Source organism: Coregonus clupeaformis, chromosome 27, assembly GCF_020615455.1.
Source record: "Coregonus clupeaformis isolate EN_2021a chromosome 27, ASM2061545v1, whole genome shotgun sequence".
Classification (NCBI taxonomy): Eukaryota; Metazoa; Chordata; class Actinopteri; order Salmoniformes; family Salmonidae; genus Coregonus; species Coregonus clupeaformis.
The window spans coordinates 22,801,145-23,080,285 of NC_059218.1; the positions used below are offsets into that span (position 1 = coordinate 22,801,145).

The 279,141-nt window shown below is 44.9% G+C and overlaps 5 protein-coding genes across 7 annotated transcripts; 3 read left to right on the forward strand and 2 right to left on the reverse strand.

Moving 5' to 3' along the window:
* Positions 1 to 4,382: 4,382 nt before the first annotated feature.
* On the forward strand, positions 4,383 to 133,328 carry LOC121541631 (ankyrin-1). Of its 3 annotated transcripts, none has more exons than XM_045208079.1 (43): positions 4,383 to 4,702; positions 68,027 to 68,128; positions 73,516 to 73,614; positions 75,809 to 75,907; positions 85,103 to 85,201; positions 85,654 to 85,839; positions 87,194 to 87,292; positions 87,436 to 87,534; positions 87,640 to 87,738; positions 88,025 to 88,222; positions 88,493 to 88,591; positions 88,789 to 88,887; positions 89,192 to 89,290; positions 91,662 to 91,859; positions 92,059 to 92,160; positions 92,452 to 92,553; positions 92,719 to 92,916; positions 93,210 to 93,308; positions 93,630 to 93,728; positions 94,130 to 94,228; positions 94,452 to 94,544; positions 94,701 to 94,773; positions 94,962 to 94,982; positions 96,072 to 96,195; positions 96,334 to 96,397; positions 96,499 to 96,611; positions 97,027 to 97,251; positions 97,472 to 97,626; positions 97,838 to 98,049; positions 104,253 to 104,457; positions 105,439 to 105,535; positions 105,814 to 106,042; positions 106,203 to 106,331; positions 107,539 to 107,658; positions 123,036 to 123,120; positions 124,034 to 124,108; positions 124,357 to 124,488; positions 124,657 to 124,812; positions 130,356 to 131,010; positions 131,230 to 131,386; positions 132,486 to 132,572; positions 132,751 to 132,842; positions 133,268 to 133,328. In XM_045208079.1, the coding sequence occupies exons 1-42, from the start codon at positions 4,577 to 4,579 to the stop codon at positions 132,817 to 132,819; spliced, it is 5,676 nt and encodes a 1,891-aa protein (XP_045064014.1). In that variant the 5' UTR covers positions 4,383 to 4,576; the 3' UTR covers positions 132,820 to 132,842; positions 133,268 to 133,328. The 3 variants fall into 3 exon arrangements, with proteins under 3 accessions (XP_045064014.1, XP_045064015.1, XP_041706725.2); XM_045208080.1 differs by having other exon boundaries at positions 130,938 to 131,010; XM_041850791.2 differs by having other exon boundaries at positions 92,062 to 92,160; positions 92,455 to 92,553.
* A 3,743-nt stretch (positions 133,329 to 137,071) lies between these two features.
* Positions 137,072 to 138,422, forward strand: LOC121541630 (eukaryotic translation initiation factor 4E-binding protein 1). The gene is made up of 3 exons (XM_041850790.2): positions 137,072 to 137,425; positions 137,983 to 138,168; positions 138,263 to 138,422. The coding sequence occupies exons 1-3, from the start codon at positions 137,287 to 137,289 to the stop codon at positions 138,292 to 138,294; spliced, it is 357 nt and encodes a 118-aa protein (XP_041706724.1). The 5' UTR covers positions 137,072 to 137,286; the 3' UTR covers positions 138,295 to 138,422.
* Positions 138,423 to 140,071: 1,649 nt separating this feature from the next.
* Positions 140,072 to 142,845, reverse strand: LOC121541153 (nodal homolog 2-A). The gene is made up of 3 exons (XM_041850132.2): positions 142,441 to 142,845; positions 140,808 to 141,598; positions 140,072 to 140,660 (listed from the first exon to the last, which is right to left on the reverse strand). The coding sequence occupies exons 1-3, from the start codon at positions 142,748 to 142,750 to the stop codon at positions 140,508 to 140,510; spliced, it is 1,254 nt and encodes a 417-aa protein (XP_041706066.1). The 5' UTR covers positions 142,751 to 142,845; the 3' UTR covers positions 140,072 to 140,507.
* An 84,098-nt stretch (positions 142,846 to 226,943) lies between these two features.
* Positions 226,944 to 228,264, forward strand: LOC121542205 (disintegrin and metalloproteinase domain-containing protein 15). The gene is made up of 2 exons (XM_041851680.1): positions 226,944 to 227,148; positions 227,382 to 228,264. Exon 2 carries the CDS (start codon positions 227,509 to 227,511, stop codon positions 228,262 to 228,264), a length of 756 nt encoding a protein of 251 aa, XP_041707614.1. The 5' UTR covers positions 226,944 to 227,148; positions 227,382 to 227,508.
* A 24,502-nt stretch (positions 228,265 to 252,766) lies between these two features.
* On the reverse strand, positions 252,767 to 254,358 carry LOC123482000 (5-hydroxytryptamine receptor 1A-beta-like). The gene has a single exon (XM_045207974.1). The coding sequence runs from the start codon at positions 254,241 to 254,243 to the stop codon at positions 253,008 to 253,010; it is 1,236 nt and encodes a 411-aa protein (XP_045063909.1). The 5' UTR covers positions 254,244 to 254,358; the 3' UTR covers positions 252,767 to 253,007.
* Between the last annotated feature and the right edge of the window lie 24,783 nt (positions 254,359 to 279,141).

Genomic DNA, 279,141 nt, shown 5'->3' on the forward strand with positions numbered 1-279,141 from the left:
ATGTCACGTTCAAATGGGGGGACTAGATACATAAAGTGCTTTCATTTCTAAATGGTAAAACAGATATGTATGAAAATACCCTCAAATAAAAGGTGACGTTTTGTTCTGTCACCTCATATAAAACATTTAATCTCAAATCCAAAATGCTGGAGTATAGAGCCAAATAAAACGTTTAGCTTCACTGTCCAAATAAATACATAGGGTAGTGTATGCATGGAAAGACCCCAAATCCATACTGGATGTATTGACACACACACACACACACACACTATAAATCAATTGCTTGGTCACCAGGGAGACATCCTCTATTCGTCTATGGATCCCTAATGGGAAATATTTTTAATAAATTCAAGAAATAAATGCTTAATATGCTAGGCAGAGGAGTCCACACTTTCATATATTTGAATCTCTTTTCCCTATGCACAGTATTTATTTAACACTTCATTTATGGGGGAACTGGAGTAAGTGAAGCGATTAAGTTGGATTCTCATGCCAGGCAGTGGAATGCAGATGTGTGCTGATATATTGGCTCATGGCAACCGTAAATAAATATGACTGATGTGTTTCCAGTCACGGGCTGCTGTCTTAAGGCTACACACCTTGCACTACATCATCACATTTCTGTAGGAATGGTAGAGAGAGACCCCTATCATGATGTCAGTGTAATGTCTTTGTTTCTATGTCTCTGACGTTGAGAAGGATCCCACATATAGGGCTGAGATGAAGTTTAGAGTGACTAAAATAGAAATTATTGGAGCGACTAGAATACGCCTGTCATATCCATTTTTGCCCTTCCTCTCTTTTCCCTTGATGCTTGTGTGTGGTTCTTATATGTTCTGGAGTGATTCAGTATTTGTTCTACAGTGAAAAGGAGAGGGAGAAGACAGGGAGGCATGATAGGAGGTAGATCTTACAGGATATCTCCTTTGTCATTTGCATAGGGAATGAGAGATTGAGAAACGGAGAGATAGTATGTGGACACCTGCTCGTCGAACATCTCATTCCAAAATCATGGGCATTAATATGGAGTTTGTCCCCCTTTTGCTGCTATAACAGCCTCCACTCTTCTGTGAAGACTTTCCACTAGATGTTGGAACATTGATGAGGGGACTTGCTTCCATTCAGCCACAAGAGCATTAGTGAGGTCGGGCACTGATGTTGGGCGATTAGGCCTGGCTCACAGTCGGCGTTCCAATTCATCCCAAAGGTGTTCCATGGGGTTGACGTCAGGGCTCTGTGCAGGCCAGTCAAGTTCTTCCACACCAATCTCGACAAACCATTTCTGTATGGACCTCGCTTTGTGCACGGGAGCATTGTCATGCTGAAACAGGAAAGGAAATTCCCCAAACTGTTGCCACAAAGTTGGAAGCACAGAATTGTCTAGAATGTCATTGTATGCTGTAGCGTTAAGGGGCCTAGCCCGAACCATGAAAAACTGCCCCAGACCATTATTCCTCCTCCACCAAACTTTACAGTTGGCACTATGCATTGGGGCAGGTAGTATTCTCCTGGCATCTGCCAAACCCAGATTTGTCTTTCGGACTGCCAGATGGTGAAGTGTGATTCATCACTCCAGAGAACGCGTTTCCACTGCTCCAGAGTCCAATGGCGATGAGCTTTACACCACTCCAGCCGACTCTTGGCATTGTGCATGGTGATCTTAGTTTTGTGTGTGGCTGCTCGGCCATGGAAACCAATTTCATGAAGCTACCGACGAACAGTTCTTGTGCTGACATTGCAACCGAGGACAGGCGATTTTTACGCGCTTCTCGCTTCAGCACTCGGCAGTCCCGTTCTGTGAGATGTGTGGCCTACCACTTCGCGGCTGAGCCGTTGTTGCTCCTAGACATTTCCACTTCACAATAACAGTACTTAGAGTTGACAAGGGGCAGCTCTAGCAGGGCAGACATTTTATGAACTGACTTGTTGGAAAGGTGGCATCCTATGACGGTGCCACATTGAAAGTCACTGAGCTCTTCAGTAAGGCCATTCTACTGCCAATGTTTGTCTATGGAGATTGCATGGCTGTGGGATCGATGTTATACACCTGTCCGCAAAGGGTGTGGCTGAAATAGCTGAATCCACTAATTTGAAGGGCCGTCCACATACTTTTGGTGTAGAAAGGAGAGATATTCTTTGCAGATGTGGTTGGTTGCTCGTTTCTTTCTCTCTCTGTCTCTCTCTCTTTCTCGCTCTCCTCGTTTCTCATGCTCTGTTGCTTTTAGATCTACTGAGAGAGATGGAGGGAATCATGCATGTTTTTGATGCATGTTGTTCTTGTCTGTTGCTAATTGTAAAACATAATAGAGCCAGATGATTTATATATGGTGAATACAGCCACATCTCACTGCTTGTGTATTAGTCCATGTCAATAAAAACACTGAGAGAAATACAGAGAAAAGATTGCCATCATATAGAATACCCCAAGATATATGTATATATATATATATATACAGTGGGGAGAACAAGTATTTGATACACTGCCGATTTTGCAGGTTTTCCTACTTACAAAGCATGTAGAAGTCTGTAATTTTTATCATAGGTACACTTCAACTGTGAGAGACAGAATCTAAAACAAAAATCCAGAAAATCACATTGCATGATTTTTAAGTAATTCATTTGCATTTTATTGCATGACATAAGTATTTGATCACCTACCAACCAGTAAGAATTCCTGCTCTCACAGACCTGTTAGTTTTTCTTTAAGAAGTCCTCCTGTTCTCCACTCATTACCTGTATTAACTGCACCTGTTTGAACTCGTTACCTGTATAAAAGACACCTGTCCACACACTCAATCAAACAGACTCCAACCTCCCCACAATGGCCAAGACCAGAGAGCGGTGTAAGGACATCAGGGATAAAATTGTAGACCTGCACAAGGCTGGGATGGGCTACAGGACAATAGGCAAGCAGCTTGGTGAGAAGGCAACAACTGTTGGCGCAATTATTAGAAAATGGAAGAAGTTCAAGATGACGGTTAATCACCCTCGGTCTGGGGCTCCATGCAAGATCTCACCTCGTGGGGCATCAATGATCATGAGGAAGGTGAGGGATCAGCCCAGAACTACACGGCAGGACCTGGTCAATGACCTGAAGAGAGCTGGGACCACAGTCTCAAAGAAAACCATTAGTAACACACTACGCCGTCATGGATTAAAATTCTGCAGCGCGCGCAAGGTCCCCCTGCTCAAGCCAGCGCATGTCCAGGCCCGTCTGAAGTTTGCCAATGACCATCTGGATGATCCAGAGGAGGAATGGGAGAAGGTCATGTGGTCTGATGAGACAAAAATAGAGCTTTTTGGTCTAAACTCCTCTCGCCATGTTTAGAGGAAGAAGAAGGATGAGTACAACCCCAAGAACACCATCCCAACCGTGAAGCATGGAGGTTGAAACATCATTCTTTGGGGATGCTTTTCTGCAAAGGGGACAGGACGACTGCACTGTATTGAGGGGAGGATGGATGGGGCCATGTATCGCGAGATCTTGGCCAACAACCTCCTTTCCTCAGTAAGAGCATTGAAGATGGGTCGTGGCTGGGTCTTCCAGCATGACAACGACCCGAAACACACAGCCAGGGCAACTAAGGAGTGGCTCCGTAAGAAGCATCTCAAGGTCCTGGAGTGGCCTAGCCAGTCTCCAGACCTGAACCCAATAGAAAATCTTTGGAGGGAGCTGAAAGTCCGTATTGCCCAGCAACAGCCCCGAAACCTGAAGGATCTGGAGAAGGTCTGTATGGAGGAGTGGGCCAAAATCCCTGCTGCAGTGTGTGCAAACCTGGTCAAGACCTACAGGAAACGTATGATCTCTGTAATTGCAAACAAAGGTTTCTGTACCAAATATTAAGTTCTGTTTTTCTGATGTATCAAAAACTTATGTCATGCAATAAAATGCAAATGAATGACTTAAAAATCATACAATGTGATTTTCTGGATTTTTGTTTTAGATTCCGTGTCTCACAGTTGAAGTGTACCTATGATAAAAATGACAGACCTCTACATGCTTTGTAAGTAGGAAAACCTGCAAAATCGGCAGTGTATCAAATACTTGTTCTCCCCACTGTGTGTATATATATATAAATATATATATATATATATATATATATATATATATATATATATATATATATATATATTGAATAGCCTAAAGGGCAGAGCAATAAAAAGCTGTACATACAGCATTTGATTGTAGAATAACTTAATTTCTGCTCTATTGCAGACTTGCTGTCCTTTGCCTTTGAGGGAATTGTGGAATCATAGAAGAGGCAAGAAGAAGCAAGGTGATAAAAAATAATTTTAAGGAATCTGCAGGTCGTGTGGGGGAGGGGAGGCGTGCAACACAGTCTGACTGGATGAGTAGCAACAGCAGCAGCAGCAGCAATAGCACTAGCAGCATCTCCTTTGTGGCTGCTGGGGGCTCGGTCACTAGAGCACCGCGCTTCCACTCACAGACACACATGCGCTCCCAGCGCCACCATCACACACACGCAGTGGCAGCCGCAGCCGTCATCAGAGCCGGGGCTGGGGCAGGGACCGCTACCGTGACGACTGGAGCTACGGCGACAGCAGCAGTGGCACCATGGCGCAAGCTGCCAAGCAGCTCCGCAAGAACAAGGACCTAGCGGAGCTCGCAGCTCAGGAGCTGAAAGATAAGGAGGATGAGAAGAACAAGAAGAGGAATCGATCGAGGGACCGCAGACGCAAGGTATGGCTGTCTGAGGATGGTGTCGATTTCTCTCTGTTCTCTCTGTCTCTGCTCTCTCTACATCATTTTATCCTTCTCTCAACCTGTCTCCCTCCCTCCATTGTGCAGGATCGGGTTAAGGATCCTTAACACATGTATAATTACAGGCAGGGATCCTCTCCTCCGTCTCCCTCCACCCCTCCCTTCACCTAATCTCCTGGCTGTGTCGTTAAGTGTCGGGCTGCTGCAGGCTGGGTTTAATCTGTTGCCCTTTCAGGCTCTATTGTTTTCCCCTCCTGTGGACCTGCTGTAGTACGTGCCACACATCTCTGAGAGGCTGGCTTTTGCAGTCACTCTACTAGATGAGTGTGGGAGACAGTGTTAATCAATCATCTACTGTGAGGGAGTGAGTGATCTCTGCTCTCCCTCCCCTATGGGCTAAGCTCAATGTTCCTCCTATAGAGAACAGCCTGTTTTAATGTAAGCTCTACCTGTGGGCTTGAGGGTTAAAGGGATGTTCTCCAATAGTGTGCACTGCAGCTACCTGTATCTCTTGAGTGTTCTGTGCTGTAGGCTACTGTGATATCTCCACCTGCTCCTTGCATTTCCATGGCTCATTTGGTTCATTTCCCTGGGTAATGATGGTGACATGACACCTCACCATTGATGGCTTGTGTGTGTATCGTCATCATTATAAGACAACGTGAGGTCCGTGTGTGGAGCAGTGGGGAATCTTGGTGCAGTCAGAGGATGGTGGGAGAAAGAGAGAATAGAGAGATATAGATGGAATAGCAGTAAGAGATGGGGGGAGAGAGAACATAGAGATGGAATAACAGAAAGAGATGAAGGGAGAGAGAGAGAGAGAGAACAGAGAGATATAGATGGAATAGCAGAAAGAGATGGGGGGGAGCGAGAGAGAGAGAAATGGAGGAAGGGAGAGATGGAATAAGGAGAGGAGAGGAGAGAGCCCCGTAGCTCCACGTGACTGTTGTTATTACTGTGGCAAACAGGCTCAGTAATGTCAGGGGTGGCCATGACGTCTCATAGGGAGGATATCCTGTTCATAACATCTGTCATATGCCAGCTTTTATCTCTGACCTCCATATCAACACCATCGGAATGAGAGACAGAGAGAGGAAGAGAGTGCGCGTGCGCGAGACAGAGAATGAGGATGCCTCTGCAATACCAATTAACAGCAACTGTTGGCTGTTCTCATTTCAATGCCACACACACATTTGAAAACATAATGTTGCTTGCTGTATGCCAAGGTTGGCATTGGAATAAGGTTGAGACAGCGGCATAATGAATGAATGATTACCCTTCCATATTGTGATGAACTCCCCTGTCAGTAGTTGGTATGTGTAAAAGAAAAGGTATCTACGCTACAATATCTTCATACATATCTTTCCAATCATCACAATTTAGTGCTTTATAAATAAATATGAGTGAGGGTTTGAGGTTGGCTCAGAATAGTGGTGAAAATATGATCAAATACTGGTTTCATCGATGAAAATGGGCCAGATGCATTTCCATACATTGCGTCAAGCAACTGCTTTTCTGCTCCAGTGCTTCTTAGACATATTACACTGTCTCTCCTCTCCCATTCCGTTGGACTGAGGCTTTCAATACCATTGTGTGAACCCTGCTATCAAGAGGGAGAGAGGGCCATAATGTTCCTTACATGTTTATTGGTTGATTTGGATATAAATCATGCCCAGCTGCATAGCGTGTAAAATACTACTCCCCTCTCGTCCCCTAACACAAAGGTCATGCACTACACTATATTCTGTTTTATTTTTGAACTAGCATCAATCCTGTAACATACGCCTACTTGTTTTGCAATGATCTTTGATATGATTTTAAACTGTCCATAAAAATGAATGAATTTGATGTATCCTATAAAATTACATGATACAGAAAACGGATAATCTATGTTTTCTACTAGGGATGCTGTATGTGTGTGTGTTTGTGTGTGTGTGTGTGTGTGTGTGTGTGTGTGTGTGTGTGTGTGTGTGTGTGTGTGTGTGTGTGTGTGTGTGTGTGTGTGTGTGTGTGTGTGTGTGTGTGTGTGTGTGTGTGTGTGTGTGTGTGTGCGTGTGCGTGCGTGCGTGCGTATCTCATTCCTCGTTTTTGTGTAACCTGGTTGCAGACCTCTAATGATAAAACCATTACAGTGTGAGCTCAGAGGCATTCAGTCTCTCTAGTATTGCTTTGGCCTTGAGGATGAGCTCTTCCTTCATAGGTGGAGGCACGACATCAGGGATGTGCACTATGTCTTTGACCTTCTGTAAGTGGGATTCCAAACAGTCATCGTTTTGCAGAAACATTTTTAGAAGCCTTGCTGAAGCTGCTATGAACTGCTTGCATTCAACTGTGCTATATCTGTGTGTGCCAATTAGCCTTTGGGCTGTAGCATGGAGCGCTGATTAAAGAAATGTATCACTCACTACAGAGCTGGTAGTTGTAATCCACAAGGCTCACTTACTAATAACCATGCATTGGGCTATTTAACCTAGACCGGTTGGTACTGCAGAGGCCATGGCTTTTATTGTGTGTAAAAATGCTGCCCTAAATTCAGTCTTCCTGCTAAGCTGAGGTATAAAAAGAATGGCAACGTATGTACGTGAGTATGTTTACTTGCACCTACGTATGTGTAGGGCGCAAACAGGAGTGTCCCAGATTCCGAGGGACCTGTATGTGCGTGTGTTTGCTTGTTTGTTTGTGTGTGTGTGTGTGTGTGTGTGTGTGTGTGTGTGTGTGTGTGTGTGCGTGTGCGCGCGCCCGTGCGTGTCTGCGCGTGTCTCAGAGGAGCAGGCAGGATGAGGCACCTCTCATCCCAGCCACCATACTCTAAGCCATGCGTTTCACTGCACCAGAGCCATGCTGGAGGAACGTTCTGGAACAGGAACATGTACAGTCTGCTGTTGTTATGGCAGGTACCTGCTGTGTAAAGCAGATGCCACTAGAGGCAGCATTCAGAGAGAGAGAGCTAGGGCTGAAATTAGAGTTTATAGGGTTGTATTAAATATTACAGTAAGAGGTCAGAGGTTATCCTCAGTGCAGGCTTCTGCTAGTAATATCGATCCGTTAGACCCCTGACACGTTTAGTGCCAGCCAATGCATTTCTGCAAATTAAATTATGATCTTAAGTACCAGCTTATTAAAAGGCATCTGGGATTTAACATGGTCTAACATGTCACTGAACACAGACCATTGTTCTCAATGTGGATTAAGGATCTAGTCCATCTCATCTATCATACTTTTACCTGCAATCCTCATGATAGAGGAAGATGATGTTTACTGGGATCTGGTGCCAAATCTATCAAACACAACAGATCACAACAGATCTTGTTCTGCTGACGGAGGGCTAGGCTAATTGCCAGCTGAATTATTTTTGCTCTAATTGCTGTTGTGAACAGTGACATTTAAAGATATAAAAAAGCATAGCTGACAACAACAAAAAAATGCTAGATTGCACTTCTGTTTTTGGGCCAATGTATGTGTCAATGTGCATGGGTCTGTGTGACTGTGTGTTGGTGTGTACTGTATGTCCGTACTGCGTGTGCGTGAGTTTGTGTTTGCACACAAACAGTAGGTTCCCCATGGCAACTGAAGGTGGTGTTGTCACAGTAATAATTTATTTGAATGGTAAATCTCTATTGACAAACTGTGTAAATCAAGATGTGGCCCAGGTCTATTCACAATACAGGTGAATGCATATTATTCAATAGGAGTGTGTGCATGCATTGAGTTATTGAGCTTGTTTCAGCTGATTTCATGGGGCTACAGATGACAACAATCCCTTTTATTTAGGACTTATTTAATTGGCAACTGGTAGGAGAACATATTATTTTATTGTACTGATCAACATTTGCATAGAAGAAGCAATCTCTTATTTTATAAAAGTGTGTGCTGTCATACAAGGCCAGTCTGAAATCTCAAATTAATGGTGGAGATCTTACAATAACTCTATGCCTTCTCCTATCGGGGGATATCCATCAATGCCCTGGACCTTAGTTTATCACAAACACCATCAAATGGCCTATGCACCCATGCACCTTCTGCGAACGTTGGGTTAACAGTAACAGCAAAGCTCTGGTGTGTTTGGAATGCGTGCAGTTGATTAATCTAAAATGCAGTGATCCTAGCTTTGGGCATGGGGTTAATGAAACGTAACTTTGCTGTCGGTGTGCTGTACCCGCGGGGGTGTGAGCATTGAATGTGGAATGGGAGCAGAGGACTCACCTAGGACGGAGAGCGCACCAGAGGAGGGGGGCTCCACAGCAGCGCAGAGGCCACCAGAGGCAAGAGACAGGGGACGTGGTGGTGAGGACAACAGAGCAGCGGAGAGGTGAGCTGGCAATGCGTGCACCTGGGGAGGGGTGCTCCATAGCGTCAAAGAGGCCACCAGAGGCCGTGCAGCGGGAGGATGGCAGTCCAGCAAGAGGCGAGTTACAAGAGGATGGGGAATTCAGCGAGGCCTTTGGGAAGAAAGGTTTACATTTTGTGCACTTAAACGTCCGAAGCCTACTACCGAAGATTGATGAGATACGTCTGTTGGTTCGCAAATCAGAGGTGGGTCTCTTATGTTTTACAGAAAAGTGGTTGGATTAATCTGTTTGTGACTTAGAAATTGGGATAGGCAATTACTCTGTTGTCAGGAAGGATCAGAATCGGAACGGTTGGGGGGATATGTGCCTTTGTAAGATCGGACATTGCTTAAACTTCAGATTGGATTTAATCGATGATCTGGAGATTGTCTGGCTGGATATCTGCCTTCCAAAACCAAGCTGATTTTGTTGGGGGTGTGTTACAGGCCACCCAATCAGAATGCATTCTATGAAGGTCTCGAAATTGTGTTGTCAAACTGTAATGATTCCCTGGTGAAGGAAATCATTTTTCAGTACTGATGTCTGCAAACCCACAATGTATTTATGCACTTCTGTAGATCATTTGCTCTGACCCAAATGATAAAAGATCCCACCAGGGTATGTGAAACAGTGCAAAGTACAATTTACTTAATATTGGTGTCTGATAAATCCAAAATTTCGCAGAGTGGAGTAATAGTCTATGGAATCAGTGATCATTTTATTACATTTTGCACAAGAAGGGTTTTTAAATATATATTTAAGGTTCACAAAACTGTTAGAATCAGAGGACCAAAAAAATTATGTGTTGAAATATTTAGGGAACAAGTGGGTAAAATTGACTGGTCACCTGTGCTGGATAGTGTAGGGGTAGACAGTGCCTGTGAAGCTTTTAAATGTAGATCGGTCAGAGTAAAGCAGAGATCTAGCCCTTGGTTTAATCATGAGATTCTAGAATCTACAGTATCAAAGCAAGGAATAAGGCCTTTAAGAAATTTTAAGAACTCTCAAGAGCGGCCTGATTTTCTCCTATATAAACGTCACAGAAATGAAGCACAGAGCAGGATGGGATGAAGCTAAGAGGGGTTACTTTGCTGACACAATCATTGAAAAGAAAAATGACCCTAGAAAGCTTTGGAAATCATTTAAGGAACTAGGTTGTTTTTCTTACACATACAGTTGAAGGTGGAAGTTTACATCTTAGCCAAATACATTTAAACTCAGTTTTTCACAATTCCTGACATTTAATCCTAGTAAAAAATTCCCTGTCTTAGGTCAGTTAGGATCACCACTTTATTTTAAGAATGTGAAATGTCAGAGTAATAGTAGAGATAATGATTTATTTCAGCTTTTATTTCCTTCATCACATTCCCAGTGGGTCAGAAGTTTACATACACTCAATTAGTATTTGGTAGCATTGCCTTTAAATTGTTTAACTTGGGTCATACGTTTCGGGTAGCCTTCCACAAGCTTCCCACAATAAATTGTGTGAATTTTGGCCCATTCCTCCTGACAGAACTTTAAATTGTTTAACTTGGGTCATACGTTTCGGGTAGCCTTCCACAAGCTTCCCACAATAAATTGTGTGAATTTTGGCCCATTCCTCCTGACAGAACTGGTGTAACTGAGTCAGGTTTGTAGGCCTCCTTGCTCGCACACGCTTTTTCAGTTCTGCCCACACATTTTCTATAGGATTGAGGTCAGGGCTTTGTGATGGCCACTCCAATACCTTGACTTTGTTGTCCTTAAGCCATTTTGCCACAACTTGGGAAGTATGCTTGGGGTCATTGTCCATTTGGAAGACACATTTGCGACCAAGCTTTAACTTCCTGACTGATGTCTTGAGATGTTGCTTCAATATATCCACCTAATTTTCCTTCCTCATGATGCCATCTATTTTTTTAAGTGCACCAGTCCCTCCTGCAGCAAAGCACCCCCACAGCATGATGCTGCCAGCCCCGTGCTTCACGGTTGGGACGGTGTTCTTCGGCTTGCAAGACTTCCCCTTTTTCCTCCAAACATAACGATGGGCATTATGGCCAAACAGTTCTATTTTGGTTTCATCAGACCAGAGGACATTTCTCCAAAAAGTACGATCTTTGTCCCCATGTGCAATTGCAAACCGTAGTCTGGCTTTTTTATGGCGGTTTTGGAGCAATGGCTTCTTCCTTGCTGAGCGGCCTTTCAGGTTATGTCGATATAGGACTTGTTTACTGTGGATATAGATACTTTTGTACCTGTTTCCTCCAGCATCTTCACAAGGTCCTTTGCTGTTGTTCTGGGATTGATTTGCACTTTTCGCACCAAAGTACGTTAATCTCTAGGAGACAGAACGCGTCTCCTTCCTGAGCGGTATTTTTTTTATTTTATTTTTTATTTCACCTTTATTTAACCAGGTAAGCCAGTTGAGAACAGGTTCTCATTTACAACTGCGACCTGGCCAAGATAAAGCAAAGTAGTGCAATAAAAACAACACAGAGTTACATATGGGGTAAAGAAAAAAACATAAAGTCAGAAAATACAACAGAAAATATATATACAGTGTGTGCAAATGTAGCAAGTTATGGAGGTAAGGCAATAAATGGGCTATAGTGCAGAATAATTACAATAGTATTAACACTGGAATGCTAGATGTGCAAGAGATTATGTGCAAATAGAGATACTGGGGTGCAAAAGAGCAAATTAAATAACAATATAGGGATGAGGTAGTTGGGTGGGCTAATTTCAGATGGGCTGTGTACAGGTGCAGTGATCGGTAAGGTGCTCTGACAACTGATGCTTAAAGTTATTGGGGGAGATAAGAGTCTCCAGCTTCAGAGATTTTTGCAATTCGTTCCAGTCATTGGCAGCAGAGAACTGGAAGGAATGGCGGCCAAAGGAGGTGTTGGCTTTGGGAATGACCAGTGAGATATACCTGCTGGAGCGCAGACTACGGGTGGGTGCTGCTATGGTGACCAATGAGCTAAGATAGGGCGGGGATTTGCCTAGCAGTGATTTATAGATGGCCTGGAGCCAGTGGGTTTGACGACGAACATGTAGTGAGGACCAGCCAACAAGAGCGTACAGGTCACAGTGGTGGGTAGTGTATGGGGCTTTGGAGACAAAACGGATGGCACTGTGATAGACTACATCCAATTTGCTGAGTAGAGTGTTGGAGGCTATTTTGTAAATGACATCGCCGAAGTCAAGGATCGGTAGGATAGTCAGTTTTACGAGGGCATGTTTGGCAGCATGAGTGAAGGAGGCTTTGTTGCGAAATAGGAAGCCGATTCTAGATTTAACTTTGGATTGGAGATTCTTTATGTGAGTCTGGAAGTTGAGTTTACAGTCTAACCAGACACCTAGATATTTGTAGTTGTCCACATACTCTAGGTCAGACCCGTCGAGAGTGGTGATTCTAGTCGGGTGGGCGGGTGCTAGCAGCGTTCGATTGAAAAGCATGCATTTAGTTTTACTAGTGTTTAAGAGCAGTTGAAGGCTACTGAAGGATTGTTGTATGGCATTGAAGCTCGTTTGGAGGTTTGTTAACACAGTGTCCAATGAAGGGCCAGATGTATACAAAATGGTGTCGTCTGCGTAGAGGTGGATCTGAGAGTCACCAGCAGCAAGAGCGACATCATTGATATACACGGAGAAAAGTGTCGGCCCAAGAATTGAACCCTGTGGCACCCCATAGAGACTGCCATAGGTCCAGACAACAGGCCCTCCGATTTGACACACTGAACTCTATCTGAGAAGTAGTTGGTGAACCAGGCGAGGCAGTCATTTGAGAAACCAAGGCTATTTAGTCTGCCAATAAGAATGCGGTGGTTGACAGAGTCGAAAGCCTTGGCCAGGTCGATGAAGACGGCTGCACAGTACTGTCTATTATCAATCGCGGTTATAATATCGTTTAGGACCTTGAGCGTGGCTGAAGTGCACCCGTGACCAGCTCGAAACCGGATTGCATAGCGGAGAAGGTACGGTGGTATTCGAAATGGTCGATGATCTGTTTGTTAACTTGGCTTTCGAATACTTTCGAAAGGCAGGGCAGGATGGATATAGGTCTGTAGCAGTTTGGATCTAGAGTGTCACCCCCCTTTGAAGAGGGGGATGACCGCGGCAGCTTTCCAATCTCTGGGGATCTCAGACGTTATGAAAGAGAGGTTGAACAGACTAGTAATAGGGGTTGCGACAATTTCGGCGGCTAGTTTTAGGAAGAAAGGGTCCAGATTGTCTAGCCCAGCTGATTTGTAGGGGTCCAGATTTTGCAGCGCTTTCAAAACATCAACTGTCTGAATTTGTGTGAAGGAGAAGCGGGGGGCATGGGCAAGTTGCAGCAGAGGGTGCAGAGTTGGTGGCCGGGTTAGTGGTAGCCAGATGGAAAGCATGGCCAGCTGTAGCAAAATGCTTGTTGAAATTCTCGATTATTGTAGATTTATCGGTGGTGATAGTGTTTCCTAGCCTCAGTGCAGTGGGCAGCTGGGAGGAAGTGCTCTTATTCTCCATGGACTTTACAGTGTCCCAAAACTTTTTTGGAGTTAGTGCTACAGGATGCAAATTTCTGTTTGAAAAAGTTAGCCTTTGCTTTCCTGACTGCTTGTGTATATTGGTTCCTAACTTCCCTGAAAAGTTGCATATCGCGGGGCTATTTGATGCTAATGCTGTACGCCACAGGATGTTTTTGTGCTGGTCAAGGGCAGTCAAGTCTGAGGAGAACCAGGGGCTATATCGGTTCTTAGTTCTGTATTTTTTGAATGGGGCATGTTTATTTAAGATTGAGAGGAAATTACTTTTAAGGAACAACCAGGCATCCTCTACTGACGGAATGAGATCTATATCCATCCAGGATACCTGGGCCAGGTCAATTAGGAAGGCCTCCTCGCTAAAGTGTTTTAGGGAGCGTTTGACAGTGATGAGGGGTGGTCGCTTTGACCGCGGACCCGTTACGGACGCAGGCAATAAGGCAGTGATCGCTGAGATCCTGGTTGAAGACAGCTGAGGTGTATTTAGAGGGTATATTAGTCAGGATGATATCTATGAGGGTACCCATGTTTAAGGATTTAGGGTTGTACCTGGTAGGTTCGTTGATAATTTGCGTGAGGTTGAGGGCATCTAGCTTGGATTGTAGGATGGCTGGGGTATTAAGCATATCCCAATTTAGGTCACCAAGCAGTACAAACTCAGAGGATAAATGGGGGGCAATCAATTCACATATGGTGTCCAGGGCACAGCTGGGGGCTGAGGGGGGTCTGTAGCAAGCGGCAACAGTGAGAGACTTATTTCTGGAAAGGTGGATTTTAGAAGTAGAAGCTCAAACTGTTTGGGCACAGACCTGGATAGTATGATAGAGCTCTGCAGGCTATCTCTACAGTAGATTGCAACTCCACCCCCTTTGGCAGTTCTATCTAGACGGAAAATGTTATAGTTGGGGATGGAAATTTCAGAATTTTGGTGGCCTTCCTGAGCCAGGATTCAGACACTGCTAGAACATCAGGGTTGGCAGAGTGTGCTAACGCAGTGAATAACTCAAACTTAGGAAGTAGACTTCTGATATTTATGTGCAAGAAACCAAGACTTTTGCGATTACAGAAGTCAACAAATGATAGCTCCTGGGGAGTAGGAGTGATACTGGGGGCTACAGGGCCTGGGTTAGCCTCTACATCACCAGAGGAACAGAGGAGGACTAGAATAAGGATACGGCTAAAGGCTTTAAGAACTGGTCTTCTAGTGCGTTGGGTACATAGAATAAAGGGGGCAGATTTCCGGGTGTTATAGAAAAGATTCAGGGCATTATGAACAGACAAGGATATGGAAGGACATGAGTAAAGTGGAGGCAAACCTAAGCGTTGGGTAACACTGAAAGAGATAGTATCTCTAGAGGCATAAATTGAGTCGGTCTGTGAGTGTATGGGTGGAGGGACAAAGGGGCTAACCAAGGCAGGTTCAGCTAGGCTGGGGGGTCTACAGTGATATAGTACAATTAGAAATAACCGAAACAACAATAAACTAACCATGTTTGGGCTGAGGCTAAACATAAACAGGATGTAGTACCGTAAAAAGGAACAGTCCAGCAGATATCAGCTGTATAGCTGAGTTATCACAAGCTGTGACGGCTGTGTGGTCCCATGGTGTTTATACTTGCGTACTATTGTTTGTACAGATGAACGTGGTACCTTCAGGCGTTTGGAAATTGCTCCCAAGGATGAACCAGACTTGTGGAGGTCTACACATTTTTTTCTGAGGTCTTGGCTGATTCCTTTTGATTTTCCCATGATGTCAAGCAAAGAGGCACTGAGTTTGAAGGTAGGCCTTGAAATACATCCACAGGTACACCTTCAATTGACTCAAATTATGTCAATTAGTCTATCAGAAGCTTCTAAAGCCATGACATCATTTTCTAGAGTTTTCCAAGCTGTTTAAAGGCACAGTCAATTTAGTGAATGTAAACCTCTGACCCACTGGAATTGTGATACAGTGAATTATAAGTGAAATAATCTGTCTGTAAACAATTGTTGGAAAGATTACTTGTGTCATGCACAAAGTAGATGTCCTAACCAACTTGCCAAAACTATAGTTTGTTAACAAGAAATTTGTGGAGTGGTTGAAAAATGAGTTTTAATGATTCCAACCTAAGTATTTGAAAACTTCAGACTTCAACTGTATTTAACCCCATATTTCTGTTAGCACAACACTACCTACATACTTCCATTAATTTGTATGGGTTACCTTTAGATGAGCAAAACGGAGAACACCATCTGGTTCGTGAGAGTTTCCCCTTTCCACAGCGTTCGAACGCTACAGACAATTTCGTGAGAAGACCAATTTTCCGGGATGTGTCATGGTCTGACAAACACCGCTGTAGCTCGGCCACCTTCCACCGCAGATGCGGAAGCCCGACATAGGCGGATGCGGTGGATTGGGACGCAGCCCATATCTCGATCTTAAACGGACACATTTTCTTGGGGATTTTTTAATTATGTTACTTAGATTGATGCACGGGAATGAGTTTTTGGTGGCAAGGGAGACAAAGTGAATTAAGAATGTTTTTTGGTGACAATCAACTTTGAAATCAGCATATTTCACATTATGGTTAGCATATTATCACAAACAAAGGACTAGGGTAATGAATTGATGTTTGCTTCAGCTGTAAGCTTGCAAGGAAAGTTAGCCTACAATTAAAACTGGAAGCTACCGGTATAGTCTTGCATTGTAAAAGTGTTCTAGCCTGTATGGACATTGTTTTGCGAACAGTAATGAACAGTTTCAACATTTCTACATGCCGTATTGCATTATTCAAGTGTGTTAACTGCTGTGCAGCATGAGTTGGGAGCTAACAATGCAGCGCAGACAGCTCTAGCAATGATTGAGTAAGTGGAGCAACACTAACTGAAGGTGTCAAGGACAGATAGAAACAGAGGCTTGATTTGCCATGTATTGCTGGGCAGGTTGTAGTGCCACTGGATTCTTTTGAACTTAACAATGTTAATTGGGGTATTAAAAGTACTATATAGGTAGAGAACATTTAACAGAACAAGGCTATGTCAAGAACAAAATGTTGACAAAAATGCACATAGTCCCAAGCTCTCGATGTGTGTAAATGACTAGAATAGAATATAAACTACTGGTCCAGTAGCAGATCAATTAGCAATTTGCTAAATTCCCTGTTGCGTTCGTTGTCATGCCAAACATTATGTACGGCTTGACAACGAGTAAAAAATGATTGGCTAAAGCACATACAGATCTGCGAACAGGCTAATAAACTATTGCATGTCAAATGAACAGATTAATTGCGTAGTGTAATTAAATGTTACAAAATGAATTTACATTTGATGTTATGGAAAGGTGTTTTGGGCACTGTAAAGTCAGTATTTTTCCGGCACATCCGGTAGATGTGGGCGGGCTAAAGGATGACATTTCTTACATCTCCTTAGGTGTACAGTTACCATAGCACTTCAACTGGAGATCCATGATTATATGTTCTTAGAAGGTCCTCTTCACCTCCAGGAAGGGCCATACCCAAGAGCTTAACTGACTGGATTAGTAATAAAGTAATGGAGAGGGGGCCCTTTATGAAAGAGTACTTTGGAGAAGATGAAAACTGAAGCTGTACTTCTGATCATGGCACCGTGACTCAGCAGGAAAAGTAGGTTGACTTGATTGTGCTATATCTGTGCTGTAGTCTCCTCTGAAAGGCATACTCAACATACTGTATGTGGCATAGTTAAGAATTAATGTGATACCAAATCTACTGATTTACACAATTTACTGTGGAGAGGGAGGAATATAGAGACAGAAAGGGGGATGGTGGGGGGAGTGGTGTGGAGGGCAGATGAGAGGTGAGAAGGGTGGATGCCCAGCCTAGGGACCTCTTCCACATGTTTTAATCTTCAGCTGGACTCACAGATGTCGCAACCCCAGGGTTCTCACTGCATAGAGTGTCTTCTCATTGTGTGTGTGTGTGTTTGTGCCTGTGCCTGTGTATGTGTCTGTGTCTTTGTGAATCTGAACACATGTCTACATGATGTGTGTCTGTTTGTAGGTTGATGGTGACATGCCATTGTGTTTTTGCGTGTATTGTCTGGAATGGTTCCTATGTGTCCGGGACCAGTCCTGTTTTGAATAGACGTCATGTCTCTGGCTTGTCTCAGTGCTGGGTAATATGATGAAGTGAAGTGACGACAGGAGATCACTGACAGCTCCTAAATAAAGACAAAAACACTCTGTATTGGCTCATCAAAAATCAATATCTTCATTAGAACCGTGGAACTTCTGAAACTTTATCGGATTTTTTTTTATACCTCAGCCTAAACTCTGGCCCGCTGCCAACAGATACCCTGCCAACCTGAGGCACAGGAAGTAAGGGGGTGAGGCTGGGGAAGGGGAAGGGGGGCTGGTGTCCTCCACAGCATCTGTTTGTCTCAGAGGTATCCTCTCCCCACTCACTTCCACCTGACTGTAGTATTTTAGGGCTATTGGCAAGCTTGTTTTTGGAAGACAGTTGGTCCCTCTGGGGCCATCTCTCCAGCCCACTGGTCTGAAAGGGACTGGATGGAGTGAGAGCACTGGGATGGGAAATACAGTTGAAGTCGGAAGTTTACATACACTTTTTTCAACCACTACAGAAATGTCTTGTTAGCAAACTATAGTTTTGTCAAGTCGGTTAGGACATCTACTTTGTGCATGACACAAGGAATTTTTCCAACAATTGTTTACAGACAGATTATTTCACTTATAATTCACTGTATCACAATTCCAGTGGGTCAGAGGTTTACATACACTAAATTGACTGTGCCTTTAAACAGCTTGGAAAACTCCAGAAAATGATGTCATGGCTTTAGAAGCTTCTGATAGACGAATTGACATAATTTGAGTCAATTGAAGGTGTACCTGTGGATGTATTTCAAGGACTACCTTCAAACTCAGTGCCTCTTTGCTTGACATCATGGGAAAATCAAAAGAAATCAGCCAAGACCTCAGAATTTTTTTTTTAGACCTCCACAAGTCTGGTTCATCCTTGGAAGCAATTTCCAAATGCCTGAAGGTACCACATTCATCTGTACAAACAATAGTATGCAAGTATAAACACCATGGTGTCACGCCCTGACTCAGGGGACTCGTATATGTTGATTCAGGGTGTGTATATTCTGTGTGTGTATATTCTATGGTTGTCATTCTAATATGGATAGTTCTATGTTGGCCGGTGTGGTTCCCAATCAGAGGCAGCTGTTGCTCGTTGTCTCTGATTGGGGATCATACTTAGGCAGCCTATTGGCACTATTGAGTTGTGGGATCTTGTTCCGGTTAAGGTTTGTTGTGTGTCTACCTTAGGACTTCACGTTTCGTTTCGTTTATTGTTTTGTCGTGTGTTTATTAAGTTGAATAAACATGTACGCATATCACGCTGCGCCTTGGTCTGACCCGTCATTGAACGAACGTGACAGAAGATCCCACCAAACGAGGACCAAGCAGCGTGCCCAGAAGGAGCAAACGCCTGGGACTCAACAGGAGGTAACCTTAGTAGATGTCCTTCTCGGTTGGGGGAGAATTACTAAGGAGGAGGCCGTCCGTGATCGGGAGGCGATGAAGGTAGATGCCCAGGTAGGAGAGGAGAAAAGGCACCAACAGTGTCGACGACGGAGACCCGAGAGGCAACCCCAAGAACATTTTGGTGGGGGGCACACGGGGTGGACGACGAGGCAGCAGGAGGCCGTGGAAGGGCGGATCTGCAGGTTAGGAGAGGAGGCCACCATGTTACGGGGGCTGTTGGTTCAGAGGGAGCAGGAGTTATTCGGTCAGAGGGAGGCGCTACAGGAGGCTAAAAGGGAGAAGGAAATAGTGGAGGCACGGAGAGAGGAGCTGGTTAGGCAGCTGAAGGAGCGGGGGTTAATAAAGGATCCCAGTCCTGCTCCTCGCACAAAGTCAGTGGTGCGTGTCGCCAGTCCGGTCCGGCCCGTTCCTGCTCATCGCACCAAGCCAGTGGTGCGTGTTCCCAGTCCGGCCCGGCCCATTCCTGTTCCTCGCACCAAGCTAGTGGTGCGTGTTCCCAGTCCGGTCCGGCCCGTTCCTGCTCCTCGCACCAAGCCAGTGGTGCGCGTCGCCAGTCCGGCCAGCCCTGTTCCTGCTCCTCGCACCAAGCCATGGTGCGCGTCGCCAGTCCCGCCCGGCCTGTTCCTGCTCCTCGCACCAAGCCAGTGGTGCGCGTCGCCAGTCTGGCCTGGCCTGTTCCTGCTCCTCGCCCCAAGCCAGTGGTGCGCGTCGCCAGTCTGGCACGGCCCGTGCCTGCTCCCCGCACCAAGCCAGTGGTGCGCGCCGCCAGTCTGGCCCGGCCCGTTCCTGCTCCTCGCACCAAGCCAGTGGTGCGCGTCGCCAGTCTGGCACGGCCCGTGCCTGCTCCCCGCACCAAGCCAGTGATGCGCGCAGCCAGTCCGGCCCGGCCCGTTCCCGTTCCTGCTCCTCGCACCAAGGCAGTGGTGCGTGTTCCTAGTCCGGTCCGGACCGTGCCTGCTCCTCGCACCAGACCAGTGGTGCGTGTGTCCAGTCCGGCACGGCCCGTGCCCGTTCCACCGGTGCATGGTTCGGCACCGGTCAGCGGCTCCACTCCGGAGCCAGAGCAGTCCGTTCCACCGGTGCCTGATCCAGCTCCGGTCAGCTGCTCCACTCCGGAGCCAGAGCAGTCCGCTCAACCGGTGTCCAGTCCAGCTCCGGTCAGCGGCTCCAGTCCGGCTCCAGTCGGTCGGAGTCCGAACCTTTGGGGGGGGGTACTGTCACACCTTGACTCAGGGGACTCGTATATGTTGAGTCAGGGTGTGTATATTCTGTGTGTGTATATTCTATGGTTGTCATTCTAGTATGTATAGTTCTATGTTGGCCGGTGTGGTTCCCAATCAGAGGCAGCTGTCCCTCGTTGTCTCTGATTGGGGATCATACTTAGGCAGCCTATTGGCACTGTTGAGTTGTGGGATCTTGTTCCGGTTAAGGTTTCTTGTGTGTCTACCTTAGGACTTCACGTTTCGTTTCGTTTATTGTTTTGTCATGTGTTTATTAAGTTGAATAAACATGTATGCATATCACGCTGCGTCTTGGTCTGACCCGTCATTGAACGAACGTGACACATGGGAACACACAGCCGTCATACCGCTCAGGAAGGAGACGCGTTGTGTCTCCTAGAGATTAACGTACTTTGTTGCGAAAAGTGCAAATCAATCCCAGAACAACAGTAAAGGACCTTGTGAAGACGCTGGAGGAAACAGGTACAAAAGTATCTACATCCACAGTAAAACGAGTCCTATATCGACATTACCTGAAAGGCTGCTCAGCAAGGAAGAAGCCACTGCTCCAAAACCGCCATTAAAAAGCCAGACTACGGTTTGCAACTGCACATGGGGCCAAAGATCGTACTTTTTGGAGAAATGTCCTCTGATCTGATGAAACAAAAATAGAACTGTTTGGCCATAATGACCATTATTATGTTTGGAGGAAAAAGGGGGATGCTTGCAGGCCGAAGAACACCATCCCAACCGTGAAGCACGGGGGTGGCAGCATCATGGTGTGGGGATGCTTTGCTGCAGGAGGGACTGGTGCACTTCACAAAATAGATGGCATCATGAGGAAGGAAAATTGTGGTTATATTGAAGCAACATCTCAAGATATCAGTCAGGAACTTAAAGCTTGGTCGCAAATGTCTCTTCCAAATGGACAATGACCCCAAGCATACTTCCAAAGTTGTGGCAAAATGGCTTAAGGACAACAAAGTCAAGGTATTGGAGTGGCCATCACAAAGCCCTGACCTCAATCCTATAGAAAATGTGTGGGCAGAACTGAAAAAGCATGTGCGAGCAAGGAGGCCTACAAACCTGACTCAGTTACACCAGCTCTGTCAGGAGGAATGAGCCAAAATTCACCAAACTTATTGTGGGAAGCTTGTGGAAGGCTACCTGACACGTTTGACCCAAGTTAAACAATTTAAAGGCAATGCTACCAAATACTATTTGAGTGTATGTAAACTTCTGACCCACTGGGAATGTGATGAAAGAAATAAAAGCTGAAATAAATCATTCTCTCTTCTATTATTCTGACATTTCACATTCTTAAAATAAAGTGATGATCCTAACTGACCTAAGACATTGTCACGATCGTAGAATGGAGTAGACCAAGGCGCAGCGTTGAAGGCAAACATACTTTATTTTCCAAAGTGATAACACGAACAAAACAATAAACGATAACGTGACGTCCTAGGATAAACACAACCAACATGGAACAAACCAAAAGGAACAAGATCCCACAACTACTGTGGGTAAACAGCCTGTCTAAATATGGCTCCCAATCAGAGACAACCAGCAACAGCTGACACTCGTTGCCTCTGATTGGGAACCACTCTGGCCAACATAGAAATACAATACTAGACTGTGAACATAGAACAAAACACATGTTCTTACTGTGGAATGCAGATTTTGGTTTTCGCCAGGCATAATGGGACCCATCTCGTCCAAAAAGTTGACTAAAGTTTGCCAAAAAGCACCTGGATGATGATCAAGACTCTTGGAAGAACGTTCTATGGACAGATGATTCAAAAGTATAACTTTTTGGATGACATGGTTCCAGTAATGCCTGGTGAAAACCGAACTCTGCATTCCACAGTAAGAACATCATACCAAAGGTCAAGCATGGTGGTGGTGGTGTGATGGTTTGGGGATGCTTTGCTGCCTCAGGACCTGGACGACTTGCCTTAATAGAAGGAACCATGAATTCTGCTCTATATCAGAGAATTCTACAGGAGAATGTCAGACCATCCGTCTGTGTGCTGAAGCTGAAGCGCAGCTGGGTCATGCAGCAAGACAATGATCCAAAGCACACAATCAAGTCTACATGAAAATTGCTAAAAAGCAACAAATTGGAAGTTTTGGAATGGCCTAGTCAAAGTCCAGACATAATCCCAATTGAGTTGTTGTGGCAGGACTTGAAACGAGCAGTTCATGCTTGAAAACCCACACGTCACTGAGTTAAAGCAGTTCTGCATGGAAGAGTGGGCCAAAATTCCTCCACAGCGACATGAGAGACTGATCAACAACTACAGGAAGCATTTGGTTGGAGTCATTGCAGCTAAAGGTGGCACAACCAGTTATTGAGTGTAAGGGGGCAATTACTTTTCCACACAGGGGAATTGGGTGTGGCATAACTTTGTTTATGAAATAAATTAAATAAATATGTAATTGTTGTGTTATTTGTTCACTTGTGTTCCCTTTATCTAATATTAGGTTTTGGTTGAAGATCTGATAACATTCAGTATCACAAATATGCAAAAGTAGAGAAAATTAGAAAGGGGGCAAATAGTTTTTCATAGCACTGTATGTAAACTTCCGACTTCAACTGCATCTACCTGGAGGATGGAGGGAGAGGAGAATATCAGGGATTATTTAAGACTGTTGGGATGTGGGACCTAGATCTTGTGTTTTCTATGTGTGAAATCAGGGAGCCGATATGCCAATGCCATTCAGATAGAGATGTTCCTGTCTGAAAACCCACCAATCAAACAGCTCATCTATCAGCCCGCCTGTTAATCAGAACATCGCCTCTCTAGAGGAACAAGCCAATCAGAGCCCCTCTAGTGCAGGGGAGGTGTAATGGCAGTAAATTGTATGTGCACATTTTATTTTGACCTTGGGTCAAGAGGCAGGCATCTGAAGTGACTTATGTGCTCTCACCCTCCTGAAGTATTGCGGGGGATAGGGGGAATTGGGTGATGAAGACACACGATGACATGACATGTGACACACCAAGACACAAATGCTACGCACCAACCTTACAGAGATTGGGTGCGGACAGTTAGCACAAAAACACACAGCGGCTGCAACTGGACTCCACAGTCTTTTCATTTACCTCTGTTTCAACTAACATGCCACTACTATACGATAAATTGTCTCCTCCCGCCTCCCGAGTGGCACAGCAGTCTAAGGCACTGCATGCATCACTACAGCCCCGGGTTCGATCCCAGGCTGTGTCACAGCCGGCCATGACCGGGAGACCAATGAGGCCGCGCACAATTGGCCAAGCGTCGTCTTGGTTAGGGGATGGTTTGGCCGGCCAGGATTTCCTTGTGCCATAGTGCTCTAGCGACTCCATGTGGCGGGCCGGGCGCCGGCAAGCTGACTTCGAACGCCAGTTGTACGGTGTTTCCTCTGACACATTGGTGCGGCTGGCTTCCGGGTTAAGCGAGCAGTCTGTTAAGAAGCAGTGCGGCTTGGCAGGGTCGTGTTTCGGAGGACGCATGGTTTTCGACCTTCACCTCTCCCGAGTCTGTATGGGAGTTTTAGCGATGGGACAAGACTGTAACTACCAATTGGATATCACGAAATTGGGGAGAAAAAGGGGTAAAAAGTACACAAAAATAAATAAACAAATAATAATAATAATAAATTGTCTCCTCCCAGATTGGGGCTGTTCATCTGATCTCACACACAGTGTTTGTCTTGATTACCTTTCCTCCAGTCTGCTGCAGGGGCTGGCCATTAGACCTAAGGCTGGGAATTGCCAGGGACCTCACAATACGATATTATCATTAAACTTTGGTGCTGATACAATATGTATTGCCATTCTCACGATTCTATCTGTATTGTGATTCGATACTGTGATTTTATTTCGATTCAGTGTTCCAAACATATTGCTTACCATATGTCTGCAGCAGAGGGACAACAGAGAGCCATCCCAAAAAAAGTATTGATCAGTCATGGAAATAAAAGTTCTGAAAAGAAATTGGCTCCCTATTTTAAAAGAAGATGGAGAACACGCTATGAAGGAAAGATACTGGAGTTTTTGTGCCGGTACAGCACATAATATCCCGATATGTAACTGTATCGATTTTGTCCCCCATCACTAATTAGACCTGTGCTACACAGCCTAACACTCATTATGAGACAGAGACAGGGAGCCGTGGTTATGTAATGGAATCAGAGCTCCTCAAGGTCAGTTTGTATCATGTGGCCCTGGGAGCCTGCTAATGTGCTGAAGCACTGCCCTTGGGTACACCCTGCCCCCATCACTGACACTCCTTGTACCACTCATACTGGACTCTGTCTATGTATGTGCTGCTGGGGGCAAGTGGAGGCCTGGAGGCCACTGGGACAGTTGGGAACAATTGCCCTTGGGAAGGGGATTCAATTGGTATCCTTAGAAAGGGCAGATACATTGGGGAAGATCGTTGAGAAGAGATGGCTGCTCTAGCACGGGCAGAGGATGGGGTAGATCCATCCAGGGTGGGGTAGATCCATCAGCTGGCTCCGTGACAGAGCAGGCCCATGGATGAGTTTTACACGCACACACACACACACACACACACACACACACACACACACACACACACACACACACACACACACACACACACACACACACATATTTCTCTGTCTGTCCTTGTCTCCCATCTGTCACTAGCTCCTTTCATTCCCTGTCCTCCTCATCCTCATTGTCCAACCCTCTAGTATCCCTCTCTTCCCTTACCCTCTTATGCCAACCATCTCCCCATCCCTCTCTCCTTCATCCTTTTGCATAATTTCCTCTTCAATTTCTCCCCTCTCCTCGCTTCTCCCTCAACCTCTTCGCCTCTCCAGCCCCTTTGCCTCAATCCCATCTCCCCCATTCCTCTCTCCTCCCCATGACCCTGGCACTGCTCTCTGGCTAAGAGTACTGTGATTAGGGCCCTATAAAATCAGTTTTCACTCTAAAAAATGTTAACTATTTGGTTGTAAAATCATCACCTCTTGAAGAGCATAGTCAGAACTACACATTTCTGATTATTCCATGCAGAACAATTGCACACATTTAGCTCTATCATCAGATTTATACAACACGTAACTGCTTTCATGATCAGTAAACATCTATTGATCATTTCATTTGAGATATGTGAGGGTAGCCTGACGATATCTCTCAATATTGGCCACTATTAACTGGATATTTGATCTATCCTCTAATGGAGTTACATGGACTTCTGTAGGCACCACTCACAGACACTGAGGGAAACCTCTTGCACACCTAGCACCACACACACACACACACACACACACACACACACACACACACACACACACACACACACACACACACACAGCTGCCTGGCACCTCTGGTAAATACAGAAAAGCCCCATCTGTGTGTTTCAGTCCTTTGCAATCAAAGTAGGTCAGTGTCAATACCATTCAAATTAACTGCAATTATACACAGGCATATAAACATACATTATGGTAATCAATGACCGAATGGTGGAGTCAACAACAACACAATAAGCATTTATAGCAATAGTCAAGCTAAAGTATCAAATATTATCCCCCACTCCTCCACTTCCATTAGCGCGTGCGAGAGTAAGAGAGACTGAGAGATAGAGATAGAAAGAGAGGAAGGGCTAATGGAGAAAGGGGCGAAGGGATGGTGGAAGCACAGCCCCTCGGTCTACTTTTCTTTTTCTCCTTCCCTTCCACAGTTTAAAATTGAATTAGGGATGAAGTATTTATATGGGTGCAGTGTGCATTTTTCAGTTTGCTGCCTCTATACAGCTGAGAGAGAGAGACGGAGAGGGAATGAGATAGAGAGGGAACGAGAGAGGAGGAGGGAACGAGAGAGGAGGAGGGAACGAGAGAGAGAAGGAACGAGAGAGAGAGGCGGGAATGAGAGAGAGAGGGAACAAGAGAGAGAGGGAACGAGAGAAAGGGAACGAGAGAGAAAGGGAACGAGAGAGAGAGGGAACGAGAGGGAGAGAGAACGAGAGAGAGGGAACGACAGAGAGGGGGAATGAGAGAGAGAGAAATAATGAGAGAGAGAGAGAACGAGAGAGAGAGAGAGAGAGAGAGAGAGAGAGAGAGAGAGAGAGAGGGGGGGAAACGAGAGAGAGAGAGAGAGGGAACGAGAGAGAGAGAGAGAGGGAACGAGAGAGAGAGAGAGGGGGAACGAGAGAGAGAGAGAGAGGGAAAACGAGAGAGAGAGAGGGGGAAACGAGAGGGGGAAACGAGAGGGGGAAACAGAGGGGGAACGAGAGAGAGAGAGGGGGAACGAGAGGGGGAACGAGAGGGAGAGGGGGAACGAGAAGGAGAGGGGGAACGAGAGAAGGAGGGAACGAGAGAGAGGGAACGAGAGAGAGAGATGGAACTAGAGAGAGAGATGGAACTAGAGAGAGAGATGGAACTAGAGAGAGAGAGGGAACTAGAGAGAGAGGGAACTAGAGAGAGAGAGAGAGGGAACGAGAGGGGGAATGAGAGAGAGAGAGGGGGAACGAGCGGGAGAGGGGGAACGAGAGGGAGAGGGAGAACGAGAGGGAGAGGGAACGAGAGAGAGAGAGGGAACGAGAGGGAGAGGGAACGAGAGAGAGAGGGAACGAGAGGGAGAGGGAACGAGAGAGAGAGGGAACGAGAGAGAGAGGGAACGAGAGGGATAGGGAACGAGAGGGATAGGGAACGAGAGAGGAGAAGGGAACGAGAGAGGAGGAGGGAACGAGAGAGGAAGATGGAACGAGAGAGAGAGAGGGAACTAGAGGAAAAGGGAACGAGAAAGAGATGGAACAAGAGAGAGAGGGAACGAGAGAGAGGGGGAACGAGAGAGAGCGGGAACGAGAGAGAGAGGGAATGAGAGAGAGAGGGAACGAGAGAGGGAGAGGGAACGAGAGGGAGAGGGAACGAGAGAGAGAGAGGGAACGAGAGGGATAGGGAACGAGAGAGAGAGAGAACGAGAGATAGAGAGTGAGAGAGAGAGACGGGGAACGAGAGAGAGAGAGGGAATGAGAGGAAGAGAGAACGAGAGGAAGAGAGAACAACAGAGAGGGAACGAGAGAGAGAGAACGAGAGATTGAGAGAGAGAGGGTACGAGAGAGAGGGAACGAGAGAGGGGGAACAAGAGAGAGAGGGGATGAGAGGAAAAGGGAACGAGAGAGAAAGAGAGAGAACGAGAGAGAGAGGGAATGAGAGAGAGAAGGAACGAGAGGTTAAGGGAACGAGATAGAGAGAGAGGGAACTAGTGAGAGAGGAAACGAGAGAGAGAGCGGGAACGAGAGGATGAGAGATCGAGAGAGAGAGTGAACGAGAGAGAGAGAGAATGAGAGATTGAGAGAGAGAGGTTACGAGAGAGAGAGAGGGAACGAGAGGGAGAGGAAACGAGAGAGAGAGGGAACAAGAGAGAGAGAACATTAGAGAGAGGGAACGAGAGAGAGAGAGGGAACGAGAGGAAGCGGGAATGAGAGAGATAGAGAGAGGGAACGAGAGGGAGAGGGAACGAGAGAGAGAGGGAACGAGAGAGAGGGAACGAGAGGGTGAGGGAACGAGAAAGAGCGGTAACGAGAGGGAGAGGGAACGAGAGAGAGAGGGGATGAGAGAGAGAGAGAGGGAACTAGAGGAAAAGGGAACGAGAGAGAAAGAGAGAGAGAGGGAACAGAGAGAGAGAGAGAGAGAGAGAGAGAGAGAGAGAGAGAGAGAGAGAGAGAGAGGGAACTCGAGGAAAAGGGAACGAGAGAGAAAGAGAGAAAACAAGAGAGAGGGAATGAGAGAGAGAAGGAACGAGAGGTAAAGGGAACGAGAGAGAGAGAGAGAGGGAACTAGTGAGAGAGGGAACGAGAGAGAGAGGGAATGAGAGAGAGGGGACGAGAGGGAGAGCGGGAACGAGAGGATGAGAGATCGAGAGGGAGTGAGGGAACGAGAGGGATAGGGAACGAGAGGGATAGGGAACGAGAGAGGAGGAGGGAAAGAGAGAGGAGGAGGGAAACGAGAGAGGAAGATGGAAACAAGAGAGGAAGATGGAACGAGAGGGAAATGGATCAAAGAGATAGGAAACGAGAGAGAGATGGAATGAGAGAGCAGGAGGGAACGAGAGAGAGAGGGAACGAGAGGGAGAGAGGCAACGAGAGAGGCAACGAGAGAGGAGGAGGGAACGAGAGAGTAGGAAGGAACAAGAGGGAGAGAAAACGAGAGGGAGAGGGAACGAGAGGGAGAGAGGCAACGAGAGGGTGAGGGAACGAGAGGGTGAGGGAACGAGAGGGAGAGGCAACGAGAGAGAGAGGGAACGAGAGAGAGGGAACGAGAGTGAGGGAGAGGGAACGAGAGAGAGAGGGAACGAGAGAGAGAGGGAACGAGAAGGAGAGGGAACGAGAAGGAGAGGGAATGAGAGGGAGAGGGAACGAGAGGGAGAGGGGACGAGAGAGAGAGAGGGAACTAGAGGAAAAGGGAATGAGAGAGAGATGGAACGAGAGAAAGAGGGAACAAGAGAGAGAGGGAACGAGAGAGAGCGGGAACGAGAGAGAGAGGGAACGAGAGAGGGAGAGGGAACGAGAGAGAGAGGGAACGAGAGAGGGAGAGGGAACGAGAGGGAGAGGGAACGAGACAGAGAGGGAACGAGAGGGAGAGGGAACGAGAGGGATAGGGAACGAGAGAGAGCAAGAATGAGAGATAGAGAGTGAGAGAGAGAGACGGGGAACGAGAGAGAGGGAATGAGAGGAAGAGAGAACGAGAGGAAGAGAGAACGACAGAGAGGGAGCGAGAGAGAGAGAACGAGAGATTGAGAGAGAGAGGGTACGAGAGAGAGGGAACGAGAGAGAGAGGGAACAAGAGAGAGAGAACGAGAGACAGGGAACGAGAGAGAGAGAGGGAACGATAGGAAGAGGGAACGAGAGAGAGAGGGAACGAGAGGAAAAGAGAACGAGAGAGAAAGAGAGGGAACGAGATAGGGAGGGAATGAGAGAGAGCGGGAATGAGAGGAAAAGGGAACGAGAGAGAGAGAGGGAACGAGAGAGAGAGGGAACGAGAGAGAGAGAGTGAATGAGAGACAGAGGCAACGAGAGAGAGAGAGGAACAAGTGAGAGAGAGAGGAATGAGAGAGAGAGGGAACGAGAGAGAGAGAGGAACGAGAGAAAGAGCGAACGAGAGAGAGAGGGAACGAGAGTAATAGGTAACGAGAGAGAGAGGGAATGAGAGAGATAGGGAACGAGAGAGAGAGAGAGAGAGAACGAGAGAGAGGGAATGAGAGAGAGGGAACGAGAGAGAGAGAGGGAATGAGAGGAAGTGAGAATGAGAGAGAGAGGGTACGAGAGAGAGAGGGAACGAGAGGGAGAGGGAACGAGAGAGAGAGGGAACAAGAGAGAGAGAACGAGAGAGAGACGGAACAAGATTGAGAGAGGGAACGAGAGAGAGAGAGGGAACTAGAGAGATAGAGAGAGAGGGAACGAGAGGGAGAGGGAACGAGAGAGAGAGGGAACGAGAGAGAGAGGGAACGAGAAAGAGAGGGAACGAGAGGGAGAGGGAACGAGAGAGAGAGGGGATGAGAGAGAGAGAGGGAACTAGAGGAAAAGGGAACGAGAGAGAGAGGGAACGAGAGAGAGAAAGAGAGAGAGAGGGAACGAGAGGAAAAGGGAACGAGAGAGAACGAGAGAGAACGAGAGAGAGAGGGAATGAGAGAGAGAAGGAACGAGAGGTTAAGGGAACGAGAGAGAGAGAGAGGGAACTAGTGAGAGAGTGAACGAGAGGGAGAGCGGGAACGAGAGGATGAGAGATCGAGAGAGAGAGAGTGAACGAGAGAGAGAAAGAGAACGAGAGATTGAGAGAGAGATGTTACGAGAGAGAGAGAGGGAACGAGAGAGGAGGAGGGAACGAGAGAGGAAGATGGAACAAGAGAGGAAGATGGAACGAGAGGGAGATGGATCGAAAGAGATAGGAAACGAGAGAGAGATGGAACGAGAGAGCAGGAGGGAACGAGAGAGAGGGAACGAGAGAGAGAGGGAACGAGTGGGAGAGAGGCAACGAGAGGGAGAGGCAACGAGAGAGGAGGAGGGAATGAGAGAGGAGGAGAGAACGAGGGAGAGAAAACGAGAGGGAGAGGGAACGAGAGGGAGAGGCAACGAGAGAGAGAGGGAACGAGAGAGAGGGAGAGGGAATGAGAGAGAGGGAACGAGAGTGAGGGAGAGGGAACGAGAGAGAGAGGGAACGAGAAGGCGAGGGAACGAGAAGGAGAGGGAACGAGAAGGAGAGGGAATGAGAAGGAGAGGGAACGAGAGGGAGAGGGAACAAGAGGGAGAGGGGACGAGAGAGAGAGAGGGAACTAGAGGAAAAGGGAACGAGAGAGAGATGGAACGAGAGAGAGAGGGAACAAGAGAGAGAGGGAACGAGAGATAGCAGGAACAAGATAGAGAGGGAACGAGAGAGGGAGAGGGAGAGGGAACGAGAGGGAGAGGGAACGAGAGAGAGAGGGAACGAGAGGGAGAGGGAACGAGAGAGAGCGAGGGAACGAGAGGGATAGGGAACGAGAGAGAGCGAGAACGAGAGATAGAGAGTGAGAGAGAGAACGACAGAGAGGGAGCGAGAGAGAGAGAACGAGAGATTGAGAGAGAGAGGGTACGAGAGAGAGGGATCGAGAGAGAGAGGGAACAAGAGAGAGAGAGAGAACGAGAGAGAGGGAACGAGAGAGAGAGAGGGAATGATAGGAAGATGGAACGAGAGAGAGATGGAACGAGAGGAAAAGATAACTGAGAGAGAAAGAGAGGGAAACGAGATAGAGAGGGAATGAGAGAGAGAGGGAATGAGAGGAAAAGGGAACAAGAGAGAAAGAGAGGGAAACGAGAGAGAGAGGGAAATGAGAGAGAGGGAACGAGAGGGAGAGCGAACGAGAGGATGAGAGAGATCGAGAGGGAGAGGGAAACGAGAGAGAGAGGGAACGAGAGAGAGAGAACATTAGAGAGAGGGAACGAGAGAGAGAGGGAACGAGAGGAAGCGGGAATGAGAGTGAGAGGGAACGAGAGGGAGAGGGAACGAGAGAGAGAGGGAATGAGAAAGAGATGGAACGAGAAAGAGAGGGAACGAGAGGGAGAGTGAACGAGAGAGAGAGGGGATGAGAGAGGGAACTAGAGGAAAAGGGAACGAGAGAGAAAGAGAGAATGAGAGAGAAAGGGAATGAGAGAGAGAGGGAACGAGAGGTAAAGGGAACGAGAGAGAAAGAGAGAGGGAACGAGTGAGAGAGGGAACGAGAGAGAGAGGGAAAGAGAGAGAGGGAATGAGAGAGAGGAATAAGAGAGAGAGGGAACGAGAGAGAGGTACGAGAGATAGAGGGAACGAGAGAGAGAGAGGGAACGAGAGAGAGATGAATAAAAGAGAGGGATCGAGAGGAAGAGCGAATGAGAGAGAGAGGGAACGAGAGAGAGAGGGAACGAGAGAGAGAGGGAACGAGAGAGAGAGAGGGAACGAGAGAGCGAGGGAACGAGAGAGAGAGAGGGAATGAGAGAGAGAGGGAACGAGAGAGAGGGAACGAGAGGAAGAGAGAACGAGAGAGAGAGGGAACGAGAGAGAGAGAGGGAACGAGAGGAAGCGGGAATGAGAGAGATAGAGACAGGGAACGAGAGGGAGAGGGAACGAGAGAGAGAGGGAACAAGAGAGAGGGAACGAGAGGGAGAGGGAACGAGAAAGAGCGGTAACGAGAGGGAGAGGGAACGAGAGAGAGAGGGGATGAGAGAGAGAGAGAGGGAACTAGAGGAAAAGGGAACGAGAGAGAAAGAGAGAGAGAGGGAAAGAGAGAGAGAGAGAGAGAGAGAGAGAGAGAGAGAGGGAACTCGAGGAAAAGGGAACGAGAGAGAAAGAGAGAAAACGAGAGAGAGGGAATGAGAGAGAGAAGGAACGAGAGGTAAAGGGAACGAGAGAGAGAGAGAGAGGGAACTAGTGAGAGAGGGAACGAGAGAGAGAGGGAATGAGAGAGAGGGGACGAGAGGGAGAGCGGGAACGAGAGGATGAGAGATCGAGAGGGAGTGAGGGAACGAGAGGGATAGGGAACGAGAGGGATAGGGAACGAGAGAGGAGGAGGGAAAGAGAGAGGAGGAGGGAACGAGAGAGGAAGATGGAACAAGAGAGGAAGATGGAACGAGAGGGAAATGGATCGAAAGAGATAGGAAACGAGAGAGAGATGGAATGAGAGAGCAGGAGGGAACGAGAGAGAGAGGGAACGAGAGGGAGAGAGGCAACGAGAGAGGCAACGAGAGAGGAGGAGGGAACGAGAGAGTAGGAAGGAACAAGAGGGAGAGAAAACGAGAGGGAGAGGGAACGAGAGGGAGAGAGGCAACGAGAGGGTGAGGGAACGAGAGGGTGAGGGAACGAGAGGGAGAGGCAACGAGAGAGAGAGGGAACGAGAGAGAGGGAACGAGAGTGAGGGAGAGGGAAACGAGAGAGAGAGGGAACGAGAGAGAGAGGGAAACGAGAAGGAGAGGGAAACGAGAAGGAGAGGGAACGAGAGGGAGAGGGAAACGAGAGGGAGAGGGGACGAGAGAGAGAGAGGGAACTAGAGGAAAAGGGAATGAGAGAGAGATGGAACGAGAGAAAGAGGGAACAAGAGAGAGAGGGAAACGAGAGAGAGCGGGAAACGAGAGAGAGAGGAAACGAGAGAGGGAGAGGGAACGAGAGAGAGAGGGAACGAGAGAGGGAGAGGGAACGAGAGGGAGAGGGAACGAGACAGAGAGGGAACGAGAGGGAGAGGGAACGAGAGGGATAGGGAACGAGAGAGAGCAAGAACGAGAGATAGAGAGTGAGAGAGAGAGACGGGGAACGAGAGAGAGGGAATGAGAGGAAGAGAGAACGAGAGGAAGAGAGAACGACAGAGAGGGAGCGAGAGAGAGAGAACGAGAGATTGAGAGAGAGAGGGTACGAGAGAGAGGGAACGAGAGAGAGAGGGAACAAGAGAGAGAGAACGAGAGACAGGGAACGAGAGAGAGAGAGGGAACGATAGGAAGAGGGAACGAGAGAGAGAGGGAACGAGAGGAAAAGAGAACGAGAGAGAAAGAGAGGGAACGAGATAGGGAGGGAATGAGAGAGAGCGGGAATGAGAGGAAAAGGGAACGAGAGAGAGAGAGGGAACGAGAGAGAGAGGGAACGAGAGAGAGAGTGAATGAGAGACAGAGGCAACAAGAGAGAGAGAGGAACAAGTGAGAGAGAGAGGAATGAGAGAGAGAGGGAACGAGAGAGAGAGAGTAACAAGAGAAAGAGCGAACGAGAGAGAGAGGGAACGAGAGTAATAGGTAACGAGAGAGAGAGGGAATGAGAGAGATAGGGAACGAGAGAGAGAGAGAGAGAGAACGAGAGAGAGGGAATGAGAGAGAGGGAACGAGAGAGAGAGAGGGAACGAGAGGAAGTGAGAATGAGAGAGAGAGGGTACGAGAGAGAGAGGGAACGAGAGGGAGAGGGAACGAGAGAGAGAGGGAACAAGAGAGAGAGAACAGAGAGAGACGGAACAAGATTGAGAGAGGGAACGAGAGAGAGAGAGGGAACTAGAGAGATAGAGAGAGAGAGGGAACGAGAGGGAGAGGGAACGAGAGAGAGAGGGAACGAGAGAGAGAGGGAACGAGAAAGAGAGGGAACGAGAGGGAGAGGGAACGAGAGAGAGAGGGGATGACAGAGAGAGAGGGAACTAGAGGAAAAGGGAACGAGAGAGAGAGGGAACGAGAGAGAGAAAGAGAGAGAGAGGGAACGAGAGGAAAAGGGAATGAGAGAGAACGAGAGAGAACGAGAGATAGAGGGAATGAGAGAGAGAAGGAACGAGAGGTTAAGGGAACGAGAGAGAGAGAGAGAGGGAACTAGTGAGAGAGTGAACGAGAGGGAGAGCGGGAACGAGAGGATGAGAGATCGAGAGAGAGAGTGAACGAGAGAGAGAAAGAGAACGAGAGATTGAGAGAGATGTTACGAGAGAGAGAGGGATAGGGAACGAGAGAGGAGGAGGGAACGAGAGAGGAAGATGGAACAAGAGAGGAAGATGGAACGAGAGGGAGATGGATCGAAAGAGATAGGAAACGAGAGAGAGATGGAACGAGAGAGCAGGAGGGAACGAGAGAGAGGGAACGAGAGAGAGAGGGAACGAGTGGGAGAGAGGCAACGAGAGGGAGAGGCAACGAGAGAGGAGGAGGGAATGAGAGAGGAGGAGAGAACGAGGGAGAGAAAATGAGAGGGAGAGGGAACGAGAGGGAGAGGCAACGAGAGAGAGAGGGAACGAGAGAGAGGGAGAGGGAATGAGAGAGAGGGAACGAGAGTGAGGGAGAGGGAACGAGAGAGAGAGGGAACGAGAAGGCGAGGGAACGAGAAGGAGAGGGAACGAGAAGGAGAGGGAATGAGAAGGAGAGGGAACGAGAGGGAGAGGGAACAAGAGGGAGAGGGGACGAGAGAGAGAGAGGGAACTAGAGGAAAAGGGAACGAGAGAGAGATGGAACGAGAGATAGCGGGAACAAGATAGAGAGGGAACGAGAGAGGGAGAGGGAGAGGGAACGAGAGGGAGAGGGAACGAGAGAGAGAGGGAACGAGAGGGAGAGGGAACGAGAGAGAGCGAGGGAACGAGAGGGATAGGGAACGAGAGAGAGCGAGAACGAGAGATAGAGAGTGAGAGAGAGAACGACAGAGAGGGAGCGAGAGAGAGAGAACGAGAGATTGAGAGAGAGAGGGTACGAGAGAGAGGGATCGAGAGAGAGAGGGAACAAGAGAGAGAGAGAACGAGAGAGAGGGAATGAGAGAGAGAGAGGGAATGATAGGAAGATGGAACGAGAGAGAGATGGAACGAGAGGTAAAGATAACGAGAGAGAAAGAGAGGGAACGAGATAGAGAGGGAATGAGAGAGAGAGGGAATGAGAGGAAAAGGGAACAAGAGAGAAAGAGAGGGAACGAGAGAGAGAGGGAATGAGAGAGAGGGAACGAGAGGGAGAGCGGGAACGAGAGGATGAGAGATCGAGAGGGAGAGGGAACGAGAGAGAGAGGGAACGAGAGAGAGAGAACATTAGAGAGAGGGAACGAGAGAGAGAGGGAACGAGAGGAAGCGGGAATGAGAGTGAGAGGGAACGAGAGTGAGAGGGAACGAGAGAGATAGAGAGAGAGGGAACGAGAGGGAGAGGGAACGAGAGAGTGAGGGAATGAGAAAGAGATGGAACGAGAAAGAGAGGGAACGAGAGGGAGAGTGAACGAGAGAGAGAGGGGATGAGAGAGGGAACTAGAGGAAAAGGGAACGAGAGAGAAAGAGAGAATGAGAGAGAAAGGGAATGAGAGAGAGAGGGAATGAGAGGAAAAGGGAACAAGAGAGAAAGAGAGGGAACGAGAGAGAGAGGGAATGAGAGAGAGGGAACGAGAGGGAGAGCGGGAACGAGAGGATGAGAGATCGAGAGGGAGAGGGAACGAGAGAGAGAGGGAACGAGAGAGAGAGAACATTAGAGAGAGGGAACGAGAGAGAGAGGGAACGAGAGGAAGCGGGAATGAGAGTGAGAGGGAACGAGAGTGAGAGGGAACGAGAGAGATAGAGAGAGAGGGAACGAGAGGGAGAGGGAACGAGAGAGAGAGGGAATGAGAAAGAGATGGAACGAGAAAGAGAGGGAACGAGAGGGAGAGTGAACGAGAGAGAGAGGGGATGAGAGAGGGAACTAGAGGAAAAGGGAACGAGAGAGAAAGAGAGAATGAGAGAGAAAGGGAATGAGAGAGAGAGGGAACGAGAGGTAAAGGGAACGAGAGAGAAAGAGAGGGAACGAGTGAGAGAGGGAACGAGAGAGAGAGGGAAAGAGAGAGAGGGAACGAGAGAGAGGAATAAGAGAGAGAGGGAACGAGAGAGAGGTACGAGAGATAGAGGGAACGAGAGAGAGAGAGGGAACGAGAGAGAGATGAATAAAAGAGAGGGAACGAGAGGAAGAGCGAATGAGAGAGAGAGGGAACGAGAGAGAGAGGGAACGAGAGAGAGAGGGAACGAGAGAGAGAGAGGGAACGAGAGAGCGAGGGAACGAGAGAGAGAGAGGGAACGAGAGAGAGAGGGAACGAGAGAGAGGGAACGAGAGGAAGAGAGAACGAGAGAGAGAGGGAACGAGAGAGAGAGGGGGAATGAGAGAGAGAGGGAACGAGAGAGAGAGGGAACGAGAGAGAGAGGAGGGGTTGACTGAGTAAGATATCTGGGATGTAGCACAGTTGGTTGTTTTCTTTTCGTTCTTCTCTGTTGATGTGTTACAGGCGCAATAACACACACGCACAAGCATACACACACTGGAAACACTCATAGGCACAGAGAAAAAGAGAGTGAGAGAAACAAAAGAGGGGAAGGGAGTGAGACATTTGTGAGACTATGGGCAGACTGATAGGCGGTCTGTCTCCCCAGCCGCGTACCTTTGCCAATCCAGTTTAGGTACCTGTGGGGAATGCTGATCATCACTCTACCGTGCCAGCCAATGGGAAGTGAGATGATGACTATATAACAACAATTGCCATGCTCGGTGGAAACTATATGTAAATCAAGTTGGGACTCCTCTGGCAGGAAGCTGGTTCTTCTCCGCCATTTGCTTGGCTTGACCCGAAAATATTTTTTTATCTCAGATCGTTCTGGCAATTCTTACTTAGAAACTTCATTGGGAGGAAGTATGTTTGGTATGCTTTATACATTTGTAACACAAACAATTGTTTTGAAAATCATGATCAAGGTGGACATTTTAGACCTATACATGCCCCCTGTAAGACCCCAATGATCTGTGAACCGTACATGATACAGACAACACTTTGGTGGCATTATACTCCTAATAGTGTGCTCTAAAATATGGAGTATCGCTACATTCTGAAATAACATTTTACACATGATTTTATTCAACATTAAAACTATTAATATCTCATAAGTACCCTTTTTGATTTAGTATTTTTATATATATATATATATATATTATTTTAAACATTGTACTCTACAATTACATCAAATTTCCAGTGCTACTCTGCTACTTTTAAAGGGGCAATCAGCAGTTGCTACATCCAGTTTTGTACATACCATTAATTCTTGAAGAATATAACTTAGAAATGAGTTTAGTTGTCTGTATTATGTACGGTTCATGGATCATATGGTATTACAGGAGGCATGTACAGTGCCTTCGGAAAGTATTCAGATCCCTTTACTTTTTGCACATTTTGTTACGTTCCAGCCTCCCAGCAGAGCCCCAAGTCCAATGGGTATATCCTTTGGCATGTTGATGTTAATGTGTTGATGTTCTCTGTATCCATAGCCAGAATGATTTTGCAGTGCATGGTGATGAAACAGGTTTCCTGTTATATTCATCAGAAGTGTAGGGAGGGTGAAGTCTGTGAATCCCCAAAAAATATTATACAGATGTTTAACATTGTGGTAAATGTGGATGAATAAAACTATTTTGATAATGGTTTTCATACACGTACCTTGTCCTTAATGTAGAGGCCTATGGGATTTTCCTTGAAGAGGTAAGGGAAGAGGATTGTACATGTGATCTGCATAACATACTAATACCAATTGACATACCTTTGTATGCCTCCTCGTCTGTAAACCTACAGACACAGACACAAAAGTGAGCAGTTCAGTCATCTGCACCCAATACAGCTAGCCTTCAACATATTCTTATAGCATACTCTTTGTTGATTGATATCCACTGAATTGTATCCATTTTCAGTTTTAGAAAGATTTGCACAAATATGAAAAAATAGATGGTATCATCATAAAACAATATCAATTCAGATCATACAAGGGACAAACCTTACCTTAAATTGTGGAGATCTTTACATTTTTCAGTTAAGTGCCTGCACCTGCTGTCCTTTCAAATTCAAATCCAAATGTTTCAGTTGGGTTCCTGCAAGAACCCCCACCAACTAATGAGGTTCCTCGATGAACCCCACCTCCTATGGGTTTCTTGGAAGAACCTTTTGGGGGCAATTTTCAGTGCCAAGAACCCTAAGGTTCTTCAAAGAACTTTGAGGATCTAAGAATAACCCTTGTTGAACCCCTAATTCTTAGAGTGTACAGCGGGGAAAAAAAGTATTTAGTCAGCCACCAATTGTGCAAGTTCTCACACTTAAAAAGATGAGAGAGGCCTGTAATTTTCATCATAGGTACACGTCAACTATGACAGACAAAATGAGAAAAAAAAATCCTGAAAATCACATTGTAGGATTTTTTATGAATTTATTTGCAAATGATGGTGGAAAATAAGTATTTGGTAAAACAAAAGTTCCTCAATACTTTGTTATATAACCTTTGTTGGCAATGACACAGGTCAAACATTTTCTGTAAGTCTTCACAAGGTTTTCACACACTCTTGGCCCATTCCTCCATGCAGATCTCCTCTAGAGCAGTGATGTTTTGGGGCTGTCGCTGGGCAACACGGACTTTCAACTCCCTCCAAAGATTTTCTATGGGGTTGAGATCTGGAGACTGGCTAGGCCACTCCAAGACCTTGAAATGCTTCTTACGAAGCCACTCCTTCGTGCTTCGGGCGGTGTGTTTGGGATCATTGTCATGCTGAAAGACCCAGCCACGTTCATCTTCAATGCCCTTGCTGATGGAAGGAGGTTTTCACTCAAAATCTCACGATACATGGCCCCATTCATTCTTTCCTTTACACAGATCAGTCGTCCTGGTCCCCTTTGCAGAAAAACAGCCCCAAAGCATGATGTTTCCACCCCCATGCTTCACAGTAGGTATGGTGTTCTTTGGATGCAACTCAGCATTCTTTGTCCTCCAAACACGACGAGTTGAGTTTTTACCAAAAAGTAATATTTTGGTTTCATCTGACCATATGACATTCTCCCAATCCTCTTCTGGATTCATCCAAATGCACTCTAGCAAACTTCAGACGGGCCTGGACATGTACTGGCTTAAGCAGGGGACACGTCTGGCACTACAGGATTTGAGTCCCTGGCGGCCCAGTGTTTACTGATGGTAGGCTTTGTTACTTTGGTCCCAGCTCTCTGCAGGTCATTCACTAGGTCCCCCGTGTGGTTCTGGGGATTTTTGCTCACCGTTCTTGTGATCATTTTGACCCCACGGGGTGAGATCTTGGAGCCCCAGATCGAGGGAGATTATCAGTGGTCTTGTATGTCTTCCATTTCCTAATAATTGCTCCCCACAGTTGATTTCTTCAAACCAAGCTGCTTACCCTATTGCAGATTCAGTCTTCCCAGCCTGGTGCAGGTCTACAATTTTGTTTCTGGTGTCCTTTGGACAGCTCTTTTGGTCTTGGCCATAGTGGAGTTTGGAGTGTGACTGCTTTGAGGTTGTGGACAGGTGTCTTTTTACTGATAACAAGTTCAAACAGGTGCCATTAAACAGGTAACGAGTGGAGGACAGAGGAGCCTCTAAAGAAGAAGTTACAGGTCTGAGAGCCAGAAATCTTGCTTGTTTGTAGGAGACCAAATACTTATTTTCCACATAATTTGCAAATAAATTCATAAAAAATCCTACAATGTGATTTTCTGGAGAAAAAAAATCTCAATTTGTCTGTCATAGTTGACGTGTACCTATGATGAAAATTACAGGCCTCTCTCATCTTTTTAAGTGGGAGAACTTGCACAATTGGTGGCTGACTAAATACTTTTTTCCCCCACTGTAAATGGTAAAGCTGATAAGAAATAAGATTCATCCTTTCATGAGTCACATTAACAGTAGTGTCTGGATCTCTGAGAGGATAGACAAAATTAGGGAGTCAGCGGGCTAGAGGGAGTTTAATTGTGGGGTGGTAGAAATAAAAAATCTGACAACTTGGTAGTGTGAAGTGTAGGGGAGGTTGGGTCAGGAAAGTGACCATGTGAAGAAGGAGTGGTGAAGGTACTGGGGGTTCGGAGGTTGAGGAGTTGTATATCACGGGTTGTCAGTGTTGATGTGCCCTCCTTCCCACTAAGGTCAACGTCTTCTTTTTCGCGTGACTCTGTGATTTCAATCGTCTCAGTTCCTCACCATCTCCCTCCCTCTGTATCTCTCTGTTTCTGCCCCCAGCTCCTCTCTCTCTCTATGTAAACATCACGCTCGCTTAGCCCAAGAAGGAACTTGTCTCGGACCTCTTCTCGTTACAGTTGTTGATTCATTATGACAAACAACTGGAAGATTCTCGCTCTTGCTCAGTTTCAATGTTATTCACACGAACACATGTGGACACACGTTCATTTATTTTCGTAGATGGACACATACTGTAATAGTGAATCATGACGTCTGACAGTTGGTTTGGGTCAGTGACAGGGTGACAGGGCAGTGCTGGCTCGGCACCAGTAGCCCTTGAGGAGGCGGGAGCAAGGTGAGAGGAACAAACACACACAGAAGGACAAACACCACCATTGGCTGTCCTTTCCTAACATGACACCACACCTGTCCATTGACCAGCAATGCCCACCGGCTAGCAGTGCATGAGAGTGAACGAACTGACTGGAAAGACAAGATTTCTACATGTTTTAAGTGTATTTGTAGCATCTACAAATCACAAAAATCTGTTTAATTCTGTACAGTATATCAGTGTCAGTTGATGTTGATGTATTAAATGATTTATGGCAACTGAATGAGAAGACTATATTCTGGGGCATGATATGTCAGGATGTCTGTCTGGCCTATATTCTTAAGACTCCCTTGTGTATCCAGTTTATTACAGCATTTGTCATGAAGGTTGGGTGTGCTGAGTTCTCAACATGCCATCATATGATACTGTATATGTCATAATAATGTTGCTCTTTTGTTAAATGGATTGCATGATTTTGTCATACACAAATATTACCAATGTCTTGGCTGTGATTCTGTGTTTGCTATGCTGCAGACTACAGCGAGAGAGTTGGATTACCATACCATTTTTTGGCTGGATTATGATAATATGCGTGTCACTGTGATTGTCTCAGTGGCTGGTTAGGCCTGGGGGTGTTTGGCTGCTTTAAACACTAGTTTAATGAGTTTAGATCAAACCCTTATTTAGTATTCCACTGTGCCTCTCTGACTCACTGCTGCTAGACCACGTTTATGGAAATTGCCCCATGCAGCCCCAGGGAAGACCACTAGTGATCTCTTACAGCAGCTTAGAAAGCGACACAGAATGTGTTAACCCCTTGGACCTTAAGGCTTATCGTTGACCCTGGCATCAGCAATCTATCTGATGAATGGGACGCTAAATACCTCCCTCCGGACCTGAGGATAATGCTGATTCAGAACGGCTATCGACGGGCAACAGGGAGTGGTCATAATCTTATTAAAAGTCTGCTGGAATCCCATAAAGCAGGAGGGATTTGGGCAGTAGATAATATATAATTCTATGTGGAAAGTGACATGGTTTACTTACTGGTTTGTATGCTTTTGTAGTGTCATTTGGGAGGGGGTTGCAGATTGTGGGGGTGGGGTGGATATTGGCTTTCTGTACTGATCTTGTCCTCTGCCCCACCTTGCGGTCTCCTCCGGTCTCCCCTCCCCTCCACCCCAACCCCAACCCCCACCTCCCCTTTCCCTCTCTCAGCATGGCCCTGAGCCGTAAGACAACACCAACTGAGTGATTAGTGATGACCTGCTGTCACAAACACAGACAGATGTAGTGGGATCAGCTACACACACACACACACACACACACACACACACACACAAACCATAGGCATATTCCTAGGAGTGCTCCAGTCTCTTGCTGTCATATGTGATCAAAGCTTTCAGAGCCTTGGTCTCAGTGAGTGAATATTCACTCTGCAGGGTTCTCATTACACATCTGTCACTCCCTCGCTCCCCCTCTCCCTCTCACCCTCTTCTCATTCCACCCCCTGGGACTTATTCCTCTCTTTAATATGACACTGTGTTTCTCTCTATATGCTGCAGGTTGGCCAACTCATTGCCCTGCACTTCTTTTCCTCCACACTCCCTCACTCCTCCTGCCCTGCCCCCATATGTGCTCCATCGATCACTCCTCCCTGCGATCCCTTCTTCCACCTCGTTTGTGAAGGCGTTAACAAGGCTATTCCTCATCCTGGGCCCTGCAGCAAGAGCGGAGCTGCAAAGGCTTCAGGGAGATGGGGGTTAAGGGAAGGGAACAGACAATGTGTGTAGAGGAAGGGAGGATGGGTAGTGTGTACTTTGTGTGCGTGATGCAATTGTGTGAGAGATTGGTTGTATGTGGTGTATGTGTAGTGCGTTGTGTAGGTCTAGTGTGGTGGGATGACACGTGTGTGCATGTGTGTGATTGGAAGTCCGTATTTCCTGCAGTGAAGAACATATTTCATGTCCTGGGAGTGCCTGTTGGCAGCAGGGTTAGGGTGATGTAGTGTAGTGTGTGAGTGCGTGTGCTGACTGTGTGATGTGTGTGTTGTGTCTGTCTTTTGAATATATGTGTTAAGACTGCAGTGTGTGTGTGTGTGTGTGTGTGTGTGTGTGTGTGTGTGTGTGTGTGTATGTGCATGTGTGTGTATTTTATGGGTATGTGTGTGACTGTGTCAGCTTTAGAGCACTCTGCGGTCTTGGCTTCTGACTGGGATGATTTGGTAGTCAGTCAGTCAACGTCAGTACAGGACAGGACAGGACAGGAGCGCGTGCCCCACTGTTCTGCCTCTTTCCCTTGGCTTGTACCGAAGCAACAGTGACATGTACCATCCCACAGTGACCTTACCAAACAAAGTAATCCAGTACTGGACCTTTTTTCTACCAACTTGGCTTTCTCTCCTGAGTTTTCATTAAAGAGGACCAGGATGACTTACCAACGGCATGTCTTACAACTGACCTTCCCCTGGTACAGGCTCGCTGCTAAACAGTAATATAGATTGACTATGTTTTCTCTTCTGCCTTCTAACAGTATGTCAGCTTACCGCTATGAGTATGTTGTAGTTGTTTCTAGGGCTGGGACAATAATCGTATAATCGTGTAACCGACATGGCCGATATTGAGAGAAATAATCAGCATGTATGCGGTACATTTTCACAACTCTAAGCACAAAAATCTAAACTGATAACCAAAATGGCTCATCTTTCAAAACTCTGAGCACATTTTCAATTGACTGAGTACAACAAACAAATTATCAAATCTCTTGTTCACTGTACCAAATCACTCTTTCAATTTGGATACATATTCAGTCTGTCTGCTTTTCAATATGCAATATTCACTTTACTTATGATTTTCTTGCATTTGTGAACAATACAATTAACTATCACTTCATCAAACTGCTCAAAACGGATAACTACTGAACCAAAATTATGTAGTGCCTAGTTAATGTATATAGCTTGATAACTGCTAAACACTGTACATTTTTACCTCATAAATGTATCAATGTGACATCAATTTATGTTGGAAGGTAAAACCAAATCATAAATGGATGTGGCAGTAAATACTACTTCATCATTCTCCATCAGCCAGTGTGCTTCAAAAGGAAGTGCAAAGAGTCACTACTGCATGTGCTAACATTTTGAATTATAGTGTAGGGTAATGAAACTGTAAGACTGACATATATAAATTATAAAAAGTTGTGCATGTGAAGTTATAGTAAAATACTGTATGAAAAATGATATTTACCATCTACTATTCTCACCATTCAGCACTTCCGAAATGTGCATCTTGTGTTTTTTGCTATTGGATTAAATGGTAGTTAAAATGACTAAATAGTGAGCCTGTTATTATCTGATGTATTGGTGACTAAACAAAATGTTCTCATGGTATTGCACAGAAAACTTAGATTTTGCATGGATGACTCAGGGGTGACAGATGTGTGAAACCCCAATGAATGCACAGTCAAAGGTTATGAACGTAAGATAGGGGGCAGTTTAAAGTGTTGTACTTAGAGTTTGGAAAATGTGATTGAAGTGATTGAAAAAACACTGAATACATTTACCAACTTTACCCTCCTCATATAAAAATTAGAAACTGCTACTGGGTAATCATTTTACGTTCAGAATGTATCACGTTTTAGGAAAGTCCCAGATGCAGACAGTGTCGGAGTTAAAAAAGTGTAATACTAGAATAGGGGGCAGGCAAAACGACAGGTCAAGGGCAGGCAGAGGTCAGTAATCCAGATCTGAGTCCAAAAGGTACAGAACGGCAAGCAGTCTCAGGGTCAGGGCAGGCAGAGGTCAGTAATCCAGATCAGAGTCCAAAAGGTACAGAACGGCAAGCAGTCTCAGGGTCAGGGTAGGCAGAGGTCAGTAATCCAGATCAGAGTCCAAAAGGTACAGAACGGCAAGCAGTCTCAGGGTCAGGGCAGGCAGAGGTCAGTAATCCAGATCAGAGTCCAAAAGGTAAAGAACGGCAAGCAGTCTCAGGGTCAGGGCAGGCAGAGGTCAAAAATCCAGTGTGGTGGGACAAGGTACAGAACGGCAGGCAAGGTCAGGGTCAGGGCAGGCAGAATGGTCAAAACCGGAAAAACTAGGAAACAGGAACTTGAGAAAGACAGGAGCAAGGGGAAAAATGCTGGTAGGCTTGACGAAACAAAACGAACTGGCAACAGACAAACAGAGAAAACAGGTATAAATACACTGGGGATAATGGGGAAGATGGGCGACACCTGGAGGGGGGTGGAGACAATCACAAAGACAGGTGAAACAGATCAGGGTGTGACAGAATGGCATGGTCGGGAGGACAAGCTTCATTTCCCAAAATTCCAACGTTTTTGAGACAGGGATGTCCCCAAAGCCGTGTTGTATTCATTAGGTATGTCGTAGCTAATTTTCAAAGATGCATTATGATACATTACAAGCTCCAAACATTTTTCACCAAAAATGACAATTATGACAATAACCATGGCCATTTGCAAGACAATAAATCGCTACCCAAAATTCCATGATCGTCACAGCCCTAGTTGTAGCTTGATAACAACCATGTTGTAGTTAATCGTTCAGAACGCACTGAGGCTTCTACAGGAGCCTGCCCTGGGTGGGAGCATGTGCTACACTACTAACAAATGTCAATGAAGTACACAGATTGACATAAAATTGTGATATTAAGTGGGCCTATTTATTTTGATGTCCTATCCTTTTACAAGTCAGCCCCTCTCTGCTGTTAAAGTGTGTCTGGGTCTAAATCAGAGCTGAATGATTCAGTGTAAGGACAACGTACAGTCAATAACACAATAGAAAATCTATATACAGTGTGTGCAAATGTAGTAAGTTATGGAGGTAAGGCAATAAATAGGCCATAGTGCAAAATAATTACAATTATAATTTAGTATTAACACTGGAATGATAGATGTGCAGAAGATGATGTGCAAATAGAGATACTGGGGTGCAAATGAGCAAAATAAATAACAATGTAAATAACAATATGGGGATGAGGTAGTTGGGTGGGCTAATTACAGATGGGCTGTGTACAGGTGCAGTGATCGGTAAGCTGCTCTGACAATTGATGCTTAAAGATAGTGAGGGAGATAAGTGTCTCCAGCTTCAGAGATTTCCAGTCATTGGCAGTAGAGAACTAGAAGGAATGGCGACCAAAGGAGGTGTTGGCTTTGGGGATGACGAGTGAGATATACCTGCTGGAACGCATACTACGGGTGGGTGTTGCTATGGTGACCAATGAGCTAAGATAAGGCGGGGATTTGCCTAGAAGGGATTTATAGATGACCTGGAGCCAGTGGGTTTGGCGACGAATATGTAGTGAGGGCCAGTCAACGAGAGCGTACAGTTCACAATGTTGGGTAGAATATGTGGCTTTGGTGACAAAACAGATGGCACTGTGATAAACTACATCCAATTTTCTGAGTAGAGTGTTGGAAGCTATTTTGTAAATGACATCGCCGAAGTCAAGGATTGGTAGGATAGTCAGTTTTACGAGGGCATGTTTAGCAGCATGAGTGAAGGAGGCTTTGTTGCGAAATAGGAAGCCGATTCTAGATTTAACTTTGGATTGGAGATGCTTAATGTGAGTCTGAAAGGAGAGTTTACAGTCTAACCAGACACCTAGGTGTTTGTAGTTGTCCACATATTCTAAGTCAGAGCCGCCGATAGTAGTGATTCTAGTCGGGTAGGCGGGTGCAAGCAGCGTTCGATTGAAGAGCATGCATTTAGTTTTACTAGCGTTTAAGAGCAGTTGGAGGCCACGGAAGGAGTGTTGTATGGCATTGAAGCTCGTTTGGAGGTTTGTTAACACAGTGTCCAATGAAGGGCCAGATGTATACAAAATGGTGTCGTCTGCATAGAGGTGAATCTGAGAGTCACCAGCAGCAAGAGCGACATCATTGATATACACAGAGAATAGAGTCGGCCCGAGAATTGAACCCTGTGGCACCCCCATAGAGACTGCCAGAGGTCCAGACAACAGGCCCTCCGATTTGACACATTGAACTCTATCTGAGAAGTAGTTGGTGAACCAGGCGAGGCAGTCATATGAGAAACCAAGGCTATTTAGTCTGCCAATAAGAATGCGGTGATTGACAGAGTCAAAAGCCTTGGCCAGGTCAATGAAGACGGCTGCACAGTACTGTCTTTTATCGATTGCGGTTATTATATCGTTTAGGACCTTGAGCGTGGCTGAGGTACACCCATGACCAGCTCGGAAACCAGATTGCATAGCGGAGAAGGTACAGTGGGATTCTAAATGGTCGGTGATCTGTTTGTTAACTTGGCTTTCAAATACTTCCGAAAGGCAGGGCAGGATGGTGTCACGCCCTGATATAGAGTTGGCTAGTTGGTGAGTCAGGGTGTGGATATTTTGTGTGGGAATTTCTATGTGGACATTCTAGTGTTTGTATTTCTATGTTTGGCCGGGTGTGGTTCCCAATCAGAGGCAGCTGTCGCTCGTTGTCTCTGATTGTGGATCATACTTAGGCAGCCAGTTTTCCTGCCTGGGTTGTGGGATCTTGTTTATGCTCCGTGTTAGGCTTGTATGTGTATAGCCTGAGGACTTCACGTTGGTTCTTGTTTTGTTTATGTTTATTGAGTTAAATAAACATGTACGCTTTTCACGCTGCACCTTGGTCTGACCCGTCTCTCAACGTTCGTGACAGATGGATATAAGTCTGGAACAGTTTGGATCTAGAGTGTCACCCTCTTTGAAGAGGGGGATGACCGCTGCAGCTTTCCAATCTCAGACGATACGAAAGAGAGGTTGAACAGGCTGGTGATAGGGGTTGCGACAATTTCGGCGGCTAATTTTAGAAAGAAAGGGTCCAGATTGTCTAGGCCAGCTGATTTCTAGGGGTCCAGATTTTGCAGCTCTTTCAGAACATCAGCTATCTGAATTTGGGTGAAGGAGAAGCTGGGGGGGGGTATGGGCAAGTTGCAGCGGAGGGTGCAGAGCTGGTGGCCGGGGTAGGGGTAGCCAGGTGGAAAGCATGGCCAGCCGTAGCAAAATGCTTGTTGAAATTTTCGATTATCGTAGATTTATCGGTAGTGGGCAGCTCGGAGGAGGTGCTCTTATTCTCCATGGACTTTACAGTGTCCCAAAACTTTTTGGAGTTAGTGCTACAGGATGCACATTTCTGTTTGAAAAGGTTAGCCTTTGCTTTCCTAACTGATTGTGTATATTGGTTCCTGACTTCCCTGAAAAGTTGCATATCGCGGGGGCTGTTCGATGCTAATGCCATACGCCACAGGATGTTTTTGTGCTGGTCAAGGGCAGTCAAGTCTGGGGTGAACCAGTGGCTATATCTGTTCTTAGTTCTGTATTTTTCGAATGGGGCATGCTTATTTAAGATGGAGAGGAAAGCACTTTTAAAGAACAACCAGGCATCCTCTACTGACGGAATGACGTCAATATCCATCCAGGATACCCGGGCCAGTTCAATTAGAAAGGCCTGCTCGCTGAAGTGTTTTAGGGAGCGTTTGACAGTGATGAGGGGTGGTCATTTGACCGCGGACCCATTACGGATGCAGGCAATGAGGCAGTGATCGCTGAGATCCTGGTTGAAGACAGCAGAGGTGTATTTAGAGGGTAAATTAGTCAGGATGATATCTATGAGGGTGCCCATTTTTACGGATTTAGGGTTGTACCTGGTAGGTTCCTTGATAATTTGTGTGAGATTGAGGGCATCTAGTTTAGATTGTAGGACGGCCGGGGTGTTAAGCATATCCCAGTTTAGGTCACCATGCAATACGAACTATGAGGATAGATGGGGGGCAATCAATTTACATATGGTGTTCAGGGCACAGCTGGGGGCTGAGGGGGGTCTGTAGCAAGCGGCAACAGTGAGAGACTTGTTTCTGGAAAGGAGCATTTTTAAAAGTAGAAGCTCAAACTGTTTGGGCACAGACCTGGATAGTATGATAGAGCTCTGCAGGCTCTCTCTACAGTAGATTGCAACTCCGCCCCCTTTGGCAGTTCTATCTAGACGGAAAATGTTGTAGCTGGGAATGGACATTTCAGAATCTTTGGTGGCCTTTCTAAGCCAGGATTCAGACACTGCTAGAACATCAGGGTTGGCGGAGTGTGCTAACGCAGTGAATAACTTAAACTTAGGGAGGAGGCTTCTGATGTTAACATGCAAGAAACCAAGGCTTTTGCGATTACAGAAGTCAACAAATGATAGTGCCTGGGGAGCAGGAATGATACTGGGGGCTACAGGGCCTGGGTTAACCTCTACATCACCAGAGGAACAGAGGAGGAGTAGAATAAGGATACGGCTAAAGGCTTTAAGAACTGGTCTTCTAGTGCGTTGGGTACCGAGAAAAAAACAGATTAGATTCATGCATAAAGCAGACACAGGTGTTATTCGAGAGAGCTAAGACAACAGCTGGTAATAGCGACGAAAGTTTGAGCTGAGGCTAAACAGATAAACAGGATGGGGTACCGTATAAAGGAACCGTCCAGCAGGCATCAGCTGTGCAGCTGAGTGATCATAAGGTCCAGTTAACAGCAATAAGTAAGTCCGGGAGCAGTTCAGTGGCTGCTACGCTACAGGCGTGCTGGAGGCACGGCTGTTGATTGCGTGTGCTAGCGGGCTTGGGCTAGCAGATGGATCTTTGTGGTCGTCGCAACGGGAAGCCTGTTGAAACCACATCAGATGTTTACGTCGGCAGACCAGTCGTGATGGATTGGCGGGGCTCCGTGTCAACACTAGGAGGTCCCGTCCGGTTGACAGAGAGGTAGATAGTCGGGAGATGGGCCTGGCTCGAGGCTAGCTCAAGGCTAACTGGGGTTAGCTTCAGGACAGTGGTGATTAGCCAACAACGACAACAGCCATTCGGTTGCAGCTAGCTAGTTGCTATGATCCGGTGTTAAGATCCAGTGATTCAGTGATTCCGGCAGAAATTCCGATATGCTCTGGCTCGAGAGCGATGTGCAGACTGTGCAGGCTGGCCGATAATTGTCCAGGCTAGAGCTGGCTGGTAGGTAGTGCAGGCCACAGATAATGGTGAAGACCGCTAACGGTGGCTAATAGCAAGTAGCTAGTTAGCTGGCTAGTTTCAGCCAGAGGTTCTGAATAAAAATGTATGAAGAAATAATAGAATCCGTTCCACACAGAGAGGTAGATAGCCGGTAGATGGGCCTGGCTCGAGGCTAGCTCAAGGCTAACTGGGGTTAGCTTCAGGACAGTGGTGATTAGCCAACAACGAGAACATCCATTCGGTTGCAGCTAGCTAGTTGCGATGATCCGGTGTTAAGATCCAGTGATTCAGTGATTCCGGCAGTAAATCCGATATGCTCTGACTCGATAGTGCTATGTGCAGACTGGCCGATAATTGTCCAGGCTAGAGCTGGCCAGGCCACGGCCACAGACAATTGTGAAGACCTCTAATGGTGGCTAATAGCAAGTCGCTAGTTAGCTGGCTAGCTGGCTAGTTTCAGCCAGAGGTTCTGAATAAAAATGTATGAAGAAATAATAGAATCCGTTCCACACAGAGAGGTAGATAGCCGGTAGATGGGCCTGGCTCGAGGCTAGCTCAAGGCTAACTGGGGTTAGCTTCAGGACAGTGGTGATTAGCCAACAACGACAACAGCCATTCGGTTGCAGCTAGCTAGTTGCTATGATCCGGTGTTAAGATCCAGTGATTCAGTGATTCCGGCAGAAATTCCGATATGCTCTGGCTCGAGAGCGATGTGCAGACTGTGCAGGCTGGCCGATAATTGTCCAGGCTAGAGCTGGCTGGTAGGTAGTGCAGGCCACAGATAATGGTGAAGACCGCTAACGGTGGCTAATAGCAAGTAGCTAGTTAGCTGGCTAGCTGGCTAGTTTCAGCCAGAGGTTCTGAATAAAAATGTATGAAGAAATAATAGAATCCGTTCCACACAGAGAGGTAGATAGCCGGTAGATGGGCCTGGCTCGAGGCTAGCTCAAGGCTAACTGGGGTTAGCTTCAGGACAGTGGTGATTAGCCAACAACGAGAACATCCATTCGGTTGCAGCTAGCTAGTTGCGATGATCCGGTGTTAAGATCCAGTGATTCAGTGATTCCGGCAGAAAATCCGATATGCTCTGACTCGATAGCGCTATGTGCAGACTGGCCGATAATTGTCCAGGCTAGAGCTGGCCAGGCCACGGCCACAGACAATTGTGAAGACCTCTAATGGTGGCTAATAGCAAGTAGCTAGTTAGCTGGCTAGCTGGCTAGTTTCAGCCAGAGGTTCTGGATAAAAATGTATGAAGAAATAATAGAATCCGTTCCACATTGGGTGAGGCGGGTTGCAGGAAAGTATATTTAGTTAAAGGATGGAAAGTGAGATTGAGAAATATACACGAAAAAGACAAAAAACTAAAAACAGGCTATTTACATGAGGACACTACAGAAAACACGACCGCACTGCTATGCCATCTTACCTTATGTCAGGCAAAGTGCTGTTAACGCCTCCTCACCAGCCCAAACTGGTAGAGATAAGTGTGTGTAGTTGTTCCCACTCCCAATGATGGCAAAGAAAGAAACCTTATTATAACTTGTCCCAATTTCATTTATATAAGGGAAGTCACAATTGGCCCTGGCTGTCCTCTTTAGTTTGTATTTAAGAAATTACCTTGCCCTTACCTTGTGTCCTCTGCCCCTTTCATATACACATCAAAAGTTCCTCTCTTTGTCCCTCTATCTACATTTTAGCCATTTAGCAAATGCTCTTATCCAGAGCAATTAGGGTTAAGTGCCTTGCTCAAGTGGACATCAACAGACTTTTTACCTAGTCGGCTTGGGGATTCAAACTAGCAACCTTTCAGTTACTGGCCCAATGCTCTTAACCGCTAGGCTACCAGACACCTATCTCGTTCTTGTCTCCTATTTTCCTCTCCTTTAGTTTCCTCCTCTGCACTTGCACCTGACCTCTACCTCTCTCTTTCCCATTCTCCCCCATCTCCAACTGTATATCTCCCCCTTTCTCCATATATTTTCTCTTTACCTCCCTCCCTCACTCCCTCTCTCCTCTCCCTGTCACAGTGATGATGTGTTGGCTCTGTGGGAGTTGGTGGAGTCATTGACCGTGTGGTGCTGAGTGCTCCGTAGGACCTGCTGCCACGCGACTCTCATACACACAGACTCCATCTCCTCTACTCCTAGCACCTGCTTCAGCACAGCTTAACTAGTCTTACTTTAGAGCCGACAGAGACTCAGACTACATGCACATTACATTTTATAGTGTTTTTTTATTACAGTGTGCCAGAGTTTATGCATAGCTGTACACAATATACAACTATTGATGGCCTCATGTTGTTAAACCATCTGTTGATATGTTTTGTTATTTTACCTTTGCCTATAAACAGAGGAGGATTCTAAGATATTTGTTGAATTGCCAGAATTTCACATGTAGCCATTATAAAGGAGACAAATCCCAGGGTTTGTGTAGTATCTGTCAGTGAAGATAAGCTATGTACTGAAATGCTGGATCATGCCCTGCACTAATCGCCAGAGAGGTGAGGGAGCCAAGCATCATCATAGAGTGATGTCATAAAGACTCAAAGGAGCTCTACCCAGCATGCTCAGCGACCGAAGCTCCTGCAGTACTCATGAATATTGAAAGGATATGAAGAGAGAGGGAGCGGGGAGATGGAGGAAGAGAGAGATGGGGAGAGACAGGGAGAGAAAGGGAGATGGGTAGGGTCAAAAAGAGTCAGGGAGAGGGAGAAATGGCGGGGCGGGCGGGGGGGATAGAGGAGGATGGGAGGGGGAAGGAACAATGGGGAGAGAGAACAAGGCAATATAGAGAGTGAAAGAGAGAGAGAGACAGGGAGTGGCATAGACTGAGGTAGAGGGAGAGAAGGGGGGACAAAAAATATGAATGTTGAAGTGGAACTCAGACTGCTGCAATGTGATGAGAATGAGAAGAGCTGGTGCTGATCACCAAGAGAAGAGCAGAGAGAAGTTACATTTTAAAATCACTTTTATTTTATCAACACCCTATACTACAGTACCAGTGTTTTCCACAAGTACATACTGTAGAATAGCTAGCCAAATAGAAAAGTAGCCAGCCAGGCGCCCCTGGGGCGATTTTTTTGGCCGAAGGAGCTCTATTTTGGTGGACTTTGGTACATTCTAATGCCTTGATTCCATCTGAAATACACAGCGAAATTATTGAATACTTTATGGAGTTTACCTCACAGATTGGAAGAAATTGTTGTGGTATTGTGTAGAAAGACATGAATTTAAATTACTGAAAATGTATGAATTCAGTGTATAGTTACTTGTTTTGGATATTGTCTAGTTCAAGTCATGTATGATCAAGACTATTTTCTAAGAGAACATTAAAAATTTTTTAACATTTAACCTGTCATCAATTGCCACAATTATGTATTTTATTAAAACTGAAAAGTCTAGCAAATGGCCTACATTATCAGCCTTAAGTATTATATCTTAAGTATTACATCTTTCAGATTGTAATTAAAAATTATTATTAGGTATGGCCCTATAAAATATTTGACATTTTTGCCTGAATCCGTTTTGTTCTTTCCCAAATTCCATTTTATCCATTTTGGATGAGGTTTCAGTTTTTCCTATGTTTTTCAGGTTTTTACCTTCAAAATTAAAATAATTTAATTGTGAAGGTTTTTGGGAAAGTATTTTCAACTACCAGAAGACTGTTTTCCATAATGCTTTGTATTCAGGACAAAAAGTTCATTTCTTTTCCAAATGTTTTGCAGTATTAAGTGCCTTGTTGCAAACAGGATGCATGTTTTGGAATATGTTTATTCTGTACAGGCTTCCTTCTATTCACTCTGTCATTTAGGTTAGTATTGTTGAGTAACTACAATGTTGTTGATCCATCCTCAGTTTTCTCCTATCACAGTCATTAAACTCTGTAAAGTCACCATTGGCCTCATGGTGAAATCCCTGAGTAGTGTCCTTCCTCTCAGGTCACTGAGTTAGGAAGGATGCCTGTATCTTTGCAGTGACTGGGTGTATTGATACACCACCCAAAGCCTAATTAATAACTTCACCATGCTCAAAGGGATCAGCGTTTTTTTTTACACATCTACCAATCAGTGCCGTTCTTTACGAGGCATTGAAAAACCTCCCTGGTCTTTGTGTTTAAATCTGCTTGATATTCACTACTCGATTGAGGGACCTTACAGATAATTGTATGTGTGGGGTACAGAGATGGGGAAGTTATTCAAAAATCATGTTAACCACTATTATTGAACACGGAATGAGTCCATGCAACTTATTATGCAATTGTTTTGGGCACATATTTACTCCTGAACTTATTTAGGCTTGCCACCAGTCTATAGTAGGCATACTCAACCTTCATTCTTGCTGCCACTAACCCCTTGAGTGTGCCCACCACATCCACTGACCCCTGCCCCTGTATGCAGTTCTTCCTGCTCTTCCAGATGGCTAGTTTAGCAGGATCCTTTCACAGCATTATAAGGCTGCGTTGAGACAATGACTTATGAATGACCCAAGCCCAGCTCATTTAATCCCTACCATTGTGTTGCTGAGTTGTCATAATGCTTCAGCAAATGTACGTTATCCCAGGGGTGTTGGAAGACACAATGTAAGTAACCTAATTCATGTCCCTCTTACTGCCCTGAATGCTTCTGCTGATCCCACAGATATTGTATGCAGTAATCATGTGCCTATGAACCAGAGTGATACTGTTAGCACTGAGGCGGTGTGCCCTAGTAGGAAGTCCACTGTGTGCAGCTCACCCTGCACTACCATAAATAACATGAGCATGTCTACCTCTGCTAAGCTTCCCAGTGAAGAAATAAAAACAATCAAGCATCCCAGAAAAGTGCTAAAAATAACCCACGTTAACATATGTAGCTTAAGAAACAAGGTTAATGAAATCAGTAATTTGCTAGTAACAGCTGACATTCATATTCTGACAATCTCTGAAACGTACTTAGATAATACCTTTGATGATGCAGTGGTAGCAATACATGGTTATAAGAAAAGACAGAAATGCCAAAGGTGGAGGTGTGGCCGTTTATGTTCAGAACCACATTCCTGTAAAGCTTAGAGAGGACCTCATGTTAAATACTGTTTTAGTAATATGGCTACAGGTTCATCTGCCTCACCTGAAGCCCATTCTGGTGGGAAGCTGCTATAGAACACCAAGTGCTAACAGTCAGTATCTTGATAACATGTGTGAAATGCTTGATAATGTATGTGATATTAACAGAGAGGTACAGTGGGGAGAACAAGTATTTGATACACTGCCGATTTTGCAGGATTTCCTACTTACATAGCATGTAGAGGTCTGTAATTTTTATCATAGGTACACTTCAACTGTGAGAGACGGAATCTAAAACAAAAATCCAGAAAACCCCATTGTATGATTTTTAAGTAATGAATTTGCATTTTATTGCATGACATAAGTATTTGATCACCTACCAACCAGTAAGAATTCCGACTCTCACAGACCTGTTAGTTTTTCTTTAAGAAGCCCTCCTGTTCTCCACTCATTAACTGTATTAACTGCACCTGTTTGAACTCGTTACCTGTATAAAAGACACCTGTCCACACACTCAATCAAACAGACTCCAACCTCTCCACAATGGCCAAGACCAGAGAGCTGTGTAAGGACATCAGGGATAAAATTGTAGACCTGCACAAGGCTGGGATGGGCTACAGGACAATAGGCAAGCAGCTTGGTGAGAAGGCAACAACTGTTGGCGCAATTATTAGAAAATGGAAGAAGTTCAAGATGACGGTCAATCACCTTCGGTCTGGGGCTCCATGCAAGATCTCACCTCGTGGGGCATCAATGATCATGAGGAAGGTGAGGGATCAGCCCAGAACTACACGGCAGGACCTGGTCAATGACCTGAAGAGAGCTGGGACCACAGTCTCAACGAAAACCATTAGTAACACACTACGCCGTCATGGATTAAAATCCTGCAGCGCACGCAAGGTCCCCCTGCTCAAGCCAGCACATGTCCAGGCCCGTCTGAAGTTTTCCAATGACCATCTGGATGATCCAGAGGAGGAATGGGAGAAGGTCATGTGGTCTGATGAGACAAAAATAGAGCTTTTTGGTCAAAATTCCACTCGCCGTGTTTGGAGGAAGAAGAAGGATGAGTACAACTCCAAGAACACCATCCCAACCGTGAAGCATGGAGGTGGAAACATCATTCTTTGGGGATGCTTTTCTGCAAAGGTGACAGGACGACTGCACCGTATTGAGGAGAGGATGGATGGGGCCATGTATCGCAAGATCTTGGCCAACAACCTCCTTCCCTCAGTAAGAGCATTGAAGATGGGTCGTGGCTGGGTCTTCCAGCATGACAACGACCCGAAACACACAGCCAGGGCAACTAAGGAGTGGCTCCGTAAGAGCATCTCAAGGTCCTGGAGTGGACTAGCCAGTCTCCAGACCTGAACCCAATAGAAAATCTTTGGAGGGAACTGAAAGTCTGTATTGCCCAGTGACAGCCCCATAACCTGAAGGATCTGGAGAAGGTCTGTATGGAGTAGTGGGCCAAAATCCCTCCTGCAGTGTGTGCAAACCTGGTCAAGACCTACAGGAAACGTATGATCTCTGTAATTGCAAACAAAGGTTTCTGTACCAAATATTAAGATCTGCTTTTCTGATGTATCAAATACTTATGTCATGCAATAAAATGCAAAAGAATTACTTAAAAATCATACAATGTGATTTTCTGGATTAAAAAAAAAATTACAGACCTCTACATGCTTTGTAAGTAGGAAAACCTGCAAAATCGGCAGTGTATCAAATACTTGTTCTCCCCACTGTATATTTACTGGGAGATTCAAATATTGACTGGCTTTCATCAGGCTGCCCACTCAAGAAAAAGCTTCAAACTGTAACTACTGCCTGCAACCTGGTTCAGGTTATCAGTCAACCTACCAAACAGCACAGGAATGAAATCATCAACATGTATTGATCACATCTTTACTAATGCTGCAGAAATTTGCTTTAAAGCAGTATCCAAATCCATCGGATGTAGTGACCACAATATAGTAGCCATATGAGTGTGGAAGAGCTGAAACAAGTATTGTTGTCTATCCACAATGACAAGCCACCGGGGTCTGACAACTTGGATGGAAAGTTACTGAGAAAGATAGCGGACGATATTTCCACTCCTATTTGCCATATCTTAAATCTAAGCCTACTAGGAAGTGTGTGCCTTCAGGCCTGGAGGGAAGCAAAAGTAATTCCGCTACCCAAGAATAGTAAAGCCCCCTTTACTGGCTCAAATAGCCAAACAATCAGCCTGTTACCAACTTTTGGAAAAAATGGTGTTTGACAAGATACAATGCTATTTTACAGTAAACAAATCGACAACAGACTTTCAGGACGCTTATAGTGAAGGACATTCAACAAGCACAGCACTTACACAAATGACTGATGATTGGCTGAGAGAAGTTGATAATAGAAAGATTGTGGCGGCTGTTTTGTTAGACTTCAGTGCATCTTTTGACATTATCAATCATAGTCTGCTGCTGGAAAAATGTATGTGTTATGGCTTTACACCCCCTGCTATATTGTGGATAAAGAGTTACCTGTCGATCAGAACACAGAGGGTGTTATTTAATGGAAGCCTCTCCAACAAAATCCAGGTAGAATCAGGAATTCCCCAGGGCAGCTGTCTAGGCCCCTTACTTTTTTCAATCTTTACTAACGACATGCCACTGGCCTGTCTATGTATGCGGATGACTCAACACTATACACGTCAGCTACTACAGCGATTGAAATGACTGCAACACTTAACAAAGAGCTGCAGTTAGTTTCAGAATGGGTGGAAAGGAATAAGTTAGTCCTAAAGATTTCAAAAACTAAAAGCAATTGTATTTGGGACAAATCATTCACTAAACCCTAAACCTCAACTAAATATTGTAATGAATAATGTGAAAATTGAGCAAGTTGAGGTGAGTGAACTGTTTGGAGTAACCCTGGATTGTAAACTGTCATGGTCAAAACATATTGATACAACAGTAGCTAAGATGGGGAAAAGTCTGTCCATAATAAAGCGCTGCTCTACCTTCTTAACCGCACTATCAACAAGGCAGGTCCTACAAGCCCTAGTTTTGTCGCAAATGGACTACTGTTCAGTTGTGTGGTCAGGTGCCACAAAGAGGGACTTAGGAAAATTGCAATTGACTCAGAACAGGGCAGCACGACTGGCCCTTGGATATATACAGGGAGCTAACATTAATAATATGCATGTCAATCTCTCCTGGCTCAAAGTGGAGGAGAGATTGACTTCTTCACTACTTGTATTTGTGAGAGGTATTGACATGTTTAATGCACCGAGCTGTCTGTTTGAACTACTGGCGCACAGCTCGGACACCCATGCATACCCCACAAGACATGCCACCAGAAGTCTCTTCACAGTCCCCAAGTCCAGAACAGACTATGGGAGGCACACAGTACTACACAGAGCCATGACTACATGGAACTCTATTCCACATCAAGTAACTCATGCAAGCATGTAAGGGTTGGTGTGAGGTGTGACCCAGATACGATGCAGGATATACAGTAGGCAGTGGGCAGAGATGGTGAAATAAGGATCTTTACTGGTGGTCCCGAAGCCAGAATACAAAATAACGGACTTATCACGATAAAACAAAGGCGGAACAAGTAAGTCTCCAAAAACCGGCTGACAGCCAAAATACAAAATACTACCTAAGACTGAAACAAATAACGAAACAGGGAGAACACATCTCAAGTACCTGTACATAGGTCTCCGATCAGACACTGAGTAGTACTGCTGGACATAGAGAAACTAGCAGAGAAAACTGAGCAAGGGAACACAGGGAAGTGAGGGCATAAATACATAGGTGAACAGGTAGACACAGGTGACACCAATAGGATAATGATTAGTCCAGACTGTGAGTGAGAAGGTGGCTAAGGTTGTCGGAGAATGACACCTAGTGGGTCGCTCCGGAACTGCGATCTCCTCCTGTAACACAAGCAGTGAAATTAGATTTACAAAACAGATAAAAATACACCTTATGGAACAGCGGGGACTGTGAAGCAACACAAACATAGGCACAGACACATGCATACACACACACGATAACATACGCACTATACACACACGCACACATGGATTTTGTGTTGTAGATATGTGGTAGTAGAGTAGGGGCCTGAGGGCACACACTTAATGTGTTTTGAAATCTGTTGAGAGTGTATTTTAATGTGTTTAAATTTGTATAACCGCCTTAATTTTGCTGGATCCCAGAAAAGTAGCTGTTGCCTTGGCAGCAGATAATGGGGATCCATAATAAATACAAATACAAATACAAAATACCATGCCTCTATTCCTGAAACTATATTTCGGCCCTAGAATGAAAAGCCTGGATTAGAAACCCTCCCTCAAGGCTGAAAACCAGCTGGTTGGTAGCGTAAACAGCCCTATCAGTCTTGGACATTACATTCAGAGATGAGCTAGTGACTCAGACTAAGCACAAAATGAACAAACCTCCCTAATGCTAGGAACCGGGTGCACCAGGACCAAGCAACTCGGCCCACCTCGTTGACTTCGCCCCTTCCAGAGAGTGCACATGCGACACCTAGACACATGTTGTGTGCATCACCTTCTTCCCAAATGTCTTGAACTCCCCCAGTTCTGGGGTCTTGAATGACAGCTGCAGCCCCTCACAGAGAGAGGGAGAGAGATTGAAGGAGACAGAGTGATAAAGAAATGAGAGAAGGAATGTGATCTGCAGGTTTCTTCCATGAAGCCATTAGGGGAATATGGGATGGTTAAAGAGGGAGAGTGAATATGATACAGTCTGAGTGGAGGTTAGGGAAGCTGAGAGAATACAATGGTTTTGATTTATACAGTGCACAGTAACTAGACATGGGTACAGATGTAGGATCTTAATTTGAGCCAGTTTGCTACAGCAGGAAAATAATCCTGCATCAACAGGAAATGTGAATTATTATGTGGATTATAATTAATGGAAATTTTTGTAAGGGTTGATACATTTTTTGTACATTTTAAAATGTCAGACTTGATTTGCCCTCACTAGAAATGTATCAACCCCTACAAAAATGTCCATTAATTATAATCCACAATATAATTCACATTTCCTATAGCTGCAGGATTCTTTTCCTGCTGTGAGAAATGCTTGTGTATTTGTGTGTGTCTATTGGCATTATTAATCTGTATAAATGTGTTTATACGCACAATGTAATATGTGAACAGCAGTACACAGTATGTGCATGCATCTGAGTGTGTTGAGAAAGAGAGTGAGATTTTAAAAAATGTAAGTATGCTTTGATTGTAATGGAGTGCATAGGCAGTGGCCTGACAGAGACTATAAATATTTCAGGGCTTCCGTTTTAGCACGAGGGAGAAGAGACAACAGGAAGCTCCTTATTTTGATGTGGTTCATTACATATTCATGAGAAGGGAGTAATTTTGTGGCTTTTTGGCATGCTCCTCTTCATCTTCAAATAGTTGGAATATGGAGAGGGAACATATGGAAGTCTGTGTGTGTATAGCATGTTAGTGTGTCTGTCCGTGTAAGTGCATATGTATGACCGTGTGTGTGTGTGCATGCATACGTGTCTGGTGTGTGTGTGTGTGTGTGTGTTTGAGTGCATCATTCCAACACACGTACGTGCCCTTTGATACTCTGGCCATCTATCCATAGTTGATCAACTCCCACTCTTGAGCGCCTCCTGGGCTAGTTATTGATTTCTCATTCTCTAGGCCATGACTCCATCTTGCCAGTCATGCAGATGGGATGCAATGCTTTCATGGAAATTAGCTCCCAAAACAAAAATATAGGAAGAAACAGATCAGAGGTTAATCTATCTCTACACAACACAGCACACCATTTGCAGTAAATACCCATCTCCATGCCAGATTTACCAGCATAGGAATGGAGAGAGATGCAGAGAGGAAACTATTACTTCCAAGGGAATGTTTTTCAATTCGAAGTCTCATGATGAAAGGAAATAGAAATGTGCTGAATGGAAGGAGTGAAGAATGACTGGAGGAACCAGACCAGAGATGATAAGAATAGTGCTGATAATTATAGATGGAGTCTAGTATATTTATAACTGAGCACAATGACCTTCCAGATCCAGCAATTGTTTAGCAGAGTGTATCTCTGTTTCCTTCTTCTACTGCTGAGCTCCCATTGGCTTCTGTGCTGTAACTAAGCCTGACTGTCCAGCGACCGGTGAGACTGCCACCACTCAAAACCCCATCGCCCTGTCTACTGCTAACTGAGCCTCATCATAATGTGTGTGTGTGTGTGCGTGTGTGCGGTAGAAGTGGGTCTTTGAGTAAACCCAGGAGGGTTCATTACTGTGATCCATCCCTCTCTGATCCTACTGGTGCTTACGCTAAAACCGCATGACATCTGTGTGGCTATTTTTTGTGTTTTTATGTGTGCCTGTGTTGGTATAGGTGCGTGTTGTGTGTGTGTGTGTGTCTTCAGGGGAAGGTATTTGTGTGTGAATGTGTGCATCCATGTTACTACATGTCAGAACATCCACAGCTTTCACAGTTTCTGCCAAATGTGCCATACCTGGGTTGGAGCAGGGACAACTTACTACTACTACTACTACTACTATACATCAATCATATACTGTAACAAATCCCAGTCAAGAACCGTACCTCCAGCCACAAGCCCTTCATCCTTAAATCATTATGGGTTTGGTTGATTCTCTAATTGACTGGCCCTCTCCACTCTGCTCTCTTCTGTGGAGATTTAGGTGCAGTGGCATCTGCCCTAAATGCTTTGTCTGTCTGTCTGTCTGCATGTCTGTCCCACTCTCTCTGCTGTGTAAGTGGAACTGAGCTGAGAGAAGCTGAAGTATGTCCATCTGAATTCTTGACCTGATAACCAGTTACCTCTGTTACTTCATTCCAAAGACATGTTCACTGCTGTATGTGTTCTTCTCTAAGCGATGTTGTCGTAGAAGGCTGCTCTTAGTTTCATGTTCTTTTTTTCCAGTTGAAGATTTGCTGACAATAGGTCAGCTGTGATTGGAATACATATAAAATATCTGTCTCAGATGCTGAAAGTCAATCTATTTATCTCAATCGTACCTTTTCTTAACTCATTCTACACTCTCAGAAACAAAGGTACCGAATTGTACTTAAAGGGGTACAAGCGCTTATCACGCTTGCCCTGTAAGGTACGTCCATTGTACCATTTGTTATAGGTACACAATTGTACCCTTGCAGTTTGAGCCAAAAGGTACAAATGTGCCTTTTTAGGGTACCACCACATTGACAAAGCCGTTTGTTCCTTTTAAGTGGCATAAATGTACCTCTTCTCTATACCAAGTCCCTCATGTGTACACGCCTCCCCACCTTCCTACGTCTTCTTCCCAATTCAGGGGTAGCCCCGACCGGGACTCGACCCTGGACCCAAGCTAACACCTTAACCATTACGCCAAGAGGTCTTGAAAAGGTCGCTCAGTCTTGGGTTAAGGTCGATACAATATTAATTACAGCACTTTATTGTCATATGCTCTTATGTAAACTTGTATAAAGACTTCAGAACTGGCAGCGCACATGCTCAAACTTGAACAAAAATAACAATAGACCACTTCAACTTAAACTGTTACAGAACTAACTGAAAGCCACACCCCGACTGAGCTACGCCTCCAATGATTGTACCTTTATATTCAAAATATTGGGTACAAAAATTTACCATTATACTAGATTATTTGCACATCCTAAAAGGTACCGAACTATACCATGTGAAATCATGTGTACCTCTGAAGGTACATTATATGTATTTTGATATTTTTGTACCCCAGGGAACAATACTGTACCCTAACTGTACCCTTTTTTCTGAGAGTGTACAGTACCTGAAGTTTAAATATAAAGTGGAGCTCTAACTTGCGTTAAGGAAGTATTTCTAAGTGATGTGAGGACACAGTCTAAATCACCAGTGACAGATGCTGTCCCTACAGTAACGACTTCTGACTGCTCTTCTGTCAATGAGTTTTGTCATCCCAGACCGAGACAGTGTTTCACGCTATCAAATTGCTGAACCTTTCCTATAATCTTGACTGTTATGATTACTAGGCTAAGCTCGCTGTATGGATAGTTTTTATTCCCCCAGGGGAGATTGTATAGCAGTGGGGATGCTCCACACTGGAATGGCTCCAACGACTGGCCAAGGAAACACATGACTCTTACTTTTAGAAAAATAAATAATGACTACAATTACCAAATATATTTACAGTATACAAAATCGTATTCCAGATTCTGTAACATCTCATTTTCCATCTCCTCCTCTTCTTCCGTTACCCTCATATGATTGTATGTCATGGAGCTTGTTGCTCATAATGTCTATATTTACATTTTGTGGAATATTTTGTCTTTGAATGTAATGTGTTTAATAAGTGTGTAATTGCAGTTGTCATTTTTTTGCCATTTTGTGTTATGCGGAACGCATAATTTCTGTTGATTTATTGTAGCATAGCTTTTATTTGGATATAGCACTTTGTTTTTGTATTCGTGTGTTTTGGCTTAAATGTGGCTGTGTGTGTTTAGTGAGGTCTTTAATTGAAATGAGTGTTAGCGTGCAGTCTCCATGTGTGTTTGGCTCTGTTTTCACTCGGTTGGCTGTAGCTTAGTGGAGCAGAGCTCCGGTCCTCATGGGCTGTGGTGTCTACTGCCTGTCTTTGTCACGTTAGACACGGCTCCATATTGGAGCTGGAGCCACCATTTTCCTCTTATTAGTAACTGTCCTGTTTTGATGGTGTGTGTCATACCTGTGTGCTGTTGTAGTCCTGGTCCATTGGATATGCCGCATCAGGGGTATTCCAGTGTTTGTTTATTTTCATACTCATCTTAGGCTACTTGCCTTTGAGCGTGCATTAATTTCCTTCTAAAGCCACCCTTAATGTGGCTGCATATTGTATGTGGGACTGTGTGTTCATTATTGCTTGCACATGTATTTTGGTTGTGCGTTTTTTCTTTGCCTAGGTGGATGGGTTACATTAGCAGACTTTGTGTCTCGTTATAAGGACTCTTCCAGGCTTATGAATGTGTATAAGTGTCTTTATTTGTGTTTGTGTTACATAATAGGTGGTCTTGTTCTAGGATTGTGTGTGTACTGTACACTGTATTTGGAAGCGTCTGCCTTTTACAACAACACAATTTGAGTACAAAAAGTATGCACTTTTATCCTTTAGATTTAGATGCACAAGGATGTATGTGTGTGTGTTTATTTATATTTCCATACAAGCTTCGTCGATATGTCCTCAGACTCACACTTGTGTCGGCCGGTATGGTGCATTTGTACTTTAAACTTGGGTTTATGGGTTTGTTAGTTCTTATGCATGTGTGTTTGTGTTTGTCAGTAAATCACATTACAGTAACAGGCTGGGTGTCTGTCTGTCTGTCTGCTGGGTGTATGTATGTCTGTCTGTCTATCTGCTGGGTGTCTGTCTGACTGTCTGTCTGCTGGGTGTATGTCTGTCTGTCTGACTGTCTGCTGGGTGTCTGTCTGACTGTTTGTCAGCTGGGTGTCTGTCTGTCTGTCTGTCTGTCTGACTGTCTGACCGTGTGCATGTGTGTGCATGTCTATGTATATATTTGTGTGTGTGTGTCTGTCCGTGCCCATCATCTAGTGTGTTCAAGACTAATACAGTCTGTCATGCAGTCTGCATGTGTGCGTCTGCATACTGTATCTGTGTCACATTAACAGGCCTTGTCTTCGTGTTGATGTGTCTTCTAGGCTCATGTGGTTCAGCGCTGGCTTGGCCTTCAGGACAGTAGTGTGAGCTCTGAGAGGTCGACCGATCGAGGCCGGGGAATATGGCACTATGACGACAGAGTAAATATCATCTGATACCCATGCCGTGTACTTCAACACTTTCTCTCTATATGTCTCTATGGCAGCTCTATGTAGTGGTGGTTTATGTCGTTGCATCTTCTTGGGGATCTTCCTCTTGTGGCTTCTTGAGCTCTCTGTACGACTTCTGTGCTGTCGTCGTTGTGATGTGGCAAGTCAGTATAATTAGGTTTGGTGGTGTTTTGCAATACCGTGTATCTATTTTCACCACTTTCCTCTCTTTACCTACTTCTATGTAGTACTTGTTTGTCTTTGTGTGTTTGGTGGACAATATTTGTCACTGTGAGTGTGCAAGAGTAACGTGGTGTCTTTATTGGTGCATATTTGTGCATTCTTCACTGTACGTGGCAACTCTGTTTGTATGTCTGTTTATGAACTGTTTATGAGTGTGTGCTGTCCTGTCTACCACTCTGTGTGTGTTTTTATGTCTGTCTATAATATGTATGAGTGTGTTTGAGTAAAAGTGAAGAATGTATCAATATCTGACATTGACTGGTCCTTTTAGGGTAAGATATCTTTATTTATTTTAAGAACCCCACTCACTGCAGTGTACACATCTTTCCATCCACTCACCTTGAATCACATAATATATTTCCTTCCGAATGGACGTAATCCATTAAAATCCAGTAGAGGCCTGTGTATGCACACACCCTCTGGAAACAAATGTAGCTTTTAGAAGGAAAATAAATGGCCTTGGGAGGGCAGACAGATTTTATGTACTGCATGTGTATATTCTACACATGCACACACACAGCCTCACCCATACATATTACAGAGCACTGGGATAGCACGGTGTGCTCCTGTCCTCTATAGAGAGAAGCAAGCAGATAAACAGAGCCATATGATACAGTATTAGATTCCTCCTCAGGTATGAGATTAAAGGCTTTAATTTATTCTGCGTTAACACAGGGACGTGTCCTCTCTCTGATCTCTTCCACTGGCCGTGTCAATGGAGGAATGCTTGTGATACATGTATGTCACGCCATACTACAGCATACCCTGATTACACAGCATCACATCAATATGACACAAGAGGGACAGATACACACACTGATATGAGTAAAGGCAGGGAAGGAATGGGGAGAAGGAGGGAGGGAAGAGAGAGATGAACACGCACCAGACGGAGGGTGTGAGAGAATGAGACGGGTGCCGGCCATGCAAGGGAAGAAGAGGGGATCTGGAGAGGGAGAAAGAGAGAGATTGCAAGAAGGATAATGAGATAAAGAGAGAGAGGGCCGGGGGCACGTGAGTGAGGGGAAGGGGCCATGCTTGGCTTGAGGATCTGATTACTGGGTGAAATTGACGCACTGACTGCACATGATGGTTACTAATGAACAGACATGGCTGGGATGCATTGCTTTAAACTGACCACATATTACAGACAGAGAGAGAGGGAGGTCATGAGAAGCTTGTGCAGCGAGTCAGCAGAAGCTGACATAAAATGTGATTTCAAAGATGTTCTGCAGTCATTTCCATTTCTAGGAAGATATGAAAACATAGGATAGGACATACACACACACACACACAAGCACAATCACGAACGTTGATCGACCCCCTCTACCCCCCCTCTCAGACAATCACGTTAAGAAACACACATTGAAGATCATAGATGCACTTATCAATCCATTTCAGAGACTGATGGAGACTGGGGGGGAGTCGGCGGCTGGAGACGTTATTCTCAGTATTCTGCTCATATATGGCCCACGATATCCAACGTGTCAACAAACAGCTGTGAAATCCTATAACAAAATGGCTGAAGGCCGCAGAATGAAAATAGGAGCATAAACATGCTGAACACTCCCTGACAAGTCGGCACGGGAACTCAGAGCTGCAGCATGAGGCTTCGCATGTGAAAACATCCTACAAGTAGTATAATATTGGTTTCTTACAGGGGAACATTGACTCCGTGGCATCAGTCTTCCAAATGTCCTCCGTCAACTCACAGAAAAGAGGGTGGGGTCTAAGATGAGAAGGAAACTGAGACAGACAAGGTGAAAAATAAATAGATCATATTACCTCTCAGGCTCCCCCTTAGTTACTGTAGGTCAGAATGAGATAATAGAAACATATTACAGGGATCCCTACAAAGGTGGAACTGGTTCTGTTCATGTGTATCAGATGTGAATCCAATATATATGTATACTTCCTGTTTGACATGAATCAGAGATATTTTTCAGCACTCGTGTGCGTCATGCAAAGATTTTGTATGAGGGAGAGAAATGACATCTCGGTAATAACAGCTTATCTAACACATTGCCTGAGACTGAATACAAATACACACACCGCATAGTGTTAGCATTAGGCTGGCGAGACCTCAGCCTGGATACATCAGCCATACATCACTGAGGAAGAGATGGAGAGAGGGAGTGGGAGAAAGGAGCAGCTTACACCCCTTCCCACTGCAGGAGATCAAATGAGAGAGGGAGAGACCCTGGGAGAAAGAGTGAGAGAAGGAGAGAGAGAGAAAGATGGAGGAAATGAGAGAGGAAGAAAAATATGGAGTTAAGACCAGAGAGAGAGAGAGAGGAGAGAGAGAGAGAGAGATGTGTATATATATAGAGATGTGTGTATATATAGAGAGAGGTGTATATATATAGAGAGAGGTGTAAATATAGAGAGAGGTGTGTATATATATAGAGAGAGGTGTATATATATAGAGAGAGGTATATATATATATATATATAGAGAGGTGTATATATATAGAGAGAGGTATAGAGGGGGAGTAGTATAGAGGTAGAAAGAGAGAGAGAGGGGGGAGTGGTATAGAGGTAGAAAGAGAGAGATAGAGGGGGTAGGCAAAAGGTACATTTAGGCCCTTGGGGAATATTGATTGGAAAGAGAAGCAGAGAGCAGAGGAAAATATATTCTTTGTGGGAAGCAAATATAAGAGTTCTAGGCCTATCTGATCAAATCTGAGGGACATTAGTTTGTGAGAATACACCATACAAAAAGGAAATGGGAGAAGATAAACCCGCAGGTCTGTCGAGTCTAAATTGTACGAGACATCCCGTACTGTAAGAAAAAGGTCATACTGTATCAGTTTAATATAGCAATCTCACATGAGAATACACCTCCTACAGAATATGTATCATTGCATATGACTAGTGTGTGGGTGGAGGTGAGTAGGCATACTGTATGGAATCATTATAAAATCTGTCCTCAAGGCAGAGCCTGCATGCTGGACTACAGTACTAGGCAGCCATGTTACAATCTCCCTTTCAGTCTGATCATGGTGGCAGAAGTGAACACTGCTTTCACAGAGGCCTCAGAAGTCAGTCAGCATGCAGGGATGGAGCCAGTGTGTGCTCTGCTATGGATAGCTGCCAAACTCCTAGTGAGGGGGAGGCTCACCAGTTTGTACTGTCAGACATTTTTTGACTATCAGACAGTGGAATAGTGAGTAGTTTTGAAGAGTATGCTGATGTTGAAGAATGACAACCAGACTATAATAGACATTTCAGTGGGATCTATTCTAACTGAAAAAATATCTCTCTCTCTCTCTCTCTCTCTCTCTCTCTCTCTCTCTCTCTCTCTCTCTCTCTCTCTCTCTCTCTCTCTCTCTCTCTCTCTCTCTCTCTGTCTCTCTCTCTCTCTGTCTCGCTCTGTCTCTCTCTCTGTCTGTCTGTCTGTGCCTCTATCTCTGTCTTTGTCTCTATCTCTGTCTGTGCTCTCCTTCCCTCCAGGCGGATGCTGTCACCAGTTTCCTCCGTGCGGCCCGTTCAGGGAACCTGGACAAAGCTCTTGACCACATCAAGAATGGAATAGACATCAACACATCTAATCAGGTATATCAGAGATTCCTCACACTGCCCAAGGTCACAGTCTGGTACACTGCCTCTGGACCAGAGAATTTGTGTCTCGTAAAACATTTATTACATCAGACTTTATTAAGATGTAATTAAAGATGTGGTTTTTATAGATTACATTATTTGACTTCGGCCAATCAGATCTATTAACAGTCAAGTCTAACCTAGATAAACTGTAGTTTCAAGGATCAAATCAAATTGTATTTGTCACATGTGCCGAATACAACAGGTGAACAACCTTACCGTGAAATGCTTACTTACAAGCCCTTAACCAACATTGCAGTTCAAGAAACAGAGTTAAGAAAATATTTACTAAATAAACTAAAGTAAAAACTACAATTAAAAGTAACACAATAAAATAACAATAATGAGGCTATATAGAGGGGGTACCGGTACCGAGTCAATATGTGGGCGTACAGGTTAGTCGAGGTAATTTATACATGTAGGTATGGGTAAAGTGACTATGCATATACAATAAAAAGCAAATAGCAACAGTGTAAAAACAAAGTGGGGGGGTCAATGTAAACAGTCCGGGTGGCCATTTGATTAATTGTTCAGCAGTCTTATGGCTTGGGGGTAGAAGCTGTTAAGGAGCCTTTTGGACCTAGACTTGGCGCTCCGGTACCGCTTGCCGTGCGGTAGCAGAGAGAACAGTCTATGACTTGGGTGACTGGAGTTTTTGACAATTTTTTCAATTTCTTCCTCTGACACTGCCAAGTTTACATACACTTTAGCCAAATTCATTTAAACTCAGTTTTTCACAATTCCTGACATTTAATCCTAGTAAACACTCCCTGTCTTAGGTCAGTTAGGATAACCACTTTATTTTAAGAATGTGAAATGTCAGAATAATAGTAGAGAGAGATTTATTTCAGCTTTTATTTCTTTCATCACATTCCCAGTGGGTCAGAAGTTTACATACACTCAATTAGTATATGGTAGCATTGCCTTTAAATTGTTTAACTTGGGTCAAACGTTTCGGGTAGCCTTCCACAAGCTTCCCACATAAAGTTGGGCGAGTTTTGGCCCATTCCTCCTGACAGAGCTGTTGTAACTGAGTCAGGTTTGCAGGCCTCCTTGCTCGCACACGCTTTTTCAGTTCTGCCCACACATTTTCTATAGGATTGAGGTCAGGGCTTTGTGATGGCCACTCCAATACCTTGACTTTGTTGTCCTTAAGCCATTTTGCCACAACTTGGGAAGTATGCTTGGGGTCATTGTCCATTTGGAAGACACATTTGCGACCAAGCTTTAACTTCCTGACTGATGTCTTGATATGTTGCTTCAATATATCCACCTAATTTCCCTTCCTCATGATACCATCTATTTTGTGAAGTGCACCAGTCCCTCCTGCAGCAAAGCACCCCCACAGCATGATGCTGCCACTCCCGTGCTTCAAGGTTGGGATGGTGTTCTTTGGCTTGCAAGCTGCCCCCTTTTTCCTCCAAACATAACGATGGTCATTAAGGCCAAACAGTTCTATTTTTGTTTCATCAGACCAGAGGACATTTCTCCAAAAAGTAAGATCTTTGTCCCCATGTGCAGTAGTCTGGCTTTTTTATGGCGGTTTTGGAGCAGTGGCTTCTTCCTTGCTGAGCGGCCTTTCAGGTTATGTCGATATAGGACTCGTTTTACTGTGGATATAGATACTTTTGTACCTGTTTCCTCCAGCATCTTCACAAGGTCCTTTGCTGTTGTTCTGGGATTGATTTGCACTTTTCGCACCAAAGTACGTTAATCTCTAGGAGACAGAACGCGTCTCCTTCCTGAGCGGTATGACGGCTGCGTGGTCCCATGGTGTTTATACTTGCATACTATTGTTTGTACAGATGAACGTGGTAGCTTCAGGCATTTGGAAATTTCTCCCAAGGATGAACCAGACTTGTGGAGGTCTACAATTTTTCTTTCTGAGGTCTTGGCTGATTTCTTTTGATTTTCCCATGATGTCAAGCAAAGAGAGTCTGAAGGTAGGCCTTGAAATACATCCACAGGTACACCTCAAATTGACTCAAATGATGTCAATTAGTCTATCAGAAGCTTCTAAAGCCATGACATCATTTTCTGGAATTTTCCAAGCTGTTTAAAGGCCCAGTCAACTTAGTGTTTGTAAACTTCTGACCCACTGGAATTGTGATACAGTGAATATAAGTGAAATAATCTGTCTGCAAACAATCTGTCTGCCAAAACTATAGTTTGTTAACGAGAAATTTGTGGAGTGGTTGAAAAATGAGTTTTAATGACTCCAACCTAAGTGTATGTAAACTTCTGACTTCAACTGTAGGTTCTGGATGGCAGGAAGCTTGGCCCTAGTGATGTACTGGGCTGTACGCTCTACCCTCTGTTGCGCCTTTCCTGTAGTCCAGGATCAGCTCCTTTGTCTTGCTCACATTGAGGAAGAGGTTGTTGTCCTGGCACCACACTGCCAGGTCTCTGACCTTCTCCCTACAGGCTGTCTCATCGTTGTCGGTGATCAGGCCTACTACTGTCGTCAGTAAACTTAATGATGGTGTTGGAGTCGTGCTTGGCCAAGCAGTCGTGGGTGAACAGGGAGTACAGGAGGGGACTAAGCACGCACCCCTGAGGGGCCCCAGTGTTGAGGATCAGCGTGGCAGATGTGTTGTTGCCTACCCTTACCACCTGGGGGCGGCCCGTCAGGAAGTCCAGTATCCATTTGCAGAGGGAGGTGTTTAGTCCCAGGGTCCTTAGCTTAGTGATGAGCTTTGTAGGCACTATGGTGTTCAACGCTGAGCTGTAGTCAGTGAACAGCATTCTCACATAGGTGTTCCTTTTGTCCAGGTGGGAAAGGGCAGTGGAGAGTGCGATTGAGATTGCGTCATCTGTGGATCTGTTGGGGTGGTATGCAAATTGGAGTGGGTCTAGGATTTCTGGGATGATGGTGTTGATGTGAGTCATGACCAGCCTTTCAAAGCATTTCATGGCTACCGACGTGAGTGCTACGGGGCGGTAGTAATTTAGGCAGGTTACCTTCGCTTTCTTGGGCACAGGGACTATGGTGGTCTGCTTGAAACATGTAGGTATTACAGACTCAGTCAGGGAGAGGTAGAAAATGTCAGTGAAGACACTTGCCAGTTGGTCCGCGCATGCTCTGAGTACACGTCCTGGTAATCCGTCTGGTCCCACTGCCTTGTGAATGTTGACCTGTTTAAAGGTCTTGCTCACATCGGCTACGGAGAGCATGATCACACAGTCGTCTGGAACAGCTGGTGCTCTCATGCATGCTTCAGTGTTGCTTGCCTCGAAGCGAGCATAAATGGCATTCAGCTCGTCTGGTAGGCTCGCATCACTGGGCAGCTCGCGGCTGGGTTTCCCTTTGTAGTCCGTAATAGTTTGCAAGCCCTGCCACATCCGACAAGCGTCAGAGTCAGTGTAGTAGGATTCAATCTTAGTCCTGTATTAACGCTTTGCCTAATTGATGGTTCGTCTGAGGGCATAGCGGGATTTCTTATAAGCGTCCATATTAGTGTCCCGCTCCTTGAAAGCGGCAGCTCTAGCCAGTAGCTCGGTGCGGATGTTGCCTCTAATCCATGGCTTCTGGTTGGGATATGGATGCATAACAATGTTCCCACATTGCCCCCTGTGTTCCTGTGTCCTGCCACTCTAGCTGTGTTTACTGCGCACTAATGCCAGTCATTCACAACCTTAATGAGAAAATGTTCATAATTAGCAATACTGCCAGACCCTCTCTCTTTTCCTCCCTGCTACTCTCCTATCCTTCCCTTTATCTGTTACATTGCACCTTGTTGCATCATGACAGAAGCACAAAGCTTAAAGGTGCGTTATGCAGAAATCGCTTTGCCATTTCCTGGTTGCTAAAATTCTAATAGTTTGCCTAATTTCAGTTTATGTGACAAAACCACCAAGTATAGTATAGAGAATCATTGTACCATCTAAACCGCTGTGAAATATATTTTCCTTAACCAAAACAAATGCATTTTCAGCTGTTTGAAGCTGGTGTACAAAATTGAAAGTAAAAGATGCAAAAATGAAACTTAAGAACGGAAAGCATAGAAATAGTGCACATAGAACAGATCTACCGCTTCCTAGACTTGCTTTCAATGAGAATGACAGATCTTTAACTCACATTTCTATGTACATTTGGTCAGGTCGCCCAAAAAGTTACATATTGCAGCTTTAAATATCATCAAATTCACATGTAAATATTAGCTGAGGTGCATCTATTTTTGGTTTCTGAATTATCTCAAGTGGCAAGTTTTGTAACACATACGGAACGTATCAACATGTATACCAGCCTATTTATGAGTGGAAGCTCAAGTGGAAGGGACTCTGTTGTGTATTTTTCATCAGTAGTTTAGTTAATGGAAGGTAGTTCAGTTTGTACACAAGCACTGGCAGGGAGCCCATGCTCTGGACAGCTTGGGGAATGCACACCCACTCTGTAAGCCTACAATCTGCTACTGCAACCCCTCAGCACCATTCACAGAAACAACCATGGCACCAAGCTGTCAATATTGTGAAACTAATACCACTATCTCTACACCAGATAATACTGCCACTATAATAATGTCACTACTGGCTAAGGATCAGAGGTAGAGCTGTGATACAAATGAGGATGTATGCTTTAGTGTGCCTTCAATGCACATGCTGCACGTGTGGATATGTGGGTATGTGACGTTGTAAAACATATACATTTTATATATGTTTTCTATATGTGTTCAAATTAGGATTGGGGTCGAAGTAGAGCATATATCTATGATCATTGTTGGAGCTACTGCTGCTGTTCTAGAAAATACTATGAGTCAGGGTTTTAAATGTGAAGTCAGTCTGTCAACCTGCCCCTGCCCGATCTCCTGCCAGCTCACACATACAGTACACGCGTGTGTCTCCCCCGTGTGTGTGTGTGTGTGCATGTGTGTCTCCCCTCAGTGTGTGCATGCACTGCAGATGCAGCACATTATCCATGTGAATTGGGTGACACTGCAGTACGAGGGCGGGGGAGGGACCAGTGCGGTTTACAGAGTCTCCCTGTGGCCAGTCACGGTACTGCAGGCTGGCAGAGCAGAGACAGGCACTGACTGTACTCTTAGTCTGTCTGATTCTGCAGCTGTACGCCCTGACAGCCTGAGACAAATCCAGGCTGTCTGCTTCCTTTGAGACCCGACTAAAATAGACTTAAGGTTGTTTATCTTCAGAAATCTTTTTGTTCTGCTTCGTAGCCACTGTGGGTTTTGAGTTTCTCTGCTTGTTATTTTTGTCTACTGTTTAGGAATCCATGTGATGGATGGAATAAAAGGCAAACAGATTATATTGGGGCTCGTTCTGTCGGCTGATGATTTTGTCTGATGGTTCTGTGTGGTCACTGCTGATTTCCATTGCTGTCTCTGTAGAATGGGCTCAACGGTTTGCATCTGGCCTCTAAAGAAGGCCACGTCAAGATGGTGCTGGAGCTACTACACGCAGGAATTGTCCTGGAGACCACCACTAAGGTACTACTCACACACTACTCACTGCTTACCATGACTATACTCACATACCACAGATGCATAAGACCTACCTCTGCCTTATGATTGAGATATTCACCAGCTATAACAGACTGTTTACAGACTGAAGCCCCTATATACAGTGCCTTCAGAAAGTATTCACACCCCTTGACCTTTTCCACATGTTGTTGTGTTACAGCCAGAATTTTAAATGGTTTACATTGAGATTGTTTTACTGGCCTACACACAATGCCCCATAATGTCAAAGTGGAATTATGTTAACTTTTTTCTTTTACAAATTCATTAAAAATGAAAAGCTGAAATGTCTTGAGTCAATAAGTATTCAACCCCTTTGATATGGCAAGCCTAAATAAGTTCAGGAGTAAAAATGTGCTTGCAAGTCACATAATAAGTTGCAAGGACTCACTCTGTGTGCAGTAATAGTGTTTAACATGATTTTTGAATGACTACCTCAACTCTGTACCCCACACACAATTATCTGTACGGTCCCTGAGTCGAGTAGTGAATTTCAAACACAGATTCAACCACAATGTCTGCTTTAAAAAAGCAGACATTGAATATCCCTTTGCGCATGGTGAAGTTATTAATTACACTTTGGATGGTGTATCAATACACCCAGTCACTACAAAGATACAGGCATCCTTCCTAACTCAATTGCCGGAGAGGAAGGAAACCGGTCAGGGATTTCACCATGAGGCCAATGGTGACTTTTAAACAGTTACAGAGTTTATTGGGCGTGATAGGAGAAAACTGAGGATGGATCAACAACTTTGTAGTTACTCCAGAATACTAACTGATTTGACAGAGTGAAAAGAAGTAAGCCTGTACAGAATAAAAATATTCCAACACATTACTGACTACCACACTCCACATTTTCAAGCATAGTGGTGGCTGCATCATGTTATGGGTATTGCTTGTAATCGTTAAGGACTGGGGATTTTTTCAGGATAAAAGATAAACAGAATGGAGCTAAGCACAGGCAAAATCCTAGAGGAAAACCTGGTTCAGTCTGCTTTCCACCAGACACTGGGAGATGAATTCACCTTTCAGCAGGACAATAACCTAAAACTCAAGGCCAAGAGTTGCTTACCAAGAAGACAGTGAATGTTCCAGAGTGGCCAAGTTACAGTTTTGACTTAAATCTGCTTGAAAAACTATGGCAAAACCTGAAAATGGTTGTCTAGCAATGATCAACAACCAACTTGACAGAGCTTGTAGAATTTTTTTAAGAATAATGGACAAATGTTGCACAATCCAGGTTTGGAAAGCTCTTAGAGACTTATCCAGAAAGACTCACAGCTGTAATCGCTGCCAAAGGTGATTCTAACATGTATTGAATCAGGGGGTTGAATGCTTATCTAGTCAAGATATATTAGTGTTTTATTTTTCATGAATGTTTTACAAATGTTAGCATCTTTCTTCCACTTTGATCTTACAGAGTATTTTGTGTAGATCGTTGATAAAAAAATGACAATTCAATCAATCTTAATCCCACTTTGTAACAACAAAATGTGGAAAAAGTCATGGGGTGTGAATACTTTCTGAAGGCACTGTATATTATAAGCTTATTCACTTATTCACCTAATTTGATAGGCCTATAAACGTATGTATCTAATTTAATCTATCCAATATCAACCTATTAAGTCATAGATCAGTCCCTCCAGGATTCCGCGATTCTGCGATCACAACGATTTTAGCAAAATCAACAATTCTCTGCATATTATGCAAGGGCTTGCAAATTTGACCAATCACTGCACTATTTCCACATAAAACAGTCAAATCATTGCAATATTATTGCATAAAACTGATCCATCACCACAGTACAAAAAGAGGACTCGCAATTTCAACTAATCACATTTACCGCATATGTTTGAATCAATCCACGCGTCAACAAACTTCTTCCCTCGTCAGCACATTTTCGCAACAAATTGGACAAAAACATTGCATATTGCCATGCAAAATGTCAGAATTGCCGCAGCAAAATCAAGCCTTTTGCCGCAAATATCACAAAAAATCCCCACGAAATCCTGAAGGGACTGATAAGTCATAACTAATTATTTCTGAGCACTGTATCATTATCAAAGCTTTTTAAATAGAGATTTGGGTCATAAGGCTGAACTCAGACTGCTCTCTGCTCCCTCTCTCTCTGTCTGTGTCTGTGTGTGTGTGTCACCTCCAGAAAGGGAACACTGCCCTTCATATCGCTGCGTTGGCAGGCCAGGAGAAAGTGGTGGCTGAGCTCGTCAACTATGGAGCCAACGTCAATTCCCAGTCCCAGGTGAGTCATCAGTGACATTATACTGCTCCTTACTGTTATCTGGGGGGTGTATGTGGGTCCGGGGTGAGTGTACTGTGTGCGTCTCTCTGTGGGTGGGTGTGTCTCTTTGTGTGTGTATGTGTGTGTGTGTGCACGTGTGTGTTGGTTTATATGTGTGTGCGTGTGTATGTGCGTGTGTGTTGCTGGTAACTAGGGCTGTTACGGTGACCATATTACCGCCACACCGGCGGTCACGAGTCATGACCACAGCAAATTCCATGTAACCGTTTAGTCATGGTAATCAGGCTTCTCCAAGCTCTGATGCTGCTGATGGTAATTAGTAGCCTACCAAACTTGCTAACTGCCTGGTACTCAGCACTCGATTGTCTCTCAAATCACTCTGACATCAATGTAAATGTAATCGAAAATCAAATCAAACACTTCATGAGAGCACATGAACTCTTGTTGCACAACGTTTCTATAGGCTATGCAATTGCGTGAGAAAACAGAGTTTTGATGGCCTCTATTAAAAAGAGCAGGATCCCATCAGCTTTCTATAGGCTAGGCCTACTATATTTATTTCTCAACTTTCCGAATATTAAGCACATTGCTTCGATTTACAACAGGAATATAGCCTACCTGGCTGGCATGAAAATGAACCATGGGAAAAGCGTCCTCCATTCGCTATTTAAGTGCATAGATGACATGTTTTTTTTCTGCCCCTGTTACGAGACAGGTGCATGATAATGGTCAATTATAAATCAAAACTAATTTCACACATACAATACCAGTCAAAAGTTTGGACACACCTACTCATGTTATGATTTAACTGGATAAGAACCCAAATGCAGACAAGTACACCAAGCCAGAGAAGTTTTAACAGGTTTATTTACAATGTTCAAAGTCCAGGTTTCCAAATATATGGGAAGAGCAAGTCCAGGTACAGGGAGGGTAACAGATCCAGATCAGGGCAGGTGTGGTACCGTAATGTCCTAGTGTCCGTGGTGAGTCCAAAAGAGAGGTCCGGTAATGGAGAGCAGGATGGTGGTGGCAGGAGTGAAGCGGAGGCAGGAGTCAGGTTCCAAATATCTGTGGCACAGGAGAAAAAGTAAATAGAACAGACCAAAAACACAAAGAGCAAAAATAACCAGGTTGAGTCGGCAGCGAGACTAACATGGTCGTCTTGACTATGATCTGACGATGAGTGGTAAGTTTGACCGGGTCTTAAAGGCTGAGGTGATATGGTGAATGAGCTGCAGCTGGAACCCTGACTCCCGCACACCAGACTTCACTCCTGCAATCAAGGACAGACAGAGGGGAGGGAGAGAGCAGAGAGAGCTACCTATCAGCAGTAGGCCTAACAGTACCCCCCCTCTACGGACGCCACCTGGCGGCCGACGGGGTTTATCGGGATGTAACCTATGAAACTCTCGGACCAGATCAGGATCCACAATGAAGCTCCTGGGCACCCAGGAACGTTCCTCGGGACCATAACCCTCCCAATCCACCAGGTACTGGAAACCACGACCTCGGCGGCGAACATCCAGAAGTCGCCGGACAGTGTAGACCGGACCCCCACCCACGATCTTGGGCGGAGGAGGGGGACGAGAGGGCGGGCACAAAGGGCTAACCGACACAGGCTTAATCTGGGAAACATGAAAGGTGGAATGAACCCGTAGGGAGGCAGGAAGCTGTAGCTTAACCGCGCAGGGGTTAACAATAGACAGTATCTTGAACGGTCCTATAAAACGAGGCGCCATCTTCTTAGACTCCACCTTCAATGGAAGGTCCCGTGACTTCAGCCATACCTCTTGACCAGGAGAGTAACCGGGAGCCTGGGACCGGTGACGGTTGGCTTGCCTCTGCATGTACGCCGAAGCTCGGGACAGAGCTACCCTGGCCTTCCTCCAGACCTTGAAGCAGCGGCGCATGTGGGACTGCACCGAGGGTACCGCAAGTTCCCTCTCTTGGGAAGGGAACAGGGGAGGTTGATAACCCAGAGCACACAGAAAAGGAGACAAACCAGAGGAAGCGTTAGTCAAGGTGTTATGAGCATATTCCACCCAGGGGAGCATGGAGCTCCATGACCCAGGGTTAGACCCAGTGACACAGCGAAGTGCGGTCTCCATCTCCTGGTTCGCTCTCTCGGCTTGCCCGTTGGTCTGGGGGTGATATCCAGAGGACAGGCTGGATGTAATGCCCAAAGCTTTACAGAAAGCTTTCCACACCTGGGAGACAAACTGGGGACCCCTGTCAGAGACAATATCCGTGGGTAGACCATGAGAGCGGAACACATGTTCAACCAAAATATCAGCCGTCTCTCTGGCAGTGGGCAGTTTAGGTAGGGCCAAAAAATGAGCGAACTTAGAAAAACGATCAATCACCGTAAGAATGACAGTCTTACCAGATGAGGGGGGAAGTCCAGTGACAAAATCCATAGCGATATGCGACCAGGGCCGGCTGGGTATAGGTAGAGGTCGTAGATGACCAGCGCTGGCCTGGGTGGAGTTTTTACTTCGTGCACATACCGTACAAGCAGCAATGAAGGCTCGAGTGTCCGCCTCCATCGTGGCCCACCAGAACTTCCGTCGCACAAAGTCAAGGGTCCGCGAAACTCCAGGGTGACAGGTAAGGGGAGACGAGTGAGCCCACTGAAGTACCTGGGAGCGAGCAGACTCAGGGACAAACATCCGGTTAGGAGGACCCCTCCCAGGGTCAGCTTGATGATGTTGAGCCTGTCTAACAATCCCCTCGATGTCACATGTGATGACTGCAATACTGCAGGTAGGAGGCAAAATGGGTTCAGGGTTACTACCAGTATCAACAGCCGAATGAACACGAGACAGGGCGTCAGGCTTGACGTTGCGTGACCCAGGACGGTAAGACAGAGAAAAATTGAATCTCCCAAAAAATAGTGCCCACCTGGCTTGACGGGGGTTGAGCTGCTTCGCTGACTGGAGGTAAGCCAGATTCTTATGATCCGTCCAAACGATGAAGGGTTGTTCCGCCCCCTCCAACCAATGTCGCCACTCCTCGAGAGCCAGCTTAACGGCGAGCAGTTCACGATTTCCAACATCATAATTCCTCTCTGCCTGAGAAAGTTTCCTTGAGAGAAAAGCACAGGGATGCAGTTTGTTATCTTCAGGAGAACGTTGTGACAACACTGCACCTACCCCAGTGTCGGATGCATCCACCTCCACGACAAACTGGCGGTCGGGGTCCGGCTGCATCAGAATGGGAGCCGAGGCGAAGCGATGTTTCAGTTCTTCGAACGCTGATTCGGCCCCTTCATTCCAAGCGAACGGTCGTGAGATGGAGGTGAGAGCGGTGAGTGGCGCCGCAATGCGGCTGTAGTCCTTGATGAACCTCCTATAGAAGTTCGCAAACCCCAGGAATCGTTGAAGTTGTTTGCGGGTAGAGGGAGCTGGCCAGTCCGTGACAGCAGAGATCTTAGCTGGGTCCATCCGCAGCTCCCCCTGAGCTATGATGTAACCCAAAAAAGAGGTCTCAGACACATGAAATTCACATTTCTCCATCTTCACAAACAGTTTGTTCTCCAACAACCTTTGCAACACCTGGCGCACATGCAGTTCATGTTCCTGGGAGGACTCTGAGAAAATCAAGATATCATCCAGATAGACAAAAACAAACCGATTCAACATGTCCCGAAGGACATCATTGACTAGTGCCTGAAAAACAGCAGGGGCATTAGACAACCCAAAAGGCATAACCCGATACTCAAAATGTCCCAAGGGTGTGTTGAAGGCAGTCTTCCATTCATCACCCTTACGAATGCGCACCAGGTGATACGCATTTCGTAGATCCAGTTTCGTAAAGATGGTAGCACCATGAAGGAGGGGAAAAAGCAGAATTAATCAAAGGCAGAGAATACTTGTTCTTAATGGTGATGTTGTTAAGTCCACGGTAATCAATACAGGGTCTGAGGGTCTTATCCTTCTTAGCAACAAAAAATAATCCCGCTCCTACAGGTGACGAGGAAGGACGCATAATACCTGCCGCCAAGGAGTCCCGAATGTAGTTCTCCATAGCCTCCGTCTCCGGCCGGGAGAGATTGTACAGGCGACTGCTGGGGAGCGGGGCTCCTGGCTGGAGGTCAATGGCGCAGTCGTAAGGCCGGTGAGGAGGAAGAGAAGTAGCTCTGTGTTTGCAGAAAACGGATGCCAGGTCATGATACACGTCAGGAACAGCAGAAAGATCCATGGACTCCAGTGGAGGTTGAGGCACAGTACTGGCAGGAGTCTGAGCAGAACACAAACAATTCACATGACAAAATGTGCTCCATGAAACAATGCTACCTGTCACCCAATCAATGTGTGGATTGTGTTTTATGAGCCAGGGGATACCAAGGACCAGGGGAGTCTGTGGGCAGTCGATAATATGGAATTGAATGTTCTCCTGATGATTTCCCGACACTCTAAGACAAACAGGAACAGTCTGATGGGTAATGCGGGTCAACAATTGTCCATTTAGACCCTTAGCCTGCAGCGGACAGTCCATAGGAACAGTCTCCAAATCCATTTGTTGAGCCCACTCTCTATCCAAAAAGCTTTCGTCGGCACCAGAGTCAATCAGCGCACTAACAGAGAAATTCTGGAACTGCCACTGGAGGGATGCCTGGAGCAGAATGCGGGGAGAAGAGGAAGAATCCGCTGCTCGGCTCACCAAAACTTCTCCCATTAATGATGAGCCGGCCCTTTTCCCCGGACGAACTGGGCAGGAAGGAACGAAATGACCAGCTTCTCCACAATACAGGCAGACCCGAGCCTGAATACGACGTGCACGCTCCTCTGAGGACAACCGTGCACGACCCACCTCCATGGCTTCGGGTTCAGTGCTCCTCGTATCGACTCGGGAAGACACGGCTCTCTCCGTAGGGACGATGCAGGGAGGAGTTTGTTGATGACAGACAGGTTGCTTGGAACTAACACTCCTCTCCCGGCGGCGCTCCCGAATCCGATTATCCAACCTGATAGTGAGTGAAATAAGATTATCCAGCGTAGGCGATTCATCATATGACACCAATTCATCTTTTAAGGTCTCAGACAAAGCATTGATGAACACTCCTTGTAATGCCTCGTCATTCCAACCACTCACTGCTGCTAAAGTCCGAAACTCCACTGCCATCTCCGCCACACTACGAGCCCCCTGCCGAAGAGAAAACAGCCGTTTCGCAGCCTCCTTGCCTCGTACGGGGTGGTCAAAAACCTTCCTCATCTCCGTGGTGAAGGCAACGTAGCGTTGCAAATGTCCGACTGACTCTCCCAGACCGCGGATCCCCAGGCACGAGCGGAACCGCTAGTAGAGTTGATAAGGTAGGCAATACGGGCTCTTTCTGAGGCGTAGGTGAGGGGCTGTTGTTCAAACACTAACGAGCATTGAGTCAAAAAATCACCACAGGTTCCCATGTTCCCGTCATAGCGCTCTGGAGCAGGAACAAAAGGCTCTCTGATCTGGGCTGAAGGGGTAGTAAGGGCAGATACTTGATTGGAGAGTAATTGAACCTGATTAAGCAGCACCTGACTGTCCTCAGCAATCGTTTTAAACAGGGTATCATGTTGGCCAAGTAAAATGCCCTGATTGGCTATGGCAGTCCAAATTTGAGTGCACTCTGGGGTGGTCTCCGAGCTACTGTCTGCTGGGTTCATCAGGGTCAGATCATACTGTTATGATTTAACTGGATAAGAACCCAAATGCAGACAAGTACACCAAGCCAGAGAAGTTTTAACAGGTTTATTTACAATGTTCAAAGTCCAGGTTTCCAAATATATGGGAAGAGCAAGTCCAGGTACAGGGAGGGTAACAGATCCAGATCAGGGCAGGTGTGGTACCGTAATGTCCTAGTGTCCGTGGTGAGTCCAAAAGAGAGGTCCGGTAATGGAGAGCAGGATGGTGGTGGCAGGAGTGAAGCGGAGGCAGGAGTCAGGTTCCAAATATCTGTGGCACAGGAGAAAAAGTAAATAGAACAGACCAAAAACACAAAGAGCAAAAATAACCAGGTTGAGTCGGCAGCGAGACTAACATGGTCGTCTTGACTATGATCTGACGATGAGTGGTAAGTTTGACCGGGTCTTAAAGGCTGAGGTGATATGGTGAATGAGCTGCAGCTGGAACCCTGACTCCCGCACACCAGACTTCACTCCTGCAATCAAGGACAGACAGAGGGGAGGGAGAGAGCAGAGAGAGCTACCTATCAGCAGTAGGCCTAACAACTCATTCAAGGGTATTTCTTTATTTTTACTATTTTCTACATTGTAGAATAACAGTGAAGACATCAAAACTATGAAATAACACATATAAAATCATGTAGTAACCAAAGAAGTGTTAAACAAATCAAAATATATTTTATATTTGAGATTCTTCAAAGTAGCCACCCTTTGCCTTGATGACAGCTTTGCACACTCTTGGCATTCTCTCAACCAGCTTCATAAGGTAGTCACCTGGAATGCATTTCAATTAACAGGTGTGCACTACTAAAGGACACCAATAAGAAGAAGAGACTTGCTTGGGCCAAGAAATACGAGCAATGGACATTAGACCGGTGGAAATCTGTCCTTTGGTCTGATGAGTCCAAATTTGAGATTTTTGGTTCCAATCGCCGTGTCTTTGTGAGACGCAGAGTAGGTGAACGGATGATCTCCACATGTGTGTTCCCACCGTGAAGCATGGAGGAGATGGTGTGATGGTGTGGGGGTGCTTTGCTGGTGACACTGTCAGTGATTTATTTAGAATTCAAGGCACACTTAGACAGAATGGCTACCACACCATCCCATCTGGTTTGCGCTTTGTGGGACTATCATTTGTTTTTCAACAGGAATGTGACCCAAAACACACCTCCAGGCTGTGTAAGGGCTTTTTGACCAAGGAGAGTGATGGAGTGCTGCATCAGATGACCTGGCCTCCACAGTCACTATACCTCAACCCAACTGAGATGGTTTGGGATGAGTTGGACCGCAGAGTGAAGGAAAGGCAGCCAACAAGTGTTCAGCATATGTGGGAACTCCTTCAAAACTGTTGGAAAAGCATTCCTCATGAAGCTGGTTGAGAGAATGCCAAGAGTATGCAAAGCTGTCATCAAGGCAAAGGGTGGCTACTTTGAAGAATCTGAAATATATTTTGATTTGTTTAACACTTTTTTGGTTACTACATGATCCCATATGTGTTATTTCATAGTTTTGATGTCTTCACTATTATTCTACAATGTAGAAAATAGCAAATATAAAGAAAAACCCTTGAATGAGTAGGTGTGTCCAAACTTTTGACTGGTACTCTATATTATTTACTATATGTAAATACAAGATTAAATTAAGAATAGTCTGATGGGTGACAATATTAGCCTATCACTTGTGAATTATGTATTATCATTTGTGAATGATGCCCAGCGTGTGCAGTAAGAAAATAAACAATGCATGCATATTTTTTTCAACTTTTTCAAATCTTCTAACATCTTCAATATGCGCCTCAGAATTCGCTAAGAGGGACGCGGGCAGTTGCGTCCCCGATGTGTCTGTCTTCACTTGTAGCCTACTTCGGAGCTGAGATGCCTGTGAGAAGAACCCAATCACATGACGGGCATTGACTAATACCAATTGAGATATCTGAGAGAGCCATGTGAGTGAGAGGTGCTAAGAAGCACGGCGATTGGCAGCCGCTGGCCGCAAAAGGAATGGATTTTGTAGGGGGCATTACGGCCACACAAGGGGGATGCCACCTTGAAATTTGAGGCATCATGCAGCCAGCCTTAGAATGTATTACAAACAAAAACATATAGCCCAAACTAAAGTTGCATAAATAATTCTAAATTAAGCATATAGTAGGACCTGTTTCTTTGTTAACCACTCAACACAGAATAGCAGCATGTGCACACTCCCTGGAGATCGTTTGTAGAAAATATCCGTTATACTTTATTCAGCTATGTTCAAGTGTATTCTTCATACTATAAAATAATATAAAATAATGCCACGGAATTCTAAGCTTATCTTGTCTGCTAAATGAACTAGTGTAGCCCACAGCCATATGGCGTAGCCAGATCAAATCAAATCAAATTGTATTTGCTACATGCGCCGAATACAACAGGTGTAGACCTTACAGTGAAATGCTTACTTACAAGCCCTTAACCAGCAATGCAGTTTTAAGAAAAATAAGTGTTAAGTAAAAAATTGATAAGTAAAAAAATATATAAAAAATATATAGAAATTATATATATATATATATATATATATATATATTAAAGAGCAGCAGTAAAATAAAGGTAATATGTACATGTGGGTAGAGTTAAAGTGACTATGCATAGATAATAAACAGAGAGAAGCAGCAGCGTAAAAGAGGGGGTGGGGTGGGATGGGGGGACACCTCAAATAGTCTGGGTAGCCATGATTAGCTGTTCAGGAGTCTTATGGCTTGAGGGTAGAAGCTGTTAAGAAGCCTTTTGGACCTAGACTTGGCGCTCCGGTACCCCTTGCTGTGCGGTAGCAGAGAGAACAGTCTATGACTAAGGTGGCTGGAGTCTTTGACCATTTTCTGGGCCTTCCTCTGACACCGCCTGGTATAGAGGTCCTGGATGGCAGGAAGCTTGGCCCCAGTGATGTACTGGGCCGTACGCACTACCCTCTGTAGTGTCTTGCGGTCGGAGGCTGAGCAGTTGCCATACCAGGCAGGATGCTCTCGATGGTGCAGCTGTATAACTTTTTGAGGATCTGAGGACCCATGCCAAATCTTTTCAGTCTCCTGAGGGGGAATAGGTGTTGTCGTGCCCTCTTCACGACTGTCTTGGTGTGTTTGGACCATGATAGTTTGTTGGTGATGTGGACACCAAGGAAATTGAAGCTCTCAACCTGTTCCATTACAGCCCCATCGATGAGAATCAGGGCCTAACATAAGGACAACTCAGAATATGCTATTCTATTCTTCTGAAATAGACTACAGTTTCTTTATATCATGTTTCTTTAGACCTGTCTAAAATAAATAATGGATTTATTGTGATGGTTTAGGCTATATGAAATGTAGATGTTCCAAAGGTCTGGATCAGTGGCTTTTAGGCTATGCGTGGAAGCAAGGAGATGCTAAACGTGTTTATGTTAATTAACGGTCAGTTACTGTGAGACCGGCAATTTTTTTCTTGACAATCACCGGCTGACAAAATGTCATGACCGCCACAGCCCTACTGGTAACCATGCATCATGTGCCTCTTCCTTACAGAAAGGCTTCAGTCCCCTCTACATGGCAGCACAAGAGAACCATTTAGAGGTAGTGAAGTTCCTGTTAGAGAATGGAGCAAATCAGAGCCTTCCAACAGAGGTGAGTAAAGGCCTACAGAGTCATTCTTCTCAGATGTGTATTGGCTTTAGTCCACTAGACAATCTCTCCTCTTTCCATTACAGTAATCTTAATTTATAATGTATCACATTTTCCTTTCCTCTTGTCCTCCGCCCCATCTTCATTTTCTTTCGCTCTCTCTTCCTCTCCTTCTACTTACCCTTCTCAACCCTTCCATTATCACTTGGCTTGTCTCCCTTTTCCTCCCTCCCCTCCCTCCCCTCCCTCTTTTCCTCCCACCCCCTTGCACCCTATGTTGACCTTCCTTACCTCCTTCTCCCTCCTTTCCTCCTCTTTCTCCCTTCTTACCTTACTGCCTCGCTACCTCTCCCTCTGTCCTTCCCTCTCCTCCTTTCTCCCTTTTGACCTTACTCCCTGGCCACCCCTCCCTCTATCCAACCTTCTCCCTCCCTCTCTCTTCCCCTGTCTGTCAGGATGGGTTCACGCCGCTGGCGGTGGCTCTCCAGCAGGGTCATGAGAACATGGTGGCCCTGCTCATCAACTATGGCACCAAGGGCAAGGTCCGTCTTCCTGCCCTACACATCGCTGCACGCAACGACGACACACGCACTGCCGCAGTGCTGCTGCAGAATGACCCTAACCCCGACGTCCTCAGCAAGGTACTACTCACTGTGTGTGTGTGCGGGTGTGACTGATGACTTGTTAAGCCTTAATATGCTGATGTCATTAGCTGATGTCATCAGTCAAAACACTGTTGTGTTGAATTGCAGATAAACAATAGCAACAAAGGTGATTATCTGCATTGCTTGCTGTTTGGGGTTTTAGGCTGGGTTTCTGAATAGCACTTTGTGACATCTGCTGATGTAAAAAGGGCTTTATGAAGACATTTGATTGATTGATTAACAAAAAAGCTGCCTGCAAACATGGATGATAATAATATCTCTCTCTCTCTCTCTCTCTCTCTCTCTCTCTCTCTCTCTCTCTCAATTCAATTCAATTTCAATTTAAGGGCTTTATTGGCATGGGAAACGTATGTTAACATTGCCAAAGCAAGTGAAGTAGATAGTAAACAAAAGTGAAATAAACAATAAATATTAACAGTAAACATTACACTCAGAAGTTCCAAAAGAATAGACATTTCAAATGTCATATTATGTATATATACAGTGTTGTAACAATGTGCAAATAGTTAAAGTACAAATGGGAAAATAAATAAACATAAATATGGGTTGTATTTACAATGGTGTTTGTTCTTCACTGGTTGCCCTTTTCTTGTGGCAACAGGTCACAAATCTTGCAGCTGTGATGGCACACTGTGGTTTTTCACCCAGTAGATAAGGGAGTTTATCAAAATTGGGTTTGTTTTCGAATTCTTTGTGGATCGCTGTAATCTGAGGGAAATATGTGTGTCTAATATGGTCATACATTTGGCAGGAGGTTAGGAAGTGCAGCTCAGTTTCCACCTCATTTTGTGGGCAGTGTGCACATAGCCTGTCTTCTCTTGAGAGCCAGGTCTGCCTACGGCGGCCTTTCTCAATAGCAAGGCTATGCTCACTGAGTCTGTACATAGTCAAAGCTTTCCTTAAGTTTGGGTCAGTCACAGTGGTCAGTTATTCTGCCACTGTGTACTCTCTGTTTAGGGCAAAATAGCATTCTAGTTTGCTCTGTTTTTTTGTTTGTTCTTTCCAATGTGTCAAGTAATTCTCTTTTTGTTTTCTCATGATTTGGTTGAGTCTAATTGTGTTGTTGTTGTCCTGGGGCTCTGTTTGTGAACAGAGCCCCAGGACCAGCTTACTTAGGGGACTCTCTCTCTCTCTCTCTCTCTCTCTCTCTCTCTCTCTCTCTCTCTCTCTCTCTCTCTCTCTCTCTCTCTCTCTCTCTCTCTCTCTCTCTCTCTCTCTCTCTCTCTCTCTCTCTCTCTCTCTCTCTCTCTCGCTCTCTCGCTCTCTCGCTCTCTCGCTCTCTCGCTATCTCGCTCTCTCGCTCTCTCGCTCTCTCTCGCTCTCTCTCTAGACTGGCTTCACTCCTCTCCACATCGCAGCTCACTATGAGAACCTGAGTGTGGCCCAACTGCTAATAAACAGAGGCGCCAATGTCAACTATACTCCCAAGGTCAGTCCATTAACCCTCACCTCTACTGTAGCTACTGTATCAGCCTTAATCATGACATAGATATCATAGTCCCTCAAAGACCGCATTTCCTAACAGAAGAGTCTTTGATTCAATTGATTTAGAAATTGTTCTCCCCCTCTCAGAATGGTATCACCCCCCTGCACATAGCCTCCAGGAGGGGTAATGCGATCATGGTTCGGCTTTTGCTGGACAGAGGGGCCCAGATAGACGCCATGACCAAGGTACTGTAACCCCACACTTTCTCCTCTTCCTCCTCCTTATCCTCCCCTTTCTGCCATTTGACTTGAAAACTGTTTAACCCTACCTGGCTTCTTCACTCTCTTTAGGATGAGCTGACCCCTTTGCACTGTGCGGCCAGGAACGGTCACGTGAGGATCATCGATCTCCTGCTGGACCAGGGGGCTCCCATCCAGGCCAAGACCAAGGTCAGCCACAGGCCTCTCGGGGTCCACTATGGGGAAAATAAAGGGCCCTACTTTATGATCACCTTGGCGCAATATCACACCATTAACATCACTATTAAAGCATTTTCAGCAGTAACCAATGCCAAATGATTCTCTGCAAACAACACTGACCCGTGACTTATTTCAGTATTATTAATGTATCTATTTTTTTCCCTCTCAAATGTCTTACACTGCTCTTCTCTCTGTTTCTCTTTCATTCCCTCTATCTTTCTCTTCTATCTCCCTATCCTCCCTGTCTCCCCTCCAGAATGGCCTGTCCCCCATCCACATGGCGGCCCAGGGAGACCACATGGACTGTGTGAGGCAGCTCCTCCAGTACAACGCTGAGATCGATGACATCACGCTGGACCACCTGACCCCTCTACACGTGGCGGCCCACTGTGGTCACCACCGCATGGCCAAAGTGCTGCTGGACAAGGGGGCCAAGGCCAACGCACGTGCACTGGTCAGCAGCTCTTAAGTGTCCTTCTAATTCTCTATACTGGTGCTTAGGGTGAGGTGTACTGTAGCTGTCAATTGGTCAGGTATACTGAGCTTTTATAAGTGGGTCACGTTCAGTAGGCACAAACAGTAGAAAACATTATGAAGTATGAATGAGGGTTGTTATTGGACAATTTCAGGCAGGACCTTCTCCATATCTAAATGCTTTCTCCCATTTTGTGCATACCTATCATAACCCTATGCTGAATTAGCAAAATGTTGTGACTTTGTACAGAATGGGTTCACTCCCCTCCACATTGCCTGTAAGAAGAACCACATGCGCTCCATGGACCTGCTTCTGAAACACTCTGCCTCCCTGGAGGCCGTCACAGAGGTGAGATAACACTATTTTGAAGAGCAATGGGTTTGCAGGATATGGTGTACTACTGTTTGTAATTGTTGCAATCGTTTAGTGCCAATTGTGCCATTACAAAAGGTCTGAAAGTGAGAATGTAGGCCTGATGGAGATGGATTTATATAATACCTTAACCCTTCTCTCTCTTCATATGCCCCCCCCCCCCCCTTACATAGTCTGGTCTGACTCCCCTGCATGTAGCAGCCTTCATGGGCCACCTGAACATTGTGAAGAACCTGCTCCACAGAGGAGCTTCTCCCAACGCCTCCAACGTGGTGAGAGGCAGCCCCTTTATAACCTTTATTACTGACACGGGAGAAATATCCATCGCTCTCTGATGGACTCGTAGTAACTTATCTTATTCCTATGTTGAAATGAACACCAGCAAAGGTTATGATAGATGGATTGGTATCTGGTCCATGCATTGGTAAGGATTGGATGACTAAAGCCTGTTCTCTGTGTGTATAATGTGATATTTTAGTTGATGTGTGTTATTGATATTGCATAGCATAGTCATGTGTTTAATGTCAGAGTAGTTGTGACAGGCTATGTGACCTCTGACCTGTGTTTGTGTGACAGAAAGTGGAGACGCCCCTCCACATGGCATCCAGGGCGGGCCACTGTGAGGTGGCTCTGTTCCTGCTGCAGAACACAGCCCAGGTGGACGCCAAGGCTAAGGTACTGTACACACTGTCATGCAGCCATACACATCTATGAGCATTCATAATGTTTTGCTACAAACTCTGACCTGGTTGGAATACACTGTCACGATCGTTGAGAGACGGGTCGGACCAAGGTGCAGCGTGAAAAGCGTACATGTTTATTACCTCAATAAACATACAACAAAACAAGAAACAACGTAACATGAAGACCAAAGGGCTATACACATACAAGCCTAACAGGAACACAAACAAGATCCCACAACCCAGGCAGGAAAACTGGCTGCCTAAGTATGATCCCCAATCAGAGACAACGAGTGACAGCTGCCTCTGATTGGGAACCACACCCGGCCAAACATAGAAATACAAAACCTAGAGTTTAACTACCTAGAGAATAACAGTCTCTCCAGGTCAGGGCGTGACATACACATTCAAAACCACCAACACATGGCACATATCAGGGGCACAACTATGGTTTTAGAAGTGGGGGGGACAAAATAATATAATAATATATTTTTTACAATTATCCATTCGGATAAACACTCCAAACAGCCTACCCGACAGCTCGGAGGCGTCCGCATGGTCTTAGAGCACACCGTTGCCTCGTTTTGTATCACATTCCAATGATAGAACTGGGTGGGACAGAAATGCTGAATGTGAAAGTTGCGCCCCTGGCACATATACACAGTACCAGTCAAATGTTTGGAGACACCTACTCATTCCAGGGTTTTTCTTTATTTTTACTATTTTCTACATTGTAGAATAATAGTGAAGACATCCAAACTATGAAATAACACATATGGAATCATGTAGTAAACAAATAAGTGTTAAACAAATCAAAATATATTTTAGATTTTAGATTCTTCAAAGTAGCCACCATTTGCCTTGATGATAGCTTTGCACACTCTTGGCATTCTCTCAACCAGCTTCATGAGGTAGTCACCTGGAATGCATTTCAATTAACAGGTGTGTCTTGTTAAAAGTTAATTTGTGGAATTTCTTTCCTTCTTAATGCATTTGAGCCAATCAGTTGTGTTTGACAAGGTAGGGGTGGTATACAGAAGATAGCCCTATTTGGTAAAAGACCAAGTCCATATTATAGCAAGAACAGCTCAAATAAGCAAAGCGAAACGACAGTCCATCATTACTTTAAGACATGAAGGTCAGTCAATACGGAAGATTCTTCAAGCGCAGTCGCAAAAACCATCAAGCGCTATGATGAAACTGGCTCTCATGAGGACCTTCACAGGAAAGTTAGACCCAGAGTTACCTCTGCTGCAGAGGATAAGTTCATTAGAGTTACCAGCCTCAGAAATTGCAGCCCAAATAAATGCTTCACAGAGTTCATGTAACAGACACATCTCAACATCAACTTTCAGAGGAGACTGTGTGAAACAGGCCTTCATGGTCGAATTACTGCAAAGAAACCACTACTACAGGACACCAATAAGAAGATACTTGTTGGGGCAAGAAACACGACTAATGGACATTAGACCGGTGGAAATCTGTTCTTTGGTCTGATGAATCCAAATTTGAGATTTTTGGTTCCAATGAGATGCAGAGTAGGTGAACGGATGATCTCTTTATGTGTGGTTCCCACCGTGAAACATGGAGGAGGAGATGTGATGGTGTGGGGGTGCTTTGCTGGTGACACGGTCTGTGATTTATTTAGAATTCAAGGCACACTTAACCAGCATGGCTACCTCAGCATTCTGCAGAGATACGCCATCCTATCTGGTTTGGCCTTAGTGGGACTATCATTTGTTTTTCAACAGGACAATGACCCAACACACCTCCAGGCTGTGTAAGGGCTATTTGACCAAGAAGGAGAGTGATGTAGTGCTGCATCAGATGACCTGGCCTCCACAATCACCCAACCTCAACCCAATTGAGATGGTTTGGGATGAGTTGGACCGCAGAGTGAAGGAAAAGCAGCCAACAAGTGCTCAGCATATGTGGGAACTCCTTCAAGACTGTTGGAACAGAATTCCAGGTGAAGCTGGTTGAGGGAATGCCAAGAGTGTGCAAAGCTGTCATCAAGGCCAAGGGTGACTACTTTGAAGAATCTAAAATATAAAATATATTTGGATTTGTTTAACACTTTTTTGGTTACTTCATAATTCCATATGTGTTATTTCATAGTTTTGATGTCTTCACTATTATGTAGAAAATAGTAAAAATAAAGAAAAACCCTTGAATGAGTAGGTGTCCAATCTTTTGACTGGTACTGTATATATTTTATTTTCTTCAGTTACTATCTTTACAACAGCATACATTGCACAAATACCTTAATGTTACTGCTAGCTAAATACAATTGCTTACACGTATATCATTCCAACCTCTGTTTCTCCTCACTCTCTCTCTCCATCTCTCTCTCTCTCTCTCTCTAGGATGACCAGACCCCTCTGCACTGTGCGGCCCGGATGGGACATAAGGAGCTGGTCAAGCTGCTCCTGGAGCACAAGGCCAATCCTGATTCGGCTACCACCGCTGGCCACACCCCCTTACACATTGCCGCCCGTGAGGGACACGCCCACACCACCCGCATCCTCCTGGACGGGTCGGCCCAACAAACCAAGATGACAAAGGTTCTCCTTTAATTTACTGACTTTTCTTTTTCTCTCTTTCTCTCTTTCTCTCTCTCTTTCCCTCACCCTCTCTCTCTTTCTATCTCTCTCCCTCTAACCCCATTTTTCTCTCAAGCTCATACCTCTCACTCCTAATCCCTTCACACCTTACCTCTTTTAGTTATTCTGCTCATGCTGAATCTGTGTTTGTGTGTCCAAGCAGAAAGGATTCACTCCTCTCCATGTTGCCTGTAAGTACGGCAAAGTGGACGTGGTCGAGCTGCTGCTGGAGAGAGGAGCCAACCCCAATGCGGCTGGAAAGGTATAGAAACACACAGCAACACAGCACGGACTGTCCTGTGCTTTTTAGCAGTGTTAAGCATACTTCTCAGTGCTGTGACCCACCTAAAGCTTATGGAACTTTCCTGTGACCCAACTAACAAATAAACCCCATATTCTATGTACTGACCGTCATTTATCACAGCCCAAAAGGAATCAGCGTGTTCCACCATTTTAGACATTATTTCTCATTTAAACATGCGCCCACAAAGGCAGACTGATATTCTGTTGTTTAGATAGCTAGTGACAGTAAGTGTGTGTATGTGTGTCCAAGCAGAACGGCCTGACTCCTCTACACGTGGCCGTCCATCACAACAACCTGGACGTGGTCAAGCTGCTGGTCAGCAAGGGAGGCAATGCACACAGCACTGCCCGGGTAAGAGGAACGATGTAACACACACACCACTCACACATAGCAGTACTAGTATATCCCCCCTTTCAGGTTCATTGGTAACTACTGTACAGTATGATGAATACGACCCACCAATTGATGATCCAGTGTATTACCCCAACCCTGCTGACTCCCTGTGTCTGTCTATAGAACGGCTACACTCCCCTGCACATTGCAGCCAAGCAGAACCAGATGGAGGCGGCTGGCTGCCTGCTGCAGTATGGAGCCTTGGCCAACGCTGAGTCCCTCCAGGGGGTCACGCCCCTCCACCTGGCCTCCCAGGAGGGCCAGCCAGACATGGTGGCCCTTCTCATCTCCAAACTGGCCAATGTCAACCTCGGGAACAAGGTACTGGACTGTACATATCTGAGCTCAGGAGGGTTTGAGGCAAGCTTTCAGGGATAGCTAGCGAAGTTGTACAGGGTTTGATGGACTCATGGTAAGATAAAGTGTTGAGGGCCACAGGGCATGATGTTTCGATCACTGGGTCAAAGCGGTTACTGTAATTACCTTCTAGTATGGCATGCATATTGTGGTAGAGATTTGATGGTGCACTGTGACTCAGACTGACTCAGAGCTGGTTAGTGAACAGACTGACCAGCAGCCTACTGTATTCCTCCTGTTCCCCCTGTGTCTCTCAGAATGGACTGACCCCTCTGCACCTGGTGGCCCAGGAAGGTCACGTGGGGATAGCAGACACCCTGGTCAAACAGGGGGCATCAGTCTACGCAGCCTCACGGGTAAGACATGCTGCATGAAATCAACCACAAACCTCGTAACACAGTGTACAATATATAGTGTAATGTACACTTTTTCTTATATTCAGTAGAGTGGGGTTCAGTATAAGCAGCATAATGCACCACATGCTATGATGGCATGCCATTTCCAATACTTTCATACATTATGCACACTCTCTCAAATTCCAATAATATTTTACTGGCAGGACTGTTCAAGGTATATCAGAGCAACCAAGCTGTTTATAATGAGGCAATAATGAGGCCACTGAAACACAGCCAACCCTCACTAAGGTCCCCCCCTCTCTCTCGCCATCTCTCTTTTAGATGGGCTACACAGCGCTTCATGTGGCCTGTCACTATGGCAACATCAAGATGGTGAAATTCCTCCTGCAGCAGCAGGCTCATGTGAACTGCAAGACCAGAGTGAGAAGCTGCTGCTACACTCCTCCTTACACGTGGCCTCTATTAGTGTGGCTCTGCCCTGTCTCACGTCACTACCACCTTCAGGCTGCTGTCACATCACTCCCATTACATTAGATTGGACATGGAATTTCTGTTGAATAATGGCATGTCAATGTCAGCAGTCTTGGTAAGAGGATTGCATTGAATTTAACACCCTTTCTCTCTCTCTCTCTCTCTCTCTCTCTCTCTCTCTCTCTCTCTCTCTCTCTCTCTCTCTCTCTCTCTCTCTCTCTCTCTCTCTCTCTCTCTCTCTCTCTCTCTCTCTCTCTCTCTCTCTCTCTCTCTCTCTCTCTCTCTCTCTCTCTCTCTCTCTCTCTCTCTCTCTCTCTCTCTCTCTCTCTCTCTCTCCACCCCCTCTATAGGTGGGCTACACTCCCCTGCACCAGGCTGCCCAGCAGGGTCATACTGACATAGTCACCCTGCTGCTCAAACACGGAGCCCTGCCCAACGAGATCACCACCGTAAGCACATCCTTCCTCCTCTTTCCTCATCCCTCATATACACCCTTCTCCTGTAGATCTGCTCTTCCCTTACTCTATTCTCTTTTCTTATCTTCTCTTCACTTCTTCATCTTTTTCCCTTATTTGCTTTCCTCTACTCATTTCTTCCATCATGCTCACATTTACAGCCTTCGTCTGGTGTCTGATCTGTGTATCTCCTATCTGTCTCTGTTCTCTGTGGTAGAATGGGACCTCTCCTCTGGGTATTGCCAAACGACTGGGTTACATCTCTGTCATTGATGTGCTGAAATTGGTCACCGATGAGGCCGTTTCCGTGGTAAGCAGCACTTCTAATTCACATGGTTACTAGTGTATTTGTGTGTGGTGTGAAACTCTGAGCTACAGTACAGAAACATGTTGACTGGAATTACATATCTGAGCATGTCAGTTGATATCATTAATTTCTCTCTCCTTTTCTTGACGTTTTTCACAGATCACCACAGAGAAACATCGGATGAGTTTCCCTGAGACAGTAGATGAGATATTGGATGTTTCAGAGGATGAGGGTAGGTTGGGGCACTCAAGACACGTCCCTTGTTTGCGTGTAAGATTTCTGTCAAAAATAGTACTTCTGCGTGTCTTGTGTTTTGGTTGTGATAGTCAGCCCAGGTTCAGTGTCATGGCAGAGGACTGAAGTCTATCTCTGAACCTAAATGACTAGCCTAAACAATGCCTTTTTCCATTTGATTTGTAGGTGTTGCAGCGCTAACATTAGGTAGGACTGTCCTTATCTCTGCTTTGTCCGGTCGTTCGGTGGCTCGTATGTGCCTCCATTGCAAGAACTTTCTCATTCTCTAATCCCTATCAATCTCTCTTCATAACCGTCTCTCTGTCAAAACTTTTTCCTGCTATCCTCTTCTCTACCTCCACCCCCTAGCTATCTTTCTCTTTTTCTCTCTATTTCCCTTTCCTATCTCTCTCTCTCTCTCTCTCTTCGTCTATGCTCAATGTAACGACAATGTCAGCGTTTCATTTGCATGTGATGTGGTCATGATATTTTCCTTTACCAGTGTTAACAACACCTGTCCATGGATTCTTCATTGACATGACTACATCAGAATTTAGAAAGTAGAAATATAACAAGAGAAAAATAGAACGAACACCATTCTGTCACTGAGGGATCCAGTCCTGCAGTGCTTAATTGATCAACAGACTAATTACACAGATACAACTCCAGCTGAGAAGCACTCAAGGATCAGCATGAACATAGTGACTGTGTATACCCATATATAACTGCTCGTAGTTATAATAACCTTTTTCAGTAACAAAGGCATTCTCTCCCATACAGAAATCTCTAACGGGCATGCTCACTAAAGCTGTAACCGGGTGCCATGCTGTGTACCATGCAGTGTGTGTTCTATTCTGTGTTGTCAATCGTATTGTTTTTTCCATTGGTCTCCATTGGCTGTGGTTGTTGTCGGTTTGACTCTATTCCGATCTGAAATAGCTTGGTGATGTTACTATATATGGTAATACTAGGATGGTGGGCGGCAGTGGGGAGTGGTATTTTGACACATGTAACAGTCTAGACAAACTCATTCCACGGAGGGCTGATTGTCTGCGGGTTTTCACTCCTCCCTTGGACTTGATTGATGAATTAAGGTCACTGATTGGTAAGGAACTCTCCTCACCTGGTTGCCTAGGTCTTAATTGAAAGGAAAAAACTAAAACCAGCAGACACTAGGCCCTCCATGGAATGAGTTTGACACCCCTGGTCTAGACCTATCAAGTAATTTCTCTCTCTTCTCTCTCTCTTTCTGCACCTTTGGTTTTTGTTTCTCTGACGTCTCTCTGTGCTCTGCAGGTGATGAGTTGCTGGGGATGGATGGCGCTCGCTACCTGAAGCTTGACGACCTCAAGGACCAGGATGATGATTTCCTGTCCCCCAAGAAGACCCTGAGAGACTTTGAGGGTGGCCTGGGCACCACGTAAGTGACAGCGCCAGGGTCGAAATGAACACTTTGTGCGTCAGAGTCCAGTCATCTGAGGATAATGTGAGGGAAATTATTTTCCACCACATTACTCTTTGGCCAACTCACCTTTTTCTCTTTCTTTTTGGGGTGTAGGCCCTACTCTCCTGCTATTCCCAGAATCCCGTGCGTGTCCCCTGAAACTGTCCTGCTTGAGGGGGTAATGTTAAAGGATTTATTCATTTATCTCATCAAATGCAATTGTTAATGCTGATGATTAGATTGTGCTCTCTCTTTCTCCCTCTCCCTCTGTCTCAACAGCACACCCCTGTCCCCTTGCCTAAGGAGTATGATGAGGACTCTCTGATCCCCAGCAGTCCTGCTACAGAGACCTCCGACAATGTCAGCCCAGTGGCCAGCCCCATACACACAGGGTCAGTTTACTCCCTCTATAACAGGGGTCTCCAACCCTGTTCCTGGAGAGCTACCCTCCTGTAGGTTTTCGCTCCAACCTCAGTTGTAACTAACCTGGTTCAGCTTCCTAACCAGCTAATTATTAGAATCAGTTGTGTTAGATTAGGGTTGGAGTGAAAACCTACAGGACGGTAGCGCTCCAGGAACAGGGTTGCACAAGACCTGCACACCCTATTATACACAATACCAACACATTACAAGCATAATGAATCGGCAGTTTATTTCATATTTCTTCCATTCAGTGTGATTACATTCCTTTTACAAGGTCATTATGACCGTTTATGATTTAATTTGATCAGAATGAACTTGAATGAAATACGGTTGGATAGTTCTTCTCTCAATAATTAATGGTGGTTCTCATTGGTTGCTGGTCAGGTTCCTGGTCAGTTTCATGGTAGATGCCCGAGGGGGCTCCATGCGTGGCAGCAGACACCACGGGCTGCGTGTCATCATCCCCCCGCGGACCTGTGCTGCCCCCACCCGCATCACCTGTCGTCTGGTCAAACCCCAGAAACTCACCACCCCACCCCCGTTGGTAGAGGGAGAGGGCCTGGCCAGTCGTATCATCTCCCTGGGGCCCTCCAGTATGCAGTTCCTCGGGTGAGTGCGTACGTGTGTGTGTGTCTGCATCTCTGTATGTCTGCTTGTTTGTCAACCTGTATTTGATTGGGCAGTGAGGACCTTGTATTTCTCTTATTACCCAGTGGACAGTGATAGTAGTGATTGTAACAGTGTAGGAGCAATCGTACAGTAATCATAATAGATTCCAATAGTAATAGCATGTTTAGTATTCTGATGTAGAGCGCTAATATCTCTATAGGCCAGTGATAGTGGAGATTCCCCATTTCGCTTCTCTGGGTCGAGGGGACCGGGAGCTGGTTGTTCTGCGCAGTGAGAACGGCTCTGTATGGAAGGAGCATCGCAATCGCTATGGCGACGAGGTGCTGGAGACCATTTTGAATGGCATGGATGAAGGTCAGTGAAACAATGATAAATATCACCTCTCTACAGTAGAGCCATCTTTATGTACTGTTATGTCTAAGGACAGGTCCATTCATATGGGCCTCGTATGTAAGCAACAGTATATCATTTTACTGTAACAGCAATGTTATACACACAATAACATATGTGAAACCATTAACATAATCCAAGCCCCATTCTCTCTGCCGCCCCTCTCCTCCCTCAGACCTGGAGAGTCACGAGGACTTGGAGAAGAAGAGAATCCGCCGCATCATCTCCACTGACTTCCCCCTCTACTTCGCTGTGGTGTCCCGCGTCCAGCAGGAGAGCGACCTGATTGGCCCAGAGGGCGGTCAGCTGGCCAGCATGCTGGTCCCTCATGTCCAAGCCATCTTCCCTGAGACAGCGGTCACCAAGAAAGTTCGACTGGGGCTGCAGGTGAGGAAGAGGAGAAGGACGAGGAAGAGATACATGCCGAGATATACCTTACCTTCCCTACTGGGTTATGTGAATAGAAAGGCATGCTGGCTCCCTAGGAGTGAATAGGCTATGTCATGCTTTCTGCACTGCTCTTCCAAAGACCTAGGGCTGTATTCAGTCAACTTTGATTGAGTGGGACATCTTATCAGGTAGCTGCTCTGTTCAGCTTACTCAATCAGTGCTGTCTGCCCTACCAAACAAGCAAGGTTGGCACCACAGCAACAATGGCGCTGGAAAGGTAAATACCTGTCAATTTGTGGAAAGATCACCCTAAATAACTCTTTAGTATTATCCCAGTTTACCTAATTGCTTATGGTCTTGCCTACGTCTAGCGAACAGTTTTTTAAATTATATGAGAGAAAAATATTCCATTTTATTTGGAACGGCAAGCCAGACAAAATTAAACTGGCCTATTTATATAATGAATATGAATTCGGAGGACAGAAATTATTAAATATTAAAGCATTAGACCTATCACTAAAAGCTTCAGTCATACAAAAGTTATACTTAAATCCGAACTGGTTCTTTACCAAATTAGTCAGATTGTCTCACCCAATGTTCAAGAATGGCCTTTTCCCCTTTATTCAGATTACAACCTCTCACTTTCAGTTATTTGAAAAGGAAATAATCTCCCAAATATCACTATTTCTAAAAAAAAACAAGCCATAGAAAGTTGGTTGCAATTTCAATTCAATCCTCTGGAAACGACAGAACTAATAATGCAACAAATATTGTGGTTAAACTCAAATATAATAATTGATAAAAATAAATTGCAATAAAAAAAAGGTATAATCTTCGTAAATGATATCATAGGTAGGACTGGTGGAGTTATGTCGCACATGCAGCTAACAAAAACATATGGAAATATCTGCTCTACCCAAAATTACAACCAAATAATTGCAGCATTACCACAAAAATGTAAGAGGAAAGTGGAAGGGGGAAAAAGTAAGGAACTTGTCTGTCGGCCCTGCATTAAAGACCATAATTGGTTAAAGAAAATTGTGATAAATAAAAATTATACCAGTTTAATTTAAGAACCAAAGGATTGAAAACCATCCCATATAAATTGCAAAATAGTTGGGAAGAGATTTTTGACGTATCGATTCCATGGCATAGTGTTTATGAACTGATGCGCAAAACGACGCCGGATTCAAAACGTATAATTTTTCAATTTAAATTATTATAAAAATTCTTGCTACCAATAGAATGTTATTTATATGGGGGAAACAATCTTCCCAGCTCTGCAGATTATGCTGCGAAGAGACAGAATCATTAGTTTTGGTACTGTCCATTTGTAGCTTGTTTTTGGACACAGGTCCAGGAATGGCTAAAGGATTGCAATATTTACCTGGAGCTAACCCTACTGGGAGATCTGAAAAGACATAGTCAATCGATCAATAATATAATAATACTTTTAGCAAAAATGTTTATTTTCAATTTACAATCTGTAGAAACAATGAGAATAGAAGGGTTCAGAACTTTTGTAAAACATCACAGTACAGTTGAAAAATATATGGCAAATAGAAATCCAATATGGATGGTGTTAAGAGATAGATGGGCGGGGTTGAATGGAGCTGAAGGTTGGGACTAATAACAACTAACAACAACTAATAACAACAAGATAACTAATGTAAAGCATACTGTGTCCATAATAAGTATATAGGTTATAGGTTGAGAGCTTTTGTGAAAGAGCACAGTTAGAAAGATATGGCTGTCACGATCGTCTAATGAGGGAGACCAAGGCGCAGCGTTGCGGGTGAACATATTTATATTTATTACTAGATCACACGATCAAAACAAAGAACGAAACGTGAAGTCCTTCGATACCAAACCAAAAGGAACAAGAAACCACAAAACACAAAGTGCAAGACAAGCAGTTAAATATGGCTCCCAATCAGAGACACCCAGCTGACACTCGTTGCCTCTGATTGGGAGTCACTCAGACCAACATAGAAAATTAAACATAGACTTACACACCCTGGCTCAACATAACATAGTCCCCAGAGCCAGGGCGTGACAGTACCCCCAAAGGCGCGGACTCCGGCCGCGCAAACAACCACAACAGGGGAGGGACCGGGTGGGCACTCCGCCTCGGCGGCGGATCCGCTCCGGACATGACCCAGGCACGGGTTGTGCTGGACTGACGACGCACACCCCTGGCTTGATGCGTGGAGGAGGAACGGGCCGGACGGGCTGACGAAGCGCACCCCTGACTGTGCGGGGAGCAGGAATGAGCCGGACCGGGCTGACGACGCGCACCACTGACCCGATCGCGGGGAGCTTGGACCGGGCCGGACCGGGCTGGCGACGCGCACCACAGACTTGGTGCGGAGAGCAGGAACGGGCCGGACAGGGCTGACGACGCACACCACTGGCTTGGTGCGGGAAGCTTGGATGGGCCGGACTGGGCGGCGACGCGCACCACAGACTTGGTGCGGAGAGCAGGAACGGGCCGGGCTGGGCTGTCGACGCACACCGTAGGCTTTGTGCGTGGAGCAGGGACAGGCCGGGCTGGGCTGTCGACGCACACCACTGACTTGGTGGGAATGGCAGGAACAGGCCGGGCTGGGCTGACGACGCGCACCACTGACTTGGTGGGAATGGCAGGAACAGGCCGGGCCGGGCTGACGACGCGCACCACTGACTTGGTGGGAATGGCAGGAACAGGCCGGGCTGGGCTGACGACGCGCACCACTGACTTGGTGGGAATGGCAGGAACAGGCCGGGCCGGGCTGACGACGCGCACCACTGACTTGGTGGGAATGGCGGGAACAGGCCGGGCTGGGCTGACGACGCGCACCACTGACTTGGTGGGAATGGCAGGAACAGGCCGGACCGTACTGGTAACACACCCCAGTACCTCTCGCCGTGCCTCCACACTTTCCCTCTCCTCTGTGCCCAGTGGCCCCCTAACCTGGCGGCCTTCTCTGCCAACGCTTTGCACCGCTCTAACCCGTACACCTGCTGGCCCGACGTCGTGAGCCCCCCTAAAAATTTCCTGGGGGTCTCTCCTCCCTCTTGCCAGACTCGCAATCATCTCCTCCCACGTCCATCCTCTCTCCTCGTCACGCTGCTTGATCCAGTCGAGGTTGCCACGGAGATCTGCCAGCGATGGCTCCTGAACACGCTGCTTGGTCTGGTTAAGGTGGTTTCTTCTGTCCCGAGAGCCTAATGAGGAAGACCAAGGCGCAGCGTTGCGGGTGAACATATTTATATTTATTACTAGATCACACGATCAAAACAAAGAACGAAATGTGAAGTCCTTCGATACCAAACCAAAAGGAACAAGAAACCACAAAACACAAAGTGCAAGACAAGCAGTTAAATATGGCTCCCAATCAGAGACACCCAGCTGACACTCGTTGCCTCTGATTGGGAGTCACTCAGACCAACATAGAAAATTAAACATAGACTTACACACCCTGGCTCAACATAACATAGTCCCCAGAGCCAGGGCGTGACAATGGCATATAGAAGCAAACCGGATGGACATCATGAAAATGATCGGAGCGGTTGAGGGTAGAGGAAGTTCATGAGTAAAAACAAACAAAATACAATTATTTTAAAATTGACTGTGTCCATAAAATGTATATAGTATGTATAAGCTGGAAGTAGAGGCCTAAGCATTGTTGTTTACTAGTTTACTCCAATTAGGGAAGGGGTGGTGGGGTTGGAAAGTAATAAAGGGAAATATATTTAAAAAAAGGATATGTATATGTATATATATATATATATATATATATATATATATATATATATATATATATGTATATATATATATATATATATATATATATATATATATACACAGTGGGGAGAACAAGTATTTGATACACTGCCGATTTTGCAGGTTTTCCTACTTACAAAGCATGTAGAGGTCTGTAATTTTTATCATAGGTACACTTCAACTGTGAGAGACGGAATCTAAAACAAAAATACAGAAAATCACATTGTATGATTTTTAAGTAATTAATTTGCATTTTATTGCATGACATACATATTTGATCACCTACCAACCAGTAAGAATTCCGGCTTTCACAGACCTGTTAGTTTTTTCTTTAAGAAGCCCTCCTGTTCTCCACTCATTACCTGTATTAACTGCACCTGTTTGAACTCGTTACCTGTATAAAAGACACCTGTCCACACACTCAATCAAACAGACTCCAACCTCTCCACAATGGCCAAGACCAGAAGCTGTGTAAGGACATCAGGGATAAAATTGTAGACCTGCACAAGGCTGGGATGGGCTTTCAGGACAATAGGCAAGCAGCTTGGTGAGAAGGCAACAACTGTTGGCGCAATTATTAGAAAATTGAAGAAGGTCAAGATGACGGTCAATCACCCTGGGGCTCCATGCAAGATCTCACCTCGTGGGGCATCAATGATCATGAGGAAGGTGAGGGATCAGCCCAGGACTACACGGCAGGACCTGGTCAATGACCTGAAGAGAGCTGGGACCACAGTCTCAAAGAAAACCATTAGTAACACACTACGCCATCTTGGATTAAAATCCTGCAGCGCACGCAAGGTCCCCCTGCTCAAGCCAGCGCATGTCCAGGCCCATCTGAAGTTTGCCAATGACCATCTGGATGATCCAGAGGAGGAATGGGAGAAGGTCATGTGGTCTGATGAGACAAAAATACTAAACTCCACTCGCCGTGTTTGGAGGAAGAAGAAGGATGAGTACAACCCCAAGAACACCATCCCAACCGTGAAGCATGGAGGTGGAAACATCATTCTTTGGGGATGCTTTTCTGCAAAGGGAACAGGACGACTGCACCGTATTGAGGGGAGGATGGATGGGGCCATGTATCGCGGGATCTTGGCCAACAACCTCCTTCCCTCAGTAAGAGCATTGAAGATGGGTCATGGCTGGGTCTTCCAGCATGACAACGATCCGAAACACACAGCCAGGGCAACTAAGGAGTGGCTCCGTAAGAAGCATTTCAAGGTCCTGGAGTGGCCTAGCCAGTCTCCAGACTTGAACCGAATAGAAAATCTTTGGAGGGAGCTGAAAGTCCGTATTGCCCAGCGACAGCCCCGAAACTGAAGGATCTGGAGAAGGTCTGTATGGAGGAGTGGGGCAAAATCCCTGCTGCAGTGTGTGCAAACCTGGTCAAGACCTACAGGAAACGTATGATCTCTGTAATTGCAAACAAAGGTTTCTGTACCAAATATTAAGTTCTGCTTTTCTGATGTATCAAATACTTATGTCATGCAATAAAATGCAAATTAATTACTTAAAAATCATACAATGTGATTTTCTGGATTTTTGTTTTAGATTCCGTCTCTCACAGTTGACGTGTACCTATGATAAAAATTACAGACCTCTACATGCTTTGTAAGTAGGAAAACCTGCAAAATCGGCAGTGTATCAAATACTTGTTCTCCCCACTGTATATATATATATATATATGTGAGAAAAAAAATCTTATGGGGGATTGGAAGTGATGCAGACAATTACATTGATGGAAGTTACAATCTATCTGCAATATTAAAGCTGATCTTCCCCTAAAAAAAAACTTTACAAAAAAACAATGGAGCTGGCTAATGCATAAAACTGACTACAGCATACACATAGAAACTGGCACTCAGGAGTGCTGGATTCCTTTTATTTTTCCATGACCAAAGATTGTGTTGTTTTACTTATTACTGCGTCCATTTGTCCCATATCTCTTAATTCAAATGTTTTGTGTGTGTCTGTTGTCCTTTGCTTTAGATGTTTTGTGTACTGTATTTGTGATATTGAATTTTTGCATGTATGAATGTGTTTGCTTTGGTTCATTGTCTTTTTAGTTTTTCCTTTATCCAGCCTTTCATCACACTTCAGTTCCCTGAGCTAAATGAACTGATATTCAAATGTGCATGACGCTTGGTTTTACGTGTATGATTTTTATCCATCGGTTAGATGTATGTTCAGGTAGGCCTATGTATTACGTTGTAATAATATGTGTGAGTTTGTCTTAAAACTAGTTTGTTGACTATGCTCCGGAGGGCGAGTAATGTGAGACAGAAAGTTTGAAGTGTTTTCTGTTATATTTTTACCCTATGTTATTGTTCTTATTTTTGTCTCCCCTTTTAATACATCACTTGTCCTTTCTTCTCTCTGTCCCTTTCTCTTTTCTCTCACTCTTTCTCATCTCTTTCCTCTCCCTCTTCAGGCTCAGCCTATCCCAGACGAGCTGCTGACTCAACAGCTTGGTAACCAAGCGACCTTCAGCCCAGTGGTCACCGTCGAGCCACGACGACGCAAATTCCACCGGCCAATCGGATTACGCATCCCGCTGCCCCCCTCTTGGAGGGAGAGTCCACGTGACGCTGGGGAGGGGGACACCACCAGCCTGCGCCTCCTCTGCAGTGTCATTGGTATGGTCCAGCATGGAGTTTACTTTATGCCCTTAACATCTGGTTCATGGCCAATAGCATTGATTGTCAACAGAAGTGAGTTTTAGGACAGGGGTGATGGGGACAGAACTAGTGCTGACCAACAGAAAGCTCCACACAGTCATGGGTAAACTGGTAGTACAGGAGGGGGCTAATCACACACCCCTGGGGGGACCCCGTGTGGAGGTGTTGTTCCATACCCTCACCGGCCTAGACCGGAGCACAGGGGGGGGGCTCAAGCAGAGAAATTATTACTAGTATTATTCTTTTTTTAATTATGCCCAGCTCACGAGGCCCCTTGATGATGTGAGGCCTGAAGCAACTGCCTCTTCTGCCTAATGGTAAATCAGCCACTGTGTGTAATTTAGCCTATTAAACACAACAATTATGTTTCAAGTGAGAATTAGGCAGGTCTGATACCGAAAAAGAAAGGAAATGATTGCCTACTTCACCCATATTTTATTTTAGCAAAAAAGTAGTGTGTAGTTCCAGTAGTAAGTTACATGGTAAAAAAAAGTTATTAACTACTGAAAACACTACTTAGATTTGAATTTAGTTCAACTACCACTAAACTACTGCAAAATGTAGTTACATTACTAGTTGAACTACATGGAGTTCACTACTCCCCAACACTGATTCTCACATAGGTATTCTTCTTGCCCAAGTGGAATACCATGGTGTGTAGTGCAATGGCGATTCATCATCTGTGGATCTGTTGGGGCAGTATGCAAATTGTAGAGGGTCTAGGGTGTCGGGTAAGGTGGAGGTGATATGGTCCTTAACTAGCCTCTCAAAGCACTTCATGATGACCGAAGTGAGTGCTACGGGGCGATAGCATCACGAGCCCAGACAATCTTTTATGAATGAGAGTTGGGGAAAGTAACAGGCCTCTGAGGGGAAAGAGAGAGATTGAGAAAGTGGAGGTGTATAAAAAGAGAGATGAAACAGTCCTTTGTCTCCCAGGTGGAACAGCACCTGCCCAGTGGGAGGACATCACTGGCACCACCAAGCTGATGTACACCAACAACTGCGCCAACTTCACAACCAACGTCTCTGCAAGGTGAGTCCTAATTCACACCCTCCTTTAGATGTTATACAAAATGTATGAAGAAGAACACCAGTATACACCTGTGCATAATAGCCATTTACAACATCATCCTGTGCCAAACCATATTGAGTTCAATCTGCTTACACTATGCTACAGCCTTTAATCCATTAACTGTACACTTCAACACATAAAACAGATGCACACACACAAAACAGCCACCATCTCTATTGACTATCCCTCACCCTTCTCTGTGCGTCATCTCTCCTCCTCTCCTCTCGTCCTCTCCCCAGGTTCTGGCTGGCAGACTGCCCGCGCACAGCCGAGGTGGTGACCTTCGCTAACCTGCTGTACCGGGAGCTGATGGCCGTGCCCTACATGGCCAAGTTTGTAATATTCGCCAAAATGAACGAGGCACGCGAGGGCCGCCTTCGCTGCTACTGCATGACCGACGACAAGATGGACAAAACCCTGGAGCTGCACGAGAACTTCAGCGAGGTGGCCCGGAGCAGGGATATAGAGGTCAGCAGGGGGGTCAGGGGTCAGGGGTGAGGGGTTTAGTGTGTATGTCAGTAGGTTCTACTGTCTTTAAATATGTTCACATAACTCAGACATTTGTGTGAATAATCCATGGAAGTCAATGGAGGATTTTTTTCTCCTGACTCTCCATCGCCTCCCTCAGGTGATGGAGGGCATGCCGCTGCACCTGGAGTGCTCTGGGAACCTGGTGCCTGTGAGGAAGGCCACTCAGCAAACACGCAGCTTCAGCTTCCAAGCCTTCAGAGATAACAGACTGCCCGTCTCTGTCAAGGTCTGTCTCCCACTCATTGTCTATCTCTATTTTTGCACAGGAATTGTGATTCAGTTGATTGAATTGAAATGTCTGTCTGTCAGTCAGTCTGTTTTGTTCCTTCCAGGACATGTCAAACTGTCTGTTGGTGAATTTTTAAATGTTATTCAGGCAGGTTTTGCGTTTGAATTGACAGTCGGTCAGTCGACAGTCGGTTGGTCTTTCGATCCAGTCTACATGTCTGTGTGTCTGACAGACTATCAGTGTTTCTGATATATGTCAGTGTGTCTGTCATTGTCTTTCAGACATGTCTGTGTGTCCATCTGTCTGTACATCTATCGCTTTACCTTTTATATATGTTAATTACAATTGTTGTGTATCTTCTCCCATCTCTATCACTCCATCTCCATCTGTTTCAAATCTTGCAATTTTTTTATATATTTTCAGTCTATCTTTCTATCCTTGTTTACCTGTGTGTGCATACCTGAGTTCCAACCAACACTTCTCTTTCACAGACCACCTGTCTATCTGTCTGTGCGTGTCTGTCTTTACATCTTGTCTGTCTACCCATATGTCTGTCTGTTTGTCTACCCATATCTGTTTGTGTTTTCTGTCTGTCTGTGTGGCTTTGAGTGTGTGTGACGTGCGCTTCTGTCTTAGTCAGTCTCAGACGAGTGCCTTGTGAAGTATTCTCCATTGTGGTGTACCTGCCGACTCTCTACATAGCTGTAACTGTGTGCACATCCTTTAACGCTTTCACCTTCTTGCCTGCCTGCCAATCTTGTGGCCTGCCTGTCTGTATGTCTGTCTCACTGTCTCTCTTTCTCTCTCTCACGGTCACTCTGTTACTGTCTGATCTGACAGATGCCCAGGTAAATGTGCAGGTAAATCTCTCTCTCTCTCTCGCCTGCCTATGGACTGCTTCCATCTCTTCCCTCTGTGTTTCTGCTGGACAGACCACCACACTGCAGGTTGTCTAATTCTCCCTTTGCTCTGTTCTTCTTCCCTCGCTCTCTTTTTCATAACATTTCACCCTATCCTTTTGCCCATCCTTCTCTTTATCCTTCATATCTGTTCTGCTTACCTCTTCTTACCTCTGTCATTCTCTCGTCTCTCTTCTTCGAGTCCACCTCTTCTGGTCTTCCTGTTCCTCTTTTTCGGCTGTCTTTCTCTCTTTCTCTTGAATCTCCTCTCTCGCGCTCTCTTTCTCTCTCTCTGTGTCTATCAGGTCAGAGACAGCAATAAGGAAGCCTCTGGGTTCCTTTCTTTCCTGCGGAAGTCTACCAAGTATGAGGATGCACAGCACGTGCTTTGTAACCTCAACATCACCATGCCACCCTGTGTCAAGGTACACACTCATGAATGCAAACACACACAAACACACACTCCAACCCACTCTCTCACATTCATAAGTCCCACGTAGTGAAACCATATTTTTACATGTATTAAATTTAGAGTTCACATGTTAACACCACCTTTTCACATGTGAGGAGAATAACATGTTTCACCTCACATGTGAATTGCAGTTTTACATGTGAAATTTGCGGTTTCACATGTTAAAAACATTCATGTGACAATCAGATATGCAGTTTCACAAAATCTCACTTTCACATGTGGAATTGCATTTTCACATGTGGAAAACATTCACGTGAAAATCACATTTGCGTTTCACATGTAAGACATTTTACAATCCCCAGCTAAAAAAACAAAAATGTAGCTCAAACAGAACGGGGAACTAACAAACAGAAGGGGGAAGTAACAAAGAGTCACTGACCAACAAAAACAAAACGGGTGGGGTTTTAAGAGGGGTTCTGAAAGACACTCATGGGGTGTCCACTGAAAGTTAACTATCAACAACAACTGGAACCTAAAAGACACCCACCATGAGCGGCCACAAAATTTGCCCAAGAAGTGCAGTGGTGTGAAGTACTTCAAACTATTTTTACTTAAGTCGTTTTTGGGGGTATCTGTACTTTACTTTACTATTTATATTTTTGACAACTTTTACTTTTACTTCACTACATTCCTAAAGAAAATGTATTTACTCCATAGATTTTCTCTGACACCCAAAAGTACTCGTTACATTTTTTATGCTTAGCAGGACAGGAAAATGGTCCAATTCACACACTTATCAAGAGAACATCCCTGGTCATCTCTACTGCCTCTGATCTGGCGGACTTACTAAACACAAGTGATTTGTTTGTAAATTATGTTTGAGTGTTGGTGTGCCCCTGGCTATCCGTAAATTAAAAAAACATGAAAATGGTGCCGTCTGGTTTGCTTAATATAAGGAATTTGAAATTATGTGTACTTTTATTATTACAATTGATACTTAAGTATATTTTAGCAATTACATTTACCTTTGATAAAGTATATTTAAAACAAATTATTTTAGACTTTTACTGAAGTAGTATTTTACTGGGTGACTTTCAATTTTACTTGAGTCATTTTCTATTAAGGTATCTTTACTTTTACTCAAGTATGACAATTGTGTACTTTTTCCACCACTGAAGAAGAGGCAACCAAAATAAAAACCCACAACAAACTCAAAAACAGGAAGCAAACCAAAAAGGTGAGCAAAACAAAAACAGGGAAGATCAGACAAAGGATTGTTTGTCTAGAACTCAAAATAGGGCGAGCCAACTAAAGGTGTTAACCCTCCGCATCTATCAAGACCACTGGAGCACTGGGCCAGCTTCTCTTAAATAGCACCAGGGCCAACACAGGTGAAATACCTTCCCACTAACGAGATGGCAACCAGCACAGGTGAAACACATACTGACTAACGAGGTGACACCAAGGTGTCAGTTATGCACGCTCAAGTTCAGTTTTTTTGTCTTATTTCTTGTTTGTTTCACACAAAAAATATTTTGCATCTTCAAAGTGGTAGGCATGTTGTGTTACTCAAATGAATTAAACAGGAGGTTACGTTAGAAGATGTCCTCCTCGGTTGGGGGAGAATCACGGAGGAGGAGGCCGTCTGTTACCGGAGGGCGATGAATGAGGATGCCCAGGTAGGAGAGGAGAAACGGCGCCAACAGTGCCGACGACGGAGACCCGAGAGGCAACCCCAAGACATTTTTTTTTGGGGGGGGCACACGGTGTGGACGACGAGGCAGCAGGAGGCAGCGACAGGGCGAATCTGCAGGTTAGGAGAGGAGGCCACCAGGTTACGGGGGCTATTGGTCCAGAGGGAGCAGGAGTTACTTGGTCAGAGGGAGGAGCTACAGGAGGCTATAAGGGAGAAGGAGAGTGTAGAGGCACGGCGAGAGGAGCTGGTTAGGCAGCAGAAGGAGCGGGGGTTTATAAGGGAACCCAGTCCCGCTCCTCGCACCAAGCAAGTGGTGTGTGTCGCCAGCCCGGTCCGGCCTGTTCCTGCCCCTCGCACCAAGCCAGTGGTGCGCGTCGCCAGCCCGGTCCGGCCTGTTCCTGCCCCTCGCACCAAGCCAGTGGTGCGCGTCGCCAGCCCGGTCCGGCCTGTTCCTGTCCCTCGCACCAAACCAGTGGTGCGCGTCGCCAGCCCGGTCCGGCCTGTTCTGACCCTCGCACCAAGCCAGTGGTGCGCGTCGCCAGCCCGGTCCGGCCTGTTCCTGTCCCTCGCACCAAACCAGTGGTGCGCGTCGCCAGCCCGGTCCGGCCTGTTCCTGCCCCTCGCACCAAGCCAGTGGTGCGCGTCGCCAGTCCGGTACGGCCCGTTCCTGCTCCCCGCACCAAACCAGTGGTGCGCGTCGTCAGCCCGGTCCGGCCCGTTCCTGCTCCCTGCACAAGGCCAGTGGTGTGTGTTCCCAGTACGGCACGGCCCGTGCCTGTCCCACCGGAGCCTGGTCCGGCACCGGTCAGCTGCTCCACTCCGGAGCCAGAGCAATCCGCTCCACCGGGGTCCAGTCCTACTCCGGTCAGCGGATCCACTCCGGAGCCAGAGCAATCCGCTTCACCAGGGTCCAGTCCAGCTCCGGTCAGCCGCTCCACTCCGGAGCCAGAGTAGTCCGCTCCACCGGTGCTTGATCCAGCTCCGGTCAGCGGCTCCACTCCGGAGCCAGAGCAGTTCGATCCACCGTCGTCGGGTCCAGCTCCAGTCAGCGGTTCCAGTCCAGACCCAGACGTCAGCCCCTCTCCAGGTTCGGGGTCTCCCACACCAGGGTCCAGACAGGGCTTGGTACGTCGTGGGAGGAAGGAGAGGGGAAGCAGCGCGCCGAGGTCCAGACCAGACCAGGGGCGCAACAGGGAGGTGGAGAGTAGGTGGTGGTCACGCCCGGAGCCGGATCCGCCTCCGAGGCGGAATGCCCACACTGCCCCTACCCTGTTATGTTTATGTGGCGCGGTCGGAGTCCACACCTTTGGGGGGTACTGTCACGCCCTGACTCTAGGACTCATATTTGTTGAGTCAGGGTGTTTATTTTCTGTGTCGTGTTGTGCTATGTTTATTGTCTATGGTTAGATCTAGTATTTATAGATCTATGTTGGCCTGTGTGGTTCCCAATCAGAGGCAGCTGTTGCTCGTTGTCTCTGATTGGGGACAATACTTAGGCAGCCTTTTGGCACCTGTTAGTTGTGGGATCTTGTTCCGTGTAAGGTATGTTATTTGTCTACCTTGTTGTTTTGTCGTGTGTTCAGTACGTAAATAAATATGAATGCATATCACGCTGCGCCTTGGTCCTTCTCGTCCGTAAACGATCGTGACAGTGTTTGAGCCAATCAGTTGTGTCGTGACAAGGTAGGGGGGGTATACAGAAGATAGCCCTACTTGGTTAAAGACTAAGTCCATATTATGGCAAGAACAGCTCAAATAAGCAAAGAGAAATGACAGTCCATCATTACTTTAAGACATGAAGGTTAGTCAATCCGGAAAATTTCAAGAACTTTGAAAGTTTCTTCAAGTGCAGTCTCAAAAATCATCAAGCGCTATGATGAAACTGGCTCTCATGAGGACTGCCACAGGAAAATAAGACCCAGAGTTACCTCTGATGCAGAGGATACGTTCATTAGAGTTACCAGCCTCAGAAATTGCAGCCCAAATAAATGCTTCACAGAGTTCAAGTAACAGACACATATCAACATCAACTGTTCAGAGGAGACTGTGTGAATCAGGCCTTCATGGTCGAATTGTTGCAAAGAAACCACTACTACAGGACACCAATAAGAAGAGACTTGCTTGGGCCAAGAAACATGAGCAATGGACATTATACCGGTGGAAATGTGTCCTTTGGTCTGGAGTCCAAATTTGAGATTTTTGGTTCTAACCGCCATGTCTTTGTGAGACGTGGTGTGGGTGAACTGATTAATGCATGTGTAGTTCCCACCGTAAAGCATGGAGGAGAAGGTGTTATGGTGTGGGGGTGCTTTTTTGGGGGATTTATTTAGATTCAAGGCACACTTAACCAGCATGGCTACCACAGCATTCTGCAGAGATACGCCATCCCATCTGGTTTGGGCTTAGTTGGACTATCATTTGTTTTTCAACAGGACAATGACCTAACACACCTCCAGGCTGTGTAAGGGCTATTTTACCAAGAAGGAGAGTGGTGGAGTGCTGTATCAGATGACCTGTCCTCCACAATCCCCCGAACTCAACCCAATTGAGATGGTTTGGGGTGAGTTGGACGGCAGAGTGAAGGAAAAGCAGCCAACAAGTGCTCAGCATATGTGGGAACTCCTTCAAGACCATTGGAAAAGCATTCCGGGTGAAGCTGGTTGATTGAATGCCGATAGTGTGCAAAGCTGTCATCAAGGCAAAGGGTGGCTATTTGAAGAATCTAAAATATAAAATATATTTTGATTTGTTTAACACTTTTTTAGTTACTACATGATTCCATATGTGTTATTTCATAGTTTTGATGTCTTCACTATTATTCTACAATGTAAAAAATAGTAAAAATAAAGAAAAACCCTTGAATGAGTATGTGTGTCCAAACTTTTGACTGGTACTATTTTATAATTTTGTTATAGTTTTTCTTTCTCTTTTTTTCCCTTCATAGTTGCCTAAAACGCACACGTTTTGAGAAACAGGGGTAAAATAAAGTATGTTTCTAAAACTCTCATCCCCCTGGAATGAGCACAACCAAAACAATACTCATCTCCAACAGAGAAAAACGTACAGTCAAAGTAAATTGTGAGCCAGGGCAACACACTGGCTAAACCCAAAGCACAAAACGTATTGACTGCCCACCGTTGAGAGACAATCAGCAACCAACTTGTCCTTACCACGGACATGTCTAATTTCAAGAGAAAACTCCTGCAAAGTCTGTAGGAACTTTCCTCTCATTTTTTTCCTCAGTTTAATTTGTTTGATTGGGGCCCCCAAAGTCCCCAAAGTCAATGTCATGCTCTAGTACATTTGTCTGAGTTGACACATCTGAGAATAAACCCTGATATTCCAACAGTAGTGCAACAATGTCGCCTTTTTCCTCCAGAGAAGAGTGTGCCAAAAAGACAAAGGTTTTCTAGATTCTCTGAGTTACTCAACCGTCCAATCGGCATAGTGTGTATTGGGCTTTCTTCGTACTCTTGAGGAAGACAATAGTCAACGGTGACAGCAGTGGCCACAGGCAGAACATAACTACCGGTTTCCCCCGACTTCACCGCCCGATCATGGCGGGTGAAGTATGGTTTCAACATGTTGACATGACACACCATACCTGCTCTCCTGTGTGGCGATGATGTAATCCAGATTACCAATTTTTTTCACTATGAGGTAAGGGCCTGAAAAGTGAGCTTGCAACGGTGACCCCAGAACAGGCAACAAAACCAGGACTTGGTCACCCACACTAACGTGTCACCCTGCAACAACCCTCTCTCAGCAAACTCAAAGGACCTCTGACATGATGTCCAAGCACGAGTTCATTAGGACTAAAACAAAGAGATTCCTGAACATTTTTAGTCATTTAGCAGACGCTCTTATCCAGAGCGACTTACAGTTAGTGAGTGCATACATTTTTTCATACTGGTCCCCCGTGGGAATCGAACCCACAACCCTGGCGTTGCAAGCGCCATGCTTTACCAACTGAGCTATACGGGACTACAACCTCCCGAGCTGCAAATAGCACAAGAGGGACCTCTTCATCCCAGTCTTTCGCAAACTCAAAGCAGTAAGCGCTCAACATAGACTTCCGAATGGATGTTGTTGTTGGCTAATCACCACTTGTCCCAAAGCTAGCACCAGTTAGCCTTGAGCTAGCCTCGAGCCAGGCCCATCTCCCAGCTATCCACCTCTCTGTCAACCGGACGGAACCTCCTAGTGTCGACATGGAGCCCCGCCGATCCATCACGACTGGTCTGCTGACGTAATCGTCTGATGAGGTTTCAACAGGCTTCCCGTTGCGACGACCACAAAGATCCATCTGCTAGCACCGGCCCACTAGCACGCGCAATCAACAGCCATGCCTCCTGCTCGCCTGTGCTGTAGCAGCCTACGAACTGCTCCCGGACTTACCTATTGCTGTTCACTGGACCTTATGATCACTCAGCTACACATCTGATGCCAGCTGGACTGTTCCTTTACACGGTACCCCATCCTGTTTAGCCTCAGCCCAAACTTTCGTCGCCATTACCAGTTGTTGTCTTAGCCCTCTCGAATAACACCTGTGATTGCGTTATGCCTCTCTCCCATGTCAATATGCCTAGCCTATTGCTGTTTGGGTTAGTTGTTATTGTACTATTTCACTGTAAAGCCCCCAGTCCCGCTCAACCTGCCTCAGATAGCTTCTTTGTCCCACCCCCCATACACGCGGAGACCGGCTCAATCGGTACCTCCAGTGATGCTATCTCTTTCATCGTTACCCAATGCTTAGGTGTACCTCCACTGTACTCATATCCTTCCATATCCTTGTCTGTACATAATGCCCTGAATCTATTCTACAACGCCCGGAAATCTACCCTGTTTATTCTCTGTACCCAACGCACTAGAAGACCAGTTCTTAAATCCTTTTGCCGTATACTTATTCTATTCCTCCTCTGTTCCTCTGGTGATGTAGAGGTTAACCCAGGCCCTGTAGCCCCCAGTATCACTTCTACTCCCCAGGCGCTATCATTTGTTGACTTCTGTAACCGTAAAAGCCTTGGTTTCTTGCATGTTAACATCAGAAGCCTCCTCCCCAAGTTTGAGTTATTCACTGCGTTAGCACACTCTGCCAACCCTGATGTTCTAGCAGTGTCTGAATCCTGGCTTAGGAAGTCCACCAAAAATTCAAAAATGTCCATCCCGAACTACAACATTTTCCGTCTAGATAGAACTGCCAAAGGGGGCGGAGTTGCAATCTACTGTAGAGATAGCTTGCAGAGCTCTATCATACTATCCAGGTCTGTGCGCAAACAGTTTGAGCTTCTACTTCTAAAAATCCACCTTTCCAGAAATAAGTATTTCACTGTTGCCGCTTGCTACAGACCCCCCTCAGCCCCCAGTTGTGCCCTGGACACCATATGTGAATTGCTTGCCCCCCATCTATCCTCAGAGTTCGTACTGCTTGGTGACCTAAACTGGGATATGCTTAACACCCCGGCCGTCCTACAATCTAAACTAGATGCCCTCAATCTCACACAAATTATCAAGGAACCTACCAGGTACAACCCTAAATCCGTAAACATGGGCACCCTCATAGATATCATCCTGACTAATTTACCCTCTAAATACACCTCCGCTGTCTTCAACCAGGATCTCAGCGATCACTGCCTCATTGCCTGCATCCGTAATGGGTCTGCGGTCAAATGACCACCCCTCATCACTGTCAAACGCTCCCTAAAACACTTCAGCGAGCAGGCCTTTCTAATTGACCTGGCCCGGGTATCCTGCTGCAACATGCCCATGCCCACTCCCCCCCGCTTCTCCTTCACCCAAATTCAGATAGCTGATGTCCTGAAAGAGCTGCAAAATCTGGACCCCTACAAATCAGCTGGGCTAGACAATCTGGACCCTTTCTTTCTAAAATTAGCCGCCGAAATTGTCGTAACCCCTATTACTAGCCTGTTCAACCTCTCTTTCGTATCGTCTGAGATCCCCAGAGATTGGAAAGCTGCCGTGGTCATCCCCCTCTTCAAAGGGGGTGACACTCTAGATCCAAACTGTTACAGACCTATATCCATCCTACCCTGCCTTTCAAAAGTATTTGAAAGCCAAGTTAACAAACAGATCACCAACCACTTTGAATCCCACCGTACCTTCGCTATGCAATCTGGTTTCCGAGCTGGTCATGGGTGCACCTCAGCCACGCTCAAGGTCCTAAACGATATAATAACCGCGATTGATAAAAGACAGTACTGTGCAGCCGTCTTCATCAACCTAGCCAAGGCTTTTGACTCTGTCAATCACCACATTTTTATTGGCAGACTAAATAACCTTGGTTTCTCAACTCACTGCCTCGCCTGGTTCACCAACTACTTTTCAGATAGAGTTCAATGTGTCAAATCAGAGGACCTGTTGTCTGGACCTCTGGCAGTCTCTATGGGGATGCCACAGGGTTCAATTCTCGGGCCGACTCTATTCTCTGTGTATATCAATGATGTCGCTCTTGCTGCTTGTGACTCTCAGATCCACCTCTACGCAGACGACACCATTTTGTATACATCTGGCCCTTCATTGGACACTGTGTTATCAAACTTCCAAACAAGCTTCAATGCCATACAACACTCCTTCCGTGGCCTCCAACTGCTCTTAAACGCTAGTAAAACTAAATGCATGCTCTTCAATCGAACACTGCTTGCACCCGCCCGCCCGACTAGAATCACTACTCTCGGGGAGTCTGACTTAGAATATGTGGACAACAACAAATACCTAGGTGTCTGGTTAGAACGTAAACTCTCCTTTCAGACTCACATTAAGCATCTCCAATGCAAAGTTAAATCTAGAATCGGCTTCCTGTTTCGCAACAAAGCTTCCTTCACTCATGCTGCTAAACATGCCCTCGTAAAACTGACTATCCTATCGATCCTTGACTTCGGCGATGTCATTTACAAAATAGCTTCCAACACTCTACTCAGCAAATTGGATGTAGTCTATCACAGTGCCATCCGTTTTGTCACCAAAGCCCCATATACTACCCACCATTGTGACCTGTACGCTCTTGTTGGCTGGCCCTCACTACATATTCGTCGCCAAACCCACTGGCTCCAGGTCATCTATAAATCACTTCTAGGCAAATCCCTGCCTTATCTTAGCTCATTGGTCACCATAGCAACACCCACCCGTAGTATGCGCTCCAGCAGGTATATCTCACTGGTCATCCCCAAAGCCAACACCTCCTTTGGCCGCCATTCCTTCCAGTTCTCTGCTGCAAATGACTGGAACGAACTACAAAAATCTCGTGAACTTACTCGCTCATACACTTATCATCAGTTGTCAGAGCAGCTTACCGATCAATGTACCTGTACACAGCCCATCTGTAATTAGCCCACCCAACTACCTCATCCCCATATTGTTATTTACATTGTTTTTTATTTTGCTAATTTGCACCCCAGTATCTCTATTTGCACATCATCTTCTGCACATCTATCATTACAGTGTTAATACTAAATTGTAATTATTTTGCACTATGGCCTATTTATTGCCTTACCTCCATAACTTACTACATTTGCACACACTGTATATAGATTTTCTATTTTCTATTGTGTTATTGACTGTACGTTTTTGTTTATTCCATATGTAGCTCTGTGTTGTTGTTGTTTTTATCGCACTGCTTTGCTTTATCTTGGCCAGGTCGCAGTTGTAAATGAGAACTTGTTCTCAACTGGCTTAGCTGGTTAAATAAAAGGTGAAATAAAAAATAAAAAATAAAAATAAAAAGTCTGATGAAATCTCTCAAGAGCACCTTGAGACTCTGGTTGGTAGGCACTAGAGGGGCAATGGGTTACACTCAACTGTTGTAGCACTTGCTGGAAGGCCTTTGACTACCTACGGAAGTCCAAACATTGAAAATAATTTCACCATGGCCTTAACAATACTTGGAGCTGTGATTTTCCTCAGTGGAATGGCCTCAGGGAAATGAGTGGCAGCACACATGATGGTTAAGAGAAATTGGTTACCACTCTTGGCTTTGGGCAAAGGACCTACACAGTCCACCAGAACCCTGCTGAAAGGTTCATCAAAAGCAGGAATAGGCTGCAAAGGTGCAACTGGTACAGCTTGGTTCGGTTTACCCGTCCACTGGCTAACGCGACAGGATTTACAGTAAAACACACCATCCTGTTTCAGACCAGGCCATGAGAAGTTTCGCAAGATACGGTCGTACGTCTTGTTGACCCCAAGATGGCCTGCCATACTACCATTGTGAGCCAACCTCAGTATCTGTCATCAAAGTGTAACTGGAACGACAATTTGAGATACACTGGGCCAATTGTTTTGTTTTCCTCATCAGAACACCATCTCTGTCAAAGTAACCCACACGAATTTCATCATACTACTCTGGACGCATCTCAGCATAAAGAGGGGAGAGGGAAACATCTTTACTCTGTACAGCAATCAGCTGCTTCCTAGACATCGAAGTGTCAACTGTAGGAACCCTCTCTTCCTTCAGTGCTCCTACAAACTCGCTCACCTTTGGGGTTTTCAAATGAGAGGTCAACTCAGGAACTCAACATGGCTTTATGATTCTTTCTTTCGTAATTTACGGAACTGTTGTCTGTATGCCTCTGGGACCAACTCGTAAGCCCGAAGATAGCTTTAACAGTGTCATAATCTGAACTCTGGTCAAGAGGTAAAGCGGCATACACTTTCTGAGCTTTTCCCACAAGAACACTTTGGAGGAGCAGTGACCAAATATCTCGTGGCCATTTTAAGGATGTGGCAATCCGCTCAAACAGAGTAAAATATACATCCACCTCCTTTTTGTTGAAAGGCGGTACAAGTCGGCTGTTCTGACCAAGATCAAACTCTGACTGGATTCGAAGTACTTCCAGATCTATCTCCCTTTGTCGCGCTTCCAGCGCCATCTCTTTCAATCGAATGGCATGCGCATGTTCTTCTTGTTCTTGTTCTAGTCTGGCTGCCCGTTCTTGTTCTTGTTCTTTGGCTGCACGCTCATCTTGTCTTTCCTTGTGCTCTAATTTCTGTTGCTCCCATTTTGCCTTTAGTGCAACCTCTCACAGTTGCACATCTATGGGGTGTACTCTACCACCCATAGGACCCTCTTCATCATCCTCCCTCTCTGGAAGGATTTCCTCTTCCACCAAAGCAGTACCGATCAAATCTTTGACTACTGCTTTTGCGTCTCCAGATGCCACCTTGATGTCATAATGCTTTGCAATTACGAGCAGATTCACCTTTGTACATTTATCTAGCATCTCCCATATAGGGTTTTCAAAAAAATGCTTCCAACTTAATGTCCATGGCTTTATTTTTACTTTATTAGCCTGTGTGTTTATGCAACTTTCAAAATGATTCCACCAATCTTATAACCCCTCAGGGTGGATGTCAGTGACATAAACTCTACCACAAAAGTATATTTTGAACACTCAAATATCTGGGCACAGCAGAGCTTCCGATTAGGTGATTAGAGCAACTACCATACTCATGGGAAACACGATCCCAGATGAGCCACCATTTTGTTCCCCAGCTAGAAAACCAAGAATGTTGCTCAAACAGAAGGGGGAATTAACAGAGTCACTGACCAACCAAAACAAAACAGGTGGGGTTTTAGAAGGGGTTCTGAAAGACACTCATGGGGGTGTCCACTGAAAGTTGACTAGCAACAACAACTGGAACCTAAAAGACACCCACCATGAGCACCCACTAAATATGCCCAAGAAGATGCAAACAAAAGAAGAACCCACACCAAACTTAAATACAGGAGCAAACCAAAAAGGTGAGTGAAAGGAAAACAGGGAAGATCAGACAAAGGATTGTTTGTCTAGAAATCAAATTAGGGAGCGCCAACTAAAGGCGTTAACCCTCTACATCTATCATGACCACTGAAGCACTGGGCTAGCAACTCTTAAATAGCACCTGCACCAGCACAGGTGAAACACCCACTAACGAGATGGCAACCAGCACAGGTGTATACTGACTACCGAGGTGACACCAATCGGTTGTTAAAGTCTAACCTCAAAACATAAATGGAAAAACCAATGCCTGTAACAGAAAACTCCACATGTGAAAACCTAACTTTCACATGTGAAAAACAATCACATGTAAAATTCGCAGTTTCATGTGAAATACTTTCACGTGATTTGTTTTTCACATGTGAACTTGTAATTTCACATGTGAAAGTGATATCAAATTTGCAGTTTCACATGTAAGAAAACTCCAAATTTACGGCAATGTTTGTAAACAAAGTAAAGGTATACAAACGCTGTATAGCCTGAAAACATTGTTACAAATATAATTTTGATACCATGGATGGTCAGTCCTTGCATCCATAACATAGTATATGGATTTGAGATTGGTTGCATTTCTCCAGCCCTGTGGCTGGGAAAACACTTTGTTAACGTTTCAATTACGGCAATGTTTCCTAAACTCAGGACCCCAAGGGGTGCTCCTTTCATTTTTTGTCCTAGCACTACACAGCTGATTCAAATAATTAAAGCTATATGAATAGTTGATTATTTCAATCAGGTGTGTAGTGCTAGGGCAAAAACCAAAACGTGCACCGAGTTTGGGAAACACTGAATTAATGATTTATGCTTTAAGCACCTTTAATAGAGTAATAGTGTTATTATATGGTGCCATCCTCTAGTGAGTGAGTTACTTTTGTGCCATTAATATCAAGCAACACTTCTGAAGTTGAGAACAAAATTCTTAGTATTGTAAACAAAAATAATGATATTTAAAGCAAAACATAAACCCAAAAGTATTGATATAAAAATAACATTTCAAATGCGAGAGCAAATTGCAAATAGATGCAATGAAATGGAACACCTCCCTCTTTCCTGCAATTGTGTTTGTTTATGTTACCCTGGCCTTTGCTTTCGCTGCCTTTTTTACAGTTGCACGTTTTGGAACATTCATTCCAGAAACATAGCTCCCTATATCCCACTGCTGGTTTGCCTCTGAAGCTAAGCAGGGTCTGTCCTGGTTAGTCCCTGGATGGGACACCAGATATAGCTGGAAGCTGTGAAAAATAAACGTGTGAAAAAGATATGTCACATGTGGGGATTCTTTTTTTCACATGACGAAAAAACACGTGATTTTTTCATGTTGTTTTTTGTAAGGTTACAAATGAGACTACCTACACCAGTGGTTCTCAAACCTCTCCTCAGGGACCCCCAGCCAGTTCATGTATTTGATCTATTCCAGAACTAGCACACCTGATTCAACTTGTCAACTAATCATCAAGCCCTGGACTACGTGAATCAGGTGAACTTGTTCAGGGCTAAAACAAAATTGTGAAACGTCTAAGGGGGTCCCCAAGGAGAGGTTAGAGAACCACTGACCTAAACCATCTAAACCGGAACAACCATCTCAGTAAAAGGTGCAATAAGTCCAACTGCTAACATATTGGATTTGTTTAGAAAACTGTATGTTATTTATCTTTGTGTAGCATAAGATCAATCAATCAATGTGCATGCAAAAACACACATATTGAAGCAAACAATTCAAAGAAATCTACCTGCAAAAAGCATACAGGGAAATATGATAATGATGGGTGTGGTTTCTGAGAGTGTGTGATTATTGTTCCTTTATATTCAGAATATTGTGTACAAAAATGTACCATTATACTAGATTATCTGCACATGTACCCTAAAAGGTACCAAACAATACCATTTCAGATCATATGTGTATCTCTGAAGGTACATTATGTGTATTTTTATATTTTTGTACCACTGGGAACAATACTGGGAACAATGCAATATACACTGACCATACCCCTTTTTCTAAGAGTGTAGAGTCATTCATTTTATGGAAATTATGAATGGGGTGTTTTTCTGCTTTAATGTTGCTGTTGATTGATTTGTTGGTTCTCAGTCAACAAAGGATGTTGCAATATCTCATGGGAAGCTCTGTCTGCATCTTCCTCAGCTGATGCATGATCAGTTGAACTTTGAAGGCTTAAAAAAGACAATAATTAAATACAGACTGTAAAAGATACCGTATCTAAAAAGAGACTAGTCAGACTATTGATTGGCAGTTCAAAAGCAAAGATGAACTGAATATTTTTATGTGCCATTGCTAATTTAAGCTTTTTTTTTTTATCTCAAATGCAGTTTTGTTGCCACTAAGCAGCGCAAGAAACCACATGCAAAAATTTTCTTCGACAACCTTGGGAGAAATTGCATGTACACTGAACAAAAATATAAACGCAACATGCAACAATTTCTAAGATTTAATTGAGTTATAGTTTGTATAAGGAAACCAGTCAATTGAAATAAATAAATTAGGCCCTAATCGATGGATATCACATGACTGGGAATACAGATATGCATCTGTGGGTCACAGATACCTTTAAAAAAGGTAGGGGCGTGGATCAGAAAACCAGTCAGTATTTGGTGTGAATACCATTTGCTTCATGCAGCGCGACACATCTCCTTCGCATAGAGTTGATCAGGCTGTTGATTGTGGCCTCTGGAATGTTGTCCCATTCCTCTTCAATGGCTGTGCGGAGTTGCTGGATATCGGCGGCAACTGGAACACGCTGTCTTACAGGTTGATCCAGAGCATCCCAAACATGCTCAATGGGTGACATGTCTGGTGAGTATGTAGGCCATGGAAGAACTGGAACATTTTCAGCTTCCAGGAATTGTGTACAGATCCTTGCGACATGGGGCCATGCATTATCATGTTGAAACATGAGGTGATGGCGGCGAATGAATGGCACGACAATGGGCCTCAGGAGCTCGTCACGGTATCTCTGTGAATTCAAATTGCCATCGATAAAATGCAATTGTGTTCGTTGTCCGTAGCTTATGCCAGCCCATGCCATAACCCCACCGCCACCATGGGGCAGTCTGTTCACAACGTTGACATCAGCAAACCGCTCGCCCACATGACGCCATACACGCCATCTGCCCAGTACAGTTGAAACCGGGATTCATTCATGAAGAGCACACTATTCCAGCGTGCCAGTGGCCATCGAAGGTGAGCATTTGCCCACTGAAGTCGGTTACGACGTCGAACTGCAGTCAGGTCAAGAACCTGGTGAGGACGACGAGCACGCAGATGAGCTTCCCTGAGACGGTTTCTGACAGTTTGTGCAGAAATGCTTCGGTTGTGCAAACCCACGGTTTCATCAGCTGTCCAGGTGGCTGGTCTTAGACATCCCACAGGTGAAGCTGGATGTGGAGGTCCTGGGCTGGTGTGGTTACATGTGGTCTGCGGTTGTGAGGCCGGTTGGACGTGCTGCCAAATTCTCTAAAATGACATTGGACATGGCTTATGGTAGAGAAATGAACATTCAATTTTCTGGCAACTGCTCTGGTGGACATTCCTGCAGTCAGCATGCCAATTGCATACTCCCTCAAAACTTGAGACATCTGTGGCATTGTGTTGTGTGACAAAACTGCACATTTTAGAGTGGCCTTCAGCTTCTTGATATGCCACACCTGTCAGGTGGATTATCTTGTCAAAGGGGACAATGCTTACTACCAGGGATGTAAACAAATTTCAGCACCACAGTTCAGAGAAATAAGCTTTTTGTGCATATGGAAAATTGATGGGATCTTTTATTTCAGCTCATGAAACATGGGACCAACACTTTACATGTTACGTTCATATTTTTATTCAGTATATTTTAGAGATAGCAGTACCCATATCTAGTCAGTGATATGTATTTGCTTTTGTTACTGTGTCCCTTGTTTGTGGTCCAGGTTGTGGGGAGTGAGGAGCGGAGGCGAACACTGACCCCATTGGCCCTGAGGGAGCGCTACAACACGCTGAACGAGCCCGGTCTGGGTAAGTCTTGCCATGCCTGTCCAGAAGCCCTCTCCCTAATATACAGAAGGAGACAGGGCCTGAATGTTTCACCCCTACTCCCCTGCTTCCCAGTCTATTACGCATGAGCCTTGGATGCAACGCACTGCTCTACTGAGCCCCAGAATACACAGCAGTGCGATGATGGCGCCATATTGATTATGTGCCAAAGATGAGCTAATACCTACACATCCAAACAGCTCTATGGAAAACTAAAGCCATTCCAGAGTCCTGGTAACATTAGTACTGAATGACCTGTTATGGTTTGCATGGCGCTGGTGCTGGTCGCTCCACTGCGAGTCCTGTTAGCATGGCGGATATTTAGCATTTAGCTCAGCGCTGGGAATGGGCGGGTCCTTGCAGTGGAGCCAGACAGAGGAGCCCTCTGATTGGCCCATGGTAGACGAGCCGAGATAGGAAGGAGTGCTCGTTGGTTACATGGTGAAGATGAGAGCAGGGCCTTTTCTGTCTATCTGAGCACAGCGCTGCTACCTTGCACCTCAGTTCCCTATGGTTATGTTGCGCTAACAGAAGGGAATGGTGTCTGAATGAATTTCTTCTCTACCTACCTCTAACCTACCCTGCCTATAGTCTGCTAACACATAAAGATTGTATGGGCAAAAACACTATACTCTGCGGGTAATACTTATTCCCTTCAACAGACCAGTGCTTTCTGTCAAGGTAAGTTTGCTGTTATCTCTTTTAATAGCAACTGATTTTAGTGGGTTTGATATGTTGGGTAATCTCCTGTATTGAGTAACTTGAAAATATCTGTAAAAATGATATCTTATTTTTTGCCATACTGTTTGCACCCCTTACACAGTGTTAAGTCGTGTAGTTGTGATTGAGTCCTACATTTAAAGTAGATGTTCTGAAGTTATCTTTTTTTCCTCAGCTACAGTGAACGCCATGGAGAGGACCGAGCTCAAGATCTCCCTCATATCTGAACAGCTGGGATTGAGCTGGGCAGGTCAGTGCTCCTATACATGGGTGATACTCCCGTGTGGCTCAGTTGGTAGAGCATGGCGCTTGCAACGCCAGGGTTGTGAGTTTGATTCCCACGGGGGACCATTACGAAAATGTATGCACTCACTACTGTAAGTCACTCTGGAAAAGAGCGTATACTGAAATGTAATACTGTATGTATAGTCTACTATATGTGATAAGATAAACTTAGATACGTATATGATATACTGAATTAATTTTTCTCTCTCTCAGAGTTGGCACGGGAGCTGCATTTTGGTGTGGATGACATTAACAGAATCAGGGTGGAGAATCCTAACTCCCTCCTGGACCAGAGTTCAGCCCTGCTCAACCTGTGGGCTGGCCGGGAGGGCAAGAGGGCCAAGAGTGAGTCTGTCTGTCTGTCTGTGTCTCTCTTTCTGTCTGTCTCTCGCTCGCTCGCTCGCTCTCTCTCTCTGTCTGTCTGTCTGTGTTACTACAGTCCCCCACCTCTTCCTTCCTTAACTTATTTTCCGACCCCTCTCTCTCCTTTCCTTCCTTCTTTCCCTCTGTCAGTGGAGAGTCTATATGGGGCTTTGAAGAATATTGACCGTTCAGACATTGTGAGTTCTGTGGAGGGCCAGCCACAGGCCGGGGCCGGGGCCTCAGAGGAGGGGGCCTGCAGACTGGCTGACCGTGACTCCACCCTGCTCTCCCCCAGTGTTATCAATGGTAAGAGACACATACAGAGAGGTGTGTGCGCGCGCACACACACACACATACACACATGGGCGCAACTTTGGTTTTAGAAGTGGGGGGACATATCTTTTTTAATTTTTTTATCCAGTCGGATAAACACTCCAAACAGCCTACCCGACCGCTCAGAGGCATCCGCATGGTCCTAAAGCACACCGTTGCCTCATTTTGTATCACATTCCAATGATAAAACTTGGGGGGACAAAAATGCAATTTCAGAATGTGGGGGGGGGCATGTCCCCCCGTCCCCAGTGAAAGTTGCGCCCCTGCATACACACCATTCTCCATGACTCCGACTCCAGTGTCAGCAATAGTAAGAGCAACAATCCTCATATTCTGATCTAACTTACTGTCATTAAGGGTAAGAATGCACCCCACATTCCACCAACCAATGTAATCAATAGTATGCATATACCACACTTGCCTCTAGTAATGTCAGTGGTTAAAACAAGATCAATGAGAAGACCATTACTCTTCTAAGGTGTATGGGTAACACAGATTGAACCATATCTCTGTTGCTCTACAAGAGATCATGGACACAGGTTGTCCACCTGTAGTCTACAAGCCACAAGTTATTAGGCATCCATTTTTCAGAAGGGGTAAGTGGATATTGGGCTGCATGGTTGATCGCTGCTGATGATTCTCAAGGGATTTTGATTAACGGCTGAGGAATGATGCGATTTCCATCATAACCCAGTGATACAGTGGGGAAAAAAAGTATTTAGTCAGCCACCAATTGTGCAAGTTCTCCCACTTAAAAAGATGAGAGAGGCCTGTAATTTTCATCATAGGTACATGTCAACTATGACAGACAAAATGAGGGAAAAATTTCCAGAAAATCACATTGTAGGATTTTTTAATGAATTTATTTGCAAATTATGGTGGAAAATAAGTATTTGGTCAATAACAAAAGTTTCTCAATACTTTGTTATATACCCTTCGTTGGCAATGACACATGTCAAACATTTTCTGTAAGTCTTCACAAGGTTTTCACACACTGTTGCTGGTATTTTGGCCCATTCCTCCATGCAGATCTCCTCTAGAGCAGTGATGTTTTGGGGCTGTCGCTGGGCAACACAGACTTTCAACTCCCTCCAAAGATTTCCTATGGGGTTGAGATCTGGAGACTGGCTAGGCCACTCCAGGACCTTGAAATGCTTCTTACGAAGCCACTCCTTCGTTGCCCGGGCGGTGTGTTTGGGATCATTGTCATGCTGAAAGACCCAGCCACGTTTCATCTTCAATGCCCTTGCTGATGGAAGGAGGTTTTCTCTCAAAATCTCACGATACATGGCCCCATTCATTCTTTCCTTTACACGGATCAGTCGTCCTGGTCCCTTTGCAGAAAAAACAGCCCCAAAGCATGATGTTTCCACCCCCATGCTTCACAGTAGGTATGGTGTTCTTTGGATGCAACTCAGCATTCTTTGTCCTCCAAACACGACGAGTTGAGTTTTTACCCGAAAAGTTCTATTTTGGTTTCATCTGACCATATGACATTCTCCCAATCCTCTTCTGGATCATCCAAATGCACTCTAGCAAACTTCAGACGGGCCTGGACATGTACTGGCTTAAGCAGGGGGACACGTCTGGCACTGCAGGATTTGAGTCCCTGGCGGCCTAGTGTGTTACTGATGGTAGGCTTTGTTACTTTGGTCCCAGCTCTCTGCAGGTCATTCACTAGGTCCCCCCGTGTGGTTCTGGGATTTTTGCTCACCGTTCTTGTGATCATTTTGACCCCACGGGGTGAGATCTTGCGTGGAGCCCCAGATCGAGGGAGATTATCAGTGGTCTTGTATGTCTTCCATTTCCTAATAATTGCTCCCACAGTTGATTTCTTCAAACCAAGCTGCTTACCTATTGCAGATTCAGTCTTCCCAGCCTGGTGCAGGTCTACAATTTTGTTTCTGGTGTCCTTTGACAGCTCTTTGGTCTTGGCCATAGTGGAGTTTGGAGTGTGACTGTTTGAGGTTGTGGACAGGTGTCTTTTATACTGATAACAAGTTCAAACAGGTGCCATTAATACAGGTAACGAGTGGAGGACAGAGGAGCCTCTTAAAGAAGTTACAGGTCTGTGAGAGCCAGAAATCTTGCTTGTTTGTAGGTGACCAAATACTTATTTTCCACCATAATTTGCAAATAAATGCATTAAAAATCCTACAATGTGATTTTCTTGATTTTTTTTTCTCAATTTGTCTGTCATAGTTGACGTGTACCTATGATGAAAATTACAGGCCTCTCTCATCTTTTTAAGTGGGAGAACTTGCACAATTGGTGGCTGACTAAATACTTTTTTTCCCCACTGTATGTCAGCATGTAAGCATTTCCTTACTGCATTTTGCTGACAGCCATCGTTTCAGTTTCACTGTTCCACCCTCATTGTTCATGCTTTAGGCCTGAACATAAAGGTCTCACATGACATTATATGGGATATGAAGATAAAACTTGAAGACAAATGTAATTTGAAATGGCACAGTTCTACACATTCAGTTAATTAGGACAGACTAAAACATACATCTTAACTGTGTTTGGGGTTTAAGTCTGGCATATGGATGAGTCAGATATGCATGGATGCGTATATGTGTTTGTGTGTGTGTGTGTGTGTGTGTGTGTGTGTGTGTGTGTGTGTTGCTGGGATGAACACTCCCTTCCTAAGTGGCACTAGTACACAGTTTGTGTGCTCTGGGCCTCCATACCTTGTTCCTTTGTTACTCCCCTCTGTCTCTCCTAGATCTGTCCCTCTCTCTCTCTTTCTCTCTGTGTCTGTGACATGTCATATCTGCTGCCCAGCCGCCCTCCTCTTCCTCCTCCTCACAGCTCTTCCACTTCGACCTCTGACCTCATATCGACCTCATGTTGACCTCCTGGGCCTCTCCTCTCTCCTGTCATCTTATTTTCCCGCGTTCTCGTGTTCAGTCCAGCGGGACCCTCACCTCCTCTCTCGAAGTAGCGCTGTGTCGATGCATGTGCATGCTGCCTGCCTCTCTCTGTGTCTCGCATCAGGGAAAAGTGTATTTCTCTAGGTTCTGGGAGGGTCAGTGTTGATGTGGGGTGGAGGGGTGTCAAAATAAAGGTTTGCTGTTTTGGAATAAGAACTGTGTATTTGCATGGCATGCTTTCTGTATGACTATTTCTCTATGTGTATTTTACTTTCTCTTGTTTCTCTGTATTGTCAAACTTGTTTTAAATGCTGTATTAACACCTTCAATCTCAGTAGTTTTCTGTTAACTCTATGGTGTTGATTTTATGCTAGGCTGTAACCCATGGTTGACTGCACAGCACATAATATTCTCAAAATAATGTAGCTGTGACATGACAGCTTTGTCATTAAGACAACGTTGTCATAATGTTACAGATACATTGTTAGAATGTTATGTGCTAGCTGCTGTGTTCTATGGTGTGGTGTGGTGGAGTGTGTGTGCCTGGGTGTGTGTGTGTGTTCACGAGTACAGTGACCTGTGAACTGTGGGTGTGTTTTCATGTGTCTCGTTTGCGTGTGTGTTGTACATAAGTGGATAGTGCTGTGCATTGTGTTGTGTGTGTGTGTGTTTGTGTGTTTGCAGATTTACAATCTATGTGGAGTTGTTGTGCTTCACTATGTGTTGTATCGTAAGTGTCTTTAAATTGGGAGGTACATTAAGGACTAACCCAGATAAACCATCATAATTCAAACTCATTTCCCCATAATCTGCTTCATTCAAAGTGCATCTCTACCCCTCATTATCCTCACCTCTACCGTCTCTATACTGTACCATCTCTATACCATCCCAGAAACACACACACACACAGACTAACACACTTTTACAGTTATACTATTGGCCGTAGGCATAAACACTGAAAGAAATGAAGCCAAACTTCATTCAATATTCCAGTGTCCATGAACACTTCAGTTCCTTCTTCACCTTATTACCACATTACAACATACTCATTATCACCTACAACACAGACTCTCAAGAGAGAGATATACAAAGGAGAGACAGTGAAAGGCTTTTTAAAGGTAGACTTAGCAAACTGATGTTGCCACGAGCAGCACCGCAGGTATTGAGATGAGCGAGATGCAAGACTTTGCTCTCACACAGTCACACACCGTATCTGCGCATGTGCACGGGTTCGCTTCACGCTGCTACAGCGTGGTAGCCATGTGACCAAAACAGCAGAGAAGTTGAGCCTTGTGCGTCAACGCTCTTAGTTGTTATGGAAATTGACCCACTATGCCGTTTACTTTCTTCATCTACGTCATATCGCTGAGTCTACCTTTAAGATAGACAGAACAGAGAAAGTCGATGATGATGGGAGACGGACAGACAGATGGACGGACAGACGGATGGGCAGATGGATGGACAGCCAGACAGAGATGAACTTACAAGCAGAAATGCGGGCTCTATTTACAGCTTTGCCTACAATTAGAAACTCACATAAAAGCATATTTACACTGAAATATAGATCAACAAATCAAATCAATTTCACAACATAAACCTATTTTTGGAAGTAAAATTGTGTTTGTGAATGTGTGTGTGTGAGTGTGAGTTCTGTGAGTGTGTGTTGAATTTGTGTGTCCTGTTTGAGTGTGTAATGTGTGTGTGTGTGTGTGCGCGCTTGTGTATATGTTTGTGTGGAGGTGAGAGCAAGTGCAAGCAACTTCCAATTTTCTCAGCAGAATCGACATCCTCCTGACCCTCTCACTTGTGATCAGGTTTGGAACGATAATGGAATTTTGTATCCTGATATCTCAATGATAATAGTATCACGATAATCAGTTTTTATCACGATAATAGACATTGAAGGGACACTTTATCAGACAATAAACCCTTTTTGAGGAAGGTGGATGTATTTTAATCTAAATGTTGTTGCCAATAGCCAATTTAGAACAATTGAAAATTATATTGCGATAACAAGGACATAATGAAATTCAGTATCATAGGTATCGTTGAACACGTTTATCGTGGTAAATTGTTAGTATCGATTATCGTGCCAACCCAACTGACCCCAAACACCCCACTCTCTTCCTATCTTGGATGACATTTTCAACCACTACCCCTTTCCCACAGACAATGGACGAGACTCCACTTCTATCCCCCTATTCCCTAATATAACACCTGCTACTCTCAGGGTGAACATCAAGCTGTTTCCCAATACTGTAAAACTGCTTCCTTTCCACACATTCTCTCCATCAGAACCACTGATGGATCATCAATAGATCAGTGGTCTTCAAAATCACTGTTTTTCATGGAAAGTGAGACAAGACTAAACATTTGGAAAGTGATTAGATTTTTTCACTACAACCGATTCCAAGAAGGTGCCAGTGAGTATGTGTGCCTCCTTGGAACTGGAAGTATTGAAAACAAATCTAGTCACTTTCTCTTTCCCAGCATATTGTGACACTGGATAGAGCCCCTCTGTTTCCTGCAGAGAAACAGTCCCACTACACCCACATCCCTGTCTAACCCTCCCCTAACTCCCCCACCACTGCACCTGCGTGGTGTTAGTCTCCCTCTCTCTTTATCTCGCCTCCTTCCCAGGTTACGGGCTTGTGCAGGAGGAGCTGCTCTCCCCAGCCTCCATGCAGTACAGTCTGCCCTCTCCACTGGGAGCTGAGCCCTACTGGCAGGAGGTCTCCAGCATGGAGTGTGCCCCAATCGCCACCACCGAAGAAGACACCCTGATGGAGATGTCGGACGTGCAGGTGTGGCCTTCGGGGGTCAGCCCCTCCCTGGTCACAGTGGAGGACTCGTCCCTGGATGGCAGCAGCCGAGCTGATGACTCGGAGGGGGCCACCCTGTCCCTGCCCTGCAGCCTGGGGCGGCCCAGCAGTGGGGCCAGTGGCTCCATCATGGAGCTGGAGGAGGAGGAAGAGGAGGAAGGGGAAGTAGAGGAGGTGGAGGAGGTGCGGCAGGAGCCGGCGCTGGCGGACAGGGACAGGGTGAGGGCCAGTGGTGCCGTGCCAAAGGTCAACCTGAATGGCCAGCTGGGAGGTCAGAGGTCGGAGGGCAGGAAGGTGGAGGTAGCAGCATCAGTGGCGGGCAGCAGTGTGACTGGAGGAGGAGCGAGGGGAGGAGGAGGACTAAGACAGAGTTCAGAGGAAGGGCTTTCTGTTGTTGCAGGGCAGCAGGTTTACGCCCAGCTGTGTGAGATGTCAGGACTGAGCCGAGCCATGGAGCACAACGGAGACAACAGGTGAGACTCAGTCAGGGGTTCAGACTGGTCTAGCCAGACAGACCTTATTCTCTGTATGTGTGTACTGAATCCATATTCAAAACTCAATCCATTATGGCATTCTCTTTTTGTGTCTTTTGTCTGTCTGTCTTGTTCTCTTTCCTACTCGCACCTCTGTCTCTCTGCTCCTCTTTCTTCTTCGTCTCTCTGTCCCCGTCTCCCTCGCCCCCTCTCTCTCAGGGTGGTTGGGGGCGGTGCATTCCAGCCGTACTTACCCGACAAGGACTCCCTGCGCTGCTGGGCGGGGTCGCAGACACCCAGGCTGCCCCGACAGAGTGTGGAGACGCTGATGATGTCACCAAGGTCGTGTGTTACCGAGGAGGCTCTGCTGATGCCGGTGTGTGACATGGGGCACTCGGAGGTGCTGTGCAGGCACCTGTTTGGGACGCAGCCCTTCGACAAGGGGTTGGGCTTCTCACACCAAGAGGCAGGGCTCCAGGTTGTCACACCGACCGACCACCTGCCGCTTCCTGTGCCTGGAGGAGGGACTTCCTGTCCATGCCTGCGATAAATAGGACAATCTTTTAATTTGGTTTCAATCATAAAACTTCCAACCATCAAAACCCAAATGTTGATGTTATGTCACATCATCATATGAAATTGGCTTAATGGGGCAAAGATGTGTTGTGTGGTGTTACGAACCCTGTGGCTTTAAACGTCTAGGGTGGATGGACAAGAGACCCGTAACATAATTCATGCAAATTAGAATCGTGACATGGAAACAGTGAGAACAAAAAATACACCGACAACCATAAGCTACCGTCAAACATAAAATGTTTATTTTGAACACACGGTAAAGGTTTGGGAAAAAGGGCTGAGCAGGACCCAAGAAATGAAACAATAGTGTAAAAAAAAAACTAAACTGATCTTGCCTGCCTCAAGAACCGCTAAGCTACTGCTAATCATACAAAAATTACAGTGGGGTGGTCCGCTCAGGTCTAACTAGTGTTTTTAGACATTTTTCTTCCTACGGGTAATGTATGCCCAAGGGCAACTTGCTTAAATCCCCCTTTTCCCAGAAACACACAACAAAGTTACCAAACAGAGTAGCCAGCAAATGAGTGAGTACATAAAACACAGGACACCACAGTATCCATACTCACATACAGAAAATAGTCTCTCTCTACAAACACAACTGACTGGCTTTTAAAACAATGGGAGGTGTAAGTGAAAAACCAGAAACAGGTGGTGCAATACAGAGGAATGTCCACTGATTGGTCCACCTCAGCAATCAGCAGCCAAACGGATGTCGGACAGGTGGGACACCCCAACGACCACCAATCAGGAACATAAAGGACACCTGTGATTAGGGCAGAAGGAGAGGAAAAACACAAAAACACACACAGGATACCTGTATCTGTAACATGTGGTTTGTTAACCTGTGTACTAATGTCATTTGGTAATTTCATGTCTTATATCCTGATGTTTTGACACAGATTGATGTTGATAAAGAGGACTATGCTGTTGAGTTTCTGGCTGAGGAGCAGTTGGTAGACGAACATGGAAACGTTGTCACTAGGAAGGTTAGTTTGTCCTCTTCTGCACAACTATTTCTCCCCAAAATAGATTCACACACTCACAAATAGACACATGCAAACACACATGCACACACACGCTCACAAATACACATCGCGTAGATCAGTGTTAACTCCTCAGAGTCTCTTCTTCTTCCCTGCTCCCTCCCTCCTTGCTGGACTGTAGGTGGGGATGGATGTAAGGAAGGGTGCTCAGTCAGTGAAGCGCACCAGTCTGCGGAGAGTAAAACACTGAAACACACATACCCAGTCCTCAAGGTACGGGACACATAAGCACTCATATACATATTCCAGTGCTTTGATAGATGTTTTTAGAAGTATCTGTCAGACCCTGGTCAACCAGAGAGGGTTGAAGTTAAACTGGCTATTGTAAATGACAACCCCTGCACACTACTCCCTTGCAATAATGTTATAAAGTGAAAGATTAAATAATATTTGTTTGCCAGCTCTCATCAGAGCATGGATGCGTACATTACATTTCATCACTTTTGAATGGGAATAAATCTCTGGTTATCTTTAAGTGTCGTTAATTTTTTATTTCATCAACTGAAAAAATTATTTAATATATTGTTTCTTCCTCATCTTGTCTGGCTACCTCTGTCCCTTTCTTTAAATGTGATGAGATTGTAGTAGTTAAAAATAATTCCCTTTTTACTGAAATCATTTTTTTCTCTGTACCGTAGAACCGGACATCCACTGCCAAACCATCCTCCACAAACACAAAGCCAGGTGACAGAGGAAAACGGGGAAAAGATTGAGAGGAGAGGAGAGATGAGGAGAGGGAAAGAAGACTGAAAGAAAGACTAAGATCTGCAAACAACAAATACAAACACAAAATCATCTGCAGAACGACCCTGGATCGCCACAACAAGAGGAAACGAGACGGAGATCTACTTGTAGTTTTGTAACATAAAAAAAAAAGAAAAAGATACTTAACTAGAGTAGGGCATGATTTTTTTCTATAAAAACTTCATAAAATCCAACCAGAAAAAAAAATACAAAAAAGTGCTTCCTGTCAACTGTAATTGCATGATTGACTGCTGGTGCATGACCTTTGACCTTTGAACTGTCATTATCTACAAACTGAATTGGTACAAGGTATGGGGTCGTCCCAGGACTGACTGGGTCAGGGGCAAGTTTATGGACCCCCCCAAAAAAAAAAGGATGGGTTGGTGTTAGCAAGTTGAGTCTGGTAACACTACAGCCAAAAAAGCAACAGTCTTTTTTCCCTCTACAGATTGTTATGAAACAGTCAATCCAATGCTGAGTTTACCAATGCTTCACTCACTTGGACCCTATTTCCCTGTTATTCTATGTGATATATGCACTATGCTCTGTGGATGTGTGTCTGTGTGTATGTGTGTATGTGTGTGTATTTCTACCGCATGTGTTCTCTCGCTTCTGGCTTAGCACTGAGCCGTGTCCTGGTTGGTCAGTGCTCCTGTGATGTCACGGTGTGCTCAGTGTGGGAATGAGAAAGCCACTGTGCTCCCCTACTCGTGAGCGTCTGTCTGCGTGTGCTGTCTTTCGTTTGTGAACGCGCTTCTCGTGTTTCTTTAGCACTGACCACCCCAGTTCCACTTTGTCTGGCTTTGATAGGGACTAACTTTCTCCCCCTGTTTTAGGAGGGTGTGCTTTATTCAGACAAAGGGAATGTTTTTCCAGATAGGAAAAAAAAAAGTTTGTTGCTTGATAGCGTTGCGTGGCATCCAGTGTATTCTAACGTTTATGCCCAACACATCCCAGATTTACGGTAGCATGGGGTCCCCCTCCCCTCTGCCATGTTGACGCCACACTCCTCTCCATCACCTCCTGTAGCTCCAACTTAAATCTCTACCCAATCATCTTCATGCACTGCTCTCTCGCTTTCTCTCTCTCTCATTCTCTCTGTTTGCTATGGCTGTAGCACCTCATGGCATTGTCCTTTTATGGTTCACATTCAATTGTGCTTTTGATTTGAGGGGGTGAAGCAGATAGGCGAATAATGATCAGTGTGGATAATCATATTTATGGGAAAGAGATGGAGGTATATGTGGAGGTTTAGATTAGATGCTAGAGATTAGCATAGCTAAGCAAGTAAGGACAGACTGACAGATAGCACTGTGATCGCCCCATTTAACACTGACCCCTGAGCCCATGTACCCTGTACTGTGAACTTACACACACATAGACACAAACACCTCATAGATGCATACACACACATATATCAGACACACTTGCACATATCCCTAATACACACATGCACACACACACATACAGTCATGTATTTATTGTGCTCTAGTTGTTATGAGAAGCCTGGTCAGACTCAGATTATGTACTTTGGTATCTGCCACAGCAATAATATCAGACAAGGAGGGATATATACAGTGTATATATATATGTGTGTGTGTGTGTGTGTGTGTACAGTGGGTGGGTGTTCTGTATATGCACATTATGGTAGCATTTAAAGCATTTCTTTGTCTGAAATTGGTTCACACAAATCAGAAGCATGCATGTATACAAAAGGTACAATCCAAGACGGTATGCAAACGGTTTTCCCCTCACAAATGTGATCCTTTCAATGCATTCACGATTGACATTCAACAATGGTATCTCCTCTGTTCCACTGACCTTGATGTTGTTGTATTAGCGTGGTGGCAATGCCACCTGGTGTCATTAAGAGGTATCACAGACTAGATAACTGGATCGTAGCAGCAGCAGGGGGGCAATATAGTAAAGGTTTCGGAAAAGGATTTGGTCCAGCACTTAACGTAGCAGATATTACCCAGGATATGCTAACTTCACCCATTGAATCTTATTAATGAATCTCTCATGGTAGCACTTATTTACTGTATTTGTATGTACTGTAGTTGGAGTGAATGAGACTGAATGATTGAGTGAATAGATTAGTAACACATCACTGACACGTATTCCCTGCCCATCAGTGCACATTAAAACCTCATCTGTTATGCCACATATATCACATATCACTTAACCGTTCACTCTTATTCCACTCAGGTTTCAGTTCTAGCAGGATCCAAGCTTTGCCCTGTTTTTGAGTTCAGAGCCCTCTATAGAAAGAGAAGCATGGGTGTCAACATGAGTGCTGCGGAATCGGTTTGGGTTGTAGGGTAGGGAGCTGTGTGTGTGTGTGTGTGTGTGTGAGAGAGAGAGAGAGAGAGAGAGAGAGAGAGAGAGAGAGAGAGAGAGAGAGAGAGAGAGAGAGAGAGAGAGAGAGAGAGAGAGAATGTGGTGGAAGGGTCATTGGTAACAGGTGAAGTGTGATTATAAAAGGGTAGCCTACAGACACTGAGACCTGATATGGATGAGATATAGAGACCACAGTCCTAAAAGGTATTTAAAATGAATGTACAGCATGTTTGATGAGTCTCAGATGAAGGGGATCTGTGCATGTGGGTTTAGAGGTTTTGGATTTTTTAAGTTGACAAGATCAAACAGAAAATAGAGCCGGTCCACAAGCCTTTGCACTGTGGGAACTGTAGACTCCACCAATGTGTGTGCGTGTGTGCGAGTGTGCGTGTGTGTGAGTGTGTGTGTGTGTGTGTGTGTGCGTGTGGTGTTCAAATGGTTGATGGGAGAAGGAGAGGAGAGGGACACAGTTTTAAAACTAGGCACACAACATGAGGACATGGAAATTATAATGTATTTTAAAGAATATTGTAAAATTACTGTTGCAAAGAATAGAGATCGCCTATACTCATTTAGAATGGAAACATGACAATATTAACGCAATATCATATTACTCTATACTAAGGAATGCAACTGCGCACATGCACAGAAAATGTTTTTATGGAAATCTATGTATAAATATATTACAAAATATATTTAATTAGAATGCTATGCACCCTTATAGAGTTGTTATGGATGTTCTTTAAGCATATTAACTAGACTATAGTATAGGCAAACGCCCACATCATGGGGAATGTAGAGGCTTTGTAGGTATTTCAATTTGTTTTATTTTCTTTTTAATTGTCATGGAGAGAGGAAAAACAAACGTGAATATGTATACAAGCCTTTGTTTCAATCAGATTCATTCTGACATGAAGATATGTATAGATCATCTACTCTGTACACCAGCTCCAACCATTTACAGAAATTAATAAAGAAAGATGTGGACATACCTGATGTGTTCTCTTACACATTTTGATGTGTTTGAGAATCAAATGTAAATTGATGTACGTTTGTAAATGTAAATTGTAAATCTATATGTATGTGTATAAAGGTAAGTACATTGGTGCAAAACAGTTATCGGGCAGAGAGTGGTTCTTATCCTTGTCTCAAAGACTTAGGCCTACATATTAATGATGTACTCTCACAGGAATATGTAAAACCTTATTTATTTTAACAATCATACGTCTATCATGCAGTTTACATAAAGTTATTTAGACTAAAACTACAACTCCCTGTAAGCTCTCCCTTCTTTGGCTAATGCAGGAACGACGTCCAGTTTTTCTGCCAATTAAAACTGGCGCTACTTTCAATGTTGTTTTGAGGAGCACTTCCGCTGAATGTTTTTGTGGTAGGATTGGAGGCACGTGGAGGTAGAGTTGGTCTTCCGACCGATCCGAAAAGATTGAATGACGAGAAAAACAGTGACATTTAGATGTGAAATTTGCGCGCAGTCTGTCGTCAGCTATACGTTTGGTCTTTTTCGAATTGCATGGTTTACAGCTGTTTAGTAGTTTTATTCGTAGTTTGAAGGATGTCTTCGGGCACTGGGAGTCATACGACTAGTCGGGCTATCCCGACCTCCCACCCTGTCATAATCAACGATGTGGCCCTCATGCCTCAAGAGTATTCTACAACACCAGAAGGGACACTCTTCAGTACGACCCCTGGAGGTATGTGAAACTCAATCATAATAGCCTAATAGTAAATACAATAATATATTATTTTAATAATAATCATCATAATAATGTAGGGGCAGGGAAGTGAACCCTGGGTGATTGGGTGAAAGACAAATACCCTATGCATCGTATCAATAGGGTTTACTCACTTGGTGGGAATTTTAATTGAAATGAAGTGGAAACAACGTTGATTCAACCAGTGTGTGCCCACCCAGTGGGGTGCCTCATATAATGGGAAGGCATGTCCCCGTGCTTCAACTACTCAACGGTCTAATGGCCTCACGGCCGCCATCCCACATCTGACACCAGCGTAGCGAACCCAGGTTGCTGGAGTGAAAGACAAACACCCTACACATTATGCCAATACAACTCACTTGTTTGGAAATGTAACATGGCTCATATAGCAAGGATCGCTACAATAATAATAGGCCCAATTTAACATGTTGACCATCCTCATCATTACTATTATTAATATCTGGTGCTTATTTGCCTTCATCTACCCTGTTTGTGATCTCTCTTACTGCCAATCGACCTCCACCAAACCCACCCAGGCACCCGAATCATCTACGACAGGAAGTTCCTCCTGGAGTGTCGAACCTCCCCTCTGACCCGCACCCCTCCCTGTCTCCCTGATATCCCAGGGGTAACCAGCCCCCTCTCAGACAACACTACCACTGACACAGCCCACCCTAAACAAACCCCCAACAACCTCAGTCCCCCAGCAGACAAGAGTGCAGGTAAAGGTCTGGTGTGTGTGTGTGCGCGCATGTTATATATTAGTGTCTATCATTTTTGCTATTTTACTGCACTGTTTTCGTCTTGTTTTTGCAGGGGAGGATGCTCAATTTGAAATGGACATTTAGCCATTTGATGGATCTGCTGGAGTATTGCAGCCTTGAGGATAACAAGGAAAGAATGACTCATGTTTTTTACTGTGTTTAAGCTGTCTCCTTTGTTTGATGAACACAGCATTATAAAATGAATGAAGAGACTGCCCCCTGGTGCTCCATTATTTATCTGCAGTCATAAATCGAATCTCTCAGGGAAAAAAACAGTGACATGCAACATCTCCTCACTCCTTCGTCCATTGATTTGATATTATTTACTAATTGTCCTGTCTGAAGGATGAAGCCTTTGAATTATGTTTTAGTGTTCTCCAATAGAATTTAGTAAACACCAATGGCATTCTCAGGATTTGTTGTTGTGGTTAAGTACTGTTGGTGTAGGCCAGGGATGGACAACTTTGAGGAACTCATCATGAGGGGACGCAGTGGCTCGCGGCTCTGCATACACACATCCATACCCACACATTGTGGTGGAAAATCTAATCAAGTGAGAGAGACTTTGTCATTTCTTCAAACAATCATCTTTATTTAATATTGATTAATTATTGCAATGATGAGGCTGGTCGACTCCACACTCTTGAGTGTTGGACCGAGAGCTCCGACATACAGAAAGAGACAGAGATCTTATATAGTAGACCTATAAATGCTTAGTCATGGCTGGTTCCACCCCTCCCCGGCAGCTCAGGGCATCATAAGCTACCTTGTTTTCTTCTTGTGGCTATGTGTATCGGGTCATAGTGAACAAACAAGTGATAATGTTAGTTCCGTTACTCCTCTCTGTTCAAGCCAGCCTCTGTTCACCTCATATCCCCACACAGCTGTGCCCTTGAAAGATATGAGAAGAACAGGATAGACTGAGACACTGTGGTCACTCTCAGAGGCTCTTTCTCTTGACCGTGTGACGAAGTTGAACAGAAGTCCAGATGGTTGGAAACAATAACAGGTCGTCGCACCTTGTCCTTGACAATACGCCCAGACCAGCTGCGGGGAGTGAACGTGAAAGAGAGGAACCATCCTTTCTCAGAAGCACAGCATTGGTAGAATAGAAATGTCTTACTATTGTTAAGAATATAATTGTTAACTGTTAATATTAAACAAATCAGGTAAATACATAATTTTTCTCTCACAACATGCAGTCAGAGCCAGCCCTAGCAGATTTTGTTGCCTCCTTTCCCACCTTCCAAATAAAAAAATTGGAGCAGTTTTAAAGCAACTTTGCTGCAATTCTACACATTTTGCCATAGACAAATGTTTGCAGTTTTTCATATGATATCTGATGATCATTACCTGGTCGGTAATTCGACCGTGATTACTACGAGTTTAGATAGTCTAGCGGCCAGCTAACTTAACAATCAAAATGTTTGCTGACATGGGCTAATTGAGTGACTGACATAATGAGAAAAACCGCTGATGCACAACCAAATTTCAAAATTTGACCTTGTGTATTCTACTATTCTAACTCTCAACAGTAAGTCGAGAACCTGACTTAGTTCCTAAAAATCTATCCGTAGGCCTACAAAAGGGCCAGTTGCCCATCCCTGGTGTAGGCTAATGTGTTGATTGAAAAACTAAGGCTGCATTCTGCTTCATATTTTTTCTAGAGGAATTGAAGCTCACTAATAAAATAAATAAATACTTTTGTGCCATTTACATTTCATCCTTGTGTGTTCTCTCTACTATTAAGTGTGTTACAATATTATAAAACTTTCAGAAAGTAAACCATAGAAGCAAACTGAAGTAATTTGAGGATTTATTGAACAATAGTTCATGTGACATTTTAAACTTATTTCGGTCCTTAAAAAAAATACATTTCTCATATGAAATATTTACATTTTAAAATAATACTGTATCTGTATCAACACTGGGTCATACAGAGGAATTAAAGCACTTTAGGGGGCTGCATTGTCCTTGTATCGGCTTTTGCCTTAATCATTAGTCCCTATACATTATATATGTATGCAGGTATTATCAGTGATTCTATTGATCTTTTTCAGTGCTTGTGTTCAGTCTGCTTCAGTGTCCAGTATATCCATTGTTTAGCATGGCTGAAAGCAGCAGCTGTCCTTGTAGAAAAGCCTTGAGCTTTGAGGCTACACTCACATAGTAAGCCCACACCTTTGCACCTCAACTTTCTTCCTGAGGCCTGCACATTGAGAGCAGAAGCTGGGACAGAGTGGTGTTTTCTGGGATGGAAAGTGCCTATGGGGTGTCCATGTTGGCACACAGGCTGCTCAGTGGCAGCCACACTCCTCCACCACCATGCCCTCAAAGTGCCGCGTCACCACCTCGCTGTTCTCGTAATACAGCATGGACAGAGGGGCCAGGCGGGTGGGCACACAGGACGGGCATGGGACCCTGTCTGGGTGGTGAAGTTTCAGCAGACTCTGGAGAGAGAAGAGAGAGAGAGATGTTAGTGCAAGTGAAATCATAAACTAATTTGAAAATGCAATATTGTAATAGGAAACAAATCAAAGGCTCTATTTCAAACATGTTAGTTTTCAGCAGTGATCATGTAATGTTGGCAGTCTTACCTGCATGTAAGCATGGTTGGTGGGGGTGAAGGTCTCGTCTACTGGGGTAGGGCAGCTGCCTTCACAGCGGTAGGCGTTGTAGCGCTTGGGGTAAACAATCCACTCCTTCCAGCCAATCTGGTCAAAGTCCACCCACATGTCCACCTTCCTGCACAATGGGTCCTTCCTCTCCTCCATGGGGGCCACGCCAGGGGCCACCCCAGCCACTCCTGCTCTTTGGTGGTGCCCGTGCCTCTTCCTGCGACTGGCTCCCTTTCCGCCCTCTACCTCTACGCTGACAGCAGGATCGGCCCCAGCTACAGCTTGCTCCCAGTCCAGAGTGACGTACTTGGAGTGCTCAGCGGTGTGGATGAGGGTGGGAGCCCGCTTCTCCGCCTGGTGCTTGGAGAAGACCACCACCATGACCCGGTCGGCTGTGGGGTGCAGGACCCTCTCCTGACCCTCCTCCTCCTCTCTCTCCACTGGCCTTCTCTCTTCCTGGCCAGTTGCGGAGCCTTTCTGGTGCAGCCAGTAGTAGTGGAGCAGGGCGGTGACGTTAAACACCCTCCAGTTGGATGTGGAGGTCAGGGAGCTTGGCTCTGCCTTCAGGTAGCCCAGGAAGAGGCTCTCCTTTGGGCATGGCGGGCTGGAGTAGGAGCATCTCTGGGAGTGGTACATGTCCACAGTGACACGCTCAGAGGCAGAGAAGGCAGGCAGGCGGATCCGCAGCTCGGAGCGCTGGACATTGTCACTTGCAGAGATGGAGGACATGTCAAAGGTGACAGACCACCTCCCACCGCTCTGGTGACAACCTGGAGAGATAACATAGAATATCAGTTAGCAATGCATGATGCAGACTATGATTATGAAAGTGTGCAATCCTCTCTCTTTCACCTCTTTGACTATCAGATTATGTCCCATTCATTACAATCACAGATAGTGTCACATGCCTTTTATTGTTGCCCAGATAGTGTCACATGCATTTTATTGTTGCCCACAGTGAGCAAGAAAAATGCGTGCCACAAGACAGCTTTCACACGTCCTCTTTTGACATGCGATAAGCAGTTGATTAAGTAGAATGTTGTTACTGTCGCAGCGTGTATTGCTCCGCGCCTGACACTGTTATAACAGACAGCCTGGGGCTAGTATACACACTTTTAAATAATACGCGCTGAAATTATGCATTGGCTAGGCTCTTCACAATAAGCAGCATTGTATAAGATTTCCAAGTGCTAAAATAATTGAGAAGCGCAAAGTAATCAAAACGCGCAGTAGGCATGTAGCCTAAATTCAAATCACTGTTTATTTACTGTTTACTGAGGGTACATTGAATTATGCAATCATAATAGTTCAAATATGACTTCACATTGAATTAGTGTGTCCAATTATGGTGCATAAAAGTGCTTTCAAACATCTCCAAAACATAATGTAATTAATTTTAAACAGAAAAAAATCCACGATATAAACTAAGTGAAGTAAGTGTTTTGTAAGTCTCATGTGGCTCAGTTGGTAGAGCATGGCGCTTGCAACGCCAGGTTTGTGGGTTCGATTCCCATGGGGGGCAAGTATGAAAAATTTATGCACTCACTAACTGTAAATCTCTCTGGATTAGAACGTCAGCTAAATGACTAAAATGTAAAATAACAATACTCACTTTTGGCAACCAGACTGAGTACCGAGTCAGAGTCGTGAAGGCGGGGGTTGTCATCGCTGTTGGTCCGGGCGGTGCTGACAGTTGGCGCCCTGGCGGTGTCTCCCTCGAGTAGAGTCCGGTAGAGCTGCATCATGTAGAGTGGGAACCTGTTCGAGTGATGAACAGGGTGCCTGTGACCTCTGCTTGGCCGGGGAAACCCACGAATGCCGTGGAAGAAAGCCTCACGGTTCCCGGGGAAATTCTCCGCTCCAACCACACTGATCAAGTCCACCAGAAGCGCAAATAAGAAAGCCAGAGCGAGTCCTTCCATATTTCCAAGTAAGTTATTTTAAGGTATTATTTTCCTGTAAAATTCAAGTCAGTGAAGCTCTTGTAGTAAGAGACAGATAGGTAGGGTAGAGCTCCTTCTCCCAGCTCGTCCCGTTGTGAATACCTCAGGTGAGATGCTGTCTGCTGGAGTGAGAACACTTATAACAACCCTGTGTCTTTCTTGACGAGTTCTGTCGTACCTCGGCCTTTTGAAGTGACGGTGTGATCCGCTGGAGAACAGAGAGTTCAAAGGCCAAGGTCGTTGTGTAGGCTATCGAAACCAACGGCTCTTTGGAGTGGGCAAGGTGTTAAAACTTTAGTACCTCTGCATTGAATGTTATTTATCAGAGATCTCTTTGATAAGGAATCACGATAATATTAGTTAAGTAGATTAGTAGCTGAACATTGCGCTTTGATGAATGGGAATGGGGACTGAACAACACACGAGTTAATCACTCCAATGCCCTTTTTATTAGATGGGTCGTCATAAAAAGAGGAAGTAATCTCTTTATCACCTAAGAAATCTAGAAAGTTGACCCAACTTCTCTTTACGAAAATACAATGTCAGTGCTCAGATTGTATAGGTCTACAATATGATAATTATTTATAATCACAGTATTTATAACCTATTTTATCCCATCACAGATAACACATACTTGTATGAGCCTTCTGGCATGACAATGAGACAGTCTTTTCAACCTTATAATCACACACATTTATTATAGCTTTCTGTTTGTTCCTTTTACATTGCAATGACATGCTAGTGACGAAATGGAATTGGCCTATTTATTTTTAGTAGACCTATGCATTCTTCTTGTGTTAAGCATCTCTTGGATATTATCTTTATAGGCGTAGGCTAGATATTATTTGCTATATGATGGATATCCTCTGAAGAGAGACTAGCTAGGCTACAGGGATTTACATTGACTGTACAGAAATCTTCATAGACTATTAACTAGCCTACTTCTTTCTTAGAAGAATCTGAAGAAAGACACAACAAAGTAGGTCTATAGGAACTATTTGATGTCAAAAAGGTGTGAAAGAGAGTTTATGATGACGTTGCACGATATTTGGTGGAGCCTGCACTTTTAAATGCTTTGAAGAGTCATCTTCAAAGATATTTGAACTCTACCCATAAACAATAAATTCATTATTCCCATGGAAAGTTTTTTCTTGGAACGAAAGTAAAGTCATTGCAACAACTCTACATAATATGCTAATTGTGCAGCACTAATTGGGAAAACAGAAGTAGGCTTCAATAGCGTGTTAGGCTACATATTTTATTTGCACCTATTATATCCGATATAGGCATTTTATGGAAATAAATGTAGCCTTTGAAAATTGTGTTTTTTATTAACATCTGGCATATAGACCAGATAAAACATTAATTAACAATATATTAGCTATTGTATTCAATAGCTTACAATGTATTAGTACAAAGTATTAGCTATTAACAATGTATTAACAATTAATACAATTAACAATGTATTAGCTATTGTTTTCAATACAACTAACAATGAACAATTAATACAATTAAGAATGTATTAGCTATTGAATTCAATACAACTACCAATGAACAATTCATACAATGAACAATATATTAGCTATTAACAATGTATTAGCTAGTGTATTCAATAGCTTGTTAGGCTACATATTTTATTTGTACCTTAGAATTTTATGGAAATAAATGTAGCCTTTGAAAATTATGTTCTTTATTAACATCTGTCATATAGACCAGATAAAACATTAATTAAGATTATAAATGTATTTTGTATTGCTTGTCTTCTGTTGGACTATATCAAATAAATTATATTTCTGGGCAATGAACAATCTGCAATATTTGCTAGGCTACTACTGTTCAGTGGACATTTCGAATTGAAGTGAAACCAATTATTCAATCATGGTCAATAAAAACAGATTGTAGGCCTAATTGTGATACTGGTATAGACTGAGCCAAGGCTATAATAAAGTGATAAAATGAGCTCAATAAATCATGTTTAGGCATGTCATCTACCATGAGCCTATTGTTTCAACATAGGCCCACCTCATGCACAGGCCAGCACATGTAGCCAACACCCTGATCTGAAGGGTTTGTCTTTGGATTAATTCATTATCGGATCTATCCAGCAGGGGGAAATGTGTGGCTATGAATCAACAATCTAATGAGCAGTCAGTCGCAGCCTGTGTGTGATGTTCTCTCATTTTGCAACCTATTGTCCCTAAACTGAAATAACAGTTCTGTTCATATTGGAATCTTGCTGAGTTTTTACTAAGCATTACTAATCCTCTCTGATGACGTGAGTTAATTTAGAGAGAGAGAGAAAGAGATGTGTGTGTGTGTTTACTGGTAGTAGTGAGGGAGTCAGGGGGATTATGAAAACTGCTACAGTGCTATAATGTGCGCTGGTGAACTGACCAACACTTATTTAAAATGTGTTAGATTACCATCGACAGGACCAATTGTGTGCAGCATTAGTACTGTAGTTGGTGAGTGTGCAGTAGTGTGTTTCTATAGGCCTACTATGGCTGAAAGAGCTTGGGGTTGTGGCCTCTAGGAGTCCATTACCATCAGCTCCATGAAGGTCTCATATTGGAAATGTAAAGGCAACGTGAGGCAGAGAGGGACACTTCATTCTGTGACAGTGACTTGGGCTCCAGACTGATTGCCTAATTAATCGGCAGGGATGTTGAGCACTGTGAATTAGTTAGCAAAATAGATGAGCCCCGAGCAACAGCAATGAAACCCATATGGGGGTCTGGGAGTGTGTGTTTGGGGAGGGGGGAACAGGCCCAGACTTTTGTGCTTCTAAGGAGAAAAGAAGCGTGTGTGTCTGTGCTAGAGCCGGCTAGGAAACAAAGAGCCTGTCAAATATTAAAGGGCTTTCCAGTGGCCCCTGCGTCAATAGAATAATGGAGATAATTATCGCTGGAGCAGAGGAGAGACGGCAATTGAAACAGGGCCCTTTGATAGGAACTTAAATTCAGTTCGGCCGCTGTTTTATGAAGATTCAGTCGGGATGGAGCAGTGTTTGTGTGTGTGTGTTTGTGTGTGTGTGGGTGTCAGTCCCAGTCTTTAGGTCCTATTAAAATAATCCCTGCTACGTTACTGTTGCTCACCTGAATGCATTTAATAGACAGAAATATGCATGTTTTTGTCACAAGCTGGGCTTGAACTCAGGTCTCAGATGTGGAGAGTAGGGTGTTCTACCCCTTAGCCACCGAGGAGGTATAGTAGGACCCAAACGAAACACCCAAGGCAATACTCCAGGCAAAGTAGATTTAATAAGAAAAAAAGGTATTTCTTTGCACTTCAAAAATAATCCAACAAAAGTTCTTCTCAGAAAGAGGTATACTAACAGAGGTACAGTAAACAAAACAGGAGGACAAAACAAAATAACTCCACGAGGGAGAAAAACCAAATAAAGATAACTTAGAAAAGCTTACTCGGAAAGACTCTGTGGGACACAGCAGGAGACACATAGCCAGGACTCAAAAACCAAGTGAGGAACAAGGGGAAAAAACACAGCTAAAATACTCTAGGGGAAACAAGGCACAGGTGACCTGGATAAAGCTAATAAGGACACACGAGGAAGAACTAAGGCAGAGGGGAACACAGATGACCTCTAGAGGCCCGGAGACAAACAGGAGGCAGGAAGCTGACAGGACCCCCTCCTCTAGGAACGACTCCTGACGTTCCTTCCAGAACACCCTGGCCTCAGGGTGCGAAACTCTCGGATCAAACCTGGGTCCAGGATGTCCTTGGCTGGAACCCAGGAGCGCTCCTCTGGCCCGTAGCCCTCCCAGTCCACCAGATACTGCAGAGAGTTCTGGACCCTCCGGGAGTCCAGTATCCGGCGCACTGTGTAGGCTGGCTGGCCGTCAATGATCCTGGGAGGTGGCGGGGGTCTGCGTGGGGGGGCAAAGGGGAGAAGACAAGACAGGTTTTAGTAGTGAAACATGGAAAGTGGGGTTAATTCTAAGGGAGCGAGGGAGAACCAAACGATAAGAAACAGGGTTAACTTTTCTTGCTATGCGGAAAGGGCCGATGTATTTCTGGGAAAGCTTCTTGGATTCGACCCGGAGGGGCAGGTTCTTGGTGGCCAACCAAACTCTCTGACCAGCTCGGAAACTAGGGGGCCGTCCGGTGGCGGCGATTAGCCTGACTTTGGTATCTCTGGGAGGTCCGAAGGAGGGTACGCCTGGCCTTCTTCCAGGTCCGCCTACAGCGTTGGACAAAGCGCTGGGCCGAGGGAACACCAACTTGCGCCTCTTCCTCTGGAAATAATGGAGGGGTGTATCCGAACTGGCATTCGAAGGGGGACAATCCGGTGGCTGAGGACTGGAGGGTGTTGTGGGCATATTCAGCCCAAATGATATAGGTGGCCCAAGACGTGGGATTACTGGCCACCATACACCGCAGGGTGGTCTCCAGATCCTAATTAATCCGTTCCGTTTGGCCATTAGACTCTGGATGGAACCCAGACGATAGGCTGGCTGTGGCCCCAACAAGCCTGCAGAAGGCCCCCCAAAACCGGGACGAGAATTGGGGACCTCGGTCGGAGACAACGTCCAGGGGAATTCCAAATATCCGGAAGACATGGTTCATGAGGAGCTCAGCAGTCTCCTTGGCCGAGGGCAGCTTGGGCAGGGGAATAAACCGGGCAGCCTTAGAGAACCGGTCAACAACCACTAGGATGACTGTGTTGCCCTGGGATGGAGGAAGTCCCGTAACAAAATCCAGAGAAAGGTGTGACCATGGCCTGCGAGGAACAGGTAAGGGATGGAGCAGTCCCTGGGGTCGCTGACGTGTCGACTTTCCCTGGTTGCACACAGGGCAGGCCCCAACATAGACCTGCACGTCCTTCTTGATGGACGGCCACCAAAACCGCCGCTGGAGGAATTCCAGTGTGCGAGCACTACCCGGATGGCATGTCAAGGGCGACTCATGACCCCACTGCAAGACGCGGGCCCGAACAGAGAGAGGAACGTACAGGCGTCCGGCAGGACCACCGCCTGGATCGGGCTCATGGACAAGGGCCTCTCGTACCCCTCTTTCTAGTTCCCACTGAAGAGGTGCGACGATCCTAGACCTCGGAATAATCGATGCCAAGGGCTTCTCTTGTATCTCGGGAGAATAGGCTCGAGACAGGGCATCCGGCTTGACGTTCTTGGTGCCAGGTCTGTAAGACAGGAGAAACTGGAATCGATTAAAAAAAAGGGACCATCGTGCTTGCCGAGGGTTCATCCGCTCAGCCTGTTGGAGATATTCCAGGTTCTTGTGGTCTGTGAGAACCTGGAAAGGATGCTGAGCCCCCTCAAGCCAATGGCGCCACTCTTCCAAGGCCAGTTTTACCGCCAGCAACTCTCGATCCCCCACGTGGTAGTTGCGCTCGGCCTCAGACAGGCGGCGACACATGAAGGCACAAGGGTGTAATCTCCCATCCTCACCCCTCTGTGACAGGACGGCTCCCACCCCCACCTCTGAGGCGTCCACCTCCACCACGAAAGGTCTTTCTGGGTCAGGGATCACCAGAATCGGAGCAGAAGTGAAGCGGCGCTTGAGATCCTCGAAGGCCCCTGCTGCTTCCGGACCCCAGTGAATCTTGGTCCCTCCTCCCTTGGTAAGCGTCGTCAAGGGGGCTACCACAGAGCTGAAATTCTTAATGAACTTCCGATAGAAGTTAGAAAAGCCAATGAACCGTTGAACCTCCTTGACCGTGGCAGGTGTGGGCCAGCTGTGGACCGCTTTGACCTTCTTGGGATCCATCTCTAGGTGGCCGGGAGTGACAATAAACCCGAGAAACTGAGTCTGGGAAACATGAAATTCACACTTCTCAGGTTTAACGTAGAGGTGATTGTCAAGGAGCCTCTGGAGAACCCTGCTAACATGCCCCTCATGCTCCTTCAGTGACCTCGAGAAGATGAGGATATCGTCCAGGTACACGAAGACGAACAGATTAAGCATATCCCGGAGAACATCATTAATCAGGGCTTGGAATACTGCGGGGGCATTGGTGAGCCCGAACGGCATCACCCGATATTCATAGTGCCCCGTGGGCGTGTTGAAGGCCGTCTTCCATTCGTCTCCTGGCCGGATCCGCACGAGATGGTAAGCATTGCGGAGATCCAGTTTAGTAAAAATGGAAGCCCCCTTGAAGCCGCTCAAAAGCAGTGGCCATGAGAGGAAGGGGGTATCGATTCCGAACCGTGATCTTGTTGAGTCCCCGGTAATCAATACAAGGCCTAAGACCCCCGTCTTTCTTTTCAACAAAAAGAAGCCCGCCCCAGCCGGGGAAGTAGAGGCACAGATGAGGCCGGCTGCCAAGGACTCCTTAATGTAGGTGTCCATAGCTGAGTGCTCGGGGAGGATAAGGAAAAGATCCGACCTCTAGGAGGGCAGCAACCAGGGAGTAGATCAATGGCACAGTCATACGTGCGGTGAGGCGGTAAGGAAGTAGCCCGGGACTTGCTGAACACTGCCTTGAACCGATGGTAAACACTGGGGACTCGGGAGACGTCAACAGACTCTTGAAACTGGGTACTAGGGGCTGAGGGACTCTGAAGCATGCAGGTGAGTTGGCAAGTGGGACCCCAGCTTAGAATGGTGCCAGTAGGCCAGTCGATCTGGGGATTATGTCTGCATAGCCAAGGGTGACCCAGGATAATAGGATACTCGGGGGAGTCAATGAGATAGAAGGTCTCCTCCTGCTGGTGTTGAAAGATGGTAAGTCGCAGGGACTGAGTCGCCTCTGTAACCTTTCCTGGTTCCAGAGGTCTGCCATCTAAGGCTGTAACTGCCTGGGGTTGAGGAAGTAGTTGGGTAGGGATCTTAAGTTCCTTAGCCAAGGTTAAATCCAGGAAATCACCTGCGGCACCGGAATCAATCATAGCCTGGACCCGATGCTGGTGGCCCTTCCAGGACAGAGTGGCTGGGATAGCTAAGACAGCGTTAGTAGGAGGAGCTCTAATTTTCCCCATCACAGCCCTCCTGTAGCTAGGCGGGGACAGGCGTTTCCCAGCTCGGGGCAAGTGGAGCGGAAGTGGCCGGCGACCCCGCAGTAGAGGCACCGACGCTCCCTCATGCGACGTTCCCTTTCGTTGGGAGAAAGCCTGGAACGGCCTAACTGCATGTTCTCCGGGGAATCCTGGAGCAGTTCAGGAGCCGGGGAAGCTCTGAATGACGGAGCCCAAACAGGAGAAACAGAGCTGCTCAGAGGAACTTGGGACTGAGACCCCTGGCGGCGAGCCGTTCTCCGCTCTCTTAGACGATTGTCCAGGCGGATGGCCAAGGCTATGAGGGACTCGAGATCCCCAGCTGGTTCTCGGGTGGCTAACTCATCTTGAAGGGGCTCAGATAACCCTCCCTGAAAACAGACCCTCAGCGCTTCATCATTCCATCCGCTCCTTGCTGCTATGGTCCGGAATTCAATGGCAAAATCTGCCGTGCTCTGGGGACCCTGACGGAGAGACAGTAGGCGCTTGGAAGCTTCCCGCCCACTGACAGGATGATCGAACACCCGCTTGAACTCTTCTACAAATGCAGCGTAGGAGTCACAACAGGCCTCCTGGGACTGCCACACCGCAGAGGCCCAGGAGAGCGCCTTGTCTGAAAGAAGGGTAATGATGTAGGCAATCTTGGAACGGTCTGTGGGAAAACTTGAGGGTTGGAGCTCGAAGGTGAGGGAGCATTGGGTGAGGAAACCCTGGCAAGAGCTTGGATCCCCAGAAAAGGGCTTGGGAGGTGGTAGTCGGGGCTCCGCCGATGGAGAAGGCCTGTCGTCACTGGGGGTGACCTGGAGTAAGGGGAAGGACCAGGGAGGCGTTCAAAGAGCTGGCGGAGGGAACTCATCATATCGGCCAGGAGTTGAGAATGACTAGCCATCAGCTCTTCCTGTCGGCTGAGAACGGCTTCATGGCGCTGGAAAGATGCCTCATGTCGAGCGATCACCTCCAACAGGTCCTTGGAACTGAGTGTTTCTGGGTCCATGATTGACTTGGTTTTTCTGTCACAAGCTGGGCTTGAACTCAGGTCTCAGATGTGGAGAGTAGGGTGTTCTACCCCTTAGCCACCGAGGAGGTATAGTAGGACCCAAACGAAACACCCAAGGCAATACTCCAGGCAAAGTAGATTTAATTAGAAAAAAATGTATTTCTTTGCACTTCAAAAATAATCCAACAAAAGTTCTTCTCAGAAAGAGGTATACTAACAGAGGTACAGTAAACAAAACAGGAGGACAAAACAAAATAACTCCACGAGGGGAGAAAAACCAAATAAAGATAACTTAGAAAAGCTTACTCGGAAAGACTCTGTGGGACACAGCAGGAGACACATAGCCAGGACTCAAAAACCAAGTGAGGAACAAGGGGAAAAAACACAGCTAAAATACTCTAGGGGAAACAAGGCACAGGTGACCTGGATAAAGCAAATAAGGACACACGAGGAAGAACTAAGGCAGAGGGGAACACAGATGACCTCTAGAGGCCCGGAGACAAACAGGAGGCAGGAAGCTGACAGTTTTAAAATACAGAATTTCTATGAGATTTATGATTAACATACTCTGTTCAATTATCCAAGGTCAAGGGTCAATGTGTAGTCTAAATGTAAACTGTACATAGTTCATGTAATATATTTCATTCTAACGTTGAAGCAGACATACAATATTAATTATCATCACTAATGGTTCCTCTAGTTATTAACTGAGCTATTATCACTAGGTGCCCCATGTCACGACTCTGTAGAGAGCTGAGATTCAAGAGCTGAGACACATTTCACTACATGTCTGTCCTCGACCCCAGAGAACATAGTGTCTTTCTTTGCCTTAGAACAGTTACAAGGCTACAGGTTTCTCTGTATGTAGTTTGCAAACACTTTGCGAGGCTCCCATCAATGTTTCTGAACTTCTGAAATCCAATATGTCCATACTGTGTTTGGGCCCTTTACTTTAGTGACTCAGATAGTACCCACTCTTCTCTATGCCCAGTGTGCCCATTCCTCAGATAGTACCCACTCTTCTCTATGCCCAGTGTGCCCATTCCTCAGATAGTACCCACTCTTCTCTATGCCCAGTGTGCCCATTCCTCAGATAGTACCCACTCTTCTCTATGCCCAGTGTGCCCATTCCTCAGATAGTACCCACTCTTCTCTATGCCCAGTGTGCCCATTCCTCAGATAGTACCCACTCTTCTCTATGCCCAGTGTGCCCATTCCTCAGATAGTACCCACTCTTCTCTATGCCCAGTGTGCCCATTCCTCAGATAGTACCCACTCTTCTCTATGCCCAGTGTGCCCATTCCTCAGATAGTACCCACTCTTCTCTATGCCCAGTGTGCCCATTCCTCAGATAGTACCCACTCTTCTCTATGCCCAGTGTGCCCATTCCCAGTCTTGACAGTCCTGCCAATCACCCTCACTTTTAATGAGTCAACAACGTTTTACAGCATCACACACAGTCTATAACCCATAATCTACAGCCCCCAGACCGCACAATTTACAATATGATGATTGTAGCAGTAGCTGATAGTCTGGCCTAAGTCTGATAAGTGGTGTTTGGAGTGTCTGGTGCTTCTTTGAGACACTGGTCAGAATCGAAACTACTCGATCTGCCTGGAGGGCTTTTGATGAAAATCTCACGGCCATTAGAGCAACCACACTCAGCCGTGTGGTTAGTGTAGCTCTTTCTAGATAGGCTAACAATATTCTGAACAAACTAATCTGACATGAGTCAAGTTATGCCAATCTCATTTATGCTTACTTTAGTCATACCCAGGCCCCCAGATGTTACATGATATTACATTATGTCTGCATATCTGTGACCTCACAGACTCCTTGTCCACAAGACAGAGTTGTTGTCAATACCATCTCCAGTCATGAATTACATTTGAGTTAATTCCGAAGTGAATAAGATCAAATAAATGATCCCAACCCTGATTGGTGATAATATATACTGAGTATACAAAACATTAAGGACACCTATTCTTTCCATGACAGATTGACCGGGAGAATCCAGGTGAAAGCTATGATCCCTTATTGATGTCACTTGTTAAATCCACTTCAATCAGTGTAGAAGAAGGGGAGGGGACAGGTTAAATAATGATTTTTAAGCCTTGAGACAATTGAGACATGGATTGTGTATGTGTGCCATTCAGAGGGTGAATGGGGAAGACAAAATATTTAAGTGCCTTTGAATGGGGTATGGTAGTAGGTGCCAGGCGCAACGGTTTTGTCTATTACACACACCTAGTTCATATCCCCTCATTTAGTACATGTATAAGTGTTCCCTCTGCCCCCTTGTCCTTGTGGGTGATTGTTTATTGTGAGGAGAGAGTAGCTTGGTTGTGCTCAGTGTATATTGTATTGCCGGGTATAATTTCCCCGTGTGCCTGTTCTGGTTGACGCTATTCTGCGTAACACTGTATTACGGAATAAACTCTGTATTCTGTGATTTACCCTCCTGCGCCTGACTCCTTCTAATCACGCATCACAAAATGCTTGTGGTTGCTTTCTTTCACGCGTCTAAATGCATAGGCTACGTGGTACATATATACCATATAATCCTAATTGCTAGCGTTCAATCATTACATCCCCGTAACGTTTATTCCTTACACTTATGTTTGATACAATACATTTTAATTAAGCCTACAATTTCTTAGCCTCTGAGTGGGCGGATGTTTATTGTGAACATGAACGTTCTGTTTATTTAATTAAATGTATGGTTTCCTTTATTCATATTTCCATGGTTATGTCGGGAGTTCAGTGTGTCTATTGGTGCGTTCATGACAACTGGGAACTCGGAAAAATACTAAGTCAAATTATGACGTCAGTGATCTTCAGGTCGGAAAGTAGGAGCTCTAGAAGGAGGCCCGATTTCCCGAGTGGGAATTCCGAGTTGGATGACCGTTCAAAACGATTTTTCCCAGAGTTTGCTAGTTTTTTCCGAGTTCCCAGCTGGGTTGAACACCGCATGTGTCCTATGCCTCTGTCATTCTGGTTGTGCGTAATAGGAGCGTGCAAGCCTCAGGGTGCATCGAAATAGTCTACGTGATAAAATGATTGTTCCATGTTTGAATGGTGATAAAATATCATTTATAATCATTAAGTCTGATTATGACGAATTTACCAATGTAACAATGGATGTGGAAATTGGCTTTTACATTGTAGAACCAGTTTATAGGTTGTAATTGCCAATTGGGTAATTGTATGGTCCTGTGAGGGGCTAAGTGCTTACACTATATATACTAAAATATGTGGACACCTCTTCAAATTAGGGGATTCTGCTATTTCAGCCACACCCAGGTGTATAAAATGTATAGGTGTATAAAATCGAGCACACAGCCATGCAATCTCCAGAGACAAACATTGGCAGTATATTGTCCTTACTGAAGAGCTCAGTGACTTTCAACGTGGCACCGTCATAGGATGCCACCTTTCCAACAAGTTAGTTCAACAAATTTCTGCCCTGCTAGAGCTTCCCCAGTCAACTGTAAATGCTGTTATTGTGAAGTGGAAACGTATAGGTGCAACAACGGCTCAGCCGCAAAGTGGTACTCCACACAAGCTCACAGAAGGGGACCGCTGAACTGCGTAGCGCGTAAAAATAATCTGTCTTCAGTTGCAACACTCACTACCGAGTTCCAAACTGCCTCTGGAAGCAACGTCAGCACAATAACTGTTTGTCGGGAGCTTCATGAAAGGGGTTTCCATGGCCGAGCAGCCACACACAAACCTAAGATCACAATGCTCAATGCCAAGCGTCGGCTGGAGTTGTGTAAAGCTCGCCGCTATTGGACTGTGGAGCAGTGGAAATGCATTCTCTGGAGAGATGACTCATGCTTCACCATCTAGCAGTCCGACGGACGAATCTGGGTTTGGCGGATGCCAGGAGAACGCTACCTACCCCAATGCATAGTGCCAATTGCAAAGTTTGGTGGAGGAGGAACAATGGTCTAGGCCCCTTAGTTCCAGTAAAGGGAAATCTTAACGCTACAAAAAACAATGATATTCTAGACAATTATGTGCTTCCAACTTTGTGGCAACAGTTTGGGGAAGGCCCTTTCCTGTTTCAGCATGACAATGCGCCCTTGCACAAAGCAAGGTCCATACAGAAATGGTTTGTCGAGATCGGTGTGGAAGAACTTGACTGGCCTGCACAGAGCCCTGACCTCAACCCCATCGAGCACCTTTGGGAAGAATTGGAATGCCGACTGCGAGCCAGGCCTAATCGCCCAACATCAGTGTCCGACTTCACTAATGCTCTTGTGGCTGAATGGAAGCAAGTCCCTGCAGCAATGTTCCAACATCTAGTGGAAAGCCTTCCCAGAAGAGTGGAGGATGTTATAGCAGCAAAGGGGGACCAACTCCATATTATAAGGAGGATGGGATCCACCCGAATAATTTGGGTTCCTGGATCCTTTCACAGCATTTTAAGGCTGCATTGAGACAATGACTTATCAATGACCCAAGCCCAGCTCAATTAATCCCTACCATTGTGTCGCTGAGTTGTCATAATGCTTCAGCAAATGTACATTATCCCAGGCGCGTTGGCAGACGCAATGTAAGTAACCTAATTTATGTCCCTTTAACTGCCCTGAATTCCTCTGCTGATCCTATAGCTATTGTATGCAGTAATCATGTGCCTATGAACCAGAGTTATACTGTTAGCACTGAGGCGGTGTGCCCTAGTAGGAAGTCCACTGTGTGCAGCTCACCATACACTAACATAAATAACATGAGCATGTCTACTTCTGCCAACTCCATATTAATGCCCATGATTTTGGAATGAGATGTTCGACGAGCAGGTGTCAACATACTTTTGGTAATGTAGTGTATAAGTACCTGTTTGAGCTCCTGTTAGACACATTCAATTTGGTTTCTCAAGGGGAGACTGTGCAGTCTTGCCCTCTACCTGTGTCTGTTCAGATAGAACAGGTTAAGCCTGATACAGAGGCTATTTCTTTTGGGCTATTGCCCTTGTATATTTGGTAAATCTACTTGTATATTTTGTATGATATGGCACTTTCATTATTGGCTCACCAAGACCAGTAAATAAATCTACACTCTGAGCACGTCAACCTGCCTTCTGCTGATTTCATGCCCATATGACTGCTACAAGGACCTATTTTACAATTACATAATCAATATGTGTTGTAGACAAAATAATGAAAAATATTGTCTGGTAGCCTCAATAAATATACAAAGAGTAGTTGTAGTTGAACAACTCATTGCATGTATAGATTATGTTTTTTACTTGACTTGAGACTTAACTTGAGAACTTGTGACTGGCCTCAACTTGACTTGCTCTTAGAATGTACGACTTGGACTCGACCCGTTCTACTTGAGACTCGACTTGAGACTCTGACCTTTTGACTTGATTCTTGCTTGTGACTCTAATAATAGTGACTTGGTCCCACCTCTGGTGCATTGTAATTGTCTAGGTGGATTGGACATTATACATTTTTTTCCATTATGTTCCCTAGAGAACAGAGAAACACAGCAGGAATGCGGCAATCTTAGGGAGGAAATTGCAGGGAAATAATAGGCATGAGAAATAGGCTTTCTTCTCCTTCAGTACATCCGGAATCCTAGGGACCATAAGTATGGGTTATTACAAGTATTGACAGATGGTATTGTAAGGCCGTGGTATTATTTTCTTTGTACTCTCTTTTAATATATTTCAAAAACAAAATTGATGAAAATGAGCCTTTGTATGTCACGCTGCTCTCCAAACTACTGCATGTTAGAAGTTGATCATAGTAGATCTATGCATTTTCAACCTGGACTCAAGGGTAGACGTAACATAATAAACGTAAATCCGGGCCAACATATGTTATGTTTCTTATGGTATGTATTCATTTGTGGATGTCCATCACCCATTTCGTATGATATGTTACGAATTAAAATCTGTATGATATGTTACCAATTGCAATTCGTACAATATCTTACGAATTGCAATTCGTACAATATGTTTAAAAATTTGCAAAACGTATGATATGTTATGAATTCCAATTTGTTTTGGCTTATGTTGGCTAGGTGGCTAATGCTAACATTAGCTAGGTGGCTAACGTTAGCTAGGCTAGGGTTTAGGGTTAAGGTTATGATTAGGACTTAGGTTAAAGGGTTAAGGTTAGGGTTAGGGGAAGGGTTAGCTAACATTCTAAGTAGTACACTACATGACCAAAAGTATGTGGACACCTGCTCGTCGAACATCTCATTCCAAATTCATGGGCATTAATATGGAGTTGGTCCCCCCTTTCCTGCTATAACAGCCTCCACTCTTATGGGAAGGCTTTCCACTAGATGTTGGAACATTGCTGCGGGGACTTGCTTCCATTCAGCCACAAGAGCATTAGTGAGGTCGGGCACTGATGTTGGGCGATAAGGCCTGGCTCGCAGTCAGCGTTCCGTTTCATCCCAAAGGTGTTCGATGAGGTTGAGGTCAGGGCACTGTGAATGCCAGTCAAGTTCTTCCACATCGATGTAAAACAAACAATTTCTGTATGGACCTCGCATTGTGTAAAGGGGCATTGTCATGCTGAAACAGGAAAGGGCCTTCCCCAAACTGTTGCCACAAAGTTGGAAGCACAGAATCATCTAGAATGTCATTGTATGCTGTAGCGTTAAGATTTCCCTTCACTGGAACTAAGGGGCCTAGCCCGATCCATGAAAAACAGCCCCAGACCATTATTCCTCCTCCACCGAACTTTACAGTTGGCAGTATGCTTTGGGGCAGGTAGCGTTCTCCTGGCATCTGCCAAACTCAGATTTGTCCGTCGGACTGCCAGATGGTGAAGCATGATTCATCACTCCAGAGAACGCGTTTCCACTGCTCCAGAGTCCAATGGCTGCAAGCTTTACACCACACCAGCCGACCCTTGGCATTGCGCATTTTTGTCCGTCGGACTGCCAGATGGTGAAGCATAATTCATCACTCCAGAGAACGCGTTTCCACTGCTCCAGATTCCAATGGCTGCAAGCTTTACACCACACCAGCCGACCCTTGGCATTGCGCATGGTGGTCTTAGGCTTGTGTAGGCTGCTTGGCCATGGAAACCCATTTCATGAAGCTCCCGATGAACAGTTATTGTGCTGAAGTTGCTTCCAGAGGCAGTTTGGAACTTGGTAGTGAGTGATGCTACCGAGGACAGACAATTTTTACACGCTACACGCTTCAGCACTCAGCGGTCTCGTTCTGTGATCTTGTGTGGCCTACCACTTTGCGGCTGAGCCGTCGTTGCTCCTAGACATTTCCACTTCACAATAACAGCTCTTACAGTTGACCGGGGCAGCTCTAGCAGGGCAGAAATTTGATGAACTGACTTATTGGAAAGGTGGCATCCTATGACGGTGCCACGTTGAAAGTCACTGAGCTCTTCAGTAAGGCCATTCTACTGCCAATGTTTGTCTATAGAGATTGTGATTAAACATATGAATTTTATTTGGCATATTTTAACATCCCAACCAATGCCATTTAGTAAAATGATCATGTGGTTTTCATTATCGCACTCCTGTATTTTTTTAAGCACACATTCAAAGATGGTTGAAAACCAGGAAGTGAACGTTAGCAAAATTGAACCTCATTAATCACATTTTCATTTAAATGTTGTTGACCTCTAAAACATCATTTTGGAATGATGACATTTTTAAAATGTTGTTGTATTATAATTTTAGGAACTCTTGAAAAATACCAGGCGGTTGAGTTGCCCATTATAGGAATGCAATTTAGCCAAAGCTAGCTATTATGGACAATGGATAAATATTTGAATGTTTTTTGTGTCTGTGCAAATAGAAAAATATTTTAATATTCATATCAGTATTTACTGTCTGCCTGTTATCTTCAATATGTTTCACAATATTATTCAGTACATGTCATTCTACAGGTATTATGAGCATATAAACAGTAAACACCTTATTTACATATATTTGAATATTCATATTTTGACACACAAATGTATCATTTTTTATATCAGTCCTCATTTAACTAGGCTTCCATTATAAGTAACTGAAGCAGACCTAATGTTAATTAATGTTTCATTTTTTTGATGATTTAAAAAGTCTATGCAAATTCCAATACAAAATTAGTTTACCCTAATTGGGCAACTCAACAGCCTGGTTGAGATGTTTGCGATGCGTTATCTATAACATTTTAAGTCATGTAAATAAAAAAGATGGCCTATATTAAGGCTAAACACACATATTTTAAAAAAGTATACTTTTTCTGATATGTATTTCTTGGTGTGCCAGTTAAAGGGTTAAGTAACCTTCTGTCTTACGTAACCATACCAAACGTAACATATCATTCTAATTTGAGTGTACTGGATTTACATTTACGATCTTACGTCTAGTCTGAGATCAGGCTGGCATTTTCGATAAAGCGGTCTCATCTGTGCAGAGAAGTACTAGTCTCCCTGGCAGTATCAGTCAAGGTCATCACATGGATCATTAATACCTGCATTAAACAATGTTCTGATGTGGAGCCACAGGTTCCAGCCGAGTGGAGCAGGGGCACCTCAAGCCCTGTCAACTCCTGATGAGTGTGCTGCTGGGAGGTACTGGCCCGGGTGATGGCTGCCTCTTATAATTCCTGTAACAGTGACCATGAGAGGGTCCTCTCTCACACCCTGAGGCTCTCAGGATGCCAGTTGAGGGGACAGGTGATGGAGACTGTTCGAATGGTTGGTTACGAGAGGGATTTGAAGGACTGTATGATTTGATGAAATGTGATAGGTGTGTTTGTTTGTGCGTGCGTGCGTGCATCTTTTAGGGCTTTTGTGTGTACAAGCATATGTGCGGGTGCACATGAGTTTGTATGTACAGTATGTGTGCATCTCAGCTGCAGGTCTCACTCCAGTAGGTTTTAATCTCTCACACTGTGAACTCTGATCTGACCACAGCTGCCCATCCCTCCAGCCCCACCACAGCCAGCACGCCTGGCCCCTCCTCTCCTCCTCTCCTCCTCTCCTCTGACCACAGCTGCCCATCCCTCCAGCCCCACCACAGCCAGCACGCCTGGCCCCTCCTCTCCTCCTCTCCTCCTCTCCTCTGACCACAGCTGCCCATCCCTCCAGCCCCACCACAGCCAGCACGCCTGGCCCCTCCTCTCCTCCTCTCCTCCTCTCCTCTGACCACAGCTGCCCATCCCTCCAGCCCCCACCACAGCCAGCACGCCTGGCCCCTCCTCTCCTCCTCTCCTCCTCTCCTCTGACCACAGCTGCCCATCCCTCCAGCCCCCACCACAGCCAGCACGCCTGGCCCCTCCTCTCCTCCTCTCCTCCTCTCCTCTGACCACAGCTGCCCATCCCTCCAGCCCCACCACAGCCAGCACGCCTGGCCCCTCCTCTCTTCCTCTCCTCCTCTCCTCTGACCACAGCTGCCCATCCCTCCAGCCCCACTACAGCCAGCACGCCTGGCCCCTCCTCTCCTCTCTCTGCTTATCACAGTGATGGATGTCCCTAAACACACACACTTTCAGCAACCCAGCAAACATGACAACTGCATCAGGCCAGTTAACCCAGGACAACCAGGTCCAGGGATGTAGCTCAGTTGGTAGAGCATGGCGTTTGCAACGCCAGGATTATGGGTTCGATTCCCACGGGGGGCCAGTATGAAAAATTAAATAATGTATGCACTAACTGTAAGTTGTGCTGGATAAGAGTGTCTGCTAAATGACTAAAAATGTTTAAAAAACAACCACACAGCCATTATGGTTTAGCTCAACATCCTCTAGAGTCCTTCAGGTTTACTTTCAACATGAAATGTAGCTACATCTTCCATTTCCATGAAATGTACATGTTGAAATGCTTCTGTTTCCTAGCTAAGCAGAGTTTAGGCTGTCTCTTAGGAGAGAGTAGTGCATAGTAGTGTTCAGTGCATTTGGAGCTTATGGCCCCTTTCCCTCTTACGCAAGCTGTCACATCATGCATTTGTCCTATTTCTTTCCTTTTGATAATGATATCTCTCCCTCTTCTCTCTGTGAGTGACACCATCCCACCTCCCTACAGGCCATTGCAGTCTCTTGTAGTATGGGGCTGATTGACAGAATGGGAGTGTTTCCCATGTGTCTGTGTTTTCTGTCTCTTTTTAAGTGCAGTTGGCCTCCCAGACAGCACAATATATAGTCACCCTGGTAAACAAGCACCCACACTCCCTGGGGATCCCTCTTTGAATCGCTCTGAGCTGACTTTCTAGTTATAAGTACTATCTGATTCCTGATTCTCAGCAGGAGCTTTGCAGATGACTCTTGTTGAACCCTGAATCACTTGAGCAGTTTGCCAATGGATCGCTGTGTGCTGTTCGCTGTGTCATATGGACCAATAAGTCATCGTGATTTTAGGAGGATCTTAGTTTTCTTAGTTTCATCTTTTTCCACACCTTTAAGAACTTTGCTGAACTCCTCAAGGTGTCTTTCCTGTTAAATATGTGATGTAGAGTTATTTTCATGTAACTGATAGAACAGGCTGACAGTGATACAGGCCTTTTTCAGAGACATCGCCAAGGGGTAACAGATGAGCATGAATAAAAAATGTCAGCACTATGACATTTGCGATGATGAGGATGGAGGATCTCACCACCTCCACTCATCTATTTTTCAGTCGCTCAAAAAGGCAAAAAGGTATGTGATCTCCGAGCGAGGAACTTCGCACACCAAGGTTGAAAAGATTGTTTGCTGTCAGCTGAAAAGGGGTCCTTGGTGGGAATGTCTGGAAGTGTTGTTGAAAGTTTTTCTGTGTATTTCAATCTTGGTTATGTCTCAAGACAGGTCCATTACACAATATTTTTAGGTTAGACAAGGATGACTACCCAACTTCAGTGCATTTAAAGTGTAGACAAATGCATGGTGTACTTTTCGAAACACAAAAGATATGCTAGATAAGACTAAGTACACTACTGCATGAATGGACTCTGTAGTGAGAGGGATAGGTGCAACATCTAGAGTGCCAGGTGTAATGTTTGTTGTGTTTCTCCTTTGTTCAGATGAATTATCACTTCCCACCTGATGTCAAAGGTGTTTGTATCTGAAGAGTGCCACTTGAAGTGTGGATGGAGCAAACATATACTATTAAAGTTCTACCCTCCTCTGAGCTTCCAAAGATGAAAGGACCCAGCCTATTTCAAGATCAAAGAGAGTGGCCTTTCATTCCAACACTACCCATCCCAAATAGGGAAACTTCCTTCTGAAAAAACATTCCCTTTTGTACATTTTGAATACATATCAGCAAACGTGTGTGTCAAATCAAATGTTTATTTGTCACATGCTTTGTAAACAACAGGTGTAGACTAACAGTGAAATGCTTCCTTACGGGCCCTTCCCAACAATGCAGAAAGAAAAAAAGAGAAATAATAGAAAAATAATAACACGAGGAATAAATCCACAATGAGTAACGAACACTTACCTATATACATAGGGTACCAGTACCGAGTCAATATGCAGGGGTACGAGGTAATTGAGGTAGTAGATATGTACATATAGATAGGGATAAAGTGACTTTGCAACAGGATAGATAATTAACAGTAACAGCAGCGTATGTGATGAGTCAAAAGAGTTAGTGCAAAAAGGGTCAATGCAGATAGTCCGTGTAGCTTACTGGTTAACTATTTAACTAACTATTTAGAAGTCTTGCTTTGGGTTAGAAGCTGTTCAGGGTCCTATTGGTTCCAGACTTGGTGCATCGGTACCGCTTGCCATGCGGTAGCAGAAATAACAATCTATGACTTGGGTGGCTGGAGTCTTTGACAATTTTTAGGGCCTTCCTCTGACACCGCCTAGTATAGAGGTCCTGGATGGCACGGAGCTCAGCCCCAGTGATGTACTGGGCCGTATGCATTACCCTCTGTAGCACCTTGCGGTCGGATGCCAAGCCGTTGCCATACCAAGCGGTGATTCAGCCAGTCCAGATGCTCTTAATGGTGCAGCTGTATAACTTTTTGAGGATCTGAGGGCTCATGAGAGAGAAGAGGCGTTGAGGTGTTGTCGTGCCTTCTTCACGACTGTGTTGGTGTGTGTGGACCATGATAATTCCTTAGTGATGCATGTGGACACTGAGGAACTTGAAGCTCTCGACCTGCTCCACTACAGCCCTGTTGTAGTGTGTGTGTGTGTGTGTGTGTGTGTGTGTGTGTGTGTGTGTGTGTGTGTACGAGAGAGATCCCCATAGAGCTTTGTCCCTCAATACAATGACCAGCCGCTGTGCCAGCATATCATGACACAATTCCAGAGTGAGGATATAAATATTATTTACATTGGATTTTTGTTTGTCATCTCATTGTTTGTGTCATCTCATGGGATTTTATATAATAGATGGCAAGCCTGATAATAATGACTTAAAACATGCAGTTAAAAAGAGGTGGATACTGTGTGGGGAATGATCACACACATTAATTGTGTATTTTTCAGTGTTTTAAATGCATTATCATCTCCACAGACCTGTAAAATATTTTAGGATTGCTAGTGAGTGTATACAATTATTCTAACACCCCTTCATTTCCATTTCCCGAGCAGAGGAGAACTATCAAGTGACTTGGGTGACTTTGAGAGGGAAGTGTGGAGAAAATGTCCTGTCCAAATGTATCTGGAGGACCAAAAAAATCTGGATTAGACATGCTGAATTTAAAAAGCACTACTCACAAAGAAAGTTGGCCATTGTCCCTATTTCTAGCGGTTGCCTGTCAGACAGACTCTGTCTACCACTGACCTTGGGCTTGGTTGACGCTCGGCTGTACAGTTCTCAATATACCCATTCACTCTGCCTTGAACCGGTTCTATCTCTCTTTGTGTATCTTCATTCGCTGAGTTATGTGATTGTCTGTACTCTGTTCCTATTTAATTTAATTTTTTATTTTACCTTTATTTAACTAGGCAAGTCAGTCAAGAACAAATTCTTATTTACAATGACGGCCTACACCGGCCAAACCCGGACGACGCTGGGCCAATTGTGCGCCGCCCTATGGGACTCCCAATCACGGCCGGTTGTCATAGGCTTTATTAATTGCTTACGTATCGAATGCGACTCAAATTAATTTGCAGTAAGGATATGACTATTGTTAAGTGTTCTATGATTATGGACATCTTTCAAGGAGGCAATTTCAACCGTATTTGCTGTTCACAATCAATACAACCCATTGGTGAGACATTTCATTAGACTTTTAATATGGTCAATATTAGGAACTGATGTGTCAAGGTGTCCATCAGTCTAACTTAAGGTGATCAACACTGGTCGTACAGTAAGGTGGTTCACCAATCTGACTGGTGAGAACATTGGTCTGGTTGTTTGAACAGGTTCAGTCTGTTTTGACCATTACCACTGGGAAAAGGAAAATTAAAAGTGAATACATTGTTTATGCATGTGTACACCTGAGTATAACAAACATTAGGAACACTTTCCTAATATTGAGTGACAACCCCCCCCTCCCTCCTCCCTTTTGCCCTCAGAACAGCCTCAATTCGTTGGGGCATGGACTCTACAAGGTGTCGAAAGCATTCCACAGGGATGCGGGCCCATGTTGACTCCAGTGCATTCCATAGTTTTCTCAAGTTGGCTGGATTTCCTTTGGGTGGTGGACCATTCTTGATACACCCGGGAAACTGTTGAGTGTGGAAAAACCCTGCAGTGTTGCAGTTCTTGACACAAACCGGTGTGCCTGGCACCTACTACCATTCCCCGTTCAAAGGCACTTAAATATTTTGTCTTGCCCATTCACCCTCTCAATGGCACACATACACAATCCATGTCTCAATTGTCTCAAGGCTTAAAAATCCTTCTTTAACCTGTCTCCTCCCCTTCATCTACACGGATTGAAGTGGATTTAACAAGTGACATCAATAAGGGATCATAGTTTTCACCTGGACTCACCTGGTCAGTCTATGTCATGGAAAGAGCAGATGCCCTTAATGTTTTGTACACTCAGTGTATACTGTATATACTGATAGGTGCTTAGCCAAGCCAAAAACTTCATTATGCAACTCTGCTAATGATTGGAATATAATGCCAAACAAACCTCTTCGCATGTCGAATTAATATTTAACAGCGTCGCAGCTTTGCTAGCAGCGTGCTGAAGTGTTTCTGATCTTCTCCATGTTGACAGCTCCTGATGCCAGAGAAGTTTCTCACAAACTGCTCCGCTGCCAAACGCATGTCACAACTTGTGTACACCATGATCCACTTTCAGTCAGCAGATAATATTTTCCCAGCTCCTCAGCACCTTTCTAAAATAGAACAAGCTTCCCCGTCTCTCTCAGTCTCTCTGTCTCTCACTGTCACAGAGATGAGAATGTGGTGTGGACAAAAAAAATGAATTATTGGGTGAGAATGGAGCATAACGTTTCACACATTGATTTAATTGAGGTAACAGATTGTAGATTTGTTACTGTTGTGTATTGATGTTATGTGCATTTGCTCAATGAAGAAGCTGTGAGGGATTGTCTTAAGATTCTGTGAGTTTGCAATACACACTCCCACCCCCCACACCTTTCTCTCGCTCTTACACACACACACACACACACACACACACACACACACACACACACACACACACACACACACACACACATTATCTCAGAACACTATCATTTCAGTACGTAGCCAGACTCAATCAGTGTTGGCGAGCAGTAAAAGGCCATATCAGACACAACAATCAGCCTCTTCAGTCTCCTCTTCCTCCTTCTCCTGATTGCAGCTATCATGCTGGGTGGTGTGTGGGTGAGCTACCCGACTCTTATCTCTCAAATGAGCATTTACCTGGGTTTATCTTCTAACAGAAACAGCTTTGCTCCTGCATTTTGTTATAGCATATCTGAAGATAAAAGTAATGAGAACAAGAATTAGAATGAACTTGTTTCAGATGTCTAAGTTTATGGTAGTAAAATGTAAAGAAAGGATAGTTGTCTGGAGAAGTCAGGTTCAGTGGGATGAGCGTTTTGAAGATGATGGCTGGCATGTGTCCAGGGGGTGAGAGTTTAGTCTGAGGACAAAGGTGTTTTAGGCAGTATCTCTTTGGTGGAGGAAGAGGAGGAAGAGTATAAGGTGGACGTGTGTGTGTGTGTGTTACAAGTGAACAACTGCAGCTGCCAGCTCTATTTTTGCGAAGTTACTGTGACACACACACACACACACACAAAAACACACACACACCCCACACCCCACACCCCACACCCTAGAAAGAGTAATAAAAGGCACAGCCTGATTAATACAAATTTCATTTTCATGCTTTTTTAAACTAAGTTGATGCTGGTGTGTGTGTGTGTGTGTGTGTGTGTGTCTGTGTCTGTGTCTGTGTGTGTGTATATACAGGTGTTATGATTGTCAGTCTCAGATCAGTGACAGGAGCTGTCGGTTGTGATGACAGCCTAATTATCAGGCAGTGTAATGATAAGAGTAGGTGAGTGCCTGTGGGTGTTACACCAGAAAAGCACTGCAATCAGACTCACAGGAATCATCAATGAATACTGTCCATTGTAGCCATCGCAGTCAACTGGCAGCCATTGCAGTCTGGCAGCTCTTCAAACTCATCAGAGCTCACTGAAGTGTCAACAATTTGAATTACACCACAGTGAAAGAGATATAAGTCATCATTCTCTTGTTACTTTCTCATCTCAGGGAAAATGAGTTTCCCTTTCCTCACCAGGACACAGACAGCCTTTCACAATGATATCACTTTGTCTTTTTCAGCCACTTACAAAATGTCACTCACTCAAAGACAAGTTCAGGTATATTATGGTAGTTATGGACATTTTGAAGTAGTTTGTGGTATTCTGTGGTGTTTTAGGGTATTTTTGGGGTGTTTGGGGAAATTTTTGTTATTAGTACAAACTTGAGCTTGGAGTGTTAATTATATCAGTGCTAGAGGTGGTGAGATGGCATATCTCTGACTTTCAAAAAAAGGCCATCTGCTGAATCTTCCCAGACAAGACAAAGGAACAAACTGATCCACCCTGTCACCTCCCAACATTAAGAAATATTATCTAGAAACCCATAAAATACACATGAGCCTTTTGAATCTTTCCCCAGACTGCACTTTTGGATTGATGGGAAGTCTCTGTGGTATTACCAGGTATATACCAGTTTCAGTAAAAAATGTCTGTGTACAATCTCCTTCCTCTATCATTTACAAAGAAAGATCGAAAAAATTGACACAATCGGGCCATACGTTTCTGTTGTGCTGTGTATCCATCCTACAACAACGTGTTGATTTCATTGTATTGTTTTATGGAGTGCTTTATGCTTTGCTCTGTACTCTCTCCGTAGCAATCTTTATTCTGTCCTGATGATGAGCCATTCATCTAGCATTTGTTATTAAGGCGTCGAACCTCCCTCTTGCATCCTCATAATCAACCTTCCTTTTTTCTTCCTTTTCTTTGTTTTCTTTTTTTACCATCTTAATCTGCCTGTCTGTCGATCGAAGGGATCTAACAATTGATATGGTATGAAGATAGTTGAAAACATAACTACAGAGACTTGAATCCAAGTTTAGAATATTTAAAGGTCCAATGCAGCCTTTTGTTTTATCTCAATATCCAATCATTTATGGGTAACAATTAAGTACCTTACTGTGATTGTTTTCAATTAAAAGGGTTATAAATAAACAAAAATAGCTGTGAGAGTGTGATTTGAAGGAGTCAGGCGCAGGATGAATCACAGAATACAGAGTTTATATTAGCGTCAACAGTCCGGTGAGCAAAACAGGCGCACCGGAAACAAATACAGGCAACCAGGGAAAATATACCCCGGCTGTCACAATCGTCGTAAGAACCGGACCAAGGCGCAGAGTGATAGGCGTACATCTTTTAATGAGTACTTAATACATGAACAAAACAACAAAACGATACGTGAAGTCTAAAGGTTCACAAACACAAACCTATAAAGAACAAGATCCCACAATTAACTGTGCCAAACAGGCTGCCTAAGTATGGTTCCCAATCAGAGACAACGAGAATCAGCTGCCTCTGATTGGGAACCACCCTGGCCAACATAGATCCACACGATCTAGAACATAAACCTAGAAAACTAAACATAGAAACTAACACCCTGGCTCAACATTAAAGAGTCCCCAGAGCCAGGGCGTGACAGTACCCCCCCCCCAAAGGCGCGGACTGCGACCGCGCCAACCAAACACCACAGGGGAGGGGCCGGGTGGGCATTCCGCCTCGGAGGCGGATCCGGCTCCGGGCGCGACCACCACTCTCTCTCTCGCCCTCGTGGTCTGGCCCTGCTGGCCGGAGCTGGACTGAACACCGGTGGAGCGGATTGCTCTGGCTCCGGCGTGGAGTAGCTGACCGGTGCCGGACCAGGCACAGGTGGAACAGGCACGGACCGTGCCGGACTGATGACGCGCACCACTGTCTTGGTGCGGGGAGCGGGAACGGGCCGGACCGGGCTGACGACGCGCACCACTGGCTTGGTGCGGGGAGCAGGAACGGGCCGGGCTGGGCTGGCGACGCGCACCACAGGCTTGGTGCGGGGAGCAGGAACAGGCCGGACCGGAATGGCGACGCGCACCACAGGCTTGGTGCGAGGGACAGGAACAGGCCGGGCCGGGCTGGCGACGCGCACCACTGGCTTGGTGTGGGGAGCAGGAATGGGCCGGGCCGGCGACGCGCACCACAGGCTTGGTGCGAGGGACAGGAACAGGCCGGACCGTACTGGGAACACACACCACTGGCCTTGTGCGGGGATCAGGAACGGGCCGGACCGGACTGGTAACACACCCCAGTACCTCTCGCCGTGCCTCTACACTCTCCTTCCCCCTCATGACCAATGGCCCCCGTAACCTGGTGGCCTCCTCTCCTAGTCCACAAACTCGCCCTGTAGCTGCCTCCAGCAGCCCCGTCGTCCATGCCGTGTGCCCCCCCCAAAAAATGTATTGGGGTTGCCTCTCGCCTGTCCGACGACGGCACAGTTGGCGCCGTACCTCCTCTCTCGCCAGGGCTTTAACTTTTGCCCATGGCCCTTTGCCCGCGAACATGTCCTCCCAAGACCACCATTCGCCCACCTGGGACATTGCCAACTTCTCCAGTTCCTTTCCCGGTGTCTGCTCCTGAACACACTGCTTGGTCCTTCTTTGGTGGGATCTTCTGTCACGATCGTCGTAAGAACCGGACCAAGGCGCAGCGTGATAGGCGTACATCTTTTAATGAGTACTTAATACATGAACAAAACAACAAAACGATACGTGAAGTCTAAAGGTTTACAAACACAAACCTATAAAGAACAAGATCCCACAATTAACTGTGCCAAACAGGCTGCCTAAGTATAGTTCCCAATCAGAGACAACGAGAATCAGCTGCCTCTGATTGGGAACCACCCTGGCCAACATAGATCCACACGATCTAGAACATAAACCTAGAAAACTAAACATAGAAACTAACACCCTGGCTCAACATTAAAGAGTCCCCAGAGCCAGGGCGTGACACCGGCAATACAAAGTACAGGTAGCTCCACCGAACTACACTCATCTCACATGCAACAATCACCCACAGGGACAAGGGGGCAGAGGGAACACTTAAACACATACTAATGAGGGGAATATGAACCAGGTGTGTGTAATTGACAAGACAAGACAAATGGAATGATGAGAGATGAAGCGGCAGTGGCTACAAGGCTGGTGACGACGAACGCTGAAGTTTGCCCGAACAAGGAGGGGAGGCAGCTTCGGAGGAAGTCGTGACAGTACCCCCCCTTGACGCGCAGCTCCAGCAGCGCGCCGACCCCGGCTTCGGGGACGGCCAGGAGGACGCGGAGCAGGGCGAGCCGGATGGCGACGGTGGAAAGCCCACAAAAGGGAGGGATCGAGGATATCCCTCACCGGGACCCAGCACCGTTCCTCCGGACCATACCCTCTCACTCTACGAGGTACTGAAGGCCCCCCACCCGACGCCTCCAATCCAGGATGGAACGGACGGAGTACGCCGGGGCCCCCTCGATGTTCAGAGGAAGCGGAGGGACCTCCCACACCTCAGACTCCTGGAGCGGACCAGCCACCACCGGCCTGAGGAGAGACACATGAAACGAGGGGTTAATACGATAATCATGGGGGAGTAATAACCTATAGGTAACCTTGTTGATTCTCCTCAGCACTTTGAACGGCCCCACAAACCGCGGGCTCAGCTTCCGGCAGGGCAGGCGTAGGGGCAGAATCCGGGTCGAGAGCCAGACCTGTGATCACCCGGTACGAAGACCGGGGCCTCACTGCGGTGGCGGTCAGCGTTGGCCTTCTGACGACGCACGGCGCGTTGAAGGTGGACGTGGGCAGCGTCCCATGTCTCCTCCGCGCGCTGAAACCAGTCATCCACCGCAGGAGCCTCGGTCTGGCTCTGGTGCCATGGTGCCAGAAGCGGTTGGTAACCTAAAACACATTGGAATGGCGTTAGGTTAGTGGAGGAGTGACGGAGAGAGTTCTGGGCATATTCGGCTCATGGCAACAACACCGACCACTCCCCCAGCCGGTCCTGGAAGTAGGACAGCAGGAACCCACCCACATCCTGATTTACCCGTTCCACCTGCCCATTAGACTCGGGGTGGAAACCAGAGGTCAGGCTGACCGAGACCCCCAGACGTTCCATGAACGCCTTCCAGACCTTGGATGTGAACTGCGGACCTCGGTCAGACACTATATCCTCTGGTAGCCCGTAGTGCCGGAAGACGTGTGTAAACAGGGCCTCCGCAGTTTGCAGGGCCGTGGGGAGACCGGGCAGAGGAAGGAGGTGGCAGGCCTTGGAAAAGCAGTCCACAACGACCAGGATGGTGGTGTTACCTTGGGAGAGGGGAAGATCGGTAAGGAAATCAACACTCAGGTGAGACCTTGGTCGTTGTGGAACTGGTAAAGTTTGTAACTTACCCTCTGGGAGGTGCCTAGGTGCCTTACTCTAGGCGCACACCGAGCAGGAGGAGACATACACCCTCACGTCCTTAGCCAAGGTAGGCCACCAGTACTTTCCGGTCAGGCAGCGCACTGTACGACCGATACCTGAGTGACCAGAGGAGGGTGACATGTGTGCCCAGTAGATCAGACGATCACAGATAAGAGCAGGCACGTACTGCAGCCCAGCTGGACACTGAGGTGGAGATGGCTCTGTGCATAACGCCTGCTCTATATCCGTGTCCATCGCCCATACTACCGGCGCCACAATGCAGGAGGCCGGGAGTATGGGGGTGTTGTCTCTGGGCCTCTCCTCTGTGTCATACAGCCGTGACAATGCGTCTGCCTTCACGTTCTTCGTACCTGGGATGTATGATAGTGTGAAATCAAACCGGGTGAAGAATAGGGCCCACCTGGCCTGGCGAGGATTCAGCCTCCTCGCTGCCCGGATGTACTCTAGGTTACAGTGGTCCGTCCAGACGAGGAAAGGGTGTTTCGCCCCTTTGAGCCAATGCCTCCACATGGTCAGGGCTCGGACAACAGCCAACAGCTCCCGATCACCAACGTCGTAGTTCTGCTCCGCCGGGCTGAGCTTCTTAGAGAAGAAGGCACAGGGGCGGAGCTTGGGTGGCATGCCCAAGCGTTGAGATAGGACAGCGCCTATCCCTACTTTGGACGCATCCACCTCCACTACGAATGGTAGTGATGGATTGGGGTGGGCCAGTACCGGGGCTGAGGTGAACAGACCCCTCAGGTTACTGAAGGCCCTGTCAGCCTCAGCAGACCAGCGGAGCTGGGACGGCCCAACCTTCAACAGAGATGTAATGGGAGCTGCGACCTTGCCAAAGCCCTGGATAAACCTCCGATAGTAGTTGGCAAAGCCAAGAAAGTGCTGCATCTCCTTAACCGTGGTTGGAGTCGGCCAATTACGCACGGCTGAAATGCGATTTCCCTCCATCTCCACCCCTGAGGTGGTAATGCGGTATCCGAGGAAGGAGACGGACTGCTGGAAAAATAGACATTTCTCTGCCTTGGCATAAAGGGCCCAATGGGCAATGCATCGCACTCACTTGCACTGGCTCCTTTTCTCCAGTGCTCTTGCTTCTCATAGTCTCCTTTCCATGTGAGACCACGGTACTTGACTTTGTTGTTACGGTAACTATGGTAGCTCAGTACTGTGTTTAGGTCTTCAGGCTGACTGTGTGGTTATAGTCTTGGCACATTCATAACCACCTACAGTGTTGCTGTCACACCCACAGCCATCAGCCCATCCCACGGTTAAATGCTCTTAAATGGCCTAATGGTATTTCCAACATACAGATAAGTGCCAAAATAAAGGAAACACCAACATAAAGTGTCTTAATAGGGCGTTGGGCCACCATGAGCCAGAACAGCTTCAATGCACCTTGGCATAGATTCTACAAGTGTCTGGAACTCTATTGGAGGGATGCGATACCATTCTTCCTCGAGAAATTCCATCATTTGGTGTTTTGTTGATGGTGGTGGAAAACGCTGTCTCGAACTCCGCTATAGAATCTGCCATAAGTGTTGAATTGGGTTGAGATCTGGTGACTGAGACGGTCATGGCATATGGTTTACATCATTTTCATGTTCATCAAACCATTCAGTGACCACTCGTGCCCTATCGATGGGGGAATTGTCATCCTATGGGGGCATAGCCATGGTAGCCAAAATAACGGACTGCCCAGCATTTCTATACATTGCCCTAAGCATGATGGGATGGTTATTGCTTAATTAACTCAGGAAGCACACCTGTGTGGAAGCATATGCTTTCAATACACTTTGCATCCCTCATTACTCAAGTGTTTCCATTATTGTGGCAGTTACCTGTATGTTTCCTTAGAACTACATATTACATGTAATCTCATCACAGTATTACTCTCTTCTCTCCCACTTGGCCTAGATTCTGAACGTTGCTTTCCATGTCTTTTAGGGACACATGTACCCTTCTTCTCATTTTTTCCATGGTTACTCAAAGCATATTTCACCCTGTCAGAATATTTACTGAATATGCATGTCCAGGTTCTCACATGGAAGGGGCGGTGTTTAAGAATTAAAAGGATGTCAGGATGCAAATGTTAACACTTCATTACATGGGGTTTAGAGGCTAATCTGTTCCACTGAATACTGAGTAGTAGCACTGCCAGGAGCTTTTCCATGTTGTGTGGAAAAGAGTGGTCTGTCTTTATGAAATATGTAATAATAATAATAATAATAATAATAATAATACATGGGACTTACAGTATATAGTGCTTTTCAAGGACCCAAAGGCGCTTAATGGCTGGTATCAGGTAAATAGTGCTGAGCGAGTAGTGCTTTTTGAGGTCGGTTCGGTATTGATGGTATTGACTGCCATTATTGCTTATCACTTATTAACCATCATTTATTCACATTACTTTAATAAATATTTCAGTTGTTGTATATTACATTTATTTCATTTGATTACTTTATTATTTCATTCGAAGTCGTCATCTCATCTCTATAGAGCTGCTGCCTATGCTGTCTGACAAAATCACTATTTTAGTAGTTCTTCAAAGTAAATAAGGCATACTTTTATGACTGCTGAATACCAACTATGAATCACTTAGATCATTTATTTTCAGGTAGAGATAGGCTACCTCACGAAGCAACTGCTCTCTATCCCTCTCGATCGCGCATTCGGCTCTCTTTTATGTAGCAAGCGTAAAAGAAACACAGACCAGACAAGTAGGCACGCAATGGATTATTATTATTATTGTAGTTAATTACCAAGTTTTCTGTGCTCAACTACGTAGAATATTGACCTGTTGGAAACTACAACTCTCTACTACATTGCACAGTTCAGGATTGATCTGATCTATCTCTGGAGAAACCGTGCAATGTGTGCATTGAGCTCAACCAAAAAATAACCGACAATCGCTCAGCACTACAGGAAAATTATGTATATAACTTTATACTCACTTGCTGTTTATAGAAGGCTACATAATGACATTCAATTATTTAAGTATTTTCTAGCTCTTGCGTCTCCTGTGTATACTAGCGAGAGTTTGATCTTTTTAAGTTCTTGTTGGAATAGTTGTGAGACTCATGAATGTGATGCTTTAAGTGGAGTTATGTCGCACATGCAGCTAACAAATACATATGGAAATGTCTGCTTTTCCAAAAATTACAACCAACTAATTACAGCATTACCGCAAAAATGGAAGAGGAAAGTGGAAAAAGTAAGGAACTTATCTGTCGGCCCTGCATTAAAGACCATAATTGGTTAAAGAAAATTGTGATGAATAAAAAAGTATACCAGTTTAATTTAAGAACCAAAAAATTGACAGCCATGCCATATTGACAGCTGTGCCCTCTTCAAAGGGGGTGACACTCTAGATCCAAACTGTTATAGACCTATATCCATCCTGCCCTGCCTTTCGAAAGTATTTGAAAGCCAAGTTAACAAACAGATCACCGACCATTTCGAATCCCACAGTACCTTCTCCGCTATGCAATCCGGTTTCTGAGCTGGTCATGGGTGCACTTCAGCCACGCTCAAGGTCCTAAATGATATTATAACCGCGATCGATAATAGACAGTACTGTGCAGCCGTCTTCATCGACCTGGCCAAGGCTTTCGACTCTGTCAACCACCGCATTCTTATTGGCAGACTAAAAAGCCTTGGTTTCTCAAATGACTGCCTCGCCTGGTTCACCAACTACTTCTCAGATAGAGTTCAATGTGTCAAATCGGAGGACCTGTTGTCTGGACCTATGGCAGTCTCTATGGGGGTGCCACAGGGTTCAATTCTTGGGCCGACTCTTTTCTCCGTGTATATCAATGATGTCGCTCTTGCTGCTGGTGACTCTCAGATCCACCTCTACGCAGACGACACCATTTTGTATACAGTGGGGGAAAAAAGTATTTAGTCAGCCACCAATTGTGCAAGTTCTCCCACTTAAAAAGATGAGAGAGGCCTGTAATTTTCATCATAGGTACACGTCAACTATGACAGACAAAATGAGAAAACAAAATCCAGAAAATCACATTGTAGGATTTTTTATGAATTTATTTGCAAATTATGGTGGAAAATAAGTATAAGTAGCCTCCAACTGCTCTTAAACACTAGTAAAACTAAATGCATGCTCTTCAATCGAACGCTGCTGGCACCCGCCCACCCGACTAGAATCACTACTCTCTACGGGTCTGACCTAGAGTATGTGGACAACTACAAATACCTAGGTGTCTGGTTAGACTGTAAACTCTCTTTCCAGACTCACATTAAGAATCTCCAATCCAAAGTTAAATCTAGAATCGGCTTCCTATTTCGCAACAAAGCCTCCTTCACTCATGCTGCCAAACATGCCCTCGTAAAACTGACTATCCTACCGATCCTTGACTTCGGCGATGTCATTTACAAAATAGCCTCCAAAACTCTACTCAGCAAATTGGATGTAGTCTATCACAGTGCCATCCGTTTTGTCTCCAAAGCCCCATACACTACCCACCACTGTGACCTGTACGCTCTTGTTCGTCGTCAAACCCACTGGCTCCAGGCCATCTATAAATCACTGCTAGGCAAATCCCCGCCTTATCTTAGCTCATTGGTCACCATAGCAGCACCCACCCATAGTCTGCGCTCCAGCAGGTATATCTCACTGGTCATCCCCAAAGCCAACACCTCCTTTGGCCGCCATTCCTTCCAGTTCTCTGCTGCCAATGACTGGAACGAATAGTTTTGCACTATAGCCTATTTATTGCCTTACCTCCATAACTTGCTACATTTGCACACACTGTATATATATTTTCTGTTGTATTTTTTGACTTTATGTTTTTTTTACCCCATATGTAACTCTGTGTTGTTGTTTTTATCGCACTGCTTTACTTTATATTGGCCAGGTCGCAGTTGTAAATGAGAACTTGTTCTCAACTGGCTTACCTGGTTAAATAAAGGTGAAATAAAAAAAATTAAAAAATAGATTAGAAAATAATTGGGAAGAGATTTTTGACTTACCGATTCCATGGCACATGTTTTATGAACTGATACGCAAAACGACGCCGGATTCAAAACTTAGAATTTATCTATTTAAATTATTATACAAAATTCTTTCAACCGGTAGAATGTTACTTAAATGGTAGATACTACCTTCCCAGCTCTGCAGATTTTGCTACGAAGAGACAGAATCATTAGATCATATGTTTTGGTCCTGTCCATATGTAGCTTGTTTTTGGTCACAGGTCCAGGAATGGCTGACGAATTACAACATTTACCTGGAGCTAACCCTGCAGATAGCACTACTGGGTGATCTGAAAAGACATAGTCAATTGATCAATAATAAAATAATACTTTTGGCAAAAATGTTTATTTTCAATTTATAATCTGTAGAAACAATGAGAATAGAAAGGTTCAGAACATTTGTTAAACATCAAAGCACAGTTTAAAAATATATGGCAAATAGAAATCCAATATGGATGGTGTTAAGAGATAGATGGGAGGGGTTGAATGGAGCTGAAGGTTGGGACTAATAACAACAAATAACAACAAGATAACTAATGTAAAATGTACTGTGTCCGTAAAACGTATATAGGTTATTGGTTAAGAACTGTTGTGAAAGAGCACAGTTTGAAAGATATGGCAAATAGAAATCAGACCAGATGGACATCAGAAATAGATGGGAGAGGTTGAGAATAGAGGAAGGACAGGAGTAAAAACAAACAAAATAGAACTATTGTAAAATAGACTGTGTCCATAAAATGTATATAGTATGTATAAGCTGGAAGTAGAGGCCTAAGCGTTGTTGTTCACTAGTTTACTCCAATTAGGGGAGGGGTGGTAGGGTTAAAAAATAATAAAGGAAAAATATATTTTTAGAAAGGATATGTATATACAGTGGGGAGAACAAGTATTTGATACACTGCCGATTCTGCAGGTTTTCCTACTTACAAAGCATGTAGAGGTCTGTCATTTTTATCATAGGTACACTTCAACTGTGAGAGACGGAATCTAAAACAAAAATCCAGAAAATCACATTGTATGATTTTTAAGTAATTCATTTGCATTTTATTGCATGACACAAGTATTTGATACATCAGAAAAGCAGAACTTAATATTTGGTACAGAAACCTTTGTTTGCAATTACAGAGATCATACGTTTCCTGTAGGTCTTGACCAGGCTTGCACACACTTCAGCAGGGATTTTGGCCCACTCCTCCATACAGACCTTCTCCAGATCCTTCAGGTTTCGGGGCTGTCGCTGGGCAATACGGACTTTCAGCTCCCTCCAAAGATTTTCTATTGGGTTCAGGTCTGGAGACTGGCTAGGCCACTCCAGGACCTTGAGATGCTTCTTACGGAGCCACTCCTTAGTTGCCCTGGCTGTGTGTTCCGGGTCGTTGTCATGCTGGAAGACCCAGCCACGACCCATCTTCAATGCTCTTACTGAGGGAAGGAGGTTGTTGGCCAAGATCTCGCAATACATGGCCCCATCCATCCTCCCCTCAATGCGGTGCAGTCGTCCTGTCCCCTTTACAGAAAAGCATCCCCAAAGAATGATGTTTCCACCTCCATGCTTCACGGTTGGGATGGTGTTCTTGGGGTTGTACTCATCCTTCTTCTTCCTCCAAACACGGCGAGTGGAGTTTAGACCAAAAAGCTCTATTTTTGTCTCATCAGACCACATGACCTTCTCCCATTCCTCCTCTGGATCATCCAGATGGTCATTGGCAAACTTCAGACGGGCCTGGACATGCGCTGGCTTGAGCAGGGGGACCTTGCGTGCGCTGCAGGATTTTAATCCATGACGGCGTAATGTGTTATTAATGGTTTTCTTTGAGACTGTGGTCACAGCTCTCTTCAGGTCATTAACCAGGTCCTTCCGTGTAATTCTGGGCTGATCCCTCACCTTCCTCATGATCATTGATGCCCCACGAGGTGAGATCTTGCATGGAGCCCCAGACCGAGGGTGATTGACCGTCATCTTGAACTTCTTCCATTTTCTAATAATTGAGCCAAAAGTTGTGGCAAAATGGCTTAAGGACAACAAAGTCAAGGTATTGGAGTGGCCATCACAAAGCCCTGACCTCAATCCTATAGAAAATGTGTGGGCAGAACTGAAAAAGTGTGTGCGAGCAAGGAGGCCTATAAACCTGACTCAGTTACACCAGCTCTGTCAGGAGGAATTGGCCAAAATTCACCCAACTTATTGTGGGAAGCTACTCGAAACGTTTGACCCAAGTTAAACATTCTAAAGGCAATGCTACCAAATACGAATTGAGTGTATATAAACTTCTGACCCACTGGGAATGTGATGAAAGAAATACAAGCTGAAATAAATCATTCTCTCTACTATTATTCTGACATTTCACATTCTTAAAATAAAGTGGTGATCCTAACTGACCTAAGACATGGAATTTTTACTAGGATTAAATATCAGAAATTGTGAAAAACTGAGTTTAAATGTATTTGGCTAAGGTGTATGTAAACTTCCAACTTCAACTGTATGTGGGAACTCCTTCAAGACTGTTGGAAAAGCATTCCAGGTGAAGCTGGTTGAGAGAATGCCAAGATTGTGCAAAGCTGTCATCAAGGCAAAGGGTGGCTACTTTGAAAAATATGTTTTGATTTGTTTAACACTTTTTTGGCTACTACATGATTCCATATGCGTTATTTCATAGTGTTGATGTCTTCACTATTATTGAAAAACCCTTGAATGAGTAGGTGTGTCCAAACTTTTTACTGGTAGTGTATATATATTTGCAAATAAATATATGGGGGATTGGAAGTGATGCAGACAATTACATTGATGGAAGCTACAATCTATCTGCAATATTAAAGCTGATATACCCCTTAAAAAAAAGAAACAGTTCAGTTCATGTAGCTGAGCCTTTCCTGCTCAGGCTGTCACTATGTCCAGATTTGGAGTTGCATGAATACCTGCTGCTCATCTCTGCTACACTTCCTCACAGAGCCAGAGTTAGGCCATGAGGGGAGGTGGGCGAGCTGACACATCCAATTTTACAGCCCGCCGTTCTCCCAAATGCTGTTTCAAATCCATTCACCATGTCATCTTAGAGAAGATCTTACCCTGCTGCACCGATGCAGGTCTCTGTAAGCCATAGGATTAGTATGTTGTGAGGCTGAAGCAACCAGAAACCACTTTGTAAGGTAAAAGATGAGAGGTGTGTGTGAAAATGCTGTATTGTCTGGGAGATTTTCACAGCATAGCATGTGGTGAATTGATATGTTTATTCCTACGGCAGGTCGTGTTGAGAACGTGGGTTGAGCTCCAGATTAGTGTTTCTCACACAGACCTGAATAGTGAATCTTGTGTGTGCGTGAATAGCAACTGTCAACAGCCTCAGCCTCAGCAAATACCTCTCCCATGATCTCTCCCTGCAGAGAATGAGGTCACATCTTCAAGTCCTTGAGTCAAATGAGAATAGAAGCTTGTGTTTTTTTCTCTTGAGCCAAAATGGCATCCGGTTATGGAATGCACACTTTGCTTGTGTACTTGAGGGATCATTTCTGTCAACTGCTTAGACTGTAAACATTGTTTGGCTTGACAGACAGACAGGAAACCTATGATGCATAGCACACGACACGGACATGATATCTGAATACAAAAATATACATTGAGTTAATATCAAAATATATAAGTGATATAATAATCTGAGTTATTCGTCATATGGTAGTGGTTGCATTGAGATAGAGGGCTATATTTTCGGCTGGCGGTAAGGAAGCGCAAGTGTCAAGCGCACGTTAGTTTACAATTTCATCATGTAAAAACTGGGGCACTGACACTTTCCAGCCTTAATGCCTGGTTTGGCAATTTACCTGTCTAACATCAACTCGCTGTCACGGTTTCGGCCGAGGCGACTCCTTCTCCTTGTTCGGGCAGGCTTCGGCGGTCGTCGTCTCCGGAGTACTAGCTGCCACCGTTCGATGTTTCATGTTTGATTGGTTTTGACTGTTTGTTACACCTGTTTATTGTTAAGTGTTCATTAGACACCCTATTTAGTTCTCTTGTGTTTGGTCAGGTGTTGTGTGTAATTGTTCTTTTGTCACGTGTTGTTGTTTGGTCCTCTGTTTTGTGCTCTCTTTATTTCGTGTTGTTTAAGAGAGTCCCGCACGTTGTGCGTTCTTACTTTGGACAGTCTAGTGTGCGTCTTGTTTCGCCTGTGGCCTGTTGCCGTGTTTGGCGTGTACTACGGACTTCACTAAAGACATCTGTTTTTTGAATCTCTGTGTCCTGCATGTGATTCCACGTTCCCACTACACTCAACCCTGACAGAATTACACACCATCTTATGGAATCAGCAGGAGCACCCGCACCCACCGAGATCATGGAGGAGCGCCTTCGTGGTCAGGAGGATCGTATCAACCAAATCGGGCACGCCCTGGACCGAGTGATGAACACTCTCCATCGTTGGGAGACCAGCGGGGTACCCACAACCCCACCTACCGCACCATCACCATCGGTCAGCCCGCCCGTCCAACTACCGGAACCCAGTGGGATTCGGCTCTCGCTCCCGAGGGCGTACGACGGCACCGCTGCCGGGTGTCAGGGGTTCCTGTTACAAGTTGAACTCTACCTTGCCACCGTACACCCGGCGCCCTCGGGACACGAGAGCGTTTCCGCCCTCATCTCCTGTCTCACCGGCAAGGCGTTGGAGTGGGCCAACGCCGAATGGAGGAGAATAGATGCCGCCACTATCACCTATGCGGAGCGTCTATTCTACCTCCGGCAGGGGATGAGGAGCGCTCAGGAATTTGCGCTGGAGTTCGGACTCTAGCGGCAGATGCAGGGTGGAATGAGCGGGCCCTCATAGACCACTTCCGTTGCAGCCTCCGGGAGGACGTCCGCAGAGAGTTGGCGTGCAGGGATACTACACTCTCATTTGACCAGTTGGTTGACATGGCCATTCGGCTGGACACCCTGCTCGCTACCCGCGGACGTCCCAGGTGGGGGTCGCCCATTCCACCCTCCAGCGCCTCCGAGCCGAGCCCGATGGAGCTCGGAGGTGCTGGCGCTAGAGGAAGGAGAAGAAGGAGCCCGAGGGGGGCCGTCCCCTGCACCAACTGTGGCCGTGGAGGGCACACCGCGGCTAGGTGCTGGGGAGGGTCCCCTGGTGGAGGAGACGGCAGACCACACATTGGGGAGTCCTCCCAGGTGAGTAGGCGCCCCACTTACCCAGAGCTTTCTGTCGTACACATAACTATACCTGTTTGTTTTCCACAGGTTGCACCTCGTTCCCAGCATAAGGCGCTAGTAGATTCAGGCGCAGCTGGGAATTTTGTAGATCGCAAATTCTGTGTAGAGTTAGGGATTCCCCCTCCTTCCGGTTGATAATCCTTTCCCTGTACATGCCCTAGATAGTCGTCCGTTAGGATCCGGGTTGATTAGGGAGGTCACAGCGCCACTTAGGATGGAGACGCAGGGGGGTCATGAGGAGACGATTCAGCTCTATCTGATCGACTCTCCTGCGTATCCGGTGGTACTGGGGCTTCCCTGGTTGATTACCCATGATCCTACTATTTCGTGGCGAGAGAAGGCTCTTAAAGGGTGGTCTGCTCAGTGTGAGGGGCTATGTCTGGGTGTTTCCGTAGGGGCGACCTCGGTGGAGAGTCCGAACCAGATGCCCGCACTGCACATTCCACCTGAGTATGAGGATTTGGCACTCGTGTTTAGCAAGACAAGAGCGGCACGGTTGCCGCCTCATAGACAGGGGGATTGTGCGATAGACCTCCAGGCAGGAGCTGCGCTCCCGCGGAGCCATGTGTATCCGTTGTCACAGGAGGAGAAGAGGGCAATGGAGACATACATTGCCGAGTCTCTGAGACAGGGATACATACGGCCCTCCACTTCACCCGCGTCCTCGAGCTTCTTTTTGTGAAGAAAAAGGATGGAGGTTTGCGTCCGTGTATTGATTACCGCGGTCTCAATCAGGTGACTGTGAAATATAGTTATCCACTCCCGCTGATTGCGACTATGACGGAGTCATTACACGGGGCACGGTTCTTCACAAAATTGGACCTCAGGAGCGCATATAACTTGGTGCGCATTAGAGAGGGCGATGAATGGAAGACAGCATTTAGTACTACCTCCGGTCATTACGAGTATCTCGTCATGCCATACGGGTTAATGAATGCTCCATCAGTCTTCCAATCCTTTGTAGATGAGATTTTCTGGGACATGCAGGCGCAGGGAGTAGTGGTGTACATAGACGATATTCTGGTGTACAGTTCTACCCGGGCCGAGCATGTAGCCCTGGTGCGCAGAGTATTGAGGAGATTGTTGGAGCATGACCTGTATGTCAAAGCCGAGAAATGTCTGTTCTTCCAGGAGTCGGTCTCCTTTTTGGGTTATCAGTTGTCTGCGTCAGGGGTGAGGATGGAGGTTGACCGTGTGTCAGCCGTGCGTAATTGGCAAACCCCAACCACGGTTAAAGAGGTGCAGCAGTTCTTGGGTTTTGCGAATTACTACCGGAGGTTTATCCGGGGTTTTGGACAGGTGGCAGCTCCCATAACGTCCCTTCTGAAGCGGGGTCCAGTGCGCTTGCGGTCAGGAATTAAGATGGATCGTTCAATTGTTCAATCATTCAATTATTCTCAATGATAAATAGTGAGTATAGGTGAGTATGGCCACCACTACACCTGCATCACTGGGTGAGATTGAAGCTGGCAGTGTTGACAGTGACACTACACATATAGGCAGGCACAACACTTCTGCCATTCCCTTCCTTACATGGTATGGCTTTGTATATACTAGAGCCCTCAAACTACACTTTTCATTGTTCACCTCTAATCAGGGACTGATTTAGACCTGGGACACCAGGTGGGTGCAATTAATTATCAGATAGAACAGCAAACCAGCAGGCTCCGGACCTCGTAGGGTAGGAGTTGAATACCCCTGTACTAGAGTATAATGACATATTTCTCTCTGTTTTTCTAGAGGGACAGGGACCGTGTGTAATGTGCGATTAACTAAATTGACTTTGTATTTGATTCTCTGTGTGTAGAATCTTCATTCTCCATAGATATGCTGGATGCATAATTACAGTCCCTTACAATCCCTCACATCATACACATGTTCAGTAGAGAATAAAATAGCAGCTAGACCACTTCCTACAAGTAACACACACACACAGGAATGGATGAGCACACATAGACACACACGGTCATAATTTCCACATGGAAAGGCTTAAAGTCTGCACCTAGAATCTTATGAGATGTATTTTCTGTGTGTGTGTGTGTGTGTGTGTGTGGGTGGGTGTGGGTGTGGGTGTAGGAAGTGAGGCGGGAGACTCTCTCTATCTCTATCTCTATCTCTCTCTCTCTCTCTCTCTCTCTCTCTCTCTCTCTCTCTCTCTCTCTCTCTCTCTCTCTCTCTCTCTCTCTCTCTCTCTCTCTCTCTCTCTCTATATATATATATACTCACTCTACTCTCTCTCTCTCTCTCTCTCTCTCTCTCTCTCTCTCTCTCTCAGAAGTTTACCTATTTGCTTGTCTGTCCTAGGCACCTTGTTTTGATGACCCCTCTAACCCCTCCCCCATTGTTGATTGTTGTTGATTGTTGTTAATTGTTCATGTCTTATGTGAACTGTAGGTCTTGGTTTTGTAAACTGTGTAAAATGTAATGTTTTAAATGTTGTATGTTCTTCACTTTAGTGTTAGTGAATGGAGGTGTATTGCTTGTATTTCACAGAAAAAAATGAGAAAAAAAATAAAATAAAAATAGAACATAGTTAACACTAAAACACACAGCAGCACTAACTAGCAGCACGTCTCTCTGTTATGTTTACAAGGTATCCCAGGGCCTCTTGAAAAGGACCATCATTGTAGTTTACTGTATTATCAAACAGTACTCCACACTTGCTGTATCCTCTTCAGATGAGAAGGGATCAGTCCCAGAGATTGATACCCTGGTCAATGGGGATTCCATATCTTCCCTATACATGTCTGCCGCTACTGTGGCGCAAGGCACCAGCTCGTCCCCAATCCTTTTTGGGCATCTATCCTCTGCCAAGTGATTGGGTATTCCTTTGCATGCGAAATAATAAGATGGTACACCAAAGAATAAGCAATGTGTCACGTATACTCCCCCTCTGGCCTCTAGGTTCCCAGGCTGCTCTTTATTACGCACACATGTCACCATCGTTATGCGCACCAGCGCCTCAGCAGACACACCTGGACTCAATCACCTTCCTGATTTCCTTCCCTATATATGTCACTCCTTTTGATTCTGTTACTCTGTTCCTGTCTGTACGCTACTCTTGTTTTGTTCCATGTTTAATTTATCATTAAATGCATTCCCTGTACTTGCTTCCCGACTCCCAGCGTACATTGTTACAGAATAACGCCTCACCGAAGGGAAGCATCAGGGAGTGTTTTTTGTTGTTGTTTGTTTATGTTGGTGACGTCAGGTCCGGGTGCTGCTGCCGAAGCAACCGGGGATGCCTCAGCTGGCTCGTCAGGCTTCCATGCCTCAACTGGCTCGACAGGTTCTCAGGCCTCGTTTTGCTCGTCAGGCGTCCGTTTCCAAAGCTGCCGGGGATGCCTGAGCTAGCTCGTCAGGCTCTCATGCCTCAGCTGGCTCGACAGGTTCTCAAGCCTCGGTTGGCTTGTCGGGCTCCCGTGCCTCAGCCGGCTCGTCGGGCTCCCGTGCCTCAGCCGGCTCGTCAGGCTCCCATGCCTCAGCCGGCTCGTCAGGCTCCCATGCCTCAGCCGGCTCGTCGGGCTCCCGGGCCTCAGATGGCTCGACAGGTTCCCGGGCCTCAGATGGCTCGACAGGTTCCCGCGCCTCAGCAGAGGAGACTGGTCCGCTCCTGATCCCCGGGATCGTCCCTTTGGTCGGCGTCCTGCGGCTGGAGCCGCACGTCAGGGAGGGGGTACTGTCACGTATACTCCCCCTCTGGCCTCTAGGTCACCAGGCTGCTCTTTATTGCGCACACCTGTCACCATCGTTACGCGCACCAGCACCTCATCAGACTCACCTGGACTCCATCACCTTCCTGATTACCTTCCCTATATATGTCACTACCTTTGGTTCCTTCCCTAGGCGTTATTGATTCTGTTACTCTGTTCCTGTCTGTGCGCTACTCTTGTTTTGTTCCATGTTTTATTTATCATTAAATGCACTCCATGTACTTGCTTCCCAACTCCCAGCGTACATTGTTACACAATGTTAAGATAACCATTTGAAGTTAGCAAGTGTAAAAGATACAGACATGCTCAGCACTCGTCCATCCAATGTCATACTACCACTTGTCCTCCTCCTGCTATCCCTACTCATGTCTTGTGCTGAAAAAGTGAGTATAATTTCCAAAGTAAATGTCACTCCATAGTACAAAAGTTTTGTATCCCTACTTTCTGAGTTTTGTGTTGGTGGTTCTACCACAGGGTAAGTGGTATGTCAAATGCAGTAGTAAGGGCCACAGCTTGAAACTAAATGTAGTAAGCCTGCCACTGCCAGTTAACTGCCTCCCCACTACCCAGACCCTTGCAGTGCCTCCTCATGGCATCACATATGATAACTAGCTAACTTACGACTCAGGCTAAACTGCTTGTTGCAGCAGCAGTGGTCCACAGAGGTGTCATGTGCATGCCCACTGGCATGCGGAAATGCCCAACCACTGCCCCATCTATGGATTAATAGCCAGCTAAAGAGCTCCAAGCATCAAAGGGTGGAGTAGGACCCTGAGCTAAAACAGCCAACAGCAAATGTCGAGGATCTGTGCCCCCTGATCTACTCTGATGGTCCAGGACTTGGGGAGATTGAGGCAAACAATATGATAACTAATGTCCACTAGTTTTCCAACTGTAGAAAATATAAATGTGTATTATTTATTCCTTTCCTTACAGTGCCTTGCTAAAAAATTCATCCACCTTCGCGTTTTTCCTATTTTGTTGCATTACAACCTGTAATTTACATTGATTTTTATTTGTATTTCATGTAATGGACATACACAAAATAGTCCAAATTGGTGAAGTGAAATGAAAAAAATAACTTGTTTCAAAAAATTCAAAAAAAATAAATAACGGAAAAGTAGTGCATGCATATGTATTCGCCCCCTTTGCTATGAAGCCCCTAAATAAGATCTGGTGCAACCAATTACCTACAGAAGTCACATAATTAGTTAAATAAAGTCCACCTGTGTGAAATCTAAGTGTCACATGATCTGTCACATGATCTCAGTATATATACACCTGTTCTGAAAGGCCCCAGAGTCTGCAACACCACTAAGCAAGGGGCACCACCAAGCAAGCGGCACCATGAAGACCAAGGAGCTCTCCAAACAGGTCAGGGACAAAGTTGTGGAGAAGTACAGATCAGGGTTGGGTTATAAAAAAATATCCAAAACTTTGAACATCCCACGGCGCACCATTAAATCCATTATTAAAAAATGGAAAGAATATGGCAACACAACAAACCTGCCAAGAGAGGGCCGCCCACCAAAACTCACAGAACATGCAAGGAGGGCATTAATCAGAGAGGCAACAAAGAGACCAAAGATAACCCTGAAGGAGCTGCAAAGCTCCACAGCTGATATTGGAGTATCTGTCCATAGGACCACTTTAAGCCGTACACTCCACAGAGCTGGGCTTTACGGAAGAGTGGCCAGAAAAAAGACATTGCTTAAAGAAAAAAATAAGCTAACACATTTGGTGTTATGCACACTCAGAAAAGTTATGCACACTCAGGTTTTATGTTTTGTTGTCTTATTTCTTGTTTGTTTCACAAGAAAAAATATTTTGCATCTTCAAAGTGGTAGGCATGTTGTGTAAATCAAATGATACAAACCCCCCAAAAATCCATTTAAATTCCAGGTTGTAAAGCAACAAAATAGGAAAAATGCCAAGGGGGTGAATACTTTCGCAAGCCACTGTATTTCAAGGCCTACCTTCAAACGCAGTGCCTCTTTGCTTGACATCATGGGAAAATCAAAAGAAATCAGCCAAGACCTCAGAAAAAATAAATTGTAGACCTCCACAAGTCTGGTTCATCCTTGGGAGCAATTTCCAAACGCCTGAAGGTACCACGTTCATCTATACAAACAATAGTACGCAAGTATAAACACCATGAGACCATGCAGCTGTCATACCGCTCAGGAAGGAGACGCGTTTTGTCTCATAGAGATGAACGTACTTTGGTGCGAAAAGTGCAAATCAATCCCAGAACAAAAGCAAAGGACCCTGTGAAGATGCTGGAGGAAACACGTACAAAAGTATCTATATCCACAGTAAAACGAGTCCTATATCGACATAACCTGAAAGGCCGCTCAACAAGGAAGAAGCCACTGCTCCAAAACCGCCATAAAAAAGCCAGACTACGGTTTGCAACTGCACATGGGGACAAAGATCTTACTTTTTTGAGAAATGTCCTCTCGTCTGATGAAACAAAAATAAAACTGTTTGGCCATAATGACCATCGTTATGTTTGGAGGAAAAAGGGGGCTGCTTGCAAGCCGAAGAACACCATCCCAACCGTGAAGCACGGGGGTGGCAGCATCATGCTGTGGGGGTGCTTTGCTGCAGGAGGGACTGGTGCACTTCACAAAATAGATGGCATCATGAGGAAGGAAAATTATGTGGATATATTGAAGCAACATCTCAAGACATCAGTCAGGAAGTTAAAGCTTGGTCGCAAATGGGTCTTCCAAATGGACAATGACCCCAACCATACTTCCAAAGTTGTGGCAAAATGGCTTAAGGACAACAAAGTCAAGGTATTGGAGTGGCCATCACAAAGCCCTGACCTCAATCCTATAGAATATGTTACACCAGCTTTGTCAGGAGGAATGGGCCAAAATTCACCCAACTTATTGTGGGAAGCTTGTGGAAGGCTACCCGAAACGTTTGACCCAAGTTAAACAATTTAAAGGCAATGCTACCAAATACTAATTGAGTGTATATAAACTTCTGACCCACTGGGAATGTGATGAAAGAAATACAAGCTTAAATAAATCATTCTCTCTACTATTATTCTGACATTTCACATTCTTAAAATAAAGTGGTGATCCTAACTGACCTAAGACAGGGAATATTTACTAGGAGTAAATGTCGGGAATTGTGAAAAGCTGAGTTTAAATGAATTTGGCTAAGGTGTATGTAAACTTCCAACTTCAACTGTACATTGATATGCCTGGTTTCTATCAGTTATTCATAGAAATGCACCTACTTCGTCATGTAGGTAATTAGTCCAGACTCCTTAAAGTGTAGGGTTATTGTAAGTACACATGTTATATAACAAAAGGATGTATCTGCAAATAAGCATGACCCTATGGTCAATGAATACAATGTTATATCTAAGGTCTAGACTGGATTGTATCAATACTCATATGTTGGGGCATGGATAAGGCAGTGGCGCTTAAATGTAAGAAGCGTGGATTGTGTGAGAAGTTGGGTTTAGGTGCAAGTTTGCTGCCAAGCTGATGTGTGGCAGTAAATTACTGTTTTGTTTATTTACAAGAACATGATATTCAGGAGATGTTGCCCTATTTTTGTTTTAATCTCTTTTAAGAGATGGAGAGAAAGGCACCTTTTCCCTCAAGAGGATTTATAGCAAGATAGAGGAAGTGGTTCTTGCACCCTTCCTGTAGTGGTAGCCAGGCACCACCAGCAAATCCTTCAGCGGCAGGTTCTGAAGGACACATTTTCCTACACTGTATGGAGGTGAGTGATCTCTGACCTTCTCACTGACTGCCATACTGAAAGCAGTAATTTGCGTTTATTTTAGCTGATAGTCCTTGCACATCCAAAAGGACATATTACACACAGGTTTATCAGCATTCGAGACAAGGACTATAGAAAGTACAGTACTTTGCGCCCTGTGGAGCATAAGGCAGCAACAAGCCCTTGCCATGCCTGATGGTCCTTGTCAACTTTTTCAGCTTTATTGGAATTTGTTTCAATGCAGCACATACAAACAAAAACAGTAGAACAGTAAAAACTGTATCACAAAATAAAATACTAAACATCCATAAAAGCATTCATATTTGATTATCGAGGGCCTCTGTACATACTAGTGACAAGTGCTAACCAGAAGAGTATTGTCCTCACTAAAGTGCCTGTGAGAGGAAGCTACTAGAGACTATTGAGACGCAGCCACTGTGTGTGTCATGTGAGAGCAGAAATTACTAGATTATGTTATAATACTGTTTTTGCATCAAATAGGGTTTTCTGCAATAGAGTAGGGTTCTTAGAACTCTCATGTGTCTGTGTTAACACTGACAGTAGATTTACGATGCCTTTGGTGATAAAACCTACAGCATGCATTCCATAGAATGAGTTGGTGTTTGTGTAATGAGGTACCAGGGAGAGATGGCTCGGGTATGGATAATGATGAGAGGAAGCTTGTTTTGGGGGCCAAACTCTGGTTTCTGTACAATAAGAACAGTCTTCATAGCAAATGCTATCTGGCTGGGGGATACTCCTTTCTCATATATCAAGTCTCACCTTGTGACCCATTCAATACATATGTTGTTTGTCATGTAGACTAAGAGGGTGTATCTTTGCTATACAAGTTATTTGTATTCTTTGTGTAGGGGCTCTCAGCCAACAGTCGAGACTGTTGAGCCGACCAGCCTCGGTTATTGCCTTATTGATACGTTTTGAATAAAGTAATGTCCTGATTGGTGATTGACCCTGTCTCTACTCATTATTGATAACATTTCCACTACAGTTGTCAAGGAGAGGTGTTAATGGTTCCCCCCCGGGGTTCGGCAGGAGGCGAAGGGAGATAAATCCTCGTGATCGAATATGAAGACGTCGCTCGGTTTTCGTAGTAACAGGAACTGCAAGAAGTCGGCCATCATGGCGCGGAGCTCCGGGTGCTGCTGCCGGTACGATGCATGCTCCGCCTTCAACTCATCCTGTAACACACACATAACAGGTTGGAAACTTAGGGGTTAGAGGTTTAAGAGTAAGGGGCAAGGTGGGAGTAGGGGGTAATGGTAGGGTGTAGGGAAAGACTAATATGTCACATTTCTGACCAGGAACTTGGAGTGCATCTGCATGTCCTCCTCCCACACCAGATGCCTCTTCTCAAATACTTGCTTATCATCCCTGAACTCTGACACACAAACACACAAACATGTAAATAGGGGAACATTCCTAATAGTGTGTGTGTGTGTCTGTGTACCTGTGCATGTGTGTAAGTAAGTGTATTTGGGGTGGGACCAGCAGGAGCCTCATGTTGACGGGAGAGCCCACCTGCACTCGACTGGCCAGATGCCTAAACAGGAACAGGATATGACATCGCACAGGGAGAAAGATGGCAGGAGCAGTGGTCCCCTGTATGTCCCGGGTTCTCCTGGTGTAGGCTGGGTTACTGTAAAAGCACTTTGTGACAACTGCTGATGTAAAAAAAATGACATATATAATTTTGCTTGATTGATTGTATAAGTGATGTCCTCTTACCCATCCGGTAGGAAGCCGCAGTGCCAACGCTGCCAAGTGTCTGGGATGTCCTCCACTAGATCCACCGTCCTCTCCACCCCAAATACTTCCACTCCCACCATCTGCTGTGTGCCGTCTGCACCCATGCTCCCTCTGACCACAGTTTGACACGTTGGCCCAAAAGACTCTTTGCGCATATGGGTGATAGTGTCTGGGAACTAGATTAAATCAAACACAATTGAGAACACACATCAACTTCATAGAACGGTGAACACACTTATCTCTCACAAAAAACACACCTTTATGATTAGGGCAGACTAAAACAACTGACACACACACGGACACACTCACATACATTGCATTCGGAAAGTATTCAGACACCTTGATTTTTTCCACATTTTGTTACGTTACAGCCTTATTCTAAAATGGATTCAAAAAAAAAATTCCCTCATCAATCTACACATAATACCCCATAATGACAAAGCAAAACCAGGTTTTAAGAAATGTTGGCAAATGTATAAAAAAATAACCCTGAAATATCACATTTACATAAGTATTCAGACCCTTTACTCAGTACTTTGTTGAAGCACCTTTGGCAGCGATTACAGCCTTGCGTCTTCTTGGGTATGACACTACAAGCTTGACACACCTGTATTTGGGGAGTTTCTCCCATTCTTCTCTGCAGATCCTCTCAAGCTCTGTCAGGTTGGATGGGGAGCGTCGCTGCACAGCTATTTTCAGGTCGCTCCAGAGATGTTCGATGGGGTTCAGAGAATCTTGTTTCTCATGGTCTGGGATTCCTTTAGGTGCCTCTTGGCAAACTCCAAGCAGGCTGTCATGTGCCTTTTACTGAGGAGTGGCTTCCGTCTGGCCACTCAACCATAAAGGCTTGATTGGTGGAGTGCTGCAGAGATGATTGTCCTTCTGGAAGGTTCTCCCATCTCCACAGAGGAACTCTGGAGCTCTGTCAGAGTGACCATCGGGTTCTTGGTCACCTCCCTGACCAAGGCCCTTCTCCCCCGATTGCACAGTTTGGCCGGCCGGTCAGCCAGCTCTAGAAAGAGTCTTGGTGGCTCCAAACTTCTTCCATTTAAGAATGATAGAGGCCACTGTGTTCTTGGGGACCTTCAATGCTGAAGAAATGTTTTGGTACCTTTCCCCAGATCTGTGCCTCGACACAATCCTGTCATGGAGCTCTATGGACAATTCCTTCGACCTCATGGCTTGGTTTTTGCTCTGACATGCACTGTCAACTGTGGGACCTTATATAGACAGGTGTGTGCCTTTCCAAATCATGTCCAATCAGTTGAATTTACCACAGGTGGGCTCCAATCAAGTTGTAGAAACATCTCAAGGATGATCAATGGAAACAGGATGCACCTGAGCTCAATATCGAGTCTCATAGCAAAGGGTCTGAATACTTATGTACATAAGGTATTTCTGTTTTGTATTATTTATACATTTGCAAACATTTCTAAAAACCTGTTTTCGCTTTGTCATTATGGGGTATTGTATGTAGATTGATGAGGACATTTTTTTATTTAATCCATTTTAGAATAAGGCTGTAACGTAACAAAGTGTGGAAAAAGTGAAGTGGTCTGAATACTTTCCGAATGCACTGTATGTGGAGGTTGAGATGTGTGTGTCCTGGTGAAAGGAGAGGAAAGTCATGTTTTTCGGGATGTTGTTCCGCAGAGGGAGCAGCATCAGAAGCAGCAGGCTAGAGCCCCCACGCTAACACCTTCAGAGAGGACAGAGGGTATGACACAGTCTGCCTTCTCACTTCCCACACACACGCACGCACACACACACACAAACACACAGACACACACACACACAGGTTAGAGCATTCAGATACGTACCCTCTAACAAAGCACAAAAACACTCACTCTTCCCCGTTACCTGCCCTCTTCCCCCTTACAAATACCACACAGACACAAATAAACTGAAATAAATCTCATACGATTCTTGGTGCAGACTTTCAGCCTTTTTGATGTGGAAAATTATGACCATGTGTGTGTCTATGTGCGCTCCTCCATTCCTGTGTGTGTGTGTGTTACCTGTAGGAAGTGGTCTAGCTGCTGCAGCAGCTCCATGTCTATGGATTCTATTCTCTACAGAACATGTGTAGGATGTGAGGAATTGTAAGGTTCTGTAATTCTGCATCCAACGTCTCTATGGAGAATGAAAATTTCAATTGAGTTAATCGCACATTACACACGGTCCCTGTCCCTCTAGAAAAACAGAGAGAAATATGCCATTATACTCTAGTACATTGGTATTCAACTCCTACCCTATGAGGTCCGGAGCCTGCTGGTTTGCTGTTCTACCTGGAAATTAATTGCACCCACCTAAATTAGTCTCTGATTAGAGGGGAACAATGAAAAAACACAGTGGAACTGACTTCAAGGTCCAGAGAGTAGATTGAGGCTCTAGTACTGTACAGTAAATACAAAGCCATACCATGTAAGGAAGGGAATGGCAGAAGTGTTGTGCCTGCCTATATGTGTAGTGTCACTATCAACACTGCCAGCTTCAATCTCACCCAGTGATGCAGGTGTAGTGGTGGCCATACTCACCTATACTCACTAATTATCATTGAGAATAATTGAATGATTGAACAATTGAACGATCCATCTTAATTCCTTTCATCTCTGCCACCTATAGCTAGCTACCTACACCATATAGACAATTGTTGATACTTAATTCATACTCACCTGATGGCAGAGAGAGGGTGATGTTCAAAACTTAGCATGTCAAGCCGTTACAAGTTAAGGCTATATTACAAACTAATGTAACCGTTTTTATTAAACCTTAAAATAAGTAGGCCTGAGACATCCATGTCCACATTTTGAGGTTACTGTAACTATAAAAGTGGTATTATCTAATCATAGAAAGCGTGCATGTTCACGATACAGTAGCATGCAAAGGTTGCAGGTCTGTGGCGATCTTCCCAATATAAATATCTGTGCAGAATCTCGAACAGCATTGATCACTTGCACTATGTACTTTTAATGTAATCTCAACTACAATCCAAGTAATTTGGTTGTGCTATTAGATGAAGCACAGTGATAACACATTAAGTTGTTTTATAAATATAAAATATCTGACATTGTATTGCCATTTTAACTTTGTTGTGCTTTTGAATGATTGAAAGTGCAGTGATAACACATTTAGATGGTAACTAAACCAAAAGTCAGACATTGTTTTCCGTTGGAATTTGGTTGTGCTTTTAGATGGTTGAAAGCATAGTAATAACACATTGGGAATTCAAGAGACTTCTGGCTGTCTTTTAACGTGGGTGAATAGAGGTTGAAATATCATTGATCAACATCTCAACCAAAAAGTACCCACATTTCCACATTGAAATGACGTGGTGTGCCCAGTGGGCAGCTGCCATCATCGTGGCGTGCAGCGTGGTGCACAAGATTGCTGCACCGGTGCGAGATGCCGCACTTCAGGATCTCAGACACCATTACATATCATAAGGCCTTATACAGTGGCCTGAAACTCATAGTTTACAGGCAACATCGGGCCTACAAGCAGGGTTGCCAAATTCCACAAACCTTCCCCCAAAACTTTCCAGTAATCTTATGACCAGGATTTCTGGAAAACCTACCAGAATTTTGCAACCCTAACTGTAAATCACATTATGCTGGCTTGAAAAGTGATGTGTAATTCCTATTGGAATCTAGCCAGCGTTAGTCTATCCAACAGTTGAAATTTGTATTCACCTTCAACCTGCATTCCTAATGACTACCAGGGTTAAGAACAGTGGGAGGAAACTACCTAAGCCATTTAAACTGGAACAACCATTTCAGTAACGGGTGCAAAAATTCAACGATTGGATTACTTTAGAAAAATATATGTATCTTTGTGTAGCATAACATTTAATCAATCACTCACTCAATGTACATGCAAAAACAGAGATATTAAAAACAATTTTTAAAAATCAACCAGCAGTAGTGCATGCTGGGAAAAAAAGTTAATTTGTTATCATATATATTTTTTTAATTATTGGTGTGACTTCTAATTTAGTTTTGAGTCAGTACCAGATAAACATTTTAAGTAATAATTACTTTTCATTGACTTTGAGTATAACGTAATACACTGAAAAAATATATAAACACAACATGTAAAGTGTTGGTCCCATGTTTCATGAGCTGAAATACAAAATCCCAGAAATGTTCCAAATTGTGTGTTTACATCCCTGTTAGTAAGCATTTCTCCTTTGCCAATATAATCCATCCACCTGACAGGTGTGGCATATCAAGAAGCTGATAAAGCAGCATGATTATTACACAGGTGCACCTTGTGCTAGGGACAATAAAATACCACTTTAAAATGTGCTGTTTTGTCACACAACACAATGCCACAGATGTCTCAAGTTTTGAGGGAGATTGCAGTTGGCATGCTGACTGCAGGAATGTCTATCAGAGCTGTTGCCAGATAATTGAATGTTAATTTTTGAACCATAAGCTGCCTCCAACGTTGTTTTAGAGAATTTCACAGTATGTCCAACCGGCCACACAACCGCAGACCACGTGTAACCACCTCCACATCCGGCTTCTTCACCTGTGGGATCGTATGAGGGCGTGTGTGGGGGGAAAAGCACTTTTGTGGGGGAAAACTAATTCTGATTGGCTGGGCCTGGCTCCTCAGTGGGTGGGCCTGGCTGCCAAGTGGGTGGGCCTATGCCCTCCCAGGCCCACCCATGGCTGCACCCCTGCCCAGTCATGTGAAATCCACAGATTAGGGCCTAATGAATTTATTTAAATTGAATGGTTTCCTTATGTGAACTGTAACTCAGTGACCCCATCTTCAGTAGCCTATTCCAGCAGGCTATGGGGGAAACAAGCACTTCTTATTGTGAAATTGCCTCGCTATTCATGTTGAATAAATTAGTCTGTTAATTTGAACTAAGCAAGCTGCTACATCGTTCAGTTTACATATTGCCTATATCTTGTTTATGCTACTGTAGACTATCTGAAATGAGATGTAGGCCTATCAGGGGCTATAGGCTACCTGCCTTTATATAAGCAAACTAAGCCAAAATTGTATTAGATTTTAGTCTGTAGCCTATGCCTATTGAAATGACAAGTCAATCTTGCAAATGGGCCATTTATAACTGTTTGTAGTCTTAACATCTGGCACATAATAACAGCACAATTGCCAGAAAATAGCCTAACATTAGTTTTTTTATGTTCATCCAAGTGTTTCTTGCTCAGAGATTTCGTGATCCTCTGTCCAACTTTCATCACTCAAACTCCTGTCCGATTTATCTATAGTTATGCACATGCACAAAGGGGATTTATTCACAATTATAAACCTGGTTTGAGCCCTGAATGCTGATTGGCTGAAAGCCGTGGTATATCAGACCATATACCAAGGGTATGACAAAACATTACTTTTTACTGATCTAATTATGTTGGTAACCAGTTTATAATAGTTATAAGGCACCCGGGGGGTTTGTGGTATATGGCCAATATAGCACGGCTAACGGCTGTATCCAGGCACTCAGCGTTGCATTGTGCTTAAGAACAGCCATTAGCCATGGTATATTGGCCATATACCATACCCCCTTGTGCCTTATTGCTTAATCATAGCAGTCAAGTGAGTTAAATCGACATCCATTGATGGAAAATGATCTGGTGAGTTTAATAAGGGCTAATTATATTTTCTCTTGTCACATATTCAAATTCCTTTATTATGTCATGTCATAGCTTGCAATGATTGTTATTTTGAGGAAACACGGATTTTGCTTCTAACGTCATTACAAGTTACTATGATATTCCTTCTTAATTGGCTCGACAACGTTATGGAAAAAGGGTTTATTGTATAGAAATGGCAACTCCTCTCTTGCTGTGAAAAAAAAAGTTTGGGCTAGTTTTCAGGCCTTTTAGGCTGGTTTTGAGTGGTCATTGGGCTAGAGATTTTAGCTTGACCTGGTTCTCAATCTCAGGCGCCGGGATTCGGAGGCTGCAGCTGCAGCACGACGAAGAGGATGGCCGCTGGAGAGAGCTGAGAAAGCAGGTGAGGGATAGGGACGGCTTTCTTGGGAAGTGGAGAGTGAGGTGGCTAGGGGAGTGCTGGACCGCTGTGCCACAGCATTTACCAGCCGTGTTAAGGTGTTGCCGATTCTCAGTAGTTGGGTGTTAACATTATCGATGCTTTGTCGCATGGCGCTCAGCTCCCGCTCCAACGTTTGAAACCCTTCCAGCTGTTGAGTGAGGAAGGGTTGATCAGTAGGTCTATTTGCACTGCCGTTTTAGAGAATGTGGCAGTGCGTTCAACTGGCCTCACAGCCACAGACTACATGTATAGCGTTGTGTGGGCGAGCTGTTTGCTGATGGCAACGTTGTGAACAGAGTGCCCCATGATAGAGGTGGGGTTATGGAATGGGCAGGCATAAGCTACAGACAATGACAACAATTGCATTTTATCGATGGCAATTTGAATGCACAAAAATACCGTGGCGAGATCCTGAGGCCCATTGTGAGGCCCATTTAAAAAAAATAGTTATCTGTGACCAACAGATGCATATGTGTATTCCCAGTCATGTGAAATCCATAGATTAGGGCCTAATTTATTTATTTCAATTGACTGATTTCTTCATATGAACTGTATCTCAGTAAAATCAATGAGATTGTTGCATGTTGCGTATATAATTTTATTCAGTATAGTATCATTGATGATACAGTGCCTTCAGAAAGTATTCATACCAATTGACTTATTCCACAATTTGTTGTGTTACAGCCTGAATTTAAAATGTATTAAATAGAGATTTTTTTTTGTCACTGGCCTACACACAATACCCCATAATGTCAAAGTGGAATTGTGTTTTTCGAAACTTTTTGGGCTACCAGACCAAATTCACATATAAATGTGAGTTATAAATCTGTCATTTTCATTTACAGAAAGTCTAAGAAGTGGTAGATCTGTTCTATGTGCACATTTCTATGCTTCCCGTTTTGTTTTTGCATCTTTTACTTTCAGTTTTGTACACAAGCTTCAAACCGCTGAACATGCAATATTTTTGTTTATGGAAAATATATTTTCACAGTGGTTTGGATGGTACAATGATTCTCTACAGTACACTTGTTGTTTTGTCACATAAACTGAAATTAGGCGAACTAGATTAGAATTTTAGCAACCAGGAAATGTTGCAGTGATTTCTGCCTAGTGTACCTTTAAAAATGAAAAGCTGAAATGTCTTGAGTCAATAAGTATTCAACCCCTTTGTTATGGCAAGCCTAAATAAATTCAGGAGTAAATATTTGCTTAACAAGTTACATAATAAGGTGCATAGACTGACTCTGTGTGCAATAATAGTGTTTAACATGATTTCTGAATGACTACCTCATCTCTGTACCCCACACACCTAAAATGATCTGTAAGTTCCCTCAGTTGAGCAGTGAATTTCAACCACAAAGACCAGGGAGGTTTTCCAATGCCTCGCAAACAAGGGCACCTATTGGTAGATGTGTAAAAATAAACTAAAAAGCAGCCATTGAATATCCCTTTGAGCATGGTGAAGTTATTAATTACACTTTGGATGGCGTATCAATACACCCAGTCAATACAAAGATACAGGCGTCCTTCCTAACTCAGTTGCCTAAGAGAAAGGAAACTGCTCAGGGATTTCACCATGAAGCCAATGGTGACTTCAAAACAGTTACAGAGTTGAATGGCTGTGATAGGAGAAAACTGAGGATGGATCAACAACATTGTAGTTACTCCACAATACTAACCTAAATGACAGTGTGAAAAGAAGAAAGCCTTGTAAGTTTTCCAGAAATCCTGGTTGGAAGATTACTGGAAAATTTTGGGGGAAAGTTCGTGAAATTTTGCAACCCTACTTGCAGGCCTGATGTTGCCTGTAATCTATGAGTTTCAGGCCACTGTATAAGGCCTTATGATATGTAATGGTTCAATTATAATGATAATATTAGCATTGGAACTCACTTGGTGAAGGCCACAGGACTGAAAATGAATGAATTCAACAACCATGTCTCTGTTACTAACAAATACAGTCATGGGAGTCACGGAGCTGTGAGGGGAACGGCACCTCCGTACCTTCAGGCTCTGATCAGTCCCTACACCCAAACGAGGGCACTGCGTTCATCCACCTCTGGCCTGCTGGCTTCCCTACCTCTGCGGAAGCATAGTTCCCGCTCAGCCCAGTCAAAACTGTTCGCTGCTCTGGCACCCCAATGGTGGAACAAGCTCCCTCACGACGCCAGGACAGCGGAGTCACTCACCACCTTCCGGAGACATTTGAAACCCCACCTCTTTAAGGAATACCTGGGATAGGATAAAGTAATCCTTCTACCCCCCCCTTTACTCCAACCCACCCCCCCACCCCCCCAAAAAAAATACAAAAATAAAATAAAAAATAAAAAATTTGTAAAGTGGTTATCCCACTGGCTATAAGGTGAATGCACCTACAGTGGGGAAAAAAAGTATTTAGTCAGCCACCAATTGTGCAAGTTCTCCCACTTAAAAAGATGAGAGAGGCCTTTAATTTTCATCATAGGTAAACGTCAACTATGACAGACAAAATGAGGGAAAAAAATCCAGAAAATCACATTGTAGGATTTTTTATTAATTTATTTGCTAATTATGGTGGAAAATAAGTATTTGGTCAATAACAAAAGTTTCTCAATACTTTGTTATATACCCTTTGTTGGCAATGACACAGGTCAAACGTTTTCTGTAAGTCTTCACAAGGTTTTCACACACTGTTGCTGGTATTTTGTCCCATTCCTCCATGCAGATCTCCTCTAGAGCAGTGATGTTTTGGGGCTGTCGCTGGGCATCACAGACTTTCAACTCCCTCCAAAGATTTTCTATGGGGTTGAGATCTGGAGACTGGCTAGGCCACTCCAGGACCTTGAAATGCTTCTTACGAAGCCACTCCTTCGTTGCCCAGGCGGTGTGTTTGGGATCATTGTCATGCTGAAAGACCCAGCCACGTTTCATCTTCAATGCCCTTGCTGATGGAAGGAGGTTTTCACTCAAAATATCACGTTACATGGCCCCATTCATTCTTTCCTTTACACGGATCAGTCGTCCTGGTCCCTTTGCAGAAAAACAGCCCCAAAGCATGATGTTTCCACCCCCCATGCTTCACAGTAGGTATGGTGTTCTTTGGATGCAACTCAGCATTCTTTGTCCTCCAAACACGACAAGTTGAGTTTTTACCAAAAAGTTATATTTTGGTTTCATCTGACCATATGACATTCTCCCAATCCTCTTCTGGATTATCCAAATGCACTCTAGCAAACTTCAGACGGGCCTGGACATGTACTGGCTTAAGCAGGGGGACACGTCTGGCACTGCAGGATTTGAGCCCCTGGCGGCATAGTGTGTTACTGATGGTAGGCTTTGTTACTTTGGTCCCAGCTCTCTGCAGGTCATTCACTAGGTCCCCCCGTGTGGTTCTGGGATTTTTGCTCACCGTTCTTGTCATCATTTTGGCCCCATGGGGTGAGATCTTGCGTGGAGCCCCAGATCGAGGGAGATTATCAGTGGTCTTGTATGTCTTCCATTTCCTAATAATTGCTCCCACAGTTGATTTCCTTCAAACCAAGCTGCTTACCTATTGCAGATTCAGTCTTCCCAGCCTGGTGCAGGTCTACAATTTTGTTTCTGGTGTCCTTTGACAGCTCTTTGGTCTTGGCCATAGTGGAGTTTGGAGTGTGACTGTTTGAGGTTGTGGACAGGTGTCTTTTATACTGATAACAAGTTCAAACAGGTGCCATTAATACAGGTAACGAGTGGAGGACAGAGGAGCCTCTTAAAGAAGAAGTTACAGGTCTGTGAGAGCCAGAAATCTTGCTTGTTTGTAGGTGACCAAATACTTATTTTCCACCATAAATTGCAAATAAATTCATAAAAAATCCTACAATGTGATTTTCTGGATTTTTTTCTCTCAATTTGTCTGTCATAGTTGACGTGTACCTATGATGAAAATTACAGGCCTCTCTCATCTTTTTAAGTGGGAGAACTTGCACAATTGGTGGCTGACTAAATACTTTTTTTCCCCACTGTATTTGTAAGTCGCTCTGGATAAGAGCGTCTGCTAAATGACGTAAATGTAATGGGAACTCTACAAATCAATTGATAAGGCAAGGCACACTGGGAAATTATTGAAGATGTGGCTTAGTGGGGGCGTTACATTTAAGTATACCTTACTCAAAAAAACTGCATTTGTGTTACTCATATAAAGGTAGTACTGTTCACTTCAGCTATTTAAGTTTCTTAACAGATTTTTTTTAGTTAATCGATTTCCTCAAAATGTTTGAGTAGCCAGAACTTATCCGGTTTTACAGTGTTTGAATACTTTCTGAAGGCATTCGGAAAGTATTCAGACCCCTTGACTTTTTTCACATTTAGTTACATTACAGCCTTATTCTACAATTCATTAAATAAATAAAATGTCCTCTTCAATCTACACACAATACTCAAAAATGACAAAGCGAAAACAGGTTTTTAGAAATGTTTGCAAATGTAATAAAAATAAAAAACAGAAAAACCTTATTTACATAAGTATTCAGACCCTTTGCTATGAGACTCGATATTGAGCTCAGGTGCATCCTGTTTCCATTGATCATCATTGAGATGTTTCTACAACTTGATTGAAGTCCATCTGTGTAAATTCTATTGATTGGACATGAGTTGTAAAGGCACACACCTGTTTATATAAGGTTCCACAGTTGACAGTGCATGTCAGAGCAAAAACCAAGCCTTGAGGTCGAAGGAATTGTCCGTAGAGCTCCGCAACAGGATTGTGTCGAGGCACAGATCTGGGGAAGGGTGCCAAAAAATGTCTGCGTCATTGAAGGTCCCCAAGAACACAGTGGCCTCGATCATTCTTAACTGGAAGTAGTTTGGAACCACCAAGACTCTTCCTAGAGCTGGCCGCCCGGCCAATTGGGGGAGAAGGGCCTTGGTCAGGGAGGTGATCAAGAACCTGATGGTCACTCTGACAGAGCTCTAGAGTTCCTCTGTGGAAATGGGAGAACCTTCCAGAAGGACAACCATCTCTGCAGCACTCCACCAATCAGGCATTTATGGTAGAATGGCCAGACGGAAGCCACTCCTCAGTAAAAGGCACATGACAGCCTGCTTGGAGTATGCCAAGAGGCACCTAAAGAACTCTGACCATGAGAAACAAGATTCTCTGGTCTGATGAAACCAAGATTGAACTCTTTGGCCTGAATGCCAAGCGTCACCTCTGGAGGAAACCTGGCACCATCCCTACGGTGAAGCATGGGGTGGTGGCAGCATCATGCTGTAGGGATGTTTTTCAGCGGCAGGGACTGGGAGACTAGTCAGGATCGAGGGAAAGATGAAAGGAGCAAAGTACAGAGAGATCCTCAATGAAAACCTGCTCCAGAGTGCTCAGGACCTCAGACTGGGGCGAAGGTTCACCTTCCAACAGGACAACGACCCTAAGCACACAGCCAAGACACCGCAGGAGTGGCTTCGGGACAAGTCTCTGAATGTCCTTGAATAGCCCAGCCAGAGCCTAGACTTGGACCCGATCTAACTTCTCTGGAGAGACCTGAAAATAGCTGTGCAGCGACACTCCCCATCCAACCAGACAGAGTTTGAGAGGATCTGCAGAGAAGAATGGGAGAAACTTCCCAAATACAGACGTGGCAAGCTTGTAGTGTCATACCCAAGAAGACTCGAGGCTGTAATGTACTGAGCAACAATGTACTGAGCAAAGGGTCTGAATACTTATATAAATTTGATATTTCAGTCTCTAAAATCTAAAAACCTAAATTTAATCAATTTTAGAATAATGCTTTAATGTAACAAAATGTGGAAAAAATCAAGGGGTCTGAATACTTTCTGAATGCACTGTATATGTGACCGACCGGCTCGATTCGGTCTTATGTAGCAACATTTGAAATGTTGTTTTGTACATTGGATAAAAGTAGAAACTCAGATCTAGAAAATGGTATGTCATACACTACAGTTGAGGAACAATGGGAAAGTAATTCTGCTTTGAAAGTTGATAAACTTGTAACCTCACTTTTGAAAAAATGGCCCTTGAATGTTTTGAAACCTACTGGAGAGCTCTTCTTTGTCTGCACCCATTCAGTATCGTTCACACCCTATTAAGCTTTAGCCCCACCCTTATCTTTAAGGATTCACATGTGAGGCTGTGTACTAAACAACCAAAGATTTCAAGACAAAAGGCTGGTTTATACTACAGGTTTGTTCGTAAATTTAATCTGGAGTGCCAGAGTGTGCTCTTGGCATCCGTAAACTCAAAGCGTTGTCAGATTGTCCGTTCATAAATTCAGAGCGTTTCACTCTCGGAGTGTTCAGAGCGCACACTGGACTCTCTGGCCGAGGACTAGGGTTGATCCGAGCGTTCTCACCTAACAACAGCAGTCAAGCACCCAAGCTAACTGGCTAACCTTGTCTAGCTTGCTAGCTACTTCCAGACACAAATGAGAGAACAGGTCACTCTGACCATTTTACCCGCCCTAGCAGAGTTGGTTAGGCTGTTTTTATGTTATCCAGAGTGTTGGTGACTGCAACTGTGCTGCTGGCAACAATTTAATTACGCTTTTTTGCCAATGTTTACTGACAACAGCCATGTTCAGCAGGTGTTGAGCGTTCATACATTTGTCAGTTATTCTGTGCTCTGGTACACTCAGACGAGAGTGCTCTGAAATCAGACTAGATAGCCAGAGCGGATTTACCAGCTACGTCTATCGACTAGCAATGAAAATGGCTCTGAGATACAAATAATATTACTACACAGATCATACACGTAATGTTAGCTAGCAAGCCAGCCAGCTAACATTAGCTAGCTAGCTATCAGTACACTTTAACTTGAAATGAAAACGACTTTCTGACAAAATTATAAACGTGTAATATCTGAACATTTTGCTAGCTAGACTATCTTACCCATATACATTGATGGACGCTTCTCCCTCTCTGTCACAGATGGCATGGTTGCCCTTAGTTTGAAGATGCAATCCGGAGACAGGTGTTTTATACAGCAGCCTTCTGTGTGTTCTCTTTTCAACTCTGTCTGCATATTTGCAATCAAACGGCAGAATTTTCTCCATCTCCTTAGCTATCTTTACTCTAATTCCACTGATTTCAAAACTCTGAGAGCAACACTTATGCAGTTCTACTACATGATATCTTTCAAAAAAGCTGCGTTAGAAAGGATTACCTACACATACTGACCAGCTCATGTTATAAACAGAAGCGTGCTACATGGCAGACCAATCCGAACTCATCTCCCGGCATGTCCAGCCCACTCATTATTTTACATTTTAGTCATTTAGCAGACACTCTTATCCAGAGCGACTTACATGAGCAATTAGGGTTAAGTGCCTTGCTCAAGGGCACATTGACAGATTTTTCACCTAGTGGGCTTGGGGATTAGAACCAGTGACCTTTCGGTTACTGGCGCAAGGCTCTTAACCACTAAGCTACCTGCCACCCAATCATGGCTAGCGGGAAGGTTGCTATCTTTTTCTGTGGCTAAACCAACTAGGCTCGTAATTTAACGATTTCATTCGTATTTACAGATGGCCTACAAGTTTGAATTAAGGCACATGAAAGTTCACATGTTCCAGAAGGCATTTCTGCCAAAAAACGCATTTTGATTTTAAAAAAGTTTACGTTCAAATGGCGCTCCTGTGAAGTAGTGATGCACGACACACGCCTAGTTTCCTGAAACGAGTCACATGTGACTTATAAAGTATTGCTACATTTCATTTGCTCTGTTAAACCTATCCTTTGGAATGACTTTGATAGCAACAGGGAAGATATGTAGTTATTAAGAGGGCTCAATAATCTTTCTACCAAACCTTTTGTCCAGGTGGGAAAGGGCAGTGTGGAGTTCAATAGAGATTGCATCATCTGTGGATCTGTTGGGGCGGTATGCGAATTGGAGTGGGTCCATGGTGTCTGGGATGATGGTGTTGATGTGAGCCATGACCAGCCTTTCAAAGCATTTCATGGTTACAGATTTGAGTCAGGGCAATAGTCATTCAGACAGGTTACCTTGGCGCTTTTGGGCATGGGGACTATGGTGGTTTGCTTGAAACATGTGGGTATTAAAGACTGGTTCAGGGAGAGGTTGAAAATGTCAGTGAAGACACTTGCTAGCTGGTCAGAGCATGCTCTGAGTACGCGTCCTGGTAATCCATCTGGCCCTGCGGCCTTGAGAATGTTAACCTGTTTAAAGGTCTTACGCACATCGGCTACAGAGAGTATGATCACACAATCATCCGGAACAGCTGGTGCTCTCATGCATGGTTCAGTGTTGCTTGCCTTTTAGTGAGCACAGAAGGCATTTATCTCTTCTGGTAGGCTCTGGGCAGCTCGCGGCTGAGTTTCCCTTTTTAATCCTTTTTAATGATAGTTTTCAAGCCCTGCCACATACGACGAGCGTCGGAGCCGGTGTAATAGGATTCCACCTTCCTCCTATATTGTCCTTTCATATGTTTGATGTCTCATTGGATGTCGTAGCGGGCTTTCTTACATGCGTCAATGTCCTTTCCCATGTCCCTTTGCTTGTCAGCACTAATTCAAATGCTGACCTCCGTCTCAGCATCATGAATATGGAAATCTTCTCCCATTTAGGGAGTTGATTAAATGGTTGCATGAGGAGCGTGGGGCAACTATTAGGCGTTTCATTTGGGACTAATGAAAGGCTTTTAGCCGACGTCTCATCCTCATTCTCGGGCTTAACCCAACACGGCCTCACAACGAAATAAACATGAAATAAGTCCTTGCTCTAGTCTCCTAGGATTTCATATTCCAGTGTTTTTTTCTCTCTTAATTAATGCCTAGTTATACTGTATTGTTTAACTCTGACTTATTAGTGGAGAGAGGTTCACTATAGGTGCAGTATAGGAAAGGTCCCAAAGGAAATTAACAGTAGGATGTGGTGGAAACATAAAGACTAGTTGAAGAGATGTTGAGATGATGTATGCTGTATGGAGGGAGCTGTGTTTTAAGTAAGAGATTATTAGGAGAATATGCAATTTAATAAATTCCTTATTTCCGCTTGGAGGTATCGAATCTGATAATGTATGCACACACACACACACACACACACACACACAGAGAGACTGCTCTGACTGAATTTTGCAGACTGTAACTACGGTGAGAGGGTGCCCTTTCTCACTGATGAGATTAGTATGAGGGAGAGGAGGACGAGGACGAGGAGGACGAGGAGAAGGAGGAGGAAGAGGAGGAGGAGGAGGAGGAGGAGGAGGAGGAGGAGGAGGAGGAGGAGGAGGAGAGAAGAGGAGGAGGAGGAGAGAAGAGGCAGCGGAGACAGCGGAGATAAGTCTCTGTGGACCCACTCCTTGACAAACAAGGAGTGCCATAGGCATCATCTACATGTGTGTGTGTGTGTGTGTGTGTAACTGAGGACTTGGCGGACTATATATTCTTTAGGTTAGGTTTTACTTTATGTGTTCACTCCCGTGTGCTGGTAAGGGCACAGATGACAAGACAGAGGACTAAGGTCGAGGTGGTTTAATGACGCTGAAGATTCACAGTAGGTGTATGTAGTATGGATGGGCTAAGGCACTTAAGTGGTATGGCATCTTGGTTAACCAAACTGTGTGAGTGGTTCTGAAAGTGGGGAAATAAAGTTACAATAGTGAATTACATATACATAATACCATCTCCAATTCACATCTCTTATGAACAATATACATGTCTATAACGTGTAACATCTTATGCTATACATGACAATACAGTGCTAGGCTATACAACGTGACTCCATGTGACGGAGAAGTCTGTCACTGGCCGTGGGAATATACACACTCCTCTCCCCCTCCCTGCTCCGTTTTCAGCTCCGTTAGCAATGTAGGTCGACACACAAGTTAACTTAACGATCTCAGTGCAGACATTACACAAATAATTCTTACCTCCCATCAGTAACAGTTTGGTATGGTATAAGGAATACGCAGACAAGCTTTCATGTTTAATTTAAGTGACGTTTATTGTACTTATCAATGTTGTGGATGAGTGCGCTGTTGATGGGGCAGCACTGTTTTAGCTGTCCCATAATGTATACTTTTGGTGGCAGTACTGTTTTTCTTCCAGAATCACAATGTAAATAAACACCCTTGCACAGAAGTACTTTTGCGGCTCCGCCATCGTTTTATTTGATAGAGGTTAGGGTTTTCAGTTTAGCCTTCTGGCCTACTCTACGACACTCCACTAATTAAGGATCAAAGGGGTGCTGTCAGACGTGTACTACAAAGTATTGCACCGCCATCTTCAGTACAGGGCTACAACTGAACAATGAACTTGAAATACCTCTACAAGGTTCACAATGAAATATACCCACATTATCTATACAGTATACAATTACAGGGCATGTAAAAAGGCACTGGGCGACATGACACCATACGAATCCTATGCTAAACGTCAAAAATAATACAACAGGAGAGGCGGAGCTAGCAAGCTTAGCTAAAGTTGCTAGCTCGTGGTCGCTCGCGGTATAAACACCTAATTAGCATATCCATAAAATATGACAATATTGTCGGCGAGTGCGTCTTTAGATATAAGCACCTGAAGGATATTAAATATGTAGTTACATACTGTATCAACAAGGACGCACACTGGCCTTGCCTAACACAATGAAAGCTAACTGGTTAGAAAACACAGGATGGCTGGAACTTTCTCTCACTTCACTTCTCGCAAGCTGATCTTCTTCTCTGAGCTGGAGATCGCCTGTCACGCCCTGGCTCTGGGGACTCTTAAATGTTGAGCCAGGGTGTGAACTTGTTATGTTTAGTTTTCTATGGGTTTTGTTCTAGATCGTTTATTTCTATGTTGGCCAGGGTTGTTCCCAATCAGAGACAGCTGTAGCTCGTTGTCTCTGATTGGGGCCCATACTTAGGCAGCCTGTGTTCACTAGTTTATTGTGGGATCTTGTTCCGTATGGTTTTGTTGTATTACCTAGGACTTCACGTATCGTTTTGTTGTTTTTGTTCGTGTTGTGTACACTTAATAAAAGTATGTACGCCTATCACGCTGCACCTTGGTCCGCTTCTCATCATGTGACGATCGTGACAGAAGATCCCACCAAAGGAGGACCAAGCAGCGTGCCCAGGAGGAGAGTATGGCGATGTCGCAGGTGGGCCAATGGTGGTCTTGGGAGGACATATTCGCGGGCAGAGGGCCATGGGCAAAAGTAAATGCCCAGGCAGGAGAGGAGAAACGGCGCCAACCGGGTCGACGTCGGACACGCGAGAGGCAACCCCAAGACATTTTTTTGGGGGGGGCACACCGCGTGGACGACGGGGCTGCTGGAGGCAGCTACAGGGCGCATCGGCGATCTAGGAGAGGAGGCCACCAGGTTTGGGGGGCTGGAAGGGTGGTTGGCGGAGCCTAGAGGTAGAGCAGAGCCAACTCCCCGTACTCAGGCTAGGCAGCGTGAGACTGGGCAGGTTCCGGGTTATGCGGAGCCACGTACTGTGCTGCGAGTGTTCCGGCACAGTCCTGTACGTCCTCTGCTAGCACCACACACGTGTCGTGCTAAGGTGGGCATGCAGCCAGGACGGAGTGTGCCGGCTCAACGCTCGTGGCCTCCAGTACCCCTCCTCGGTCCCGGATATCCTGCGCCAGTGCCACGTGCTGTAGTGCCAGTACGAGTGCACAGCCCTGTACGTCCTGTGCTGATGCCTCACACAGATTGTGTGGAAGTAGGAATTCAGCCAGGACGGGTTGTGTCAGCTCTCCGCTCCAGACATCCAGTCCGTCTCCACAGTCCAGCCCGGCCTGTTCCTGTCCCTCGCACCAAGCCTGTGGTGCGCGTCGTCAGCCCGGTCCGGCCTGTTCCTGCTCCCCGCACCAAGCCTGTGGTGCGCGTCGCCAGCCCGGTCCGGCCTGTTCCTGTCCATCGCACCAAGACTGTGGTGCGCGTCGCCAGCCCGGTCCGGCCTGTCCCTGCTCCCCTCACCAAGCCTGTGGTGCGCGTCGCCAGCCCGGTCCGGCCTGTTCCTGTCCCTCGCACCAAGCCTGTGGTGCGCGTCGCCAGCCCGGTCCGGCCTGTTCCTGCTCCCCGCACCAAGCCTGGTGTGCGCGTCGCCAGCCCGGTCCGGCCTGTTCCTGTCCCTCGCACCAAGCCTGTGGTGCGCGTCGCCAGCCCGGTCCGGCCTGTTCCTGTCCCTCGCACCAAGCCTGTGGTGCGTGTCGCCAGCCCGGTCCGGCCTGTTCCTGCTACCCGCACCAAGCCTGTGGTGCGCGTCGCCAGCCCGGTACGGCCTGTTCCTGCTCCCGCACCAAGCCTGTGGTGCGCGTCGCCAGCCCGGTCCGGCCTGTTCCTGCTCCCCGCACCAAACCAGTGGTGCGCGTCGTCAGCCCGGTCCGGCCCGTTTCTGCTCCCCGCACCAAGCCAGTGGTGCGCGTCGTCAGCCCGGTCCGGCCCGTTCCTGCTCCCCGCACCAAGCCAGTGGTGCGCGTCGTCAGCCCGGTCCGGCCCGTTCCTGCTCCCCGCACCAAGCCAGTGGTGCGCGTCGTCAGTCCGGCACGGTCCGTGCCTGTTCCACCGGTGCCTGGCCCGGCACCGGTCAGCTGCTCCACACCGGAGCCAGAGCAATCCGCTCCACCGATGTCCAGTCCAGCTCCGGCCAGCGGGGCCAGACCAGACCAGGGGCGCTACGGGGGGGTAGAGGGAGAGTGGTGGTCACGCCCGGAGCCGGATCCGCCTCCGAGGCGGAATGCCCACCCGGCCCCTCCCCTGTTGTGTTTGGTTGGCGCGGTCGCAGTCTGCGCCTTTGGGGGGGGGTACTGTCACGCCCTGGCTCTGGGGACTCTTAAATGTTGAGCCAGGGTGTGGACTTGATATGTTTAGTTTTCTATGGGTTTTGCTCTAGATCGTTTATTTCTATGTTGGCCAGGGTGGTTCCCAATCAGAGACAGCTGTAGCTCGTTGTCTCTGATTGGGGACCATACTTAGGCAGCCTGTGTTCACTAGTTTATTGTGGGATCTTGTTCCGTATGGTTTTGTTGTATTACCTAGGACTTCACGTATCGTTTTGTTGTTTTTGTTCGTGTTGTGTACACTTAATAAAAGTATGTACGCCTATCACGCTGCGCCTTGGTCCACTTCTCATAACGATCGTGACATCGCCCAGCATGCTCTGCTCCACTTCACTGGTGGGCGGAGCTACAGCTCTGATATGAACTTCTATATATTCTACTATGATAACTACTATTTCTCCACAGCCTTTTGTGCAGTGTGTGCGTGCGCAGGTAGTTCCGTGCGTGCGTGAGGGTGTCTGCGTCTGAGTCTGTGTCTGTGTGTGGGCTTTAACGTGTTCATCAGTCTTAGCTGATTGCCTCTAAATGTCTCAAATTGCACTCTCTTGTGTTCCTCTTGACTGTCAAGTGTCTATTCAATATTCTCGCCCTCCAGTGTCTGCCTCCATACTAGAATCAAAGCTGATTATTCATTGAAGGATTATCTCCACAGCTGAAATGACATCCGTGGCTTCTCACTGTAGCCACTCTACCAGGTTTCGTTACAAATGTTTGAATACAGCTTTTTATGCTTGATTTCAAGTGGAGTTGGTCCACTCTGGAGAGTCACATTTTAATCTAGCTTCAATTGTCCTGTTTCATGACTGTGTGTTTGACTGAGTGTTACTGTTTAAAGCATGTCTGTCTGGATGGCTGCCCTCTTGTTTGGGGTTGTCAGGGTTTGGGGGTTGGTGAGTGGTGAGTGGTTTGCTGTGGCTGGGTTCAGTGGTGTAAAATACTTAAGTAAAAATACTTTAAAGAACTAAAGTAGTTTTTGGGGGGATCTGTATTTTACTATTCATATTTTTGACAACTTTTACTTTTACTTCTATACATTCCTAAATACAATTATGTACTTTTTACTCCATACATTTTCCCTGACACCCAAAAGTACTTGTTACATTTTGAATGCTTAGCAGGACAGGAAAATGGTCCAATTCACGCACTTATCAAGAGAACATCCCTGGTCATCCCTACTGCCTCTGATCTGGCAGACTCACTAAACATAAATGCTTCGCTTTAAATTATGTCTGCATGTTGTAGTGTGACCCTGGCTATCCGTACATGAACAAAACAAGAAAACTGTGCCGTCTGGTTTGCTTAATATAAGCAATTTTAAATGATTTGTACTTTTACTTTAACTTTTGATACTTAAGTATATTTTTGCAATTACATTTACTTTTAAATTATGTTTAAAACCAAATACTTTTAGACTTTTACTCAAGTAGTATTTCACTGGGTGACTTTCACTTTAACTTGAGTCATTTTCTATTAAGGTATCTTTACTTTTACTCAAGTATGGCAATTGGGTACTTTTTCCACCACGACTGGGTTGGTGGGGTGGCTAATGTTATGGGATGTGTGCCCCCGGCCAGTGAGCAGTTGATGGCTGTGTGAGGATGTCTCCAGACAGCTGGGATGCTGCGGGGCAGCCGTGGCCATGCGCACTTCTCTCATGACCTTGCTGTCTAGGCTGTCTGTCCGCTGTCCGTCCGCTGTCTGTAAACCTGATCTGACAGCACCCTGCTCCGAGCCCTGGGCCCACGTGTGAAAGCACAGCCAGCCAGCCAGCAGGCCCTAGATAGACAGACAGACAGACACACAGACAGAAGCTCCATTCACTCATATGGTGTTCTGAGGACGATGACGCTTGTCCTTTAGGATCAGTGTGAGATGTCACAATCTCACGTAGACATAAAAAAAATGTAATCCAGACAATTAGATCCAATAGGATCCAGGCTACTGAATGTGTGGGATATAGCATGTACGCAAGTGTAGCTGCCTTAGCAGGCGAAAAATGCTTCTAGACATTACCTGACTGTTAACCAAGGAAGTGATATTATGAGAGGTATTTTGTTTACATTTTCACTTTAACCCTAAAAGCTCCAACAGAGATAAATGTTGACCCAAAGGGGTCAAAATGTCATAATTTCGAAATCCTTTTTTTTATCCTTCTGAATTTTTGGAACTTTGTCAAGCCTCTAGTTACCGACAAAAAACACACAATTTACGATGATTTCTGTGTTACTATGGAGGAATTAAAAATCATCTCTCTGTTGTTCTGTATACTAGTGGTCCATGGCTAATCTGGAAATGTTGACTCAATAGTGCACCAAATTTGGCACAGAGGTAGATTTATGTACCCCTAAAGATATACAGTGCCTTCAGAAATTTTTCATACCCCTTGACTTATTCCACATTTTGTTGTGTTACAGCCTGAATTCAAAATGCCTTAAATATATTTACATTTACCCCATTATGACAAAGTGAAAACATGTTTTTAGAAATGTTTGCACATTTATTGAAAATGCAATAATGCAATATCTAATATCTATCCCCGTATTCACACCCCTCAAAGTCAATACTTTGTAGAAGCACCTTTGGCAGCGTTTACCGCTGTGAGTCTTTCTGGGTAATAATATAATATAAATAATATGCCATTTAGCAGACGCTTTTATCCAAAGCGACTTCCAGTCATGTGTGCATTTTTACGTATTGGTGGTCCTGGGGATCGAACCCACTACCCTGGCGTTACAAGCACCATGCTCTACCAATTGAGCTACAGAGGACCACAGTCTCTAAGAGCTTTCCACAACTGGATTGTGCAATATTTGCCTAAATTCTTTTTTAAATTATTCAAGCTCTGTCAACCTGGTTGTTGATCATTGCTAGACTATTTTCAGGTCTTGCCATAGATTTTCAAGTATACTGCCCAAAAATATAAACGCAACATGCAAAAATGTCAACCATATTACTGACTTACAGTTCATATATGGAAATCAGTCCATTTAAATAAATTCCTTAGGCCCTAATCAATGGATTTCACATAACTGGGCAGGGGCGCAGCCATGGTTGGGCCTGGGAGGGCATAGGCCCACACACTTGGGAGCCAGGCCTGCCCACCCACTGGGAAGCCAGGCCCAGCCAATCAAAATTAGTTTTTCCCCACAAAAGGGCTTTATTACAGACATAAATACTCTTCATTTTCTTCAGCTGTCCGGGTGACTGGTCTCAGGCGATCCTGCAGGTGAAGAAGCCGCATGTTGTAAATCAATTAATAGAAACATTTGCAGTACAATAACAAACTTCAAAGTCACGCGGAATAACTGAACATTCTAATTAACATGTTGTTTGATTAGCTCTGAAATTTCAGAAAGATGTACACAAATATTTTTAAGGGTCAATCACGAGACATAAAGGAGTGCTGTCATCTAATTTTAATACAGGTTGGAAGTCACTTTCTGCCAAGACTCTGAGATAACACAGCTTTTTAAATCAGATAACTTCTCGTAGATTAACTGACAGACTCATCTCAGTCTGACAAAATATGTACAGAAAACAGTACCGAATTTTACTTAAAGGGTTACAAATGCTACCATTAGTTATAGGTACATACAGTTGAAGTCGGAAGTTTACATACACTTAGGTTGGAGTCATTAAAACTAGTTTTTCAACCACTCCACAAATTTCTTGTTAACAAACTAGTTTTGGCAAGTCGGTTAGGACATCTACTTTGTGCATGACACAAGTAATTTTTCCAACAATTGTTTCACTTATAATTCACTGTATCATAATTCCAGTGGGTCAGAAGTTTACATACACTAAGTTGACTGTGCTCAGTTGGCAAAGCATGGTGTTTGCAACGCCAGGGTTGTGGGTTCGATTCCCACGGGGGGCCAGTATGAAAAAATGTATGCACTCACTAACTGTAAGTCGCTCTGGATAAGAGTGTCTGCTAAATGACAAAAATAAAATAAAAAAACTACCGGTTGGAAAATTCCAGAAAATGATGTAATGGCTTTAGAAGCTCCTGATAGGCTCGTTATATGCCATTTAGCATACGCTTTTATCCAAAGCGACTTACAGTCATGCGTGCATACATTTTTTTACGTATGGGTGGTCCCAGGGATCGAACCCACTACCCAGGCGTTACAAGTGCCATGCTCTACCAATTGAGCTACAGAGGACATCATTTGAGTCAGTTGGAGGTGTACCTGTGGATGTATTTCAAGGCCTACCTTCAAACTCAGTGCCTCTTTGCTTGACATCATGGGAAAATCAAAAGAAATCAGCCAAGACCTCAGAAAAAACAATGTAGACCTTCACAAGTCTGGTTCATCCTTGGGAGCAATTTCCAAACGCCTGAAGGTACCACGTTCATCTGTACAAACAATAGTACACAAGTATAAACACTGTGGGACCACGCAGCCGTCATACCGCTCAGGAAGGAGAGTCGTTCTGTCTCCTAGAGATGAACATACTTTGGTGCGAAAAGTGCAAATCAATCCCAGAACAACAGCAAAGGACGTTGTGAAGATGCTGGAGCAAACAGGTACAAAAGTATCTATATCCACAGTCAAACGAGTCCTATATCGACATAACCTGAAAGGCCGCTCAGCATACTTCAAAGTTGTGGCAAAATGGCTTAAGGACAACAAAGTCAAGGTATTGGAGTGGCCATCACAAAGCCCTGACCTCAATCCTATAGAAAATGTGTGGGCAGAACTGAAAAAGCGTGTGCGAGCAAGGAGACCTACAAACCTGACTCAGTTACACCAGCTCTGTCAGGAGGAATGGGCCAAAATTCACCCAACTTATTGTGGGAAGCTTGTGGAAGGCTCCCCGAAACGTTTGACCCAAGTTAAACAATTTAAAGGCAATGCTACCAAATATGAATTGAGTGTATGTAAACTTCTGACCCACTGGGAATGTGATGAAATAAATAAAAGCTGAAATAAATAATTCTCTCTACTATTATTCTGACATTTCACATTCTTAAAATAAAGTGGTGATCCTAACTGACCTAAAACAGGGAATTTTTACTAGGATTAAATGTCAGGAATTGTGAAAAACTGAGTTTAAATGTATTTGGCTAAGGTGTATGTAAACTTCCAACTTCAACTGTACAGTGGGGAAAAAAGTATTTAGTCAGCCACCAATTGTGCAAGTTCTCCCACTTAAAAAGATGAGAGAGGCCTGTAATTTTCATCATAGGTACATGTCAACTATGACAGACAAAATGAGGAAAAAAAATCCAGAAAATCACATTGTAGGATTTTTTATGAATTTATTTGCAAATTATGGTGGAAAATAAGTATTTGGTCAATAACAAAAGTTTCTCAATACTTTGTTATATACCCTTCGTTGGCAATGACACATGTCAAACGTTTTCTGTAAGTCTTCACAAGGTTTTCACACACTGTTGCTGGTATTTTGGCCCATTCCTCCATGCAGATCTCCTCTAGAGCAGTGATATTTTGGGGCTGTCGCTGGGCAACACAGACTTTCAACTCCCTCCAAAGATTTCCTATGGGGTTGAGATCTGGAGACTGGCTAGGCCACTCCAGGACCTTGAAATGCTTCTTACGAAGCCACTCCTTCGTTGCCCGGGCGGTGTGTTTGGGATCATTGTCATGCTGAAAGACCCAGCCACGTTTCATCTTCAATGCCCTTGCTGATGGAAGGAGGTTTTCACTCAAAATCTCACGATACATGGCCCCATTCATTCTTTCCTTTACACAGATCAGTCGTCCTGGTCCCATTGCAGAAAAACAGCCCCAAAGCATGATGTTTCCACCCCCATGCTTCACAGTAGGTATGGTGTTCTTTGGATGCAACTCAGCATTCTTTGTCCTCCAAACACGATGAGTTGAGTTTTTACCAAAAAGTTCTATTTTGGTTTCATCTGACCATATGACATTCTCCCAATCCTCTTCTGGATCATCCAAATGCACTCTAGCAAACTTCAGACGGGCCTGGACATGTACTGGCTTAAGCAGGGGGACACGTCTAGCACTGCAGGATTTGAGTCCCTGGCGGCGTAGTGTTTTACTGATGGTAGGCTTTGTTACTTTGGTCCCAGCTCTCTGCAGGTCATTCACTAGGTTCCCCGTGTGGTTCTGGGATTTTTGCTCACCGTTCTTGTGATCATTTTGACCCCACGGGGTGAGATCTTGCGTGGAGCCCCGGATCGAGGGAGATTATCAGTGGTCTTGTATGTCTTCCATTTCCTAATAATTGCTCCCACAGTTGATTTCTTCAAACCAAGCTGCTTACCTATTGCAGAATCAGTCTTCCCAGCCTGGTGCAGGTCTACAATTTTGTTTCTGGTGTCCTTTGACAGCTCTTTGGTCTTGGCCATAGTGGAGTTTGGAGTGTGACTGTTTGAGGTTGTGGACAGGTGTCTTTTATACTGATAACAAGTTCAAACAGGTGCCATTAATACAGGTAACGAGTGGAGGACAGAGGAGCCTCTTAAAGAAGAAGTTACAGGTCTGTGAGAGCCAGAAATCTTGCTTGTTTGTAGGTGACCAAATACTTATTTTCCACCATAATTTGCAAATAAATTCATAAAAAATCCTACAATGTGATTTTCTGGAGAAAAAAAATCTCAATTTGTCTGTCATAGTTGACGTGTACCTATGATGAAAATTACAGGCCTCTCTCATCTTTTTAAGTGGGAGAACTTGCACAATTGGTGGCTGACTAAATACTTTTTTCCCCCACTGTATCATACACAGCAGTTGAGGAACAATGGGAAAGTAATTCTGCTTTGAAAGTTGATAATCTTGTAACCCCACTTTTGAGAAAATGGCTTTTGAATGTTTTGGTACACCTACTGGAGAGCTCTTCTTTGTCTACACCCATTCAGCATCGTTCACACCCTCTTAAACCTTAGCCCCACCCATCTCTTTAAGGATTCACATGTGAGGCCATGTGGTAAACACATGCTAATATCTACATTTATTTGGCACATGCACAGGATACAGAAGGTGTAAACGGTACAGTGAAGTGGTTACTTGCATAGTAGCAATATCAAAAACAGAAAGTGTCCAGATAAAAATAGTTTTTATCTATTTTATCGTTATTAGATGACGCTTACCAGACACACTTGTCTAAATTGATGGACATGGCTACAGCTAGTTTTTACCGTTTCAAAATAGCCTAGAATCATCCTGGAAATGAAGGAAATGCTATAACCACCCCCCAGCCACATCTACTAAGTGGATGGGTCACTATTGTCTAGACATGTACAAATGTTCATGAAATACAATAGATGGCTGTAATCACCCCCAGACACACCTGGCTAATTTGATGGGTCATGTAATAATCCAGCCGAAGTGGAGTCTTTTGATTAGACATGTTAGCTAAACAATGAACCAGCATAATCCCAACTCATACTACTACCAATACAAACATTGTCATAGCTGTAGTATGAATCTACAGATAGCTAAAGCTAATCAAAACTAGCAATGCAAATGGATTTCTGATTCAAATAATTTTACTACACAGATCATACAGGTAATGTTAGCTAGCAAGCCAGCAAGCTAACGTTTGCTAGCTAACTAACAGTACACTTTAACTTGCAATAAAACGACTTTCTGACAAAATTAGAAACATATTTGAAAATGTAGCTAGACACGTGGATGAACGCTTCACAGCAGACTGGAACCATTTAACTCCATTTTGTTTGTAGCTACATCTTGTTTGGCCAGCGTTGTGTCAAGTCACCGGTTCACACTGACTGTGGCGTGTGCAGAAAGTAGCCCATCACTTTTTCCAACTGGACTGGGCATCAATGTTGTTGAGAAAAGTAGCAAAACTTTTGTAGTTCTCGATGACTAACGTTATATCTTTAAAAAACGGTGTGGTAGAAAGGACTGTCAACGCATACTGAGCAGCTCACGTTATAAACAGAAGAATGCTACATGGCAGACCAATCCAAACTCATCTCCCAGCATGTCCAGCCCATCTATTATCTCAGCCAATCATGGCTAGTGGGAAGGTTCCTGTCTTTTTCTGTGGCTAAACCAACTAGGCTCGTAATTTAACAATTTAATTCATATTTATGGATGGAATACAAGTTTGTTATTAAGGCAAATTAAAGTTCACATTCCAGAAGGCATTTCTGCCAAAAAATGCATTTTGATAAAAAATAAATGTTTACGTTCAAATGCCGCTCCTGTGAAGTAGTGACATGCGACATACGCCTAGTTTCCTGAAACGAGTCACATATATCAATTGTGTCGTTGTCACCTATCAACTTCAAAATCACAACAAGTTTAGCTTGGCCATCTTGCATTTTGGGCAAATGCCAGATGAGCTGGTCCACTTTTAGCCCAGTGGGCCCGTCTAACTTGGGTTTTTTGCACAAATTGATCATTATCTGGATAATAATGGGGGCCTCAAGGAAAAAAATTGGCCAGTGTGGGGGCCTCAAGGAAAAAAGTTGGTTGGTGTGTTAGAAATGCCAGGGCAGACTTTTGGTCCCAGTCTGCCACTATTGGCATTCGACTACTGCATCAAATAAGCAGCCTATTTTGCATTGATAACCAAATATAATCTCAGCAACTGTTTAAAAAATAAACCAAACAACATTGTAGCCTTATTAGCATCCCCCAAAAAGGGGGATGATTCTAGGCTATTTTGAAACGGTAAAAACAGCTGTAGCCATGTGCTTTTTTCTCTGTGAGGAAACATAATTGCAATCTATTTTTAGCTGATATGGGAGTGAATACATTCAAGCAGCATATCAAACTGGGATAATGTTGTAGGTTACACTGGCAAGTATAAGACTATTTGCCAGGGCAAATTATTTAATTCTAAATCTGATTATTTCACATGGAAGCTAGCTAGCTTGCATGCTATGTTTAGCCAGAGGGGTAGCCTATACTACAAAGCAGTAACAATGAGTAGGCCAGCTAACTTTGATAAACAACCAGTAACATTGAGTAAGCCGGTTAACTTTGATAAACACACAAAAAAACCTATAGATTTTCAGGTTCATGAAGAAAGCTAAACTTCAATATGTGTTTTTGGTTGTTGAGTCAATTAGACCATGCCCATTTCAAGCATATCTTTCTAAAGAATAAAGACATTATTTCAGAATATTTAGGCAAGTTAGCTGGCTAACTCATTTATGCTGCTTTGTAGTATACCCCTCAACTAGCTAGCAAGGGAAGATGATAATAACTTGATTCTTCTTTGCTTTCACCACAAAATGAAGACAACAAGAAAACATCTGCTATCGCCCCCTTGTTAATGTTGCTATTTGGGAGTCTTGGAACGCATGGAAAGTCGAGGTATGTTACCAAAAAGTGTGCGCTATTTTAAAAAATCTGACTCCGCCCAAGCTCATTCCAACACATAAAATGACTAATGTGATCTCTGGATTGGCCTACATAACAGTACCGAACAGTACCATGTGAGATCATATGTGTACCTCTGAAGGTAATTTATGTGTGGAGTATATTTTTATTTTGTACCCCAAGGAACAATACTGTACCCTAACTGTACCCTTTTTTCTGAGAGTGTACACCAGACACACACGCGCGCGCACACACACACACACACGCACACACACACCACAGCATACCACCAGCAGTGTCTAGATGGTTGGTATTAACTGTGGAGCGCCTTCAGATACAGATAGGAAATAGAGCAATCAGCAAGTCTACTTCAGCCTCCCAATTACCCTAGGCCTCTCAGAGCCACAGCACACATGCTCAGATGGAAAACATCTGGGTTACGCATCATTAGAGACTCATTAATACATTTATATCGATGGATTATTTACCAGAACGTTATTCTCCCTTTCCCCTGTTTTTCACGGATGTAGGATCTTAATTTTAGCCAGTTTGCTACAGCAGGAAAATACTCCTGCAGCAAAAGGAAAGGTGAATTATTATGTGGATTATAATTAATGGACATTTTTCGTGGGGGTTTATACATTTTTCGTTAGGGCAAATCAAGTCTGACATTTTAAAGTGGAAATTACAAACTTTAGAAGCCTTTTTAAATCTTGAATACACTACAAGTTTTCATTTCCTGCTGTGAAGGAAAGTTCTCAGCAACAAAAAAGTGATCAAATTAAGATCCTACATCTGTAGCATGTCATTATTTTCTCCCCTGCACATGAGCAGTAAATATGTTTCTTTGCTTGAAGGAGTTCCAGTATCAGTCATGATTAAACTCCAGGTTAAAGCAAACCCAGACACAATCTTTGATTGTAAATTGAAATGGAATGGTATTTTCCACTGATTCACCCCCCAAGCCAAAGAGCATGTAAATTCCCATGATGGTCCATTTCTCTGGAATGAAATCCCTTTTGGCCTCTGCCATGGGAGATGTGTGTAACCTGCTGACCGGGTTTTTTCTGTGGGAATGAGTTTAATTTCAACTGGGGATTATTCATTTCAAGCATTATAAAGGTCATACTGTTGGTGGTGTGCAGTGGCGGTGTCTCTCTCTCCGGCTCACTGAGAGCCAGTGGCAGAAACTCTTTGATGGTTCCCCTCGGCCCTCTCCCAAATCACCTGCTGCAGCTGGTGAATATTTATAAGGTAAACTGTGCTTTAAATTGACACCTAACTCAAAGAGGGGTGTGTGCACGTGTGTGTGTGGTGTGATGGTGGCAGGAGGGGACAGGGGGTGACAGAGCTGGCACAATGGCACTTGTCACCTGACAGCCAGTCATGCTCTTCATGGAGACCTCTAGCTCCTGTGCTTCGTAATGACACGAAGGCTGCTACTTTTAAGAAGAAAACAGAATGAGTAACACATTATGACAGTAGAGACTACAATGCTATTGATACTTTTAAAGCTATTAAGGCAATTGTTTTATGAATCATCCATTGTATAAATGACGGCTGTCAAACAATATATATTTTTTATCTGATTTATTGCAGGATTTGCTATAATCACGATTAATCACAAATTCTCAATTTGCTCAAATTAAGATTCTTCATACAAAAAACATAAGAATATTGATGTCTTGATTTTGTCTAAATTAACAGTTAGCAAAATTAGGTAAATTGAGAAAGCATACTTTCTTTAACCTCAATGTCAACTTGCTTTTACATTGCATTGTTGTTGTTAGCTGTTTAGATGATTTATTTGGGATGTTTTCAGTGTATTTTGAATGCCTTCAGACAATGCGATTAATAAAAAAAGAAAGTGCACTAAAATTACAAAAAGTTACTTGAGTTAACTGATTAACTCGGACAGTATAAAGACATTTTGAAATGTCTACATTTCTACACAATAATAGGAGATAAAATACAGCCAATAGATAGATCTGATATTAGAACTACCAAAAATGGGAAAAAATATCAAGCTCTTTAGCCATGTCTTTTCTTTTCTTCTTCTTTCTTCTTTTCTGTAAATAGCCATTGTTGTGGCTGTGTGTTGCCAATATAATGTCCCAATATATGACAGCAATAACCTCCACTCGAGTCCTCCTGCTAAGCAGTCCCCTGCCACCAACAATTACACGATAAGAGATGTCTTTAATATCATTCTCTCCTCCTATTATATCTGGATTCTCAACAGTCCACTATGTCTAGGATATTGTGTTAGGGATTAGAGTGGCATTTCTTTCTCTACATGCTGAGAGAACAAAGTTAGTAGATAAATGAGAAAAGGATGTTTGGACGTCATTTCCTACTCGGAACAAACTGGTTGAATCAACGTTGTTTCAACGTAATTTGTCAACATATTGTGATGTGGAATCTACGTAGAAAATACATTGAATTTGAAAAAGGTCATCAACTGTTGTTTTGAGGGTGAAATTTCTACCACAGGATTAATTCATCATGGTAACCATATTTTAACATAGACAAACCTTGTATAAAATATGTTGAATTCGTACCTTTAAAACAACGTCAGATTTTCAACGTTATATCCACTATCAGAAAAAGAACAATAGGCTGGGTAGTACCTCCTACTGGAGAAGTGATCTATTTACAGCTACCCTTTGGTCTCCCATCAAGGGTTTTAACCAAGCCCAGCCAAGCTTAGCTATGATATTAGTCACTGACTATTACAAATGTGCTATCGTGAGAATGATTGTTGAAAGAGCTCCACTTAAAGCTGTAATATGTAACTTTATGTGTGGGAGTGAGTTTGGGGGGAGTCATGTAACGACCAAATTCACATAGAAATGTGAGTTATAGAAAGCAAGTCTAAGAAGCGGTAGATCTGTTCTATGTGTGCTATTTCTATGCTTAACTTAACTTTAGTTTTTGCATCTTTTACATTTGGTGTTGTACACCAGCTTCAAACAACTGAAAATACAATATTTTTGGTTATGTAAAAGATACTTCACAGCGGTTTAGATGGTATAAAGTCGTGGTCAAAAGTTTTGAGAATGACACAAATACTAATTTTCACAAAGTCTGTTGCCTCAGTTTTGATGATGGCAATTTGCATATACTCCAGAATGTCATGAAGAGTGATCAGATGAGTTGCAATTAATTGCAAAGTCCCTCTTTGCCATGAAAATGAACTTAATCCCCCAAAAACATTTCCACTGCATTTCAGCCCTGCCACAAAAGGACCAGCTGCCATCATGTCAGTGATTCTCTCGTTAACACAGGTGACGTTTGGCAACTCAAACCTTCAGCTCCCTCCACAGATTTTCTATGGGATTAAGGTCTGGAGACTGGCTAGGCCACTCCAGGACCTTAATGTGCTTCTTCTTGAGCCACTCCTTTGTTGCCTTAGCCGTGTGTTTTGGGTCATTGTCATGCTGGAATACCCATCCACGACCCATTTTCAATGCCCTGGCTGAGGGAAGGAGGTTCTCACCCAAGATTTGACGGTACATTGCCCCGTCCATCGTCCCTTTGATGCGGTGAAGTTGTCCTGTACCCTTAGCAGAAAAACACCCCCAAAGCATAATGTTTCCACCTCCATGTTTGACGGTGGGGATGGTGTTCTTGGGGTCATAGGCAGCATTCCTCCTCCTCAAAACACGGCGAGTTGAGTTGATGCCAAAGAGCTCGATTTTGGTCTCATCTGACCACAACACTTTCACCCAGTTCTCCTCTGAATCATTCAGATGTTCATTGGCAAACTTCAGACGGCCCTGTATATGTACTTTCTTGAGCAGGGAGACCTTGCGGGCGCTGCAGGATTTCAGTCCTTCACGGCGTAGTGTGTTACCAATTGTTTTCTTGGTGACTATGGTCCCAGCTGCCTTGAGATCATTGACAAGATCCTCCCGTGTAGTTCTGGGCTGATTCCTCACCGTTCTCATGATCATTGCAACTCCACGAGGTGAGATCTTGCATGGAGCCCCAGGCCGAGGGAGATTGACAGTTATTTTGTGTTTCTTCCATTTGTGAATAATCGCACCAACTGTTGTCACCTTCTCACCAAGCTGCTTGTCGATGGTCTTGTAGCCCATTTCAGCCTTGTGTAGGTGTACAATCTTGTCCCTGACGTCCTTGGAGAGCTCTTTGGTCTTGGCCATGGTGGAGAGTTTGGAATCTGATTGATTGATTGCTTCTGTGGACAGGTGTCTTTTATACAGGTAACAAACTGAGATTAGGAGCACTCCCTTTAAGAGTGTGCTTCTAATCTCAGCTCGTTAACTGTATAAAAGACACATGGGAGCCAGAAATCTTTCTGATTGAGAGGGGGTCAAATACTTTTTTCCCTCATTAAAATGCAAATCAATTTATAACATTTTTGACATTTGTTTTTCTGGATTTTTTTTGTTGTTATTCTGTCTCTCACTGTTCAAATAAACCTACCATTAAAATTATAGACTGATAATTTCTTTGTCAGTGGGCAAATGTACAAAATCAGCAGGGGATAAAATACTTGTTTCCATCACTGTATATATATATGTATATATATATATATATATATATATATATATATATATATATATATATATATATATATGTACAGCTGCTGAAAAAATTAAGAGACCACTGCAAAATTATCAGTTTCTCTGGTTTTACTATTTATAGGTATGTGTTTGGGTAAAAATAACATTTTTGTTTTATTCTATAAACTACTGACAACATTTCTCCCAAATTCCAAATAAAAATATTGTCATTTAGAGCATTTATTTGCAGAAAATGACAACTGGTCAAAATAACAACAAAGATGCAGTGTTGTCAGACCTCGAATAATGCAAAGAAAATAAGTTCATGTTCATTTTTAAACAACACAATACTAATGTTTTAACTTAGGAAGAGTTCAGAAATCAATATTTGGTGGAATAACCCTGATTTTCAATCACAGCTTTCATGTGTCTTGGCATGCTCTCCACCAGTCTTTCACATTGATGTTGGGTGACTTTATGCCACTCCTGGCGCAAAAATTCAAGCAGCTCGGCTTTGTTTGATGGCTTGTGACCATCCATCTTCCTCTTGATCACATTCCAGAAGTTTTCAATGGGGTTCAGGTCTGGAGATTGGGCTGGCCATGACAGGGTCTTGATCTGGTAGTCCTCCATCCACACCTTGATTGACCTGGCTGTGTGGCATGGCGCATTGTCCTGCTGGAGAAACCAATCCTCAGAGTTGGGGAACAATGTCAGAGTAAAAGGAAGCAAGTTTTGTTGCCTTGCTGAAGCACCCCCAGATCATCACCGATCCTCCACCAAATTTCACAGTGGGTGCGAGACACTGTGGCTTGTAGGCCTCTCCAGGTCTCCGTCTAACCATTAGACAACCAGGTGTTGGTCAAAGCAGAAAATTGGATTCATCAGAGAAGATGACCTTACTCCAGTCCTCTACGGTAAAATCCTTTTGGTCTTTTGCAAACCTCAGCCTGGCTCTTCTTTGCTTCTCATTGATGAAGGGCTTTTTTCTAGCTTTGCACAACTTCAGCCCTGCCCCTAGGAGCCTGTTTTGAACCGTCATCGCCGTGTACTTCACCCCAGCTGCCGTTTGCCATTCTTTTTGTAGGTCACTGGATGTCATTCTACGGTTGTTGAGTGACATTCGAATGAGTTGGCGGTCATCCCGGTCAGTAGAGAGTCGTTTTCACCCTCTGCCGGTCTGTAGCTTTGTTGTCCCCAATGTCTGCTGCTTGACCTTGTTCTTATGAACCGCTGTCTTTGAAATTTTAAGGATGGAAGCAACCTGACGCTTCCTGTATCCCTCTGCCAGTAAAGCCAGAATTGAACCCCTCTTTTCCTCACTCAAAACGTTCCTTTTCAACTCTTTTGCCATGGTCAATAGTTATTTTTTGATTAATATTACTTTTGAGGTACTATTAGCACTGTTTTTGCCATCCAGCTGGTCCTATTGCAAGAGGATAGTGATGACCACAGCAGTGGTTTTTATACTTTTCCTCGTTAAATAAGATTTGGTTCAGATGATCACCTAATCAGTACCTAATTCAGTAGAATGAGGTGTGCCTGTGTTGGAATTCAACAGACACTGGAATGGAATGGAATGGCTGTCATACATGTAGAGATGCTGATTTGAGAAAGATTTGCAGTGGTCTCTTAATTTTTTCCAGAGCTGTATATATATATATATATATATACACTACGTGATCAAAAGTATATGGACACCTGCTCGTCGAACATCTCATTCCAAAATCATGGGCATTAATATGGAGTTGGTCCCTCCTTTGCTGCTATTACAGCCTCCACTCTTCTGGGAAGTCTTTCCACTAGATGTTGGAACACTGCTGCGGGGACTTGCTTCCATTCAACCACAAGAGTATTAGTGAGGTCGGGCATTGATGTTGGGCGATTAGGCCTGGCTCGCAGTCAGTGTTCCAATTCATCCCAAAGGTGTTCGATGGGGTTGAGGTCAGGGCTCTGTGCAGGCCAGTCAGGTTCTTCCACACTGATCTCGACAAACCATTTCTGTATGGACCTCGCCTTGTGCACGGGGGCATTGTCATGCTAAAACAGGAAAGGGCCTTCCCCAAACTGTTGCCACAAAGTTGGAAGCACAGAATCATCTAGAATGTCATTGTAGGCTGTAGCGTTAAGATGACTAAGTGGCATGAAAAACAGCCCCAGGACATTATTCCTCCTCCACCTAACTTTACAGTTGTCTCTATGCATTGGGGCAGGTAGTGTTCTCCTGGCATCCGCCAAAACCAAATTATTTCGTCAGACTGCCAGATGGTGAAGCGTGATTCATCATTCCAGAGAACACGTTTCCACAGTCCAATGGCGTCGAGCTTTACACCACTCCAGCCGACGCTGGGCATTGTGATCTTAGGCTTATGTGCGGCTGCTCGGCCATGGAAACCCATTTCATGAAGCTCCCGAGGAACAGTTATTGTGCTGACATTGCTTCCAGAGGCAGTTTGGAACTTGGAACTAGTGAGTGGTGAAACCTAGGACATACGATTTCTAAGCACTACACACTTCAGCGGTCCCGTTCTGTGAGCTTGTGTGACCTACCACTTTGGAGATTACATTTACATTTTAGTCATTTAGCATATGCTCTTATCCAGAGTGACTTACAGGAGCAATTAGGGTTAAGTGCCTTAAGGGCACATCGACAGATTTTTCACCTAGTCGGCTCGGGGATTAGAACCAGCGACCTTTCGGTTACTGGCACAACGCTCTTACCCACTAAGCTACCTGCCGCCCCAGACCAAAGCAATTGGAACTTAAACTGTTACAGTGAATGCATGGAAGGATGTGGGTTTGAGAGTGAAAAGAAACACAGATTTGTTAAAAACAAATTATGAAAATAAAGAGTAAAGCGGAGTGGTTTGTAATATGGCAGATCATATGAAGAGGGTGGACTTGAAGGGAAATGTTGAGAGAAGGGGGAAGTCCTTGAGCTCTCTGTGTGGGCTAGATCACCGGTCCATCATGCTGAGGATCATCTCAAGGGTGAGATCTCCGTTGGACGCAACCTCTGCTACAGGCAGCGCCACCCCTGCCTCTGCCTCCTCTGACTGCTCAACCACCACCTCTATGGCAGCCTGCTCAGCCTCTGGCTCATTCTTCACTATGATGTTCTCTATGATGAGCCATTGTTGCTCCTAGACGTTTCCACTTCACAATAAAAGCACTTACAGTTGACCGAGGCAGCTCTAGCAGGGCAGACATTTGATGAACTGACTTGTTGGAAAGGTGGCACACACACTCGTGGACAGTTTATTAGGTACACCACCCTAAGCGACTTTGGACGTGGTATGATCGTTGGTGCCAGGCACACCGGTTCCAGTATCTCAGAAATGGCCAGCCTCCTGGACTATTCACACACGACAGTGTCTATGGTTTACCGAGAATGGTGCGATAAACAAAAAAACATCCAGGCGCAAACAGCTGGTTGATGAGAGGATGAAGGAGAATGGCAAGAATCATGCAAGCTAACAGGTGGGCCACAAACAGGCAAATAAATAACGGCGCAGTACAACAGTGGTGTGCAGGACATCTCGGAACGCACAACTCGTCGGTCCTTGTCACGGGCTATTGCATCAGACGACCACACCGGGTTCCACTCCTATCAGTTAATAACAAGAAGAAGCGTCTCCAGTGGGCACGCGATCACCAACACTGGACAATATATAGTCTGTAGAGCATTTACAGATGGACTATCCAAATATAGTGTTACCTTACTTTACGCTTATCCCACAGCCTCCCTACCCATTCTCCACTTGACTTGTCTCTGTCTCTCTGAGGAGCTTTTGACTTTCCCCACATTAATCACTGTTATGACTGCTGATAAGAGGCTTTTTTTCAGAGAAGCATGTATTTAAATTAATGGTTCAATTAATTACAATTGTGATACGTTGTCTTTTCTAGCTATCTTAAGATGAATGCACTAATTGTAAGTTGCTCTGGATAAGAGTGTCTGCTAAATGACTTACATTTAAAATGTAATGTTCATAAGTGGGATTAGTGTTGGCTTGAAGGGTCCACTGAACAAATAGCTAATTCTTTTTTTTCACTAAATGAAATGAAGGTCTCTGCTACGCTATTAAGCTTAAAGTGTGTGTGTGTGTGTGTGAGACTCAAGTGCTCGGACCTACTCCCCATTCACACACAGTTCCTCAAAAAACCAAAGGCTCCCATTGACATCCTTTACCAGTTTCCTGTATCCATGGTGACGGGGAGTTTTGTCCAATCGACTGTCGGTATTGTATGGTGGGGAAATGCAGTGTTTCCTGCTTTTCCCATCGGCTTCCTCCCATTGGTGCAGGGTGGATTTCTTTGTTTGTGTCTTGGAAAGCTACAGAGAGTTCTTACAGAGTGTCACATATCTAGGATAATCCATTGCTTATTCATTTTCTCATTTAAGTGTAAGATGTAAATATTGTGTTTTGTATTCTTCCTGGAGGCTGTTGTTGTTTGTGTCCTGGAAAGCTACAGAGAGTTCTTACAGTCTTATGGAGTATTTTTGGCCAAAACCTTAAAGAAGAAGTAAGTAACATTTACTTGATTAACATAACAAACTTTTTTTGGGCTAATCAAATGTTTTAACGCTGCACGGTGACTCAGTTCGGCTAAATATTAGTTTTTTTTTATTTGAGTCTGTTGGTCAGTTGTATGCAATGTATACTTTTTTATTTTTTCATTTGAAATTCAGGTTTTTGAACTTAAGAATTGCTAAATCCACTTATCCATTTAAATTGCATCATCTCTATGTTTTAAAGTTTGAGACAAGATGAAGCCTTTTCAAGCAGACTGCTTTGACGCTCAGTGGTGCCTCCATCCATCACTACCAACAGTCCATGAGTAACAGACATTACACCACCCCTCTGGTGACTGAACCAGGGAGCCATGCAGAGGCCACAGGTCACCGGTGGCACCCCGCTACAGATCCCACCACAGCCTGTACCAAAGAACAGGCACTCCATCCTCCTGTACACCATCCAACCCTTACTGACAGAGACAGTTATCAGTAAGGAAATCCACCCCCATCCCCAGCCTGACTCCCCACAAACCTGTGGCACTCAAGGCCCAGGCCAGAGCTGCTGGAACCTGGATGTGAGAGTTGCCGTGCTGCTGGTGACCGTGGCTGGAGCTCTGATACTGATCCTGCTCTACAGACTCCTCCAGCTGAGGCACAGACTGAGGCTGGCCCAGGCTCGACACGCCCTGGAGTACTACAGTTTCTACCACACCGCCACCTACACCCTCAACGACCCCAGGCTGCCCCAGATACTGCCCACGAATGGAGATGCTATAGAGGTCACCCCTGTGGCCAACCCTGTGGCCCCTATTGTTGTCACCCCACTACCACCTCCACCGGTCTCCCCACCACCCACTCTACCCCTCCCTCCACCCCCCATCCTGCCTCTACCCCCTCGCCTACCTCCCCCTCCTCTACTGCCTCCACCCCTTCTCCCGCTCTCTTCCTCACTCTCTCTCCCTCTGCCCCTGCCCATCATCCACACCACCCCACCCAGCCCTCACCAGTCCTGGGGCGCCAGCTCTGATGCAGAGGTGTATTCTCGGATCGGAGCGTTCAGACCATCCAGGCTGTCCAGCCTCAGCCACTCACAGGTCATCCTGTTTGAACATTCCTCTCTCTGACATCCTCTCTGGATATTCCACATTAAGACCATTCCACTTTGTGGCTGCTTCTATCACTTCTGTGAGAATTCTATAACCTGTTTGAATGTTCTGAATTTCAGATTCGTGTGTGGGTGTTCTCCCTTTTGATGAGTCCTTTGAGGATCATGAAAGGGATTCTATTGAGTTCACTGCTCTATTATCCACTCACTGTCGAGTACAGAGGCTTTGAAATGTTGTGTAGCTGAATTGCAAATGTCCATTTTATGGTCCTATTAAAGTCACTAAGAATTTAAAATGGTTGCCCTGATCTAATTATTTTTGTTGTATCTAAAACCATGTTTATTATGTTGTTTGTCTTGAGACATATCCCATTTCTCCCACAATCACAATAACTGACCTCACTGTTTCCTCTGATGGGTGGAAGACATTCCTCTGGCACTTTTCCATCACTAGGTCTCTCCCTATCTCACTGGCTCCCTATGTTTTCTCGCTCTCTCTTTCTCTCTCTCTCTCTCTCTCTCTCTCTCTCTCTCTCTCTCTCCCTCTCTCTCTCTCCCTCTATATCTTGCCAATATAATAAATGTTTATGTTCTGTTAAGTAAGCATTGCCACTTCAAATGTAAATAGATTAGATCTGTTCATCACCTTCTATATAGGATTTATGACCTTGTTTACAGACTTCTGCTCTTGGTTTTTGTAAGTTTCCACCTTCCCCGAATTCTGCTTTGAAGATTTATTAACCTTCAATAATTAATAATATTTAAGTTAAATTAAGTTAAGGTCAGGTGCTTTTATCGTAAAACTAGCCTCCATGCTGTAGATTTCTCCTTTGCTGTCCAATGTACGACTTTCTTCCACCAAAACCCTTGAGTTAGAAATGCTGCATAATTGCTTCTGTCTCTGCTTGTCATTTTGTCAAATTGAGAAGAAATGGTGTTGTTAATATTGCCCTCAGAGCCTCAGTGTCCGTTATGCAATGTCAATAGAGCTATTTTACTTCCAAAAGAGTCCTCCAACCAGGCAATTAGTATTGGTCAGTTTTTAACAAAGTGTCTCTAGAGATTAAAACAACCAAAAAATTAATAAGTGGATGCGTAAAATTCGGTTGTGCAAAACTTGCTCCCTATTGGGAGTTAACTCAGTGGGCCAAATGTTGTATTATAAACAGAGGGACAGGATGCTGTATGAGTATATGCAATTAATCATTGCCTTGCATTGATCTTTTCTCATTTTATTCCATTGAATTAATGTATTTTTATTTTATGAGTAGCGATTTGATGAAATTAGACCTTTGAGTAACTAACCCAAGATAGACCAGAGCCTGTCGTTTCCAATGGGAGCAAATTAATCATAATTGGCAGAACAAGCAAGAAGGGCTTGAGATAGTGAGATGCTATTGGCGCGTTCTAGCATTTATTTGTGAGGTGCACTTGTGCAATAACTCAATTTGCCCTTGCACTCCTTCTAAACAACGCAATTTTCAGAAACTTTGGCAAAGAGTAAAGTCTACAAAACAAAGTCCACTCTGTTTGTTACAGATTCTAGTTTTGAAAACAGAAAATGGTATGGAGATCAAATGCTCCATCGATAAGAAAATTAACAGAATATCGGCCAAAATCCATCTCGCTTCATCTTCTCCCACTGCCGTCCACTGGGCTTCCTCTCATCACCATAATTGGTAGTGAGTGGAAATGCCAACCGGATGCTTCACATTTCTACATCCGGTGAAATATCTGGCTCATTGCTCTATCTGTGGCGTAACTCTTGACCACAGGAGGTTGGTGGCACCTTAATTGGGGAGGACAGGCTTGTGTTAATGACTGGAGCGGAATCAGTGGAATGGTATCAAATACATCAAACACATGGTTTCCAGGTGTTTAATGCCATTCCATTTGCTTCGTTCCGGCCATAATTATAAACTGTTCTCCCCTCAGCAGTCTCCTGTGCTCTTGACCTGTGTTTTACCTGGTTTAGACTAAAGGCTTCTGCATGCTTTGGTTCGGCTGGCGCCTAGCCGAACAAGTGTACTTGCATACTCCCTTAAAATACCTTTGCTTGAAAAACAAGAAAAAGTGGCAATAGTATTGTTTGTCCATCTTGAGATGCTGTAGCCAGTATACTTCCACAAAATAGTCTGAATTAATCTAAGATAACTCAAGAAATCTATCATTAATTTTGACGTTTTTGCCAAGGAGATCTTAGTCGCTTTACATCTAACTAAGCAGCTTGGTCTCATAGACTAGACGTAACATAGTAAACGTCAATCAAGAACACTCAAACTAGTACGATATGTTACGTTTGGTATGGTTACACAAGATTGAAAGTTACTTAAGGCAAAAATGAAAGGTGGGTGGTTGGTCTGGGTATATGGGTGGATGTAAAATGCAAATGTCTAACATCCCAAAGGTTGTGTGTTCGAATCTGATCACGGACAACTTACTACTTTTTAGCTACTTTACAACTATTTAGCATGTTAGCTAACCTTTCCCCTAGCCCTAACTGTAACCCTTTTAGCTAACCCTTCCCCTTGCCCTAACCCTAACCTTAACCATTTAACCTAACTCCTAACCTTAACCCTAACCCCTAATCCTAACCCCTAGCCTAGCTAATGTTAGCCAGCTAGCTAACATTAGTGTTAGTCACCTAGCTAATGTTAGTCACAACAAATTGGAATTTTTAACATAAATGTTTTGCAAATTCGTAACATATCGTACGAATTGTAATTCGTAACATATCATACGAAAAGGATGATGGTGTCACGAATGTCAGTGTAATGCGGTGGAAGAAGTCAGGCACAGGACACAGAACTAAGAAACGTACTTTACTAAACGAAGTAAAGAACACAACACAGAAACCTCCACACAGGGAGGAACTAACCCGCTCACCAACGACACACGTAACAATAAACAATAACACACAAATTCCAAATGAGAGACAGGGGTAAATATAGGGAATACAATCAAACATAATGGAGAACAGGTGTAAACAATAAAGACTAAACTAGACAAACACCGAAACATCGATCGGCAGCAGCTAGTACTCCGGGGACGACGAACGCCGAAGCCTGCCCGAGCAAGGAGGAGGAGCAGCCTCGGCTGAATCCGTGACAGTACCACCCGATCTGGCTCTGATGCCAGGGTGCCAGGACCGGCTGATAACCCAACACACACTGAAAAGGCGTAAGATTAGTAGAGGAGTGGCGGAGTGAGTTTTGGGCTATCTCTGCCCAGGGGATATACCGACCACTCCTCCTGCCGGTCCTGGCAATAGGACCTCAGAAACCTACCCACATCCTGGTTTACTCTCTCCACCTGCCCATTACTCTCAGGGTGAAAACCAGAGGTAAGGCTAATCGAGACCCCCAAACGTTCCATAAACGCCCTCCAAACTCTAGAGGTGAACTGGGGACCCCGATCAGACACTATATCCTCAGGCACCCCGTAGTGCCGGAAAACGTGAGTAAACAGGGTGTCGGCCGTTTGTAGGGCTGTAGGAAGACCTGGCATAGGAATGAGACGGCAGGCCTTAGAAAACCGATCCACAACGACCAAGATCGTGGTATTCCCCTGGGAGGGGGGAAGGTCCGTGACAAAATCCACAGATAGGTGAGACCACGGCCATTGTGGAACGGGTAGAGGTTGTAGCTTCCCTCTGGGCAGGTGTCTAGGCGCCTTACACTGGGCGCACACCGAGCAGGAAGAAACGTAAACCCTCACGTCCCTAGCTAAGGTGGGCCACCAGTACTTCACGCTAAGGCAGTGCACCGTCCGACCAATACCAGGATGACCAGAGGAGGGTGACGTGTGAGCCCAATATATCAGTCGATCACTGACCTCGAGCGGCACGTACCTCTGCCCCTCTGGACACTCTGGGGGAGTAGAGTCGGCACGTAACGCCCGCTCGATCTCCGCATCGACCTCCCACACCACCGGTGCCACCAGACAAGACTCCGGAAGTATGGGAGTGGGCTCAATGGACCTCTCCTCTGTATCATATCGTCGGGACAGGGCGTCTGCCTTAGCGTTCTGTGACCCTGGTATATAAGTGAGCTTAAATACAAACCGGGCAAGAAACATGGACCACCTACCCTGACAAGGGTTCAGTCTCCTCGCTGTCGACGAACGCCGAAGCCTGCCCGAGCAAGGAGGAGGAGCAGCCTCGGCTGAATCCGTGACAGATGGACATCCACAAATTAATACATACCATATGAAACGTAACATACACTATATATACAAAGGTATGTGGACACCCCTTCAAATTAGTGGATTCAGCTATTTCAGCCACACCTGTTGCTGACAAATGTATAAAATCGAGCGCACAGTCATGCAATCTCCATAGACAAACATTGGCAGTAAAATGGCCTTACTGAAGAGCACAGTGACTTTCAACATGGCACCATCATAGGATGTGACCTTTCCAACAAGTCAGTCCATCAAATTTCTGTCCTGCTAGAGCTTCCCTGGTCAACTGTAAGTGCTGTTATTGTGAAGTGGACGTCTAGGAGCAACAACGGCTCTGCCGTGAAGTGCTAGGCCACAAAAGCTCACAGAATGGGACCGCCGAGTGCTGAAGCGCATAGCGCGTACAACTCGTCTGTCCTAGGTTGCAACACTCACTACCAAGTTCCAAACTGCCTCTGGAAGCAACGTCAGCACAAAAACTGTTCCTCAGGAGCTTCATGAAATGGGTTTCCATGGCCGAGCAGCCACACACAAGCCTAAGATCAACATGCACAATGCCAAGCGTCGGCTGGAGTGGTGTAAAGCTCGCCGCCATTGGACACTGGAGCAGTAGAAACGCGTTCTCTGGAGTGATGAATCACACTTCACCATCTGGCAGTCCGACGGACAAATCTGGGTTTGGCGGATGCCAGGAGAACACTACCTGCCCCAAGGCATAGTGCCAACTGTAAAGTTGATCCACCAACATATTTTACAAAAGGTATGAGGTTATTTTCTGCATATGCATCCTTCTTTCAACGCCAAACGCACCAAGGAGCTCTATTTTCATTTCATCTGACCATAGACCTGTTCCAATCCAAGTGCTATTGCCGTTTAGCAAACTTCAGGTGTTTACATTTGTTGGTTGCTCTCAATAAACTCTTTCTTCTGGCAACCCTTCCAAAGAGCCTATTGGCATGGAGGTAGCGTGTGACCAGAAGATGCGACCAAGTTCTGTAATTCTCCAACGGTGGCTTCACTGTGGATGGGGACAAGCAGCAGCAGACTTAGTGATTTGGAGGCCCCAGGCAGAGGCCAGTCTGAGTGATTTGGAGGCCCCCACCCCCATGTCTTTTAACATAATCATGGCTACTGAACAAAGAGCTGTTTGGAGCCGGCTCTTTTAGGTGAACAAAGCAGAATGAAAAGGCTAATGAAAAGGCTAACTCACTAGTAAAGGTCTTTGCATACCACATCGAAGAGGGGTAGGCAATTATTTTGTTTAGAGGGCCACAATTGGATTTTTTTTTTTAATTGGTGGGCCGGCCAAAATTGTTTATCTGTCCAATTTGTTTGTCAAAAGCAATTTGCGGGCCAGAAAAACGGGTAGGCATTTTATAGGCTATAGGTCCATTGTCATTTCTACATATTTTCTATTTGGTTTTAGTTAGTTAGGGATGCACTGATGTGAAAATTCAAATTTTCTTTGCAATATCGACCAACCCAATATTTATTTTAACCATGCTAGCAATAATACAAACTGCAACCAAGTTTCTATGTTCATAAGGCTAATAAGAAATAATGTCAAATGACTTGAATATGGGAAGTTCTTCCATGGGCAAAGAAACTCAAAAGGGGTGATGATATTAATTAACAATAATCTTGATCCGAATGTGCAAATTGTCCAAACAGATCCGCAAGGTAGATGGATGATTTTCAGTATGTTATTGGACCATAAACAGATATGGCTCATTAATCTATACGGTCCAAATTATGATGATCCATGCTTCTTTGAAAATATATATAATAATTTATCAAACCTACAAGCAATACAAGACTGTATTATTATGGTGAGAGATTATAATACTGTTTTAAATACCTCAATGGACCGCAAAGGAAATCACACTACAAACTATCACCCTCATGCACTTAAGGAAATCACAAATCTCATGGATATATTGGAACTTGTGGATATATGGAGGCTTAAATATCCTGATCTAGTGAGATATTCATGGCGGAGGCTCAATCAAGCTAGTCGTCTTGACTACTTTCTTATGTCCTTCTCGTTGGCACCAAACGTTAAAAAAGTGTTGATAGGGGACAGAATGCGGTCAGACCATCAAATCATTGGTATATATATTACTCTTACAGAAATTCCACGTGGGCGAGGATATTGGAAATGTTATCAAAGCCTATTGGATGATAACTTGTTTTTAACATAGGTACAGCAGAACCCCTTATTGTATGAGACACTTTAAAATGAGCCTTTAGAGGCCATGCAATTCAGTACTCATCTCTAAAACAAAAGCAATTCAGAGGCACAGAATAAGTTAGAGGAAAAACAAAATGAACTTATTAAAGAAAGATCAAGTGTAATATATTATAAAAAATAAAGTGAACTGGATGGAAAAAATATTTTTGAATCTTCAACATAGAAATGCTACCAAAAATAATTTACTGAAACTTGTTACAAATTATGGAGTCACCAATGATTCACCAAACAATATTTTGAAAGAGGAAGCAAAGTACCTTAAGCATATGTTTTCGTTTCAGTCTCCTCCATCTCCACTAACCGAAGATAATTGTATGGATTTTTATTTATTAATAATGTAAAATTAACAGCTGTACAGAAAGACTCATGTGAAGGCCAAATTACAGAGGAGGAACTTCTTGATGCAGTTAAAGCCTTTAAGTCCGGGAAAACTCCAGGGTTGGATGGCATACCATTGGAGGTATACCAACCCTTTATTTGATATACCCAGAGGACCATTATTAGCATGTTTTAACCACTCCTACAAAAATGGTAGATTATCAGATACTCAACAAAAAGGTCTGATACAGTATCCAAGAGGTAAATATAAAGATCCGGTCCATTTAAAAAATTGGAAACATTCGAACACTATGAAAATTCTGGGAAACCAGGCCTGGTATTCATAGCTGACTTTGAAAAGGCTTTTGATAAAGTACAATTGGAATTATATAACTATATTTCAGTTTTGGAGAATCTCTTATATAATGGGTTAAAGTTATGTATAGTAAACCTAGGTGTAAAATAGTAAATAATGGCTACTTCTCAGAAAGTATTAAACTGTCAAGAGGAGTAAAACAAGGTTGTCCACTATTGGCATATCTATTTATTATGGTCATCGAAATGTTAGCTATTAAATTCAGATCCAACAATAATATCAAGGGGTTAGAAATCAAGGTCTTAAAAACAAAGGTGTCATTGTACGCTGATGATTCATGCATTCTTTTAAATCCACAATTTGGATCCCTCCACAGCCTCATTGTCACGACTTCCACCGAGGCTGTCCCCCCTCCTGGTTCGGGCAGGCTTCGGCGTTCGTCGTCACTGGAGTACTAGCTACTGTCGATCCCATTCTCATCACTCCACTTGTCATGTCTTGTCAATCACACACACCAGGTGCTCATTCCCCTAATTAGTATGTGTATAAGTGTTCCCTCTGTTCCCCTTTGTGAGTGATTGTTTGTTGTTAGAGCTTGTAGCTCGGTTGAGCTACTATTCACTGTGTTTATGCCAAGGTGGATGTTTTCCCTTGGGATAGTTTCGTTTGACGCTTGGGGCGTTTGATTTACGTAAACGGAATAAACTCTGGACTTCGGTATATTACCTCCTGTGCCTGACTCCTTCATTCACACCTCGTCACACTCATAGAGGATCTAGATCAGGGGTGTCAAACGTACGGCCCGCGGGCCAGATCAGGCCCGCAAACGGGTTTAATCCGGCCCGCGAGATGATTTCAAAAAAAAAAAATAATGTTTTTTTTTTTTTTTAAGTATAAAAATGCGCTGCAATTTTTCAATAAAATAAACTGCTGTTCCAATTGCGTCCACTGGATGGCGCAATAGCAATTGTGTTAAGCAAGCAAACTGTTTATACCGGGGCAGAGCAAGTAGGTCAAGCACGTGCAGCCAATGAGCTACTTTGTTTTGTCCGCGATATTTATTACGGCTTCTACTTTTAACATTATGTGCTTTGGCACCCTCATTGCCCCAATATGTCTCTGTCAAAAAGAGAAAAGTGGACGCAGAGTGCAGAGTGTTCCAAGAAAAATTGTCATCCTATTTAATCACGGAATTGAATGGGAAAGCTGTATGTTTGGTGTGTTCAGAGCATGTTGCAGTGCTGAAAGAATATAACCTTCGTCGCCACTATGTGAGTCTTCATGCCGACAAATATGACAACTTTCAAGGACAGCGGAGATGAGAGAAGGTGAATGAACTGTTGGCGGGTCTGAAGAAACAGCAGTCTGTGTTTACTCACAGCCGAGACATCAGTGACGCTGCAGTGAAAGCTAGCTACCTCATTGCTAATGAAATCGCAGTGGCTTCAAAACCATTTAGTGAGGGTGAATTTGTAAAAACATGCATGATGAAGGCAGCGGAGATTGTGTGCCCTGAAAAGCGGCAGGCTTTTGCAAATATCAGCCTGACAAGAAACACAGTTGCAGACAGGATTTACGATCTTTCAGTGGATTTGGACAGCCAGTTGAAGCAAAAAGTAAAGTCATTTATTGCGTTTTCGGTTGCAATTGATGAAAGCACGGACATTACAGATGTTGCACAACTGGCCATTTTTTCATCCGCGGAGTTGATGACACATTGACCGTCACCGAGGAGTTCGTGGAGTTGGTGCCGATGACAGATACAATGACAGCAGCTGATATTTTTACCGCACTCGTCGGCGCGCTGGACAGGGTCGGAGTGGACTGGTCCCGCGCTGTCAGCCTGGCTACAGATGGTGCGCCCTCAATGATCGGGAAAAAAGCAGGCGTTGTGACAAAGTTCAGAGAGAAAGTGCAATCTGCAAATGGAGGACGTGATTTTTTGACTTTTCACTGTATTTTGCACCAGGAGGCTTTGTGTTGCAAGTCATTAAAGATGGATAACGTCATGAAGGTGGTCATCCAAACTGTTAATTTCATCCGATCCAGAAGCCTGAATCACCGTCAGTTTGACAGCCTTCTCAGATAGAAAGACCACATCTATGGCCTGCCATACCACACTGAGGTAAGATGGTTAAGCCGAGGTGCTGTGCTGAGGCGTTTCTTTGATTTACGAGAAGAAATTGAACAGTTCATGGAAGAAAAGGGCAAACCAGTGTTAGAATTTCATTCCGCAGAATGGATGCCGGACCATGCATTTATGGTGGATGTTACAGAGCACCTTAATAACTTGAACAAACAGCTGCAAGGGCGCAACAAAGTTGTCACGCAGTATTATGACAGCATACGTTCTTTCAAGTTGAAGCTGTCATTGTGGGAGACGCAAAAAAAATGTGTGCGCGACCCAACATGTGGCAGACATGAAGCGGTTCAAAGATAAAATAACTGGACTGTTACGGGAGTTTGAGCAACGCTTTCAGATTTATGTTTATATGTTTTTATGTTGATGTGCTATTGTTTTTAATTGATTTTATTTTATTTGTATATTTAACCTATTCTTGACTCTGTGGTTCTTGCACTTGTTTGGGGAACAGGATTTCATTATTTTTATCTACATTTCTGCCTGAGAAATGACACCCTGATATAGTTCTGTGATCTGTGAAACAGTTCTGTTAATCACTGAGGCATTGTGTGTTTGTGTGTTCTTTTTCTTTAGAATTTTCAAATAAACTTGACGTGTTTTATGATTAATAGTGATGTTGTGCTTGTACTATTTTGGACACACTGTCCTCAGGCTCCAGCTTTATGTTGTATGTTGATCGTATTAAAACAAAGAAAACAATCTGAAGTTGTTGTTTTTAAGTTATATATACCATGATTTTTCCGGTCCGGCCCACTTGGGAATAGATTTTCCTCCATGTGGCCCCTGAGCTAAAATGAGTTTGACACCCCTGATCTAGATACTTTACTCTAACCTCTCAGGATTACAACCAAATTATTATAAGTGTACTATATTACGTATTGGATCACTAAAAATACAACTTTTACATTACCATGTAGTTTCCCAATAAAATGGTCTGACGGTGATGTGGACATACTCGATATACATATCCCGAAAGAAAGAAATGATCTCACTACAATAAATTGTAAAAGAAAGTTAGCAAAAATAGATACGATTTTGCTACCATGGAAAGGAAAATACCTGTCTATTTGTGGAAAAATCACCCTGATTAACTCTTTAATCACATCCCAGTTTACCTATTTGCTCATGGTCTTGCCTACACCTAGCGACCTGTTTTTTAAACCGTATGAGCAAAAAGTTGTCCATTTTATTTGCAACGGCAAGACAGACAACATTAAACAGGTCTATTTATATAATTAATATGAATTTGGAGGGCAGAAATGATTAAATATTAAAGCATTAGACCGCTCTCTAAAGGCGTCCGTCATAAAAAAGTTATACTTAAATCTGAACTAGTTCTCTAGCAGATTAGTAAGAATTTCTCACCCCATGCTCTTGCTTTCAGTTATTTGAAAATGAAATAATCTCCAAAATATCACTATTTTTAAAACAACCATTGAAAGTTGGTTGCAATTTCAGTTTCATCCACCAGGAAAGACAGAACAAATAATACAACAAATATTGGGGTTAAACTCAAATATACTAATTGATTAAAGAAATCATAATTTTTCAAATAAATGTTTAAAAAAGGGATAATCTGTGTAAATGATATCATAAATAGGACTGGTGGAGTTGTCCCACATGCAGCTAACAAAAATATTTGGACATGTCTGCTCTACCAGTTTCATTTAAGGACCAACGGATTGACAGCCGTCCCATATTGATTGCAAAATAGTTGGGAAGAGATTTTTGACGTACCGATCCCATGGCATAGTGTTTATGAACTGATATGCAAAACGGCGCCGGAATCAAAGCTTCGATTTTTTCAATTTAAATTATTATATAAAATTATTGCTACCAATATAATGTTATTGATATGGGGGATACAACCTTCCCAGCTCTGCAGATTTTGCTGCGAAGAGACCGAATCATTAGATCATTTGTTTTGGTCCTGTCCATATGTAGCTTGTTTTTGGTCACAGGTTCAGGAATGGTTGAAGAAGTGCAACATATACCTGGAGCTAACTCTGCAGATAGCACTACTGGGTGATTTGAAAAGTCATAGTCAATCAATCAATAATATAATAACACTTTTAGAATTTTTTTTATCTTTAATTTACAATCTGTAGAAACTATGAGATTAGAAAGGTTCAGAACTTTTGTGAAACATGACAGCACAGTTGAAAATATTGATGGTATTCAGAGATAGATGGGAGGGGTTGATGGTAACTGAAGGATGGGATTAAAAACTAACAAAAGATAACTATTGTAAAGTACATTGTGTCCGTAAAATGTATATAGTATTTATTATCTGGAAGTAGAAACCTAAGTATTGTTGTCCATTAGTTTACTCCAATTAGGGGAGGGGTGGTAGGGTTAGGGGAAAATAATAAAGGAAAATATATTTAACAAATATATGTATATACAGTCGTGGTCAAAAGTTTTGAGTATGACACAAATATTGGTCTTCACAAAGTTTGCTGCTTCAGTGTTTTTAGATATTTTTGTCAGATGTTACTATGGTATACTGAAGTATAATTACAAGCATTCCATAAGTGTCAAAGGCTTTTTTTGACAATTACATAAAGTTTATGCAAAGAGTCAATATTTGCAGTGTTGACCCTTCTTTTTCAAGACCTCTGCAATCCGCCCTGGCATGCTGTCAATTAACTTCTGGGCCACATCCTGACTGATGGCAGCCCATTCTTGCATAAACCACGCTTGGAGTTTGTCAGAATTTGTGGGGTTTTGTTTGTCCACCCGCCTCTTGAGGATTGACCACAAGTTCTCAATGGGATTAAGGTCTGGAGAGTTTCCTGGCCATGGACCCAGAATTTCAATGTTTTGTTCCCCGAGACACTTATTTATCACTTTTGCCTTATGGCAAGGTGCTCCATCATGCTGGAAAAGGCATTGTTCGTCACCAAACTGTTCTTGGATGGTTGGGAGAAGTTGCTCTCGGAGGATGTGTTGGTACCATTCTTTATTCATGGCTGTGTTCTTAGGCAAAATTGTGAGTGAGCCCACTCCCTTGGCTGAGAAGCAACCTCACACATGAATGGTCTCAGGATGCTTTACTGTTGGCATGACACAGGACAGATGGTAGCGCTCTCCTTGTCTTCTCTGGACAAGCTTTTTTCCGGATGCCCCAAACAATCGGGGATTCATCAGAGAAAATAACTTTACCCCAGTCCTCAGCAGTCCAATCCCTGTACCTTTTGCAGAATATCAGTCTGTCCCTGATATTTGTCCTGGAGAGAAGTGGCTTCCTCGCTGCCCTTCTTGACACCAGGCCATCCTCCAAAAGTCTTCGCCTAACTATGCGTGCAGATGCACTCACACCTGCCTTTTGCCATTCCTGAGCAAGCTCTGCACTGGTGGTGCCCCGATCCCGCAGCTGAATCAACTTTAGGAGACGGTCCTGGCGCTTGCTGAACTTTCTTGGGCGCCCTGACGCCTTCTTCACAAAAATTTAACCTCTCTCCTTGAAGTTCTTGAAGATCCGATAAATCGTTGATTTCGGTGCAATCTTACTAGCAGCAATATCCTTGCCTGTGAAGCCCTTTTTGTGCAAAGCAATGATGATGGCACGTGTTTCCTTGCAGGTAACCATGGTTAACAGAGGAAGAACAATGATTTCAAGCACCACCCTCCTGTTAAAGCTTCCAGTCTGTTATTCTAACTCAATCAGCGTGACAGAGTGATCTCCAGCCTTGTCCTCGTCACCTGTGTTAATGAGAGAATCACTGACATGATGTCAGCTGGTCCTTTTGTGGCAGGGCTGAAATGCAGTGGAAATGTTTTTTTGGGATTAAGTTCATTTTCATGGTGAAGAGGGACTTTGCAATTAATTGCAATTCATCTGATCACTCTTCATAACATTCTGGAGTATATGCAAATTGCCATCATAAAAACTGAGGCAGCAGGCTTTGTGAAAATTAATATTTGTGTCATTCTCAAAACTTTTGACCACTTTTGACAGTGGCTTGCAAAAGTATTCACCCCCCCTTGACGTTTTTCCTATTTTGTTGCCTTACAAACTGGAATTAAAATGGATTTTTTGGGGGAGTTTGTATCATTTGAGTAACTCAACATGCCTACCACTTTGGAGATGCAAAAAATTTTTTTGTGTGAAACAAACAAGAAATAAGACAAAAAAACTGAAAACTTGAGCGTGCATAACTATTCCCACCTAGATCCATCTTTTTCAGCAATTACAGCTGCAAGTCTCTTGAGATATGTCTCTATAAGCTTGGCACATCTAGCCACTGGGATTTTTGTCCATTCTTCAAGGCAAAACTCCTCCAGCTCCTTCAAGTTGGATGGGTTCTGCTGGTGTACAGCAATATTTAAGTCATACCACAGATTCTCAATTGGATTGAGGTCTGGGCTTTGACTAGGCCAAAATTCACCCAACTTATTGTGGGAAGCTTGTGGAAGGGTCAAAATGTCCAGAAACAAAGAACTTTCTATTGAAACTTGTCAGTCTATTCTTGTTCTGAGAAATGAAGGCTATTCTATACGAGAAATTGCCAAAAAACTGAAGATCTCGTACAACGCTGTGTACTACTCCCTTCACAAAACCGCGCAAACTGGCTCTAACCAGAATAGAAAGAGGAGTGGGAGGCCATAAAAGCCATATCTCAGACTGGCCAATAATAAGAAAATATTAAGATGGGCAGTCTGAGATATGGCTTTTTCTTTGCAACTCTGCCTAGAAGGTCAGCATCCCGGAGTCGCCTCTTCACTGTTGATGTTGAGACTGGTGTTTTGCGGGTACTATTTAATGAAGCTGCCAGTTGAGGACCTGTGATGCGCCTGTTTCTCAAACTATACACTCCAATGTATTTGTCCTCTTCCTCAATTGTGCACTGGGGCCTCCCACTACCCATAATGACAAAGCGAAAACAGTTTAATTTTTAGCAAATGTCTTAAAAATAAAAAACTGAAATACCTTATTTACATAAGTATTCAGACCCTTTGCTATGTGACTCGAAATTGAGCTCAGGTTTATCCTGTTTCCATTTATCATCCTTGAGATGTTTCTACAACTTGATTGGAATCCACCTGTGGTAAATTCAATTGATTGGACATGATTTAGAAAGGCACACACCTGTCTATATAAGGTCTCACAGTTGACAGTGCATGTCAGAGCAAAAACCAAGCTATGAGGTCGAAGGAATTGTCCGTAGAGCTCCGAGACAGGATTGTGTCAAAGCCCAGATCTGGGGAAGGGTACCAAAAAATGTCTGCAGCATTGAAGGTCCCCAAGAACACAGTGGCTTCCATCATTCTTAAATAGAAGAAGTTTGGAACCATCAATAATCTTTCTAGAGCTGGCCGCCCTTGGTCAGGGAGGTGACCAAGAACCCGATGGTCACTCTGACAGAGCTCCAGAGTTCCTTTGTGGAGATGGAAGAACCTTCCAGAAGGACAACCATCTCTGCAGCACTCCACCAATCAGGCCTTTATGGTATAGTGGCCATGTCTGGAGGAAACCTGGCACCATCCCTACGAAGAAGCATGCTGGTGGCAGAATCATGCTGTGGGGATGTTTTTCAGCGGCAGGGACTGGGAGACTAGTCAGGATCGAGGGAATGATGAACGGAGCAAAGTACATAGAGATCCTTGATGACAACTTGCTCCAGAGCGCTCAGGACCTCAGACTGGGGGGAAGGTTCACCTTCCAACAGAACAACGACCCTAAGCAGCCAAGACAACGCAGGATTGGCTTCAGGACACGTCTCTGAATGTCCTTGAGTGGCCCAGCCAGAGCCCGGACTTGAACCTGATCAAACATCTCTGGAGAGACCTGAAAATAACTGTGCAGCAACGCTCCCCATTCAACCTGACAGAGCTTGAGAAGAACTGCAGAGAAGAATGGGAGAAACACCTCAAATACAGGTGTACCAAGCTTGTAGGGTCATACTCAAGAAGTCTCACGGCTGTAATCGCTCCCAAAGGTGCTGCAACAAAGTACTGAGTAAAGGGTCTGAATACTTATGTAAATGTGATATTTAAGTTTTTAAATTTTTTTATAAATTTGCACACACAAAAAAAAACTGGTTTTGCTTCTTCATTATGGGGTATTGTGTGTTGATTGAAGGAAAAAACAATTTAATCCATTTTAGAAAAAGCCTGTGACATAACAAAATGTGGAAAAAGTGAAGGGGTCTGAATACTTTACGAATGCACTGTATATATACAGTATATATTTTATATACAGTATATGTTTTTGTACCCATTGCCTGATTTATTAACCATTTGTCTCTTTTCATTTGTGAGTTCTTTGCCTTTTCCCATGTTGATGGATGACAGGGATTTTACATGTTTGTTAACTCATTTTTATACCCCGGTAAAACAGGAAGCCATGGAATGCTACAGTACAGTTCCTTAAACTGAGATTAATTTTAAAAAAGTAGAATGATTTAATTTAGTTTGTTTTGATTTCTTTTGGGGTGCCGACAATTTTGACACCTATCTTTTTGAGAAAAAAAGTATTACTTTTTAAACTAAATCTCTATCTCTGAGCAATTGTATTAGTATAAAAGAATATACATTTCAATTATTTTTGCATAAAGTATAGCTCCGTATTTGTATTATCTATTTTATACAGTCTTTTTTGCTCATCTTTATCAAGGGTGCCAAAAATGTTGGACCTGACTGCAGGAGCAGAGGAGGAGCAATTTACTAAGAGAGAGAATTAGCTCAGGTCTTTGCTGCTGCCATGCAACATTAATTGTTTTAATTGTTTTACATATTAAGAGCCAAAGTCCTTTTGTGTGGAGATGTGGAGCGCTAAACCATATTTCATGGCTGAAGTCACATTCATTAAGATTCTGTTGGATCCTCGTTCCAGGGGTTCGCTGGAGGAACTGAAATATTAAAGTGACAAGAATGAGTTGACACAATGTCATTTAAAAAGTAGCGACAGAGCAGGAAACCTTCTGGTTACTCAGTGGGGTGTGTGTATGTGCTTATTTGCAGTATGTGCTCAGCATGATCTGTAATGATGTAGCAATTTACCTTAATTACATTTGTTAAGAAACTGTGTTTGCGTATTTAGGTTCCTTTTGTGTTTTCATTAGGCTTTCTGACTGAATGATTATGGCAATTCAGTTGATACCTGCACTTACACACTATACTTTACAGTAATTACTGTACTGTAGCTTACCCTTAGTTTGATGTTCTAGTATGCACAGTAACAGTCTGTACTAGAACTTAAAATGAAGGGTAAGCTATAGACAGTTTTCCCCCCAATGTATTGCAACACATGAGAGAGTGACAGTACAGTACACCTCGGGGTGTCTTTCTTTGCTGTAATACCTGGGAGATATTGGGTTAGTGTTTGTACTATACTGTATGTGGGCAGCATTCCCTCAGTGCTGTTCATAGAGTAGGTGAGAATCTTTTTAATTCCTCCTTTTCAGAGGAACAGAGGTTTTTAATCTTTCACCTGCTAGCCACAGGATAGCCTCTCTGCTCTGCTCTCTGCTTGGATAATGACTGGAGCTCTCTGCTCTGCTCTCTGCTTGGATAATGACTGGAGCTCTCTGCTCTGCTCTCTGCTTGGATAATGACTGGAGCTCTCTGCTCTGCTCTCTGCTTGGATAATGACTGGAGCTCTCTGCTCTGCTCTCTGCTTGGATAATGACTGGAGCTCCACTAATTTGTCCCTGAGCCTCTAACACAGTGACACATCAGAGTTTATCTCCACCTCTCCTTATCAAAAGACTCTTTGAATTATTTTACAGTGTTCTTTATGGATGTTTTCATCTTATTGCTAAATACAGTAGGTTTTGAGTCAGATTTGGAGTAGTTTGTACAATTTTGGTTCAACAGTGAGCAATCGTTGTTTAGTCCCATGGGAACAGTGTGATTACCTTTTAGCTTAGGTTTCAGTGTCTGTGGGTTTACCTTAATAATCATTGGTCTTATTAGTGGGCTTATCCACAGTGAGGAAATGTTTACTTATGAATCAATGAGTCCAGACTGTAGGATTTGAGAGGGTGGCGCAGAATGCCACAGACTGACAGGCTAGATATCTCTCTAATAATAGCTTTAGGAGAATCTTAAGGTATATTCCAAAAAACGACACACATCCTTCTGCTCTATGTTATTCTATAAATCATTGATCCTTTATTTTTCCTATTGATATAGGTAAAGCCATATCTGTATGTGTATTTCATATACAGCTCTGGAAAAAATTAAGAGACCACTGCAAAAATATACGTTTCTCTGGTTTTACTATTTATAGGTATGTGTTTGGGTGAACTTAACATTTTTGTTTTATTCTATAAACTACTGACAACATTTCTCCCAAATTCCAAATAAAAATATTGTCATTTATGTCAAGATCGAGGTAAGGAGTAGACCAAGGCGCAGCGTGATGAACAAACATGACTTTAATTAGTTAAAGCGTCAAAATACAAAACAAAACACGACTCGTGACGTCCACGGTATCAATGACCGAACACGGAACAAAAACCCACAACCACAAAGGGAAAACATACAGTTTAAATATGGCTCCCAATCAGAGACAACCAGCCAACAGCTGACACTCGTTGCCTCTGATTGGGAGTCACTCAGGCAAACATAGAATACAACAAACTAGAATGAACACCAACATAGAAATACACACATAGAAATGAACACACCCTGGCTCAACATAATGAGTCCCAGAGCCAGGGTGTGACAATTTAGAGCATTTATTTGCAGAAAATGACAACTGGTCAAAATAACAACAAAGATGCAGTGTTTTCAGACCTCGAATAATGCAAAGAAAATAAGTTAATGTTCATTTTTAAACAACACAATACTAATGTTTTAACTAAGGAAGAGTTCAGAAATCAATATTTGGTGGAATAACCCTGATTTTCAATTACAGCTTTCATGCGTCTTGGCATGCTCTCCACCAGTCTTTCACATTGATGTTGGGTGACTTTATGCCACTCCTGGCACAAAAATTCAAGCAGCTCGGCTTTGTTTGATGGCTTGTGACCATCCATCTTCCTCTTGATCACATTCCAGAAGTTTTCAATGGGGTTCAGGTCTGGAGATTGGGCTGGCCATGACAGGGTCTTCATCTGGTGGTCCTCCATCCACACCTTGAATGACCTGGCTGTGTGGCATGGCGCATTGTCCTGCTGGAAAAACCAATCCTCAGAGTTGGGGAACAATGTCAGAGCAAAAGAAAGCAAGTTTTCTTCCAGGACAACCTTGTACGTGGCTTGATTAATGCGTCCTTCACAAAGACAAATCTCTTCTTTACTTCTCAGTGATGAAGGGCTTTTTTCTAGCTTTGCACAACTTCAGCCCTGCCCCTAGGAGCCTGTTTCGAACCGTCCTCGCCGTGCACTTCACTGCAGCTGCCGTTTGCCATTCTTTTTGTAGGTCACTTGATGTCATCCTACGGTTGTTGAGTGACATTCGAATGAGTTGGCGGTCATCCCGGTCAGTAGAGAGTCTCTACTGCCGGTCTGTAGCTTTGTTGTCCCCAATGTCTGCTGCTTGACCTTGTTCTTATGAACCGCCGTCTTTGAAATTTTAAGGATGGAAGCAACCTGACGCTTACTGTATCCCTCTGCCAGTAAAGCCAGAATTGAACCCCTCTTTTCCTCACTCAAAACGTTCCTTTTCAACTCTTTTGGCATGGTCAATAGTTATTTTTTATTAATATTACTTTTGAGGTACTATAAGCACTGTTTTTGCCATCCAGCTGTTTCTACTGCAAGAGAATAGTGATGACCACAGCAGTGGATTTTATACTTTTCCTCGTTAAATAAGATTTAGTTCATGTGATCACCTAATCAGTACCTAATTCAGTAGAATGAGGTGTGCCTGTGTTGGAATTCAACAGACACTGGAATGGAATGGCTGTCATACAGTGGGGGAAAAAAGTATTTAGTCAGCCACCAATTGTGCAAGTTCTCCCACTTAAAAAGATGAGAGAGGCCTGTAATTTTCATCATAGGTACACGTCAACTATGACAGACAAATTCAGAAAAGAAAATCCAGAAAATCACATTGTAGGATTTTTTATGAATTTATTTGCAAATTATGGTGGAAAATAAGTATTTGGTCACCTACAAACAAGCAAGATTTCTGGCTCTCACAGACCTGTAACTTCTTCTTTAAGAGGCTCCTCTGTCCTCCACTCGTTACCTGTATTAATGGCACCTGTTTGAACTTGTTATCAGTATAAAAGACACCTGTCCACAACCTCAAACAGTCACACTCCAAACTCCACTATGGCCAAGACCAAAGAGCTGTCAAAGGACACCATAAACAAAATTGTAGACCTGCACCAGGCTGGGAAGACTGAATCTGCAATAGGTAAGCAGCTTGGTTTGAAGAAATCAACTGTGGGAGCAATTATTAGGAAATGGAAGACATACAAGACCACTGATAATCTCCCTTGATCTGGGGCTCCACGCAAGATCTCACCCGTGGGGTCAAAATGATCACAAGAACGGTGAGCAAAAATCCCAGAACCACACGGGGGGACCTAGTGAATGACCTGCAGAGAGCTGGGACCAAAGTAACAAAGCCTACCATCAGTAAAACACTACGCCGCCAGGTACTCAAATCCTGCACTGCCAGACGTGTCCCCCTGCTTGTCCAGGCCCATCTGAAGTTTGCTAGAGTGCATTTGGATGATACAGAAGAGGATTGGGAGAATGTCATATGGTCAGATGAAACCAAAATATAACTTTTTGGTAAAAACTCAACTCGTCGTGCTTGGAGGACAAAGAATGCTGAGTTGCATCCAAAGAACACCATACCTACTGTAAAGCATGGGGGTGGAAACATCATGCTTTGGGGCTGTTTTTCTGCAAAGGGACCAGGACGACTGATCCGTGTAAAGGAAAGAATGAATGGGGCCATGTATCGTGAGATTTTGAGTGAAAACCTCCTTCCATCAGCAAGGGCATTGAAGATGAAACGTGGCTGGGTCTTTCAGCATGACAATTATCCCAAACACACCGCCCGGGCAACGAAGGAGTGGCTTCGTAAGAAGCATTTCAAGGTCCTGGAGTGGCCTAGCCAGTCTCCAGATCTCAACCCCCATAGAAAATCTTTGGAGGGAGTTGAAAGTCTGTGTTGCCCAGCGACAGCCCCAAAACATCACTGCTCTAGAGGAGATCTGCATGGAGGAATGGGCCAAAATACCAGCAACAGTGTGTGAAAACCTTGTGAAGACTTACAGAAAACGTTTGACCTGTGTCATTGTCAACAAAGGGTATATAACAAAGTATTGAGAAACTTTTGTTATTGACCAAATACTTATTTTCCACCATAATTTGCAAATAAATTCATTACAAATCCTACAATGTGATTTTCTGGATTTTTTTTTCTCATTTTGTCTGTCATAGTTGACGTGTACCTATGATGAAAATTACAGGCCTCTCTCATCTTTTTAAGTGGGAGAACTTGCACAATTGGTGGTTGACTAAATACTTTTTTTCCCCATGTACATGTAGAGATGCTGATTTAAGAAAAATGTGCAGTGGTCTCTTAATTTTTTCCAGAGCTGTATAGTCCATGAGCCAGACTATTAGTTTCACCCTTGTGAAAGGGCAAAGCCAGAGTACTAGGAAATGAACTTGTTTGTCATTAGTGAGGATTGGCTTGGCTACCTCTGTGTTGGTCTTGTCCTGTTGATCTTTTATAAGCAGCAGTGTCAGCTTCAGAGACGTACAAGCTTCTTGTTTATATACCATTGGATCAGGGACATAAAGGAGTCTGCCTGGCTTATTCAGGAAGCCAGTAGAATGTCATAGACAAGCTGTCTGACTGTTATGATCCCTTTCTTATTGTGACTGGAAACTGGGGGTGAGGGGCGGAGCGGGTAACAAATGAGCAGGTTGACGTTTATTGGCATGAATCTTGCCCTGGAGGCAGAACTAGCGATTTCCACTAGATGGGCCAGCTGCAAAGTCCAAATTGGCTATATTGTACAAATCTATGAAAACAAAAATGTGCTTTTTGCTCTTAATTTAGGGTTAGGCATTAGGGTTAGAAGTGTGGTTAAGCTTAGGGTTAGGGTTAGGTTTAAAATCAGATTTTATGACTTTGTGGCTTTGCCAGCTAGTGACCACTGCAGAGCTGCCTCCACAGCAAGATTCATGAAAATAAATGCCAACCTGCAACACATGATAGAGTGTGTTGGCACATTACATATCCAACTGATGAATTGATAGATGGAAAGCCCACCTTTGTGTCTATCCGTCTGTCCATCTGTCTGTTGTGCGTTTCAATATGCATGTGTGCTTTTGTGTCTCATTGTGCATCAGAATCATCTTTCTCCTTCTGTTCAGTCAGTTGGATGTCAGTGTTGGATGTCATTGTCGAGCTGGGGAGGAACAGGTAACGGCTTTGAGGAGAGGAGTGCTCATGTTCTCTCTAAAAAGAAGGAACCTTCTGTCCCCTCATTCTGCACCTTCACCTTTTTATTTTCTCTCCACTCTTTTGTGCTTTCTCCGTTTTCCCCCAACCCTGTTCACGTTGTCCCACCTTACCTTATCCCACCTTATCATCCCTTTTCCAATACCTTTCCATGTGTGCATGTGCCCTCTTCTTCTCTGTCACCCTCTCTGATGTATGTGTAGTCATCTTTAATCTTCCTGTCCCATTGTTCTCTGTAGATCCCAAGTGAGTGGGAGCAGCTCCTGCAGAATGCAGAATGACAGCACCTGCCGAAGGTACAAACAGGAACACTACAAACAATGAGCTTCTGTTTGATGTCAAGCATTCATCGGTTTCCTGCTCCTACAAATTGCAGCACTGGTGTGAGCTTTAATCAGGGGTGGGAGGTGACATAGAGAGAGAGAGTAGAGAAAGAACGAGGGACAGAAATTGATACATATTGTATGTATTTCTCTTTTTCATCTATTCATATGATGAGTAACTAACTCATGAGTAGCTCATTTCATCATGTACTTATATATTTTCATATACAGTAAAAAAAAGCGATTGTGTAAGGACTAACAAGCAGAGACCAAAACGGGAACCAATTCTTCTTCTGCCATAGGTTCATAGGTTTATTTGAAGGACTGGAACCTAATGGTACTGACGGAAGAACACCGGGGGCTGTTCTTCACTGCCACGGAGGAAGCATAACTGAGCAGCTCAAGTGCACATGGATGATGTTCTCATGTTCTCCAATCCACACAGTGATTTAGTGAGGAGTACACTGGAGATTGCAAAGGAATCTGAACGGCAGCTTTATGAATAATTATCCTCCATGTTTCTGTCTGTCTGAAATGATCTCCGGCTATTTGCACCCCAAGGAGACCATTGGACAAACACTGTGCTTTGTTGGAGAATAAGAGGAGAGTGGATGAGATGGGACAAATGAAGGTGGATGGTTGTGGGGAGGAGTGGACCTTGGATATGGTTATAGGGCCAGGAGATTTCCCAATTTTTCTGATCAGAGCAGGAACAACTTTAGGCCCAAGTTGTAGTCTTTAACAATGTTTTTAACTGCCCACCTGTTGTACTCAGGGCTGTAAAAACAAAATGGGGCCCCTCAGGAAGGTGGTGTCTAGCCAGCTGTGGGGCCCCACGTGGACCTTCTGTATTCCTCTGTATTCCTGTTTACTGGACGTCCTTTGATCAGATAATTGCCCCTCAGACCCAGAGTTTGAAGGCCCTGAGAGTCGCTATGGCGACACAGCTCTCCATCCTCTGTTCCATTGAGTAGTCTTTAGTGGGCCTAGCTTGTGTGGGAAGGATGGCCGGGGTTGCTGAAGGAAAGAGCGTGACATGCTCCATGGGGCACACTGGCCAGTTATATTGTATCCCTTTGAAAACCAACACAAAAGAGCATTTTACATGTAATGCCAGTGTTATATTAACCAGGTTCATGGTGAAAGTTTAGGTCTGTATATGATTAGAATACAGTTTTACATTTAAAGTGTAAGATAGGACACCCTTTGCATGAGTGGACTCCTTCACCCTCCGGAGATTTGCTGAAAGTCACACAGAGGGACATGTGTGTTTGACTGTCGGTGTGTCTGTGTGTGTGTGTGTGTGTGTGTGTGTGTGTGTGTGTGTGTGTGTGTGTGTGTGTGTGTGTGTGTGTGTGTGTGTGTGTGTGTGTGTGTGTTTTTCACAGAGAAAAGCCATGTACTGAGATTAATTGGTCTCTCCAACGCTGTGCAAATAGCCCATCTTTGTTGCTATGCTAATGCTCCAATACAGACCATACAATGGCTCCCAGATGCATAATGACACAATCACTCAAGCTAGCATCTTGTTTTATAGCAGTGATCAGATCACAAACACTCCAACATACACATCGCACCATACTAGATCCTTTCTCTCTCTCTCCCCTTCATAATTTCTGTTCATAATTGTGTCACTCTCTCTCTCTCTCTCGCTCGCTCTCTCGTTCTTTCTTTCTGACTCTCTCTAATGAACCCACAGAGTGCAGGTGTAAGAAAAATATATACATATGTCCACCATTCATATCAGCACACATACAAACACACACAAACACACACACACACACACACACACACACACACACACACACACACACACACACACACACACAGAGTATAGTACAGGAGTGTCATAGGCTTACTAGGTTATTGGTTTTGAAAGCTTGGTATTGTGGAGCTTTCAACTTTGACTTGCTGTCACTAGTTTTGAATTCCTTTTCATTCTTTTTTTTATCCCTGTGACATGCCTCAATTGCAAAATACAATTTGAACTTCCTGCATTTATTCAAACTAGGATAGACAATTAGCACATGTCAGTGATGGAAATCAACATTACGCATTAGATTTTTTTATTATTTTCATATCTGATCAGTTGCCTACAATTTGGAACATAAGAACATATTTGTGTGTGTGTGTGTGTGTGTGTGTGTGTGTGTGTGTGTGTGTGTGTGTGTGTGTGTGTGTGTGTGTGTGTGTGTGTGTGTGTGTGTGTGTGTGTGTGTGTGTGTGTGTGTGTGTGTATAAGTAATTTAGGGATGTTACTGGTGATTTCTGTGAGTAGCTCATCCACCAGTCTGTTGTGAAAAAAGTTATTATTTGCTGTGGGCTGATTGGGGTCTATCCCTAAACACAATTATTCCTACAAGAAAAATTAATTATGCTTATACTTCCATAATACTTTATGTTGCTGACTTGTAAATGTAGGTGACTCAACACAAATAACTATTTCCCCCTAAAATGCTATGCAAATGCCTACGAAATTATACGAAGCTCCAAGTGTGCACACATATCAACACAGAAGTACAGGAGTTTCTGAAATAGGACATGGTTTATTGAACACCACAAAGCATATTTGACATGGGCATGAGTGGTTAGCTCTGACATCTTGCAATCCTGTTTATACAGCTTCATAAAACTCCTGGTATAATAATAATCATAATACTAATACTACTAATAATAATACATTTATTTTTATAAAACAACATTACTATCAACTCTCCCACCTTTCCGTAGACCCATATTTGACTGACTAATGGTACAGAAATGGTTGTAAGATTTGTCTTCTGCAAACGTCAGTCCCAAGTCCGCAGTCCGTTTTACATCATAAAATGATTATGTATTATGCTTATGTTTTGCAGTAGTGACATTTGATTATTTTCTTAAAGGCACTTTGGAAGTCTTTGTTGAAGTATGCGTAAATGATGGGGTTCAGTAGAGAGTTGGAGTACCCGAGCCAGTTAATGACGTCCTCGAGCCACTTTGGCATTTGGCACGACTGGCAAAAGGGCATTACCAGGGCGACAATAAAGAAAGGCAACCAGCAAAAGATAAAAGTGCCCATAATTATACCCAGCGTCTTCACAGTTTTGCGCTCTCTGGCCATGGCCATCTTTCTCTTTGCCTCCATGTTCTTATCTTGTCTGCTCTCAAAGAACGGCTCGGAATTGGGGTTGAGGGGGAGTGGCAGGCTGTTTTTTGAGTTGCTGTGAACCTCGATGATCTCCAACAACTCGCCGTGCTTGACCGCACCGTTTATGCAGGGGGTCGGTTTGGGCTCCACGCTCCTCTTCCAGCTTTTACTCGGGTCCCCGTTGGTCCTCTTCTGGAAAAGAGCAGGGGACAGTGCCAAACAAGAATCAGACACTTTCTTTTTCTCTGTTTTACGCACTGTTCTCCTGATTCTAAACCTGGCGGCTTTGAATATCCGTCCATATAAGACCAACATGAGTATCAACGGAATGTAGAACGCGCCAAATGTCGAGTAGATTGTGTACCAGGGGTCTCGACTTATCATGCACTGCTCCGGATTAGCTATGTCCTCCGCTTTACTACTCGGCTGGGAACGCATGATCAACATGGGTGGAACAGAGATGGAAAATCCGACAAACCAAGTGACACTGATCAGAACCGCCGCTCTTCTGGGCGTCCTCTTCTTCATATACTCTATAGGTTCGGTAATGGCCCAGTACCTGTCCAAGGCGATGGCGCAAAGGTGCAGTATAGATGATGTACAACATAACACATCTAAAGAGATGAAAATGTCACATGGTACCTGTCCGAGAGTCCACCTGTTTAAGACTTGGTAAAGGGCCGCCAGGGCAACACCAGAACCCGATACCATCAGGTCAGTCACGGCCAGAGACCCGATCAGATAGTTCCCTACATTCTGAAGATTTCTCTCCAGGGCGATGGCTGCAACCACACACACGTTCCCAAATATGGCACAGAGGATAAGCACAGCCAAGAGAAAGGACGTGAAGATTTGGGAACTTAGTTTCACCTCCTCTGCATCAGCTGTCGAGATTTCGTTTTGAAAATCAAATGGAAACCATGCGCCCGTCGTGTTGTTTCTTTCCTCCATGTTGATGAAAAGGAATCGCTCCTCACTTACTACGTGTCAGTTCCAGAGCGCAACAGAACTCCATTCATGGTGATCTGAGCTGGATTCTCTGCGCCCTTCGCATAGCATTGCATACACTCCCTGTGCCGGGGGGTGAAGACTGACGAGGCCGTATATTTATACCAGTGATGGAAAATACGTCAGTTGCCTGTGAGGTTGAAAGAACGATTTTCTGTGCGCACCAACAGTTGGCATCTCTCTGAGAGAGTGCGGGCAGTGAGATGCTGGTGCTATCATCCCTAGGACTTTACCAACAGGTTGTGATAGAACAGCAATGACAGTGAATTGGCATGGAATATCCCCCCCAAAACACACACCAATTTAAAAGGTTTTAATTTTGATTATGTATTTATTATTAAATGTTTAGTCAAGAGCAATAGCAATTCTTCTCGAAAACCACAGTTAGAACGGAAACAGTAGGTTACCTATGCCTATCCTTTCTCAATGCTGAAAATAGTAAAAACGAATCTGCCATTGCCGTTCTTGCTTCAAAATAAAGATATTGAATGTATAGAAGTTTCCCCTCAGATCAGAGGGTAAACTTCTATACACCTCGATGTGAGCAGCAAGACTGATGCTGCCACCTGGCGTAGGCCTAGATGGCAGAGTGGATGACTTGTGTAGTATGGTGCATCTGACTCTCCGTAACTACAAGCAATGACGTAATTGTCCTCTAACTTTCCGTAGTCCACCAAATTATTATTGTAATTAAATGTAAATTCCTCGTTTTGAGTGAATGCAAAGGAATTTGGAAATTCCAGGTAGGATGTTTTATGTCTTAAGTATGGCATTGTTTCAAATACCATCCCAGCACGAAACGAGAGGTGTTTTGTTGTTGTTTTGGGTTTTTGCTTGCTGGATTTAACGTTAGCTCAAGCTGGATAGTTTTGTCAGTGGCTAGCCCTATAAAATAAATAGTATACATAATTCATATTAATACACATTTACGAATATCCAAATGTAAATGTTTATTTGTAATATCATTAATTTGCTGTACTATGTATAGCACTATACAGTGGTGGCCAAATGTTTTGAGAATGACACAAGTATTGGTCTTCACAAAGTTTGCTGCTTCAGAGTTTTTAGATATTTTGGTCAGATGTTACTATGGTATACTGAAGTATAATTACTAGAATTCCATAAGTGTTAAAGGCTTTTATTGACAATTACATTACGTTTATGCAAAGAGTCAATATTTGCAGTGTTGACCCTTCTTTTTCAAGACCTCTGCAATCCGCCCTGGCATGCTGTCAATTACCTTCTGGGCCATATCCTGACTGATGGCAGCCCATTCTTGCATAATCAATGCTTGGAGTTTGTCAGAATTTGTGGGTTTTTGTTTGTCCACCCGCCTCTTGAGGATTGACCACAAGTTCTCAATGGGGTTAAGGTCTGGGGACTTTCCTGGCCATGGACCCAGAATTTCGATGTTTTGTTCCCAGAGCCACTTAGTTATCACTTTTGCCTTATAGCAAGGTGCGCCATCATGCTGGAAAAGGCATTGTTCGTCACCAAACTGTTCTTGGATGGTTGGGAGAAGTTGCTCTCGGAGGATGTGTTGGTACCATTCTTTATTCATGGGATGTTCTTAGGCAAAATTGTGAGTGAGCCCACTCCCTTGGCTGAGAAGCAACCCCACACATGAATGGTCTCAGGATGCTTTACTGTTGGCATGACACAGGACTGATGGTAGCGCTCACCTTGTCTTCTCCGGACAAGCTTTTTTCCAGATGCCCCAAACAATCGGAAAGGGGATTCATCAGAGAAAATGACTTTATCCCAGTCCTCATCAGTCCAATCACTGTACCTTTTGCAGAATATGTCTGTCCCTGATGTTTTTCCTGGAGAGAAGTGGCTTCCTCGCTGCCCTTCTTGACACCAGGCCATCCTCCAAAAGTCTTTGCCTCACTGTGCGTGCAGATGCACTCACACCTGCCTGCTGCCATTCCTGAGCAAGCTCTGCACTGGTGGTGCCCCGATCCCGCAGCTGAATCAACTTTAGGAGACGGTCCTGGCGCTTGCTGGACTTTCTTGGGCGCCCTGAAGCCTTCTTCACAACAATTGAACCTCTCTCCTTGAAGTTCTTGATGATCCGATAAATGGTTGATTTAGGTATAATCTTACTAGCAGCAATATCCTTGCCTGTCAAGCCCTTTTTGTGCAAAGCAATGACGACGGCACGTGTTTCCTTGCAGATAACCATGGTTAACAGAGGAAGAACAATGATTTCAAGCACCACCCTCATTTTAAAGCTTCCAGTCTGTTATTCTAACTCAATCAGCATGACGGAGTGATCTCCAGCCTTGTCCTCGTCACCTGTGTTAATGAGAGAATCACTGACATGATGTCAGCTGGTCCTTTTGTGGCAGGGCTGAAATGCAGTGGAAATGTTTTTTGGGGATTAAGTTCATTTTGCTTGCAAAAAGGGACTTTGCAATTAATTGCAATTCATCTGATCACTCTTCATAACATTCTGGAGTATATGCAAATTGCCATCATAAAAACTGAGGCAGCAAACTTTGTGAAAATTAATATTTGTGTCATTCTCAAAACTTTTGACCATGACTGTAGTATCATGGCCATGCACGGTCAGAGTAACTTAAGTTAGATAGAGTAGTTGGCTACTCTCTCTTAATTTAAGTTTTGTCAGTTATGCTAAAATGTAGGCTATTGTGTATATTTAATATACAGTGAGGGAAAAAAGTATTTGATCCCCTGATAATTTTGTACGTTTGCCCACTGACAAAGAAATGATCAGTCTATAATTTTAATGGGAGGTTTATTTGAACAATGAGAGACAGAATAACAACAAACAAATCCAGAAAAACGCATGTAAAAAATGTTATAAATTGATTTGCATTTTAATGAGGGAAATAAGTATTTGACCCCCTCTCAATCAGAAAGATTTCTGGCTCCCAGGTGTTTTTTATACAGGTAACGAGCTGAGATTAGGAGCACACTCTTAAAGGGAGTGCTCCTAATCTCAGTTCTTTACCTGTATAAAAGACACCTGTCCACAGAAGCAATCAATCAGATTCCAAACTCTCCACCATGGCCAAGACCAAAGAGCTCTCCAAGGATGTCAGGGACAAGATTGTAGACCTACACAAGGCTGGAATGGGCTACAAGACCATCGCCAAGCAGCTTGGTGAGAAGGTGACAACAGTTGGTGTGATTATTCGTAAATGGAAGAAACACAAAATAACTGTCAATCTCCCTCGGCCTGGGGCTCCATGCAAGATCTCACCTCGTGGAGTTGCAATGATCATGAGAATGGTGAGGAATCAGCCCAGAACTACACGGGAGGATCTTGTCAATGATCTCAAGGCAGCTGGGACCATAGTCACCAAGAAAACAATTGGTAACACACTACGCTGTGAAGGACTGAAATCCTGCAGCGCCCGCAAAGGTCCCCCCTGCTCAAGAAAGCACATATACAGGCCCGTCTGAAGTTTGCCAATGAACATCTGAATGATTCAGAGGAGAACTGGGTGAAAGTGTTGTGGTCAGATGAGACCAAAATCGTGCTCTTTGGCATCAACTCAACTCGCCGTGTTTGGAGGAGGAGGAATGCTGCCTATGACCCCAAGAACACCATCCCCACCGTCAAACATGGAGGTGGAAACATTATGCTTTGGGGGTGTTTTTCTGCTAAAGGGACAGGACAACTTCACCGCATCAAAGGGACGATGGACGGGGCCATGTACCGTCAAATCTTGGGTGAGAACCTCCTTCCCTCAGCCAGGGCATTGAAAATGGGTCGTGGATGGGTATTCCAGCATGACAATGACCCAAAACACATGGCCAAGGCAACAAAGGCGTGGCTCAAGAAGAAGCACATTAAGGTCCTGGAGTGGCCTAGCCAGTCTCCAGACCTTAATCCCATAGAAAATCTGTGGAGGGAGCTGAAGGTTTGAGTTGCCAAACGTCAGCCTCGAAACCTTAATGACTTGGAGAAGATCTGCAAAGAGGAGTGGGACAAAATCCCTCCTGAGATGTGTGCAAACCTGGTGGCCAACTACAAGAAACGTCTGACCTCTGTGATTGCCAACAAGGGTTTTGCCACTAAGTACTCATGTTTTGCAGAGGGGTCAAATACTTATTTCCCTTATTAAAATGCAAATCAATTTATAACATTTTTGACATGCGTTTTTCTGGATTTTTTTGTTGTTATTCTGTCTCTCACTGTTCAAATAAACCTACAATTAAAATTATAGACTGTTCATGTCTTTGTCAGTGGGCAAACTTACAAAATCAGCAGGGGATCAAATACTTTTTCCCTCACTGTAGCTAGCTAGCTACACATACAGTAAACCGTTTTTCAGTAAACAAAGTCTCACGAGTCATCACATGGATCATATTGTGATTTAGCCTTTTGGGGATCACCTCCTAAAAGTGCGTTCATTGTAATCAAAAAAAGTTCCCATTAGCCTTATCACTATGCTCTGCTTCAGGAGGTGTCGTAAAGGCTTTGTAGACAGAACATGCCTGCATCCGGTGGGTGAGAGTGGGTTACTTTTCCAGCTAGTATTGTGTATGCAAAGCACATAGGACATTATTCTAGTTATGCCTCCCAAGGCAATTGTTCAGAGGCCGTATGTATCAAACATCTCAGAGTAGGAGTGCTGATCAAGGATCAGTTCCCCCCTGTCCATGTACTCTTCATTGTGATCTAAAAGGCAAAACTGGTCCTAAATCAGCACCCGTACTCCGAGATGTTTACTCTGATGTGCCCTGCCTTAGACTGCAAAAACATCCAAGTAATGTTGGGTGTAGGGCAATTCCACGTTACCAGATTTACGCTGAGACTCAGTTTTTTCATGTTGAAATGTATGCCAAACAAAAACCATTGATTTCAAAGTTTAAAGGGGCAATCTGCAGTTGCTACATCCATTTTTTAACTTATAAATTAATGATATGTGGACTACAGGAAAATAAAGAGGACTGAGCACGCCCCCATTCTCATCGACGGGGCTGTAGTGGAACAGGTTGAGAGCTTCAAGTTCCTTGGTGTCCACATCACCAACGAACTATCATGGTCCAAACACACCGACAGTCGTGAAGAGGGCACGACAAAGCCTATTCCCCCTCAGGAGACTGAAAAGATTTGGCATGGGTCCTCAGATCCTCGAAAAAGTATACAGCTGCACCATCGAGAGCATCCTGACTGGTTGCATCACCGCCTGGTATGGCAACTGCTTGGCCTCCGACCGCAAGGCACTACAGAGGGTAGTGCGTACGGCCCAGTACATCACTGGGGCCAAGCTTCCTGCAATCCAGGACCTCTATACCAGGCGGTGTCAGAGGAAGGCCCTCAAAATTGTCAAAGCCACCCTAGTCATAGACTGTTCTCTCTGCTACTGCACGGCAAGTGGTACCGGAGTGCCAAGTCTAGGTCCAAAAGACTTCTCAACAGCTTCTACCCCCAAGCCATAAGACTCCTGAACAGCTAATCATGGCTTCCCGGACTATTTGCACTGCCCCCCCACCCCATCTTTTTACGCTGCTGCTACTCTGTTAATTATTTATGCATAGTCACTTTAACTCTACCCACATGTACATATTACTTCAACTACCTCAACTAGCCGGTGCCCCCGCACATTGACTCTGCACCAGTACCCCCCTGTATATATAGCCTCCCTACTGTTATTTATTTTTACTTCTGCTCTTTTTTTCTCAACACTTTTTTGTTGTTTTGTTCTACTTTTTTATTTAAAATAAATGCACTGTTGGTTAAGGGCTGTAAGTAAGCATTTCACTGTAATGTCTGCACCTGTTGTATTCGGCGCATGTGGCCAATAACATTTGATTTGATTTGATACAGTTGAAGTCTGAAGTTTTACATACACTTACAGTGGGGAGAACAAGTATTTGATACACTGCCGATTTTGTAGGTTTTCCTACTTACAAAGCATGTAGAGGTCTGTAATTTTTATCATAGGTACACTTCAACTGTGAGAGACGGAATCTAAAACAAAAATCCAGAAAATCACATTGTATGATTTTTAAGTAATTCAATTGCATTTTATTGCATGACATAAGTATTTGATCACCTACCAACCAGTAAGAATTCCGGCTCTCACAGACCTGTTAGTTTTTTCTTTAAGAAGCCCTCCTGTTCTCCACTCATTACCTGTATTAACTGCACCTGTTTGAACTCGTTACCTGTATAAAAGACACCTGTCCACACACTCAATCAAACAGACTCCAACCTCTCCACAATGGCCAAGACCAGAGAGCTGTGTAAGGACATCAGGGATAAAATTGTAGACCTGCACAAGGCTGGGATGGGCTACAGGACAATAGGCAAGCAGCTTGGTGAGAAGGCAACAACAGTTGGCGCAATTATTAGAAAATTGAAGACGTTCAAGATGACGGTCAATCACCCTCGGTCTGGGGCTCCATGCAAGATCTCACCTTGTGGGGCATCAATGATCATGAGGAAGGTGAGGGATCAGCCCAGAACTACACGGCAGGACCTGGTCAATAACCTGAAGAGAGCTGGGACCACAGTCTCAAAGAAAACCATTAGTAACACACTACGCCGTCATGGATTAAAATCCTGCAGCTAACGCAAGGTCCCCCTGCTCAAGCCAGCGCATGTCCAGGCCCGTCTGAAGTTTGCCAATGACCATCTGGATGATCCAGAGGAGGAATGGGAGAAGGTCATGTGGTCTGATGAGACAAAAATAGAGCTTTTTGGTCTAAACTCCACTCGCCGTGTTTGGAGGAAGAAGAAGGATGAGTACAACCCTAAGAACACCATCCCAACCGTGAAGCATGGAGGTGGAAACATCATTCTTTGGGGATGCTTTTCTGCAAAGGGGACAGGACGACTGCACCGTATTGAGGGGAGGATGGATGGGGCCATGTATCGCAAGATCTTGGCCAACAACCTCCTTCCCTCAGTAAGAGCATTGAAGATGGGTCGTGGCTGGGTCTTCCAGCATGACAACGACCCGAAACACACAGCCAGGGCAACTAAGGAGTGGCTCCGTAAGAAGCATCTCAAGGTCCTGGAGTGGCCTAGCCAGTCTCCAGACCTGAACCCAATAGAAAATCTTTGGAGGGAGCTGAAAGTCCGTATTGCCCAGCGACAGCCCAAAAACCTGAAGGATCTGGAGAAGGTCTGTATGGAGGAGTGGGGCAAAATCCCTGCTGCAGTGTGTGCAAACCTGGTCAAGACCTACTGTAACGATCCCTGCAGTCTGAGTCGGTTTCTGTCTGGGTATTAGTTTTTCTGCTCGGGATCTCCAGTTTCCCGAGGGTTCTGGAACGCTCCCTGCCTGGTTGCCGGGCAACGTTGCTAGGCGGGAGCTCTCTTGATTTCCGCACCTGCATCCCATCAGCAATCTGCACACCTGGTCCTGATCATCACCCTTCTTAGGCTCTGTCCTAACATCCATTCCCTGCCGGATCGTTAGCCATGAACAGTATGTTTATCAGTGGATCAGCCTTAGAGCATGTAGCGTTAGTTTTGTTGTTTTGCACCTTGTTTGCTTGTTTTGTACTTACCTCCGTTTTGTTCCATCTGCAGTCACTCATCCGGAACCTTCACCCAACCTCTGCCTGATGGTCGGCGGCTGCCGAGCCATTACTGGACCTACCACTGCACCCTCAACAACCCATCCACGCCACCCGCTCTGTTCCCTGGATTATTCAGCCTCACTCGTGGATCTATTAAATAAACACTCACCTTTGTTTCAACCTACCTTGTCCTGGTCTGCTTCTGGGTTCTGGCTTAGTAAACCGTGACAGAACGATCCGGCCAGTAATGAACCCAGCGGACCTGGACTCTGTTCGCCATGCCATTACCCATCAGGAGAAGATGTTGGGCCATCATAGCACGGAGCTACAGGAGATCGCGTTGGCAGTTCGGAACCTTTCTACCGGTCTGACGGAGGTCCAGAACCAGCGCAAGTTTCCGGTGGAGGATCCACTACCGGTTTCACCCATCTCGCCTGCCGCTTCTGGAGCTGTGTCCTTCCGTGAGCCCAAGGTTCCGACGCCGGATAAATATGAGGGGGAGCTGGGAAGATGCCGTTCTTTCCTTATGCAGTGTGGGTTAGTGTTCGATCTACAGCCCTACTCTTATGCCACAGACAAGGCTAGGATAGCCTTTGTGATTGAGTTACTGCGTGGTCGAGCGCTGGAGTGGGATTCAGCCGTTTGGGAACGACAAGACCCCTGCATGGCTTCATACCAGGGGTTCACGGCCGAGATGAGGAAGCTCTTCGACCATTCCGTCCGAGGGAGGGACGCAGCTAGGCGCCTGTTTTCGCTTCACCAAGGAACTCGCAGCGTGGCCGACTTCGTGATCGAGTTCAAGACGTTGGCTGTGGAGAGTGGGTGGAATGAGGAGTCTCTGCAAGCGGCCTTTTACCAGGGTCTGTCGGAGCAACTCAAGGATGAGTTGATCTCCTATCCGAGCCTAGTGACCTGGACAGCTTGGTAGCCTTGTCTATTCGGGTGGATAATCGAGTCCGAGAGCGAAGGAGGGAGAAGCAATGGGTTCCGTCCAATCGATCAGCTTCTCAGGTTCCAGTCGGGTCGGGGATTGGACCAGAATACGTCGATCATCGTCCACCACACAGGATTAGTGGAGAGGTCCTGTCTCCCGATTCTGAACCAATGCAAGTAGGGGCGGCACGGGTTAACCAAGGAGGAGCGCCAACTCAGACGTAGGACTAACTGTTGCCTCTACTGTGGTGGTTCGGGACATTACCTCGCCACCTGTTCCCGGCGGTCGTCAAACTGCGCGGCTCGCTAAAGTTGGGAGGACTTTTAGCGAGCCAGTTTCGACCTCTCAATACCTCTGTCAGACCCCGTTTCCCGGCTACCCTTATGAACAGGAATCAGAGCTTAGCGATTAACGCTTTTACTCGATTCAGGTGCCGATGGAAGCTTTCTTGATGCCGAGTTGGTGGAACAGCTGGGGCTTTCCAAGGAGCAATTGCCGGAAGCCATTGAAGCGACCACTCTGAACGGCAGTAGTCTGGCACGTATCACGATGAGGACTGAACCGGTTAAGATGCTGTTGTCGGGGAATCATTCGGAGATGATTTCATTCTTCATTCTGCCGTCTTCCCATGTTCCTCTGGTCCTTGGATACCCCCTGGCTGAAGGAACACAATCCCACGTTCGATTGGGTGACGGGCAAGGTAACGAGTTGGAGCCTTGATTGTCATGCTAACTGTCTCAAGACTGCCTGTTCCCATTCGGTTCCCAGTCAGGTGATTGAGGCTAAACCCCCCAGATTTGTCCCTGGTTCCCGAGACATATCACGATTTGGGGGAAGTGTTCAGTAAGCAGAAGGCTCTGTCACTCCCTCCCCACCGACCATATGATTGTGCCATCAACCTGTTCCCTGGAGCTGTCTACCCTAAGGGAAGGTTATACAGTATCTCCCGACCTGAACGTGAGGCTTTGGAGACCTACATCAAGGAGTCCCTAGCTGCTGGTCTCGTTCGTCCCTCGTCATCACCCCTGGGGGCAGGATTCTTCTTTGTGGGTAAGAAGGATGGCTCTCTTCGACCGTGTATTGATTATCGGGGGTTGAATGACATCACGGTCAAGAACAAGTATCCCCTGCCCTTGATGAGTTCTGCCTTCGACTCCTTACAGGGTGCTACGGTGTTCACCAAGCTAGACCTACGCAATGCGTATCACATGGTCCGGATCAGAGAGGGGGACGAGTGGTTGACGGGTTTCAATACACCGATGGGTCACTTCGAGTATCAGGTGATGCCGTTTGGACTGACCAATGCTCCAGCGGTATTCCAGAGTATGGTGAACGACGTCCTGAGAGATATGATCGGTCTCTTTGTGTTTGTTTACCTGGATGACATTCTGATCTTCTCGAAGGAACCTTCCGACCACGTCCAGCATGTCCGGCAGGTTCTGCAGCGATTGTTGGAGAATCGCCTGTTCGTGAAGGCCGAGAAGTGCGAGTTTCACGCCCACACGACATCCTTTCTCGGGTACATCATCTCCAGGGGAGAGATTAGGATGGACCAGGAGAAGGTTAGAGCGGTTCTGGAATGGGTCCAGCCCGGTACGAGATTGCAGCTCCAGAGATTTTTGGGGTTTGCGAATTTCTACCGCAGATTCATCCGGGATTACAGCCGTGTGGCCGCTCCGTTAACTGCCTTGACTTCCAGTATCAGGATCTTCAAGTGGAATCCGGAGGCGGATCGAGCGTTTCTGGATTTGAAGAGGCGATTCACCAACGCACCGATTCTCTCTCAACCGGACACGGCCCGTCAGTTCGTCGTTGAAGTGGACGCGTCTGATGTGGGAGTTGGCGCCATCCTGTCGCAGCGATGCTCCACGGACAGTAAACTCCATCCCTGCGCCTACTACTCTCGTCGCCTTTCGCCTGCGGAGAGGAATTACGATGTGGGTAACCGGGAGCTTCTCGCGGTGAAACTTGCCTTGGAGGAGTGGCGCCACTGGTTGGAGGGGGCGGAGCAACCGTTTATTGTCTGGACTGACCACAAGAATCTTGCTTACGTGCAATCGGCTAGACGTCTCAACTCCCGTCAGGCCAGGTGGGCGTTGTTTTTCGGACGATTCAATTTTTCCCTGACGTTCCGACCTGGATCTAAGAACGGCAAGGCGGACGCCTTGTCCCGGATGTTCTCCAAGACGGAGGAGAGTGGGTCCAAGACCGAGACAATTCTCCCCCGGGACTGCGTCGTGGGAGCAGTTAGGTGGAAGATTGAGGAGGAGGTGATGGCGGCCCTTCGGACGCAGCCCGGTCCCGGTAACGGTCCACCCGGTCGGTTGTTTGTGCCTGAGTCGGTTCGTCCTGCTGTCCTCAAATGGTCCCACGCCAGCAAGATGGCTTGTCACCCTGGCGTGGCTCGGACGATGGCGTTTCTTCGCAGACGTTTTTGGTGGCCTGCCATGGCCGAGGATACTCGGGGGTTATGTTGCTGCCTGTCCAGTGTGTGCGCAGAATAAGAGTACCAATCGGCCCAGCTCTGGACTACTTCACCCCCTTCCTATTCCCCGGCGACCATGGTCGCATCTGGCCCTGGACTTTGTCACTGGGTTGCCCGCTTCTGAGGGAAACACGGTCGTTCTGACTATCGTGGACAGATTCAGCAAGTTCGCCCACTTTGTGCCTATTGCCAAGCTTCCCTCTGCCTCGGAGACGTCCGAGATCCTGGTTAGGGGAGGTTTTCAGGGTCCACGGTTTGCCCAGTGATATCGTTTCCGACCGTGGCCCTCAGTTTACCTCTGCTGTCTGGAAGTCCTTCTGTTTGGCCATTGGAGCTACAGTCAGCCTCACATCTGGTTTTCACCCCCAATCTAATGGTCAGGCGGAGAGAGCCAACCAGAAGATGGAATCCACGCTACGCTGCCTTGTCTCCTCCAACCCCACCTCCTGGGTCTCTCAGTTGCCTTGGGTTGAGTATGCCCACAATACTCTCCCTACATCTGCCACTGGGATGTCTCCCTTCCAGTGCCTGTATGGCTACCAACCTCCCCTTGTTCCCTTCTCAGGAGAAGGAGCTCTCAGTGCCCTCTGTTCAGGCCCATATTCGTCGTTGCCACCGGACCTGGCATCGGGCCAGAAAGGCACTCCTTAGAGTTTCGGACCGGTATCAGCTCCAGGCGAATCGTCGCCGGATCCCCGCGCCACCTATACCATCGGAGATAGGGTCTGGTTGGCCACACGGGATCTTCCTTTACGGACTGAGGCTAGGAAGTTGTTACCGAAGTTCATTGGTCCGTTTGTGGTGGAGAAGGTGATCAATCCGGTGGCAGTTCGACTCAAACTACCGAGGACGCTCAGAGTCCATCCCACCTTTCATGTCTCCTGCCTCAAGCCTGTTCTCCTCAGTCCTCTGTTGCCTCCTCCGCCTCCTCCTCCTCCTCCTCGGATGATCGGAGGTGGTCCTGCCTACACGGTGCGACGCATCATGGATTCCAGACGGCGGGGCCGGGGTTTCCAGTATCTCGTGGACTGGGAGGGGTATGGTCCTGAAGAGAGGAGTTGGATTCCGCGGCGACAGATCCTAGATGCTGACCTCATTCGTGACTTCTACCGCCTCCATCCTGGCGCTCCGGGAGTCCGCCCGGTGGCGTTCGTCGGAGGGGGGTACTGTAACGATCCCTGCAGTCTGAGTCGGTTTCTGTCTGGGTATTAGTTTTTCTGCTCGGGATCTCCAGTTTCCCGAGGGTTCTGGAACGCTCCCTGCCTGGTTGCCGGGCAACGTTGCTAGGCGGGAGCTCTCTTGATTTCCGCACCTGCATCCCATCAGCAATCTGCACACCTGGTCCTGATCATCACCCTTCTTAGGCTCTGTCCTAACATCCATTCCCTGCCGGATCGTTAGCCATGAACAGTATGTTTATCAGTGGATCAGCCTTAGAGCATGTAGCGTTAGTTTTGTTGTTTTGCACCTTGTTTGCTTGTTTTGTACTTACCTCCGTTTTGTTCCATCTGCAGTCACTCATCCGGAACCTTCACCCAACCTCTGCCTGATGGTCGGCGGCTGCCGAGCCATTACTGGACCTACCACTGCACCCTCAACAACCCATCCACGCCACCCGCTCTGTTCCCTGGATTATTCAGCCTCACTCGTGGATCTATTAAATAAACACTCACCTTTGTTTCAACCTACCTTGTCCTGGTCTGCTTCTGGGTTCTGGCTTAGTAAACCGTGACACCTACAGGAAACGTATGATCTCTGTAATTGCAACCAAAGGTTTCTGTACCAAATATTAAGTTCTGCTTTTCTGATGTATCAAATACTTATGTCATGCAATAAAATGCAAATGAATTACTTAAAAATCATACAATGTCATTTTCTGTATCAAATACCTGTTCTCCCCACTGTAGGTTGGAGTCATTAAAACTCGTTTTTCAACCACTCCACAAATTTCTTGTTAACAAACGATAGTTTTGGCAAGTAATTTTTCCAACAATTGTTTACAGACAGATTATTTCACTTATAATTCACTGTATGACAATTCCAGTGGGTCAGAAGTTTACATACACTAAGTTGACTGTGCCTTTAAACAGCTTGAAAAATTACAGAAAATGATGTCATGGCTTTAGAAGCTTCTGATAGGCTAATTGACATCATTTGAGTCAATTGGAGGTGTACCTGTGGATGTATTTCAAGGCCTAGCTTCAGACTCAGTGCCTCTTTACTTGACATCATGGGAAAATGAAAATAAATCAGCCAACACCTCAGAAAAAAAATTGTAGACCTCCACAAGTCTGATTCATCCTTGGGAGCAATTTCCAAACGCCTGAAGGTACCACGTTCATCTGTACAAACAATAGTACGCAAGTATAAACACCATGGGACCACACAGCCATCATACCGCTCAGGAAGGAGACGCGTTCTGTCTCCTAGAGATGAACGTACTTTGGTGCGAAAAGTGCAAATCAATCCCAGAACAACAGCAAAGGACCTTGTGAAGATGCTGGAGGAAACGGGTACAAAAGTATCTATATCCGCAGTAAAACGAGTCCTATATCGACATAACCTGAAAGGCCGCTCAGCAAGGAAGAAGCCACTGCTCCAAAACCGCCATAAAACAGCCTGACTACGGTTTGCAACTGCACATGGGGACAAAGATCGTACTTTTTGGAGAAATGTCCTCTGGTCTGATGAAACAAAAATAGAACTGTTTGGCCATAATGACCATCGTTATGTTTGGAGGAAAAAGGGTGTCTTGCAAGCCGAAGAACACCATCCCAGCCGTGAAGCACGGGGTTGGCAGCATCATGCTTTGGGGGTGCTTTGCTGCAGGAGGGACTGGTGCACTTCACAAAATAGATGGCATCATGAGGAAGGAAAATTATGTGGATATATTGAAGCAACATCTCAAGACATCAGTCAGGAAGTTAAAGCTTGGTCGCAAATGGGTCTTCCAAATGAAAAATGACCCCAAGCATACTTCCAAAGTTGTGGCAAAATGGCTTAAGGACAACAAAGTCAAGGTATTGGAGTGGCCATCACAAAGCCCTGACCTCAATCCTATAGAATATTTGTGGGCAGAACTGAAAAAGCGTTTGCGAGCATGGAGGCCTACTAACTGACTCAGTTACACCAGCTCTGTCATTTAAACTGAGTTTAAATGTATTTGGCTAAGGTGTATGTAAACTTTCGACTTCAACTGTATGTACCCATTGATTCTTGAAGAATATAACTTATTAATGCCTTACGATCTTTAGTTCAAATGTCGTACCCCATCAGAACCCGAAATATAATCATTTTTTAACTTCAATGTTTGTAAACATTGAAATGTAAACAAACACTAAATAACCTCAAAATATTGTTAAAACTATAATTTGATATCATGGATTGTCAGTCCTTGCATCCATAGCTCTGTCTATCAATTTGAGAGTGGTTACATTTCTCCAGGCCCATCCCTCAGCTTTTTACCGAAACAGGGAAGAACACTTTGTTATTGTTTCAACTGCTGATTGCCCCTTTTAACAAAACATACAACTCTATGCACAATGACTACTTTTAACAATTTCCACTGAAAATTTTACACATTTACTGGAAGAACTGTGCAGATGCAAATTTTGGTAACAGAATTACGGTAACATTTCTAAAACTCAGTTAAATATCTGCTCTGAATTGAGATTCAAAGATGTCTGCAGAAAGAATAGAGTGTCAGCTATGACATGACACCTTCAGTTTGGAAAAATCTATTTTGGTTACTGAACTAGAGGAAGTGAAGTGGATGGTAACGGTATTACATCATAGGTCCCTGATCTGTACTACACAGATGTTGATGTATCCTGAATAGGTAGAAATATGCAATATCCTCCTTTGCATATTTGGGTATTATTCTTCACTGGCTATTATTCTAATGATCTCCGGCCCCAAACAATACCACATTTTGAACTTACAGAAGGCAAATTATTCCTCCAAAACTAAATATAAGTGTTGATATTAGTTGGCAGAGGTCTTTAATTCAACCTTATTGTGTTTTGATATGTTTCTAATACCCTTTAATACCTTTTCTGGTAGACCCCTTTTCCATCCATTTGACCAGAAATCAAAGCCTTTACTTATTCCTAATTTTTAAGATGGAAAATTGTAAAACATTTTTATCTACGCCGTCATTTCCCAAAAATATAGACTCTTAGCTTTCATTTGACACCCAATTTGATATGCTCCTATGAACGTCACACTTTGGTCTTCATGGGGCCTTTTACATGGTAATGCCCTGTAGTAAAGGTCAGTGGCTTCAGTCCAAATAATCCTGTCATTCCCTTGTAAAGTTCATGAATACAGGGATGAGAAGGAGGTAGGCTAAGGATGATGATGAGGTTGAGAATGACGATGGTAATATGTTGTTGGTGATGTTGATTATGTTTTTTGTTTTTGTCAGCACATTGTTGATATGTTGTTGACGAGATGATCTAAGAATGAACAGAGCACATTACTTATTAGGCAACTTTGGCTTGCTATACTTTTGTGCTGCTGCTAATGTCGATCACTAGTAGGTCTACTGTATATATTAGTATTGATGGCTGTGAACCCTATGACATGATGTACAAGCTCATTGTATTTACTATAACTGTGTGTCATTGTGATCCATGTGGATTTTATATGTTCAATGTTTTCTACACCTTTGCTGCAACACAAATTGCCCTCTGGAACAATAAAGTTAAAAATTGACTTTGAACATAAAGATGACCCTTTCCTGACATGTTTTATTTTTGGCCAATTGTTTCCCAGATAGATCTGTTAGGTTAATAATCTCCTCCCTGTAAAATGGCTACATTTCAAAGAAAAAACATTATGAAAAGCCAGGAGCCTGTTTGCCTCACATGTTGCATTTCAGGAACTCTTTGGTATAAGGTCCAGGGCTTAGATGAAATGAACTCCCAGCAACCTCTTTTATCTGATCACTATCTCCTTTGAGACGTTGTTAGAACTTCCTGCCTTACCTACGGCAGGTTGTATTCTATGTGAACTCTTCTTAACCCAGTGTTTCCCAAACTTGGTCCTGGGGTCCCCAAGGGGTGCACATTTTGCTAAGCTATATGGAATTGTTTTAAGATGGTCATACCAAGGATATTTTTGCTATTTCATTTAGAATATAAAAAAAGTATTTGATGAAAAATTGTATTTGGCCTTACTGCTATTAGCCAATACAAATGCATTGAATAACATATTCACCACATGGAACAACAGATAGTCCCCCCCCAAAATAAATCTAAAGGAAGTTTTTTCTGAAGTATCTGAGAAATATAAGAAGGATCAGGATTTTTTTAAACATATATTTAACCCCTTATTTTTGGCACTAAACAGTCTCCATATATACAGTGCATTTGGAAAGTATTCAGACACCTTGACTTTTTCCACATTTTGTTACGTTACAGCCTTATTCTAAAATTGATAAAATAGTTTTTTTCCCTTCATCAATCTACACAAAATACCCCATAATGAAAAAGCAAAAACAGGTTTTTAGAAATGTTTGCAAATGTATAAAAAATTAAAAGTTTATTCCTTTGCAGCAATTACAGCCTTGAGTCTTCTTGGGTATGACACTACAAGCTTGGCATACCTGTATTTGGGGAGTTTCTCCCATTCTTCTCTGCAGATCCTCTCAAGCTCTGTCAGGTTGGATGGGGAGCGTCGCTGCACAGCTATTTTCAGGTCTCTCCAGAAATGTTAGATCGGGTTCAAGTCTGGGCTCTGGCTGGGCCACTCAACAACATTCAGAGACTTGTCCCGAAGCCACTCCTGCGTTGTCTTGGCTGCTTAGGGTCGTTGTTCTGTTGGAAGGTGAACCTTCCCCCCAGTCTGAGGTCCTGAGCGCTCTGGAGCAAGTTTTCATCAAGGATCTCTCTGTACTTTGCTCCGTTCATCTTTCCCTCGATCCTGACTAGTTTCCCAGTCCCTGCCGCTGAAAAACATCCCCACAGCATGATGCTGCCACCACCATGCTTCACCTTAGGGATGGTGCCAGGTTTCCTCCAGACATGACGCTTGACATTCAGTCCAGAAATTTAAATTTTGGTTTCATCAGACCAGAGAATCTTGTTTCTCATGGTCTGAGAGTCCTTTTAGGTGCCTTTTTGCGAACTCCAAGCGGGCTGTCATATGCCTTTTACTGAGGAGTGGCTTCTGTCTGGCCACTCTACCATAAATGCCTGATTGGTGGAGTGCTGCAGAGATGGTTGTCCTTCTGGAAGGTTCTCCCTTCTCCACAGAGAAACTCTGTAGCGCTGTCAGAGTGACCATTGGGTTCTTGGTCACCTCCCTGACCAAGGCCCTTCTCCCCCGATTGCTCAGTTTGGCCGGGCGGCCAGCTCTATGAAGAGTGTTGTGGAAAATAACCACCATACTTTATTACAAATAAGGTCTTACAGAGTTTTTGTTGCATCAAAAAATGACTTTATTAAAGTTTTCAACTAAGCCGATACCCGTCTGCAGAGGGGCACACATTCTTACGGTCTACCTCCATCTTATATAGTCCTTTTCAGTTTTCCCGCTCTTTTATTGCTCCGCCCACTTCCTTTGTCTCTGAGAGCGGCTAAACTCAACTTTCATTAAGTTCAGAGTACTACAATCAATCAATCCTTATCTTGCAAAAACACTAATGTTTAGTTTACACTCTGTTCAACCCTGGCTCTTTTCACTGTGTTTGAAGACAAAAACAAACGGCCCAATTCAGTTAGCCACAAAGAATGTTAACTGTCACGAGTTACTAAGCCAGAACCCAGAAGCAGACCAGGACAAGGTAAGTTGAAACGAAGGTGAGTGTTTATTTACAAATTCAAGAGTGATGCTGAATCCTCCAGGGAACAGAGCGGGCGGCGTTGAGTAGTTGTTAGGGGTGTAGTGGTTGATCCAATCATGGCTCGGCAGCCGCCGACCACCAGGCAGAGGTTGGATGAAGGTTCCGGACGAGTGACTTCAGATGGAACAAAACGGAGGTAAGTAAACAACAAACCAACAAGGTGCAAAACAACAAAACTAACGCTAGACGCTCTAAGACTGATACTCTGATAAACCTACTGTTCATGGCTAACGATCCGGCAGGGAATGGATGTTAGGCCAGAGCCTAAGAAGGGTGATGATCAGGACCAGGTGTGCAGATTGCTGATGGGATGCAGGTGCGGAAATCAAGAGAGCTCCCCGGAGCGTTCCAGAACCCTCGGGAAACTGGAGATCCCGAGCAGAAAAACTAGTCCACAGACAGGACCCGACTCAGACTGCCGGGATCGTTACAGTTAACTATATGTTCATGATTAACTCAATTTTATCTGATAATCCATTAAAAATACACATCAAGAGTCTTGGTGGTTCTAAACTGTGTTCTTGGGGACCTTCAATGCTGCATAAATTTTTTGGTAGCCTTCCCCAGATCTGTGCCTCGACACAATCCTGTCTCGGGGCTCGACAGACAATTCCTTCGACCTAATGGCTTGGTTTTTGCTCTGACATGCACTGTCAACTGTGAGACCTTATATAGACAGGTGTGTGCCTTTCCAAATCATGTCCAATCCTTTGAATTTACCACAGGTGGACTCCAATCAAGTTGTAGAAACATCTCAAGGATGATCAATGGAAACATGATGCACCTGAACTCAATTTCGAGTCTCATAGCAAAGGGTCTGAATACTTATGTAAATAAGGTATTTCTGTTGTTTAAAAATAAATAAAAGTAATTCCATTGATTTTTTTCAACTGGTACCGGGGGACCTTCAGGCGAGTCTTGTGAGACCTGTGGGCAACAACCGACATGTACGTGTTTGTAAGAGTCTCCCCTTCCCACAGAGATGTGTAGCCCAAACTGTTTGGACGCTACAGACAGAAGTTGGCAGATCTGCTGTACCGACTTCAGACGAGTCCCAATACATTTGTGTGGGTCGTAGAGCAAAAGGGAGAACACCATCATGTTCGTAAGAGTCTCTTCTTTCCATAGAGAGGTCATAATAGTTTGTAGGCCACTACAGACGATTTTGTTAGAAGACCGATTTTTGGGATGTCTCATCGTCTGACAAACACCGCTCTAGCTCTGTCACCCTTTACGTAGATGCGGAAGTACGACATCGGCGGATGTGGTGGTTTCAGACGCAGCCGATGCAAAAAAAACAGATATCTCTAGCTTAAACTGACAGATTTTTATGGGGATTTTTGTATTATGCTAATTAGCTTTCCTTGGGGGCGCGGGGTTAAGCTTTGATTATTTGAATCAGCTGTATAGTGCTAGGGCTAAAACCAAAACGTGCACCCTTGTGGTCCCCAGGACTGAGTTTGGGAAACTGTCTTAACCCCTAGTTACTGAGATAACATGTAAAGTATGTCAGTGGTAGGGGAGAAAATAGAGCAGCACGTGTCTTCCCTAGAGAGAGCCAGACTGGTGTTATGACACAGGTTTAGGAGTTGACTGGGTCTGAACTGGGTAAAGATGGGAGTTTGTCTCCCAACAGATATTGCCTGATGATAACGCAGCGGCAGCAGGCACATGCAGCGTCTGGCACTTGAACGTTGATACACTGCCAGAGTGGATACTGGTAAGGGTGTGTGTTTGTGTTTGTACAGGTGTGTGCTAGAGTGTTTAATCTTGCACTATGTTCTCTTGCAACTTTTGGATCAAACTTCGAGACAAGCCTATCAGTTATTTATGTTCTAAAGTCCTCTCTCTCTGCTGGCCCAGTGGACAGTGGGGAAGCTGAACTGCGAGAACTGTGGTGCTCACCTGGGTGGCTTTAACTTTCTCAACCGCACCAAATGCCCCTGTGGTCAGGAGTCCACCGTGCACCTCATCAAGAGTCGACCAGGACCACAAACGCTCCCTTCATGTGGTCTGACCGTGGAAGACGAGAGGTAGGGGAGGACCGAGCTGCATGATGGGCAAGCCAGGGGGTTCTCAGAGTGAGCAGAACAGGTCAGGGGAGGACTTTCTGGTTGGCTCACAGCTCTGCTGTACCTCTGTGTCCCGCCTTAACGCTGAGAGCCGACCATTCACAACACACCCAGAAGCCTTTTACCAGTTGACTGACATCAGAGCCACCCAATCAGTTCCATTGAGCTCCCCCAGAATAGTTTCTCATAGGAAGTCTGGTGCGAGGGGCAGGTTGGAACCCTCCTGTAGCTCTGGGTCCCAGACTGGCCCTTTAGATGATACTGAGGGAGAGGTGAGGGCTGGGACAGAGCAGTTGCCCCATTCTCCTGTTCTGTCCTACACCCCTCATCTACTTGCCACTACTAATGTTAGGTCACGTCTGACTAGAGAGGGACCGTCAATGCTGGAGGCAGAGAAGCAGCAGCAACAGGGCAGTGTGGAGCCATCGGGAGAGTCATTGCAGCAGGAAGATCTGGCCCCTGGTTCTCCTCTTCTCTCCCTGAGAAGGCCAGGTGTCTCCCACATCACTTGGGAGTAGGAGGAGGTGGAGGAGGAGAGATGGGGAATCTCGACAGAGCTCCAGGTCCAGCCAGTAGCCACCAATGCCTATCCAGCCCCACAAAGGCTCAGCAAGAGAGAGAAGAACCGGCTGAAGAGCCAGAGGAGGAAACAGAGGAATGAAGAGTGCTGGCTCCACTCTCAGGAACAGGTGAGAATTGGTAATGGCCTCAATTGAGATTGGCAAGTTACTGACAGGTAGAGAGATAAGTGCCGGTAAGAAAGACAGAATAAGGGAGTTATGTGTGTAATGGTAAGTCAAACATTCATACAGTGTCACGAGTTACAAAGCCAGAACCCAGAAGCAGACCAGGACAAGGTAAGTTGAAACGAAGGTGAGTGTTTATTTACAAATTCAAGAGTGATGCTGAATAATCCAGGGAACAGAGCGGGCGGCGTTGATTAGTTGTTGGGGGTGCAGTGGTTGATCCAATCATGGCTCGGCAGCCGCCGACCACCAGGCAGAGGTTGGATGAAGGTTCCGGACGAGTGACTGCAGATGGAACAAAACGGAGGTAAGTAAACAACAAACCAACAAGGTGCAAAACAACAAAACTAACGCTAGAAGCTCTAAGACTGATACTCTGGTAAACCTACTGTTCATGGCTAACGATCCGGCAGGGAATGGATGTCAGGTCAGCGCCTAAAAAGGGTGATGATCAGGACCAGGTGTGCAGATTGCTGATGGGATGCAGGTGTGGCAAATCATAAGAGCTCCCGCCTAGCAATGTCGCCCGGCAACCAGGCAGGGAGCGTTCCAGAACCCTCGGGAAACTGGAGATCACGAGCAGAAAAACTAGTCCACAGACAGGACCCGACTCAGACTGCCGGGATCGTTACAGTACCCCCCCTCCGACGAAACGCCACCGGGCGGACTCCCGGAGCGCCAGGATGGAGGCGGTAGAAGTCACGAATGAGGTCAGCATCTAGGATCTGTCGCCGCGGAATCCAACTCCTCTCTTCAGGACCATACCCCTCCCAGTCCACGAGATACTGGAAACCCCGGCCCCGCCGTCTGGAATCCATGATGCGTCGCACCGTGTAGGCAGGACCACCTCCGATCATCCGAGGAGGAGGAGGAGGAGGCGGAGGAGGCAACAGAGGACTGAGGACAACAGGCTTGAGGCAGGAGACATGAAAGGTGGGATGGACTCTGAGCGTCCTCGGTAGTTTGAGTCGAACTGCCACTGGATTGATCACCTTCTCCACCACAAACGGACCAATGAACTTCGGTAACAACTTCCTAGACTCAGTCCGTAAAGGAAGATCCCGTGTGGCCAACCAGACCCTATCTCCGATGGTATAGGTGGGAGCGGGGATCCGGCGACGATTCGCCTGGAGCTGATACCGGTCCGAAACTCTAAGGAGTGCCTTTCTGGCCCGATGCCAGGTCCGGTGGCAACGACGAATATGGGCCTGAACAGAGGGCACTGAGAGCTCCTTCTCCTGAGAAGGGAACAAGGGAGGTTGGTAGCCATACAGGCACTGGAAGGGAGACATCCCAGTGGCAGATGTAGGGAGAGTATTGTGGGCATACTCAACCCAAGGCAACTGAGAGACCCAGGAGGTGGGGTTGGAAGAGACCAGGCAGCGTAGCGTGGATTCCATCTTCTGGTTGGCTCTCTCCGCCTGACCATTGGATTGGGGGTGAAAACCAGATGTGAGACTGACTGTAGCTCCAATGGCCAAACAGAAGGACTTCCAGACAGCAGAGGTAAACTGAGGGCCACGGTCGGAAACGATATCACTGGGCAAACCGTGGACCCTGAAAACCTCCCTAACCAGGATCTCGGACGTCTCCGAGGCAGAGGGAAGCTTGGCAATTGGCACAAAGTGGGCGAACTTGCTGAATCTGTCCACGATAGTCAGAACGACCGTGTTCCCCTCAGAAGCGGGCAACCCAGTGACGAAGTCCAGGGCCAGATGCGACCATGGTCGCGGGGAATAGGAAGGGGGTGAAGTAGTCCAGAGCTGGGCCGATTGGTACTCTTATTCTGCGCACACACTGGACAGGCAGCAACAAAACCCCGAGTATCCTCGGCCATGGCAGGCCACCAAAAACGTCTGCGAAGAAACGCCATCGTCCGAGCCACGCCAGGGTGACAAGCCATCTTGCTGGCGTGGGACCATTTGAGGACAGCAGGACGAACCCGACTCAGGCACAAACAACCGCCCGGGTGGACCGTTACGGGACCGGGCTGCGTCCGAAGGGCCGCCATCACCTCCTCCTCAATCTTCCACATAACTGCTCCCACGACGCAGTTCCGGGGAGAATTGTCTCGGTCTTGGACCCACTCTCCTCCGTCTTGGAGAACATCCGGGACAAGGCGTCCGCCTTGCCGTTCTTAGATCCAGGTCGGAACGTCAGGGAAAACTTGAATCGTCCGAAAAACAACGCCCACCTGGCCTGACGGGGAGTTGAGACGTCTAGCCGACTGCACGTAAGCAAGATTCTTGTGGTCAGTCCAGACAATAAACGGTTGCTCCGCCCCCTCCAACCAGTGGCGCCACTCCTCCAAGGCAAGTTTCACCGCGAGAAGCTCCCGGTTACCCACATCGTAATTCCTCTCCGCAGGCGAAAGGCGACGAGTAGTAGGCGCAGGGATGGAGTTTACTGTCCGTGGAGCATCGCTGCGACAGGATGGCGCCAACTCCCACATCAGACGCGTCCACTTCAACGACGAACTGACGGGCCGTGTCCGGTTGAGAGAGAATCGGTGCGTTGGTGAATCGCCTCTTCAAATCCAGAAACGCTCGATCCGCCTCCGGATTCCACTTGAAGATCCTGATACTGGAAGTCAAGGCAGTTAACGGAGCGGCCACACGGCTGTAATCCCGGATGAATCTGCGGTAGAAATTCGCAAACCCCAAAAATCTCTGGAGCTGCAATCTCGTACCGGGCTGGGCCCATTCCAGAACCGCTCTAACCTTCTCCTGGTCCATCCTAATCTCTCCCCTGGAGATGATGTACCCGAGAAAGGATGTCGTGTGGGCGTGAAACTCGCACTTCTCGGCCTTCACGAACAGGCGATTCTCCAACAATCGCTGCAGAACCTGCCGGACATGCTGGACGTGGTCGGAAGGTTCCTTCGAGAAGATCAGAATGTCATCCAGGTAAACAAACACAAAGAGACCGATCATATCTCTCAGGACGTCGTTCACCATACTCTGGAATACCGCTGGAGCATTGGTCAGTCAAACGGCATCACCTGATACTCGAAGTGACCCATCGGTGTATTGAAACCCGTCAACCACTCGTCCCCCTCTCTGATCCGGACCATGTGATACGCATTGCGTAGGTCTAGCTTGGTGAACACCGTAGCACCCTGTAAGGAGTCGAAGGCAGAACTCATCAAGGGCAGGGGATACTTGTTCTTGACCGTGATGTCATTCAACCCCCGATAATCAATACACGGTCGAAGAGAGCCATCCTTCTTACCCACAAAGAAGAATCCTGCCCCCAGGGGTGATGACGAGGGACCGAACGAGACCAGCAGCTAGGGACTCCTTGATGTAGGTCTCCAAAGCCTCACGTTCAGGTCGGGAGATACTGTATAACCTTCCCTTGGGGTAGACAGCTCCAGGGAACAGGTTGATGGCACAATCATATGGTCGGTGGGGAGGGAGTGACAGAGCCTTCTGCTTACTGAAAACTTCCCCCAAATCGTGATATGTCTCGGGAACCAGGGACAAATCTGGGGGTTTAGCCTCAATCACCTGACTGGGAACCGAATGGGGACAGGCAGTCTTGAGACAGTTAGCATGACAATCAAGGCTCCAACTCGTTACCTTGCCCGTCACCCAATCGAACGTGGGATTGTGTTCCTTCAGCCAGGGGTATCCAAGGACCAGAGGAACATGGGAAGACGGCAGAATGAAGAATGAAATCATCTCAGAATGATTCCCCGACAACAGCATCTTAACCGGTTCAGTCCTCATCGTGATACGTGCCAGACTACTGCCGTCCAGAGTGGTAGCTTCAATGGCTTCCGGCAATTGCTCCTTGGAAAGCCCCAGCTGTTCCACCAACTCGGCATCAAGAAAGCTTCCATCGGCACCTGAATCGATAAAAGCGTTAATCGCTAAGCTCTGATTCCTGTTCATAAGGGTAGCCGGAAACGGGGTCTGACAGAGGTATTGAGAGGTCGAAACTGGCTCGCTAAAAGTCCTCCCAACTTTAGCGAGCCGCGCAGTTTGACGACCGCCGGGAACCAGTGGCGAGGTAATGTCCCGAACCACCACAGTAGAGGCAGCAGTTAGTCCCTACGTCTGTGTTGGCGCTCCTCCTTGGTTAACCCGTGCCGCCCCACTTGCATGGGTTCAGAATCGGGAGACAGGACCTCTCCACTAATCCTGTGTGGTGGACGATGATCGACGTATTCTGATCCAATCCCCGACCCGACTGGAACCTGAGAAGCTGATCGGTTGGACGGAACCCATTGCTTCTCCCTCCTTC

What these genes read in the sequence shown, in the direction of transcription:
- LOC121542205 (XM_041851680.1), top strand. Translation starts at nt 227,509, where the DNA reads ATGCAGAGGCCACAGGTCACCGGTGGCACCCCGCTACAGATCCCACCA.
- LOC121541630 (XM_041850790.2), top strand. Translation starts at nt 137,287, where the DNA reads ATGTCTTCGGGCACTGGGAGTCATACGACTAGTCGGGCTATCCCGACC. An exon ending in CTTCAGTACGACCCCTGGAG is followed by an intron (nt 137,426 to 137,982) that starts GTATGTGAAACT and finishes AAACCCACCCAG; the next exon opens with GCACCCGAATCATCTACGAC. An exon ending in CCCAGCAGACAAGAGTGCAG is followed by an intron (nt 138,169 to 138,262) that starts GTAAAGGTCTGG and finishes TTGTTTTTGCAG; the next exon opens with GGGAGGATGCTCAATTTGAA.
- LOC123482000 (XM_045207974.1), bottom strand. Translation starts at nt 254,243, where the DNA reads ATGGAGGAAAGAAACAACACGACGGGCGCATGGTTTCCATTTGATTTT.
- LOC121541631 (XM_045208079.1), top strand. Translation starts at nt 4,577, where the DNA reads ATGGCGCAAGCTGCCAAGCAGCTCCGCAAGAACAAGGACCTAGCGGAG. An exon ending in TCCAGTATGCAGTTCCTCGG is followed by an intron (nt 97,252 to 97,471) that starts GTGAGTGCGTAC and finishes ATATCTCTATAG; the next exon opens with GCCAGTGATAGTGGAGATTC. An exon ending in CCATGCCACCCTGTGTCAAG is followed by an intron (nt 107,659 to 123,035) that starts GTACACACTCAT and finishes TTTGTGGTCCAG; the next exon opens with GTTGTGGGGAGTGAGGAGCG.
- LOC121541153 (XM_041850132.2), bottom strand. Translation starts at nt 142,750, where the DNA reads ATGGAAGGACTCGCTCTGGCTTTCTTATTTGCGCTTCTGGTGGACTTG. An exon ending in ACTCAGTCTGGTTGCCAAAA is followed by an intron (nt 141,599 to 142,440) that starts GTGAGTATTGTT and finishes TTATCTCTCCAG; the next exon opens with GTTGTCACCAGAGCGGTGGG. An exon ending in CCAACCATGCTTACATGCAG is followed by an intron (nt 140,661 to 140,807) that starts GTAAGACTGCCA and finishes TTCTCTCTCCAG; the next exon opens with AGTCTGCTGAAACTTCACCA.